Consider the following 288358-nt stretch of genomic DNA (forward strand, 5'->3'; position numbering starts at 1 on the left):
ATACCACAGTTCTCTCTGTGCACCCTGGCATAAGCTTTCTCCAAATCTACAAAAACACAATGCAGCTCCGTCTGACTTTCTCTGTAATTCTCTATCAACAGACCAGAAAATGACACCTGCTCCGCTTCCTTGCCTTCAGTAGTCTTTGGTAAAATTGTTTTTGTCAAAGTGCTTGTGTTTGGATGAGATTTTGACACAAAGTCTGACACAACACTATTGGGTCTAATCACTGCTGAGAGCGTTAGGATGAAGTTTTTTTTCTTTTTTGCCCAATGTTCCCTCTAAGTTTTCATGTGTCTGGGCCAACACACAAACTTCCTGAGCGCACTGAGGACCACTGTGAGCAACATCAGATGTACACACTGTGGCCAAACAAAAGTATCACATTTGTTCAAAGCCTTGGATCATAGCAAGATACATGGCTTATTAAAAGAATCAAATTACAGCAGCACTTTTCACTTGTTTACTTTTAATATAAGTGATTTGACCCACTTGAAATGAAAAAGACAAAAACCTTGTTTTCCGTGAGATGTGTGGTATGATATACACTGTATGTGAGGGTCCTGCTTTGACCATGGAAAAGGAGCTGCTTTGGCCTATAGGTGAGGTCCAGTTGTGACCTGGCTTAGGATCCTGTTCTGGAAGAAATGCGCCCGGCGTGTATAGCAGGGCGCACATGCAGCACCGTCAATGCTCTGAGTGGCTGAGTAGCGTCAGTGAATCTTATCGAAGGCTGGACACCTGTCACTCACTGAGTTACAATTCACACACGCAACTCACACACGCGCAGAACAACTCAAGGCAGCAACACAACAGTAACACAGGATATCACAATATATTTATTGAATATCAAATTTTTATTTAATGCGCAGTATATAATTTCTTGTACACTGAGACTGTGCAAGTATTGCTCAATTGCGCAGGCGCGCAGTTTGGAGGGAACGCTGCTTTTGCCCACGTGCAAACATTCAGGTCATGTGACTGATTACAGATTTGTCATTCAGTGGGGTTTTGTCCTGTATGTCATTGCTTATTAATTGACTTCAAGCCCAGGTCTTCCTTTTACTCTACATCTAACCCATCAGTCGACATGTGACCGAAACCTTCCATCTGTTTCAGAACACAACGCTCCAGCTAAGAGACATGGCTAACAAGGACACATGTGGGTCACGAGTGACCGATGAGGCTCTGCTGTATTCATTTTGTCATTGTCTTCCAGATGAAATCTATTTGGGAATTCATTCTAGGAATGGATATAAGTGGCTTTGAAATTGTGGGTTGGACAATCTTTTTACATCTTATGTCAATCCTGAACAATTACAACAATTCAATACAAGCAAAGAAAAATCTCTCTCACTCAATGAACATGAGCAGAAAAAAGGTCCATCTTATATGATCTGAACTTAGTCCACAGGCTTCACAACAAAACCTGAAAAAAAATATAAATAGTTCATAGACTTCAACTATAGTCTGACTTTCTATTGCAATTCAAAACAAACTCTGAGGGAAAATCCTTCCCATACGTGTATTTTGTCACATTACCCATATTCTGATGTGTATTACAGATGGGTTGATGTATTCACACAGCTATACTGGGATGAGAAGACATGAATTCGTGTAATTTCATCTAGAGGAAGTGGTTGGCCCCAAATCACACATTCAAATGTGAGGATCTCTTTATTCCTCCATCATACAACTGCAAAATCTGTAAAATAATTTAAGGTTGTCAAATGACGGACAACTATGAGGTAAGTCTGAAACCACCAGCTGCCCTCTCTTTGTTGTTATCTCTCGACCAGTCAGAGATAATGAGAATCATGAACCTCCCACTTCTGCCTCTGTGCACATTCCACAAAAAAGTGTTTAGAAAGTTCAGTGCATCATTTGACTTTTCTTCTGCACCAGAGAGGCTCACAAGCTGCACATTTTAGTCCACAGGAACTGGTTGTTAAAATAGAGTTTTGAGGGCAATGAAATAAATTATTACTGCAAAAACCCACACAGCAGCTGCAAATAAAGCATAAGAGGAAGGCTGGGAAAAATGCTATATGAGTAGTAAAGTGAGTTAATATGTTTGTTTTAACTAAGTGCATTCCTAATGCCCTGTTAAGGTAAGTCCAGTAATGAAGGATGTATTAAAATTACTATAGTATTTACTCAAATCATGTGAAATACATTTGCTGATCAACTTATTAGGGTAAAAATAGACTAGACTAGACTGTAGATGAATAACTTACTGACTCATTCTAGAAGCTGTGGTACCAGCAGTGCAAACTGAACATGGACAGCAAAGTCATAGTAAAAACAATCCAAATTGCCCGTAAGTTACTGCGCCTTCATTATTCTTTAAGTGTTTGGATGATGCTGTTGAAAATATGAAGTGTTAATATTTCATAAGGCACAAACTGAATAAAAGAAAGTTTGCATGCCTGAAAAAAAAGATCCATGTAGTTTCAACACTTTCTCTGGGGCGCTGATTCGGCAAGTTTGTGCAGCAATAACAGGTGTTTTCTCACAAATGTGTTTATCACTGATGTTGTTTATAGTCCGTTTAATTTAAGCCTCTGTTTGGCACCTCCTTCCGACCAGGTCACGCACATCTTGTTCCAAGGATCTGGGAAGTTAGTCATTTTTTAAATTAACTTTAAACCAATACATCATTAGAGGTAGTCCCCAAGAGACAAACATCCAGTGTAGAAATCCATAAATACGAACAACTACTTTAATTCCTCTTTCAGCAGCAACCCACGCTTAGCAGCGTAACATTAACACTCCATAGATTCAGATTTCACGTCATGTCAAAATAACTCACAAACTATCAGACTCGTGAAAATTTTGCTCTGATGTCTGCTTTCCTATTGATGCGTCATCTGCAACGTTTCATCCTTCTTTTCTACACATCTCTGTAAACTTCTGAGCAGGAAATGAACCCACAATGTATTAATGTTCATGGAGATGTTCACTAACATCAAGACTTAAGAGAATTCAGGTCAAGTTGAAAGTTAGAGCAGCAACCTGTAAGAAAACAATCACTCCCTGCAGTTATTTAATTATTTTTTAAAAACTATTGGCGGGGTTATCCTCCTATAGGAGACAAATGTGTAGTGGGTCTCCTGGGGATAACTGGTGCTCAGATATAAGTAGGAACCAATGTTGGTCATGTTAGGTTTCTGACCAGAAGCATTAACAGTTTTTTGACTGCTGAACTCTGAATGCTTTGTTATTTTATGTTAACTATTGGACGACTTAACTGGGAAACTTAATGAAATAAAACAGACATTAAACATAAAGGGGCATGTCCGACTTTTGATGACCAGGAAGTGAATCAGCGTGTCATTAACGTCAGTGTGGTCGAATACTTCAGTGGATTAAAGCTTGACTTAACTTCTTCACCCCCAAGGGTAACAATCCTTGAGCAGAAATAGAGATGTAAAAGTTACATTAAAGTACTACAGTAGTTTAATTCCTTTGTGTGTTGTTTTTATGTCTTGTTATTATTTCTGTCAGTCTTAGGGGATAGTACTTTGGCATTTAGAGTAATAATGACATTAGAATTACCTCAAATATATTATAGATTGAAATTTAATAAATAATGACTTACAAACAATTCAGCTTACGAACATCCTTTCAGAACCTGTTGTGTCCGTAGGTTGAGAATTACCATACAGTTGTTTAAATAAACACACATGCACACACACATACACACACATAAACACACGTGTGTGTGTGTGTGTGTGTGTGTGTGTGTGTGTGTGTGTGTGTGTGTGTGTGTGTGTGTGTGTGTGTGTGTGTGTGTGTGTGTGTATACAGTGGTACCTCTTACGAATGTTGCTTCATACAAAATGTTATACTTACGAAACGCCTCAACAGGACAATATTGCCCCTAGTTACGAAAGAAATTTCGAGTTATGAAAGGTAAAAATACAGTATGAGCCCCCAAAGGTTCCTGAACGCAACATTCTTATAGCTGCTCTGCTATTGCCTATTACCTAGCATCCTGGCATCCCATTGGCTAAGAGGGACCTTTGTGTAGATAGATAGGTGTCTATGCAGCGTCCTCGTCATTCAGCGCTCGACCCATGAGGTTTTCTGATAGTTTTATGTAAATATATTAACTTTTAGAGTATTTGCTATGGACCGCGAGAAAGTGACGGAGAAAAAAGAGGAAAAGAAAAGATGAAGAAAAGAGTTTTTTTATCCATACAAAAAAATCAAGAGATTAATAGAAAAGCATGAAAAAGGGATGCGTTTGGTTGATCTCGCCAAAGAATATGGCCGTAATGCATCTACAATCGCCACTATATTAAAACAAAAGGAAGTTTAAGGAGTTTAAGGCATCGCGTATGTGGTTGGAGAAGTTCAAAAGGAGGACTGTTGTTCTGTTGTTGACCGTCATTTTTATTCTTTACTCTATTTTTATTTACATTATGCACAACTCTCATTTATTGTGTAATCATCTAATTGTAACATGTATTGGTTACATGTTATGATGCATTTTTATACTTTATAAAACATTCATGTCGGAATTTTGGGGGGCTTGGAACAGATTAGAGCATTTACATGGAAAATTCATCTCTACTTACAAAATTTTCTACTGACGAAATTACTTCCAGAATCAATTAATTTCGTAAGTAGAGGTACCACATATCTATCTCTCTCTCTCTCTCTCTCTCTCTCTCTCTCTCTCTCTCTCTCTCTCTCTCTCTCTCTCTCTCTCTCTCACTCTCTCTCTGACAGCCCTAATATATATATATATATATATATTATTTTGATAGTCGACTAATCACCGATTATTTTTTCGATTAGTCGACTAATCAGATCATACGTAAATAGAATGTAAAACATACAGCTTATCGCACCAGCATGAAGCTGCTCTTATATAACCATCAATACTTTTCAGCTATAAGTGTTTAAGGCATATGCTAACTAAAAATAAAGACAATTAAGATGATAGTTCATTAAACCTTTAATGAAATATGCTTGTAGCAACAAAGAATTGTTCAAGTGTAGAGAAGCCCCTTCAGCGGCAGACGGCTGTCACACAGCGCCTCCACAGAGAGGCTGAGGTCCTCCTTCGTGCCCCGTGCCATCAGGGGGTACAATGACTCTCTCAGGAGGAGCGGGGGGAAGGTGGCGAGGTCAGCACGGGGTTGAAAATGGATTTAATTTAATTTATATATATATATATATATATATATATATATATATATATATATATATATATATATATATATATATATATATATATATATATATATATATATATATATATAAATGTCCCTCTCACCCTTGTGGGGTGGTATCTGTGTGTCATCCTCAAGCTCGGGTCCTCTACCAGAGGCCTGGGAGTCTGAGGGTTCTGCGCAGTATTTTAGCTGTTCCTAGGACTGCGCTCTTCTGGACTGAGGCTTCAGATGTTGTTCCAGGAATCTGCTGGAGCCACTCTTCCAGTTTGGGGGTCACTGCCCCAAGTGCTCCTACTACCACGGGGACCACATTAACCTTAACCTTCCACATCTGTTCCAGCTGTTCTTTCAACCCTTGATATTTCTCAATCTTTTCGTGTTCCTTCTTCCTGATGTTGGCGTCAGCTGGAATCGCCACATCTATCACCACTGCTCTCTTCTGCTCTTTGTCCATCACCACTATGTCCGGTTTGTTAGCCAGCAGCTGTTTGTCAGTCTGGAAGCTGAAGTCCCACAGGATCTTAGCCTTGCCGTTCTCAACCACCTTCGGTGGTATGTCCCATTGGGATTTGGGTACTTCTAGTCCATACCGGGTACAGATGTTCCTGTACACTATCACAGCTACTTGGTTGTGCCTTTCCATGTATGCTGAGCTGGCGAGCATCTTACACCCTGCTACCACATGCTGGACTGACTCTGGGGCTTCTTTACATAGCCTGCACCTAGGGTCAGATCTACTGTGGTAGATATTGGCCTCTATTGCCCTTGTACTTAGGGCCTGTTCTTGTGCTGCCATGATCAGTGCCTCTGTGCTGTCTGTCAGTCCAGCTTTATTCAGCCATTGGTAGGTTTTCTTGATATCAGCCACTTCCTCTATCTGACGGTGGTACATGCCATGTAGGGGCTTGTCCCTCCATGTTGTCTCCTCCTCCTCCTCTTCCTCCTCAGGTTTCTGCTGTCTAAGGCATTCACTGAGCAGTTCATCTGTTGGGGCCATCTTCCTGATGTACTCTTGGATTTTTGATGTCTCATCCTGGACAGTGGCCCTGATGCTCACTAGTCCTCGGCCTCCCTCTTTCCGCTTAGTGTACAGCCTCAGGATGCTGGACTTGGGGTGAAACCCTCCATGCATGGTGAGGAGCTTTCTAGTCTTGATATATATATATATATATATATATATATAATTTATTTAGTTATTTTTTATACTGTTTTATATTTTAATTCAATTTTATACTGTTTAGATTTTATGTTATACTGTTTATATTTTAATACTGTAATATTTTTAAATTTTATACTGTTTATATTTTAGTTATAGTTTAGTATATAAGTCCTGTTAGTGCTGCATGTGTCTGTCTGTTAGTGTAATGTATGTCTTGTGGTATGTCCTGTGATGTCAGTGTTTCTTTTTCTCCTGGTGTTTATCCAGTATTATTTGTTATGTAATGCCTGAGCAGTGGATATATACAATTTCCTCCGGGATTAATAAAGTATCTATCTATCTATCTATCTATCTATCTATCTATCTATCTATCTATCTATCTATCTATCTATCTATCTATCTATCTATCTATCTATCTATCTATCTATCTATCTATCTATCTATCTATCTATCTATCTATCTATCTATCTATCTATCTATCTATCTATCGATCTATCTATCTATCTAAGTGCGTAGCATAAAGTGCAAACAGCTGAGTAAAATAAGGAAAAGGCACTTGCCTAAACAACACAAAAATAAATACTTCAGGTTTATTTTTTAGTTTTTTTCTTTCCTCAATTTGTCTTTGACATCAAACATAGCAACAATGAGGTTCGGCACCTGTAACTAAGGAATTATTACAGTTTTGGTCTCACTGACTCAAATATAACAAAAGTGCATTTTGAGCTCAGTGCTCACAACTGTATTCAAGTTTATTACACTGACTCTATGCAATCCCAAACTGCACAAGGGTCTTGTTCATAGCCAGGAAAGTTTGCATTTCTACCTGTCTTGGAGAAAGGCTTGCTCTCTTTGGAGAGCAGATGTTCCGTGCTACAGAGAAAATCCGCTCCGATGCTGTCCGTCACCAGCATGTTCAGTCTGGACTCCGTCAGGACGTTTGCTTGCTGAGGTGTGCATGTAGCTGGCTTTGTAACAAAGCCGTCCATTGAAGTAGAACATACTTTTTTAGCACTGAAACATAACGTTAGAAAACATTAGCGTTACCACATTTCCTATTCAAACACATCACTGTTGTAGTGTTACAGAAAACACATGAAATATGTGTGCTAAGGACGGCTAATGAATCAAATTGTCATCGCTAATGTTAACGTTTACAGCTATATGAGTTAGTAGTAAGTTAGCTCTCTGTTTACGCCAATATTAGCCGCTAACTACCCAGTTAGCTTACCTAGACGACGGTCCCTCTTCATCGTTGCCACAACCTGCTTCCTTTTCAGGTGCTCGAACATCGCAGTTGTGGAAGGCAACTTCTGTTTTGCAGATATTGCATTGCACACTTTTCTCTTTTGTTTTCGTAAAATGCTCCCACACTTTTGAGGTCGGGTAGCCATGACACCAGAGCTCCTCTTGTATAACTTCCAGTGACATCATGGCTGGCCCCATTACCTCTACTGCGCAGTTGTGTCAAGGACAGAAAGGCAGGCATGGCCGTGGAGGTGCCGCAGCAGTTTTGAGAGAAAAACAAAGATTAAAAAAACAACGCGTCGACTATTAAATTAGTTGTCGACGATTTTAATAGTCGACATAATCGTGACTAGTCAACTAATCGTGGCAGATCTAATATATATATATATGTATGTATATATATATATATATGCATGCTTATATAACATATATAAGTATATTTACATATTTGCATACTTATTTACATTTCCTAGAACAAACAACTTAAAGGTCAAAACAGTAGAAATACAAAATGGACTGAATATTGAAAATAATGCAACAAAATTAATTGTCACTTGTATGTAAAGGGACTAATACAGTATACTCATTTTCCTCATACCATTATAAGGTTTCAAAATGTACCATCTGTAATTTTGTGGTGCAGTAACTTCCAAATTGCCCGTAGGTACCGGCGTGAGCGTGTTTGTCTGCGTGTTGGTCTGTGTCTCTGTGTGGCTCCGTGGTGCACTGGAGTTGTAACAGGAGTTTCCCCCGCCTCACGCCCTCAGCTGGGATAGGTTCCAGCCCCCCGCAACCCGCTGAAGCAGAAGAAGATGAATGAATGAATGAGTAACTAGACATGAGGAGAACTGTACACATAATTGCAGCAGTTTTCCAGTGCCAATGTTCTTTTCCATGAATAGACTTGGTTTTCAAGGGAACTGGACAAGGAGGCATCAAGGAACCATCAGGGAGGCATCAAGGAGATGCATCGTTTCACTCTTCTCCTTCTCCAAAATCATACATGGCACTTCGACAAGGACAGGATTTTAACACGTGTGTCTTCTGACATTATTATCAAATTTAATAAATGGCAGACCATTTATCATTAAAACTATTATGTAAAAGTCAGACATATTTTTAAAGATGTTTTGCAAGAATTAAATATGGCGAGCCTGTATTTCTAACACATGAATGCATAGCACATTTAATGAAAGTATGAGTTTTATTCCACCAATGAGGCAGCCGGAACCTTCAGCGCATTTTACATTTCTCCATAAACCTTTCCTTTTCCCATCCCCTCCATTATTCTCTTTCAATTTCATGCTGGTTCAAGAACAAACAAGACTGGAGGTTATTGTGCAGACATCAGCTGACTTCTGCGTGCATCAGGGAGTGAGAAGTCATGAGGAAGACAAAAGAAACAAACGCTAGACGGAGAGAGAGAAGTCTTCACCTCAAACGCTCAACAGTCTCACTCTTCTCCCCTCGTCTTGCTGTCTTTGTCAGGCTGGGTGAATTGCCTCCATGGAGGAGGAATTGATCTCGTCAACAATAGTGTTACATTAAGTCTCTGTGCCTTCATAGACACAAGAGTGAGAAGAGCAAATGTGTCTTAAAATGAATCTATAAAGTGTACGGTTATGTTCAATAAATTGGAAATTTGGGAAAATATGAAAATGTAGTTTTTTACCAAAACTGAAAAAACCTTGGGGAAAAAACTAACTTATAAATTCAAAAAAACATAAAATCCAATTTAAGTTGACTTATTAAAAATATCCAGTGTGCATAATTTCATGTCAGTTTCAATTTTAGAAAAAAACAACCGTTAACTTGTGGTTGGTAGATTTTGGACATGTTTGGGATCGCCGCTTCTTTTCTTTCACTCAACTTTAAGCTAAGTAGCTTCTTGATAACGTCATATAACGTGGGAAGTTGAAATTCAACAAAAGCCATGACTTTAATACATACATATTGACCTGAGAAGAACAAACTCCACAGGAATGTGATGTAAAAACAAAAATACCAACCAAAGTACAGTATTACATTCCTCAGTTTTGTTGTTTTCTTAAAGGAGTATTTCAAGTCAGCCTCAGATTATCAGTGAGTTATAGAAAAACCAGGATGCTTATTAGCTTCTTTAACTTCAGCAGAACAAAATTAACCTCAAAGAGCTCCGCAGAACTTTTTTCTTTTTCGATTCAACACAGATGACTGTTTTTATTGTTGTGGCCAACATTGATGGACATTTAAAGCTGTTTACTGTTTAATTTAATGAAATGCCCTTTTAACCACAATTTAAAGCAGTAAACGAAATATATTTATGTGTATTAACTTCTCATATACAAATTCTTAACAAGGACACAAATTTTCCAAGAGGCCAAACTGCTCTTTTTCAAATATACTTAGCTTATCAAAAAAGAAGCGCGGTTCTGACGTCTCCCCCTGTTTTGTGCCCTTGGTTCTGATATAAAAATGACCTCAGAGCTTGGACATCTGTCATCATTGACACATGAGGAATTTAACTTTGCTGGTTACTTGATCTGCTTTATGACTTCATGTTGAACCATAGTGACAAGTACATTAAACTAATAACCACACTGCTCTCAGGTTGCTCCATTTGTCTTAATCTGTGAGGTTTGAGGGAAACAGTAAATTCATTGGCTGAAATCAGATCAGTTACACAGTAATGCAAGCTAAATCTCTTCCCCTCACTGCTACATGAAATGGAACAAACCCCCCATGAGAAACCTCTAGCAAGCAGATACCAAGATATAATGTTAATCAGCCAGCCGAAATTAAACCAAGATTATCCTGGCAAAGCTGTGTAGCTTACACAGAAATATTTTACTTAAGTATTTGGAAAAAAGCCCAAATATGAGCAATTACGTCTGCAGCCGCTGCCCAGAAGTGACGTTAAGCCCACGGAGGAATTTGCTAATAGGTCTGTGTGGAAGGGCTCAGACTCACTGAAAGGCAGCTGGCAAAGAACAAGAAGTCAAGACAACTTAAGTAACCATGACCACATTTAATTAGCAGCAGGCTCTCACACAAACACAATGGGCACTTCGTTTACTGCTGATAGGTTGTGAAGGAAAACAGTCAAACACCCTGACAACCGAGTGACAACTCCTGTATGTAGGTGCAGTTGGGTCTAAAGGCTCACTGTGCAACAGGTTTATCATGACAGTGAATTACAAATTTTCTTTCATTAGTTAATCACATAAATAGCTTCATAGATAATGCAAACCTTACAGCTACATACATAACTAATAGAATAACACTCCTAAACCTCCTGAAAGAAATTCCAGTTTAAATACACTGCAAGAATATACACCAAAGTCATGAAAATAAATATAGCAACAAAGCAGATCTCTCCCTTTATGGCTTTGACTTCCATAAGACGTGAAAAGAAGGAGAGCACTCACACAACCCAGAACCCATCCCCGCTGGTCATCCATGTGAAATGAACTATGCAAAAATGTAATACTTACAGACCTCTGAGCTGGCAGGGTGGGTGATACGTACATCCAGGTGTATGACATAACTTAACCTTTTTTCACCCCCACAAGAGACCAAAGCCCATCACCATAGAAATAAATAAATACATAAATCACCATATGGAGCTCACCAGAGGTCAGGTGCCCCAGATTGTGGGGATTACAACTAACTCTGTAATCCTGATATCAGGAAACCATTATGGCTTGTAATGGCTTCTGGGAAGAGGAATGGGAAAGACTGTGATGTAGCTGGGCATCTCATAGGACCTTAGGAAAAAATAAAGATGAGATGCATCATGACTCCACCATCATCGGGGCTGAACCTGCCAAGGTTCTACAGGGTTGACATCTCATCCACTAAGATGCTGGCTGAGAGAAGAGACTTGGAAGCTCAAAGAGTTTAATGGAGTTGCACTGAAGTAAATCAAGGATGATGTTATTGTCAAAAATTGTGTGTTGGTGATACTACAATGCTCTGAAAGCTTGCAGATGGTAATATTTCTCTAAAGGTCTAGAGAGCCCTCCAAACGTCCAGCTCATGCACCGTCGTCTGTTGCTGTGTGTCACCATAGCTTCCTCGAGAACCGGTTCCCACAGAAGAACAATCATCTGTAGCCAAACAAGCCATGCGTCGCCGTGTCATCCGTACCCTACCTCTGTGAGATAAATGACAGCAACCAATACAAGCGAGAGGTTCGCTCGATTCCTCACATCGCAGCGGATTTAATGCTGCCTGTCTGTAGATTTCTGACTTATCTTCTGCTTGTTTCTCTTTGTCTTCTTCAATCACTACATGCTGATGGGGGAAATCTGAAAACCTGAGTGATGACACACACACACACACACACACACACACACACACACACACACACACACACACACACACACACTGGTACCTTGTATAGTCTGTGTGTGTGTCACAGCAGCTGGTGATAAATTGTCAGCTGGAGACAGACATGTCCGTTTATCAAAATCCAAATTGTTATTTCAACAATTTGATCCTTTTCATTTACTCTCACTGTAAGTAGCATATTCTACATGAATAAGTCCTTTAACATTTACTTTAGCTGGTAGTTGTGCTGGGGTTTATAGTTTTGCCTCATAGTCAAACTGCTACTTGTTTAACACTGCTCTGTATGTAGTTTCCAATTTGTGTTTCTCAAATCTGAAGAAAGACTCGGTAATTGAAGTCCAAACACAGTCAATTACATTTTTATGTCAGTGTCAGGGAGGGCATGGCCCAAAACAAAACCTAATAACAAGCCTCAGCTGCAGTGATCTGGCCTGCTGGACCGCTATCAGTAGACACCTTCCTGACTGAGAAATGGGGAGGCAGCATCGGTAGGGAGGTGAACAGGAGACAAAAATGAGATGCTCACAGAGAACATAAATCTTGAACATTGCAGCCCCCACCACAACGCTAAGGCTTCCTTCTCAGCGATGCTCTTGTTCACAAGAAGTTCATCACATGCAGCACATGGGATGATGAATACGGAGCAGTACTCCCACCATGAGCGCTGACCTGCACCCTGACTTTACAGGGTCAGGACTGTCTGAGGCATATCCTGTCTGATGTCATCTCAAATCTGTGAGGCGTCATGTGTCCTTCATTTCACCGTGTTGAGATAGAAAGCTAACGATAACTCTTGAATTTCACTCAAACAGAGAAACAAACAGTGAGTGAAGATTTAATGGGAATTCAAGATGTGTTTAGAACGAAGGCGGTGTTTGTATTTCTAGGCATTCCTTTTCTGAAGCCTGCATAGTTTTCATTGTTGTATGAAATACTAGCGAGTCCTCCTACTCATGCAGAGAAATCCACTCGTTTATAGCCTGTACCATGCAAAGTCAAGCATTCAAGTATTTTTGATCCTTGCTGCTCATGACCTTTCACCTTCCCATCTCAACTTTGGGAAAAATCAAAATGGCCTGAAGATTTCTGGAGACTGCATCACAGGATCTAGGAATTTACTCTGTCTCCCTCTGTTTTTTAAGATGTGCCCCATGGCCCTCAGTGTGTGTGTGTGTGTGTGTGTGTGTGTGTGTGTGTGTGTGTGTGTGTGTGTGTGTGTGTGTGTGTGTGTGTGTGTGTGTGTGTGTGTGTGTGTGTGTGTGTGTGTGTGTGTGTGTGTGTGTGTGTGTGTGTGTGTGTGTGTGTGTGTGTGTGTGTGTGTGTGTGTGTGTGTGTGTGTGCGTGTATGTGCGTGTGTGTGCCAGACTGTATTGATTTGTTTTGTGCTGCCAGCCAAAAACAGTTGCCTAAATGGACAGGAGACAAAGAAATGGAGCACTGCGCAGCCTGGCTGCTGGGTACATTTCCCACCTCCGTCGCTGTGGAAACCGAGCATCACCTGAGCCTGGAGGGTGACAATGAGCCCCATATTGAAGGAAAGAGTTTGTTTGTGTCCTGGCAGCAGGGTATGTAGAGAAAAAAAGAGACCTTTCCATTCAACCATGACAAATAAACAAACAAAACAAAACCCCACTGCAGTAATTCTGTAGCTGACATCTCTGTCTCACGTGGAAACAGTGTGAAAGTCCAACTTAAACAAGCATGAACAGTCTGGATCAGAAGATTATTTGCATCTCTGCACATTTGCTTTCAATAAGAGATGCCATTCACACCTTTCAATTGCTATTCGTTTTTGCTATCGCTCCCATCTCCTCCACACAATGGGCTGCCTTTGTGTGCTGAATTAGAACTATTGTACATGCAAACCTTCAGCCCAATATCATGATCTCTCATCGCTTTGCCTTTATGCACACAGAGAAATTCATTTCAGCTCTTTTATTACAGTACAAGCATGAAATACTATTACCTGCCCTTTTTCAGTGCTGTCTTTCAGAAATGAAGGTAAAATACAAGTAATTTACAACAGAAAATCCCTCTTAAGGCGAAGATGATGCCAGATAAATGTGTTTTAACATGACAGACATGATAATTATTTGTGGATGTTGCATAACATTCATACAGAGCATAATTCCTATTCTGTATACCATGATTTTTTAATTAATTTGGAGTAGTTTTCCTTCAAAGTACCATACAAACCATTTGCCACATTCACCCTTTATTTAAGCATTTTATTGTTTTTCTAAATTGAGCTAATTTTCACTGAACAAAAAGTGGAGTTGAAGGTGATGGGAATATCACGTGGAACGTAGCCTTAAAGTCAAGCATTGGATGAACTAAAATTTCAACTTGAGGAACATGCTCAATAAAAAGTAAAGACTTGACCGAATTTATCATAATTCCTCCTGAGGGAACACGAATTTCTGTTTCACAATATCCTCCAGTCCACATAGAGTCGAAGACACAGGATGATGGAAAAGACACGAGGTCTAAAAAGTGATAGACTTCAACGTCCAAAATTTCCTTCTGTGTTTAATTCCAAGATTTTTGACTCACTGACTAACCAGAATAATAAATACATCAAACCTCCACTTTTGGGTTCACCTGAGGTATTTCAGTACATTTGTCCTCCTCACACTCTCCCAGAGAAGAAGCTCAGGATGGGGTGTCTCCTCCTCCTGCTGCTGCTCCAGCCAGAAGGTGGTATTTATGTTTTTGATTAGCACATCAACAAAAGTAATCAGCATTAATTTAGGAAGCCTATTAAAACATAAAAACAGAAGCTTATGACTCACAATTTTATTTTGTCTGCTTTACGACAGGACTTGAATGATGAAGCAAACTGGGATTGTTGGTATTTACCTAAATAGATTGGTTCAGTGAATGTGCCCACTTTCTCCTGATGTTTAGACTCCATCATTGTACAACTGAATTAAAGGAGCAGCTGGATTCAGATTACTCACCCAGATTAGCCATTAAAATAACACACAGCTGTCGTCTTCTGGATCCAGTTTAAAAAGAGCAGAAACAAAATTGTGATGACTTTACCATCTTCATTACATCAAGCTGCTCAGAAAAGTTACCTGTAAATCATGTCAGGGTGTAGCTAGCAATTAATAATGTCTTCTTCTTCTCCTTTCGGCTTTTCCCTTCAGGGGTCGCCACAGTGAATCAGTTGCCTCCATCTAACCCTGTCTTCTGCATCCTCTTCTCTCACACCAACTACCTAATGTCCTCTTTTACTACATCCATAAACCTCCTCTTTGGTCTTCCTCTAGGCCTCCTGCCTGGACATGTCTAGAGGAGAGAGAGTGAATATATTGGTAGAGGGATGCTGAGTTTTGAACTGCAAGTGGAGGCCTGGTAGTTCAATAATTAATAATGTAATAACAAGTTAACTGGTAGAATTTTACCACAATATGCGAACAGTTAACATTAGAGATGTTAGACATTAAAGCATGAGACAGAATATTTAAGCTGATAATGTCATATGGAGATAAACATTATGATATTATAAATAAATAAGTAAATTGAATTGTATTAAGGAGGAATAAATAAGTAGATTTTTCTGAAAAGTAAAAATATATAAAAATCAAAACATGAAAATTCAAATTGTAAAATTAAGAAACGTAATTAGCAGAATGCTCCAATTTAACAGACCAGTCTCTGACTCCAACCTTCATTTTGAATGCACTGCTTACGCAAACAATAATCTACAACTCAATAAGCTTGAATGTATTTGCATAATGAACAACCTTCTCAAGATGAACAACCTTTAATCACAGGAAAACAAACAAACTGCTCCAATTCTCAGATGTGCTCTTCCATGTTATTTACTCACTTCCTCTCAAATTATTTGTCTTTTTCCCCGGTGTGGAATAACACAAGTGTTCACCTCGCTGCCGGTGTAATTTATGTGTGTAATAACAGAAGTGCAAAGCTCTGGCGATCTATATGTCAAAGTGGAGCTTGTCGGTTTTCAGTCTGCCAGGTCCCGGAGGTGGAGGAGTGTTCCCACTTCTCCATCAGTATCACTATATCTGGATCTAACATGCCGTTGGTCTTCGCCGCCCAACCTCTGTGTTGCATAGTTCTGATAAACCCACACTTTTTTAATTTATTTAATTTTATATACTGGAATTGTCTCCTAGGGAAAATTAATATAATCTGATAAAATAAAAAAATAAAATTAAAATAATCCGAAAGATCCTCACTTTATATGATTATCTGTTAATCGACAAGATTCTTATCAATGCATTTTTTTTACATTAGCTTGATGGCTAAATTTTCTTTTACTTGGAAAAGTGATTTTACATCTTCTCCAACCATCGCTCGAGCCCTCCAAAAGAAATGGAGGGTATGTCCATACTGGTGGAGGTCAGTGGACACATCATCTTCACCTGACATCTTCTTCAATTTTAAAATTAAAAAAGCCGACATCTTTGGTGTATGGCGGTGTGAAGACACAACTGTCTCATAGCGATGGAGGCCTCCCATGCTGTCATGCTGAGGATGAAACAGAGGCGCTTTTGTTCCTCTCTGCTTAGCGTATCAACCACACCAGGTACTACCTCTCCTGCCACATTCCTCTGTTAAAAGGCATCTAGAGTTTGGATTCTGTGCAGCTGAACGCCAAGAACACACATTCAGATATAGAACACGGTTCCACTCTGTTATACAGTATAGTGGCACCTTCTTTTCACCAGCTTGTGGTTCCTGTAATTGTGCCTTTTCCCAACCAGTCTCTAATCAGCAGTCTCGATCTGGCCACCATGTGACGGTTTCAATGGGCCGGGGAGAGGAGTGACGTTTGGCCCCGGGGCCGCCTGTGGGTGTTGGAGCAGCTGGAGCCGCTCAGTCCACAACATCTGCAAGGACTGAGGTCGGGTTGCTGTCACACTATGCAGAAAACAAATGGGCTGGTGTTTTTTTTTTTTTACCAAAGCTAGTTTATATTCATGCTAATCTCTACCGGCCTGCAGCATTGTTGCATGTGTTAGCTGGTAGTTCAGATTACTTTACACTGAATGACTGCTAGGTTTGGCTGAATCCTGCAGACGATTCCCCCGGGCTGATGGGCTGACAGCCAGCAATGTGTGTGTGTGTGTGTGTGTGTGTGTGTGTGTGTGTGTGTGTGTGTTTGTGTGTGTGTGTGCGTGCGTGCGTGTGTGCGTGCGTGTGTGCGTGCATGTGTGTGTGTGTGTGTGTTTGTTGCTCACCATTAACTATCTTCCTGTCACTTTTCTGTTTTATTGGTAGTTTTTTTTTTTAGAAAATAAGTGAGACACAATTCCAACTATAAATATTGTAATTAATTTCACTTTTGTTGTTTGTTACTTTGTAATTCCTTTGAAGGCGCTTTCTGTAATTTTTATTGTTACTGGATTTTTAAATGATGTGAGTTTAAGTTTTATCATTTTAGTATCTCTATTGATATACTTATATACACACTTTTTGTCATCACCAATTAAAAAACTACTTAAGTTCTTTAAATACACTTTCATTTATTTTTCTGCTTTATTAATTTAGTGTGGAGGGTATATAAAAAACGTCTCCTTCTGCATGCTCATTTTTTTTCTGAGCATGACTAAAAACCTCTTCCTGAAACTTTCTGCACATGACAAAGTGAAGAAACCGAAGATTTAAAGCACTTAAGTGATGCCTTTTTTATTTTAGCATTTCTAGCTTTTTTGTTTTTTTTTTAATTTCCATGGTTACAAGTTGCTGTGAGCAGGTCTAGTCTCCAGTGAATGTTTCTGTTGCAATATTTAAAGACTGTTCAATATTTTCCCACAAAAAGTTATTCACACAGCTTGTAGCAGGACGGTGTATCCAGCATTTATTTGTGAAATGCATTTTTTATATTGGAGAGTTGAATATTCAGGCATGCAGTTAAAAAGAATTCCAGCGATGGGCCGACTTACACAAGATCAACAACTATTTCAACTGATTTATTTAAATGTGTAGTTATTCCTTTGACTTAAACATTACTTGCTCTCCATAAGCTTTTTTTTTACTCATATACAATATTAGCTGGGTATTTATTTCAGTCATTATGTATTTAGACTTATTGCTGTTTGATCTGTTTGCTCTCATGGCTTCTTACCTTCAATTTTAAGACAAGTGAGAAAAATGTTATATAAATGATAGATGAATAATTTGTGTTTATCTCAAGTTATTCTTCTAGTTTTCTGTAAAACAATTTTACTGTAGAATGATCATTCATATCCATTGTTTTGACACTGGGAAACTCCTTTAAAGGAACTGATATCTGGTAAAAAATAGTGTTTTAGTCTTTGCTCACACAAAATATCAGCTGCTCATTCAAAAAATCTGAGTGAGCTCATTGAGAAAAGCAAAATACATGACGGATGATGACGTAGTCCACAGTTATTAAATAATACATTATTCATTCAGGCTCTCAGTTGTGCTTGTGTCTCAGTCAACAACAGAAGCATCAACTACAACAATACATCAACACAATACAGATCTGTAATCAGATCTGTAGTCAAACAATGCTGTATTCCAGGATCACCAGCTCAGTGTTTGACTGTCTGAGAACACACCCTGGTCCTCCACGGATCTTAGCATGCAATGTCCTAACACACGTCTTGTTAAAGAGAGCAGAAGCAGGAACACAAAACGACAGATCCACTAATCACACTTCGCTCCACCAGAGCTCTGAAACATGGAGGCACTGTAAAGGGATGAGGCCAGGATTAAAGCCTTGCTGCTGATGGGAACAAACATCTGCCCAGCACCTCCTACACTTCACACCACACATACAACACACAGGATCGAATGGAGCACCATCTGGCGCTACAGCGGACCTGGGTGCCTGCCCTGCGTTGAGCATCTCACAGAAACACGTTCTCAGGTGGCCTCACAACCAAATTACAAACTCAGTGAAGAAGTGGATCAGGCCAGTGTCAGCAATGGTGGAAATAGACACAACCAGCACGCTTAAAATGTGAGATGTAGTTATTTGTCTGGGAGCTACAGCATCATCAGTGTTTGTTTGTTTTCAAAGAGAAGTGTTTCTAATCAAGAGCTCAAATTTGACCATGTTATGTGTTCTGTTAATGTGTTATGGTGCCCATTCTACAAATTCCATCTGTAAATGACTTTGTGAGAGCGTATTTACGTTTTGTAAAGATGGATCGTTTTCAGAGGCAACATTTATTCATGTTGATTTAATATAATGTGTTTTTGGAGTCACATGGGAGAGGTTGTGGTTATGTTAAGGGTACAGAAGTACTTTGGTCAATTAGGAAAAGATTGTTTCAGTATGATCAAAATTAGATTTTGTTTTAACTGTTTAGAGATGGTTTGATTTAAATTTAGTCCTAGTAGCCCTCCTGCTATGTTCTGCTGATATACTGTGCATCAATGATGACATATTATGTCCACCTTTCCTTTTAAAGCATTACAACCTAACAGCAGAGCAGCCTTGTTAATGAGTCCGCTGCTGGATCAGGGGATCTCTTTACCAGCTCAACTGGGCATTAAGCCCTCATAAAGATAATTTATTGATGGGTGAGTGTATTCCTGCTACACATGCATGCTAGCATTGTCCTTGTGAACATGCACAGCCTCACTGTGATGTAAATGTTGAAGCTCACAGGTCACAAAAATTACTGTAAAGATGTAAATGGAGATACTGGCTTCTTGATGTGACATTTATTACATTCTCACATGTTCTGCAATTTAAAATAAAGATGACAACATCCAACAGATCCACACTGATGTACAGGATCATCAGGAAGGCTGAATGACATCAAATGTCTGGAACACCTTAATCCAATTTCTGCTACATTTCTAAAGCTCTCCTGTTGTCAGATGATTACAGTGAAATCACCAAAATGTGTTTCTGGCAGCTCCTCAACGAAGAACATCCTCAGATGATGTTCTCATTTCATGTGGACACAGTGTGTACTATGCTGAAAGTGATGGTGTGAGCGGGCCGGGTTAACGATAAATGGCGTCGCTCATTCCTGAGCTCAGCAACAAGAGCAGCCCAACGTACAGTACATGTGTGTGTGACCTTCCATTGTCTCAGTATCTCCTTCCTGTTACTGAGGATCAACGGCTTCTCCAGCTTAGCTTTTATTGTTGATGATGGGTCAGTGGGGGTTGTTTTTATATGTACTATACGCCCCCCACTCTCACACCTATGGTTCACCCTCCAGGCATCAATATTCCCATGACCCTCTGAAACAACCCCTGCACTCAGAAAGTGGAGCCGGTCCAGACTAATGCAACTTTACATAATCAATATCTGAAATGAAAAAAAAAAAGGAAAAGTCTGCGCAGAGAGACCCCCCCCCCATCAACTGCTCACCCACCTGCTCCTATGTCTTAGTTTCAACCACCCCCCCCCCCATTTACACTGGAAGCCGGTGATTGAGAATCAATAGAAGAATTTGCTGACAAGGACAAGAGACAAGGACATCTCCACCGGTGAAGTAATTCAATATTTGCTCCTGTCTCCTGAATTGTCAGGGAACCCAGACAAGGAAAATGGAAGACATATAATCCTCTCTTTTGTCGCCACAGCACCAACACCAGGGTTTCTAAGGGTTTTTTTTTCAGTTGGATGTGTTAGATTTCAAGCCTTTCTGCTAGCAATGACCTTTCCAGGCAATATTTTCTCTCCTTTTCTGATTTGTGGCCTAACAGTCAGACAAGTGGCTTATAAAATGTCGGGCTTCAGCAGATTCAGCCCGTGCGACAGTCACCTGTGACTTGACTGACAGAAAGCGATGCCCTACAGAGACCTGGAGGCAGATGGGGAAGGGAGATGACTGCTGGTCGTCTTTTTGCTCCCTCCCTCACGTCTTTCCTTTGTGTTGCGTGTGAGGTGCAGCTTCCTGGTGAGAGAGGAGGATTTCAGACTGCCTGCTGAGGAGAGATGAGCTGCGCATACAAGCAGCGCAGGTATGTGAGCTAATCCAGCCATTCAGCACAAAACACACAGATCTAACTACAGTAGATAAATAATTTGACCATTGGAAATAAATAAAAAGCACTCTAAATGTACTACAACTGAAAAAGATATATTTTTGACAAAAGAAATAGATCTTTTTGACTTGGACAAAGTCCAAGTTTTGCTCCTGTCATTATTGTTCAATCAACTCTAATATTCTGCCAATTCTTGTTTTATCCATCAAGTTACTCAGAACCAAGTAAAGAAATAATAATTTAGACAATTTTATTGAGCTCATAAAGGAGAAAATAGCTTGGAACAAGTGAAATGAAGTCAGAAAAAACATCCTGTCACACAAAGGCTACGAGTTAAGACTCAGCCTTACATGATACTTTCTTTCTGATACTTAATATCCAAATGATCAATGAATTATACATTTAACTTTGTGTTGACAGGAGTAGGATATTAACACAAAGACCATGCGCAGTGATGACTCTGGATAAATACACAGACAGAATGTCTTATATTTATGTGAATGAACATGAATCCAGAAGAAACTCCTATTTTAATCCATCCTTTCAGAGAAAGTGATATCCACAGACAATAGCGATATCTGATATGTTGTAAGCTATGACCTCCACTCACTTGGTGGGGCACCCCCTCCCTCTGGGCTTTGCCAGCTGTGCTGTGGGCAAACTGAGCTCCATCCTGGGTAATGTGATCCTGACCAAGGTGGCATTCATAGCAGGGGAGCATCTGCTGTTGGTCTGTGGAATCAAGACAACTTTGTCTCAGTCACATGTTACTATGTGTGATGAGGAGCACCAGATCTGTGTGGATGAATGGAGCTCCGCAGCAGATAAGAAAAGCTAATGCTAACCGTTTTTTGCTGACACAGCCAAACAGTGAGCTTGATAAGCTCTTCCATGTGGATAGAATGGATTGGATTGAGTCTAACTTTATTATTTGTCAGCATATTTTGCAGGGAAAATAAAATGCCAGCATGTCATTGCAGATCGGTCCAAAGCATTTGGCTGCTTCAGGTCGAATTCAATTTTCACTCTCAGCTGCTGATCTGGCCTTTGTCCACAGATACTTCAAGATTTCCCTTGTGCCCAGTTCATTTGGCGACTCTTTGCAGTGGTCCAAATCCTATCTTACCCTTCGCAAAGCACCCTGGAACCCTGTATTGCCGTATCACAACAATACCGCCTCATGTGAACTCCCATCTGCTCGCCTGACACCGCACTCTCACATAGATTAACTGTCTCATCTTACTGCACCCCGGTCCTGGCCCGACCCGGAGTTCATCCCAGAATGCCTGTCCAACCATTTTTACAGATTTTTCTGGAGTAGAAAGGACGTTCTAACCCGTGTTCATGAAACGGTCAAACCTTGTTGAAGCTGTTTCTGTTGGATGAAACTGCTTCATGACCTCTACTAGCCCAGAGGAAACACAAAAATAAAAAGCCTTTAAAGAACTGCGTTTGGATCAAAGTCCCAAAAGACTGAGTCTGAAGGGAAAAGTGAAAGGGCAGTCTAAGAGCACTTGAATACGCCAAGGTTACAATGTTCCCAGAAAATATAAAAAAAAGCGTAAGTTACCAAAAGTAGCTTTAGAATCTTCAAGTTTATCTATTGCTCAGAAAAAATACATATAATCTGATTCTATAAGAAAATAATCATAATGTTCTGGATCAACGCATTGATCTAGATTTGCCTCAAATTATCTGACAAACAGTGATGACAACGTAATGTAATTTGCTTGTTTAAAAACAGACGTGGTTGTGGCAGCTCTCACGTACTGGCCCCGAGAGAACTTCATGATTGGGACACACTTAAGCAGCTGGGATGGAGGTTTACCCAGGAAGTAACAAACAAATTTGATTGTCTTTCTCTCATCGGCCAAAAAGCTTATGATTAATCATTCAGTGGGTCCTTTGCCATCCCTGCGGTGAGAGCAACAGCTGCCGCGTAACAAAGCTCACCAACTCAAACGGGGGGGGGGGAGTCATAAACATGTAATGTTTTCATTTTGCCTGTCTTACATCTAAAACACCTGCTATTTACAAAATAGATGAACAATTTTCATTTAAATAATCAATTTTCACATACCCAACAAATGATCTCTTACTTAATATTTTAATTTGTGAGTCTGAAGAACAGGATCATATCAAGACTCAAGCACCAGTCTCTAATGTATTGAAGAAAATAATTAGAATGTTATTTTGATTTTGATTTTTTTTTCACTGCAATTCTCTACTTTGTTTTGATGCCAAATAAAGCTGAAGAGTCTCTGGATATTAGGTTTTAATAACATTGACTTTTTCCTCAAAGTGCAAAAAAGCACACTGACAGAATTGAAGGCACATTGACCCACAGTAGTGATCAGGATACTATTTGTTGGGGGGGATCACAGTAATGATGCTGGACCACATCATTACCGTTGAGTGTAATGTTACATTTTACGTTCTGTTAATTGGCTAAATCCTCTTGTCATTTTTGTGTGATCGCCCTTATGCTTGGTCCTAAAGCCTAACTGGGTCATCTTCATCATCTTCATCTACCACATGTTCTGTGCCTGGCACAGAATATTAAGTGTTTCATGTCTTTTTAAGTTTGTGATAAATATGAATGTTGAACTGGCTGGAAATTTTTATTTTTTATATTTTATATACTGATTTTAATCCCCGCAGGGAAATCAGTGGCACACTCTACTTAGTTTTGAATCATGCATATATATGTGTATACAGGCCCTGAACACACAAACACACGCACAAGGGGCCTATACGCATGCAGAGGAGGTAGAGTGGTGGGCAGCTCCCTCGTGGTGCGCCCAAATGAGCAACTTGTAAGGACGGCGCCTTGCTCAAGGGCGCCTTTCTCAAGGGCGCCTTGATCTGACACCTCCCACTGTCAGCTCACCTCTGGGTGTTGTTTTGGGCAGGAGCTGGAATCGAACCGCCGTTGAAACCGCTGAAACATTGGACGACCCGCTCTACCGCACGCTCTACCACTGAGCCAATGCCGCCCAATTTAGGCTCAAATTGTCTAACATTAACCTTACAAAATTAGGCCTGTTGATTGCTTATTTTTCTTATTTTTCATGTTAAAAAACACCCCCCATTCAGATGCTGTAGTTTTGGAGGACCAATAACTATCATTACTGTGTTAATTAAGTTGAGTAAAGAAACATTTTTAGATAATTTTCTCCTAACCACTGCTACACTGTTTTTTTTCCCCAAACCACCATGAAAAGCAACAGGCATATACAACATTAAGTCATTTGCACAACAACAAAAACATATCCCAAATGACCCTGAAATCTGATCTAACAGTGCCATGTAATAAGAAAAAATAGCAAAGGGCAAAGCACAGACCCCTATGGAACCCCATGCATAACAGATCGTGGTTCAGTGAACGTGTTGTTGTAGAAGACACTTTGAGATCTTTTGAACAAGTAACATTTCAACCAAGGACCATCTGAACAGAAATGCCAAAATAATTCACAAACCTCGACCACAGCTCTTTAACCATACAAGATGGTAACGGTTCTAAACAGCAAATTCTATGACTTTCTGCTATGACAAGTTTCTTAGATTTTTGGCAAAGTTACGGGTTCGGAAACAGAAAAGCATTGAACTTTGTAGGTTGGTATATCAAAACAAAAATGCTAATCAAAATACTGGGGTATTTTGATGTAAATGTCATCCACCCTGTAATTACACTGCTGAAATAAAAATCATGTGCTGACAAAACAATGTTGATAATAAACAAATGAAAAGAATATTGTATGTTGAGGCAGCCGTGACTCAGGAGTCAGAGCAGGGCACCCACTGTTGTGGGAGTCAACAGTGGGTGCCCTGGGGTTACCTGTTCTATCCCTGGCTCTACTGCATGCCGGACAAGATTACCTATGATTTCTCCAGTGAAAATAGGAATATGAAGGAAATTCTACATTTGTTCATACAATATTTAAAGTGCGCACCCCCACTAATGCAAACCAAAAATAATTATATTGATATATTTCAAAAACTGAAATACAACTCAAATCTTATGTCTGCTGGTATCCCTGTGTTCTATTGCTTTTTGCTTGGTGCAGCTAAATGAAGGTCAATATCTGCTGATTACAATAATTCTATTTATTAACTGGATCAGCAGTGTACTTTAAACACCCAAACATTTTAACTCTATAAAAGGGACTAAAAGTGATTTTTTTAATCCCTACTAGAGTTTGTCCCATCAGTGTTTGTTTGCTTTTGGGGTTTTATTTGACCTAGTTTATAAAAACCTTTTTTAACAATTACATCAGGTTTTTTCTTGTTTGTGTCATTCTAGTTGACATAATTTTGAGTTGGACTTGAGAAGTGCCCTGATGATGAAGATAGTGACCAAAACAGTCCAGATCTTTAGAGCATTAAGGGATTTCTCCTCTCTAAACCAACTCTTCCACAACAGTTTCTGAGATTTGATTCATGACTGTTGGAGTAATCTGTCTGAAACACTCAAATAACCCAACCAACATGGGTGAAAACAATAGCGTCAACATAGACTGATTTCGGTTGAGAGCTCTAACACAATATACAAATATATTCACACACACACAAACATTTATTTTTGAAACTACATTTATTAAAAAAAAAAGAAAAGAACAAAAACAATTAAAGCAACCAGTGCCCCACCAGGGACAAGACAGTTTACAGAGAGACATTTTCAAAGCATACAAAACAGCAAACTGTAGTCTAGCAGCATCCAAATGTTGGAATCTCAAAAATCATCATTTATATATTTAAATATATGGGGTTTTTTTGCCCTGGCAAGCTACGCACTTTACACCATACACAGAGCTTTATCTCTCCTTAGTGCAGAAAAAAACAAAACAAAAGACAAATACCATTGACGAAATAAACAACTTTCGGTTAAATAAGCTTAAATAATAGTGTTAAATACAAGACACTTCTGTGGCAGATATATACAGAAATAAACACATTTGGCATTGTAAGTGTGGTTCACTGTTGCTCCAATGCTCCAAAAACCAATGCATAAGAACACATTTTGCTGTGATAAAACACACACTCACACACAGACATACACACACACTATTTTTTTTTTTATCAGTGAGCCACAGACAAGGCATGTGTTTAAAAAAAGAGAATTGAAACCAAAGTGAAACAATCCATTTACAACAAGAGTTTTAGGCACAGTCTCTTCCTCTTATATAAATACATATCAAGTACAACTGCTTCTCGACAGGAACTCTTCACGCTTGTGCTAAGATTTTTTCAACAGTTTCGTAACTACTACTTTGTTATTGCTAGGACATTGTGACAGTGAATGGAAACTACTGACAAAAACGGGCAGGGAAAGCACCTTAAAACATCAAAATTACTGCCAAGTGACTGAAACATTACAACACCGTGAACAAAAGCAAATGTGGAATTATTTGAAAAAGAAAAATAAGCTGGGACATCAAAGTGTAAAACTTAGGTGGCTTTGGGAACCAGGTTTCCAGAAATAAAAGGGTGTCAAGTGAGCTACATTCATCCCACCCACTGTACGTTTCAATACCACCACGTGTGGATTCCTGTCCAAGCAGTACATTCCTCCTGACCTCGCCTCAGCCTCTCTACTCTCCTTTGTGTCCACGAAGGCTGGCACAGAAACAGTTGTGTGACAGTGTGCGCAGTATGATACAGTACAGCTGAGTATACAGTACAGTAGACTGACGCTTCATCCGTAGGTAGATTATATGTTGGCTACAGTAAACAAGCTTTACATTCCACTACTGTAAGAAGATCCAGGGGGAGCAGGGGGGTTCACAAGTCGTTTGCCAGGATGGACAAAATGTTAACGCAAAAAACAGTCCTGAAATTTAAACAGAAGAGGGTCCCAAACGGAGGTCCGCTTTGGGGTTGATGGCTCACCGCATGAGGCTGCATTACAGTCACATTAGCAGGGTCTTTTTAAAGAGTCTTAAATACTCTGGGGGCTGCTAATAGTTTATCTGAAAGTGAGTTTGGCTGTGAATCAGTGGGAGTCCAGTTGGTGACCAGGAGGACTGAAGGCCAACTCTTTCTCTCTCCTGCTTTCTTTGAGTGGGTCTCTCTCTCTCAAGGTTTCTTGTCAATGGTGTGAAAAAACCACTCTGTGAACTTCCTGAGTTGGGCCGCTGCCGTCTGGCTCTCCTCTTGCAGTCGCATGTTGTCCTGTCTCAAGTGTTGCACCTCCTCCTGCAAGATTGCTTTATCCTCTTTCTCCTGAACACACAAATGTAAACAAATTAGTTATTAAAAAAATCCCACAAAGGAAATACATCTTTTGTCAGCCCTGTGAAAATGGGAGGCATTAACATGGCAACACAGCATGTTTCTGTTCCGATAAAAAGTGCATTTCCTCCCTTCATGTTAAGCAGATTACTCGACGGGGGGAAATTCTAGGCTGAGAAACAATCAAGAAGGAAGCAAGATATTAAATTAGGTTGATGAGTTTGTTATACCATCCTCAGGGTACCCATTACTCAATTATATTCTCCTGAACTCAGTGAAGAAAAGAAAAAAAAAAAAAAAGCAAATGTATGAAGGTAACACAGCAATATAATCGCGAAGTTATTTTGATTAATGTGACCTTACCTTTCTGAGGTCATGCTGCAGCTGCCTGAGGATCAACTCCAACTGGTTGACTTTGCCAGTGAGTGTGGAGGGGGAGCTGATGTGAGGAGACACAAAAGAAGTCATTTTTAAGACTAATTGATGACAGAAGAAACTGATAATGGACAGTTGGCTACGTCTGTCCCTTCAGTTACCGTTGGTCTTTATGATGTCATGTGGCAAATACACATTTTTTCAGGAAAATGGTGTCACAAATAAATATATGAAATATGTGTAAATAACGGTCACACTTCTGACAACAACAGAGAATATGGGTGTCAGAACAAATTAATACACAGAAATAACACAATAGTTTTAATATCATACTGCACCTATTCTCGGAAAAGGTTTATCGAATTTTAAGTAAGTTCCATACAAAGATTTTTGTTTAAGAGTTTGCCGTGTTTAAAACTCCGACCAGTAGATGGCAGTGTTGTGATCTATCTTTTGTCATCAGACTCCATTTCTCTAATGTAACAATATAGCAACATAAACACAAAGATGATAACTATAAATATATAAAGATATATTGTCTTGGACAACAATAATTTAATAGCCCAATATATTTCTGCTGGTAACTAATTTATATCAGTGTTAGCTATCTAGTAGCAGCTGCTGCTAACTCTTAAGACAAGGCAATTTGTGGGAACTGTTCTTAATATTTCCACTTGATTTATTTGAAAAGAATTAGCATGTAAGACCCTGGAATACAATTTATTTTTATATTACTGGTATTAAACTGACCATCAGAATTATACTCGAGTTTTTGGCTGAAATTCTGATAGTATTCTGATATACAGTCTTGAGATCCAAGCATCTCCTTTAGCATGTTGATAACATCTATAGTGCAACAACTTTGGTGGATCTTTGATTGTGTTTATCAATATAGCCTACTCTGCTTCCAGTGCTGCTCCCTCCGCTTCCACCACTCGTCTCGTCAGCTCCCTGGAGATCTGTAGAGCCTCTGCTCGCTGCATGTCCGTCATGGTGCAGAAAGAAGCCACGCGCTGGTCTGGCGAGAGAATGGGCAAAGTAAGAGGTCATAGTCTGTCTTTCACATCAAAAACGCGAAGTGAGTTCAGAAATGCATTTCATGATGTTAACATGCATCAAATATGGAGTGGAATGATACACTAGTGTGCACACACTCCTGCCAGAATAGGGTATGAAAGAGTCGCTCTAGTCGAGGCGCTGCTGCAAAGCCTCCACAGGCTGTACTGTCATTCTGAGAGATCTATGACCAGACAATAAGGAACCAGGCAGTAAACAGAACATTTCTAGACTATAGACTAGCACTGATACAGCCAGTCCCTTGGGTTGCTCTAATGCCCTCGCTCCTCTGAGTGTCTTCTGGCAGCTGTTGGGTTTATAATGGGCTTGATCCCAGAGAGCCGTAAGGCACCAGTCATGCTTATTTTACCATGTCAGGCCCTTAAGCCTATTCAAAGCCCCATGGAAACCCAAACTTGGCATGTAACACTCAGGGACTGCTCAGTACTGAAGTGTAATGCTCTTTCTCTTTAGAACCTGCTCTTGTTCTCCACAGCTCTTGGTCTGAGACTAAAGATAGGAGGATCTGCATATTCATAAATTAGATTAAGCAATCCCTTCCAATAATTTAGTCTCCAAATGAAAACTAATCCACTCAAAGACAAAAGATGATTGAGTCTGCAGTTTGTTGTTCAGACGAGGCAGGAAAAGGAGAGCAAGTTTTCATTTACATATGAATTGTCATAAACACTTCTGGGGAGATAGTGACGGCTGTGGAGAAGCAGCTTGTCATCTTCATGTCACCTGGTGATTTACAGGACAGATGCATGAAATCAAACAAAAACAGGAAAAAACACTATTTAAGCTGGAATATTAAACCATAGGAAATGGATGACGATGAGAGCTTTCAGTGATTGCGCCAAAAGCCTTTTCTTGCTAAAACCCATCAGAGCCCATTGTAATTCCTGCTGGTTGTACTTCTGAATGCAAGGAGGTGTTTGTGGATGCTGCATGCCAAGATACATTTTGAACCAATAATAGGAACAGACTCTAGTATCTACATGACAAAAGTTAAGAATACTGCAAGTGCTTTGTGTGTCTGGCAACCCATTTCTCCATTGGCTCTAACCACAGCTGGTTAACGTACAGTACATGGAACACTGGCAGCCTGGAGTCACTTTCTGCTCTGCAGTAAAACTAGTTGACACACAGCTTTCTGGGCCAACCGTGCTGCTGTGACAACTGGCTTTTTGCTGCCAGTCAGATTCTGCATCATCTTCACTGCTTCCATTTTTGTTAAACGATGCTTCGGGCTGTGCAGTAGGAAATGAATCAAAGGAGAAACTCAGCAGTGGATTCATTAATTATGACAAGTGAGTGGTCACATGCTACTTTGCCTGCTCAATGGTTCCGGGGTCAAACATAGTTCAAGTGGAAAAAACCCCCCAGAGTTTCTGTGATAAATGGGGAATACATGACAGTGGTTTAAACAGCACTCAGACAGGCAAGATGAGGAACACAACTAATGATGCTGACTATGACATGGACAAGACGTGGAAATGCTGACTGACTGCAAACAGGTTGTGACTGAGTGCAGATGGGAACATATTGTTTTTCTTATATTGACTGGAAACAAGGTTCAAATCCTCACAAATGTTTGTTAACACTTGACCTCTGCCAGGTTCTGATGGCACCAAAACCACAAACCCTCTGAATAGAGCATTCAGACAGTCATGGGAAATAGTCCATTTAAAAAAATGATAATTTCTATGTCTTAGAGAAAGTCTAACACTTTAGGCACAATGAGTGAAATCTTTCATGACACAAAATTTTGACTGGTTGGAAAACCCCCCCACAAAATTAAGCATAAGCTATCAACCCATGACAAGATTTACTGGACTTAAAGGCAGTCCCATGTGAACCTGACCAATTATTCACTGGCTCTATGTTTCATAGACTGTCTCTGCTGAGAAATGATGGCTAATTTCTCATAGTTACAATGTTTGATAGGAATCAAATGGGGCTGGGAACAGAGGTGCATAAAGCAAGAGGATTCCCACAGGTCACCCTCTAAAGCACTTAAAAGGCACTAGGGGAAACAAATGCAAAGCGCACACAAACATGGACATGCAAGCGAGCTAGCGCTTGCAGATTATGCACACAGACACACACACGCAAACTAAGCATTCATGTTAACATCTTAAAGGGGGGGGGGGTCACAGCAGCAGCTACAACCAGGTGGGTTACCTTCAAAGGCTCTTGCTGCATCAACCAGGTGAGACCAGTCCAGGCCTGAGGCAGTGTCTGGGAGGGGCATGAGGCCCGGGTCGCTGAACTTCGACCTGTCCGCCAAGAAACCATCAGAGAACCAAACCTCATCTGCAGAGACAGGCAGGCACTCTGATCAGTGTCTAAGCCCAGCCTGAGTTTGACTTCCTCTCTGAGTCTCCCATTAATTTGCAGAAGTGCAGACAAGAAGGGTTGGAAGAGGACTGGAGGGGCACATAGTCGGGAAGGCAGGGTCTAATTCAAACTGGCCATTGTTGGCTAAAAAGAATGATATTATTCCAGCCCTGCAAATCAAAACATATAGCTGAGTTTACTCTCAAGGAGTTTCTATGCAGTCGTTTACGCAAAACTCAATCCTAATCTGGGTACACCAAAATATCACTTCTTCTTAAACACTGCACACAAATTTAGACTTTGAAAGGAAACATTTTTATGCATGTGGCAGCAAAAGTGTCTCTGTCTATAGCGCTCATAAGACACTGTTTGTGAGACGATAACTGACTTGTCCCACTGAATGTCTTTGTGTTTCAATCTATATCTCCATTGCCTTCCCTCTGTCGCTTTAACTCTCCCTCCCTGTCAACCCTGAAAGACAGGGGATGCAATAAACAAGCTCCCATTCTGCAGAGAGGCATTTAGAAAAGCACGAGTGGAGGAATAGCAGAGACAGAGATAGAGCTTGAGGTGATGCTGACACTCTTTCAATTTACCCCATGTTTCAGAGCTCCAGTGATTTGCTGTTTACCAAATTGGACTGTTTCAGTCAGTGAAAGAGAGCAGCTCTGTTCTCAACTATCCTTCAAAACAATCTTGAATCAATCAGGATGACAGCCAGAAGAGGCTACAGAGAGAAATATCTTTCTAAAAGCCATTTTCTATCTAACAACAACAGCCAGAGACAGATGAGGAATGGTATGGAAATGAGACAGGAGGGACAGCGAGTGAAGGCAGGCAGAGACTTATGAGTGAATGAAACATAATGGATGACAGACACAGTGACACTCTTCATGGGAAAATAGGCATGTTCATGTCACAGATCTTCAGGACCTGCAGCGGCGAAGGCAGGGCACATCTCATTGCTCACCACACATACATATTCAGTGAATTTGGGCAATAGAGAGGGAAATATTAGACATCAGTGACAGGTGCCTGCTTAATGCAGACGGAGCGACAGGCACCTTGTAAGTTGCAAACCCTATTCTAATTAGTTGGCTATATTGAGAAGTCAGTGGAGTGTGTACCAGTTGTGCTAATGATATTGCTTGGACACAAGTAGCTCTTCAAACAAGTTTTTCTGTCCTGGTTCTTTTCTGGTGCCAGAGAGGAAGAATGATAATCCAAGAGCAACATCCTCTGTGATGGACTTTAACAGAACACGTCTGTCTGCTTTTTCTTTGCAATATCTTTGGTGAAGTTATGCATATGTGTTGGTCTTCCATCTGAACCAGCTAGCCATCATCAGTTTCATCGACTGTACTTACTCTTTAGGTTGGATGCCCCTTGATTGTGAATCATTCGTGGAGGCAGAGTGCTGTGGTAAGGTGGGGTGGTGCTGAATAGGATGTCATTGGGCATGGCTTGGTCCAGCATGGAGCTGTGTGAACTGGTGTAAGACGAACCCTTGCGGTTACTGCACACACTCTCATCTGATAACGTCCGGTACAGGTTGCGCCTCGGAGACAAAGTGCCCACTGCTGACACCTACAAGCAGGAGAACAAAATGTTGAGACATATAGTAACTGCAACTATTGAAATGATGAAAATGAATAAACTCTAGGACCAAAGCAGTGGAGCCCTCTCTGCACTATCCCTGGTACAACAGGTTTATACATGGGGGGTAGTTTGAAGGATAAGAACATCAGGGAACGGTGGCAGGACGTCTTTGTCTCATTAGATGTCACTGCTGTAAGGAAAAAGCATATGGACTGGGGAAGACTGGAGAGTGTCTGACAAGAAGGAAAAGCAGAGGCACAACCCTTGTAGTCATGGTGACAGAGGTCATTATGATGTAGCAGTCCATAAGACTGATTGTTGGTGGTATTAAACCAGACGAAAATCAAAACACTTTGGCTGGCAAATTTTAAATCCAACAAATTTTATCATACAATGATGCCCATTGTGACTCCAAGGACCCAGTTGTTGCAGAAATTTGAGTACCATCTTGCCTTTTCTTTACCCCACAAATTCTCTGCAAAGCATTGTCTGAGAAAAATCTGAATGCCACACTGAATCAACTTGGCCTTATGAATAGAAAATATACCAGGTTAAAAACCTTTTCCATTAATGCCAGCATGAACCAATCGTTTTATTGTAAATCATTGGGTTTATTGTTCTTATATTTGTGTTTACTATATTGAATAGCATTTATTCGTCAAAGGTTAAAAGCCAAACAAGGTCAGGCTCAAATCAGGTTGTGAGAGCTTGAATAGCAAACCTTCTCCTGAAGGGATGTCCTGAGCCAGAGATGACTATATTCAGGTTTTGTGATGGTAGCCAGAATTTTGACAGAGGATCTCCAATGTAAACACACAAAGCCACAGAGGCCAGTCCAATCCATCATTGCCCCTTTTAGTCTAAATAACTGAGGTGACATCAAAAGCAGCCACGAATGATATGCAGAGCATTTGGTCAAATGGGTAAATGTCCGCCTTTGGCTTTACAGCTGTAACCAACATTCAAGTGATATCCCCACAAGCCAACACCCAGCCATCTCCATTTCATGAACGAATTCTCAGCAAATCCCCTCGTGACACTTTAACAAACATCTAGCACTTTATAATATATGTTCAAAATTCAAAGCAGCATGCACACATACTACTTTCAAGGAACATCTGAGAGGCTTGAGCTGAATAGAGGTGTCTTTTATTGTAATTTTTCACACCCAACTTTACAAAATTATGCCCAAAAAAGGTTCTCACTGCTCAAAACAACTTTAAAGATTTTCTTCTCTCCCACATAGAATGGTAATAGCATAATAATATATTTAAAAATGTAGTGCGAATGAAAGCATTTGCATTAGTGATTAATGTTTTTCAGAGGCAATCTATTTATGACATCTGCTGCATCTAGCTCTCTGAGTACATTTTGGTATGGTTTAACAGAGTCTGATGTGCACATCATTCACATCTTTTGTATTAATCAAACCTGCAAGATTATGACGGTTTCAATCTATCTAAATGCACCTCTGCTGGCAACAGTGCTCACCCTGATTTTGTCTTTTGTACATTTGAATTCTTTTGTATAACATGGGGCGGCACGGTCGACGCACAGCAAGGCGGTTCCGGGTTCGAGTCCCGCTCTGTTTGGAGTTTGTATGTTCTCCCCATGTCTGCTTGGGTTCTCTCCGGCTTCCTCCCACATCCAAAAACATGCGCTTCGGGTTAATTGGCCGGTCCCAAATTGACCATAGGAATGAGTGTGTGTTGGTGTGTCTGTGTGTAGCTCTGCGGTGCACTGGTGTTCCACACAGAGTTTCCCCGCTTCATGCCCTAAGACAAGCTGGGATAGGCTCCAGCTCCCCACGACCTGCGCAAGCAGATGAAGCGGGTTGAGAAAATGAATGAATGAATGTACAATATTCTTCTCACTCCACATAGCAATGTCAGATCCACCTAGATTTAATTGATTTTACAGACATTTTCCCCTTGCTGCCCTCACTGAACAAAGACAAAAGTCAAGACTGGAACTGCCTGACGTGCCACTTGGGAGGATGTGTTGGATAGGCACCTATTTACATGTTGTTTATTGTTTTTTTTTTCCTCACAGGAGGTTCAAAAGAGGAACGCTGTGGGAGAATAAGCTCTGAACTGCCTTTCCTTTACATCAGCCACACAATGGCAAGCCTGTCTGTGGAAGGGCTGGCAAGAAAAATCTCTGCACCTGTTCATCCAACACAATGGCATCAGGTGACTCCTGGAAGTGGCACATGAATTAACCCTTACCTTAGAGTCTGTTTAATTACTGATCAGAAATCAGAAATGCATCAGTGATACTTCTAATATTGTCATTACTGTAATTTGATTCCCCAATGATGGAAAACATGCAACCCCGATTAAGCTCCCAGAAAAGAACAGTATGTGTTCAGTGGGATCAGATGTGTACCAGCGTCTGGCTCTGTGCCCTCCTTCTTGCACCTCTTCCTTGAATCAGGCTGGAGAGCAAGATTGCAACAAAGAGCATACGTATTTTAAATACGACAAGCTGGAATATGCGCACCTTTGTACAGGTTTCTGCAATGCAGGTAATCACAGAGCAGGCCAGATACATCTGCTTTCTTTTAGACAGTATTGAGACAAACACAATCCTAGTGTGCAACAACACTGCAAAGATGATCACTGTACTGTCAGAATCTTTCTGGATGAAGTGCACATATTCATTCGTATTGGAAAACATCTTACAAAAGAAAAAGCACTTATTTGTCCGTCTCTAGGGTCTCTTCCTGGTAGATAATGGATGGGGGATGAGAAATAACAGATGATGCAGGGGGAATTCAAGATGCAATTAATAGTCTGCAGGACCTAGAGCATCAAACAACAGTGCACTTTACAACTACTTTAATGCATGATATCCCAACTGTGCAAACCTGGGCCCTCATTATAAATTGAATTATGCAACCACTCTGTGCCACTCAATGGGGACCGATAGGGTCTTGTGTCAGAGAGACATGCCCAGATGCTTATCCTATTTTTCTTTAATTTTATGCAAATGGTTATTTGCTCTGATTCTGGCCTTGTGCTTATACACCTGTCAGCAGGATTAGCCTAAGGTGTCCAGAAAAAGCTCAGGATGTCATCACCCCACTGACATTACTTACAATTTCAACTGCTAAAAAACCAGTTTGTTTTGAGGTTAGTTGCTCAATCAGTCGCAGTGACTTCACCTTGCGAATCCGGTCTTCTCTCGGAGGGCTGTCGGGCAGCATCATTTTAATGTACTCTTCTTTTGAAAGTCTCTTCAGTGATTTTCCATCCCGCTCCGCAGCCTGGAGCCGGCAGGCAGCCTCCTGTGCATAAAGCTGCCTGTAGATGATATAAAAAGGACAGAAGAACTGAGCTCATAAAAAGTGGCATGACAGCCAGCAAGGAAGGCATTGGGCCATCACTGCTAGGGTCCAGCTGTTTAGAAAACAATGACAGTTTCACCCAAAAAACTCATATGGAAACATCTTGGCATGCTAAAATCAGGTGTTGCCTCACTCCATGCTAGTCAGGTGACCGTGGGTTAACAAGGGTTTGAAGAGGAGAGTTGGGGACAAAATTTATTTCCAATCTCACCCCGTCCCATCTCACTTTTCAAAACCCATAGTAAAGAGACTGCAGTCAAGAGGTAGAAATAAGGAAGGAAGGCAAAAGCAGGTTTGGGATAGAAATTGCAAAGACAAGTGCAAACCAAAAACCCTGGGGGAGTGTTAAGACAACAACAACAGAGGAAGACGTGAATGCTGTCAGAGTTAGAGGAAAATCCTCTAGAGGCAGCGTATGTTTGTTTGTGTCATCATTCAGGTTCTTTCACTGATTTTAAGGGTGGTGATTTTAAGGGGGGCACAGTGACCTGGCTGGTGAAGCTGTGTGGCTGTGAGACCTTTGCTTTAAGTGAGCAACATGTGAGCACGACATGATGAGTTCTGTTGGCAGGGTGTTCAATGGCTACAGGGGTTGTGTTACATGTTACTGTGTGACATGGCATTGGACGCCAATGCTGACACTGGCGTCGCTAGATTTAAGCATTTGGCACCATGGCAACCATGTCAGAACACATGATGGCTTTTGAAAACATCCATGTGCGATTGCTAGATGCATTTTAATTCATGACATCTTTGTTTTAAAAGCAATGCCCTCCTTCTTAGAGGTACTTGCAGGATAGACTAACATTTACAGTAATTGAGTTCGGTATATTGATGGCTCACTCTTGTTCCTACGGTGTTATGACACAGCTCTAGTTAAGCTGCTAACACAGTACTAAACGATCATTACAGGAAGACAATGGAGAATGTAAAGCTTGAATTTTATAGTCAAAGATTCTCCTTCTGTGTGCAATGACTGAATTACCTATTAGTCAAGGAGAGAAGGGCTGCTAGCATATAGTGGAAATACAACTAAATATAGTATAGTTAATTATAAACATGGGAAGTAGAATCATTGGTTCCTATTTTAAGCAAAACATCAGTCCTGGAATGTCCAACAGGAAGGAAGCATTGCTGGAAGAGAAATTTAGATACAGCAGAAATTTCACAGCCTCTGTTTCATAGCTGGATGCCATCTACTGTCAGTGTGTGCTTCATGGCAGGACCAGCATTTAAGATCTGTCATGAGACACTTGGGGTGGTGTTCTGGGAGACACAAACGGAGGATAAATGGGGAGTAGGTTGGGTCAGATTAGGGCCTTGGAGTTGACTTTGACTGACTAGGTACCTTGAACGCTCATACAGCATTTTGAGAAGGAAGGCTAACAAGCTTTCTGCTCCTCTGGAACAAGAAAAAGCAACAAGAGAGAAAAAACATGGTGTTAGGAGCATCATTACAAATCCTTCCTTACATAGAGTATTACAAAAATGAAAAAAAGAAAACATTTTAGAAAGGAGGAAACAGAAACTTCACTATGTTAGAACAGATTCTGTGAGTAATACAGTATTTGGCCATTCTTCATGAAGCACTGTTATGGAAGATGAAATAAAACTGTAAGAATATAAACAAACAATGTGGAGTGTAACTGAATTACAGAGCTTTTTCATAAGTCTGGAGAAGATGACTTCATTGCATGCGATCAATCACAAAGTCCTTCAGTGGCAGACTTCACATCCAAAATGGAATTACTAGAGAGTTAGGGCTGGGGTCTCTTCCAGGGAAGATCTCATATTCTCTGTTCCACAATATACCCCAAGTCTGTATGCAAACACCTTCATGCAATCACGCACACATACACATACAATCTATGCTGCCTTTCAATTTCTCCGTTCTTCATAGCCAACCATTTAATCATCAGACAAAGACAGTTGTCACTGCTCACAGGAAATACATTCTGTCCTGCATATATTACTCTTCTTTTGCAGTATATCTCACCACTACTCAGTTACAGATGTCCTCCGGTTTGTATGTGAGACAACTACATGTTGTCCAGCAGAGATCTGATTTGGGAGGTGTTTACGCTGCTAGTCCAACGGGACCCGGCTTCACGGGAGTGATAAATAACCGCAAGTGACATGTGTGCTAAGTGTATCATGTGTGGCTTTATAAAGCTTAATTCTTTTGCGGCTGTGAGCTTCAGTCGTGGACATTGGCATGGAATGGATCAAAGGGATCTTGAGGCGATTATGAGGCCAGTTAATGTCATTAAGAACTGCCGTGCCACTTTGCATGACAATCTGTAGTGAAACTAGTGCGAACTGCAGCCAGACTGCACTAACACTGCAGTTAGGTTTCTGTGAAGTGCTAAACATGTGGTGATATGCCCTCACACACACTCACACTCACCCACACTCTGAAATGTCGGGAGGTCCCTCAGTGTCGTGGGCATCATCATCATCATCATCATCATCATCATCTGTTGTCTTCATGCCCACTGAGAGTTTGCAACCAGGCTGTGGGCGTGTCTGTCCACAAGCCTCTGAGCTGGGCCCTGGCCCTGGCTCTGTCAATGGCTCTGGCCCTGAGCTGCTGGTCTGAGGGATGGTGTACACCTTGGAGGAGTCACTGGACATACAGTACCTGGCTCCACGTGCCAGGGGACTGCCAGAGTGATGTGAGCCACTGATCAAACAGCAAAAAAACAAACAAAAATATAAATAAAGAAGAATGTAACTCAAAAGTGACCAAAATGAAGAGACTTGAAAAAATATGAAACATAAAAACATGCACAAGAGAAAATGACAGAGGTGACTAGCAAGTCAACTCCGATGGTACAAAATAATCTAAAAAGATGAATTTTTTTACTTAAAACGGTTATTGAACATTCCAGCCCCTGTCCGCTTCAGCTGGATAACATCATTTCTCTTCGTAGAGGTCTGTACTCACAGTCATTCACCTCTAACCTATATTTGAAGATGATTTTCATCCAGTCTTTCAAGTGTGCACTTCCACTGAGCTTTGACTTTTCAATATTTACTTAAAGATCAACTGACAAACCACATTAAAGCATCAGTGCAGTGAAATCACAAAGTAGTTCATCTCTACACTGACTCACAGCAGACGAGCGCCTGACATATTCACCACTAATAATTGCTGGCTTTAGTTCTTATAAAAATAATGTCTTGACATGGTTAAAAATTCAACGGTAAGTGGAAAATGTTGAAATTCTGGTTAAACAATCAAATTTTTCCTACATTTTCCAATAACAATTATATTATATATACTGTGTATATATACTGTATGTATTTCTGAAATGTGTGTCTTAAATAATTGATATTTAGCTCTACAGTTAGTCCTCAACCTACGAACATAACTGGTTTGGAGAGATTGTTTGTAAGCTGAATTGTTTGTAAATTGTAATTTATTAAATATCAATCTATAATCACCATCTCAGGTTATTTTAATGTCATTACTACATTAAGTACTAAAGTACAGTGGTACCTCAACTTACGAACGTGTCTTCATACGAAATTTTCAAGTTACAAAACGCCTCAACAGGAAAATATTGCCTCTTGTTGCGAAAGAAATTTCAGGATACGAAAGGTAAAAGTACAGTATGGGCTACTCGCAGCTCCCAAAGTTCCCTGAACGCAACATTTTTACAGCTGCTCTGCCATTGGCTATTAACTAGCATCTTCCTAGCACCCCATTGGCTAAGAGGGCCTGCTATGTGTAGCTAGATAGGTGTCTATGCAGGGTCCTTGTCATTCGGCCCTCGACCCATGCGGTGTTCTGATAGTTTTACGTAAATATATTAACTTTTAGAGTACTCACTATGGACCCCAAGAAAGTGATGGAGAAAACAGGAAAAGAAAAGAAGATGATAAAGAGTTTTTTTGTCCATACAAACAAAGCAAAAGATAATAGAAAAGCATGAAAAAGTGCTGCATTTGGTTGATCTCTCCAAAGAATATGGCCGTAATGCATCTACAATCGCCTCATTATTAAATCAAAAGGAAGCCATAAAACACCAGGAATTTAAGGCATTGCGTGGGTGGTTTGAGAAGTTCAAAAGGAGGACTGCGATTCACGTGACAACCCCAGAAATAATTAATAAAATATGAACTAACAGCAGGCTTTGACAGAGTTTTCTTAGGTCATCTATAGTCTATATAGCTGCTCTAACTTCATTCCTGACCTGAATTGTCTTCGGTCTCGATGTTAATGAAGGTCTCCATGAACATAAATATATTTTGGGTTCACTTCCTGCTCCGACGACACGCCACCAGAAAAGACCATAAGAATACATAAAGTCTGTCATCAGAGCAAACTGTTAACTTAGTCTGAGATTATTTGACATGATATGAAATATTATTCTATGCGGTGTTAATGTTATGCTGCTTAGTGGGTTGTGGCAGATAGGAAAACTACAGTACTCGGCTGAGCGCGGTTGTTGGTATCTACGCATGTCGGATGTTTGTATTTTGAGGACTATCTGTAGTTTCAATGGTCAAGTTTCAGCTGTTAAATACTCAGTCCATTTTGTCATTTTGTACTAGCAGTGTGATGTGTACTGTAAAACCTGAAGCAAAATCCACAAATTTTGTCTAATATCATGGTTAGCCGGAGGTACTACACCCTGTTTACATATTCATGACCATCTGGGCCACACCCCATAAAGGACCCCTCTGCTGCTGCACCGTTTGCTCTGATGACACGCTGGTGTCAAACCCCATTACACAAAAGGCGAGAAGTATCCGATCAGTCAAGGTGATGGCATGAGATCCATTCTCATTGAAGAATAATACTCTGTGTGTGTGTGTGTGTGTGTGTGTGTGTGTGTGTGTGTGTGTGTGTGTGCGTGCGTGCGTGCGTGCGTGCGTGCGTGCGTGCGTGCGTGCGTGCGTATATATATATCTTCTTCTTCTTTTCCTTTCGGCTTTTCCCTTCAGGGGTCGCCACAGCGAATCAATTTCCTCCATCTAGCCCTGTCCTTTGAATCCTCTTCTCTCACACCAACTACCTTCATGTCTTCCCTCATTACATCCATAAACCTCCTCTTTGGTCTTCCTCTAGGCCTCCTGCCTGGCAGTTCAAAACTCAGCATCCTTATACCAATGTATTCACTATCTCTCCTCTGGACATGTCCAAACCATCTCAGTTTGGCCTCTCTGACTTTATCTCCAAAACCTCTAACATGTGCTGTCCCTCTGATGTACTCATTCCTGATCCTATCCTTCCTGGTCACTCCCAGAGAGAACCTCAGCATCTTCATCTCTGCTACCTCCAGCTCTGTCTCCTGTCTTTTCCTCAGTGACACTGTCTCTAGGCCAAACAACATCGCTGGTCTCACCACAGTTATGTACACTTTTCCTTTCATTTTAGCTGAAACTCTTCTATCACACATCACACCTGACACTTTTCTCCACCCGTTCCATCCTGCCTGGACACGCTTCTTCACCTCTTTTCCACACTCTCCATTGCTCTGGACTGTTGACCCTAAGTACTTAAAATCCTCCATCTTCTTGATCTCTTCTCCCTGTAACCTCACTCTTCCACTTGGGTCCCTCTCATTCACACACATGTACTCTGTCTTACTGCGGCTAACCTTCATTCCTCTCCTTTCCAGGACAAACCTCCACCTCTCTAGCTTCTCCTCCACCTGTTCCCTGCTCTCACTACAGATCACATTGTCATCTGCAAATATCATAGTCCATGGAGATTCCTGTCTAACCTCGTCTGTCAGCCTGTCCATCACCATAGCGAACAAGAAGGGGCTCAGAGCTGATCCCTGATGCAGTCCCACCTCCACCTTGAACTCCTCTGTCACACCTACAGCACACCTCACCACTATCTAACAGTCCTCATACATGTCCTGCACTGCTCTAACATACTTCTCTGCCACTCCAGACTTCCTCATACAATACCACAGTTCCTCTCTGGGCACCCTGTCATAAGCTTTCTCCAGATCTACAAAAACACAATGCAGCTCCCTCTGGCCTTCTCTGTACTTCTCTATCAACATCCTCAAAGCAAATACTGCATCTGTAGTACTCTTTTTTGGCATGAAACCATACTGCTGCTCACAAATGTTCACTTCTGCCCTTAGTCTAGCTTCCACTACTCTCTCCCATAACTTCATTGTATGGCTCATCAGCTTTATTCCTCTGTAGTTGCCACAACTCTGCACATCTCCCTTGTTCTTAAAAATGGGCACCAGCACACTTCTCCTCCATTCCTCAGGCATCTTCTCACTATCTAAGATCCTGTTGAACAACCCAGTCAGAAACTCTACTGCCACCTCTCCTAGACACTTCCATACCTCTGCAGGTATATCATCAGGACCGACTGCCTTTCCACTCTTCATCCTCTTCAATGCCCTCCTCACTTCATCCTGACTAATCTTTGCTACATCCTGGTCCACAACAGTCACCTCTTCTAGTCTTTGTTCTCTCTCATTTTCCACGTTCATCAACTCTTCAAAGTACTCTTTCCATCTTCCCATCACACTACTGGCACCTGTCAATAGACTTCCATCCCTATCCTTAATCACCCTAACCTGCTGCACGTCCTTCCCATCTCTATCTCTCTGTCTTGCCAACCGGTATAGATCAGTCTCTCCCTCCTTACTGTCCAACCTAGCATACAAGTCATCATAAGCTTCTTGTTTGGCCTTTGCTACCTCTACCTTCACCTTACGCTGCATCTCCCTGTACTCCTGTCTTCTCTCCTCAGTCCTCTCAGTGTCCCACTTCCTCTTGGCTAACCTCTTTCTCTGTATACACTCCTGTACCTCCTCATTCCACCACCAAGTCTCCTTATGTGCGTGAGTGTGTGTGTGTGTGTACATATATATATGTGTATATATATATATATATATATATATATATATATATATATATATATATATATATATATATATATATATATATATATATATATATATATATATGTCTAACCTGTATTGGTGAGTGTAAAAGAGAATTTCCCATTTTGGGACAAATAAAGGATGATTCTTCTCCATCTTCTTCTTGTAGTGGACAATTCTGACAACTCCTAAACAGGCCAGCGATATAAACACATTTTGGTAACACAACCCTGCGCAAACAAATATAAAGCCACAATACTTTATAGAGAGACTGAGTGGCTGCAGGGCCAAAGCTCTGTGACACCTCTCCTCTCTCCCAGATGGGCTCAAATCTGAAGAGATGGAATTGTGTGAAGATGATGAACACTCCACCCTATGGCAACCCCACCCATCCACTGCACAGCTGGACGAGTCGGGCTGCAGGCCATCAGTCAGGGAAAACGGCTGGCAGAAAAGTTCGAGTAACAGCCAGCAATGAAACCATCCTTCCATGAATGTTTGTGCTTGTGTGTGTTTATGGGCAGAGGGGTGCAGTGGCAGCGATGATATATGTGTGACTGCAGGCTTCATCAATGGATTTGAACACAGCAGATTGTGCTTCCAGCCATGAAAAGAGTGTGGGTTTTTTTGTCAGTGGGTCAATCAATGACCCAATATGTTATAATTAGGTCATACATAGAAAACATTAGCTGGAAAAAGAAGTTGTAAAGCATAAAAATAAAGCAGTAGTCTCCTTCTGGTGAGGGCACAGCTCATTAACATAAAGTCAAGCGGTCTTTTGCCAAAGGAGTGGGGTTTATTCTTGATCATATGATAATGGAAGTCCAACATTGTATTTCAAAATCTCAAACTGACATTTTGTGACTCCATCAAAATGTGGGGGCGGCAGTGACTCAGGTGGTAGAGCAGGTCGTCCAATCCTAGGATTGATGGTTCGAATCCTCATCCCCCAGTCATCTGTCGTTGTGTCCTTGGGTACACGAGTCCTGCCCCTACCCATTTCAGTTTGTATTGCTACATTTAATTTGTATCCATAAGCTGCCTTAAATAGGTAGAATATTAAGGAATGAGACGTACAGAAGACACTGTCTGTATCTGTACACATTTTTAACACTGAACATATATGTGCCTTAAGAAGCATAGCATACTGTTCATATGTTTTAAGTTTATTATTTATCCTCCATCTCCAACGTGGGCAAAGTGAACTAACACCAAGCAAACTTTTAGTTTCAGTACAGCCGATATTTGTGCCCACCAATATTTTAAGCCCCAACAAGTTCAATAAAAACTCATGTGAACCCTTGAACGTACCTTGAATGGGATGAGATCTCACTCAGGTCTCCGATGCTTCCTTCTGTCACATGGCTAGACATAATGGCGGATGCGTATCCCTGTGGCAGGTACAGCTTCCCATGATCCTCCTCTGACATTCTATCCTCATGGTGCTCTGATACCCAAGGTTGTCCCTGCTCTCCCACTCTGCCATGCATCAACACCCGGGCCCCAGGGACCACGCAGGGATTAGTGTCAATGCCACTGTCTGTGGACGCCCCTTTGATGTAAGTTAGGCCCAGCATCTCCGGGTCCATCAAGTCTCCTGAGCCAAAGTGTTTATCGTCGCTGTTGCTAGAGGCATTGCTCGAGAGGGTGTTGCTACTTGAGTGGCTGGAGTTTTTATCACCCGCCTGGCGGAAAAAAAACAGAAGAGGCAAAGGAGACAGAAATATACCAAGTCAGACAAGGTCAAACCAGAGGTGTAAATAATTCTCATGGCTGTTTTATCATGCTTCTAACAACAGAGAAGGGTGGAATTACTCATCAGACTGCACTACATGTGACCCTGAAAGAGGAAGCAATTTGTTGTCTGGAGACATCCAACACATTAATGTTGGGTAACTGAAACAAGAAGGAATATATGCATGGCGCGCAAAATGCTCAACACTGTCTGAAATTCCAACATAGCTGATACTATGGGTGTATGGTATTTCTATCAGCTTCAGACAGAAATGTTCATCAAGCTGAAAACAAAATTCACAATGTACACACCAGAGATGCACAAAATTCCAGTGTTACTATGGTTAAAAGGAATGGGTAGGCCAGGTTAGGAAGCTTGTTATTAACAGTGGATGGGCTATAGGTGGGTGAGATATGTCCTGATGATGAAAGACAATGAACATCTATGAACACCTGAATTCACGTAAAAAAGCATGAGGGTCTGATGTTCTGGGTTGTTTTACACATTGCAACTGTTATTCAAACAGTTCATGTTCATACTGTAGTTGACTAAAACTATTAATTACAGAAGCTAACATTTAATTCTGTTTTGTCTTTTCAGCAGCATTTGTAATTAAACCTTTAGTTAACTGCAGTGATATTACTGTGTGCATGGAAACTCTCTATATGGTATTTAAAAGGCTGTACAGCCTATATGAACCATTAGAGGTTGACTTGCAGGTTCAGATGGATTGTGCATCAGTGCAGATTCAGAAGAACTCAGAAATGACCTAAGCATCACTTGTGTGTGGATTGTGGACACAATGATGTAGAAGTGGACCCTTAAAATTCAATGTTGACTCGTGAATCATCCCATAGTGAGGATTAATAACAGTGCTTTTTTAGAAAATATAAACTTGGACCTTAGAAATATGTCCTTATTTCTTCAGAATATTACATCATAGCAGCAAGTTAAATTAAATCACATCAAAAATGTGATGTTCGATTTGAAAACAAAAGCTTTGTGCATGAGGGAAGATATTGCCAAAGGAATGGTTAGTAGTTTTATCCACTGACTCGGGTTAATGCAAGGCTGACTAAAAGCACTGACAGATGTTGTAAGCTGTGTGCACCAGCCTCCAGCATCAAAGTAGCAAGAAAAGACAGACAAGGAATGGTGCATCAGCAAACATAGAGAAATATGAAGAAAATGAGAGCCTCGAATGGTTTATATGTTCAGCCTTCTAGGAAAATGTGTCCTAAACATCCATGTCACAACGTGAAGCTGTGACAAAATACCTGTTATCATGCAAATGAAGGGAAAATGGTAAGACCAGAGAGTGGCTTGAGGGTGACATGAAGCTGAGTATCTCAACTGAGCTGCTGGTTGCTGCAAGGCCCACAAACAAGGGCAGTTTGACTCAAACACTGGTGGACATAGAGGCTACTTTAAAATGCACTTAAAAGCCTTCACAATAAGTTCAAACTGAAATCCCAGTGGGTGAAATGTTTACCCTGGACAACTTGTTGGGCGAGTCTTTTCCTCCTTCTCTTTGCTTTAGAGGGTTGAGGATCTTTGAAGAGGGGAGATGCCATTTGGCTTCTGTGGACCCAATAGACAACTTTGAGTTTATGGAGAAGTACATTTAAGAGCACACACCATAAATCACACTACCTGCAAATACTGACAGTTCTAGGTCACTTTTCAAACTATTTGTAGAAATGACGTAGACCTGAATCATGACTGTTGCTCTGGTGTCAGAACATGAGACCCACCTGCAGACCTGGTCCTCTCTAGGGTAGGCTCCCTCTCCGTGTGGGTCTCTCCATCTCCACCCTGGATGTCCCCTGGTCGCTCATGGAGGATTGGGGAAGGACATCTGGAGAAAGAAAGATGAGGAAAATGGGCTATAAATAATATTCCTGCCAACGGAGTGAACTCTCTGTTCTAGCTTCAGTGATCATGCACAGATGTGCAGCGCTTAAAAGATGTTGAGACGATGATAAAAAGAAACCTTTTTATTCACATCAACACGTAACCTCTGTCAAACGAAGAAGACCAGCAAAGTGTTCAATGCAGATCTTAATAATACCTTAAAAAGCTAATAAACTACAGTGAGTAGCAAGGTCTTGTGATCTTTCGTAAAGTGGGGATCGGTCAACCAGTTAATGTGTCTGCTGTTTTACAGTATGGCAGCTCTGGCACAGCGATCCTTTGAGACCTGTCTGACAGGCAAGCAGCAGCTTCTTGTCGTGGCCGATAACCACTCATAGACAGACACCGGTCTCTGATGAGTGCCCGAGACTCACAGATGTTCAGGGGCCATGATGTCCTCCAAACCATTACATGGAGTCAATATTGGAAGAGATATATTTAGAAATATACTGTGAAGATGAAAAGCACATAAACTAAAAACATAAACAAATTATGGTAGCTGTAATTAAGTTCACAAAAGCTACATAAAGGTTTCTCCCTCTTGATCTCTCCAGAACGAGTTTTTTAAAAACTTTGTTCTCAAATTACACAGCGCTTTGCTCAAGTGGTTCTTTAGTTGTGGTGGGATACAGTGAAGGACAAAGTATTTTTTACAATCACCTCCTATTATACTTAAGTGTTCATCCTTTATAAATATTCTCAACAGAGGAAGGTAGATTTACTAAAAGTTATAACACCAAGTACCTGGCCTCAATTTATAGGCTATAAAACATCCATGAATCCACGAAACCAGGGCTTTGGAATAGAAACTATAACAAATGTTGAAATAAAAAAAAAATCTCATACATGAAACTCATCATCCTCCATTATCCTTCCTCTTTTAGCAGTGGATGTGGTATTACACCAGAGTAGGCATCATTTCATTGTTTTGTTCAATCACTTTCAACAGAAAAAGAGCACAGTCTGGCTAGAAGTGTACAGATGATTGGTCATTTCATGCAGAAAATTTTTAAATCATTTTGCAAAATTGTAAGTTCTCAGATACAGAGCCAGACTGACTGGAGCTGCATTTATAACAGTCAAACAACATGCTCCTGAAGGAAAACTTGGTGGCTAAAGGAAGCAACTACTATGGTGATTTACCTGTCGTATCCCGGCTGCTGAGACCAGGTGCTGCTGCCACACGGTCCCGGATCGCTGGAGGAGGACTGGTTACTGGGGGAGCTACGATAATGCTGGTCTCCCTTGTTACATGAGGTGACCTGGGGGTTCTCCAAGTCCTGCACTGTCCTGCAGAAACACAGGGTCAAAAGTGTAAAACATCTTGCCATAGTGAGTGAAAACTCAGGAAAAATGATCGTTGGGAATTCCTAGGATCCCAGGTGACATCTCCAAATGACTTCTTTTGTTCAACTAACAGTTAAAACATTTTATTTATTTTTCTGACATGATGGAATCTGCGTATGTTTGGCATTTGTGTTTAATGAATAACAATGATCAACAACTAACTGACCCACTTTATCCAATCAAACATTGCTATTCAAATAATTTCAGTACTTCTCTACTAACTACAGATTTGTATTTGAAACTACTTTAAATTTGATGTCTAGATTGGATTTTTGACTCTAGAAGCAAACACGAATTACTCCATTCCTTCACTACTTACTGCATTAATGACTATATGCTGTAACTAGATGTCACTCCAGGAAATAGTCTCTTCCACAGAAGCATAAGGAATAATCTTCATGAAAAAGTTATTAAGGGAGAAGGTGCCTGTTCCCTAAAGACGAGCAGAAACAGAGATTGGTTGTGGTAATAAACTTGAGTGACTAATTAAGCTGGTGGGGCCGTGTGTGTGTGTGTGAAGACAGGGTTTGCTTCTAGAGAGAGGGCGCTGGACATTTCTGCACTGAAACACAAACCTGGCTCCTTCCAATTGTGACCTGTCAAGAGGAAATCTACTCACTTACATAGTTGACTTCAACCATTATTTTAGCTAAACCTTTCCAAAAAGGATGTTACTGTCTTACAATAAGCCCTGGCCAGAAGGAATGTTTTTTGCTTACTTTCGTGTTGTTAAGATTTTTTTGTTATGCAGAGAGAAAAATAAACACAGGATTCAAGTTCTTTCTGCTTCCAGGAGGCCGTCCTTCTAGCCAACACTCTAAAGTAGGTTAGATGATGGAGACTGAAACAGCACACATTGAGTCTCAAGTTGGGTCTCAAGCCTGCTTACATGTCTATCTTTATTCTTATGCATCTGTTTATTTGATTTAATGTTTGGTGATTTAAAGATGGGAATGAAGATCACATCCTAGGCATTTCTCTCCTTTTATGTAACTGTCAAAGGTCAGAAATATGCAGGTAGATTTCAATAGAAAATCCAGCAGAACTATATAATTCAAAAATCATAATACAAATGTCTATCTAGAAGGTGAGACATTCTTAGGATCAAGCCTTTCAGCTTTATCGTCAGGTTTCGTTTTTCTATACGTCCATGAGAAACTCACAAAACTGCCATTAACTCTGTCGTAGGACACATCATCAAACACTCTGGCCAGGGTTCCACGTTTCCTCTCCGACCGAAGTGTTAGTTTCCTCGGCCCAGTCGGGAGCTTAATATGAAACAGCAGCAGCTGCTTTCTGTTCCCTTCTTTCTTGACATAATGCAAAGTTCTGGAGGATATAGAGCATCATTTCTCTACTCTGTATTATAATAACATTCAAGGCTGCAAGGATTTGCAGCAGAGTAGGTGTCATATTTCATGGTGCCATGTCTGGACTTGGTGTGGATGGGATGACTAGAGATTGTATGTAGCTCCACCGCGTCCACCTGAACCTGTATCAGATAAACTCATCGCTGTCTGCCATTCTACAAACATGTTAATGTAAAATTATGCTAATGCTACTAAAATGACTAATTAAACAACCATGGATTTTTTTCAATGTTTTAAAAGACATATGTTCAGGTTAGTGGAGTCAAGAGTGCATCTGTGCTTAGGTGAGGTAGAAGCTGAACATTTCAACCACTTATTCATTTATTTAAGCAATTTAAAAAGTTTATCCAAATTCAACTAAACATTTTAACCAACAGTTTTAGCTTAATGTTTTAAACATGTACTTTAATCATTTGATTACTTTCAGATAATTTGAACGGTTTGCTTGCTGTTTTTCTCAATTTTTCTCAAAGATCTCAATTGGGGGGGGTTCCAGAAGTCGCTACCTGTCACTCTGCCTCCCAATGTGTGTAGTTTGATGTGTGTACTAACTGCATGCTTACAGGCCCCCTTGCATGCTGTGTTCAGGGTGTCTGTGTATACACTGACTGTTAAAAAAAACTAACACAAACATGTATATACCTGAGTGACTATGTAATTTCCCTGTGGGGATTAATAAAGTATACTTCTTCTTTCTGAACTTGAAACAAACTCCACAAATGTGAGCTAACTTACAGTATGTGTTTTATTAAATTAGATTGCAATTTCTATTTTTTTTTAAATCAGTTGAGCTAATCTAAAAAATGTTTACAGTAATTACACCTGGAGTACAAGTATGTCTGGAAATCACTGTTATGCTGCTAATTTGAGTTCAGTTTCTCTTCATCATGTCCTCACATTAACATAAAACAAAAAACAAAATAAAATAAAGAAGATCTTAACTTCTTTATTCCCGATCATTTATGCCCTCCTGTCTCTTACCCTCCACCAGCCCTTCATCCCCCTCCTCTATTCACACTCCCTCTGGGGTGCTACATATCGTGTTCTGGGGAAGAGCACTCTCTTTGTTTCTGTGGTAATTGGATGAGATGAGCTGAACTGTGTCAGTGTCCTCATCACCTCCTCCTCAGCAGGGTACAGGAAGAGGGAGGAAGTGGGGAGTAGAGGAGAGAAAGGAGGGAGAATGGAGCACTCCCACTGCCAGAGACTCTGATTAGGCTGAGAGGGTGGCCATTATCCCAGTACAGTCAGAACAGAAAACACCAGGAGGGTTCGGTGTGACACACAGGAAAGGTTATCATGACAGTTAGGGTTTGGTTAGAATGAACAAATCACTGAGTTAAACAGCTCAATGGAGATGTCCAGAAGAGACACCGTGTAGGACAAGAACAAAGTCCGAGTGTGGCCATATCATTTAATGGGAGATGAAAGCAGAGCTGTGAATTCATTGGGCTGAATTGCTCCATTTGTATGTATGCAAATAGCTGAGCACAATAACAGCTCCTCAAAGTGAGAAAAGCTGAGGGTTGAAAAGATCTCCTCTCAAAGGATCTTTGAGCGTCACAATGTTTGATTGGAAGCTTTGCTCTGCCTGGATTTCACAAAAAGTAAAATGAGTTGAAAGCTCAGCCATTAAAAACAACTTAATTTATTCAGTTTCTTTTTATTATAATGTTCCTGTGATTTTTGTGTCGGTGTGATTTAAAGTATTTTTTTACTAACATAATAGACACAATCTGAACATTTTGTTGTCAGTTTTATTTGTTTTACACTATGTGGACAGATATTCTTGATGAAAAAAATAAGACTGATGATGGCTGACATTAATAATTAAATACTGAAAGGATATAATTTTTTTAAACAAAACATGTATGAGTAATGTTAAAATTCTTGAATTTTATTTGATGTAACCACATCACGATGTCAGACATTACAAGAGGTGTTTTTGATCTGTCTGAAGTGGGAGCTGATGATAGTTTACCTTGACCCATCTGGCAGTTTCCTATCGAAGGAGGTGCTCCGTGGGATGGCAGCCTGGTGCTGCTGGAGGATCTGCTGGCACTGCAGGCGCTCAGGGCCCTGTGTGGGGGAGCCTCGGGATAATGCTGCTCCTGCAGTTGTGGGCACTCGATGCCAGGTTGTGTTTCTCCTGAAGGGCGTCTTGTACTCGCAGGGTGTACCCTCGCTGTCGACCTTATACTCCACCATGGGTATACGGTAGAGTTCGGAGCAGCCTCTGAGAGGGAGGAGGACGAGAGAAACAGAGAGGAAGGTTAAAGGTCTGCAGAAATAGAAGGACTACAAAAACATCCAAGCTGCAGTGCAGACTTCATTCCTTGTGGTAACTCAGAAAATCTGAGTCCACTTCTTCTTAACCAATGTATGTTTTGGAACAATTACTTAATTTTACTAGGACTTATAACTACAGTTCCTATGTTGTCAATGATTAATTTTAATGAAGTAGATTTCATTGTTTTACTACATCCCATAACGTTCCTTGTTTTAAGATAGTCTGTACCTACATAGTCTTTTATGAATAACATAAATCATGAATTATTGTAAAGGAACAGTTCAAATTTTATTTCATTGTAGTTCAATATCCCTGAGTCAGTCGATACATCCACATTACTATGCAGTAAAGCATTATAACGCATTATAGTCCTTTACACTGTATGACAGAGCTCGTCTTGATCCTCTGCAAAAACTATAAGAGGAGACGTGTTCATTCTTAGTTTTACAATGAAGACAGCAGAAATACTGTCATGAATATTTGGAGACATACATACGTGCAGAGCTTTGACAGTACACACTCACATACATACTCACATACATACACACACACACACACACGCACACGCACACACACGCACACTGAGGGCCATGGGGCACATCTTAAAAAACAGGGAAATACATTTTAAAAAGCCACGGTGCACTGGCATCGTGCCTGGAGTGTCCCCCGCCTCACGCCCTATGCCGCCGAGATAGGCTCCAGCTCCCCGTGACCCGCTGCGGCGGATATAGCGGTGGTAATCTGAAGATGACTGACTGACTGACATTTTTAAAAGCGCTGCGACTCAGCTAACCACTTAACAGATGTCAGGGGGTCCCCTGAGTGTCTCTACACAGGGGACCTTTCCTCCCTCCATTAACATCCCTTCACTGCGAACACTGAGGATTTCTGGGATGGACGATGCCATCAGGGTGATGGAATTTCACATACAGTACTATTCCAGGTGGCTTGGTGTCTATGTCTGGGATGACTGTGGGTCTAAAAGGGGGCAACATGGTTGAACCGCCTAAGCCCTCTGCTAGCTCTCCAGCCAACTCCAGCATCCATTTCCTGAATCTCGTGGGAAGGAGGGTGGAAACCTGTGTATACTTCGCTGTGGTCATACATGTATGCACAGTTTGGCTTGTAGAGGGTATCCTGGCTGATTGCAGTGGCTGCGGTGGAGGGGGCAGTAATCCCTCGGAGAGACCTTTTCATCAAACTGGGACATGGGTGGCTGGGCTGTTTACAGCTGGTCTCCCAGTGCAGCTGTGGGTGTTATGAGATCTAAGTAGAAGATCATCCTCGGCTTCCTCATGCTCCACTGTGTTGCTTGCCACAACACATTTGGTCAGTGTCATCAACAAACTAGCCTCATCTGCCATGACGGGGCTGTCAATGACGTGCTCCACTACATTATTTATCATGGTATATATATAAAGCATGCATCACTGGCTTGATGTATGGACAGTGAAAGCAACCTAATGAGTGGCATCACAGCTTCAAAAAAATCAGAGCTGTAGGTGAATGAAGAAATAATAAAGACTGCTGGGTAAAGATGCCACATGAAGAGAGAGCAGAGAGGTTTGTGATTTGCATGAATAATACTTTTATTTTTAGTCACTGTTTTGCTCATAAATGGGCTGCTAAGCCAGCGATTAACGGAGTTTGTGGTCATATCAGGGTGCTACATGTCATTACCCTACAGAAACATGAAGCCTGAAGAACAGCTTGTCAACAGGACACGTCTCTGCCATTTTCTCTTTTTGTGCCAGGATGACCATGAAGTCTCTTATGATAATAATATCCCCCAATAAGCTTGGCTTCCACTATAGGCGGAAATTCCCATCGTATTGGACTGATGAGTGTGGAATGTGTTTCTTGTTTGTAATGTATAGTGGTACACATATAAATCATGGCAAAACAGCAGGAAACTGGTGTTTGGTTAACAGTTAAACCTGAGGCGGAGGCTGGTGGTGGAGGAGGAGAAGCAGGAAGGCACATCCAGCCTGTCGTGGGGGAAGAGGAAGCTAGGAACTGGTGAGAAATAATTCTGTCTGCTTCCTCTCGATTCCACTGAAAGCTGCTGCCTTCTATATATTATACCACATTTTTGCAGATATGTATGTAGAGGGGGGAGCACATCCTCAACTTCAGATCCATGTCCACTCATATGAACCTACAGTAAAGTTTGACAACCTAATTTCTATTGAATATGCAAAAACTGCTCAGCTCAGTATACAGGACTGAATAATCAACTGCTCGGCTCTCACAAAAGATCAGTGTGACAACAGGGCCTTAAACCTCAGTCAGAGAGCTGTCACTCTAATGACAGGGCAAGTGTCTGAAGGACGTGCTAATCCATTCCCACAGTCACAGTCCAGTCACGGAAAAGAGTTGTGAAGGCTGCAACCTCCAACAGCCTTTTGCTGACCATTGTTAGAGGTTCATTACATAGGGCATCCTGTAATGTGAGTGTGATTAAAAACAACAACAGAGAAACAGAGACAGATGAACACAGAAAGAGAGAGAGAAAGAGAGATATTTTTTATTTTTAACATCACACTTATTCATAAAAGTCAAATTATAAAATAATCACGATTATTTTGTAATTAACGTGATAACAACGTGAGAGAGGTGAGCAATTTGAGAATCAGGTTTTCTGAGTTTGGAAAACCCAATTTAATTTCAGTCTGGATGAAAATCCAAGCCTGATGATACTATAATGGACAGGTCATGAGTGATAATCTGAATGGCATAGCCAGTGTTTATTATCAGCAGCGGCTGGTGCTGGTTGATACCCCATCACAAAGATAACACTGGGTGTCTGAACCCCAATATAGACCCTAAGGACCACAGAAGAATGAAACTTTGACAATACGAATGCATATTGTGCTGAAATATTTGTTTATGCTTACATCTTCGATGATACACAAAAACACATAATTATGTTCTTCTAATTGAATTAACCTTTCTAAGAGATCATCTTTTTCATCTTATTATCATTAACTTGATCTGGGGCTAACATGCTGAACTTGTTTGAAGCTTTTCAGAGTCACGATGGAAAAGCCTCTGTTTTTACACCAGACTAAAACTACATCTTTCCTGCAGTGTAAATAAATACAGTATGAGGAAAGGCTAATATTAGAGCCATATCTCCACTGGCTTAAGGCTGAGCGGTTTAAAACCGTTTAGGCCATAAACAGCTTTAGGAGGTTTGCTGCAAAACAGAACTACACAGTGACTTAATGTTCCTTCTTTCATTTAAAAAAACCCCCATATGATCCCATTAGTCCTCACTGGCTTTGGAGGAGTGACAAAATAAAGAAGACTGAATTAGTTTCACAGTTTACAAACAGAACAGACGACGCATTCCCCTCCAGCCCCAACATGTGCTTATGAAAACATTCTTACTTGTCATGACTGCAGTACAGAGCCATGGTACATTGTCTGGAGGTCATGAGACTTTTGTCCATTGTTGTTTAACTGACCCCCATCTCCCTCCTCTCAGGGGACTGAAGGAGGCCTTTGGGCCCCTGCTGGATTCCTTTTCTTTTAGATAATAGTGGAGCCACTGGAGCACTTATTGTTGAGCGCAACATTTTGGCAACTCAAAGATGCAGCTACGAAAAGAGTCGAGGGCCCTCGAGATTCTTCATCTGACCTCTCACCTCTTGATCTGTTGGGACCTCAAGAGAACATTCACAGGCCCTCAGACAGAGGCTTCTGGTTCTCATGGGATGGCGGGGTCCCAGTAGAGCTCAACAGCTCTACTTAACAGTCCTCTGTTATATCTACCAATTTACCACATACATCTATTAGCAATGCCAAATATGGGTCAACTTTAGTGCATTCAGCATCATAACGCCCATTGTGGATCCACGGCAAAATTATAATGCACACTTCTGGGCATAACGTTTTGTAGCAAGTGTATTTTTAAGACCATATTTTATTGGCTGTCAGAAATAACCTCGCAAGATTTGGCGGTGTCAGTGAAACCGAGCCAGATGCCTCCAAATGGCACAAATACCATCTCAAAAGCCTCTTCAATCCAGTAACCACATTTGCAGGAAGCTGGACGCACACACATGCACCAACACAAAACCAGTTTTGGAAGATATTTGTTTTGTCTGTGTTCTGCTTCAGTGAAGTGTGATTATGATTGTATCATCATGTATCATTGTAGATGCTGGTAAGAGGATTAGATGTCGGTTCTGCCAGAGTGGCTGCTGTGTTGGATTTACAGACGAGGCATGCTAGCCCACCATCTGGGAGAGAAAATATGTCACTCCTCTGTTGCCAGACCAGAAGGCAAACTTGAAACACAGTTAAGAAGGCTTCTATTATGGAGAGTTTAATGGAATGGCACACATATGCCCACAGCTCTTAAAGTTCCTACTCATACAGACCTTTTAGCAGGGCTGCCATTAATGTCAATTTCCTCCCTAAAAAAAAATCAAAAAACAAACAAAAACACACATTTGTTTAAGTTTAGAGCCAAAGCCATGCATAGACCTAAAACTGTTAGCTGGTAACATTAGTACAAGTGGAAACACAATAAAATGATTGAAGTGGAGGTTTTCTTACTGTACACAGAATTCATTCTTCTGTGGTTTTCTCTGATTAAGTGAGAAAAAAACATTTGCTAGTACACAAATCTGTCAGCCTAATAGATGGCCCAAACAAAGATGCCAGAATTCACAGTGTGAAAGAATGATGGATATTATTTCACAGTACTGTCACTATTTCACACACCAAATAAGCAGATGTTCCTCAGAGCAAACATTTTACATCTCTTCAAATGACAAAAGCTTGTTCGAATCACACTTCTTTCTTTTTATTGTGGATATGCGGGACTCTCCCCATGGGCGTGTATCTCTAAAAAGACGAACAGTCCCTTGCTAATTGCTGAACAGACAATTGGGTGACATTAGAAAAAAAAAGCAAACTGCAAATGTAAGCTGTCACACAGTGGCAGCAAGAAATGAGCCATTAATCAAAATGATCGTCTCGTTCCCATTAGAGATAAACACTGACTGTCTGTGGGACTCCGCAGCCCTGCTGGAGGTTTCTCCTGCAACAAAGCCACATTAAGACAAAGACAAGCTCCTCTCTGGAGGAATCAGTAAGACAACTTTAACCCCTGTGCAACAAAAACATCATATAAGCATTTCTTTTTGCTAATAATCTCAACATGTGACCAGAAGCTAATTTACCCCAGTGGCAAGGAAAAATGAAAACTTCTGTTTAGACTTCAAGCATTTGTGAGGAGCACCTGCTCTCTGAGTAACAGCATGACAGCCAAGATTCAAATACAATAAATAATATATTATGTCCACATCTTTTTTTTTTTTGCTGTGTTGTTTTCAAGTAAAATGAAGAAGTTTTTTGGAATTACCTTCGGGGGGTGCCATCTTCATGAGGCTGGATTATGACCACTTTGACACTGACGGATGTGCGCAGCAGGTCGATCATCTGCTCGTGGGTGAGAGTAGCGACAGCCACCTTGCAGATCTCCACCAGTCGGCTGCCCTGCCGCAGACCTGCCTTCCAGGCAAAACCAAAGGGCTCCACGTCTGCAACAATGCCCTCAAAGTTGACGTGGAAACCGAGCTGACCGAGGCTGTTCCGACGCAAAGTCATCTCTGAGGTCTCACAACCTCTGGTGGTGATCTGGAACCAGAAACAGGTTAATAGTTACTGACAGAAAAATACAAAGATTTTTTCTCGACTGCTCCAATCCAGGAGCCTTGAGTCACAAGAAACTTAAAAATATGTGAGGTTAAAATTTAAATTCAATTCAAAATTTGTTTCAGTTCATGTTAAAGCTGATGTAGAAGTAAAGCTGAGTGGTCATAATATTATGTAATAGGTTAGCTAATACATTATACTGTGTGTCAACAGTGCACAAATAGCATCTTTTATAAAACATGTAAAAGGGGTTCATTATACATGATTATTGTGTGTACATGCTGCACACACAATAATAATTACATTAAAATCCTGTCCTTCGAACAGTGAGTGCCTTTGTTTATTTTTCTAACTCTAAGGACCTCTGACAGCAGAGGTTAATGAGAGTGTGTATGATAGAGCTGACAGATTTAGCATTAGAGCTACACAGCATGCTGACACACACCTCTCTATGGACGGCCGTCTGCAGTAACACTGTGGCTGAGGTATTGGCATCAAATTGGCACAGACTTCACAGGCCTGTATTTAATCACCACAAAATAATTCCCACAAAGGACTCTGAAGAACAGCATAACACACCAACACATAATCAGCATCAACTGGCTTTTGACGAACACTTTCTTCTCATCCAGCATGAAAAAGCAAGGTCCTCACACTTATTCTTGCCGTATATTTGAGACATCGCACTTGTATTCTAACTGAACGGTCACTGCCCGACTGCATGTGTGGGTGAAGCTTAAACTTCATCCAATCATGGACCTGCATGCAAATTAAGTTTCTCATTTTCCGCAGTGCCAACTTGTTATAAGCCTCTGCTTTAATGCAGGTTCAACTTAAGTTCAGACAAGGTTCTCACTTCAGCAGCTAGATTTGGGTAAAATACATAACCAAACTAAGGAGAGATGCAAAACTCCAACTGCAGCCTATCAGTTTGTCCTGACAAAAGGACTGAGCTCTGGCTTTGCTTTAGTGTAGGTAAATCCTGTAGGATCTACAGTGTAGGATACTCGTGGCTCAACATGTTTTTACTGTGACACCACTAGAAAAAAGTTCCCACTGCACCCAGCGAGCTTTTATCACCCATCAGATTAGTCCTGGTTCTACGGTGGGCGACCCTCTCCATTTGCCTGAGAGTGGCAGCTGGCTTCAGGGACACATTATCTTAGAATATGGCCTGTCAGCACTCCCTTGGATTCTCACACTGGCAGAAATCCTACCACTGTGTGTGTGTGTGGGGGGGGGGGGGCTCAGAGAGAGAGAAACAACTAAAACTTTATTAACTGAGGACAAGACTCATGATGCTATTGAAGTCACAGTCTCAGGTTTTCAATAAGAACAGCCTCCAAAATGTAGTTTTCAAAGACAGGTTCAACCAGAGAAGCAGTTGGTTCAACTAAACAGGCAGACTGCGTAAAACATCAATGGCAACAGACACGGGAAATGTGAAGGCTAAAAGCTCTCTGGGGGCAAAACCTTAATGCAAATGCCCTGTGAATGAGGAACACATTGGCCTGGCTATTAAGACCATGAATCAAGCTGTCCTTTGTCAGAAATTCATTAGACCTTAAAAAATAGCTCCGTAAATGCCGTCATTAACACCTTTTATTCAGTCTATCACAGAAATCAATGTGCACAGGTCATCCTCCAAATGGCTTAAATCCATAATGGCTGAAGCAAACAGATGACTCATTACCTCCGAGGAATGATTTGTGGTCTGTAATGCTACATTGATAAGAATGGAGACGTATAATATGGCAATGTGTGTGTGTGTGTGTGTGTGTGTGTGTGTGTGTGTGTGTGTGTGTGTGTTTAGATGTGTGTCCTGCTGACCAAAGAGTTTCCACATAGAGCATGGGTGTCAAAGTCAAATACACAGAGGGCCAACAAAACAAATTTGCTCCAAGCCGAGGGCCGGACTGTTTCAATGCTTATTAAAACCTATTGAAATGAACATAGCCTATTGAACCAAGAACTAATACAGTGTATATAATGTAACGATTAAATAAATAAAGCAGTATTTTGGTATGGCTCTGTGGGTAACTTCAAGGGGAAACATTTTCAACAGGCACACAGCAAAAAGTAAATGTCCTTCAAAAACAAAACATGTTCCTTAATATCAAGATCAATGCATAAATTAAATTACATGCATTATAACCTGAAAATACATATTGTGCATGCATTATTGCATGAACAATAATGATATTGTGCATGCACAATAATAATGCATTATTGTGCAAAAAAAAAAAAATTGCGCTGCTCTATCATCCTACCAAATCAAATCAGTTGTATCCTTTCTCATGGCTTTTATCTGCAATTTTCCCTGAGTCCATTCAACTGAAATAAATATAAATAAAATAAAATACAAAATCTACGGCAGACAAAACAATGCTTCTTTCAAGGAGATATCACATCTTGTAGACACAAAATGTAAAAATGTAACAAATTTAAAACTGAAAATACAGTACGTTACTGCTCTGTGATGCTCACTTGTTTGAGGCTGATTCTGATATTTGATGTGTTTATGAGTCAGACGGTTCCTGTGTGATGTTTTTGTTCAGCTTCATCAGAGAGAACAATTGTTCACACACGTCTGTGCTGCTAAACATCAAGAGTGTCTGAGCAGCTCGGATGCGCAGGGACGAAACGTGCAATCTCAGCAGAAGACGCACAGGTTTACCTTTTCCCTATCTGAATATATACACTCTGACTCCCACCTGGCTTGAAACCCCCTGCTCTCAGCATTCACCTTATTTTAGCCATGTTTGAGGAGGGGAGTAGCTAAATTCAACCTCCGCTCTGGCTGCTGATAAACAGAAGCCAAAGCTTGTTTGTTGCGGTGCAGTGACTTCTGCTTCTGTTGCATTGTGGGGAATGTAGTTTTCTTTCTTCTTTTCAATGTAGCAGCAAGAGCAGTGGTCCCCAACCCCCGGGCCGCGGACCGGTACCGGTCCGTGGGCCATTCGGTACTGGGTCACACAGAAAGAGAAAATAATTTACATTACTTCCATTTCATTTATTTCTGTCTGAAAGATGTTTTATTTTGAAAAATTTGCCAATTCTCTGTTACATCCGTCTACGTCAGTGGTTCCAAACCACCGGGTTGCGACCCGGTACCAAATCGCGGAGTAGATCGAACGTCCGGAACACACTTCAGGTGTCATTGTCTCCCGTTACACCTAGATCAGCGGTCCCCAATCACTAATTCTCATTATTTTAATTATTATTATTTGATTGACTTGTCCAGCCTTTTATTGGAAATGATCAGTATTTCTCCTACGTTGATTGCACTGATTGTATGTCGCTATATTTCAAAATAAACCTCATCAGTGCAGTCACTTGAATCGAGTTTTTAATATAATTATTTCTTCAGATTATTTAGTTTACAGAAATGTTGATTGTCAATTTATGACAAAAAAGGTTGTTTACTGTCTGTTGATGTCTGCATTTTACATTAAACCACGGATGATTTATTATTAGATTACAGCTGTCCTGGCGTCATTAACTATTATCGAGCAAATGAAGACCGGTCCGTGAAAATATCGTCTTAGATGAAACCGGTCCGTGGCGCAAAAGAGGTTGGAGAGCACTGAGCAAGAGGACACAAGCCAGTGTCTTATTGTGCCGGTCCTAAGTCCGGATAAATACAGAGGAAGGGCATTCGGCGTAAAACTTTTGCCAAATCAAACATGCAAATAGTAATTAAAAATCATCCAGCGGACCATAAATAATTTGTCACAGGCTAGATCTGGCCCGCGGGCCTTGACATTGATATATGTGGCATACAGTCTAATGAAGGCTTCTCATGTCTCTGGGCTTGCGCTAGCCATTCGCGACAGGCGAAGTAAATTCAAGAGTGGCAACAAGGTTTGTAGCCTGTGTAGACACAGTGGCATTCTTATTTTTAGGGGGGAAAAAGGCTAAAACTTACAACTTTTTTGGACTCGCGAAAATCCCCGAGCAATAACACAAGAAAAAAAACAACCTTTTCTCTCGCTAGGCGGCGCGCATCTTCTTCATCTTCTTCTTTGTCTTCTTCTTCATCGGCGCGCATGCCGACGGAAATAGCCGAAGTGACCCGAACACTCCCAATCATTAAATATGCACTCGAGTCATGACCTCCCAAGGAAACAAACCCAAGGAAACAAACAGTATGAGCCACAAATCTGTTGTCAAGTGTTGCTGGTGTTGATCCTCAGCGAGGGGTCTGACAGAAGCAGATTCAACACTGATGACACTATCTGCAGTAACATGTTTCACAAACGTGACAAAACTCTTTTCATCCTGCTGAGCTTCAAAAACCGAACTGTGCACTGTGTATTTGTAGTTTTCATAGAGCTACATATCTAAAGATGTGTTGCTTTCCCCAATTATATCAATGGAGGAAAGCATATCAAAAAGAAACTGTTGAAAAAAGCTAAATGTAAAAGTAGAACCTGAATTGCTGTTCAAAATAAAGATGTTTGTATACATTTTTTAAATTTATTTTTTCCCTTATTTTATATACTTATTGTGATCCTCGAAGGGAAATTAAGATGGCACACTGCCCCAAATGAGCAACTTGTGAGGGGGATGGCGCCCTGCTCAAGGGCACATCAGCAGTGCCCCGGAGGTGAGCTGACACCTCCAACTGTCAGCTCACACTCACACATTAAGTACTTAAACTATTTTTTAATCATTTCTAGTTTTCAAAACCTAAAATAGGGGAAACATTTTTGATCAGTTTTGGGACTGCTAATCAACTAATGCATTAATGGAGACATCAGTTCATCTTTACTGTCTAGCAATGTGTGGTCAAGTTGGAACAATGTATTCGCACATCATTGCGGAGGACCAGAAAAACAAGAACAGAGTTTGTTCTCATTTCATTGACAATGACGTTGTGATGTCACCTGTGTTGGATGGTTGGTGGGTTGTGTGGATGGATGGATGGAGTAAACTAGCCAGTCAGCAATCTGTACATGTTACCATAAAGAGATTGGTGAAATAATGGTGCATGGGCCAGGAACAAACAAACCTGAACTGCACAATAAATCACCACTGTGGGGATGCTGTATAATTTGCTTACTCATATCGCTAGGAGCTAAATGCTGAATTATTATAGCAGAATGTGAGATACTGTGTGTTTTCTGTTCAGAAATGAAAGATGAAAAAAAGGTATGGCTTACATGGGACGACACCAAGGTGACTTTACTTTACCCATTAAGGCAGAACACATGTCCACTCAGCTCCACAACACCCTGGAGAGCAGGACATGTTCACAAAGCTTTTTGTTGTGGTCGCACCCTGGGTTCCTCTATTTGTTACAGTGGGCAATCTGTTCACCCTGGTTCACATTACATCATAGGCCCTGCAGCCTGTAAGTCCTACCAACGAAACATGATTCAAGCCAACCTCTGGTACACCTTTGGGAAAAAGTATGCACGGTCAGCTCATACCCAAACGTCCTTTTTGCTGTTCCCCTGTCAGCATGAGAAAATAAAAATCCCCCCCCACACACACACACGTTAATAGCTTTTCTCAGCTTTTCCTTGTGAAACACACCTCAAAAATCCCACAGGAAAATGGTCTGAAAATGAGGAAGAATATTAGCATAATGAAAGAAAGTGATGTCCTTTGGCTAATCACAAATGATAATATATCCCGCACTGTCCTTCCTTATGATGAGTTAAGCACACACTAAATGACACTGGTGTCCTTTAAAATTAATTATGCTAAATATATCTTCAAGATCCTGTGGTCTTCAAAGGGATTCAGATATGAAAACTCAGTTGTTCACCTGTGCTTTTACTCATTTGTATATCTAATAGTTTGCTCGTAAAGTAAAAATGAAAGTGATACATGATCAATGTTTGTAGTAGGATATTATTTCCAACTTTTTAGCTGGATGAACAGTATGGAGGGTCTGTTGAAGATTTGACTCTTTTGATAGGGTTGTTAAAGGAACAATTGGATAGAGGCATGGATACAGACAGAAACAAGGTTGTCTGCAGCTCAGGTTTGGGTTATATGATTCAAATGGAAAAAAAATACTTGTCTTATTAGAGGCTCAGTAAACACTACATGGAAACCAGAATGGGAAAATTAAGGCAATGCACCAACAAAAGGCATCAGATGCCAGATTCCATGCTGAGAAACCAGGTGTTTGGATCTATGTTATCTGGACTTGAAAGTTGTACAGATGGCCAGAAAAGAACTACAAAATGGGGATAAGAAATCTTGAGTTAAATAACTAGCTCTCCATGGGAGAGAAAGTGTCCTGTATTCTTAGTCGATCAGAACTGTTCGGCAATCACATTATCACTAATCTTTCACTCCATTAAGGGAGTGACTTCAACCTTTATTTTTTTTAATTGTTCATTTTGAATAAAAGCAGAATAATGTTCAACCTAAACATTTGCCTGTACCCAAGTGATTCTGTGTGATGAGCCAAGGAAAGTTGTCAACAGGAGGTCCATAATCCCCTGTGAACTCCATTGACTTCCCTTTACAGTTTCACATTCAAGTGACACTTCAGTCTCTGGTCAACCCTTACAGAGTAGGCAGAAGGCAAGGAGGTCAGGGAAACAAATTAGTATTTAATTCTATAAACCACATTCTCACAATGTGGGGGAAAAAACAGCAAGATAAAACTAGGAAATCCAATATATTATTGAAAGCTAGGTTTGTCTGGAGTTATAGCATAGAAATCTTTCATTAAAAAAGCATCATTGTCACTGACATAATGAGAGCAATGAAGAAATCTGGTCTTGTGGTAAATAATAGAAAGCTACTACGGCAAGACCAATAATGTCTCACCACAGAGTGACCACAACCATCTCCACGTAAAATGCTTCACTACATAATTTTCCCCATGTGCTATGGTGTCTATTTATGAAACTGTCCTCATAAAGTTCCTGGGTAATTTTGATGATAGACCATAACTTTTAATTTTCAGAAACTTTTAGGAAAGATCTACCACTTCTTTTCAAAGAATTATTAGATTTAAAAACAAAATTGCAACAGGGACGTTTTTTAAAGGCAGAGAAAAAACATGTTTTTTGAGGGGATAACATAACTGTATGAAAACCTGAAAATAATGCTCAAGACCTGGAATTTCCAGACCTGGACCCAGCACTAGATAGCTCTTCTTAAGATATACTGTGGTCTTACCCAGTAGGGTCAAGGACCTCCAACTTTATTTCACGGTCATAAAAGAAAAAAAGACTACTGAGCTAAAATCATTTGCTGCCTCAGCAATGTTTAGCAGAAGAGACCGACAGACAGTGCCCCTTACAAAAACATGAGAACAGGACAAAATAAAGAAAGCACGGTAGAAAGAAACAGCTGTGATCAATATTTGAGAAGCTTTGATGCCAAAGTTTGTATCTGTCCGTGCATGTTTGTGCAAACCTGAACTAGTTTGACACCCCGCTGCTTTGAGTCAGCATCTGTATTCTTATTGTGATAAACCAACAGAACACAGAAAGTATGGTGCAAAGAATCAGTCATCCCCCATTTGATCCAAGTCCTCCAAAATGACAAAGGAAGTGGGTACAAATTAGTCTCTAAAGATCTTACCTCTAGTCTTTGCACCATCTCCCTGATGTCTTCTCCGCAGTTGTCGTGGGCAGATAGCATAATACACTCCCCACGTTCATAGAATATTTTAATGCTCATAATCCCTGAGGTCCACCCAATGACGTCACGGCAAGAGCAGTTGAAGACTACATTTTTTGATTCTTCCTCGATGAGCACAATAAACTCATTGGATATGCCAAGCAAGCAGTCCACATCCACTGACTGGCCAAAGTCTCGAGCACGGACACTCCAGGTGATCGCTCCCACACTGAATAGGTGTGCATCCTTCCTGGGTTTCACTTTCTCCTTCTTTTTGGCTCCAAGGGTGATAAAGCTGAATTTAACAGCGTTTTCTATGGTGGTCGTACTGACAAAGTTCTCAGCCAGGTCCTTCAGGTACTCCTGCCGCGTGCGAGTAGCCATGGCTCGAAACTTCTCTGACTTGTGCGCAGCATTTTCTCCATTGATGACCTTGGCAAGCAGGAAGTCCCTGAAAACTGCTGACTTTGGGAAGGTGACATACTTGGGAATAGGGGGGCCGAATGGAGGCACATCTTTAGATCTGGACACGGCCACGCTGGACAAGAAAAATAAATCAAATATAGCAGTGACAGATAAGTGAAAGTAAAAAGACAGGGAATATTTTTGGAGAATGTGTAAATTATACGGCTGTCAGGTGAATTAATTCTGACAGGAAAACAGAAAATCTCAGATTAATCTCGGTTTTTGCACCAAAGGCTATGTTATTAACAAGAGTCATGTTGACTTCCAAAACACTCAGGGAGAAAGTCATAAGTCATAATTTCAAGGTGCCTCTGAAGATAATAACTGCATCATCATTGAACAGATCAAAAGAAGCTAGTGATTTCTGCACATTAATAAGAAACCATGACAGAATCCACACAAAGTATTCAGCAGCCTATCATTATTACTATTCTCTCAATTTAAGAGCTTTTTATAGTTCATATGGAGCCATTTTGAATTAGCAAACATGCAAAGCATATCTGATGATTAAACATATTCCCTTCATTATCTTGAGAGAATTATGTTGCCTCGTATTCTGTATCAGTGAAATAGCTTTAAGAGACCTTTTGCTGGGTGCATACATGTTCTATTTACCTGTAGCAGACGTTATCAGTGCAGGGGTTGTGGACTTTGACAATAACAAACACATGTTGGAAATGGGAACGGATGTTTTTCGGAGTGAAGGGAAGGGCTCCGGGTTCCTGGAATACGATGGTGACGATGTCATTGCCAATGTGCCTCTTCCTTAATAGCTATTTTAAAGGGGAAAAATGGAGTTAAATACAAGTATAAAGTACATTTATAAAAGGTGAGTGATTGAGCATTCCAAAAACACAAATTTGGAGTGAAATGTAAAATATGCATGTAAAATCTGTTCTGGTGGACTCTTTTTCTTGTGGAATCAGCTTCCTTTTTCCTTCTGAAATAAAGATAAACGTTTTTGATGAGGAAGATGAATTTTGGAGAAAGTTCCTCAAATCAAACTTACTTTAGATGGCTTGTATTGTTACTGTGAGGATAGTTAACCTCTACTCTGGCTGCTATACAGTCATCTGAGAGGGTCAGCAAGACTTTGAAACAAGCAGGATTAGGGGGGGCAGAGGTGAAATAGCAAGGATGAAGGGATGAGTGGAGCGAGCTTCACCAGGGCCGACTGAAGGATTACCACCAGGGATTAAATGGAACTATCACACTCCATGAATACAACTGGAGGAGAAGGAAACAAAAGTGAAAGAACCCCTGCCTAAATCCTGCCAATAAGATGCTTTAGATGCACGAGACAGATTATGTGTGTTTCATCTTGCCTTCCTTTACTTCACCTTACTCTCCATTTTCACTGTTATTATCAGTGTGTGCCTGAAACACAGACGTGATTATGGGCTCCATAGGTATACTTCCATGTAGTACAACGAGCACAGAGAACAAGGTAGTGAACTGTAATCATGGTCTTATCGAGTCAAGCTCGCCAATCCATCACTACATCATCTTAATTCCACTTGTTATCCACACAGACACAGAGCCCCAACTAATACCACATCCAGCTCCTGGGGATGTCTTGATTAAAACACTACCATGGGGTACTGTTGCCATGGCAATGCTCATGCTTTCAACTGATAGGCCATTACTGTGGCCAAATATGCTTCTACATGCGTGCCTGAAATGTGAAGTGTATTTTCCTACCTGCTGCCTGTTGTTGGGTGTGTAGGGGAGCATGGTGGACACATGGAACATCAGTTCATAGTCCTTGTAGGTGGTGTAGAGAGAGTGTGTGCCTGTGGAGTCAGCTTTAACAAAAGACGAGACAGGGAAGTCAAGGACTCTTTACAAAAGTCATTCTATCTACAAAATGGTGATGCAATTGGAAAGAAATCCAGATTAACGATATAAAGGCTTGAAATACCATGACTGTTCTGGCAAAAATAAATTAATTAATAAATAAAAGAAACATGAAACAGAGCAGAGTATTAGCAGTCAGCAGTATTACAAGTGTGTGGGCCTGTGCTGTGTGAATATTATGTTCATGTGTTTTATCTTACTCTTGTTATCCAGCTGAGCTCTGTACTTAGTGAAGCCTTTCAGGCGCACCCTCTGGCCAAGCAGATCCAAGAACTCATCCAGCGCTGGTCCAGCACTTTCATTGTTGTACATCTCTTCTTCGGTGCTCTGGCCTGCTTTACAATAAAGCACTCCCACCTTGTGCTGGAAGCTTAGCTGGAATGAGAAACACACACAGACGCTCAGTAAGTACAGTGTGTCTCATTTCCTGTCGCTGATGAGCATCACACACCACACTCAAATACACCGTGTATTACAGACTCAAAGCATGCCAGTGCCCACTTTCCATTGTGTCACAGCTATGTGGAGACCTCCATAAACCTTCTAGGAGAGCTGAAATCCCCCTTTTGTGAACTCAGTCTATGTGTTCTTAGAGGATAAATCAAGCTTAGCAAATAGCTGCTACTTCAGAGCAGCTGTGTAGCTATGAGGGATACACATAAGCTGCCATAATTTAAATCCTTAAGAAAAACCCTACAAAAAATACTTTGGTTTGGTGAAATCCTCATTGTACAAGGGACACAGTGGATGGCAACAGCATTTGTATCCCCGAACACCTTACTAATAGCACTCATAATGCAGTCACTGCTGAACAAAGAATACCTCAGTAAAGATAAATGACTGAAACAGAGTACTCATAGAAAGCTTGTCGTAGGGGTTCTCATTAAATGCATTAATAACATCTAGAAATGACAGGTTCGATGTGAGCTCTCACACATACAGAAGAAATGAAATATCAGGACGGATCCTTTGTGCTTGGTGAGAAAGAACCTTCTTCACCAACATGAATCTTTCATGACTTTATGCTCTCTGACTTTCTGTCGTAGCTGGCATCAAAGCGAGGAAATGTACATGGAAAAAAAGCCTCCTGCATTTGGCACCTGTTGCTCAACCTTCACAGCTGAAGATAGCGTCATCGGTTAAATGCGTCAATATAGGAACACAGAAAGATCTCTGAGAACCCGGAAACTGGAAAAAAATATTTATAGGCTAAAACTATTTGGACTTGTCTTTTTTCCTCAACTACTGTCATACCTGGCACTGTTGCCATGATGACTCCCTCTAACAGGCAGTGAGCTCTGTGTTAAAGCTTCTGTGGGGGTGAAAAGCGATGATACAATGGAGCCCAGTGCAAATTACATGATGTGCAATGATGTAATCTTTATTGGCCTGCATTATATGGGCTCACTTAGCCTCCTACTCTTTTTACAGAGTGTAACGTGGCAAAGACAATGTCATTGTTCTTTGGTGCCACTTATAAAGTGAACACGCATCAAGACATGTAACACATATGCACATGAGCAATGCTCAAAGTAAAGTTCATCTCCTGGTAAGGTTGAACAAAAAAAAAGCAGAAAAAAATAGACAGATATTCCACACTTATTCAAATAGTCACTGAGCATAAGTTGCTAGGCAGCGGTAATTTGTTCTCTCTTTATTCTATTTCCCATCAGTCTGTCCAAGGATAAATGGTGCTAAAATGTTCTCTCCTCTTATTTCCTTCAAGAAAACACCTGAATTCTACAAAATTGAAAACATATTTAATGAGCTGAGAAAAACGAGGACAACGTCCCCAAGAGAGACACTTCAGGGATAATAGCAGTGTCCAAACACACACACACACGCACAAAAACACACACACACTACAGTGCACACAAAATGCTGTGACATGTTTCGACACTACAGCTTCCTGATGCAGCAAAAAGCCAAAATATAGCTGTCAGACCCCGGTTCCAAACAGGAAAAACATCTATTTCTATTTTTGGGAAGAGATGCTCAGATTCCACAGAGGGTTTAGTCAAAAAGATCTGTCACGCATACACATACAGTATACTAACACACAACACGGCATGAAATTATTAAAAAAAGGAACAAAAAATCCTAATCAATATTCATGAGAAAACATTGAGTGGCAGTATAAAGCATTTTGTAAAAATTTCTGAAATATCCAAAAATAAATAAATAAATAAGAGTTTGCTACTCGCAGCTCCCAAAGGTTCCTCAACACAACATTCTTATAGCTGCTCTGCCATTGGCTATTACCTCATTGGCTAAGATGGACCTCTATGTGTAGCTAGATAGGTGTCTATGCAGCGTCCTCGTCATTCGGCCCTCGACCCATTAGGTGTTCTGATAGTTTTACGTAAATATATTAACTTTCACAGTATTCACTATGGACCCCAAGAAAGTAATGGCGAAAACAGTTTTTTGTCCATACAAACAAAGCAAGAGATAATAGAAAAGCATGAAAAGGGATGCGTTTGGTTGATCTCGCCAGAGAATATGGCCGTAATGCATCTACAATCACCACATTATTAAAATAAAAGTAAGCCATAAAACACCGAGAGTTTAAGGCATCACATGGGTGGTTCGAGAAGTTCAAAAGGAGGACTGGAATTCACTCTGTTGTTCGGCATGGTGAGGCAAGTAGCACATGAATCAAAGAGGGCAAAAAACAATGAGGACTGGAGTTAAAAGGTAAATGACCATTATTTTTATTCTTTACTGTATTCTTTGTTTTTTATGTTATGCACAACTCTCGTTTATTGTGTAATAATGTAATTGTAACATGTATTTCTTACATTTTTTGATGAATTTTTATGCTTTATGAAACATTTATGTCTGAATTTTGGGGGGCTTGGAAAGGATTAGGGCATTTGCATGGAAAACACGTCTCTACTTACAAAATTTTCTACATAAGAAATTTCTTCCAGAACCAATTAATTTCGTAAGTAGAGATACCACTGTGAAAAAAAACCAGATAGATAATACAGTGGTTAAGTCAAATGACTTGAATACAGGAGGTCGTGGGTTTGATTCCCGGTCAGGACAAACAGTAGGTAGGTAGGTAGGTAGGTAGGTAGGTAGGTAGGTAGGTAGGTAGGTAGGTAGGTAGGTAGGTAGGTAGGTAGGTAGGTAGGTAGGTAGGTAGGTAGGTAGGTAGGTAGGTAGGTAGATAGATAGATAGATAGATAGATAGATAGATAGATAGATAGATAGATAGATAGATAGATAGATAGATAGATAGATAGATAGATAGATAGATAGATAGATAGATAGATAGATAGATAGATACTTTCCCGGAGGAAATTGCACATATCCACTGCTCAGCCAAACACCAGGAAAAAACAAAATCAAAACAGAACATACCACAAGACATACACTTCACTAACAAACACATGTAGCATTAACAGTACATATACTAAAAAAAATTAAAATTAAAATATAAACAGTATATAAAATCAAAATATAAACAGTATAAAATTAAATTAAATTAAATCCATTTAACCACGTGCTGACCTCGCCACCTCCCCCCTGCTCCTCCTGAGAGAGTCATTGTACCCCCTGATGGCACGGGGCACAAAGGAGGACCTCAGCCTCTCTGTGGAGGTGCTGTGTGACAGCAGTCTGTTGCTGAAGGTGCTCCTTTGTTGGGAGAAGGTGGTGTGCAGGGTTATCTATCCAGTCAACTAGCTCCAATGCAGGAGGGCATGGTTTGGAATGGAGGAGGGCGTGGTTTTGAACACTTTGATACTTTTCAGTGAGGGTCCTTAGGCAAGACCCTTAATGGTACACCACCCTACCTCAGACATGAGCGAACACACTAATGACAGTCATACCGGCTCAGACGTCGCCCGGGTCAACAAGGTCCGTGTCAGTTGCTAGGGAACCACGACAATCTGATGATAAATGGGTTACTGGAACAAGACACTCATGGACCAGGGCAGAGAATATGGATTTGTTGGAATGCTACTATACGAGTAATCCCAGAGAGAGGGGATACATGGGGTGGATGTGGGACCAATGGATGCTTCCAAACCCACAATCAAGGCTAACAAAGAAACAGCTGTTAGCCCAGTGTTCCAACATCCGTAACTGAAAATTGCTATCACAACTAGAGATCGATGAAATACTACAACAATGCTACGGCAAGGGGGAGCCAGAACGCCATATCACCCCCCCCAAACACACACACACACAATCCCAGATTGGGTACCAAGCAACAATAGACATAGACAGCCTCAATACAAGAGCTGCTAACCTGAGAATGAAGATCGTGTCCCATCTGGAAACCTGGAGCCTCCGACAAATACCGAAGCTGAGGTGTCAAGTACCTTCAGGAGATCTGCTAGAAGATGTGAATGCTGCAATAAGAACCGTCCCCACAGGGAACATAACTGAGACCAACAAGCTGTTTCCCAGTACAGCAACAGAAATCCTCAAGATGCTGGGATATAAGATCAATACAGGGCATAACAAGCAATACCCTGCACGGAAGAGACAGTTAGAGAACAAGATAAAGGTGACACGGAGAGAGGTCAGCCAGCTAGCTAAGCTGCAGAAAAGGGACCATGGTGAGTAAAGGGGTACGCAGAAAATACAGCAAGCTCTCCATATCTGAAGCACTCGAAACTGCCAAATAGAGACTAACAGCTCTGGATACCTGACTGAAGAGATACACCAAGGACATAGAGGCCAGGAGAATAAACAAGATCTTCTCCATTCAACCAGCAAAGGTGTACTCTCAGTGGCAGGGAAATAACAGCAGCCGGTCCGACCCACCAAGAGCTGAGTTGGAGAAATACTGGAAGGGCATATGGGAAATAGAAGCATCACACAACACCGATGCCCAGTGGCTAGTGGACCTGAGGACTGACCACAGCAGCCTTCCAGAACAAGATCAGTAACCATGTCAATGGCAGACATCCATGAAAGTGTCAAAGATGAAGAGTTGGTCAGCACCGGGCCCCGATATGATTCATACATACTGGCTAAAGAAGCTGAAAGCACTCCATGCGCGTCTTGCAGCACAGATGAACCAGCTGCTAAGGAATGGGAGGCACCCAGAATGGTTGACTGAAGGCAGAACAGTCCTTATCATGAAAGACCCACAGAAGGGACAGAAAGGCACAGAAAGGAGTTGGTAGTCAAGCACCAGCTACTGGTGGACAGAGCAGTCCACAGAGACTGAAAGAACAGGCAGTCCAATCTGTGCACCGCATGGCTAGACTACCAGACAGCCTACGATTCAATGCCACACACGTGGATACTGGGATGTCAGGAACTGTAGAAAATCAACAGTACACTAAGAGCCTTCATCAAGAACTGAATGGAAATGTGGAAGACAACCCTAGAGACTAACTCCAAGCCAATTGCCCAAGAGGATGCACAATCACCTCTGCTGTTCTGCATAGACCTGAACCCCCTCAGTCAAAGAGTGGTTACGGATATCGATTCCGAAGCGGGACAACAATCAGCCATCTTCTCTACATGGATGCCATCAAGCTGTATGCCAGGAATGAGCAAAGAAACCGAATCACTGATCCACACCACCAGGATCTACAGCGAAAACATAGGGATGTCTTTCGGATTAGACAAATGTGGCCGGATGGGGCAGGATAGAAGACATCAAGGACAGCTACAAATACTCTGATATCCCACAGACTAATGGTAATCATGAGGAGGCCACAAGGAAGTCAACCACAGCCAAATACCTCCAGAGAGTAAGGCAAGTCCTGAGGAGTCAGCTGAATGTCAGCAGAAACCTGAGGAGGAGGAGGAGGAGACAACATGGAGGGACAAGCCCCAACACAGCATGTACCACCATCATATAGAGGAAGTGGCTGATATCGAGAAGACCTACCATGGCTGGATAAAGCTGGACTGATAGACAGCACGGAGGCACTGATCATGGCAGCCCAAGAACAGGTCCTAAGTACAAGAACAATAGAGGCCAATATCTACCACAGTAGATCTGACCCAAGGTGCAGGCTATGTCAAGAAGCCCCAGAGACAGTCCAGTGTGTGGTAGCAGGGTATAAGATGCTCTCTGGCTGAGCATACATGGAGAGGCACAACCATGTAGCTGTGATAGTGTACAGGAACATCTGTACCCAGTATGGACTAGAACAGGGGTATTCAATTAAAAGCCAAGGAGGTCCGGTTATAAAAATTTCCTCTTAGGAAAAGGTCTGAACCCAAGTCAAGTTTGTGTCTTATAGCCGGTCCCTACGTCTACATTATCATTTATTATCAATTTTCAATGCAGGACATGTTTAACTGAGTGCACAGCTAGCTCTTTTACCTCACCATAAATAAAACTAGACCCAGGAAAATAAATTTCAAACCTTTATGTAAGATTGAAGAACACACAAACCTCAGAATTAAAAATATGGTGCAAAAAGAGCTGAATAATCCTTTTTCTCGTAAAATAAAGATGTTCCGGACCAAAGAACTGAAGGCCTACGCTTCAAGTAAAAAAACATTAACATCTTCAGAAAGCATAAATAAAAGCTGCGTCTTTCAGGGGAAAAATGCAAACAGAACTTTCTTCATGAGAAAAAGGGGCAAGTGGCCTGCCAACAATTTACTTGTGCACAAGGTTATTTGTGCACAAGGTGTGCACAGAGCACACTGTAGACTCATCAATGGCCACAGATATGCATGATGCTCCCTTAATAGCTGCTTCAGGCTTTTAATATTTCCGATTTTTTTGGTTGCTGTTGAAGCTGACATTGGGAGTTTTTCCACACATCTCAATGTCTCTACAACAGCTTTTAAGCACTTATTCACAACTGTCCCATTACTAAAAGATTTTTGATGTTGCCCCAAAATCCACCTTGCCTTTAGTGAACATTCATTTGCATTTTGCTCCGTTATTTTGCCCTCAGCTCAGACTTCAGGGAATTTTGATCAAAAGCTATGTGTTATGTTTCATAGTGGCTCTTCATGTTACCACCTTTAATTAATGCTTCGTGTTCAGACCATATGAGGCAAAATGGTTTTGAACTGCCTGACGGAAGAATAAACATACATTTCTCAGTATTAACCAGCGGTTTTCCTCATTAACCTCCCTTCGTTTGGAGCTATGCTGTCTTCACTGTCTCCCTTCCTCTGCTCCGCTGTAGCGGTAAACTCACAGCGGTAGCTGCAGCAGGCTGTCTCACTTCCAGGTGCGCTGACAGAGCAGGGTAAAGAAACGATCAAATTGGCTGAACTGAGTGGAGCTATTACTGTATTTACTGTAGGATCAGGCCCACCGTCTGTAGCCGCGACCATCAGAAAAAATTCTCCAAGAAAATCTACCCTCGTGAATTTATCATTAGGGGTCACGGGTCCGGACAGAACCATCACCATTTGGTGAACCCTGGACTAGAAGTACCCAAATCCAAATGGGACATACCACCAAAGGTGGTTGAGAACGACAAGGTCCTGTGGGACTTCAGCTTCCAGACTGAAAAACAGCTGCTGGCTAACCAACAGGACATAGTGGTGGTGGACAAAGCATAGAAGAGAGTAGTGGTGATAGATGTGGCGATTCCAGCTGACGCCAACATCAAGAAGAAGGAACATGAAAAGATTCAGACGAATCAAGGGTTGAAAGAAAAGCTGGATCATATGTGGAAGATCAAGGTTAATATGGTCCCCGTGGTAGTAGGAGCACTTGGGGCAGTGACCCTCAAACTGGAAGAGAGGCTCCAGCAGATTCCTGGAACAACATCTGAAGCCCCAGTCCAGAAGAGCGAAGTCTTAGGAACAGCCAAAATACTGCGCAGAACCCTCAGACTCCCAGGCCTCTGGTAAAGGACCCAAGCTTGAGGATGACACACAGATACCACCCTAAAAGTGTGAGAAGCGTGAGAGGGACTTTTTTTTTTTTTTCATATTCGTCCAATGTTTCAAGATCGGCGGTTCAATTCAGGCTTCTGCCCAAAAACACCCGGACTGTGAGCTGACAGTGAGAGGTGTCAGCTCACCTCCGGAGCACTGCAGAGACACCCTTGAGTAAGGCGCCGTCCCCCTTACAAGCTGCTCATTTTGGCACTCTACCTCTACCTCCCACTGCATGAGTACAGGCCCCTTGTGTGTGTGTGTGTGTGTGTGTGTGTGTGTGTGTGTGTGTTTGTGTCTTCAGGGCCTGTACACACTAATATTAATATATATGCATGTGTACTAACCAGTGTGCCACTAATTTCCCTGCGGGGATTAATTCAGTATATAAAATTATAAATCAATTTTTAAAAAAAAAAGTAAATAATATGATAAATAGTTCTATTGGGGCATCTGTTAATCGCGTGTGGTTACTGGAACGCATTGCCCATGAGGAACGAGGGTGCACTGTATATGCTTAAAGATATATATATATATATATATATATATATATATATATATATATATATATATATATCTTATATATATATATCTCTTATATATATATCATCAGTGTATATGTATATCATCAGTGCGACTATTAAATATATTTTGGAGCACCAGTGCGACTGGGGAAAAAATCTGATGCACTTTTTTTTCCTCTTCTCTCTCGCTCTTTCTCTCTCTATAGAGCAGGGGTAACCACATGGCGGACCGTGGTCCGGAATCCGGACCGGGTGATGGTTCTGTCTGGACCCGTGACCACTCCATGATAAATTCACGAGAGTAGATTTTCTTGTGCATTTTTACTTGCAGTTCGCAGCTACAGACAGCGGTGCAGATCGTTTGTGTACCCTATGCTGTCAACGTACCAGGAAGTGAGACAGCTCGCTCCCGCTACCGCTGTGAGTTTACTGCTACAGCGGAGCACAGAAGAAGGGAGACAGCATAGCTCCAAACGAAGGGAGGAAATTTATGTTTATTCCTCCGTCAGGCAGTTCATAACCATTTTACCTCATGTGGTCTGAACACGTAGCATGAATTAAAAGTGGTAGCATGAAGCGCCACTATGAAACAAAGCACAGATCTTTTGCGTAGAATTATCCCCTAAGTCCGAGCTGAGGGAAAAATGACCAAGAAAAATGCAAATGAATGTTCACTAAAGCCATGGTGGAGTTGGGGGCAACATAAAACATCTTTTAGTGATGTTTTAAAATACAAAACAATCCAATAATAACCAAAATGGTTTAGTCCAGTTACCGGGCTGGCATGACAGCGTGCCACAATGCGCTATTTAAGCCACACCCAGGTAGTGCCTTGGTTTTGGCCCATGACCCGGAGTTGGACCAAAGCAGCATCCTCAGGTGAGCGTCTCTCACAAGTTTTGTGTGGATGTGGGGAAAACGCGTGGGCGCCGAGTATGCACCCTTGAACGCTCTACTGCGACAGTTTGTTTGAAGCAGACACGTGAGTGTGGACCTGCCAGAGAATGTGCGTGACACAGTCTGAGCAGGACCGCGGTTCTGCTAGGAAACATTGAGAGTGCATTTCCGGCTGCTCTCCTGGGTGAGGGAGAGAGGCGCGCGGAACGGAGATGGACAGAGCGGTTTCTATCGCTCCGTCACTGTCTTGCTTTTGGGTAGGTGCTCCTAACATCTTTGCTGGTGCTAATTACTTTTAAATTTGGGAGCACCAGTGCTACCAAGAAAAAAAGATAATTTCGAGCCCTGATATATCAAATATTCATTGTAAAGGTTATGTTTGTATACGGACTTAGAAAAATGAGATTTATCTTAAGTTATGGAGCGCGCCATGACAGCGGAAGTGATGCAACCATAGACAATGGGGTGAATCCATATCAATGCAGACAAAGCAAGCCACAACGTAAAGGCAGTGGCTCAGTGGTAGAGCGTGTGGTAGAGCGGGCCATCCTATGATTCAAGATTGGCGGATTGATTCCCGCTCCCACCCAAAAACACTCTGTGGTGAGCTGACAGTGGGAGGTGTCAGCTCACCTCCAGAGCACTGCTGAAGCGCCCTCGAGCAAGGCGCCGCCCCCCCCTTTACAAATTGCTCATTTGGGGCGCACCAAGAAGGAGCTGCCCGCCACTCTACCTCCCCTTGCATGCCCACAGGCCCCCTTGTGTATGTGTGTGTGTGTGTGTGTGTGTGTGTGTGTGCTACAGGGGTCTGTACACACTAATATGTATGTATGCATGCGTTTGAATCACTAACTAGAGTGTGCTGTCTAAATTTCCCTCTGGGGATCAAACCAGTATATAAAATTACAAAAAAATTCTTAATTACTTATCCGAATATCGCCAAAAATGTTGTCGTCGTCATCGGAAACTGAAGACGAGTACCCAGTGAACCCACCTTCAGGTGTGGTTATTTCATATAATTACCACCCCATGTACAAGGAGGATGAAAGTTTGTCCTCATGTCGCGACTCATCCCAGGTGGCTTCATCTGAATCAGATTCTGACAGATATCCAACTAGTTACAGTGTCCTGTTTTGGTTTACTGTGTGTATGGAAAAGTTAATCGCGCTACCGATGCCAACACGCTAGCCCGTCAATGGGATTTTCCATATTATGTTAGCATTGAGTTAATCGCCATTCATTACTGTTAGACTGTGTGGAATTAATAACAACTCTAGTTTATATTAATATGTCTTGTATTTACAAATGTATAAGGATCAGGACCTGACATGTTTTATTTCAGTGTCACAGATCTTCTCCGTGAAATGACCTGTCTATCACTTTTGATATTGTTTAGTTTTTATCAGTGCCATAATCGTGGAATAATCTGGTCATAAAAACATTTATTCAAGACCTCCAGTAGCTCCAGACATTAATTAATTATCCACTAAACCTTGGGAATTCAGAATAAATACTATGGGTTGTCCAAAAATGATCTTACCTTCAGATCTCTTTGGAGATCATACGAGGTAAAGTGCTCAAGACAGATCCTCGGATCCTTGGTCATATTGACGCGGTTTATTATATTCCTAGCTTCCCAGAAGGTATTCTAAAGAAGGATAGGTCCTTGTCTTTTTTTTTTTCTTGCTGTTGTGTTGACAAAACCGTTCACCTCACAGGTAACCGTGATATTTATCGAGTTAATCGCGTCATTGATCACATTGTCTTCTATGGTTGCCAAGCTAAATTTGTCGCCAATGACGTCTGACGCCCACGTGACCACTGGATGTGAAGCTGCTGCAGTTCAGATTTTAAGGTTTTCTGACCAAAGGGATGATGCTGCACATATAAAACTATTTTTTTCTTCTTTTTTTCATAATGATGAATTACATATATGTCACTTAAAATTAAGTTTACTGTCCCTTTAAATGGTTTTGAAACAGGTGTTTAAGAAACTAAAAACACCCTTGTGTCAGATAAAGGCTACGGTTAATACTTGGAAAGAATTTCTACAAATGTGAAGAAAAATTGTATTTTAGCACAAACATGGGTGTATAAAGGTTGGTTTTGTACTTATGCTATATTCTGCATCATAATGTGGTAGCTGATAAAAATGTAAATTGAGATGTAGATGGTAGGAAAAGTAGAAATAAAATTTTTGTCACTGCAAAGTGACACCAACTTAATCCTCAGGTTTCAAGCAGATCGATTTACATCCAGCAGAAAGCGATTTTTTTTGTGCTGCAATAACTGCCTCAGTATGCGGTAAATTACTCTCTTGAACTTGTGGAACAAATCTCACTTCAGCCTGAACTCGGCTTCAGCATTGAGTTGTCGCTGTGGGCAGCGAGGCCAATTTAAACCCTGGAGGTTTTACAGAGTGAGTTTTCATACATTGCTGCAACAACTGAGTGGTAGGACTAATAACTGGGTTGCATCATGTTTCTTTTCCGTTTGTTCATAACTGTTTCTTGTTGAGAAGAATTTAGTTATTTGACATATTTTATTATTAGAGCCACAAAAGCTACACAACTTACAATAATGGCTTTATTAAAATAATACCTTTGGTGATTTCTATCAGCTGAGAATCTGAGTAGCAGCTTAATGCTTTTGCCTGTCCATCCACAGTTATTTCCCAGTGATTGACAATGTGATCTAAAATACATTTGCATGTTCCCTGCTCTCCTGTTACACGCAGAGCCATCACAGCCCAGTACACAACAGAGCTTTAGTATATTCTTTCAACAGAAATGATCGTGAGGACATTAGGAAGGCTGCTTGGTTCCAGGTCACACTCACTTACCAGGCATGCTTTCAGTGCACAGCGAAAAGAAGCTGTTTCACATGCATACAAACACTCCAATACAAATACAGAAGGACATCATCTCCAAATAAAGCTTTCTATGTGTGGTAGGAGAAAATAATGCACTCAAACAAACAAACAAGGCTGGTGGATGAATTTATCTCTGAGTGGAAATTCTTCCTGTCCAATACTTCCTTCTTTCCATGAACACATTAGAGGAGTAGTGAAAGTCCACCTTGGTTAAAGAGAAGATTATGGAGTGCCTGACCATGAAACAGCATAACATTAATGATTAAAACAGAGTGTACAGAAATACTAGCGTCCAAATATAAATGTAAGACTGGCCTCCAATGGGCTTCTGGTTTGAGGTCTGTGAGGAGGAGTACTACTTGGAAGAGCTTTAAGCCTCACTTCACTCCTCTGAAAGTCGTTTCTTAATTTACTTTATTGCTTTTTCCCCTATGTGTCTGTTTCGTTCTCATATTACATACTCTATCTGCAGACAGTCTCTCATTCAAAAGGCATGGGAAGCTGTATGCCAGGTGGAAAAAAAAGTGTATCAGCTCCTAGAGAAGCTCCACAAAGAATCTCCTTGAGCCCCAGCTTACTGTTACTTGGCAATAATTGAATAGTCAAAGTCATCACCTGAAGTGCATTTAACTTGCTTTAGGGGACACTACACTGCTCTTGTTAATGCATGTAGCAGTGTCTTAATATACAAGTGGGACAAGGCAGGCACTACTGTAAAAGCTTTTCCCTTGACAGCTGGAAGGATGGGCTCATGCTAATGACTGCAATTACACTAATAAGCAACCCGTTCTCTGATAGTAAGATAATATAGAGCACTAGCTAATCCCTTCACGCTCCACTCCATCGTGTACTTCTATCGAATGAAAAAATAAAGATCACACAATGAATCCATCTTTGACACCTGTGAATACAGAGAGCCCGTATCATTAATAGTCATTTTATTCAAACAGATAATGCAAGATGACATTCCCTGCTATCCGGGCAGAATATCAAACGAGCTGTTCTCAGACGAGTATGTTGCGAGTATGTGATGGTCCTCTCAACAGAAAATGTGTCAAAGTCTGTGTCCATGCTGGCTACAGACAGGATGCTTTCTATTGATTCTATGTGAGTGTGATATTGCCTCCAACTGGGTCCCTATGTTCGACTATAATTAGCAGCCCACATATGGGGACAATATGCTATTTGAAGTTAATCCCTGCCATGGCTCCTTCTATAACTGACATCTCACTTAAAAAGACGGAGATACCTTAAATAACGCAAGTTTAGATGCATGGCACTGATGGCTCCAAAAATAAACAATAAATGGAAAATATGTGTGGGAAATATGGGAAATAACTTTTTTGATTTTTGTTTTAGTGTAAAACATGTCCATGTCAATTAATTCACTGCTTTTCTACAGTTTAGACACAACATGAACGCTAGATTCAGCCACTTGATTTAGATACCACTTGACTAAGTTGTTCACAAAATATGACTCCTATGCCTAAATTATTGATGATAGTTACTAATATTATTACTGTTCTTTGTCAATTAACTTTAAACTGTTAACAGTCTGTAGTTTTATAACAGACTATAAATAGAAAGTAGAGTGCACAAGTATATTATATCTTTAATATTTGTAGTCAGATGATTAAAAATTTGATCATAAAGGTAAAACAGCAAAAACCCAGTATAACAGTAAATTTTGGAAGACATTTTTTCCAAATCTGAGGATGCAGGGACCCTCTGATTCTGCAAGACGAGATATTTTCTTGCAGTTTTGTTGAGAACGTCTCATCACACATCCACTTAGATTCAGAGGACTGAACTGAGAAAACTGGCCAGATAGAGAATCCTTACATTTTGGAATGATGCTTCTTTACCAACGGACAGGATCAATGCCCCTCTCACATCCATCAGTTAAATGCAAAGATGCAGTAACTGCCTGGTTCGCTGACGTTAGCAGTTAGCCCTGCTCTGTAAAAATTTAATGACATTTATGTTCAGCACCACTCCAGTTATTATACTTTGTTTGCTTCATTCTAGAACTAATTACAGTGTAAAAAAAGTTTTAGGGCTTCCGTCTCTATATGTTTCGGGCAGAAGACATGTAAGAAGACATGTCCATTAACAGCTGATTGAGACGCTCCACCATTGTTCTTTCACCATCAGTATTTTTTGGTGGTCCTCGGTATACTCACCCCTTGTTCGTCCAGTTTTAGAAGTTGCTCCGGGACCTTTGGGGAATTGAGGGCCAGCCTCAGACACTGGATGTTAAGCTCAGGGACAACATATTCAAGCACTTCTTTCAGCGGCAGGCCACGGGCCATCCCGTGTCTAGCAGTGGATGGAATGGCATCCTCCAAGATGGCCCCACGGAGGGTAGTCAGCTGATGGGCAGACAGAAGGAGAGTTTCTTACATTCTGCTGTCTGATGTGTGTCCAATGCTGTGTTGCCATGAATGGTGTGTTATGGTAGGTTGTTTGCATCTCACTGGTCACACATTTTACTTCAAAATACTAAGGACTCCAGAATTGTGTTATCTACTTCAGGATACTTCCCTCTCCCCAGACACCTCCTCCAGCTCCTCCTGGGGGAACCAGAGGCGTTCCCAAGCCAGCCGAGAGACATAGTCCCTCCAGCATGTCCTAGGTCTTCCTCGAGGTCTCCTCCCAGTAGGACATGCCCGGAACACCTCCGCAGGGAGGCGTCCAGGAGGCATCCTGAACAGATGCCCGAGCCACCTCAGCTGGCTTCGCTCGAGGCGGAGGAGAAGCTCTACTCTGAGCTCCTCCCTGGTGACTGAGCTCCTCACCCTATCTCTAAGCCCAGCCACTCTCCGGAGGAAACTCATTTCGGCCGCTTGTATCTTGTTCTTTCAGCCATGACCCAAAGTATTCTCAAAATAGAAAGATTGTTTGCACTGCTTTACATCATAAATATCATCTCAGTCTCTACAGTTTCAACATTTTCTGAGTGCTACTTGTAAGGCTATCATGGCCCAGATACATTGTTCCGCCAAGAGGATGGTGCTTTAAACCAGGAAAGGCACTGGATATCAGTGATACTTCACGGTGTGACACATCTGTCAAACCTGAATTATTTAGAGGACACCATCCATCATCAATCAAGGAAAGGGATCTGTAACCCAAAGGTCCATAAAGATTATGAACAGAACCGGTGATAGAGGGGAGCCCTGCCGGAGTCCAACATGCACCTGGAACAGGTCTGACTTACTGCCGGCAATGCAAACCAAGCTCTGGCTTCGGTCATACAGGACTTCAGCCAGACTTCAGCAAAGGGCCCTGAACCCCATACTCCCGAAGCACTCCCCACAAATACCACAAGGGACATGATCGAATGCCTTCTCCAGATCCACAAAACACATGTGGACTGGTTGGGCAAACTCCTGAATCTGCGGTTCGACTATCGGTCTAATCTTCCTCTCCAGTACTCTGGAATAGACTTTCTCGGGAGGCTGTGGAGTGTAATCTTCCTATAGTTGGAACACACCCTCCATTCCCCCTTTTTGAAAAGGGGGACCACTGCCCCGGTCTGCCAATCCAGAGGTACTGTCCCCGACTGCCATGCGATGTTACAGAGACGTGTCAACCATGACAGTCCCTGCACATCCAGAGACTTGAGTTACTCAGGGCGAATCTCATCCACCCCCCGGTGCTTTGCCACTGAGGAGTTTGACAACCACCTAGGTGACTTCAGCTTGGGTGATGGACAAGTCCACCTCTGAGACCTCCGCCTCTGCTTCCTCTGTGTAAGACATGGCAGAGGGATTGAGGAGATCCTCAAAGTATTCTTTCCACCTCCCAACAATATCCCCAGTCAAGGTCAGCAGCTCTCTGCCTCTACTGTAAACAGTGTTGGCTGTGCACCGCTTTCACCACCTGAGGCGCCGAATGGTTTGCCAGAATTTCTTCGAGGTTGACCGATAGTCTTACTCCATGGCCTCCCCGAACTCTTCCCAGACCCGAGTTTTTGCCTCTGCGACTACTTGAGCTGCAGTACGCCTGGCCTGCCTGTACCTGTCAGCTGCCTCCGGAGTCCCACAATTCAACAAGATTTGACAGCTTTCTTCAGCTTCACGGCATCCCTTACTTTCCGGTGTCCACCACCGGGTTCGGGGGTTACCGCCGCGACAGGCACCAGAGACCTTGCAACCACAGCTAAGAGCAACCGCTTCGACAATGGAGGTGGAGAACATGGTCCACTCTGACTCAATGTTCCCAGCCTCCTGCGGGACCTGGGAGAAGCCCTCCCGGAGGTGGGAGTTGAAGACCTCACTGACAGAGGGTTCAGCCAGACGTTCTCAAAACATGTTTGGGCCTGCCGAGTCTGTCCGGCCCCTTGCTCTGCCAGCATATAGAGCTCACCACCAGGTGGTGATTGGTTGAAAGCTCTGCCCCTCTCTTCACCAGAGTGTCCAACACACACGGTCAGAGGTCTGATAATAAGGGATACCTTAGCAGTCTCCCTTGGCAAATGTGGGGGTTTAAGCAAGTCAAATACATCACAACAGGTCTGATCAACTGCACTAGTGCTTGTCTGACTAGTGAACTACAGTCACAACCGGCACAGAATCACTGGGGTGCTCGGAGCTGGTTTGGGGAATGGGAAGTTGTGCAAAGCCTCATCTTGTTTTCAGGGGCACTGAAGGATTCCTGCAGTTGTGAAATGCTGCAATAAGCAGTGAGTTGGATCACCTTAGCTGAAGGAAATACGTGAGAAATATGAAAAATAATTTTCTGGTGTTTCTGACTTGTAGTCTTTTCTTTGAAGGTTTCTGCTAAGTATCAACAGATATAAGACAGAACACAGAGCACAAAACTGGTCATTGTTGTGTAAGTTACCTGACTGGTTCTGAAGGTAACTCGATGGTTAAACTGCATTCCTTCTTTCTCCTTTCCATCGTCTAGTCTTTCTCTGCGGATGCTGACTGCCACAGGTCCAAGATTGTCATCAACCCCAAAATAGTTCTGATGCTCTGTGGGTTGACCAAGAAAAAATAAAAATTAAACACACAATTAAACATTACAATGCTTTAATCTGTCATTAAAGTCAATGAACTGAAGTCGAGATAGTTTTATAAACATTAAGAATAACAATCTATAACCTTGTTCACAAACTTATCACATCACTCTACTTATGCTTAAGTTGAATATCCCAGCATAATTCCAAAACTAACTTTAAATAGTTGTGAATTTATGTGAAAATTCAGTGTGGATTGTCATCCAAGGTGGTTTTAATCAATCCACTGGACTTAAAGAAAGTTTCTTGAAGACGTTTCACCTCTTATCAAAGAGACTTCTTCAGGTCTGAAGGTGGCTGGTCTTGTCCGAGCTTATTAACCCTGTGGGGTATGATCAGTGCTATTCACGTTTCAACAACCATAGTTGAAACCCGTCTCTCTCCTTAATGATGGTTGATGGGGAGTTTCACCTTTGTATACTAATGAGGGTCACTAGCATGAGACACATCACCTGGGTTAATCTGCTGAGACAATCTTTTTGGGAGTTTTGAAAGGACATGATTGTAAATGGATGAAAGATCATGTCACAAACCACCCCTCTGTTCAGAGATGGCTTCTCCACTTTGACATGGATGGCTCTTTCACTCCTCTCTGAAACTATCTGTCTTCCTTGTCCAAGATCTGAACATCGGTGTCCTTAAATGAGTGTCCCTCTTCCTTGAGGTGAAAGAAGACTGCTGAGGCCTGTCCTGATGAGTTGGCTCTTCTGTGTTGAGCCATATGTCTGTGTAGTGGTTGTTTGGTTTCCCCTATGTAGACATCTGAGCATTCCACGCTGCATTTGACTGCATATACCAGATTGCTCCTCTGACTGAGTAGTGTGGGGTCTTTTGGGTGGACCAGTCTTTGTCCAAGGGTGTTGCCTGGCTTAAAACACACAGGAACCTGGTGTTTGTTGAAGATACTCCTCAGTTATTCAGACATATATGGGACACGTATGGGATCACTGTACTGCTACGCTTGCTGTCCGTCCTCATTGGGTTATTCTCCTTTCTGGATCTTGTGTGAGCCTTCACGAAGGTCCAGTCGGGTTATCCACAAGTTTTCAGTGCTCCTGTCAGGTGTTGGGGTTCTTTTACCTGGTCACGGGTACTAGTTGGTAGGTTGTCAGCCCTGTTTTGCAGGGTCCTGATGATGCCAAGCTTGTGCTCCAGTGGGTAATGAGAGTCAAAAAGCAGGTACTACTCCCTGTGTGTTGGTTCCTGTATACCCCAACAATCAGACTTCTGTCATCTTTTATGCAGACCTCACAATCTGAAAAGGGCAAACTGTTGTCCTTTTCATCCTCTCTGGTTAACTTGATATTGCTGTCCACCGAGTTGATGTGTTTGGTGAAAGGTTGCACCTCGTGGATTTTGATCTTGACTCATGTGTTCGTCCACGTACAAGAACCAGTGGATTGGTATTGTTCTGTTGAACAATGTCAGGGTCAGTGTTCCCACTTCTTCCATGTGCAAATTGGCCATGATAGGAGACACGGGTGAGCCCATCCGTGTTTCTGCCCATAGAAGCTCCCTCTGTACTGGAAATAGGTGGTGTTTAGGCACAGCTCCAAAAGTTGGAAGATATGGTCAGGGTTGAATTTTGTTCTGTCACTGAGGGTGTTGTTCTGTTAAAGTCGTTGCCTTACTGCTTCCACAGCTTTTTTTGTGGGAACACATGTGAATAGGGAAGTGACGTCGTAGGATACCATGGTCTCATCTGTATCCAATCTCAGTCCTCTCACCTTTTCCACAAAGTCCATGGAGTTTTGTATATAGCAGGGGTTGTTACCCACTCATGGGACCAAGATTGTAGCAACATGCTTGGCAATATTGTATGTGACCAAGTTGATGCTGCTGACAATGGGTGTGAGGGGGGCTCCTTCTTTATGAATTTTGGGGAGGCCGTATACTGTATGCATGGGATGGCTTCCTCAAGGTACAGGTGATAGTAGAGCAGGTGGTTTATGGTTTCCTCCTTCTGTAGGTTCCATAGGCAGTCCACAACCTTCTTTTTGTAGCTGCTGGTTGGCAAAACCTATGAGACCTCAGGGTCTCATAGGTTTTGCTTTCACTGAGTAGAAACATAACCTTGCTGTGGTAATCTGTTGTGTTCAAGATTACCGTGCATCTTCCTTTGTCTGCTGGAAGGACAAAGGCACCCCCATCACCCACTGTAAGAACAACTAGAACTCCTGGCCTTTTCTGAACTTTCAAGAGCTAAGTCACTGCTAGCCAAAGGTGCCTGGCATGCTACAATCATTTGCAAATGTAGTTGACATCACTCAATGGAAATGCAGATTCCAATTGTTTAGTAAGCACAACTTAGCATTAGGTATTCTCTCTGGGCCCTGGCCAGTGTGAGGGTAGGAGGGTAGGGTTGAGAGACCAGGAGAGCCAGAAATTCATCTAACCTACACAGATATAGTGTGGATTGTCCATGGGAGGGTCCAGAACAAGGGTCCAGAAGAGATATCACAATGTTTGAATTAGAATATGACTTGTGGTGGAAACTCTGGGATTTAAAATGTAAACAAATATGATGAAATCAGGCCTGGACAGCTTGACCCACTCTGACCCAAAAACCTCACACAGCATCATGGGCAATATAAACAAATGTGTAAGTATTATAAAATCAAATTTCAGCATGACTCAGTTTTAGGATTTAAGATATGAATAAAAGAACATCCATCCATCCATCTTCTTCCGCTTATCCGGAGTCGGGTCGCGGGGGCAGCAGCTTAAGCAGGGAAGCCCAGACTTCCCTCTCCCTAGCCACTTCGTTCAGCTCCTCCGGGAGAATCCCAAGGCGTTCCCAGGCCAGCCGGGAGACATAGTCTCTGCAGCGTGTCCTGGGTCGTCCCTGGGGCCTCCTCCCGGTAGGACGTGCCCAGAACACCTCACCAGGGAGATGTCCAGGAGGCATCCTAACCAGATGCCCGAGCCACCTCATCTGGCTCCTCTCGATGCGGAGGAGCAGCGGCTCGAGTCCCTCCCGGACGACCGAACTTCTCACCCTATCTCTAAGGGAGAGCCCGGACACCCTGCGGAGGAAATTCATTTCGGCTGCTTGTATCCGGGATCTCATCCTTTCGGTCACGACCCACAGCTCGTGACCATAGGTCTAGGGCAGAAACGTAGATCGACCGGTAAATCGAGAGCTTTGCCTTTCAGCTCAGCTCCTTCTTCACCACGACAGACCGATACAGAGTCCGCATCGCTGGAGAAGCTGCACCGATCTGCCTGTTGATCTCCCGTTTCATTGTATCCTCACTCGTGAACGAGACCCCGAGATACTTGAACTCCTCCACTTAGGGCAGGATCTCATCCCCAACCTGGAGTGGGGACTCCACCCTTTTCTGACTGAGGACCATGATCTCAGACTTGGAGGTGCCGATTCTCATCCCAACCTCTTCACACTTGGCTGCGAACCGCTCCAGTGAGAGCTGGAGTTCATGGCTTGATGAAACCAACAGCACCATGTCATCTGCAAAAAACAGAGATGCACTACTGAGGCCACCAAACCGGACACCCTCAACGCCTTGGCTGCACCTAGAAAATCTGTCCATAAAAGTTATGAACAGAATCGGTGACAAAGGGCAGCCAACCCTCACTGAAAACGAATCCGATTTACTGCCGGCAATGTGGACCAAACTCTGACATCGGTCGTACAGGGACCGAACAGCCCTTATCAAGGGGCTCGGTACCCCATACTCCCGAAGCACATCCCATAGAACCCCCCAAGGAAGACGGTCGAACGCCTTCTCAAAGTCCACAAAACACATGCAGACTGGTTGGGCGAACTCCCATGCCCCCTCATGGAACCTGCGGAGGGTGCAGAGCTGGTCCACTGTTCCACGGCCAGGACGAAAACCACACTGCTCCTCCTGAATCCGAGATTTGATTTCCAGACGGACCCCCTCTCCAGAAACCCTGAATAGACCTTGCCAGGGAGGCTGAGGAGTGTGATCCCCCTGTAGTTGGAACACACCCTCCGGTCCCCCTTCTTAAAAAGGGGGACCACTACCCCAATCTGCCAATCCAGAGGCACTGTCCCCGACGTCCACGTGATTTTGCAGTGGCATGTCAACCAGGGCAGCCCCACAACATCCAGATCCTTTAGGAAATCTGGGCAGATCTCATCCACCAAGGAGTCACCGAGGAGCTTTTTAACCACCTCGGTGACCTCAACCCCAGAGAGAGGAGAGCCCATCTCAGAGCCCAGACTCTGCTTCTTCATGGGAAGGCGTGTCGCCGGAATTGAGGAGGTCTTCGAAGTATTCTCCCAACCGAATCACAACGTCCCGAGTTGAGGTCAGCAGCGCCCCATCCCCACTATACACAGTGTTGATGCTGCACTGCTTCCCCTTCCTGAGACGTCTGATGGTGGACCAGAATTTACTCGAAGCCGTCTGGAAGTCGTCCTCCAAGGCCTCACCGATCTCCTCCCATGCTCGAGTTTTTGCCTCAGCAACCACCAAATCTGCATTCGGCTTGGCCAGCCGGTACCCATCAACTGCCTCAGGAGTTCCACAGGCCAAAAAGGCCTGATTGGATTCCTTCTTCAGCTTGACGGCATCCCTTACTGCCGATGTCCACCAACGGGTTCTGGGGTTGCCACCATGACAGGCACCGACCACCTTACGGCCACAGCTGCGGTCGGCCGCCTCGACAATGGAGGCGCGGAACATGGTCCACTCAGACTCAATGTCCCCGCCTCCCCCAGAACATGGGTGAAGTTCTGCCGGAGGTGGGAGTTGAAACTCCTTCTGACAGGGGATTCCGCCAGGCGTTCCCAGCAGACCCTCACAATACGTTTGGGTCTGCCAGGTCGGACCGGCATCTTCCCCCACCATCGGAGCCAACTCACCACCAGGTGGTGATCGGTTGACAGCTCTGTCCCTCTCTTCACCCGAGTGTCCAAAACATGCGGCCGCAAGTCCGATGACACGACCACAAAGTCGATCATCGAACTGCGGCCTAGGGTGTTGTTATGGAAATTTGTATTGTGTGTGTCCTGATTTGACTCTCATCATGTCACTACTGCGAACATGCTTCAAAACCTCTCCCTGCAACTGCTGGGCTAAGTCACATCTTGGTTTGTTCGGACACAGAGAGGTCACAGCAGGTCACAGCCCATTAAACCATATAGGGAGCTGAGATGCTGCAGACCCAGTGCCCATCTCTAAGGAGAGGAGATATAGAGGAGATGGAGACCTGTTTTCAGTCAACTCGTTGTTTTAGTGCATTCTAATGTGTAATAAAGATGTCTTAGTTTTGGTGGAATAAACATTTATTAGTTTTGGTGCATTCCAGTGTGTAAGGTCGCCTAATAAAGATGTTTACGGGTGCGTGAAAGCCTTCTACACTGCATTCCCAGGGGTAACAAAAAGATAAGGATGTTTTTCCTCAGCTGGGGGTACGACCGAAGGGAGGGGTGCCTGCAAGCTGGAACTGGCCATTCCTGCTCGTATGCAGGCCTTGCTTCTTAAAAGGTATAAAAGGTGAACAGTTTCATGTTCCAATTAGAATCAGTTGCGGGTCACGTACAGATGCCCAGCCTGGTTGATGCTACTCTGTCTGGGTTGTGGGCTCTCCTTCCTTGTGTCAAGGTAAGAGGCGAAGCATATTTGGAATGCCACCATATATTGCCTTAGCTCAACCAAATATTTGTTTGTTTATTGCTATGCTCTGTGGGGAATTAAACTACAAGTTTATTCTAGCATCATAGAATTGTTTCTGTGCTCTGTGGGGAATTAAACTCCAAGTTTATTCTAGCGTCATAGAATTGTTTGTTTGCATTGCTATGCGCTGCGGGGACTAAACGACACATCTAGTCTAGCATCATAGAGGTCTTTTGACTTATTGCTTGTTTGTTTGTTTGTATTGCTATGCTCTGCGTGGAATAAATCACACATTATATTCTAGCATCATAGGAGTCTCGTGATCAATTGTGTGAGTTTTCTGTTTACCCACCTCCGTGGACCTGTATGAAAATATTTCACAAAACAGGTGTCCTGGTGCCAAGAACACGTATGGACACCCTTATGTCTGAACATGGTGTTCATTATGGACAGTCCGTGACGAGCACAGAAGTCCAATAACAAAACACCACTCGGGTTCTGATCGAGGCGGCCGTTCCTCCCAATAACGCCCTTCCAGGTCTCACTGTCATTGCTCACGTGAGCATTGAAGTCCCCCAGCAGAATGATGGAGTCCCCAGTGGGAGCGCTCTCCAGCACCCCCTCCAAGGACTCCAAAAAGGGTGGGTACTCTGAACTGCTGTTTGGTGCATAAGCACAAACAACAGTCAGGACCCGTCCCCCCACCCGAAGGCAGAGGGAGGGTACCCTCTCGTCCACCGGGGTGAACCCCAGTGTACTGGCGCCAAGCTGGGGGGCTATCAGTATACCCACACCTGCTCGGCGTCTCTCACCATGGGTAAGTCCAGAGTGGAAGAGAGTCCAACCCCTCTCGAGAAGAATGGTGCCAGAGCCCAAGCTGTGTGTGGAGGTGAGCCCGACAATATCTAGTCGGAACTTCTCTACCTCACACACCAGCTCGGGCTCCTTTCCCTGCCAGTGAGGTGACATTCCATGTCCCAAGAGCCAGCTTCTGTAGCCGGGGATCGGATCGCCAAGGTCCCCGCCTTTGGCCACCGCCCAGCTAACAATGCACCCAATGCCTATGGCCCTCCCACAGGTGGTGAGCCCATGGGAAGGGGAATAAAAGAACAATCTTTTACAATCTTCATTCTGAATTTATGATCCAACCTCATGTCCGTATAAAGCAGACTATGAACTGTAAGAGAGCAAAGGGATTTGGAGTTCTGGCCCCTACAGATAAATAATCAGCCCCTCCTAACAAAGCAAACCTGGGCTTCATAAACAATGCTGAACAGAATCACGATCACTCAAGCTCAGTTCTGCTGTTTTCATGGCTTTTATTTGACAATTAACTGTGAAAGAAATAATAGGCGGAGAGACGAACAATGCAAAGTTTCCTGGCTCCCAGGTCAAAGCTGTTACGTGGTAAATGCCTTACACCACGAGACCAACAGGAAGTCACATCTGGTAATTGACCTTTGGGAGGAAGATAAGCATAATTTTGTGACACTTGTTAGTTTAACAAATCAATTTTTCGACTTATGTTGTAAATGTTGCTCAAACACCAAAAAGTTACCACTTAAAATTGTATATACTAATTTGATCCCCAAAAGGGAAATTAAACAACTGGGCTTGCGCTAGCCATCCGCCACTTTGCCATAGGCGAAGTAAGTTCCATATGGCTAGAAGGTTTTTAGCTTGTGTAGCCACAGTGGCGTTCTTATTTTTAGGGAAAGAAAGTCTAAAACTTACAACTTCTTTGGACTTACGAACATCCCCGAGCGATAACATAAGAAAACAATAGCATGCTTCTATTTCCGCATGCCGACGGAAATAGCCAATGCGACCCGAACGCTCCTGATCATTAAATATGCACTCGGGTCATGACCGCCTCTTGCCCAATAAAAAAAAACTAGGGCTCTCACTTTAACGCGTTAATTAGATTAATTAATTACACTGCTAATTAACGCGCTATAAAAATTAACGCAATTAATCACGAGTGGTAAGTCAATGCACAAGCATTTTAAATTTGGCCCATTGAGTGACCTGTAGGCTGCAGTGACGTCAAAAGCACAGTGACTTACAACAGAGATGGACCAGACACAGGACAGCGAGGCAAGCCAACTCGGACCTTTGGGCGGAAAGTTTATTTAGAAAAAGAACAAAGACGGGACTATCAACAAAAACGCAGTGATTCTGCCAATCTGCGTTGTAAACTCCTCAGTCAGTCTGCCCCTGGGCTACACACGTAGCTAACCATCAACAAGTATGGATGAGGAGTGAATGAATAATGGATCTGATGTAAAGCGACTTTGAGTGTCCAGAAAAGCGCTATATAAATCGAAGCCATTATTATTATTATTAATAATAATAATAATTGAACCTTTTGTAAAAAACAATTTTCGTACCACTAAAGCAGCTCCAGCCTAACGTATCATTTAAATGCAAAACATATCAACGACATAGTGTTGAACGTTAGATTACTCTTTTAAAGGAAAAGCCTGTTGGCATCTTACTATTTAGTTGCCTTATTTAGAGGCATATTATAATTTAGCCACAAGAGGACACAAGCCAGTGTCTTATTGTGCCGGTGCCAAGCCCGGATAAATACAGAGGGTTGCGTCAGGAAGGGCATCCGGCGTAAAACTTTTGCCAAGTGCCAAAAGATGCAAATCTAATCTATGACTTCCATACCGGATGGGTCAAGGCCCGGGTCAACAACGACCGCCATCGGCGCTGTTGACCTACAGGACGCCGGTGGAAATTGGACTACTGTTGGTCGAAGAAGGAGAGGAGGAAAGTGTGTTTGCACAAAGAGAAAGAAGAGGAACAACAAGAGTATAGGACAGAGTAGGAACATTGAATGTTGGAACTATGACAGGAAAAGGTAGAGAGTTGGTTGACATGATGCAGAGGAGGAAGGTAGACATACTGTGTGTCCAGGAGACCAGATGGAAAGAGTTTAGGAGCAGGGTTCAAGTTGTTCTATCGTGGTGTAGATGGGAAGATAAATGGACTAGGAGTTATCTTGAAGGAGGAGTTTGTTAGGAATGTCCTGGAGGTAAAAAGAGTGTTGGATAGAGTGATGAGTCTATAGCTAGAAATAGAAGGTGTGATGTTCAATGTTGTTAGTGGGTATACTCCACAGGTAGGATGTGAGCTGGAGAAGGAGAAACTCTGGCTGGACTTTGATGAAGTGATGCAGCGCATACCTAGAAGTGAGAGAGTTGTCATTGGTGCAGACTTCAATGGACATGTTGGTGCAGGAAACAGAGGTGATGAAGAGGTGATTGGCAGGTTTGGTATACAGGAGAGGAACACAGAAGGACAGATGGTAGTTGACTTTGCAAAAAGGATGGAAATGGCTATAGTGAATACTTTCTTCCAGAAGAGGCGGGAACATAGGGTGACCTATAAGAGTGGTGGTAGGAGCACACAGGTAGACTACATGTTATGTAGACGGTGTAACCTGAAGGAGATCAGTGACTGCAAAGTAGTGGTAGGCGAGAGTGTAGCCAAACAGCATAGGATGGTGGTGTGTAGGATGACTCTGGTGGTGAGGAAGATGAAGAGGGCAAAGGCAGAGCAGAAGACGAAATGGTGGAGGCTAAAAAAGGAAGAGTGTTGTATGACTTTTAGGAAGGAGTTAAGACAGGCTCTAGGTGGTCAGGAGGTGCTTCCAGATGACTGGACAACTACAGCTAATGTGATCAGGGAGACAGGTAGGAGAATACTTGGTGTGTAATCTGGAAGGAAAGTAGATAAGGACACTTGGTGGTGGAATGAGGAGGTACAAGAGTGTGTACAGAGAAAGAGGTTAGCTAAGAAGAAGTGGGACACTGAGAGGACTGAGGTGAGTAGACAGGAGTACAGGGAGATGCAGCGTAAGGTGAAGGTAGAGGTAGCAACGGCCAAACAAGAAGCTTATGATGACTTGTATGCTAGGTTGGACAGTAAGGTGGGAGAGACTGATCTATACAGGTTGGCAAGACCGAGACACGGAGATGGGAAGGATGGGAAGCAGGTTAGGGTGATTAAGGATAGGGATGGAAGCCTATTGTCAGGTGCCAGTAGTGTGATGGGGAGATGGAAAGAGTTGATGAATGTGGAAAATGAGAGAGAACAAAGACTAGAACAGGTGACTGTTGTGGACCAGGATGCAGCAAAGATTAGTCAGGATGAAGTGAGGAGGGCATTGAAGAGGACAAAGAGTGGAAAGGCAGTCGGTCCTGATGATATACCTGTAGAGGTTTGGAAGTGTCTAGGAGAGGTGGCAGTACAGTTTCTGACTGGGTTGTTCAACAGGATCCTAGATAGTGAGAAGATGCCTGAGGAATGGAGGAAAAGTGTGCTGGTGCCCATTTTTAAGAACAAGGGAGATGTGCAGAGTTGTGGCAACTACAGAGGAATAAAGCTGATGATCCATACAATGAAGTTATGGGAAAGAGTAGTGGAAGCTAGACTAAGGGCAGAATTGAACATTAGTGGGCAGCAGTATGGTTTCATGCCAAAAAAGAGTACTACAGATGCAGTATTTGCTTTCAAGATGTTGATAGAGAAGTACAGAGAAGGCCAGAGGGAGCTGCATTGTGTTTTTGTAAATCTGGAAAAAGCTAATGACAGGGTCCCCAGAGAGGAACTGTGGTATTGTATGAGGAAATCTGGACTGGCAGAGAAGTATGTCAGAGCAGTGCAGGACATGTATGTGGACTGTAAGACAGTGGTGACGTGTGCTGTAGGTGTGACAGAGGAGTTCAAGGTTGAGGTGGGACTGCATCAGCGATCAGCTCTGAGCCCCTTCTTGTTCGCTATGGTGATGGACAGGCTGACAGACGAGGTTAGACAGGAATCTCCATGGACTATGATGTTTGTAGATGACATTGTGATCAGCAGTGAGAGCAGGGAACAGGTGGAGGAGAAGCTAGAGAGGTGGAGGTTTGTCCTGGAATGGAGAAGAATGAAGGTTAGCCGCAGTAAGACAGAGTACAATTGTATGAATCAGAGGGACCCAAGTGGAAGTGTGAGGTTACAGGGAGAAGGGATCAAGAAGGTGGAGGATTTTAAGTACTTAGGGTCAACAGTCCAGAGCAATGCAGAGTGTGGAAAAGATTTGAAGCGTGTACAGGCAGGATGGAACGGGTGGAGAAAAGTGTCCGGTGTGATGTGTCATAGAATTTCAGTTAAAATGAAAGGAAAGGTGTACAAAACTGTGGAGAAACCAGCAATGTTGTTTGGTCTAGACAGTGTCACTGAGGAAAAGACAGGAGACAGAGCTTGATGTAGCAGAGATGAAGATGCTGAGGTTCTCAACGGGAGTGACCTGGAAGGATAGGATCAGGAATGAGTAAATCAGAGGGACAGAAATAACCAATGATGTATGTAAATGTGTATTCACCTCGCTTGCTATTTTTCACGCCTTTCTAAATTTAAATGAAAAATCATATTATCGACACCAGATTTTTGTCCCTAGTCGCACCAGTGCTCCAAAATATATTTAAAAGTCACACTGATAAAAATTTGGGCGCATATGAGACCAAAATGGTCACAATTTTGAGCCCTGATTCCCCACAATGCAATGGTAACGGAAGTCAGGCAGTGATACAAGCTAGCTTTGGTTTCATTGTTTATCAGCAGTCAGAGCGGAGGATGAATTTAGCTACTCCCCTGCTCAAAATTGGCTAAAAGGAAGGTGGACGCTGAGAGCAGGGGTTTCCAAGCCAGGTGGGAGTTAGAGTAAATGTTCAAAGAGGTAAAAAGTCAACCTGTGTGTATTTTGCTAAGTTTGCTCGTTTCATCCCCAACACAATGTCCCAGCTGCACATCCAGCTCGGACGCTCTCTATCTTTAGCCGCATATATGTGTGTGAAGAATACTTCACTCTGATAAAGCTGAACAAAACATCACACAGGAGCTGCCTGACTGATAAACACCTTCAATCCATCCTGAGGATTTCCTCAGCTCAGCCTGACCCCGAACATTGACGAACTTGTATGAAAGATGAGACACCATCAAATATCAGGGTCGGCCTCAAACAAGTGAGCATCACAGAGCAGTAACGTATTTTCAGTTTTAAATTAAGTTAAATTTTTATATTTGTTTCTACAAGACCTGAAGGAAGCTCTGTATTGTTTTGTCTGTGCCGTAGATTTTTGTTTTATTTTATTTGTATTTATTTCAGTTGAATGGACTCAGGGAAAATTACAGATAAGAGCCATGAGAAAGGATACAACTGATTTGAATTTGTTTTTCTATTTTACTATTTGAAAGCAGTGATTGGTAGGATTGCAGAGCACAATGATTTTTTAAAATTTTTTTGCACAATAATGTATTATTATTGTGCATGCACAACATTATTATTGTGCATGCAATAATGCATGCACAGTGATCTATTTTTAGTTTATAATGCATGCAATGAAAAGGTTTCCCTTGAAGTTACTGACAGAGCCATAAGAAAATACTGCTTTATTTATTTAATCATTAAAAAATATACACCGTGTTGGCTCTTGGTTCAATAGGCTATGTTCATTTTTATATGTTTTATTAAACATTAAATCAGTCCGGCTCTCGGCTTGTAGCAAATTTGTTCTTTTGGCCCTCCGTGTATTTCACTTTGACACCCCTGTTCTAAGTGATTGGTGAGTGCTATTTTACGTGATATCACATTTACACCCCTCTACATTTACACCCCTCTACTTCAGCCAATAATGTACATGTCTGTTCTCTCTCTATGTCATGTTCACTCCCACATTCTATCTCTTTTCTCTCATGTTCTGTTTAATTATGCAAAGTCGTTAATTAACAAATAAGCTCACTTTATTACTTTAAACAAGCATAATTTCATTAAAACCGCCAGTGCATGAATGCTGACAAAATAATTTATTGTGAAGCAGATATATTCAACACACAATGTTCAACATGTTTGCATATTCATCCATTTCTGGATTTTTGACGGACAGCGAACAATGAGGAAAAAGATTCTGACAGAAAATATTAATTAAAAGTAAAGAGGATTTACTAAAGAAGAACCATTCTCCACCAAAACCCCACTGGTTGCCTTGCTGGTCCCAAAAAGCTTATGATTCCCTGGTTATCCTCGATTGTAAATTTCATATTCTATACCCATCCAGTACGACTTGTGAATACACTGCCTATTAGGGCGGCCACGGAAGATACACTCTTGATGCTATAGGAAGGAGTGTTTTATGAATCAATGGGATCACTGCTCAATTTAGGATGAGCATGCCCTAAAGTGGAGGCTTGGAATCGTGTGTGTGTGTGTGTGTGTGTGTGTGTGTGTGTGTGTGTGTGTGTGTGTGTGTGTGTGTGTGTGTGTGTGTGTGTGTGTGTGTGTGTGTGTGTGTGTGTGTGCGTGCGTGCGCGCGCAAGTATGTGCCTGATTTGTTGCGACAGTTTGTGTGTGGTGAATACAACCCCATTTGAAAGAAGGGCAAGAGCTGTATTTATGGTAGACTGTACAAGCTTCAACACCAAAATGACACTGACAGCACCGTGGGAAATTTCAGTTATACACTGTCCTGGGAATAAGGCAGCAAGTCACCATAGATGATTGTAACCGCAATGCCATGTTCTAACAAATTCTGATACCATAATGATCTCATTAACCTTGAATGGAGACACTGAGCCTGCATTGAGGAATATTTCAATAGCACCCACCTTTTTAAAGGTCAGACATTGCTCGGTGTGAAAGGTGAAGCAGCTGTTTTCCGAGAAGGCTTAAGAAAAGGTAATGTAATCTGCTGAGAGCAGGAAACTTGAATGCATGGACGGAGAAGACAACAGATATGTATTACTCACTGATGGGTCGGGTCAGCATGGCATTTTCTGGCATCCCTCACATAGGTGTTTTAATGAGGGGATCTGGACCTCAGCATAGTTTTGCTGACCCCAACATTTCATAAAAGGGGTCCCCACACCCTGTGGGGAACAGCTGCAATCCCCCACCCACCCACATCTCTCTTCACATGACAAATCACAGCTTCTCTGCAGGGTTCAGCACAATATCACAGGGAGGACATGACCGCTCCTCTCCCAAGGAAGGGAAATACACACCCTCACATCCAACACAAGCCTGCTATTGTTCTGGACTTCATTTCATCTGGTCCTACAAAAATAACTACAGAAAGATATCTGACCCAATGAAAAGAGTGTGTCCCGCTTGGGAACCCTCATGCAACGTTGGGCTTAGTCTTGATTCAGGAAAATCATTTGACCTGGAAAGTTTAACAATCCTAAGCATTGAGTCATTTTCATCCTCTTATAACATCACTTTTTAATCTCTGTAAATCCTCTAATCAGACATTTATAATGAACAGTCCTTACCTCTTCCATAGAAGTACTTGTGGTAGTAGTACGCCCCAAGGTCTATGTGCTCGATGATGTAGCGTTTGACCTTTTCCCTGTGGATTGGCTGGCTTTCTCGAGGCACCTCCAGTACAGAAACTCCTGCATTGGTGCAGTGGGAACTTAAAGATGATTCAAACGAGCAGCTCTCTGACATTCCACTGTAGTTGGCACTGTTGGCTCTAGAGAGGGAAATCCTCCTCTCACTCTCCCCACCAATCTCATTGCGAAAGTGAGGACAGCTCAGCACCAAGCTGTTGCTCTTCCCGTCTCCCTCATCAGCATCCAGGTTCTCTTTCGGGTTTAAGTCCTCCCTGCTTCCTAGTGGAGATTCAAACATGGCGCCATTTCCGCTGCTGCATCCTGGAGGTCCGCAATCTGAGCCTGACCCAGGTCCAGGCCCAGCTCCAGTCCCACACACTCCACCAGCACCAGGTCCTACTCCAGCTGAGGCAGCCGAGGCCCCAGTTGTGGTGTTCTTCCTCTGGCTCAAGTTAGCTCTGCTAGCCACGGCCTCGCTAATGTTGAAAAGAACACTCTGGACGTCGTAGTGTGCGAAGCACTTCTGGAAGCTGAGTGGTCGCCGGTCATCCTCAATTGAGAGTCGCAAGGCGTCACTCTCACTCTTTATGGTCCGCAGCTTTCTGAACAGAGACGGTTCGGATGATTCCGATTTAAGTCGCCTAATGAAGGACTTCTCTCGTTCTCTGCTGTAGAGGAGGGAACTGTCTATATATTCGTAGCCTGGAATATGGACTATCTCACCCCTGGCAATCTGTGCTGCTGTCTGCAGACTAGGGGACAGGGAGGCATCACAGCGCAAGAGCTCAGGAAAGCCCAGAGGTGGTGCACTACGATGGTCCAAGGTGTCTACTCGATATCCCTTAAGCATGGTAAAGAAGCCATCGCCACTCAGGCCCTGGCGGTCAATAGATGATGTGCTGCCATATTCACGGTGCAATGAAGCCCCAGTGTTTGGATTGACAGCATTCTGATCCATGATGTCCTCAGAGTCAATGTCACTAATGGTAACATCGCTGTTGCTGCGCTGACGAATCGGATGAAGACTCTTCAGTGGGGATTGGCCGAGGTCACTCAAAGTGTATTTGTCAGAGTAGTCTGCATCCAGACCAACTGTTTCACCTTGCTCCAGGATTTCCACAGTATGCTCCTGCTGACCATTCTGAAACACTGGTATCACACTCTGATAATTTGGTGAAGGCCGACCGTCCCATCCATCTTTCTTCGGAGGCCATTCTGTCACCCTAGCCCGGACACCCATTTTAGGCATAGCTGGAGTACCATTTGTTTTGCCATCAGTTTTCCCCTGCATGTTGGAGGCCGGAGGCCCCATGCTACCGTTCATAGCCTTGAGTTTCCTGCTATATAGCTCTTCTGACTGCATGGCTCTTGAGTACTCTTCTGGGTCTCCCACAATTCCCACAAGGTTTGATTTGCTATCTGTCACAGGGCTCAAAATACTCATACCCTGCTGGCAGACTCCTTGAAGAGCAGACGTTCAGGGACCTTCTTCATTTCATCATGTGATTTGCTTAGTGGTGAGTGGAGGAGGTGCCTCTTCCCTGAATCAATGAGGCAGCCGTCATCATAACTCACAGAGGGTGACCGGCTCGACGATCGACAGACAGCATTTGGACGTCAAGGACAAGTGTCTGAGAAGTGCTGAGGCGCAGCGGAGAGAATCTTTCCTGACAGCGTGCTGTCAAGGCTGAGCGACAGCTGGAAGAGTCGGATCTGTGGCAGACACACAAAAACATTAAGGAAAATATTAGCACAGAAATTCTAATTTGCGAGGGGCTGGTATTCCTCAAAATCACCACAAAGCACAACCACCTTCAAGTGACTGTTACCACAAAGAATGATCATATCGCTGACTTATGTTGAACATGCCGTATTTTGCGCATCATTCGGCGCATCGCATAAAGAGTCACAGTCTAAATTATGGAGTTTATTTCTATATTTAAACTACACATACGGCAAACCTTATTGTTTGGCGCATGCTACAACAAGGTAACGAAAGGAAAGCAGTGACTGTGGTTGAACTGTACTGTACTATGTATTTAAAATTCGAAAAATAAACCAATATGATTTTTAAATATGTTGTTATTATTTTATTTTTTAATCTTCCTCTTTTCCTTTCAGCTTTTCCCTTCAGGGGTTGCCACAGCGAATCAATTGCCTCCATCTAACCCTGTCTTCTGCATCCTCTTCTCTCACACCAACTACCTTCACGTCCTCTTTCACTGTATCCATAAACCTCTTCCTCTAGGCCTTCTGCCTGGCAGTTCAAAACTCAGTATCCTTCTACCAATATATTCACTATCTCTCCTCAGAATAGTGAATATATTGGTAGAAGGATGCTGAGTTTTATTTTTTATTATTTATTTATTTTATTTTTTTGATCAGTCTGTGGTAAATCCTTCAAAGTCCTGAACTTTGGTCTCTGAACTGAACAGTCGGCAATTTCAGTATCTGTCGGAGTCCGTCTCGTTTCCGGGCAGCTGCCTAGTAATGATGCCGACTTTTGCAAAAGTTCTGAAAAAAGTCTAAGCAGATACGTTAGTCCACGCATCCACGATCCACTCACATATTGTGGCGTAACTCGCTCGGCGCTGACTCCCAGTCTTGGTAAACGTGTGTTCACCATGTCTCATCCATTACTCCCAGACGCACGCAGCTTAACTTTCAACATTTTGTTTACACCAATGTCCAGCGGTTGGAGTTCTTTAGTTCGCCCTCCCGTGACGTTGGCAAGCTCCAAATTCAGATGCTTTACATGACAGCACAGACGCTTCTCCCGGCTGTTCTTTGTACCAGAATCCATCCCTCCAGCTCATCTTCTAACTACGGCCATCTTGATTGGTTGCCCACGGAAAATTCTTTTCTTTTCTTAACTTGGCGCAGGTGATCCTCTTGCTTCCTCCACTTTTGAACTATAGATTTTTTTATTCTGCTTTATTACTGTTCACAACTGCGTAACTGATAGCCTGGAGTTTAAATTGCGCTTTATGAGCATGTGTCTTCATTGATGCCAGGGTCGGGCGTCCATTGTCTACTATTGGTCTATTGTTGCCGGCGTACATAGTTAAGTATTACGTCTTATGTCAGTGGAAAATGGCCGATCTGGTGGAGCACTGACTAAAATCACACAAAAATATTTTTACAGATTTTAGAACTCAGTGTACACATTAGACACTTCGTGTTTAGAGGCACAACATTGATTTTTGAAAAAACTAAAGGCTTTTAAGCATGCCTTCTGGTGCGCAAAATATGGTACTTGTTACTAAGCCCCATCAATGGTTGTGTTTGATTTGGAACTATAAATTTGGAACTGATTGTAATGATGCAAGTTATTGAAATTAGAGGAACATATTCAGTTAAATGTTTACATGTACAATTACCTGGTCCAACTACATATACTATCATCAAGCCTGTAAGTTATACAAGAGGCATGGTTTTACATTTTCACTGGTCATGCAATTTCCCATTTTCAATATGGAAGCCAAATGTTGATAAGGTAAACTAGGCTATACAACAGAAATGTAGTGCTAGACAAAACATATGAAAATGAAGATTCAGTGCACAAAATGATCGTAACTTATAACAGAAAAAGTTTAATGTTTAATATTTTGCCGTGGAAAACCAAAGAAAAGGAAGATGGTAACCTTAGAATAAACTTTGTCGAGCTCATCGTTGAAAGGCTAATTCATTTCCTCTGGTACTTCACATGTCTAAAGCACACACAGGCTGCCAACTCATATGGTTTCCATTCCCATGTTTAAGTAATGTCCCTATATAGTCTATCAGCTATGTGTGGCTTTTCGACACCACATTGATCATAAAGCCTCTTTCAACTCCGGAAAATAATTTAAACAACATAATAACATATACTGACAATGACAGTAAGTGTCCGAAAAGAAGTGGGCAACTCCTGGAAACGCATGTACCTCCTTCTCTAATCAATCTCATCCCCTCCTATTAAGTGTATTGTATGTCCACTGTGAGTAGGAGATAGAGACAATATACCACTTATTTTCAAACAGTGAGCGCTACAGGATCAGATCACACCACACCATGCTGCAAGTCTTCATAAATTGCAAGTCTTCCTACACTGACCTAAATGCTTATTTCTTGTTCTCTGTGTTGCTAGTGTGCCTCTTTTCTCTTAGTACTGCAATCATGTGAAAACCCAATGAGTTATAGAATAAACCCTGCATTTCACTGGGAACCAAGGGCTGAACAGCTAGTTTTGGTTTCAGTGAAGATGATAAGACCTTTTAGAGCTATTCTCTTCATAAAGTTTCACTGTAAACATGATGGATATAGTTGGGTCAAAATGCAGTTCTGTATGATGGCCTTTAATATGGCAGGCTCCATCTCCAAACAACTGTTTACATTTCTCTGTCATTTACACTGAAGGAGGAAGAAAAACTGTTTTCAGGCGTAAAGTTGAGCCACATCAAGATTAGCTGTGAGATAGACAACACCCATATACACTCAAGTTGAAAACACTAAAATAATGAAGTGCTGGAACCACATACAAGTTTATGCATGCATGACCTAAATGTGTAGAAATAGACCAATGATGACACCATTTCAGTTAAGTCTACTGCAAAAACTATCAACAAGCCTCTTTCTACCATTATTGATCAAACTAGTTGTGAACACAGCTTTATTGATCAGTCAGAATGGCGTGTCACTACTATTCAACAGAAGGATGTAAAAGGACAGAAAGATACTGTGAAAGATATCATGTGAGTGATTTGGCTATGAGAACTTTTCTGGAAGTATGTCTGTCTGTACAGACAGACACAGTTGTACAGTTGGCAAAAGAAAAATAATGGACTATGTGACAGTCCAGTCAACAGTGCCAATATCACTCATTTTTGATATAGACCATTTATGTACCAGAAAAGGCTGTAAATTTTTGGTTTGAAGCTGCGTTCAATTTCATTATTCGTAAAAATTCAAAGTTTGAATGTTAATTCTCCCATTCAGATTTATTTTACCCATTATTAACTTATTCAAATATACTGAATGATGCCTTAATCAGAGTATCTGTGTTGGACATTGATTACCAGTTCCAAAACTGTAATTCCATTAGAAAGATTGAGAGTTGCTATTTTCCAATTCTGCTTTTGGGTTCATAAAAAAATATTTCAGTTTCCACGGTGTCAAGAGCAGCTTCTGTAGCATCTGCCCCACTGGTAGATGGGTACTTTGACTTGGGTTGTGTCATGGACCACAGCATTCACAAACTTGTGTTGCCCTGAAACTCTGGAATATTCCGGAAGCATTCCATGTGTCAAACTTATTTTGAACAAGAAAAGATGCACAACTAACATGACGTAAGACTTTTGCCTGAACAATGTACACATCAGCGAGTGTACCGTGCTTGGTGATTGGTGCATCCCTAAGTAAATAACAGTTGTCCTTCTCTCAACAGCATGTGACTAAACCGTTACGAACCATGTGACATGTAAGGAATGAAAGACAGGGGGTTTTACAAACAAAAGTCTTCATAACACCAGCAGCCTGTTAACGCCACAAATGAGTCATTAATATTTGATGATACATTCTTTATAGACAATGATACGTGCACAATTGTATAAAATTCATTTTCAGAAATTATATATTTTTCTCATATGTGGAATGAGCAAATGGTTTGCTTTGACGCTGCCCTCAACACTACGACATTATGAATAACCGAGAACCCCAAGTTAATTGAATGGAATTAGAAATATTAAATATAAAAGATGACCAACTCTACTGTGTAAAATGTTAACTATTACCCACACTTTAGAAGATGATATGCTGTAAACCATTCTAAATGTTTCCACATCTTCTTGCTGACTGATATTTATTCTGTTTCTCCACTCAGACAAATCAGGCCTCAAGCTTGTTATAAAACGCAGGAGTGACTGTGGGAGTCTGCTGGCTCACACCCAAACGCCAAATGTTGACTCAAAAGACAGCAAAAGGTGCCATCTACACAAAAGAGCTGCATCAGTTGTGACACTCCAACAGCGGTTACTGGAGAGCAAAATGAACAAAGAAACTGGCATACTGTCATCAGGGTGAATGACAGCAAAGCAGCATGAATGACTCTAAACCAGTTTATGTGGAGCTGGTACCAGAGCTAGAGGGACTGTGTTGACAAAAACATATCTTATCAGTTAAATAATGAAAATATGGAAAAAATGAAAAAAGAACTTAATGGTTTTGAAGCCCTGCCATCAGTTACAGATCACAGGTCTCACTTAATCAATGTTTTTGTCGTATTTATGTCTACACAACACTGCACAGGTGTATGATCTGTAACTAGGTGAAACATGGTAACCTTGAGTTTTAGCAATTTCAATGCAAGGAATTTGAAAAAGAAGAAATATTACCTCACTTGAAAGCATATTACTGAAAGTCTCCCATCTCTTTCCCACCACTGAATTTGTAATTAACAAACAAACCTTCACTGACAGAGAAGACCAGTAGGTTTGTGTTCTTACTGTCTTACTGTCTTACTTACTGTTCTTAACTGTCCAGCCTCTCTTTGTTTGTTTCTCCACAGGGTCAGTAAAGGGTGAACTGGCCGTAATTTCACCATGAGGAAAGGCAGTGGACATGGTGGTCTGTGTTTCCCTTTCCTGCTTTCTATTACGCGCTTTCCCGGTGACAGTGATTAATGAACCCCCAACCAATGACAGCGCCACAAGCTACTTGGTCAGCAGAATATATCTTCTGTGTGACCTGTAGGGCTCTTTTTTCTGTCATTTCCTTTGCGGCCATGTGTACAAGGGAGGCAGCAGATGGAGGGTGGGCGGTCTACTTTGCTAACAACCCTTTATTACTGGAGTAATGCATTGCCATTATGGCTGTTTAAGACACAAGGCCTGGTGAAAAGGGAAGAGAGGGAGGAAGAGAGACAGCATTGAAAGACAGGCCCAATTATAGTAATGAACGCATTTTCTGCTTCTGATGTTTGGTAGTCAATCTCTGATCTCAGTTAGTGCAGATAGGAGTGGCCGAGCAGTTTTCCCAGCTCTTAAAATAATCCTGACATTGTGGCCTCATTAAAGACACAGCAGATATTAATACACTGTCAGAAAAGGACGGACTTTCTGTCCACAACCAGGAGATTAATAGTCGTAACTACTGATAGGCCTTTTCACCACAGAAGGACACATGGCATGATGTCAGGCTGCTTATACAACCACAGTTCCCATAAGCTACTTCTTCCAGTCCTACACTACTGTGACTGTGGCAATAGAGAGGAAGACCATCTGAAAAAAAAGTGTGGACCAACATTTAAATGAGTTTGTTTGTGGCTCTTTTGCAGTCCTCCTAGTTTGACATATCCACACGCTATGTAATATGTCACATTGAAATCTTTGCATGTTTTTTACATTAGCGAAGTGTAAGAAAAATAAAGTACGAAAACACGTTTATGAAAATTACATAGTGAGACAAGGATAATCTACATGTATTTCAATAATATGGCCCTAATTAATGCCAGGTGAAAGGCCACACTCTGTGCACAAAATAATTAAGACTAATCCACTGAGAGCAGACAGCCCTTACGAAAGTTAGGAACATACACTATGTATGTTCCTAAATTTGAAAAAATTTTGACAGCCCTTACGAAAGTTAGGAACATACACTATGTATGTTCCTAAATTTGAAAAAATTTTGAGAGGACCTCCTAACTATTTGCATACAAATATATGTATATTAGCGGGAACCCGTGGAAATTCCACGATAAAACAATAATATCAGACTTCATACCAAACATATGGAAAAAATAACTAGCTACCTTGTTCTATGGAGCTAATGCTACACTGCTAAAGTGGAGAGCTCCAGATAAACAATAGCCAACTGATGCTAGCCAAGCTTTTGCTGTAACACAACGTGAGACATGGTGATGTCATGTATGCCAGCGCATATCCTTCTAGATTACTACCTGAACAGTGATTTCTACATTTTACGTGAAGGATAAATGAATGAATAAATATATAAACTTTATGACTCATAAAGAACGAAACAGAGGAACAAATATCCAACCGTCAAGCATGTTTATCAACGTGGAGCTGCTATACGTCGGTTTTAACTTCGTCCATTCTGTGTGTACATGTAGACACGGGTCACACACACTAACGTCACAGCAGTTTTTGTTGCAGGGAGACGCCCCCCGAACAGAAAAAGTTTCGGTTACAGCGTCCACATGACAACCCATACCCGGCATTTTCAAAAAACTTCACTTTGGCCAGCGTTTTTGTCCTGGATGTCTGCATTGTCGGGTGGACAAAAGGCGTAACTGCAACAAAAAGCCTCGCTGCCCAATGCCTTATGCCATACTGTTCACTTGATTCCTTCTGGCAGATGCGCCGTGATTTGTTGGGCACCGTGATTGGTTGGGCGCTTGATTGACAGGTAGTGGGTGGAGTTAAAAAGCGTGACAGGGTGAGGTTTTCAAGTGAGCTTATTCCAATATATAGACGGAGAGATACTGTAGCGCATAACATCCATATCTTGAGAAGCATCCACTTGAGAAGTTGCAAAGGTTTCTTAAAATTTGTGCTAAAATTATAGAAGCAAAATATTAGAATTTGCATATGGATTGCCCTCACAGCCAAAATTGTAATGGTTCTGGAGCTCCCATTTTAATAAGCACAGATCTATCATATGCGGGGCAGCAGTAGCTCAATCCACTAAGTCTTGGGCTGGGAACTGGAGGGTCGCCGGTTCAAGACCCCTGCGGGCCAAAACATTTGGAATTGTGAACTGGCAGTGGGAGGCATCAGTTCACTTCCTGAGCACTGCTGAAGTGACCTTGAGCATGTCTCCGTCCCTTTACAAGTTGCTCATGGTGAGCCCCACATGAGAGCTGCCCGCCGCTCTACCTCTCATTATGTGCATACCTACTGGCCCCATGTGTGTGTATGTGTGAGAGTGTGTACCGGCCTGTACAATAGACATACTTGTGTTAATATTTGGAGTTGAAAAAAAAATTCCCTAAGGGATCATCAAAGGAATGATTATTATTATACAGTCAACCCTCGTTTTTCTAAAATAATCCGTTCCAGAAGGCTGTTCGAAAAGCGAGATGAAATCTGAAACTATTTTTCCCATTATAATTAATGTAAATAATTTTAATCCGTTCCAAGTCTAAAAACTAATTTTTCTAATTTTTTTAAAACTATTTTACACCATAAATTGCACCGTATACTGTTTACCATAAATAAAAAGGGGTAGAATTAGACACTGTGTTTTATTTTAATAAAAGATATCCTATCGAACTTTGAACACGAATGCGCTACGGAGGAAGCATCCTGGGCAGTTCGCTCGGCTCCCAAGTGAGTCGCGTTCAGGTATGCTCAGCTTCTTTTGGTTTACACCATAAACTGCATTGTATACTGTTTACCAAAAATAAAAAAGGTTAGAAATAGACGCTGTGTTTTATCTTAATTAAATATATCCTTTCAAACTTTGAACACGAATGCGCTACGGAGGAAGCATCCTGGGCATTCGAGTTCGCTCGGCTCCCGAGTCAGTCGCATTCAGGTACACTTGGCTTCTTTCGGTTTGGTCAAGAGCAGAATTTTGGTCGAGTTTAGAGACGTAAAATTCTCGGATTTTCTGGTCGAAAACCGATTTGGTTGAGAACAGAAGCGTTCGAAAACCGAGGTTTGACTGTAATTGGTTATTATTATAACAGAGCAATGTGTTATTATGATGCTATCTACAGCACTGAAAACAGAAAGCCAGACGATCTTGTGGGTAAAAGAAGACACGTTGCCCTAACTTTGGAATTTCATTGTGTTCCAGGCATGCCTTTCACATTCCCCAATTTTTACATTCCTCCAAAATTGAAAAACAGGGCAAAGTCAAACATGTTTATTTAGTCTTTAGCAAGTGACAGAGCCATTCTGAACCCCAAGCAGAACACAGACCTGTGATGATAGTCAATTATCTTTAATAAACCCGGTGTAATTGAGCCACATTAATGGTCTTCTGTTCTCAGCAGGAAGTAGTAGCCTCGTCCCCAAGATGCCTCAACCTCCAGAGCGAAGGCCAAACCATGATTTAGTCACCCTCTGCTCCCGAAGCAAAATTAAAGTGTAATGTAGGTTAGAGGCCAGCATGATTACACCAATTTTCCAGCACATGGACTTCATCATATAGTGAGTCAAGCAGCAATGCTATGCAAAGCAGGAATTATCCTTCTTCATGTATTCACAATCCCATTTATTTTAGTTATTACCTGCCTTCTACTGCCTTATGTTGACATCTGCATCTGCAGCCAATCAGATATTTCTATGTCTCATACTGTGCTCATCATTAACACAGAGGAAGGAAGAAGTCCAAGCGGAAAGCAAATACACCTCAAGGCACGTTGCTTACGCTTCACTTCCGACCATTTGATTGCTCAATAAACTCACAATAAAATCAAGGAATCACATTTCATGTCACATCACACTCAAGCATGATCAAATTTGCACTGTATGCCGTGTTAGTCTTTCACCCTTCAAGGAACTGATTTAAACCAATGTGGGAGCTCAGCTTTCATTTGTTTTTTGTGAGCAGCTGTTTCAACTTTGTGTTGGGAAAGAGAAGGTGAATAAAATGGTTCTGGGCAGGACAGATATTGAACTCATCTCAGCTGTAGCCAGAGAGGGAACGGCATGGAGAGACATATGACAGCAACCATTTTCTGATGAAAACTTCTGTGTTTCTGCTTCAGTAGAGCAAATCTGTACCTTTGTTGATTTAAAGCAACGGATAATGTGAAGTTAGGAGAGAGGTGAAAGCGGTGGAGTGGGAAGGGGGAAAAAATATTAGGAATTTTGCCAATCTTCTTTTAAAGGGATTTGTGCCATTAAACCATGGGCCCAATTAATTGGCGATGGTATCCATGTGAGTTCACATCTGGGGCATGAGAAAACCAAGTGGAAACCAACCCCAAGTGCCTCTGTAACCAGAAAGGCCACTGTGTGTTAGCCGGTGTGTTTGTGAACCGGCACTCACACCTACTGAGGCTTTGAAAGTGTGGACCAAAGGAAACCAAATGCACCATTCAACTTTTTCCTCTTTCATCTCCTGCTTCCACAAATCAGCCTCACAACAGGGAAGCATCTACCACCAGCTGACACTCAAATTAACGCTGATGTTAAGGCCTTACCATTAACGGCCAAAACCACCCCTTCCTGCACATAATGATAACTCCCTATATCTGGGCCACTATGATTCCTATCATCTAACTCCACCCTCTCTCACTGTCGTCAGACCACCAGCCAAAAACCCTGATGTGTCAATATCGCCTACAGGGAGTAATGCTGAGATTTTAATGGCCACGATGAATGGAGGGTAACACCCTCAGCGGGAGATGAGGAAACCGATGAATTGAGTTCCAGCCAGCTGCTTTACTGAGCACAATATGTGGAAAACAAAAAATCAAACCATATCCAGCCTAGTAGCAACTTTAAATACTAGTATATATGAGCATTTCACAAGCACAAATTCAACTATTAGCTTGGGTTTCCAGAGGTTATATAACTAATAAGCAGCGGAATTAAAAGTACTGCTTCAATAGTGATGAGTGGCAAATTGACAGCATAATCTATTAGGGGGAGGATATTGGGAGTGTCAGTAATCAAAAATAGTCAACTTCATCGTCCATGACTCCCTCTATATCTCACCCTCTCCCTCATGTCAATGACAGCTCTGGGATTGACTGGAGCATTGTAGAAGTGTGGAATTTACAGATTTGTTGCACGGATCTTAGGCACAGTCCACACGATGATGGATTTTTTTGAAAATGCAACTTTTTAAAAACGCATTGAAAACAATTTGAATCCACACAATAGCGTTTTTGAAAAAATCTCTGTCCACACGTAATCGCACCAGTGCGTTTTCGAAGTCGGCTATAAGCATACCAAACCATGTGGTGGCAGTATTGAGTCAAATTTTATCCAATACGAATCCTCCGTGTTTTATTGTCACAACACACGGGCCCAAAAATATGACATCACAGAGGTTTTTGTCGCAGGCAAGACGTCAACGTTTTTAAAAAGTTGCGGATACACCGTCCACACGACAACGCAGACACAGAGCTTTTAAAAAAATCCACCTAGGTCAGCGTTTTCAAAAAGTTGTGTTTTCATTCCGGATATCTGTGTTGTCATGTGGACAGAAGGCGTATAACGCAACAAAAAAGTTGTGTTTTCAAAACGTTCCGGCATCGTGTGGACGGGGCCTCAATGTTGAACATTTCCACCTTAGAGTTAGAAGGTCATTTAGAACCGGTCCTTTTGCTGCTATGGAACAACAAATGATGTCAAGGTGCTCCTTAGCAGTCCTTTTGCTGCTAAGGAGCACCTTAACATCATTTCCAGATTTAACACAAAGCTAATGCAAGACAGTTAAAAGGTGTTCTCTCTTTTTGGTTACAGTTAATATCTCTGCTGCAGTTTTGATAAAGATGAAGTCTCTCATCATTTTCAGAGAGATACCAGTAGATAGTGCAGAATAGAAATTGGGTTAACTTCAAATAAACGTATGAATAATTTCTCAACATGTTTTTCATTCTGACAATCCTCATAAATGTTCATACCTCAGGTATCTTTAAAGGCGGTTAATAAACTGGTGAACTAGACAGCTACAGCTATGTCTTCTTTGAAAATCTGATGTTGGCTGGACAGTTTTAAATAATTAGGAAGTTAAATTAGTCTATTTTTAAGGTTCAGCAATTCACTGATACTAAATGCTCATTGCTGATGTTTATCAAGCAACTCATTTGCTGTATTTGTTTCCAGGATTGTTTGGCAATGTATAATGATGTATTTTTTGTATTCTTAATTGTTCAGAAAGTAAACTACTGAGTACCTTCCTAAAGTGTTATCAGTTCTAAATCAGCGCACAATCAGTTTTATTCCAGCACAAAAATGTACCTGTAGTTGCTATTTTACTGGTGAACAATTTTTCAGTTCCAAAACTTTCCCATCTTATCAAGTGAATGGAGAGAGTTCTTTTCTAACAGTCTTAGTAGACTCTTCATTGAACATGCCGACCGACTAGATTCCTCTTAAAGATGCAATGGGATGATTGATCTTGGGGCTAACTGGGCCAGATAACTCATTGGGAAACATTATAAACAATATAATTGCAAGCACTGAAACATTTTCCAAAGCCAACAACAAAAAGTCTGATGACCTAATCAATTAAAGGACAACTAATATGTCACAAACCAGCCATGTTACTAACAAAAATACAACTGGAACCAAGGCAGTCAGACTGCAACATCCCGTGACAACCCTGAATTCAAAATTTTACCCTGACCTACCTGCATAGGTCAAAGACCAAAGCTAGTGCTTTTCATAGATGAAAGCATTAGCTCTGATCTACAGTCTTACGCTGGCCTTCACCCTCATTTTTCTATCTATCTATCTATCTATCTATCTATCTATCTATCTATCTATCTATCTATCTATCGGTTCCTGAGTGTACAAAAGTTGAAATTTGACCTTGACCTAGCTTTCTCAAGGTCAAAGTCATCATCTCATTTTCATTCCCTTTGCCGCCCGAGTAATGTGCTTTTTGTTAAACTTTCTATCTGCAACAGTTGCGAAGATATTTGGTGGACTAACTAATGGACGACGAACGAACGAACGAACACACAAACTGACAATCACAATACATCACAGCCTTGAAGCGGGATGGAATAATAGAGCCAAGGCAGTCACAGACTTCAACATCCCGCAACACCCGTGAATTCATAATTTTACCCTGACCTACTTACGTAGACCAAAGATCAAAGCTAGTGCTCTGACCTGCTGTCATTAATCAAAGCACTAGCTTTGATCTATTGTCTTACTCACACTGGCCTTCTCCCTCGTCTGTCTTTGTAATTATTTTTCAGTGTTCGATCAGCCTGCATGTGCATTGTAACTGATCTCCTCTCACTGACAATCTGCATCATGTCATCACTACAGAAGCAAATCTGTAGTGATGAATGGTAATACCCACAAATGGAGGTGTGGGTATGAGCCACAGGACGACTGGCCTGACAACAGCAGAGGAGACCTAGAGGATGTCGAAAGCACTACAGCAGAGAAATGTGTCCACAAACTGTGTGTATGTGTAACAAGAGATGGGTTATACAGATGCAGTTTCTGCAGAAGTGGAAGATGATAAGAGCTGGTTTGTTTATATCTCAAAGTACACACATTCATGTTGACCCAACAGAAGAACAATCAGTAGAAGAGATAAAAAAAGGAGGTCAGACAACCCGGAGTAAACATATGTATAGCCTCATGGTCTCATTATTCTCCATGGTCATTCCTTGCAAAATTCACCAATGCCCAGTCAGTATCCAGGTGCAAAGATTTAAAACATTGGGTCTGTCAAACAAGAGTCTCCAGGCAGGACTCTTCCCTGCAGCATGGGTGCTGCTTTTGATACTCTGCATAAAATGCGAGTCCTTTCAGCCATTTCACTCTTCAAATGAATGGAAAGCTCTACGAAAAGGACGTTGCTTCATGCTTCCATTTCAGCCTTCCACAGATTTGAGACAGACAACAGCTGGAGTGAAAGAGGCCACATAGATATAATTTGGTTTCTGAACAGTCAATCTCGTCCTGTGGCTACAAAGCTTACCAAGGTCACTGACTTCAACAGTCATCTCGCCACACCTCATCTGTCAACAATGGTGCTCTCATGTGTAAAATTAAACAAAAGATAGCTGTTTGCTTTTCTGTGGACTTGGTTTGGACTGCGGGCTATTTTTTCTAGTTGTTGTTGTCTTATCATCTGTTTTCTCCCACCAGGTCACCCACATAGTCTGTCCTGCTTCGAGCTACCAATAGCTCCATGGGGAAGACTTTAAGCACAGGGGTCCCCCGTGGTCAGAATACAGTTTACTATGTTCAGGGAACTCAAGTAAACACCCAAGTATTTACCCAGCAGAAAGTCAAAAATGGTGAATTCTTTTCAATTCTTGGACACTTACAAATCCTATAATATCTACCATATGCTGCACTGCCAACAAAGAAAAGACATTGGCAAGAGGAGTGTGGTTTGAACACTAATTGTGTGTCTAAGCCAGGGTACTTCTAAGACAAGAGTCAAAGAAAATCTTATTATGTGAATATGTACGCCTCTTTCATCTCTCTTTGAAAACATTGCTTGAGTCTCTTTCAGCACTGTAACTGATTACACAGCGAAGCAAAGCGCCATAGCAGGGTTAGAAGAAATGTATGGAAAAGGCTCCAACATGGCATTTATGCCTTGTCACAATATTGTGTTTTGACAAATATAACGTTCAGTACACATGTCCTTTAATTGCTTGAGGAGAATTGACTCATCAACTAGTTGCAACAGAGCTCATGTATCACAGCGGTCTCTGTGCTAATATGACATACATTCCTGTGGTAGATAATGCCTTAAAATGACAGCCTTGAATTAAATTATTACTGCAACCCCGGAAAATGGACTTCACTCGCCAAGATTAACACGATTTCTAACAGCAATCTGTCAAGTTAAGCACAGTAACAGTGCTAATGGTAGTTTCAACTAACAAGAATGAGTTTTAGAACTCAGATATGATGCAAGTTACATTACAAAACATGGAGCTTCAACACTGCACTCATATAATACAATACAACAGTTGCAAAGCTTGCTTCAGGTAGTTCACTGGAGGCAGGCTATAAATGGGAGTCTCCTACACTGACACCACGCCTGCTGGCTCTTAGCCCAGTGCCTGCCAGCCAGCACACTGCCATTGCCCTTTAGTAGTTTCAGAACGATCTGAAAATTAAAACAGACAAGATGACACATTTGACCTCTTAATACATATAGAATAGATGACTACTGACCAGAGTATTCATCTATTCTCCCATCACAACTGAAATTGTGATGGGAGCATCACAATGTCTGTTAACTTTATGTGAGAACCATCATTAACATCACATCCAAGTTAAAAACACACAGTAGTTCCCAGAGCCTTTAGAGGTCTCACAAGCTGAGGCTGCTGTACGCTCCAAACAGAAAGAACCTATATTTGTTCTTGGCTATTCCAGCGGAACCCCACAAGCAGAGAGTACTCTGCTATGGCTCTTCTCCAAAAGAGACCATCTGTCCTCCAAACTTGGCCTGGCCACACCAGCCTTCACTATCATAGTGAGATAGAAAGGACACATAGGCTTGATGTTGCCCAGGAGGCCTCAAGAATAAACGACCACCTATTTCCAGTCAGCATATAACCCCCCCCCCCTTTTTTTTTTCTGCAACCCAGCAGCCTGCTGCTTACCCTACTCCCTCCATACCAATGACAGCCTGTTAGCGGAGCGCACTCCAAGGGAACAGAGGGAAAGAAAAACAGCATAGAGAAAATAGAGAAAGGGTGAGAAAAGAAATAAGAACGAAAGCTGTCAAATCAGTTGTGAGCAGTTTTGATCAAAAGCTTGCACTAAGGTCAGTCATAGTCCACTTTGTAACATTAGCACTGAGGAACCATGCAGCTGAGGAGGGAAGAAGGTATGCTGTGACACTGTTAGGACTGAGGACTAACATACTAACGCACAAACAAATTCACACACGTCCAATTTATACATGCTGACTATGTAAACTCTGTTAGTCTGGGCATCTGTCCCTTCATCAGTACCCGGTTTCTTCTTAAAGTTCGTAAGGGGAACTCAACAAATCATCCTGCAAGAACTTTCTGTACAGTTCCTGCCAGAGACACTCACAAAGTCTGGGCTTGACACATGCCACAGCTAAACCGCTCAAACACACTGTTGAAAAACTTTCCTCAATTTACAATTTTCTTCTTGATATTTTCTGTGTTTGGTCAGTATGTAATGATATCAGGGATCAACTGTTTTGCTTACCTGAATATGGGAGTCCTTTTTCATCAGAGTCATAAATCCTAACAGCGGAGGACAATAAGCCCCGTGAGCCACCGTGGTAATGAGCCCACCACACGGTACCGCTATCCAACTGCATTAAATCCATCAGCCACTTGTTGAGAGAGCTGCCACTCCTCACATCAGAGGTCCTATAAAACAAACATCTTCCCTCTGCTTCTTTAGCCACCAAATGCTTAGTGGAGAAAATAGACCAACAGTGGGAAAAGAAGGACAGAGCAAAATAGGGCCAAGTCTGGCAGTCATTGGGGAGTCAATTTACAAAATGCATACAGCTGCCACTTAATGCACATGGGCTTCTCCCTCCCCATGACAAAGCCACCAACAGAATGAATGAGACAGCACATTACCATTTGTAAAGGAAAGTAGGTGGCTGTGCTGGGAGGGGTGGAATATCTGCTAGTTGTTGGGGGTTGGGAGAAGGGGTGGACCGTGACATTCAAAACTTCTCTTGCTGACAGGAAGGACAAGAGAAAAAAGGGGAACATTATTGTTCCCAGGAAAAGATGTTCAGGTGAAGTCAGCGGCCTTCCAAGCTACTTGTGATGGCTGACATTTGGAATGGCAGGAGACAGACGAATATACTTATCTATAACTGTTGTATGATCTACAGCCGGATACAAAGGTCCATCTGACAAACAAGCAGTAACCACGACAACCATAGATATATTGCAATAAGGGTGGAAAAGCATTACTGTAGAGGGACATGTCTTGTCCTCAAAATTGATAATCCCTCCAGTCACATGACAAATGTTGATCCGGCATATACTTTCAGCAAAAGCTAGTTTTGCAAAGAACAGGGGCGGATATGGGCGGCCAAACAAAAATGCATGACAAAAGGTCTTCATCTCTTCAGGGCACGACTCTCTTGTGCTTCACTGCAAACAGCTGAAACAGCCCAAGGTGGGACTGCTGCACCCTTATCACGCATTACTGCTCTGTATGAAAGTCTGAACGGCAGCGTAGAAGGATTTCACTGTTACCCTGCCTCTGCGCTGCCATCAGCAGCAGTAGCAGCATCAATCTGTGTCTGTATATAAGGAGTCACGATTTGGGGTAAAACCCCAAATGTTACATTTAAATTACCTCTAGTTCAAATATGTGTATATACAGAAATGTAAGCAAACTAAAAAAAAACAATTATGTGATGAACATACTTAGAGTTCCTTTAGAGGAGTGGAGGTAGAGCTAATAGAGATTAACCTCCACACCTGCTACCGATGAGTGGATATAACTCCATATCCACCAAATGACCAGGACATGAAACGAAAAAGAAAGTACGTTTAAAATGCTTCTAATACTAACAAACAAGCAATCTTACAAAAGAATGCCAAAGCAGATAATAATATATTCCATACAAAGTGTTCACAGAAAAGGAAAGTGACACTTTATTGACTTTACAGTATACAGTACGTGCCTGTGGGAGGTCTTGTATCTCTGGTCAACTGTTAGCAGGTTCATCAGTTAATGCAAATTGTCTGGGGACAACATGACGTGTGTTGACTGTAATATGGAGTCAGTGGTTGGTATCTGTAGCTTTTTTTACACCAAGAACCTACAATAATGAGGGAAAAAAAATATCCTGTATGGCACCTTAGTTGATTTACAATGAATAAAACAGCGGTGGCGTAACGTCACCCTGCTTTTCATTTCAGATAGCTTAATGGCATTGTGAAAGTGAAAGCTACTTAGTAGATCATGTGTGCTGCACTGCAGCTCTACATAAAACGAGGAACATGGCAAAAATAATAACTACTTTATGATATGTCTGTTTTCTGCTCCTGAACCCTGGAGGCCAAATTACGGAATATTTTAGGTTGATTACAGTACTTTATTTTTGAGCTACCACAAAGTTCCCCACTGTGGACAAATAAAGGTTATCTTATCTTACCTGCTAACTGATTCTAGCTGTGTTATAAATCAACACCAAACAAAACACCTGTCTCACCAGCTTACTGCTTTCATACAGATGTGTATGATGGGATTGTGAAGCAGCAGGGTAAATAGAAACCAAAAAAATCCTCTACAGCAAACAATGATACTCCTTCATACTTTAAACAGTTTAAAGGGTAAAAAAAGGCCAGAAAATATGCTGTGAAGCTAGTTATTTTTGAGGAAGTCGACCTTCCTTGGACACATAAAAGCTAAATAAAGATCTGGGATAATGAGTTTTGATGACATATCTACAGTATCCTCTTGTTGAATGTTTAGTTGCAGAGAGCTTAATTGGAAAAAATACTTAACAGTGTCATTCTAACCGCTTCCTGATGAGAGCTTTGCTCTGTGTGTTTTTCTGGCTGGAGGTGGGAGCAGGTTACTAGCAGGAAATGACAGACTTTAATTGAGCCGAATGAACAGCAGCAAGTACAGGTCTATGTGCCACACTCCACTTTGATCCAACCTCTGCGGGCAGATTCTCAGCCATGATTTGAGGGGAAGTAAAGACTTTTATTTGAAGAGTGGGATGCCTCAGGAGGTAACACTTTGGAGTTCTTGTCAATGCATCCCACCCTGAAGACATTAATTTTCAGGGCTGATGGGTAATTCACATACTAAAGCTGCCATCAGACAAATAAACCTACAGTACATGCTCAATGATTTACATTATCAAACCTGAAAAAATCTTTCAGGAGGGGTTTAAAAAAATAAAGTTACTTTCAGGATCAGTTTTATGCATTTAAAAAAACCAAAAAACATAATGAATGAAAAATGTCAAATAAGAAATTACTTGTCTGAGGAGTTTTTAAAAAAATATCTAGATTAAGTCAGATTCTATTGGAAATGCCACAAAAAAGTTAAACTTGAAACTTGCATTCCATAGTGCATATTAGCTGTGTAGCTAATATAGCATATCCTAAGAAAATGGTTTAACATGTTCTGAAAGTTATTATTACTTCCTTGCTGAGAGTTTGATGAGGGATTGAAATTATTTAGCTGACAGGACAGATAATAGTTTAGAGCTTAAGCGCTGTACCAACAACCCAAGAAGGAAACATGGCTCCACCATAACATGTAAACTATAGCTGTGGCTTTAGTTGTGTCCTGAAAACTGAAACATGTTTTAGAATGTGATCTTTTCAGAACAACATCACTGGTTTTGCCTTGTAAGTTCCACATAATCAATGGCTATACCTCAACGTTACAAAAGCACATTCATTATCCATACCCCAACCCTAACCACTTCCCCTTTTGACAGGTGTCATTTTCTTTAACGTTAGCTCCTTTCCCAATCTCACGATTAGTTAGCTTATTTTCTCCAGTTAACCTGCTAACATTCATCTACGGCTTCTCAATGTCCGCCCAGCGCAATCCATGATTTGTCAACACAAAGTCGTTACATCACCAAGTTGATTTTTGACTACGTAGGGTGTGCTTGGTTTATAATACCGATACATTTGTTTTAATATGTTTGGTATGAAGTCTGATATTATTGTTTTATCGTGGAATTTCCATGGGTTCCCCTAATATATTTGTAATAGTGTAGTATAATTGTTTTGAAATGCAGGTGACTTACTTTTTTGTTTTTGGTAGTGCAGCTTAAATCATCTCTAAATCCCTACAAGCAAGAAAATAATTGCATTTCTCAAACTGTCATATTCCTTTAAACATGACATTTAGGTAAATCTTTCTGAATGGACATCTTAAAAAATGCCTTTTTCCATCATGTTTTGTATCTGATCATGGCAGATGTCCCCCTAGCATTATCCACCAGAAGGCATGGTGGACAAATTATCCTAGAAGTGGACAAAACCCATGCACTATGGAATTGTTTCATAATTACAGAATGAAAAAAGTTAAAGGAGGTGAGATGACAACGCAGATATCCGGAACGAAAACGGAACTTTTCAAAAACGCTGGCAGAGGTGGATTTTTAAAAAAACAATGGGTCTGCGTTGTCGGCGTATCCCCGGGACTTTTTAAAAACGCTGATGTCTTGCCTGCGACCAAAACCGCTGTGACGTCACATTTATGGGCCCGTGTGTTGTGACAAAAAAACACGGAGGATTCCTATTGGATAAAATTTGACTCAATACTGCCACCACATGGTTTGGCATGCTTATAGCCATCTTCGAAAATGCACTGCTGCGTTTAAGTGTGGACGGAGATTTTTTTAAAAACGCTGTCATGTGGACGCGAATCGTATTCGATGCGTTTTTAAAAAGTTGCATTTTAAAAAGAATCCGTCATCGTGTGGACAGGACCTTAGATTGATGCCTGCAAATACAAGGGATGCATTTGTTGTCCCCTCTTTGAAGTTCTGCTGATAACAGCATGTGGTTTTAAGACAGGTTTCTCCTTAGTTATGCAGAGTGGGGAGAAGCTGTTTAAGGAAATGACCTGTTTCTGCAGGAATGAATGGAGGTAGCAGCTGACCAGCAACAGGCAGACAGCATCTCTGAATGACACTTCACTCCATGTGTCCCCCACATCCCCTCCTCTCAGTGCATTTTGTACATGAAGCTTGAATTCATCCATTTGAGCTTCGATCACTATCCCTTCCACGCCACTCCATCATGAGGGGAATGAAAGACAAGGGGTAGTAGGCACATGACGTGAAGGGGTGAAGAGTAAACACTGGCTTCGTATGCTCTATGTTGTTGCCAAGGCAACTTTTTATGCATATGAAGTCCTGAGTGACAGCAAACCTCCCTTCACAACAAAGACAGAGGGAAGGGAGAGCAGCAGAAAGCAGCACATAGATGAGTGGTGATCTGGTGAATATAGGGAAAGAGAAAAGAGAAAGTAACATCACAAAAGACCGTATGATATTATGTTTTAGTAGTGGAAATTAAAGGCTAGCCTATTATTTGAGCATTATTATTACCATTAGTATCAATATTAGGACAGACTGCTATTGCCATATTATTTTACAATATTTTAAGGGTCCATGAACTGAAGATTTATCATTCTGTTGATGTGACCCATTCAGTTGGTTTACTTTATAATTACACTGCAGAACAAACCGCTGGATTAATCTTTGATCACTACAACACTACTACTGGCACGTTGAGGATGTCCTTAATAATTAAGCGCTAACCCTATTTATATTTTGCTGTTCTGGACAAATTCTTTCATCACCTTTAAACAGAAGATCAGGATTTGTTAGAAACTTATGGGGCAGGGTGCCAGCATTACTACCTTGAACTAAATTCTATACTTTGGCAAATGTTGGCAGTCACCTACAGTTCCTGGGCTTGCGCTAGCCGATCGCCACTACGGCATAGCCATAGGCGAAGTAAATTCCAGAGTGGCTAAAAGGTTTTTAGCCTGTGTAGCCACAGTGGCGTTTTTATTTTTAGGAAAAAAAGTCTAAAACTTACAAACTTTTTGGACTCGCGAAAATCCCCGAGCAATAACATAAGAAAACAAACTTTTTCTCTCGCTGCCCGCATGCCCACGTAAATAGCCGAAATGACCCGAACGCTCCCGATCATTAAATATGCACTCGGGTCATGATCTCCTCTCGTGCAATGAAAAAAAAAAATTATATTTAGGGCTGTCAGTTTAACGCGTTAATTAGATTAATCAATTAATCATGATTGGCAAGTCAATTCGCAAGCATTTTAAATTTGGTCCATTGAGTGACCTGTAGGCTGCAGTGGCAAGTCACTTCGTACCTGTGCCACTAGTCAAAAGCAGGGTGACTGACAACAGAGATGGACGCGACACAGGAGAGCGAGACAAGCCCACTCGGACCTTTGGGCGGAAAGTTTATTTATAAAAAGAGCAAAGACGGGACTATCAACATAAATTCAGTTATTTGTACCTTTTGTAAAAGAGAATTTTCATATCACCGAAGCAGCTGTCCTCTCTTGCTCGCAAATACCTGGCTACCCCTGCCACGTCTGTGCCATGAAAGAGACTTTTCAATCGCAGGTAACATCATTCAAAACAAGAGGGCAGCCTTACACTAAGACAATGTAAACAAGCTTGTTTGTCTGAGCAACTGGCTCAAGGACACATAGGCCCCGTCCACACGATGACGGACTTTTTGAAAATGCAACTTTTCTGTTGCGTTTACGCCTTCCGTCCACACGAAAACGCAGATATCCAGAACGAAAACGGAACTTTTTAAAAACGCTGGCCGAGGTGGATTTTTTAAAAACGCTGGGTCTGCGTTGTCGTGTGGATGGCGTATCCGCGACTTTTTAAAAACACTGACATCTTGCCTGCGACAAAAACCGCTGTGACGTCACAACAAAACACGGAGGATTCCTATTGGATAAAATTTGACTCAATACTGCCACCACATGGTTTGGCATGCTTATAGCCGTCTTCGAAAACGCACTGGTGCAATTACGTGTGGACGGAGACTTTTTTAAAAACGCTGTTGTGTGGACACGAATCGTTTTCGATGTGTTTTTAAAAATTTCCGTTTTTAAAAAAATCCGTCGTTGTGTGGACGGGGCCATAGAGCTGTCTGTTGTCAGTTCCTGTCACATTAGCTTACCCTTTTAAAGGAAATACCAGTTGGCATCTTGCTATTAATGTTGCATTATTTAGAGGCATATTATAATATTAATTTTGAATTGTTGTATTGAGTCAGCTTTAGTATTCATTTTGATTGAGAATCTGCTTATATGCCTACTTGAAACTCAGCCTTATTTTTTTTCTGAATTTTATTTATTTTATTTAACTATGTTTGTATTGCATTTTTGAGAAATGCACCTGGCCTAATTGGTTTGCTAATGTGCATGTCCTTTTTTCTTTTAAATTTCATTTATAAATGTAATGCAATACAATTTTGTAATGTCCTAGAATTCAAATTCTTTATTTACTTTCAAGTAAACATTGAGTAATATTTTGTATGACTGTATCTTCACATAGTGAATGGAAGTTTTCAATTATTGAATCTCACATTTATAACTATAAAGTAGGATAGAAATAACAATAGTTAAGCTTGAACTGTTGACTTTAGTGTATTTTTGTAGGTAAATTGAACAGAAGATTTTTCCCTCAGAATGCATCAGAATGCAGGAAAACAACCCCATTTTCTAAAAAACTTCCTGCACGAGCTTAGCTCGTCGGCGGGGTGCGCTGCGCCACTGTTTTGGACACAGAATGTGGCTATTTGTGGCTTACTCAATTCTTTTACACTGAACCACAGTGGATTAGTCATACTACCTCCTAGCGCAAGCCCAGAGTCCTACTTTTAGCACATTTTGCATGAAACACATTAACAGCCTCATCCATAACACATAAAATAAGGGTCTTTGATTAAATTATCACTTGAATAATAATTAAACAAGAATCTCGCTTTTCAATAGTGACTGATAGGATGAGTGCACTGGATGTGACCATAGAGTGCATGGAGGAAGCAAAGGAACATTGAGACCGAAAAACATTTTGCTAACAACAGTCTGAAAAAAGTGGCCAGTGGTTCTAGATGCTCATGCAGGATGGCAGTACAGCTGGACAGATAAGAACAAAACAAGCTTGGTTAATGTGAATCTGATGCAACCAAAAGAAGGGGACATAAAAGAGACAGTTTCCGTAACACAGCTCATGATCTAGATACCAAAATAACATTAACAAAAAGAGGTGAAAAGGAGGCCATTTGCAGCATATGTTCCTATGCAGCTACTTCGTCCTGTAATTAACGAAGGTCTCCAAAGGGAATAGTCTGATTAAGTGAAAACTCCTCTTATCCTCTACAGACCTTCTTTATTTTTTTTATACCTCTGAGAGAAATAGCTGCGACAAAATTCCTGAGAACAAGGCAGCCCTGGTTTGTAATGCAGCTGGCATCTCTTTATAACAGAGTCCCTTTCCAAACTTTTCCCCCTATGGCATCAAAAACATCTGTTTCCCAGGGCAGCCACCCACACGAGAAACGGTCCAGTCCTGCTAGGATGGTCTGCAGATGCAGGCAATGAGCAACCTTCAAATGTACATGCAAAAACCCCAGACAACCACAATGTGACAGTTAGGTCAACAAAGTAGGTCAGAAAGGGGGAACAGAGGATTAAAAAAACAAAAACAAAAAAATACTGTATAAAAAAAAGACAGACATAACGGTGGTGCGGAAAGATAAATATGACTCAAAAGAAGGACAATAAACAATACAGATGATAGACTACACTGGAGGAAGAGGAGTAGGGCAACAAGTCATCCTGGGCAAATGTCTTCTGACCATTGTGATGGAAGTGCAATGTTAAATCACAGGCAGGAGATCAACTTGACCTGTTTTTCACCCTGTTCAAAGCAGTCTTTCTCATGAAGAGGTCTGGTAACAGCAATGACGTAGCAGCAAAACAGCTATATAAAGATGGCTCCATCCAGAGTATGAAATGATTTAAATGTGCAAACTGCCGGTGCCCAATACCGTGTAAAACACCATGCATCAGTACCGGAAGCGTGCTTAAGTACTGTCCATGGCCATGCAAGAGAGACTGCTAGTGGGAGAAGCATGGATAGAGGGAGGCAACTGGAAAAGGTCCCAGTTATTTCCATTCCCTCAGCCCGTTTATGGAAACATTATGGATACAAGGTTCAGTTCTCACGGAGAAGGAAAAGGTTTGCAAAGCAAGAGTGAGAGACAGGAGAGAGTGAAGGGGGGAGTGAAATATAAAAAGGGGGAGGGATTGCAGAAATTCTGCTTTTAGCTGTTTTTTTCTGGAAAAGACCTTGCTCTGTGTGTGTCCTTCACTGTGTGGTTCTCCCTCTGGCAAAGACCACAAAGGCCTCCATTTATCTATCCTGAGCATCTAGCCTTATTGAAAAAAGGCCCTGAAAGGCAGGCAGCAATCACATGTGCCAGGGTGACATGGCTTTCCCCTTGTTAACACTTCAGTCTTGCACCCCGAATGCAACCAGCCCGATCTCCACTGGAGTGAGGGATTATTCCTGCTGACAAATGAGGGAAAAGAAATAGTACATCTGTTCTATGTATTTGCATTTCTTTGGCTGAATCACAATGCAACACTTGACTCGATGGAAAGCGAACATTCTCAGTCAGGCGTGAGAAACCCACCCCATCAATGAGGCCTTTTTCCACCCTTTGGTTTCTTTAACTGGGGTAACAGCACATCACAAGGAGCAGCTTGCACAAAACACAATCTGTCAATTTAGAGGCAAACGGAGCCAGTTCATTCACGATTCCCTCTCATCAGTTTCTATTTATCCAGTGTTCTTGGGAGTAAAAAGGGGATCAAGTGCAATTTTTAGGACATTGCAATGTGTGCTATTCAGCAATTTGCAGCTCTAATTGCAGAGTGAGGGGAATTTTCTACATCTCTTGCATTGAGGCACAACAGCTGCAGCTGGTATGGCATGCCATGTGTGTGTTTAAAGGAGGTGTGGCAGCTAAAAGGGTGTCAAAGACTAACCTCCCATTGAGAGACAACCACACACGTGCACCTATGCATAAACACACACAGGGTTATATGGACACCCATATGCTCTTAAGTCACTAAGTAGGCTTTTGTCTTTGTGTAATGATTATTCAGGTTAACTACATGTCTAAGCCTAATTTTCTTCCTTCTCTATGGCAATTAATCAGTATGTCCTTGGTATTGTAGATTTAGAGAGGGGTCAGCTGGCTTGCAGGAAGTAAAATATCCATATACGCTTGTCCCATTCCTCCAGCCAACTACCTATCATCATCATACCCGGCTACATATCTGTGGGTAAACAGACACGCAAAATATATGGACCATTAAAAAGTGTGTTGAGAGGAGAAAGAAATGCAAATGCTTTTCTTTTTTTCTTCCATATCTCATCTTACACCATCCCTCCACCATCCCCCCTTCGTGAATTCTAAATGCAGAAAACTGTCCAGGGAGATGAGTACGGATGGATTCATTCCTTCCACCAGGAGCCAAGTGCACTGATTCGACCTGGCATGGGGGCCCCCAGTGATCGGGTGACCTATGACCAAGGACTGATCAAGGCCAACGATCTGATGAGACGTTCTTATGAAGGGGGAAGGAAGAGGAGAGGGTGAATGAGAATGTCCCAATAGTCGTTAAGAGTGTGGTTGTATTGCATACTGCAGCATTTCTTCAGGGACCGCACAGCTGAATGCTCATGGAAGTCCAGTGGCATTAATATTTATACGACCGCGAATGACACGAAAAGACCTTTAAATGTGTTCTTACCTCGCTTGGAAGATCAGGCACTTGATTAAAAAAATGTGCACTAGGAAGGTCCTGTACAGCATCACAGAGTTGGACACACTTTACAAGAAAATGCCACATAAGCACAAATTTCCGTATTCCTCACTTCCTTATCTCTAAACTGCAGCTGGCTGTACAGAATGTCAGAGAGATGGCAGCATTTAGAGAAACCACCACTCCCTGGCAGCTGTACAACATGCACTCAGGGCCACCAGCCCGAAAAAATCAAGAAGAAAATCCTGCTTCAATTTCAATGTTATTTACATGCTACATCCAGGAAGGATTACGCAAGATGCATGACTCCCACAGACTGTCGCTATGAATAAGATCTGACTCAACCTGTCTGGTTCAGAGACAAAAACTCCTTTTGTAGTTTGTCTGAGTCCGCTGGATTATAAATGCTAATAATCTTGAAAAAAAAAAGAAACCTAAAATAACAGTACTGAATCTTCACCATTAGTATTATCACTGACAGAGCACAGACCAGACATTAACACTTTAAGCATTTTTAAAAGGTTTTAGGTTCACATTAGAAATGTTTGGACACAATCTTCATCCACACAGATCATAAAAATGATAGAAATTACTGTATTTTTTAAGTAGTGGCAGTGGCTGGCGGTGTACCATTATAAATCAATCTCGGTCATAATGCAGCAAATCTACATTATGAACAACCACAATGCATCTCCAGCACATAAACAAGGCAATCCGAGACTGACGGCTTTCCTGGTGTTCTTCTGTCCATTTGAAACAATTCTCTTGGAGCCGTCATAGACCAGCATGAAATGGGATTGTATTTACTTCATTTTCAGAGATAGATAGATAGATAGATAGATAGATAGATAGATAGATAGATAGATAGATAGATAGATAGATAGATAGATAGATAGATAGATAGATAGATAGATAGATAGATAGATAGATAGATAGATAGATAGATAGATAGATAGATAGATAGATAGATAGATAGATAGATAGATAGATAGATAGATAGATAGATAGATAGATAGATAGATAGATAGATAGATACTTTATTAATCCCGGAGGAAATTGCATAAAGCCACTGCTCAGGCATTAGATGACAGTAACACATTGCTGGTAAGGTCATTTTGAGAGTTTTCTTTTTCAGGCTGCCAAAACGTTGTTGTTGGGTGAAGAAACGACCACAACAAAACTTAATTTTAGGTTTTAGGACATTGGGAATTGAGAACCTGAAACTCTGATTCAATTGGAATAATCAAGAAATTTTCATTATGATTCTGTGCATCAGTTCCTAGATATAGTTGACTCAAAAATATTATAAAATAATATTTTGAAAGATGAGTATCAGAGGATTGCTAAGACTACTAACCAGTTTACTGTTGCTCAGCTAGCAGTAATGATTCCATAAAGTGGCACAAATCTACAAATGAGTCATTAATAATGAATGGTTTATTGTTTTTACAGGACAGCTTGTGTAAAGATTAAAAATATATTTTCTTCAGTGAAACAAACTTGTTTTGACCCTCAAAAAACCGCAATTGAAAAGTAGAATCTGAATTACAAACTCCACAGATTCGCAACCATAGGTTTGGGGTAAAACAGCTGCTGGTTAAAATGTCCTTGAAGGAAGAAGAAATGTCCTCGGGGACTCGGACACCATTTTTAGTGAAAATGAAACAAAATCACAGGAAACGATTATCCTCTACTAATTTCTCTCTGTACACTCCCACTGAAAAAAAAACTTGGGAGAATAATCTGTGTCTTTGCATGCTCTCTAGTAACCAGACTGATGTCAAGTCTCTGCTTTAACATGTTTTAATTACAGCCACATATATGAGAAGCTGTTTCCTTACTCAAAGTCACTGAGAAAATTCTGCAGGGGGAACAGACCAGAAACATCTGAGAGTAAACAAATAAAAGCAATGAACGGGTAAATTCATTGGCAGGTTGGAGTCTTCCTTCGACCTCTGACCTCTGGTGTTTGTGTGCTCCACCTCAACACAGATTGTCTTGAGACAGATGAAGGCAGTGTAATTGTACAGCTGCTCCTGTGGTTAGATATGTAGCACCTGGCTGTGTGTTTGGGCTCCAGCCTATATAGCTCAGTGCTAAACTGTATTTGGCCCTACAGTCCTGTTTACATTTCAGCAAGGGTCTGAAGGCTTGCAGTAAACACAGCATGGGGAAGTACTGAATGAATACACAGTGAATACTGCTGGGCATTGTAAGACTCACTCATAGAGAGCCCTTCTTGGGGTCCTAACAAACCGTCTGGGACACTGTTTGGCGTGTTACATAATATCCTTTTTCTTTGTCAGTTCTTCTTTTAAAGGCAGTAAAACCACATTAAGGCTAGCGTCCAGTGTCAAACAGGCTGCCCCCACAGCTCTGCAGCATACAGCATCCCACCTCCCTGTAGCTAACATCCACTAAGCTCTCGGTGCACTTGAGCATTGGGGAAAAGGATAGCGGTTGATCTTCTCCGCATTCACAGACAACGCAATTACAGAAGCAATGGAAAGGGAAAAGAATCAGGCCTTTAGATCAGGGTTGTCAAAATTTCACCCAGAGCCACATCAGTATAATGTTTGTCTTCAAAGGGCCAGCAAACATTACAGATAGGCAAAGAACATATGTTTGCTTGTTGCTCTGTAATAATATAAATCCTTTTAATTTGTTGGGTTATGAAACCCACATAACTGCAATAATCAAGGGTCAAACTAACCAAGTGAATAAAGAAAAATAACATCAAACTTAATTTATGACATGAACTTTGTTTAAAACGTTTTTGACAACGTTAAAATGGGCTTAATTACTGCATTGTAGGAAATGTAGTTTTGGTCAAAGCAGTTTTGATCTATTTATTTATAGATACAGATTTTGTATGTTCTCGAGGGCCACAAAAAATGATTTGGTGGGCCACATTTGGCCCCCGGGCCTTGAGTTTGACAGATGTGCTCTAGATCAGGAGTCACAAACCTTTTTGAGGCTGAGGACTATTTCATGAGCACTGAGTAGTATGAAGGGCTACACAGGACCTGTTTGCTACAAACCTAAATAACAAAACTGCATGGATAACTAAAATTGCAGTAGTTGTGATTGCTCACAAATCAATAATTATATTCCACAATAAACAGTAATTTAAATATCAATAACATTCAGACACACATGTTTAAAACATGTTTATTTGCTCAAACATTTGAAAATCATGGGAACACCTGCTGTATTTTTAATGCAAATGACCACTTTTGTCATTTTTAAGACAAAAGAACACTTTTTTGTCTTCGTCTTTTCCTTCCGGCTTTTACCTTCAGGGATCGCCACAGAGAATTGCGTCCATCTAACCCTGTCTTCTGCATCCTCTTCTCTCACACCAACTACCTTCATGTCCTCTTTCACTACCTCCATAAACCTCCTCTTTGGTCTTCCTCTAGGCCTCCTGCCTGGCAGTTCAAAACTCAGCATCCTTCTACCAATATATTCACTATCTCTCCTCTGGACATATCCAAACCATCTCAGTCTGGCCTCTCTGACTTTATCTCTAAAACCCTCTGATGTACTCCATCCTGATCCTATCTATCCTGGTCACTTCCAAAGAGAACATTTAAACATTACATTAAAAAAAAATTTTTGTCTGAACAAGAATAAATTCTTTCTGAACATTTAAAATTTTATGCAATATTTTTGATGAATATTGCTGCAGTTCAAACAATGAAAAAAGATTGTCTCTCATTCGTCAGCTCATTTACTATGAAGATGGGAGGTCTGGCACTGCACGCTGCTCACCAGCACATTACAATCTGATGAATAATTTGAATCTGTGAGTCCTGTAAATGATCATCAGTCAGGCATGTTCTGTGTTTATTCTTGATAAAGTTCATGTTGGAAAAGGCTGATTCACAGAGATAGATTGAAACACAAAAGCAGGCAATTTTCATAGCTGCTGTGCATACACCACTATACTTGTCCACAAGGCATCAAAAGTTTGGTGCAGACTGATAAGTTTTGAGGTGGAGGTCACTTTGTAGCGGTAGGATTTATATCTCTACCCAACCAGCGTTCAAACTGAATAAAGCACTGGGCTGCTCAGCAGTCGATGTCAAGTGTACTTGTATGAAAGGATTTGTAATTAATGATACACATGGTTCAAGCTGCCCAAAATCAGACAACCTTTCTTCAAATTCCTGTCCTGTCCTGTCCTGGCTTTTTGCAGCTTCATCCAAAGCTTCAGGTGCAATAACAAAGTATCCATCTATCCATCTATCTATCTATCCTATCTGCTGCGCTGACTCATACTATCTGTGCTTGCGCTAGCCATTCGCCACGTCGCCATAGGCGAAGTAAATTCCATATGGCTACAAGATTTCAGCTTGTGTAGCCACAGTGGCGTTCTTATTTTTAGGAAAAAAAGGCTAAAACGTACAACTTTTTTGGACTCACGAAAATCCCCGAGCGATAACAAACTTTTTCTCTCGCTAGCGCCGCTATTTCCGTCATGTGCCGTCGGCATGCGCCGATGGAAATAGCCGAAGTGACCCGAACGCTCCCGATCATTAAATATGCACTCGAGTGATGACCTCCTTTCATCCAATGAAAAACAAAATGATTCTATTTTTACAAGCTAAACCCGCAATTGGTGTACGACAAGGCGAGGAGGATCGATCGAAAGAAATCAAGAATCCAGTGTTATATCCTGAATCATTCAAAGTTCCTTTCACTGGAACTAAGAGGCCAAGCCCAGCTCCTGAAAAACAACCCCACACCATAATTCCTCCTCCATCAGATTGCTAGATGGAAAAGCGTGATTCATGACTCCAGAGAACGCGTCTCCACTGCTCTAGAGGCCAGTGGCGGCGTGCTTTACACCATTGCATCCGACGCTTTGCATTGCACTTGGTGATGTGTGACTTGGCTGCAGCTGCTCGGCCATGGAAACGCATTCCATGAAGCTCTCTGCGTACTGTACTTGGGCTAATCTGAAGGTCACATGAAGTTTGTATCTCTGTAGCAATTGACTGTGCAGAAAGTCAGCGGCCTCTTTGCACAATGCACTTCAGCATCCGCTGACCCCTCTCCGTCACTTTACGTGGCCTACCACTGCCTACAGTTTGTTGTTGTTCCCAAACGCTTCCATTTTGTTATAATAGAACTGACAGTTGACTGTGGAATATTTAGGAGCGAGGAAATTTCACAACTGGATTTGTTGAACAGGTGGCATCCTAAGACAATTCACTGAGCTCCTGAGAGCGGCCCATTCTTTCACAAATGTGTTGTTTCACAATGTCTGCATCCCTGAGTGCTTGATTTTATACACCTGTGGCCAGGCCAAGGGATTAGGACACCTGATTATGATCATTTGAAAGGGTGAGCGAATACTTTTAGTAATATAGTGTATCTATCTAACAATGAATGGGAAAATGCAGCATTTTTTTTCCTCTCCACCTGCATGGAAAAAATAGTCATCTTGGCATTAAATGTGTTTACTGCACCAATCATGTGAGCAACAGTTTTATCTTTACCTTGCAGTTCCCAGTTCAGATGATTCAGTTTTTCCGTTAAATCCCTTAATAATGCGAGGTCAAGCATCCACTCTGGGTCCTCCAGCAGCAACGCGTCTTCCCCCTTGGACTGCATGAACTCTTTGATTTCACCCAGACATGACAAAAAACGCTGCAGAATCCGACCCCTGCTGAGCCATCTTATTTATGTGTGTAATAGCAAGTCACCATGTTCAGTGGACAGCTCTTCCAGCAGCATCTTAAACATTCTGTGTTGCTTAGCTTTGGAGCGGATGCCGTTTATGATCTTCACGACCAGAGTCATCATGTGATCAAAGCCAGTCACTATCTCTCAAATCGCTTGCTGATGATGATGCAGTGGTAGTGCAGACATTTTGGGGAGTCAGGATCATTTTTGCAATGTGCAATAAAGCCCGTATGCCGGGCCGTCAGGGCCCGGCGCCCCATCCTTTGTTACAGATGCCAACTTCTGTACTGGCACCTTTTCCTCCACAAAGAAGTTTTTAATCACGGTATATATGTCAACTCCCCATGTTGTTGTCTTCAGTGGCAGAAGAGTCAGCAGTTTTTCTTTTGTAGAAAAGTCATCAAACACCATTCGGATAAATATCATCAGCTGGGCCGTGCAGGGGCTTTCTACCGACTCGTCACATTGGACACTAAACCATGTTCAGGCAGCGAGATCCTGATCCTGCTACTCTGTTAAATTCATAAAGATGTCCCTCGTCTAGCCTTCGTATTGCCCCAAGCTCGATATTGGAGAGTGCAGAGATGACATCAGGACCTTGTTTCTCATCTTTGACTAACGTCTTAGCTACAAGCATCATAGCTTCTTTGAAAACATCATCATCTGAATAAGGTTTAGTGTTCTTTATCAAAAAATGTGAAGGTCTAAACGAAGCTTCAGTTGCATTCGGGGATTTTTTCACCAGCTTCGTGAAAAAAGACTGTTGCTTACCCAAAGCTGCCTTTAGCTTGCGGGCCTTTTCTGCCTCTAGTGCGCTTCCCAGTGGGTAGTTAGTATGGTAGCTTTCATGACACTTAGCAAAGTGTCTCTCCACACTGTGCAGCTCTGACGTCACCACACTCGCCCCGCAAATGAGTTTCTTTCACAGTTGTAAAAAATAACTCCTCCTCCCATTCAGTGTGAAAGTAATAAGATTTCTTTCTTTTTTTCTTCCATGTTTTGGGGTCGGAAACTGCACTCAACGTCCATCTGTGCTGCGCCCGCTAGCTTACTATCCACTATCTGGGCTTGCGCTAGCCATTCGCCACTTCGCCATAGGCGAAGTAAATTCCATATGACTACAAGTTTTTTAGCTTGTGTAGCCACAGTGGTGTTCTTATTTTTAGGAAAAAATGTCTAAAACTTACAACTTTTTTGGACTCGCGAAGATCCACGAGCGATAACATAAGAAAACAATAGCATGCCTGGGTTGCACTAGGAGCTACTACGACTAAGCCACTGTGGCTCAGTGTAAAAGAATTGAGCAAGCCACAAAAAGCCCCACTCTGTGTCCGAGACAGTGGCACACGGGCGGACGACCAATGTTCGTCGCGGGGGGACGTGGGGGGTCGGGGGGCCTCCCCTGGGAAATTTTTTAGAAAACGGGGTTGTTTTCCTGCATTCTGAGGGCAAAATCTTCTGTTTAATTTACCTACAAAAATACAATAAAGTCAACAATTCAAGCTGAACTATCTTTATTTCTGTCGTACTTTATGCAGGTATAAATGTGAGATTCAACAATTGAAAACTTGCATTCACTACGTGAAGATAGTCATACATAATATTACTCCATGGTTACTTGTAAGTTTTACTTGGACTAGAAGGCATTTCAACTTTGACTTAGACAACACCATTGGTATGCCATAGTTTTTTTTGGGGTTTTTTAATTCAATAACATGATTTTTCATTTTAATTTAAAAAGGCATGAAAAATAGCAAGTGAGGTGAATACACATTTACATGCATCGCTGGTTATTCCTGCCGGTCATAGGGAACAAAAGTCTAAGACTACAAACAAGTATTGATAATATCTTTCATTTACCTTCTGATCGGTCTGTCACCACTCCTCCCCCCCTCTCAGCATTCACCATTTGTTTATTAATGAGGACTTTAACACAAACTCTACTATAAAACACTGGATTATTTTGATCGATCGTCCTCGCCTTGTCTTACACCAATTCACGGGTTCAGCTTGTAAATAAACAATATTTTTGTTTTGATTGGAAGAAAGGAGGTCATGACCCGAGTGCATATTCAATGATCGGGAGAGTGCGGATCACTTCGGCTATTTCCGTCGGCATGCGGAAATAGCGGCGCTAGTGGAAGTAGCGGCGCTAGCGCCGCTCGCTAAGGGCAGTAGCGGCGCTCGCTAGCGGAAGTAGCGGTGCTAGCGCTGCTCGCTAGTGGAAATAGCCTAACGGAAATAGCGAGCGCGCTCGCTAGTGGAAATGGCAAGCGCCGCTAGCGAATGAAAAAGTTTTAGCCTTTTTTCCCTAAAAATAAAAACGCCACTGTGGCTACACAGTCTAAAAACCTTGTAGCCAATCTGGAATTTATTTCGCCTATGGCGAAGTGGCGAATGGCTAGCGCAAGCCCAGCATGCTGCTATTTCCGCATGCCAACGGAAATAGCCGAAGTGACCCGAACACTCCCGATCATTAAATATGCACTCGCCCATTAAAAAAAAAACTAAGGATATAACTTTAACGCGTTAATTAGATTAATTAATTACGCTGCAAATTAATGCGGAATAAAAATTAAAGCAATTAATCGCGATTGGCAAGTCAATGCGCAAGCATTTTAAATTTGGCCCATTGAGTGACCCGTAGGCTGCAGCGGCACATCACTTCCTACCTGCGCCACTAGTCAAAAGCAGAGTGACTGACAACAGAGATGGACGCGACACAGGACAGCGAGGAAAGCCCACTCTGACCTTTGGGCGGAAAGTTTATTTATAAAAAGAACAAAGATGGGACTATTAACAAAAACGCAGTGATTCTGCGCTGCCAATCTGCGCTGTAGACGCCTCCGTCAGTCTGCCACAGGGCAGCTGTGGCTGCACACGTAGCTTACCATCACCAAGTATGAATGACGAGTGAATGAATAATGTATCCGATGTAAAGCGTCTTTGAGTGTCCAGAAAAGCGCTATATAAATGTAATCCATTATTATTATTATTATTGTTATTATTATTATTATTTGTACCTTTTCAAATCACCGAAGCAGCTCCAGCCTAACGTATCATTTAAATGCAAAACATGTCAAGGACACAGAGTTGAACGTTAGCTTACCCTTTTAAAGGAAACGCCTGTTGGCATCTTGCTATTTAGTTGCCTTATTTAGAAGCACGTTATACTATTCATTTTGAATTGCTGTAGTGAGTCAGCTTTAGTATTCATTTTGATTGAGAGTCTGCTTATGTGCCTATTTGAGACACAGCCTTATTTTATTTCTGAATTTTATTTATTTTATTTAACTGCACCTTGCCTAATTGGTTTGCTGATGTGCTTGGCCTTTTTTCTTTTGAATTTCATGTATAAAGCACACTTAACCAATAAAAATGTGGATTTCAAATCTTCTTTTCCTGGTGCATTCTATTGATTAGTCATGCACTACAATTTGTAACGTCCTAGAATTTAAATTCTTTATTTGGGGCCCTTTAGCAGGTAGAGATTAAAATGTGATTAATTAGATTAATTAATTACAAATCCTGTAATTAATTAGATTTTTTTTTAATCGCCTGACAGCACTAAAAAAAAAGGACTCTTTTTTTACAAGCTAAACCCACGAATTGGTGTACGACAAGGCGAGGACGATTGATTGAAAAAAAATGAGTGAATGAGTGTGGTGAATATTGAGAGGGCGTAGGAGTGGTGACAGATCATTCAGAAGGTAAATGAAAGATATTATCAATACTTTTTTGTAGTCTTAGACTTTTGATCTCTATGACCGGCAGACATAACCAGCGATGCATGTAAATGTGTATTCACCTCGCTTGCTATTTTTCATGCCTTTTTAAATTGAAATGAAAAATCATATTATCGAATAAAAAAAACTAAAAAAACTAAACTGGCATACCAATGATGTTGTCTAAGTCAAAGTTAAAATGCCTTCTAGTCCAAGTAAAACTTACAAGTAAACATTGAGTAATATTTTGTATGACTATCTTCACATAGTGAATGCAAGTTTTCAATTGTTGAATCTCACATTTATACCTGCATAAAATAGGATAGAAATAAAGATGGTTAAGCTTGAACTGTTGACTGTACTGTATTTTTGTAGGTAAACTGAACAGAAGATTTCGCCCTCAGAATGCAAGTAAACAACCCCATTCTCTAAAAAATTTCCTTCCCCGGGGGCCCCCCTGGACCGTGACGAGCATGGTTTTACACCTCCCAACAATTGAAAACTTGCATTCACTATGTGAAGATACAGTCATACAAAATAGTACTCAATGTTTACCAGTAAGTTTTGTCTCACTTCCAGGTGCGCTGACAGACAGAGTAAAGAAACAATCTGATTGGCTGAATTGAGTGGCGCTACTACCGTATTAACTGGAGGAGCAGCACCCGCCGTCTGTAGCCACAACCGTCAGAAAAAATGCACAAAGAAAATCTACTCTCGTGAATTTATCATGGAGTGGACACGGGTTTGGACAGAACCATCACACGGTCCGGATCCGGACCGCGGTCCGCCATTTGGTGACCTCTGGTCTAAATGATATGGCAAAGATCTAAGAAGAAAAAACAAGATTAGCTCTGCTTGCCCAGGGCAGTACTCCTTGAACACAGCGTGCCTCTGCTGCAGCAAAGTAGAAGGAAAAACCGGTTCAACTCAACTCTGCACTCGTCTTCTGCTCATCTCTGTTAAAAAGAGTCTCCCATGAACACCAATGGTTCGAGTACCGTCTTAAAATAGTCACACTACCATGTCTTCACTCACAGCAAGGTATAAGAATAGCCCAAAGCCGACGTCATGTACAGGCATTTCTGAGCTTCCATAAGTGGACACAAAGGCTAAACAGTCATGTCCTGTTTTAATGGTGTGCATAATTCATAAGTACAGTCTGAACTATAAAAGACTAAATGTTTATATTTAAAGAAGAGTGAAAAAAAATCATTTTATTTCCAAAACTTGTAAAGCCTGAATAGAAGAGTTGTAAAACCTCTATTTTATTGTTGCCACTTGAAGTTGCTGATAAATGAATGAATAATCCAATCAGACAAATTTACAAATGTAATTGTGCTACTGTTGGTTAAATTGGTAACAGAACCGCACCACCATTCAAAAAAATCTAAACTTGAAGCCATCAAAGAAAGTGGAGACATACAACAGGCCTGGAATTTCTCTTTGCAACGGGGCCAAAGAATGCTTATTAATAGTCACTATTCCACCTTTTAAATACATACAGTACATGTCCTGTAATGTTCTGTGTATCTTGTTTAAGATGGCCCCATGTTTCTGCTCTTTCTGATGATCCACGTTTTGTTTTGCTATTACATAAACACTAGCTGAAGTGCAGGACCAAGATCTGACCTGAGGTCAGATTGGACGCAGAAGGTTTTCTGTGAATGATGCTCGATGTCGCATATTTGTCTTATGTTAGCTTTTACAATTACTTTATTCATTCATGTATTTTTAAAAGGTTGTATTTTTTACAGCCAAGTGAGACGACAATTTTACCTTAAAATAAATACAAAACACACCTGCATAAAGTTGCCTACCTCACTGCTCGGAGAGAATAAAGAGCATCAATCCCCCTCAGTGGTTACAAATGTATCTGAAGTCCCCCCCCCAATCCCCACGCACCACCCCTCCCCCCTCCTAAATAACAAACAGTCTCAAAGGTTAAGATGTGTGAAGGTTTCTTTTTGTTGCCATCACTTAATAAGTTCCGTTCCTTAAAGTGCTCACTAAAAAGTGAAATTTTCCAGTAAGGTAAGATTTTAAATTACCAACATATAAAATCTGAGGTTCTTTTGCTGAAAAAAACATGTTCATTAATTGAGGTGAAAGCTGTGATTTGCCTCGTGTTACAGTTCCGAGATTCCCAGTATAAATGACATATATTCAGTTATCCAAAGCATTATGATCTGATCAATTGATCAGAGGAAGCACAAACCAGAATAACAACCCATATGTCTCATCAGCACTTTATAAAACAAAGCCACAGAATATGACTTGACTTTCTAGACGGTCTCATAGGAGAGGGCTGGCAACATGAAGAGAGGCAACACAGAACAGAAACAGGAGAACGTTTTTTCTGGCTCATACCAAGGAAGCAGATTATCTGTACACAAAACGGACGGCAAATCTCACAACAACACAAAGCTGCCTCTGTCAAACAGTTGAGACTGGTGTAATTCAATTATTTTGTTCTGATAGCCCCAGATTCTTCAGATCTCAGTAAACGCTTTAGGAAATTGCATTACAGTATTCAGTGTGATGTCTATTGAAGCAATCCTGATGGTCATTTGGGTTAAATTGAATTTTGATAAAACCTGTTCCTCAATGATACTGCTATGCTCTGCTGAGGGTAAGTGAAGGATATCAGCTCCAGCAGCAATACCTCGATGACTCACTCACTCTCTCACACGCACACACTCACGCACTCACACACTCACACACACACACACACACACACACACACACACAGCTGAGCACTTAATGTCACATCTGTCCCAGCTCTGCTCCATTTGACTTGTTAATTACAATCAACCTCTATCAGAAATTTTTTCAGCGTACTTTTATGCTTCAACACAACTCATCAGTTGGCTATTTGCTCTTTGGTTTTCCCAGGGTCAATTTGGCAGTCAAAGGCGCAGATGTTCAGGGGTTATGTGCAGCACTGGCCTACATTTTTTTACACATTGGAAGCAGGACTTTGAACCGGTTCATGGAGCGAAAACGAAAACTGGAATCTTTTGGTATTTTGGCAGGAACAAAACCTAGCACTTTATATTTTTTAATGTTGCGGGACAGAATCGGAACAGAAAATAATTTTCATTCTTGAAAAAAATATTTGACCCTCACGTTTCACTTCCTGTCATTCACTGGACGCGGGATGAGAGCAGAGAGAAGTAGCGGCTCTAAGCAGCAAAGGAAAGTCTCCCAGTCACAATTTAATCATAACAGGTAAACACTGCAGTATGTCAATCTTTAAAATGTGTGATTTAGACATTAACTCATTGGCTGCAGTCATTTTCAGAGCAGTGTGTTCCCTTACTGCCAGTGCTTTGTAGCAATATTGAGCTATGGGAGAAGCACAATGAAGATCTGTTGTTCAGCAATAAATGACATGGCGGAAGTTATTCTTGTCTTATTTCATGTAGTGTCTAAGTAGGAGGCATAAGCCTTAACTACAGTGATATAAGTTGCATAAAGCAGAGGTGTAGTGCTGTGGTACTATTTACTGTAGGGTAGGGGCATATCTATAATTATAGTATATAAAGTAATTGCTTTAGTTGCCAATTTAAAAGTCCTTAAGTTACCGTATTTTGTGCACCATTTGGCTCAATGTACAAAGAGGCGCAGTGTAAATAACGGAGTTTATTTCTGTACTTTAACCAGACACACGGCGCACATTATTGTTCGGTGCATGCTTGCTAACGGAAGAAAAAAGGTGACTGTGGTTGAACTGTGTTGTACTACGTATTTAAATTTCAAAAAATACACTGACATTATTTTTTAAAGATGTTTTTATTTCTTTAGTTTTTGATAAATCTGTGCTAAATCCTTCGAAGTCCTCATCTTCGGTCTGCATTGAATAGCTCGGCAATGTCACTATCGCTGACCGTCTGGTTTACAGGTGGCTGTCCGGTAATGATGCCGGCTTTTGCGAAACATCGGTCAAAAGTCGAAGCTGATACGTTAGTCCAGGCATCCGCAATCCACGCACATATTGTGGGGGTGTAACTCGCGGTGTAACTCGCTCGCCACTGCCTCCCAGTCCTGGTAAACGTGTGTTCACCGTCTCATCCATCACTCCACGACGCACGCAGCTTAACTTTAAAGGCTGTTTACACCGATGTCCAGCGGTTGGAGTTCTTTCGTTAATCCTCCCAAGATGATGGCAAGCTCCGAATTCAGCCTCTTGACGTGGTTTTTTACAGAAGTGGTGGTATGGGCGTGCATGGAGTCACAGACCAAGAGAGAAGGCAAAGCGTGAAAAAAGCCACCTTTACGTGAACCGGAACAACAGCAGAACTGATAGCCTGGAGTTTACATGTTGCATCATAAGCGTCTCTTCGCTGACGCCATTGTCGTGGGTCTTTAGCCAAACAAATGTGGTTAACAGCATACCTGCGGTACAGTACCGTCATATACGGTATACAAGTACCTACCGGAGGTGTGCTGGACGTAGCCTCACGTCCTGTTCTCTAATTGGTCTATCGCTGCCGGCGTACGTAGTGACGTAATACGTCCTATGTCGGCGGACAATGGCCGAGCTGGCGGATCGCTGACTAAAGTCACACAAAACCATTTTTACAGATTTTGGAACTCAGTGTACACATAAAACGCTTAACGATAAAAGGCACAGCGTTGATTTTTGAGAAATTTTAAGGCTTTTAAGCACGTCTTATGGTGCCCAAATAGGGCACCTACATATTCATATTAACAAGGTACTTTATTAACGGGTTCAGGAACTTTATTTTTTTGTTGTAACCGGTTCAAGAATGAGAGTTTATGGAATGCAAAACCGGAAACTTTATAATTCCGTCTCTGTTCGGAATGAACCGATTGGCAAAAAATTCTGTTTCAAAGCCCTGCTTGGAAATAGACAATAATGAATTAATATACAATGTGAAATATATAATTCTACGATATCACTATTAAAGGAAAAAAAATAAATGAACTGATTAAGTTTGCATTAAATCCATCCATCAAACTCAATGTACCATTTATAACCTCTGCCTAGCAGGTGATGTTTCCACAGATGGGTAGGATTGTTCAGCCTAGGCACATATATGAGCTTTATATGAAGTGCCCATTGATTTTTGTTTATATCTTACTGACATATGACTGGCAGAGGTGATATTTTTCATTAGGTTTGTTTCCTGACACTTTTATCGAGCTGGCCTCTTGACAGAGGCAGTAATGGCATTCGGCCTGGACTGCATCACACTATGTCTGCCTATTCAAACCCTTCCTCTTTCGCTACAGTAGAAAGGAGGTATGCACATCGGCACTAACCAAATCCCTTCTTATCCCCCATTGGAGGCTGGATGCGACCACAGAGGTCAGCTGTCCTGATTGTCTGGACCCGCTGAGGGGAAAATAGGCCGGGTTAACCCCACGTGTCACAACTGGTCCTTGGAGTCAGTGGCAATCGGGTTAATGACTGGCCGGCTCTCATTCTCTCCATTGTGGCCCAGTGACAGACATGTAGACAAAACATTGTAAGGAGGGTCAGCAACATTCAGTGGCCTTTTCCCCAACATTCCTGATATGGACACTAATGAGTCCCAAAGGGAACAGGAGGTGCAGACGTTATTCATCTCAGCAAGGCACATTTTCCTACATAACTGACTGCTGCACGTCCAAAATTAATGCAACTGTGTTTTTTTTTTATGCAACTGAGTGACACTGTTGAATGACTCGGTGAAACAAACCCTGATGCTGTGATATGTGTCATAGTAAAAGCTATAGTGGTTTCATACCAGTCGCAAGTAAAGCTTTAAAAGTGACTTCCTTCGATTCAAAAGAGCTTTCAGCCATTTACATGAGGTAGAGGCTAACAACGCAAATCAAGAGGGTGGTGCTAACTTGTCCCGTCACAACCCAACCCGAACTTGGAACATCAAGGACATGGAGTAATAGCAAGTAATCTCACTTATTTTTTAATCGTTGGTCAGTGTGACAATGAGCATCCTCCTTCTTAAACTATGGCCCACATTTATGTCTGAAGATCAAAGATATTAAGCGGAGGAAAAACAATTATCTTTCAGATGTAAAAATAACTTACAGTTACATCTATAAGCCACCGCCATGGATTTAAAGTCATGTGTCTGCTGACCCCGCCTGGCATTTAATCCAGAAAAAGCGCAAAAGCTCATCGTTAAAAAGACTCATGACGGTTTAAGCTGGTCATATGAATTTGTTGTTATGACCAGTGAGACAGTCAATCAATCAATCAACCTTTATTTGTGTAACGCTTGATCACATCAGCAGACATTTCAAAGCACTTTAACAGACAGACAAACCCAACGCTTAGCAATATCTGATGTGTAGGTATAATGCAATGCGTCATTGCACATTCACCATCGGTACAGCAACAAACGGACTTCAAGACAGCTGTGATAAGCACAGAGCAAAGCGTAGTGCACATCACCCAGGGCTGCAGCTGCATTTGTCAGGTGGCTAATCTGTTTCTGAACCAGTCTCGCTGCATAATCCCACATCAATGACAGAGTCAGTCATCGAAGGAATCCAACCTTTGTTCTGCCCTTTGACCCCTCGTCCCAGCTTCTCCTCCGTCTTTCAGCAGCTCGGCTGTTTGTCACCAGAGGTTGAGGGGGTCCTCACCAGCAATGGTGTTATCAGCATTTGATTTCTGTCACTACACCATCTGCTCCATCCAGCAGCTTCCCCTCCAGCCATGACAATGCTTTTTCACTTGGAAGTATCTGGCATGACAGAAAGCCACTGGATGAGTGGCAAGAGGGGGAGGGATTAAAGACCACAATACATACAGCATGCAAGATTGGCATTAACCAATAGCATTCGCAAGTACTTCGGAGAAAAACCAGGTTCTGAAAAACCACAAGGCTACAATGCAGAAATCCTCTGGTAATGTGTCGTTAGATTGCAAGCATTACATCTGACCAACGTAACATCCATCAGCTTCTAACCTACATCTGTTTTAGGGCTTATCCACATCAGTACCATTGGATTAACATATATCTACTGGAAGCAAGTAAATAAACATGCCGAGTGCCACATTATGGCCCAGATCCACACAAAGTCCTCCAGAATCACACCACCAGCCATAGCGTCTTATTTGTGCAAATCCATAAAGAGTAAATATTGTGCTGTGAAGTCCTTCTGGTATCTTTTTGCATATGTCAGCACCTGAGCAAGCTGCTAAAACATACCGTCCCAATGCTGTTACACTAATTAGTGTCGTGCAGACAAAAATATTAAATGACCCTAGACAATCCAACATGCTGACCTTGGAGCAGCTGAAGTCACAAGATCATGTGGTAGCAATATTTTAGTATAGAAAGTGCCAGTCTTTGGTCTTTACCCTTTCTGGACATTGCTCAGTAAACCATCCACATCCATCACAAAGAGTGTGGGGCATGGGAGCGATTCATAAAAAAAACATCCACCCAGTGACAGCATCTGTGCTTTCCCTGATGAAGACGACGAGGGGCTTAAATCCTTCCAAAAATCCAGACTGCTATCAAAACAAAGGCTGTCAAAAAGACTGAGAGAAAATCTGGCTTTCACAAGAGAAGCAGGCAGCATGTGATCCGCTGTCTGTTGGCTGGTTGGATTTGAAGCAACAGGATTTGGATGGGAGCCTACTGTGACTCCTTGTTGGTCATCCAGCCGGTCAGCCGGCGCACAAAAGACCAGGTTTACTGATTCTAGTCACACATATTAATTGTGGGATCCGGGGTAGAGGAGGGCACAACATGGTTTATGCTATGCTACAATAAAGCAAAATGCATCACCAAATAAATGTGGTCTTTTCCCACAACTGCTCACCAAATAATGACTTGTCAGTTATCCAGTAGCAAAGCAGCCTGGGAAATGAGGTAAACAAGACGAGAAAACAGAAGGTGTTATCTGGAGCTCTGGGGGAGTGGTGCAACAAGAATCCTTAAATCAGCTACTGCTGTTAAGTAATTTCCAAAAACCCCAAAAAGCCCCCCAAACACTGTGTGTCATGGTAATATCTTTACAGGCAATTTCTTCTTCACAAGCGCAACGTAACAGCCGTAACTCTAGTGGGGCGTCACCAATCCCACTAGGCCAGAAGACATCCTAAACGCTGTGCAAAAAATAGCAACTGAATATGGCCCACAGGCATGTCACAGGAAGCCGTTCCTCTGCTAATCTTGACAGGTGCCATATTGTTGAGCTGAGCACACATTGTGCACATAACTTTATTTTGAAAGACATATCTATCCAGCTCAATTACCCATTGTCTAGTTAGTAATGCAGAAAGTTTTGTTAGAAACAGATGAGAACATATTTCTTCTCCAGGGCCCTCTTTGTGCCCTATTGATGGCAGAATGCAACAGATCTCTATTGACACCATGACTGAATGACTTTCCCTGGAACTATCATTATTGAGGGTGGTTGAATAGGTCTCCTTCGAAAACTGGGTACCCAGGCAGCCTCATTTTCATCTATATTAACCCTTGTGTGGTGTTCGTATTTTTTATTATTTAACCAGTGTTCATGGGTCTGGTGGACCCGTTGCATTTTTGGGTTTTTATTGCAACAAAATCTAATAACTTTATGCTAAAATACTCAACAAGTGTTTACTTCATCCCAATTACATGTGATATAAAAAGCAGATATGGTTAATATTTGACCTTTACCTTTGTTAGATCACATTTATGATTTTAAGTGCTACTCGGTTTTTTTATTTTTTAAGGACAATCATATCTTCAATCTATTTGGAAAAAGATCAATTCATCCTCTTCTGTAATGAAACACAAACTCTGAATTTCTAAGAGGAAATTCAACAAAATAAGAAACAAATGACACATTAAAGATTATAGAAGTTATGTATCAAGTGAAACATCCTGAAAGGCATGAATTCAACTGGAAATCACATCTACTGACAGAAATCTTTGTGTGATAACAGAAACAATCAAGAAATGATTGAAGTTTTTTTTTTGCATTTGCATTTGCACACAGTAACAGCAAATTATTCACACATCACTACAGATGTTTAAATAGTCTGTTTCAATTTTGCCTCCAGGATGATCAGAGCTATGTCAGCTGAAGTTTATCCAGCATTTTCTATATTTAAGGAAAATACGTATAGGTCAACTCATCAACATACTGGAGCCATCACAAAACACTCATGTGCCTACGAAGCAAACTAATCTTTGCCAGATATAAAGTGCTGTGGAGAATAGTGGTGTCTTATTGATTCTGACGCTCCAGGTCTTTTGGCTCGATCTGCTCACATGGGAGCTGTAAAGCAAGTAGCAGTGAAAATTAAACAATGGAAAACAACATTTACACTCACGAGCACCCAGTTGTTGTGTCTGTGTCAAATAAATGGGTTTATTTATTTATTTCTCTTTACTGGGGAGTTGTGGAGTCTAAACTTCCTGTAGGAAGACAGCAAAGGATGTGATGCTGAAAGGAAAACAGTTTTTCACTTCTTTACCCTTGCACCATTGGGGTGTACAGTACATTGATGGCTGAAAAGACCACATGAGCTGACAATAATAGAAGAAGATTGAATATACCGAGTACAAGCAGACCATCACATGTTATTAATGGGGAGTCACATATTAAGAGAAATAGTCCTTTGTCTGGACAAACTGCCAAGCTTCCACTGCTGCTTGGATAAGCAGACAATAAGGAAAAGAACTGTAGACCCTGTAATTTTATTTGACTAATATCTACACAAAATTTTAGAAACGTGCAAATCGATCTGGATTCCAATAAAAATTGAGTGTCTTCTACAGCCGACATAAGGGCATTATTAGTCATAACCAGTTGGACGACGGTGCTTTTATTGCCCCCTACCGCTAATATGGGGAACTCCATCCAGTTCAATAATATTCTTGTCCAAATCCTGTCCAATTACCCCCACCTTGCACGAGCGCACACGCATCACCACCACCAAAAACATGACGTCAACGTGCAAGACAATTAACAGAAATGTACTTTAAACATATATGTGGTATAAAATGGTTATCCTACAGGAATATGCATAGAATTTTAATATTCACCTTATATGCATTGAATTTGGACTGTAGCGGCGAATAAACAAAGAAATTCCACTCAGTTAACATTTCTCCACAACAACTGTGAGTCCAGTCAAAAGCACCGCAGCTCACACCAATCACTTGAATAGACACAAGTATGGGCTCTACAGACTACCGCTGAAACATTACAAACACTTCTAACATTCCTGCTCTTTCTCCTAAACGTGAAGTGGCCAAAATTAACTTTATTCTTTGTGCTCACTATCACGACCGATATGATAATGAGTTTCGACGCCTTTCGCTACTCTCAGTGTGAAGCGCTCCTGACTTTCCGACGTCGCCCTACTTTCTATTCTGTCTGTCTTGTCGGAGGGAGAAAAAGACGTTTAGGAATTACCTTCAAATGAGAGCGGAGTCCTACCCGTGTTGTCAGTTATCCTTAGAGACTAAAACCAGCGGAGGACACGGCGGTCCGCGTCACATCTCTCTCTGCCTCTACCTCTCACTGAAGTCGCTCACACCATGCAGCACCTACCTCTGTGACGACAACACTGGGTAACAGGCTCCGCCCACCGACGCCTGACCTTCTGGTAGCTCACACACGCTCCAAGAGCATCGATCACAACCTTTGTTGATTTATTATGGAAGCTAACAAATACTACAAAATACAGACGTGTAATCTAAACAGAGCGCCCTTTCTGTCATTCATCACAAGTTTATTTTAATCTACACGCTCAGTTAGCCCTACAGTGGCACCATCTAGTGAACTACAGGAAAAAATTCACTTAGGCCTTACACCAATAAAAAACAAACATCGTCACACTTTTTGCGCTGCGCTTGTAATTGTTGTCTTAAAGTTTGTATGCAGTTGTTCCTTCCTCGCATCTATTTTAAAAGGATTAAGGGATTCCGATTATTTTCATTCTTTAAATGTCTGAGCCGACTGAAACATCACGCGTGTTCAGTTTAATAGCAGTGTCACATTTGTTCAAATATATGAAAACGTCACCAATTCTATCGTTCTCATTCTTGTTTAAATCGGTGTAATGCCATAAAGACCCATAAAACGTCATTTCCCATGTATCCTCCATGAGCGTGTGACGCAAACAGCATGCGACAATGTTGTTTCCACAGCGCCAACAGAAGCTAACCGCTGGGGTAATAGGGATTAGCTAATGGGGATTCCTCTGTATTTTACTGTTGTTTTTAACGTCTCTTAAGATGTCTGGACATAAAAACAACGATAACATCGAGACTCTGTTCTCCTTTGAGCTCATGGTGGAATTCGTCAGAATCGAAGAAGAAAGTAAAGTTTCCGACGAGCTAGCTCTGGCGGTTCGACTGCTGGATTTTCCGACGCTGCTCATTTACCAGCCTCAGCGGAGCAGTGACGTCACGAAGCGCGGCAACCGTGGAGCATGCCAAACAGGAGAACATGTCTTTAACAGGGGCAAGTGTTGTTTTTTCAAAATGAACCTGAGGTCACTGCATTCCCAGCTGCTTAGCATCCCTCTGTACGTCATGCTGCTGGATGTGAAGGAGGAGATCCCTAAACTGGTTGGGACGTCACTCATCCCGCTCGGTGACGTCATGGACAGAATCAGGCAGGATGTGACAGAACATGGTACTGCTACTCCTTCATCACATGGCATTAGGGGATTTACTGTGTTGTCTAATGTCATGGGGGAGAGAATAGGATCGATTTCCCTAAGTTACAAACTGTTAAGTTTGGGAGCTGTTGTTCTGCCCCTGATCACAGACAGTAAAAGTACCAGACTTCATGGTGAACAACACGCACAAGCACAAGAAAGAGGTCTAGAGAAGAATGAATCTGCAGAACTTTTACATCTGGAATGTGAAAATGGCTTGTCAGTCATTCTTAACAAGTCCGATGTTAGAAGAAACAACCCAGACAGCACATCAAATGACAGTAACCTGACTCCGGACAATAAACCAGACAGTGATGTTTGTGGAGCCATGAAGCCAGAACACAAACCAAGAATTCGAATCCTTCAGACATCCCAAACTGAAAACAGTTTTGAAGAGGATTTTACAGTATTTTGTCCACCTCATCTCTTCTACAAGAATTCTTCTGAAGAGAATTCTAAAAAGGAAGAATGGGGTTGGAAGTCACTAAATCCAGACTCTGAGCCATTTATGTTAGATGACTCTGAGGAAGAGACGTCTGAAATGAACATTGGATGTGTAAATTCTTCCTTTATGAGCCAGAGTGTTAAACAGGATGTAACAAAAAAACAACAAACAAGTGGAGTGACTCCAAATGTCTTTGGTGTAGCTTTACAACGGTTGCCACTGCTGAATGCTCTTCTTGCAGAGTTGTCCCATTTAAGTGGGCAGAATCCGCAGCAGCCTTTATCTGTTCATCCTAATCTGTCTTGGATTTACAGGCCTGCATCCCCAGAGCCCTTGCTTGGGCTCAGGAACACAGCAGAAAAGACACAAAAAAGCCATGTGTCTCACCCACATTTAAAGCATATGCACCCCCACAGAAAGTGTTCAACACCAGTATTCAGACCTTCATCTGTAAAGAACACAGACAAACAAGATGAGGCTTTGATGAAGAGCACATCCCACAGGAAGAAGCTTGTGTATGGCACAACTAAAACATTCAATCTAAGACTAAAACTACTTTCATCTCGTGGAGCCAAACAGCGTGAATGCATTAAATTAATACAAGATAAGACACAGACAAATATGGTCAAAGGAAAGGAAATGACAAATAAAAAAATGTCCAACAAAAGAAAATTAGGATTAAATCACAGCATTGAAAATATTGAGAAAATGACACAAAGTGTCACAGTGGACTTGACACTGCAGGAAACGGTTACTCTACAACGAGAAAACCTGAATGAGAAAGTTCATGGTAAAGAAACTAGAAACCCTTTGAAAACGTCTGATTGTTGTTCCTTGTCTGAGAGAGACTGTAAAGTTACTCATGTTTCAAGTATAGATGTTGACGGTGTAGACAAACATGAAGACCAGAGTGAACATCGCAGAGCATCAAATCAGTCAGAACCTCAGTCTGACGGGTTGAGAGAAAAAATTCTGTCTTCAGGAATCAGCATATGCAACAACCCAAAATCTTCCTCATCAGATTCCGGTGAAGTAGACGAGAAGGAAGACTACACGGATGACTTTGACAGTTTGGACTCCAGCGATGGCGTCTCTCCAGACCCTGCCAGTAGCCCCAAGCTCTCCATATCACAGACCCCTAAGTCTCCTCTGCACCCAGACTTCAATTCTGACTCTGACATTTTGGAGAATAGACCAGTCCTCCCCCAACCATTCGAATCCTCCTTGTGGCCTGCCCTGGGGAGTACGTACATCATCCAAACTCCGACTGATGCCTCTACCCTGAGTTCATCCTCCAATGACGTTGACAGCAATAGATCAGCTTTCTCACAAGCCACACACTCCAGGAAACAATCAGACACAAGAGGAATGGGAAGGATCTTTGTTGCTGACAGTTTACCGTCATCACAAGGTCAAAACAGTGAGTCGACTAAGAGCAGCGGCTCAGGACAAAGATATTCAGAAAAACTGATGTGCTCATTTGAACCACAAGAGATAGAAGAACTGGACAATGAGCATGGACTGCTCGATTTCAAAAAGGAATATCAGCATATCTCTAAAATGGTAGCCCCAAAAACACCTGGTTACACTATATAAAGAAAATACTGTAGGTAGAGTTCAATCCATCCATTTGTCTTTAAGATGATATGTGTGAAGTAAAGCACATCAGAAGTCGTAATGTCCTCTACAAAACAGGCAAATATGTTTATAGTCTGAAGTTCTCCTAACAGTGATGATGTCAGACAGTGTTTTGAATAAAGACAATTGTTTTGTTGGAATGTGTTCATTTGTGATATGTCAGTGAATTTGTGCCAACTGGACATTTACATAAATTATTAGATAGATAGATAGATAGATAGATAGATAGATAGATACTTTAGACTTTATATTTGCACCCAGGTAATGTATTTGAGCAGTAAAACAGAATGTTTTACTCATGTTAAACTGATTTGGTGTGTTGTGTGACTGTTGTTTTAGGTGTGGCTTTCAGAGAAAACTCAGCAACAAATAACAGTGGTGGAAATGTTATGTATAGTGGCTCAAATATGGTAATTCTGTTGTAGGTTTATGTTGAGCAGTTTAATGGCACTACTGAGTCTGTAAAATATTTTAAGATCAGAATGAGCTCTTATGCGTTTTGTGTTATTTTTGTCTTTTTCTTAGTGAATAACAAGAAGCATTTAAAAAAATAATTAGCTGCATTAACGATGTGCAGTAGTTGAGAGGTTCAGACGTAAATAAACCTTTTGCGCATGCGTCAACTGGGTGTTGACGGACAAGCCGCGGAGCAGCGTACTGAGTTCAGAGAGGAAATGTTCAAACACGTCTTTCTGACGGGACCTCCAGGTAATACACTGGACCCAGCGTGTCCGAAGTCGTTGGAGTCGAAGTGGCTTCAAACCCACACTGATCAATCAGCTGTTTTACGTTTCAGTCCCAGTCAGTGATCGATAACGTCTGTTCTCGTGAAAGTTAGCATGTTTTAGCCAAAAGCTGTTCGACTCTAACAGCTTTTGGATAATCATTACCTGGATGACTGAGAACCTGCACAGACATCTAGCATGTTTTAGCTGTTTTTGGTTGTTGAAAGTAACTTTTAATGGACACCAGGTAAATGTGGTGTTTCAAGGATTCAAGATAGGATCGTTTTAAATAGTATTTGACATGTATTTAATCTTTATCAGTCAATGATTGTTTTTGAATGTAATCCTTCATGGTTGAAACCGAACCAGCTCCGACTTCTATTTGTGGTTTGGAGAAGTTTCACCTCTCATCCAGTTGTAACTGCCGAAGGATGTGGAAAATAAAACTTAGCTTGGTATTATTATTACTATTATTAGTTTGACGTATATGGGAGAAATGTCAAAGTGCCGTCAGACAGCCTAGGGTTAAGTGTGTCGGCCAATCTACTATTAAACAGCTGCAGGCAGCAACCAAATTAAACAAGTTCCACAACAGTTCCACTTGCTAAACAAATGTTTCTGAGCACAAAATGCTTCAGTTTCAACATGATTCAACCCCCTGAATATCATCCTCATAAGAGATATCCTGGAAAATCACACTGTTAAAACACTGGCAGCCTTCATAGACTTTGTTCTTCCTCTGCAACTATACTATTACTACATGTCTTAATAACACAATCCTTTCCATTGACGATAAAAAGTACAAGAAAAGTCAGCACCAGTAGCTAAAATGATGTAAATGAGACAAGGAAGTTTGTGATAGTGTTCTACGGATTGATAAAACAAAAGTAAAATTAGGACCTGTGCATCAGTGGTAGGTCAGGAGGAGGAAGGTTGAAAATGATGCTGAAAACAGTACGCTACCTACAGTCCAACATGGCAGGGGTTCAGTGCTGCTTTAGTGCTGTGTTGCTTCTTCTGACACTGGACAGCAGCTGAAGTTTGGATGTCATTGAATGTTTCACAAGGACAGTGATCCTAACCAAAGCTAGGTAATGTGGTGCTCACAGTTACCTGACATAAATCTCATATAAAACCCAGGATTTTTCCAGAATGGGAGGCTTTTGTTCTTGAAGAATAAGTGATTCCTCAGAAATGCCTCCAAAAGCTGTTGGCTGCAAATGCTTCGAATTTGCAGCTACAAGGTTACCTCAAAAGGCTGGAGCTGCTTGTCATTAAAGTGATGTAGAACATTGTAAATGTTTGTTTTTGCTTTACAATCTTATTTCAATTCCAGGAGTTGGGAAAACCACCCTGATTCAGAAGACCTGTGAAGCTTTGGTGTCATCTGGGGTGGGAGTGGAAGGGTTTTACACAGAGGAGGTCAGGGAAGGAGGCCGAAGAATCGGCTTTGATGTCGTCACATTGACGGGGGAGAGGGGCCACCTGTCCAGAATCAGGTCACCCATCCAAACCAAATGGCATCCTCTCTTACTGTGACAATTTTAGTAACAAAACACTGGTCTTATTCTGACTTCCAGAGGTGTTGCTGCTTCATCTCTTGGAAGACAGGAATACACAGTTGGGCAGTATGTGGTCGACTTACCTTCATTTGAAAATCTGGTGCTCCCCCTCTTCAGACATGTAAGACAGCAGCGCGTGCTTTTAAAAGTCATCAATAGATCACAGAAAGCAAAACATTTCCCTTCTCATCACTTAACAAATCATCAAAGCTTTGATTTCCCAAAACTGATGGAATAATTGGAAGCTTTCAAACACATAAATTCCATAGTGACATTTTTAGTGTTCATGGTGCCGTCTGGCTGTCACTGACCATGATTAATCCAGCACGTAAAGTGAGCCTGGAGTAACGCCTACAAAAATGCTGTGAAGGAAGTTGTGTATGCTTTGGTGGCACGTCCACTTTTCATCTCACTGAAAGCGTCTCTGTAATCACTGCTAGTGAGCCGCTGCATTTATCATGTAAACCCTGTCATAGGATTTATTCAGCAGGGAGTTATATCTGTGAAACAAACTGGCTTCCTTCTGTTTTCCATAGTCATAAATAATAACAAGCATTTATTTGTGCACGAGTTGACGGCGCTAGCTTCATGCTAACCATCCATCTCCTCCAGGCAGGGTCAGAGGACAGCAGGAAGGTGTTTGTCATAGACGAGATTGGTAAAATGGAGCTCTTTAGCCAGTCGTTCATCAGATCAGTGAAAAAGAATTTGGACAGCTCCATCTGCACCATCCTGGGAACCATCCCTGTCCCTAAGGGAAAACCACTGGGTCTGGTGGAAGAGGTGCGGAGCAGGAGCGACGTCAAAGTCTTCACTGTGAGTGCTCACACCCTGTGGGAAAAAATTTATATTTAGGTCAATTTAGGAGCATTTAATTCCCACGTTAGCTGTAGAACAGTATTTACCCGTTGCTTAATTTCATCTGTGAGTCGGCTGGCTCGCTACCGCAGTGCCCTGCATTATCCCTCTGCTATAGCAGGATTAACTCTAAATCATGCGTGACTGATTCAACAACAAAGGGTGGTCTCAAATGTCAAAATTATTTATCGCAGAGAACTCATGGGTATTGTCATGCAAAGTAGTTTCTGCATCCGGGTATCAAACACGGATCCGAAGCAGCATAAATATTTTTGGGTAATAGAAATAAGATTTGTCATTTTACGTTTGAGACAGTAGGTCAGAGATGAGGCGCTTACGTGTGAGCAATAACCCTGAAGTGGAGGCTTTTATTGTCTGAGGTGTAGCTTGTTTATGCTCATCTGGAGGATAAAATGGATTGCATGTCCAATTATAGCTTGTTTACATTATTGTTCTAGTGGATTTTTTTTTTCATTTCATTCCCCACTCAGGTGTCAAAGGAAAACAGGAATACAATCCTACAGGAAATTTTATCAGCGCTGAAAACCTGCCAGAAACCAACAAACTGATCTGAAGATTGAGAGCCACAAAGAGGATCACAATCCTTCTGTTTTGCATTCACAAATATTTTATTTGTGTCATATACACAAACAGCACAAGACTGATAAGTGGATCCAGGTAGATTCTGTGGCAGAGTTGAGACTGAATCTGAAGGCCACACAGGTCTTTGTTGCTGGAGGAGTTACTGTGTCACATGCATGTATTTATGTACATTTTTTTTCCAGCTTTAAAATGGATTGCATGCTGAATAATTGATTTGTGAGATGGAACACAGTGGTGGAATAGTTGAGTTAGTGTAAATGTCTTGCAAACCTAGACTCCTTCAAACAGCCGTGTTTGATGTTTTGTTCTGTAGGTACTCCAACAGGCGTCTCTCTTTTATTACCGTAAAGCATCGGTGTGCTCACAAGTGTTAAGAAGGATCAAACAGAGCGTTGAACCTGTTTATTCATTTAGTTTTTTGCTATGTGAGCCTCTATTGTGTTCATCTCAACAACCTGAGGATGTGCCATTGAAAACCAATCAATATTTAACGGTGCATCTATGTCCAATCCCCTCATGGTTTATTCATCTTCCTGAATGAAGACAATAATTGAAAAATAAATGTTTTTTGTCTCTTACAGCATGACTGTTTTTCACTGCCATTCATATCTTATGAGATTGGAAATTGTTCATCTGCAGGGGGGTTGCATGTGTTTTCAGACTGATTTCTTTGTTGCAATTTCATTTTCATATTCACCAGAGCAAAATGAATGTGATTTACTTTGTTTTCAGGGACTTAATGCTTCATCTTCGGAGATAATGGAATTTGTCTCCCTTGCTCTCTGTATGTATTTGTTGTTTGTGTGTGTGTCTGTGCACGTGTGTGTGTGTGTACAGTCACATTATATAAAAGGATACATAGTAAGATATCATAATTTTAGGCATCTGAGTCCATATATGATGGATTTATTCCCATTTTGCATCTCCAAAGAGACTCAGGAGAGGTTTACAGCTGCAGGAAGAGACGTGTTGTCAACCCTGATACAAGAGTAACGTGGAGCCGTCAACAAATGGGTGCAAATTATTTCAAAAGAGGTTGCATGATTAAATATACGGGTATAAGGAATCTGTGAGATGGAGAGCAAAAGCAACTCAAAAAACATTCAACATATACAAATTTGTCCCATAGTTCAATGCAAAAACCCGCTGAGTGGATTTTCACTGACTGTGAGCTTCAGAATTGGCAGTTCTGTGGAAAAGTTATCTGTTTCAATAATTAAGTATTTTCAGGTTATTTCAAAGTGAAAATGAATAGAAAACTTTTTTTAAAAATCTTGATAACTTATGTAACCTGTCTGGCTGGCTGCAGTCGGAGCTGCCGACTGTGATCAGCATCAGACGCGCTGCTGTGTTAGCGTCTGTTTTGTGTCCAGAGCTGAAGAACCTCTGGATCAGCTAGCAGACAGCCACTGAATCAAATTCAAAGGCAGCATCACAATGGTGACATTCTGGAGATGTGCGTGTATATATATATATATATATATATATATATATATATATATATATATTAGTTATCCAGATAAAGGCGACAATAAAACTAAAATCAATTAGGGGTTGAGAGGTAAAAAGCTACAGAAACATATAAAGGGTTAAATAAGGTCATTGATAAACACTATAATAAAAACTTCAAACAATGATGGATAAATACCGTTGGTGTAGGGATACTTGAAATCAATAGGGGTATAGGAAGGTGCATGTGTCTGAACAATGACAATTGATTACCAATATTGTGTAGTAATTGCTCCACATCACCTCAAATAGTCATTTTTTGGGGGGGTTTTTGCAGAAGAGAAATGTTTCACATGCAAGAAAATGTTAATATCTGTATTTTATAACATTGTATGGAGATATTAGCATTATTCCGGCTCCTTCACATTATAAACGGCATTCATTTGTAACCATTGTGCGACCATTTGACTACACTGTAGGGAGCTTAATGTATGGATGCGCCCTCAGCAGGTTGAGTGCTGTGTGAAGAGCCATACAGAATAGCTTTATCGAGTATGAAATGAATTAATATCCATACCGCTAAGAAGCATTCGCACCATATCTGCAGGACAGATGTCCATGTGGCACCACGTACCCTTTATCCACCCTTGCAGAAAAGCAAGGCGCTTACCAACAATCTGGGACAAAAGAGTGCTGAATGGTGGCGAGTGGGGAGGGGGTGGATAGTGGTGGAGTTGGGGCTTAGATGAGGACATCTCTCTCCAGTTATTGCTCTTTGTGATACCAGCCCAGGAGGCACAATGACAGCTGCAGAGGGCAGACGTATTATGACATATTGTCAGAGAAGCTCTCGGCCAAAATGCCAAACACAGCAGATGAAAATCTGACATAGCGTTCAAAGACAAAGTGGGAAATACACAAAGCACTGCTCCAGTGCTCCCAAAGTCGGACTTCAAATTCGCTGTTTATTTCCCAAGGTGACTGCGTGAGTTATTGAAAAATTTGGATCTCAGGCTTCTCAGCGCATTTGATTTGTCGGTGTAGTCTGCTCATTGTTAAGTCTCAGCAATGCCCCGTAAATCAGGTCAATGTACTACTATATGCTCTCACTATAGTGTGCCTGCCCCAAAGGCATTGTAAATTGAGATATAATCCCAGAAACCTATAATTGATCTTTAATTTCCATTGCTGTGCTAATGGGCATAACTAAGGTCTGCTGATATTGACAGGTGGGCAGTTAATGTCAAATGGGGCCTGAAGGCTACGGAAATGAAGCCATTTGATCCTGCTTGCCCACCACCAATGATTTCTAAACCACTCGACCCATTACATCACTTTTATGGCTCCCTGGGGTTGCTGGAGGCAGACAGTGTTGGGTTTCAAAGCCACAAGCACATCCCTCCAGAAGCCCACCTCCTGAAACTGGTTCAAAGCTCCAAACACAAAAATGAAAAAGAAAAAAAAAAGGAAAAGTCTCATTTCAACACACGCCTCACATCATTTATTATCTTCCAAAACCACAGACATCTTAACTTATTTTGGTTTAAAAGCTGAACTGTATGATGAAAGGCATTTTTCTTGTGGAGATCTGTGCAGTTTAAAGAGTAATGTGTCCTTCCAGAGGCAAAATGACCATTTGTCATTAACAGTAGGGGAGGGTTTGCAGCCTGAGGACATCCCTCTCCTGTTACACCGCTGCCATGGGTTCTTGTGATCCTGGGATCTCTTCCAACAACTGTGGTAAATCCTATGAGTCATTCCTCTCCTGTAGCTGCACAACAAAACCCGGACTTCACCTCACCCTCGGGTGGGATATGTCATCTTGTCTGTTAACGGTGGTTGAGAAAGGGGAAACGCAGCAACCTACGCATGGAGGAGTGTGTGAGTGTTGTTTTTAGCGGTGCACATATCTATTGCCACATCATATAATCCCACAGTCCATGAGGAAGCCTCCACACCATGTTGGCAAACTTGTAGAGCAAATGCATCGTTAATGTCCCTGCTGACGGCTTAAAAGCTTCAGCAGGGATGTAAACTATGGAAGCCTCCACAACATGTTGGCAAACATGTAGCACAAATGCATCGTTTACATCCCTGCTGAAGGCTTGAAACTTCCAGCTCTGAAGGGAAACAGTGGGAACTGTCAGCTGAGGATATGGAGGTCAGAGAGCACAGAGAGGACACAAAGATGGTGATCAATCGATTGGCTGTATCTGCATCTCTCTGGGTCACAAAGGATGGGCTTCTCATTCCAAAGTTTAGATGGAGGAAAAACACACAAATCAGTCTTTATTAGGTGGAAAAACCCTGACTGTAGTTCGCGTATGTGCAACCTACAGTATGTGAATTCACCAATCATGTCCTGTTTGTCTTTTCAGATGAATTTTTCTTACCCAAAATAAGCGGAATCGTGACTTATGAGTTTTGAATACAAACTGAACAATTGTTGTTTATATTTTACAACACAGTGTGAGGCTGAATCATGGAAATCAGCTCTTCAGCCCCCCTCATCTGTAATGCCTTGTTTGCTACTCGTTTCAGACGAGTAGCAAACAAGGCAAGTGTAAGTAATACCGTAGATCAAAGCTAGCACTTATATTTATAGTCTTACTAATGCCCCTGACCTATGAAAGTAGGTCAGGGTCAAATTTTGAATTCAGGGGTGTCACGAAATGTTTCAGTCTCTGACTGCCTTGTTACATCCCGCTTCAAAGTGGTGATGTATTGTAGTTGTCTGTGTTTGTTTGTTCGTCCATTAGTATGTCCACCAAATATCTTCACAACTGTTGGAGATAGAAAAATAAAACAAAAAGCACATTACTTTGGGGATGAAAATGGGATGAAAATGAGATGACCTTGACCTTGAGAAAAGTAGTTCAAGGTCAAATTGCAACTTTTGCGCACTCAGGAACCAGATAAGATAGAAAGATGAGGGAGAAGGCCAGTGTGAGTAAGACCATAGATCAAAGCTAGTGGTTTGATCTACCTATGCACTTTGATCTATGGTGATAGCTAGTGCATTGGTTTGCCTTACCCTGAAAATACACTGGTCTGGGTAAAGGTACTCTGACCTACCCTGAAAGTAGGTCAGGGTAAATCGTGGGATGTTGAAGTCTCTGACTGCCTTGTTACATCCTGCAAATTTTGAATTCAGGGGTGTCGTGGGATTTTGCAATATCTGACTGCATTGGTTCTTGTTTCCTATTGCATGCTTTGCATTCATTAATGCACTTCATGTTCTGAGTTCATAAAAAACTTGTTCTGTAAATAGATACTTTACGATTGTGATCAAAACCATTGAATCTCAATTCTGAGGTTGTTCTGTAAACATTCAAATACTTAAGAATATCCATGTTTTACATTCATAAAAAACTTCTTCTGTAAATAGTTCTCTTACTTTTGTGATCAAAAACATTGATTTGAATCTCAATTTTGAGGCTGTTCCGGAAATAGTTTTAAAATAAACAATAAATATAGCAACTTCTGATCAATCTATATCAATTTCAGACTTAAAACAAGGCAGTCAGAGACTGCAACATCCAGCAACACCCCTGAATTCAAAACTTTACCCTGACCTACTTTCATAATGGTCGCAACAATGAATTCTATATTGTACTATCGAGTATGACATTGACCTAGTTTTGCAAAGGTGAAGGTCAGTCAGTCAGTCATTTTCAGATTACCACCGCTGTATCCACCGCAGCGGGTCACGGGGAGCCGGAGCCTATCTCGGCGGCATAGGGCGTGAGGCGGGGGACACTCCGGGCATGACGCTAGTGCACCGCGGAGCCACACACAAGGACATACAACCATGCATACACACACTCATTCCTACGGGTAATTTGGAATGGCCAATCAACCTGAACGCATGCGTTTGGAGGTGGGAGGAAGCCGGAGAACCCGGACAGAACCCACGCAGACACGGGGAGAGCATGCAAACTCCGCACAGAGCAGGACTCAAACCCGGGTCCGCCGTGTTGTGAGGCGGCAGCGCTACCCACTGCGCCACCGTGCCGCCAAGATGAAGGTCATCATAACATTTTTGTTCCTATGGCTTCCTGAAAATGTTGCTTTTTTTGTGATTATGTCTCATCAGGTTTCAGAGATGTATACCTAAAAAGGTATAAAAGTGAAAATTTGACCTTGACCTAGTTTTTTAAGGTCAAGGTTATGATTTAATTTTCATCCCCTTGCCTCCTCTGGAACTGTTATGAAGATGGACTAACAGACAGACGTGTGAACACACAAACATTAACAGTTACAATACATCACCCTTCGCTGTATTTAATAATGTACAGATATAAGCCCCACCCATTTCCAGTCAAACCACACCCAGTTCCGGTTTAAGCCTTGCCCTTTCCGAGTACGGATACAGATAATTTAGATGGTTGAACAGATACAGATACAGATAGTGGTGTACTCGCTCATCCCTAGTAATGATTCACAGATTCCTGACCTGTCTTGATCAATACCTCCACTGGATGCTTCTGACTATAGTTTCCACCACTAATACAGACCTTTGTGAGCCGTTTCCATTCCATGTGTACGTATGTTCATACTCAGCATGCACTGGAACCTGCCAGGGCTGTTTGAGCTGAAACGTGGTGCAGTGGTGCCGAAAAGCTTTTTTTCCTCTGTGTTTTCTGTTTTTGTTTTTTTATTTTATATGTGAGATGATATTTCACACTATAATGCCACGTTTGTGAGTGTGAGCTGAAGGTCTGCTGTATCATACATATACTGTATATTATTCCATCCACTATCCTGACATTTCACTTGCTGCTCACTGTTGACACGTCAACAGCTAGAGTACATCTTTACCTGTCTTTGGTGCTTCATCTCCTGAGATTTACATCAATTATGCCTTTAATCAAGTCAAATAATTCAACTGGTTTTAAACTTTATAAATACTAGTTCATCTGTAATTCTCTTTCAGTCCTGCTGATGCTTCATTGACTTAATAAAAGGTTGTATTCAAAGTTCAGAATTCAGCTCCACATTAAATGTTAAATTAAAGAATTTAAATGCTTTTAACAGCAATGATTTAGTCAGTGGAGTGGATAACTCCACCATGGCTGAACAACCCCAAATGCATGGCTTCATCCATCCTTCAAAAAGTCTTGAGGAAATCTTCTCTGTAATTTTTGTCTAATCAAGACAAAAGGGTTCAGCGTCTGTCCTATTATATCGTTCTACAGTAATATGTAACAGAATCTTTCCTGGGCCATTCTCCATTCTTCTGTTAAATTTTGAGGAAATATATTTCATACACTTCATGTATAAGGATGATCCTATTGACAAACAAAGAAACAAATGTGGTGGAAAGTTTTTAATAAAATAATATAATAATGTAATAAAATAATATCATCTAAGTGAACCAAAAATCTGGATTGTTGTGTCTGTCATATTATTCAGCTCTTGTGAAGGTGGCCCCAGGATGTCTCAAGGTCATGAAGACGCTGCATGAAAATAATTCCTGTTAGACCATATTTGGAAATGCTTGCATGACTGTGGGTATCCTTGAAGAAGTTAGACACTGACAGAAGCAGCTAGCCAGATCATTTCATACACTGTACCTGAAATTAGAATGTATGTTTCTGCACAGGGTCATCCAGAGAATGTCTGCAGCAGATCCTCACAGGGTTCGCATGACTAATTATATTATGTCATCAAATAGTTTTGTGAAACTGTCGACTTGATATTTTTGGTAATGTCTGGAGGTCATGACGTACCAACTGAGAGCTCATAAAGAACTGGTTGAAAGCAGATGGGCCGAGGTCAATACTTCCCCCTAGTCACACCTTTAGAGTATAAAAAGAGATGTGATTCATTATTTTAGTTTGTATTTGAAGTTTTCATCTACCCAGAGTACTCTGCAACAACACACAGGAGGAATTTTTCATCGTCCCAAGAGCTCTCATCATGCTTAGATAAGTATTTGTTAAACTTGTCTGTTTGTTGAACCTGTCTGTCTGTCAATATCATTGATGATATTATTGGACTCATACTCAACCTATTGATGATATTATTGTACTGCTACTCAACCTAAACATGATTTGAATTGACAAATAAATATCTTGTATTTTACACTGTCTCCTGTCCTTAAGAAAAACGAAACCCCCACCACACAAACAACTCTACTGACATGATTTGCTCATCATGCTGTTACCAGTCATAGTTTGTAGCATTGTTTGGCTGCAAGGGTTTCAGAAAATTAAATATAGTCCCATAAACATATAAATGGTTGTCAGTTTCTCTCTGTGTCTATTCTGGCTTCCTAGTTTTATAAAATCATACTGGTTTGTTTTCAACGATTTTATGCAGTGAGATCCACCTTTAAACTGTGTTCAGCTGTTACACCTTGGAGCTTTAGTTACTCATCAACCCTCCAGATTGTAGGTTTATAAAGCATCAATGTCATCCTGACTGACTTAACAACAAAATGATTTCACAAAATTAACTAAAATTTTTAAAGATTATTCACTGGAATGTTGGTACCAGGATACGATGTCTAATCAATTGTTATACATGATTGATTACGACTATTGACTTTGACTTTCATTTCTAAATGGTGAAAACAAAATTGCTGGAGGGTATGAAGACAATGTCACAGAGGGGTTGAATATTGAATCTTACACCAAGTTAAACTGATAAATCAGCAGCCCTGTAGCTGATCCGACCCTCGGAGACCTTGGAGAAAATGGGCAACTGTTTTGTGATGCTAAACTCCTCGTGTGGTTCATTATGCAGCTGTGATGTCTGCAGAGAATGCTGGTTTTCTGATAAATGTAATACTGATAATGGGTTTGTTTGAATCTCCCTCTGAATAGGCAGGAGTTTAATATGCAAAAAAATAAGGCTAATGATGTGAAGATGTTCCTCGCGTGTCGTGGCCTTTAATCTCTCTCGATTCACCTAATCCCTTTTCTGTTCAAAGCCTCCAGTAACAATGGCAAAGCCTGAATAACAGACATTTTCAGTTCAGCCGTATTAAAAATAAATATCTTCATCCATGGATCACTGCTGAAGCAAATCATTGCTTTCTGATCTTTTATTCTGGATAGTCTTGGCTACAATAGGTATTCAGTAATTGTTACTACCAGACAGCTGGAGCAGTATCAAACTGCTGACTTCCCCAGAAGTAGTATAAGTTAGTTTAGCATGTTGTTTTGCTGCACCACTTAGTGTGTATATTTGTGAATGATATGGTGCCTTAAATGTCACGAGCAGATTATTGCTAATACCTTGTCATCAGGATTATTCTTTAAACTGATTCTCTATTTAACAGACAGGCTTCCGTATATGGCGAATACACCACAACAACCCAACAACACAGAAACAAAACAAAGTAATGTTGATCAAATCTACAATGACACAGTCTGCAAACACACACACACGCACACACATATCTACACTTCCAATCGCTCAATAATAAATGGAAAAAGGAATACACTCAAAAGAAACTCTTGTATAAGGACTCAACATCTCATTTCTGTCAAACACATCACAAAATAAAGAGGTGGGAGCTTGTCCAATTATAAATACACTCAGTAGTAGCTTTGTAACAAACATGTGCACTGCACACTAGAAGCTGTTTATAAAACCCTTGATCAAATGTCCTTCTTCCCAAAGAACTTTTTGAAAACGGACTTGTTCCGTCGCCGTGGCAGGCTGGCGTAGCTTCTCAAACCCTCGTCCTGATGGGGGCTCTGCTGCCATCTGGACGAAGCCAGCAGCGGCGGGTTGTACGTCCCGCTCCGAGGTGGACCTTCTGATGATGGGTCTCCAACTACTAGAGTCACGCTGTAGTTGGAGCTGGTTTCCAGGCCCCTCCTCCCAGGGGTGTGCAGCATAGGTTTGATCTTCTGGAAAGTTGCTGAGAGAAAATAATATAGAGAACATTTGTGGACAAAAACTTATCTGCTTACAAATCATGGCAGACATTACAGATTATTTAGGTTAATAACTTAAAAAGTTACCTGATGTGAAGGAGTGGGAGCGATGCTTGTTGCTGAGCTCCTCCTGACTACTTGACACATGGGGGTGTGGGGAGGGGGACGCGTTGTCTCTGTATGCCCCAGAAAGTCTGTTAGTCATTGTCTGATTTAAACGTCCTTCACCATCATCATCTAGAGAAGGACAAAAAGGAATAGTGAGCAACAGAAGAGCAACATCTACTCCTGTAACATGTGACTATGGTTAATGTCTAGACACAAGACAATAGCTCCCCCTAGTGGTGTATTATGCACAGACGTTCCCTTCGCCCTCAGAAATCACAGATAAATATGAAACTAAAAGGAACGAGGAATTGCTCAAAGGGCGAGGATCAAACAAATACAATTATTAGGGGGGAAAAAATCTAATAAAACCTATGACAGTCGCAGAAGAATGCATTATCTTGCTGTTGGTGGCTCACTGGAGATATTTAGATTCTTCACAGGTACTTAAGCTTTTTTCTTCGTTTTGGGTCTCTTACCACAGAAACCTCCATCAGAGGATGAGACAGGCTCATCTATACTTAGATGGCTCTGTGGTGTGTGGCTGAACCCTTTGGTGAAGACAGAAATCTCTTTGCTTTGGGTGGTGCCCAGTGGTTTGTGCCTAGGGAATGTTGAGGTAACATCTTTTTGGAAAGAACAGCAACATTTGGCAAGACCATGACAATCAGAGCAGGAGGAGGGCATCCTAAATGTGGGAGGGAAACACCGTTAAGGTACAGAAGGGATCACAAGGGTTGGGAAATGACAAGCTCGTGTATATAAAGTCATATCTTACAAGGAAATGAGAAAGTCTTGATGAGCTGGAGCTCCTGATAGTGAAGATGTACAATCACTCTGGCCTTTAGCAAATTAAAAAAATAATCTTTATTCAGTTTCATACCAGCTCAGGAATGCTACACATCAGGTTTCAAAACAAAATTTCTACCTGTGTTGCCTTGAATTTTGATCATCCATTTCTTCATCATGAAACATGACGAGGCACTAAATAGATATTCTGATCCATCACGGAGCCTTAGGGCAAGAGTAGACAAGAGATAAAACCACCAGCCAGAATGCTCAAACACGTCAACTTCTTATTATGCTTCAGATATTTTTTGAATCTGAAAAGTACATTGAACTTTTTTTCTCTTTTGACATGTTTTCATCTAACATGTGTCCCAACAGTTGATGACTGTGTATTTCATGAATAGTCTTCATAATTACGATTATGATTCATTTCCCCGAGTTTGATACCTGGAGTCTTATAAGAGGACCTACCCTCACTATGGTCTCATTACAACCTACAAACATTTCCTCTGTCTTTTTTTTTGTCACTGTTATAAATCATCTTTTCATACCCCTCCATTAATTGTAATTTTAAGCAAGTCAGTTTCCTCTAGTGGTTGTTGACGTCCTACCGTAGTCGAAAGCAGTTGGGTTTTTTGGTGTATTCTGGTGCAGGCAAACACTCGGCTCCCATGAGATTCAGTGGCAGGCCGCAAGCAGAGCTCTGCACCACAACAATGATTGATCAACACTGACTTTATTATCAGTTGAGGCATTCATCAGATCTGCCATCCTGGGTTCTGCATTGTAGCTCTGCTGATTGCTTACCCTCAGCGTATCCTTTCTGTCCATATAGAAGCACATGGTGTGTCTGTATAGGACAGTGTGGTAGGAGTTCCAGCTTCTGGAGGCTGCCTGTGAAAATAAGATAAGAGTATGTGCTGCTGACTGGGTTTTGCGTTTGCTGACCAGGCTGGTGTTGAGAATGGAGCCTTTCTTACTTTCTTCCCTCCCAGCTGCAGCTTGTGCTTCCTCTCAAGCATTCCCTCCATCATCTGCAGCTCAGGCTTTCCACTCTGAGAGGGCTTAAACGAACACCAACATTGAGACAAAATGGTATTGGGAGACATTTTTCTTGCAGGAAATGAACTGGTTTGATTCCCTCTCACCAGGGTGATACAGCGCCCTCCTGGGGCCACTTGCCCTTCCTGCAGCTCCATGCTGTCTAGACTTTGAGGGGTGTGTCTTAGCTGGCAGATGCCCTCTGATTGGTCCTGATCAGAGAGAAGAGATGTTAGTCATTACTGATGTAAGAAGTAGATACTGTTATAAACACAACAGTAACACCATGGTGAAAATGAGGAAAATAGAGGCTTAGGATAAAAGCACTTCTTTGTAGGTTTTATTCATTACATAAATAAAGACAACAATTAGGACAGTAATAAATGAGATATCTGACTTTTTACCAAAATTGCATCAAAACACAGTTTCCCATGCTTAGCTCTGGGTTTAAACATCACAGAGTATCAAACGCTGACCTCACCTTTGGACAACCTGTGTGCTCATCCATCTCCTCCCCCACCTTTGCCTCCTCCTCATCATCATCATCATCATCCTCTCTGTACTGGTAAATATATCTGTGATTGTCCCCTACATCTGGTAGCTTCACCAGATCAGACGCCGTCTTGTTTACCGACACTGAGGTCTTGTTGGGTAGTTCCCTGTTGGAAAAGGCTGCCCATGACCTCCTGTTTTCTACTTCTAGAGGAAGATGGTGACCTTTGGGACTCTGCTCCTTATCATAACCCAGCAAACTCTGAATGTGGGAGGGCAGTATAAACTCAGCCACAAGGAGGTTGGGAGCTGAGGCCGTGGCCAGGTTCCTGTAGAGCACAGCCGGGGTCTTTGTTGATGGGGACTTGGAACAGGGCCTTCTGGGAGGGTCTGAGAGTTCAGACTCTTCCTGGCTGGGTTGATACATGATGTCTGAACAGATGCTCTGCCTGTAGTTAGTAGTCCGGTTCCAGATGTCCTCCAGTTCTTCTTCTTCCTCTTCAAACTGCTGGTGGTCGAGGTGAACTGGCTTTGTCTCCAGCTCTGTTGCCTTTACTGATTGGCTTGATGATGTCACCAACCCCTCTCTCACATTAGTGCAGTCTAGACCTTCCACCTTAAGCGACATGAGCCTCCCCACCACCCCCATCGGCTGTGGGTTATCTGAACACGGAACATCAGTGCAAAGCTTGATACTACTGGAGTCCTGACGAAGACTCACACTCACTGCTGACTTCAGATTCACCACTACATGAGAGGCCTGATTGTGACACTGTAGTCCAGGACTGTCTTCATGCCCCCCCTGTGGTCTTGTGTTTTTATGGTACTGGTGTTCATTTAGGTCTCGAATGAGCGTATGGACACTTGGGCACTTGTGTTTCTGTTCTGCTCTATTTTGGGCTTGGTTCACATAAATAGGGTGCTGAGAAGAGTGGAACGTCCAATTTCCTTCAGCTGCGCTGGTTTTAACCTCTGATGACATCTTGTCCCACTCCTGCTCTGCATCCTCATGCAGACAGAACTGGGTTTTAGGAAGTTCATTACATGGCACTTTCTGATCCTCATCTTCCTCCTGGGAAAAAGGAGGTAGAGGTAGGAATCTCTTGTCCAAATCAGGCAGATCCTTCACCGTGACTGTCTTGGTTTGTGTTTCAGGAATGCTGATGTCTGCTGAAACACTAGTAATGACAGGATTGGGTCGAGAGTGTTTGAAGGAACTCAGGACTGTGTGTCTGTGGGAGAGGGGGTCCGGATCAGTCACTGCTCCTTTCTTGCACTCTGGAGGGGCAATAGTAATGATGTCCTGAATACTGGGGATGAGGGTCATGTCCTTTGGCAGGTCGAAGCTCAGCACAGAGCCCAGAGAGAGGAATCTACAGTGGCTTCTGATGGAATTTGTTGCGGGACCCTCTGATACAGCATATGGAGTAATGCTGTATTCTTCTGAACATTCTGTTTCAATGTCCTTCAGCAAGGAATTCTTCATGTAGGCTATGGTTTCTGCTCTATCCCCACTTTTTGGTGAGGTATTCCTCCTTCGTCCTTCCTTCAGTGGCCATGTATTTGTGTCATATGTGATTGTCTCACAGGCATAGCGAGAACTCCCTTTTGTCTGCTCTTCTACCCCCATGATTTTCTGGATGGTGTGTCTGCGAGCATCTCTTTTCCTTTTCCTCTTCTTGCCCATTCTCTTAAGGCTGCTGAAGATGAAGCTGCTGCCACTTCCCACCGAAGGGTGGAAGGTTACGTTGGCCATCTGGGGCACAGGTACCATGGAAGTTGTCAAGGTGGAGGGGGGCGGCAAAAATGTAGGGGAGGCTGAGGCAGTGGAGCGGCTTTTTTGGCATGGCAGGGTGATATTCTCATACACAGGGACCACAGCCAAGTTGTTATCCTTAACATGCAAGTATGTACTCACCTAAAAGAAAAGACAAAGATGTTAGACATGTGTGGACTCTTCTACAATTCATCTTCATCACAAACTGTTAAGCCCAGAAAGACTCATGCGTGCTGCAGGTGTCCTGAGAATGGCAGTTGTTGCATGATGACACGATGAGAGTAGAGCTCAGATCATCAGCCGCTCCTCACAAACAAACAGCCTCTTTTCCTTTGCATCCCACAAATCCCAGAATACAGTGGATTCAGGAATGGACAAGCCTCACACAGGAATGCGAAGTATAAAAAAACACATAAGAAAAAAAATTGATGTAAGGACAAAAGAACATGGACACCACTCCAGCTGCCCATTCGCTAGACTTAATCAAACTCACATGTGGCTGAACATGCCGTCATATGCAGCTGTAATGGCTTGACCTTTCAACTCTGTGACTAATCTCTTGTTTCTGTGGAAGCCTCAGACTATAAATCATTGTGTGCAGTCTGAGGCCCCTTTCTAAGAGTTCAGCACCAGTTCCCTGTATAATGACTGCCTGTATTGGTGTGTGGTTGTGTGTGGGACGCACTCCTGCTGGGAGCCATTTCAGAGCAGAAGTATCACAGGAAGTGAGGGTGAGGTCACTAATTTTACACAATTGCAGCACATCTATGGAGTGGCAAACAAGAGCACGTTTACGTCAGGCTTGTGGGGAAATGGCAGAAGGAGAGGAGAGAGCTTCTATCAACAGTCACAGCAGGGAAAGATTTGTGTGTGCTCCTCTTTGTCATCACCCTCATCCTACCTCTATCATCGGTGCATTCCAGCTTTAATCCCTGGCTCACTGAAAAAGTTCAGGTCCAAAGAAAAGTTTAATGTTGGAGGAAAGTTGGTGGATTGTAAACACATTGAATCATCTGTTTTCTGTTGGGAATCCAACGATTTATTGGAGTTTATACTAGACAATATACGAGAGCAACTTGTTGACTGACAGATCTTTACAAAGATAAATTCCCATTCACTTGAAGACACACGTGATGTTTTCAGTGTCTCGAGCTGACTGAGAGCTCATTTGTTGTAAGGCTGGAATGTAGGACAGGTTACAGCTCTACTGACAGGTTCATGCACAGCTAAAAACAAGCTGATGATAGAACATGAATTCACATTTGTGTTCGCTGATTGCAGTTCAGTTTTGTCAAACTTATATCTTTACTAATGGATTATAAATTGAGTATTATTATTGAATGCACTTGGCCAAAATTTACTTTATATTTACGTCTGTATTTGACTGAAATAATATTGTGCTTGCAGAGTCACCATCATCTGCAGTGGCTGCTAAAAAAGGCTTTTCAGAGCCAAGGTTTGGTTTGTCCTCTCTGTGTTACTGTCTTCTTCTTCTTCTTCTTTTCCTTTTCGACTTTTCCCTTCAGGGGTCGCCACAGCGAATCAATTTCCTCCATCTAGCCCTGTCCTTTGAATCCTCTTCTCTCACACCAACTACCTTCATGTCTTCCCTCATTACATCCATAAACCTCCTCTTTGGTCTTCCTCTAGGCCTCCTGCATGGCAGTTCAAAACTCAGCATCCTTCTACCAATGTATTCACTATCTCTCCTCTGGACATGTCCAAACCATCTCAGTCTGGCCTCTCTGACTTTATCTCCAATACCTCTAACATGTGCTGTCCCTCTGATGTACTCATTCCTGATCCTATCCTTCCTGGTCACTCCCAGAGAGAACCTCAGCATCTTCATCTCTGCTACCTCCAGCTCTGTCTCCTGTCTTTTCTTCAGTGACACTGTCTCTAGACCAAACAACACTCTTTCCACTCTTCATCCTCTTCAATGCCCACCTCACTTCATCCTGACTAGAAATATCAAAGTATAGATGGGAAAGGCTCACAAATTCACAAAACACTGTAATTTGTATTTTCATATTATTATGCTCAAATGAAAACATAATTGTAAGTATCATATTCAATCTCTACCCCTAAATCCCATACATTACACCTTTAAGACATACAGAGTGAATTTTTGAAGTAAAAAGTTTGGTGTTTGTGTTTTTCTCATAATTATTTGTTGATCCATCAACAGTGAAAGTCACATGTAGACATGTAGGAATATTGCAGGAAAGCTGCAGATCCCTTGTAACAAGGGTTAGTCGAGAACACATCTACACACAGCATGCAGCCCCAACAATTTGAGATGCAGCATGCAATACCATTTCACACTGCCTAATTTACCTCGTTTCCTCTCTGCCGATAAATCTTTCTCTTTCGTTTTAAACTACCCAAAGTATTTTCCAAAAGCCCCTGGCAGCGCCTCCAAAAGCTTTTACAGGCAGGAGATTGAGGCACAGTGAGCTGAGGGAGAAAATGGGAAGAAGGAAGGGTATGAAGGCCAAAGGAAAGGGAAGAATGAACAGCAGCAGAGAGTCAAGGTGGGAGATCCCATGCAGTGTCATCACAGACTGTCGATAATACTGCGCTGGCATCCAAGATGAGCAACAGATATTATTATGTGATGGTGTCTGGTGATATTTTATGTGAGGTGATGAGAATGTTTCTCACCCTGTGGACAGGCTCAGAGGTTTCATCCACCACCCCATTGGTCCTGGCAGCCGGGTCAGGCACCTGACCCTGACTGTCACCTGTATTACCAAAGCTAAGGATCAGGTTGATTGTGCTCCCTAAAGACGGGGTGCTGGGCTCCTTTAGGACCACAATAGATGGTTTGGGAGACTCTGCAGAGGGAACGTCACTGCCTGCTGGTCCGATGCTTTTCATTACCTCATACCCATCCTCTAAATGCTTCTCCTTCTGCTGCTCAGCTTGTCTCAGGGACAGGGATAAAGGCTGGCCATCTCCTGCTTCCTTTAGCTTTCTTTCATCTGAGGTGATGACTGGCAGATGATGGGACTCAGTAGATGAACTCTATGTATGAAGCAATGAACAAATACTCATTGATAAGTTTGCAATCTGCACCACTGATGTTTGCTTTAAATGTCCATTATAATGAAAAACATGTTGGGTTTGGCTTTGTTTTCCTAACTTTCATCCAGAACTTGTCAAGCTTTCTTCCATAGATTGTCTTAGATGTTTTAATTGATTTATTACAGTGATTTTCTTTATGGCTATGATTTATTTTATTTTATATTCATCCCTGATGATATGACATTGTTTGAAAAGGCAATTTCAAAGGGTATTATTTTCACTGCAAAGCTGTACTTTCTATTAATGTACCTTTGTTAATCCAGAGTTCATTATAGCCTCAGAATAAATATTATCTTGTGAAGGCTCCCGTCTGCTCTTCTTGTGGAGCCACTGTTGCTTCTGAGCCCTCCAGTGTACCAAGATCCACCCAAGCATGCTCCTCAGCTCCTCCATGCGCTCTTTTACCTGCAAGACATTACCCTGGGATTGTAAAACAAAACCAGAAAATAAGACCAGCAGTCACAGTGAGTCATTAATGTTTAACCCTGCTTACCATCTGTGTGAGGTGGTGCTCTTTGTCTAAAATGTTTCTTCCTCTGGCCACCAACTCATCAAACTCCTCAAACTTCTGTTCAATCTGCACATCTAGCTCTGCAGCAAGTGGTTTCTGGCCATCTTTCCCAGGATGCAAGGCAGTATCAGAGAAAATGCACGACCTGGTGTCCTCTGTCCATGAACTGTGGGAGGGGTGAAATGATAGGTGGTGGAGGAGACATGGAAATGATCTGTGACAAAAGCCATATATCTGAAAAACACGACAGTGACCAGACTCCCCCTGACAGGACTGAAATTCACAACCTCCTTAAACTCAGCCCAGGAAACTTGTACTGACCTCCTCAGCACATCTTAAATTATACATGTCACCAGGGACTTCAGCTTGACAATGAGAACATCCTGTTCTTTCCTCAAAAAGATATTGTAATGGTCAGATGTTTTCAATGGGGATGATTACAAAATAATGTCTGGGGTCACCACATTCCCACACCTTACTTACATCATGGCAAGGTAGCTCCTGAAGAAGTCTTGGAGCTGCACAAACTCCTGCAGTCGTGATTTGTTCTCCGTCACACTCTTTCTGAGCTCGATCCAGCCCTGCAGCATTGTCTGGATCTTTGCCGAGAGAATGTGCACTCTCTCTGGGCACAGCTCCTCCAGCTGAGAGGTCTGCTTCTCCATCTCCTTGACTTTCTCCCTGATGACATCATAGTCAGTCTGTGGAGAATCACATAAAAATCTGTCACCTGCCATCATCTTTGGTATCATTCATACAGCCTGTGCCAATTGTATCTCTGTATGAGTATGACCTCATCCACAAAAAGTTATGCATATTATTCTATGAGAAACACATATGGTCCACATATGAGCTGCCACATATAGGAAGCTAGCAATCTTGGCCACTTTTTTCCCCTTTTGACGAGGCAGTCATTAATAGCTTTGAGGGGTTCTGTGGGAGTATTACTTCATAATGTTTCTCAGCTGTATTGTAAGCTTCTAGAATAGTGAGTTGTGGATGCTTGTCTGCTGACGGCACAGTTATTCCAGTTTGAGAGATTCGGTCATTTCTGTTCTGCAGTGGTATCAAGTCCAGACAGCTGTGTGAATGTGATAAACATAACGCCGTCCAAAAAAAAAAAAAAAATCTCTCACATGGAATTTCACCATCTCCACGCTTACATTCACCACAAGGTGCAGAAACAAACGCCGCCAGATTTACTCTCACACACTTGAAGAAAGAACAATGATTCACCAAGGCATAAATAAATATCCTGCGTGACTAATAAACTGATGCACGCTCTGCATGTGATTGCATGGTGCGGTTTACGCAATCAGTCAAATCCAGCAAAGACCAAGTTAACTTGGCCCAATTTAAAATGTTTAGAAAATTTGTACAGCATGAAAAGGTTTGTGGGAAATGGTGAGAGAGCAAGGCACTTTTCATAGCTCAATAATCCATAGTCAGTGGGACAGGCTCCGGGGAATCACCAGAAATGTTTACTCCAGAGTCACAGCACGTGTCAGGATCCTGCCCTCACCTCCAGGTGTTCCTGCCGCTCCTGCAGAGCCTCCAGGCCACAGTGGTCGAGCTCACACTGGATGGCCATGTCAGTCTCCTTCTCCAGGATGTCCAGGCCCAGTTCCTTGCAGCAGCACAAGCACTCCTCCACATGTAAGGCCAGCCTGGCATGCTGGTGGAGGCCAAAGTCATCATGAACACCAGCAGTGTGTCATTATGTATGTAACTGCCCTTTTTCTTACTTGTTTTCCAATGAGAACCATATTACAAATTAATGTTCTTTGATAGGGTCACAGAGTTCCCAATGATAATGTGAATAATGCAGTTTTGACACATGTTTTTTTTTTAGCATGTACAAGTAGAATTAACACAAACACACTCATGTGAGGAGGAGTGGTGGCTCCTTTGGGGCCTATTGCAGCTCACAGGAAACAGACAAAAGGGAACCAGATGTGTGTTTATTGGTTTATGCAGCTGTTTGTTCAAATTGGAAGAACTTAAAAACCATTCAGTAACATCAGAGATAATAACAAACATTTTGGAAATGAACTGCAGCTTGAGTTCCCATGTGTATCTACTAGAGGGACTGCTTCATAAAGTGATTCCATCTCCTTACTTTCCTCAGCAGCTCCTGGATGGCCTGATTGTGGCTCTGGGAGCGTCCTCTTTCTCGAACGGTGTCATTCAGCATCTCTACAGCCTCTCGTAGTTCCTCTACAGGGTCTCCCATGCTTTCTATCAGGGGCTCACCAGTGCTGCTGTGCTGGAGTTCCAGCAATGTAGGAGCTGAAGAAATCTCACCATGAAGCGGCTGGTAATTACAGAGAGAGATGTGATTACACAGGTCTAATGCAACTTCCGTTGTACCCACTTGTTCCTAATGCCTGCTCATGCTTTTGAGTTCCTTTTTTTTTCCTTTCGGCTTTTCCCTTCAGAGGTCGCCACAGCAAATCAGTTGCCTCCATCTAACCCTGTCTTCTGCATCCTCTTCTCTCACACCAACTACTTTCATGTCCTCGTTCACTACATCCATAAACCTCCTCTTTGGTCTTCCTCTAGGCCTCCTGCCTGCCAGTTCAAAACTCAGCAACCTTATACCAATATATTCACTATCTGGTGGTGAGGAGAGCATCCTCACCACCAGCATCACTGTGTGGTACGGCAGCTGCTCTGCAGCAGACAGGAAAGCTGTGCAGAGGGTGGTGAAGGCTGCACAGAGGACTGTAGGGGGTGGCCTACCTACCACCACAGAAATCTACACAAGTAGGTGCAGAAGGAGGGCCACCCACATCATGAGAGACCCCACCCACCCAGCACACTGTCTGTTTCAACCCCTCCCCTCAGGCAGGAGACTACGGAGCATCCGGAGCAGGACCACCAGGCGGAGGAACAGCTTCTTCCCAGAGGCTGTTAGACATCTGAACTCCTGTGGTGCTCTGTAGTCACCCTCACGATGCCCCGGGTGTCACCACAGATATACGGGGATTTGCTGCAATATGGTGCTTCATCAGGTGCAATAGATGGAGCACCCACATACTTAAGCTGCAACACTGTAAATATATTTTGCTCTTCAGACACTTTTCAATTTACACTTTACACTTTATATATCTAGCATTCTTAACTTTTCTCTGTTCTCTTATTTATCTTACATTTTTAACCTATCTTTACTTAACTTATCTTATTTATCTTATTTATCGACCGGGCTTACTGGGACCTTCAGAGACATATTTCGTACTGTCATATGTAAACGTGTGTCAGCATGACAAATAAAGACTCTGATTCTCTGATTCTGATCTCTCCTCTGGGCATGTGAAAATCATCTTAGTCTGGCCTCTCTGACTTTATCTCCATATTTACCTACTAGTTTCAAGCCACTGCCCCTCTGTCTCCCATCCACAAGCAAAAAACTAAACAAGCAGAATTTGTCTGGCTTTGGTTTGGCATGTTTGATTTGGCAAAAGTTTTACGTTGGATGCCCTTCTTGACACAACCCTCTGTATTTGTGCAGGCTTGGGACCAGCACAATAAGACACTGGCTTGTGTCCTCTTGCTGCTACATTATGCTTTTGAGTTCACTATCTTGAAATAAAACCAAATATTTATGAAACACATCTATATTTTGTGCAATGATGCCTTTTGTGCACTGCTTCTTACCTGTCCCAGACTGAACTGACCATCACTGAGCTCCTGGCTCTCCTCCAGCTCCACACGCTCCAGGAACTCGGTGAGCATTCGTGTGTCCTCCAGCTCTGAGTTCTGCTGGGTGAGGGCATTCTGGACTCGATGATACCTTAGGAACACACACACACACACACACACACACACACACACACACACACACACACACACACACACACACACACACACACACACACACACACACACACACACACACACACACACACACACAGGAAAGTTTCAAGCAGCTGCCCCTTTCTCTGCCTACATCCTCCATCAGAACCAAATGACAGACACCACAAACGGTGAACTGAGTGTGTGTCACCATTCTGTTTATGTAATCACATGTCATGTGTCACATCAACATGTCCTGCACCTCTGGCCATGGGGGTGCAGAGTTTATATTCAAGACAGTAATGGGAGCAATTTCAAACTGTTTTTTTTTTCCAGAACCGATGAGTCTTCAGTTGCTTGTGTGCACTTTTAAATAATGACATCACTCCACCTGTCCTACAGCTGCTTACTGACAGGCTCCACCTCACACCGAATAAGTCTCCATCCTAACACCCCCACTCTGGATACACTCATCCTGAGCCATTTCCATTTCTTTGTTTGATTTGGAGAACTTTGTGTTCTGAACCTACAGGTATGAATCTACATCTACAAACACAGTGGAGCCACCAACACCATAAGGTCTACTGAGAGTCTGTGGCAACAATCTGCTTTTCAAGGGCCAACCAATAGCAGAGATGCCATCTAGCAAACATGGAATAGGTGACTGTGATTCACTGACAAGCTGCGGGTGAATGTCAGGCCTGTGGAGAAGACCTTGCTATGTGATGCATGAATCACAGATGAACAAATTGGACCCTTTGTTGGGGAAAAAAGGAACTGCGAGATCTGTGGTCTAATGCTTTTGTGGTTTGTGGGGTAAAATTGTTTACCTGCAGTCAATGCAAACTGGAGGTTTTATGAATAAACTCTTCCATGTTGGACTGAAGTCATGGCAACCCCGTGACCTCTTGGAAACATTATCAGAAATCTAACTTCATTTGCTGACCAGATTCCGACAGTTCACATCAACGAAGTAAGCATTTCATGATGACGGACATCACTCCTGACCTCTCTGTCCTCTTCTGAAAACTCACTTTCTTTCCACCTCCTCCATTCGTGTTGGAAGGTCTCCCGTGTGGGGGTGACTGTGGCTGTGGAGGTGGTCCACCTCTTGCCTTAGAGTGTTGAGCTCCGTCCGACGTTCTGCCACCTCTTTCTCCAAAAGGCAACTCTCCCTCTCAGCTACACTCATTGTTTGAGGGTCACCGGTGAAAGCAGATTCCTTCATGGAAAGCTCCACGGACTCCAGCCAGGCCTCCAGACTGCCCAGGGTCTGAAGCACTTTTACAACCTATGCAGTAGGGAAGTGGAGAGACTAATGATGGAGAGGGTTTGCTGCTGTGATTAATGCAGAGCAAAAACAGGACTCACACTAGGAAAAAGAGGTGATGTATTTTATAAAGCAGACAATAAAAGGTTTACGTCATGGGAGTAAGCCATGCTCTGACATGCATCTTTTGTTATAAAATGTTCATGCTTTCCTAATTAATCATGTGGTTGGATTTGCAGCCTTTTCTATCCATAATCAAATGACATAGCAACATAATTAATGTCCCTTGGATAAACCTCCTCAAAATTTGTTGTATATATACTGTATGTATATGTAAACAGCAAAGAATTAAGTTTCTAACAATAAGAGAACAGACCCGGAATCATCCATCCCAAACATAAAAGCATAAACGTAGAAATTCAGACGTAACACTGACTCAAACATGCCCACTGTAGGATATTTGATCAATCCTACCCTAAATCCCAGCTGCTCTGAGGCCTGCAGAAACACAGCGTTCCTCTGATGCCGTCTTCGTAATTCTTCCCACAGGACCTCCAGCTGGCCGAGGAACTCTTCGATCTTGTCGCTACCTGGGTGCCGTGCATGGACCAACCCGTGGCCTTCCTGAAGACAGTGTTAAACTAGTTACGGCATTTGATGAATATTTGGTAAAGGAGCACCTAATGGGATGCTGTAAGTATCCAAATCTGTCTGAGTTAAAATGTCAGCTTGTCATTCAATCAAACCAAGCTGGTTTTCCTAAGTCAAGGACATTCGTACTCATCCAGTGCTTCTATTTCAGGAGAAATTGTAAGCACGAAAGGGCCTTACTCTTTTGACCACCTCTATCCTGGCCCTGTTGGTGAGGATCTCTTGTTCCAGACCATGCTGACACCTCTTGGCTGCCTCCAGTCCCTCAAAGTTGGCTATTGAACATACCTGTGTGGCCACAGACACATTGTCCTTCAGCCAGGACAAAGTCTGACATGACCGAAAGAGCAAATAGGGAAACAGATGTTAAAATCAGGATATCTGAAGGCAGAACAAGAGAGGTGATATTTAGACGTCAAGAGCCACGATAATCCTAGTGACTGTCATCCCGGTTATGGTTCCCATCCAAACCCCATGTTCCAAAATAATGTAAGCAATTACTTGAAATGAGACAAGGGTAAGGCAGCAGTCGGTACTGAGTAACACTTGAACGCATGGCAACTTTGTCTCATTTAAAAATGTGACATAATGTCTGTCTGTTTGAAAGAAAAGGGTGTGTCTGTGAAACAAACTGCAGTGCTGACATGACATTTTGTAGAAACCAAATGTTGAGCAGGATTTTACTCAGTATGAACCCTTTTTTTGTTAACTGTCACACCCAGATGAAGGTCATTTGTGGTGTATCTGGCAGGGGTCAGTCACCTTGTCTGCAGACACGGTGAACCTCTGAAGCTGCACGTGGAGCTGTGGGTGGCCTCGCGGGGCAGTGGTAAGCTTGGACTCTGCTACGGTCTTCCTGCTGCAAAGAAAACACAGACATGTGACTCCAATTATGGCTTACATAAAGAGCCCTCATTACGTAAGTCAAAGAGGGAGAGAGCCAGGAAGGGAAAAGCCAGGTTGAAATGAAATGTCACCTTTCTTCCTTCCACTGACGTCTGACTATGACATCATTCACACAGGCAGGGCCATCTCTCACTGGTGGAGAAGCATAGGTCAGTGGCTGCTGCTCCTCATGTTGGTTGCTGGGTGATCTTCTACCAATCCCACAGTCAACAGTACTCTTTGGACAAAAGCGTGAAAACCTTAGTTGGAAAATCCAGAAGATCAGTGACATGACTTGTGAGTACAGTGTGCCCTCGTGCATTCGCGCATCAAAGCTCGCGACTTCAACTTATTGCAGATATTTGGTTGGCAGTCACGTGATACTGTACGTGCATTCTATGGCTGACGACTTTCGGAAGTGCGCTGGGTTCCATGAGTCTCGGACTTACGTGAGACACAAAGATGCTTTAAACCATCTATATGAGTGTGGGAACAGGTAATACAGATAAAAGGTGGTTTAATATCAGTATGAGGAGGTCATAAACTTTAAATAATAAATAAAAAGATAAATAGTTTGTCGCTATGGTAACTTTAATCACGTCACCTTGGACTCATCTCTCCCCGCAATGGTCCAGTGTGTAGACTGTCCCACACGGAAGAACAGAACTATCGATCTGTTCTACACTAATGCTAAGGAGGCATACACCGCCACCCCCCTCCCTCCACTAGGTAAATCAGACCACAACCTAGTGTACCTACAGCCCACCTACATCCCGCTGGTGAAATGGCTGCCAGCAACAACACGACAGGTCAGGAGGTGGTCCCCGGAAGCAGAGGAAAAGCTGAGGGACTGTTTACAGACCACCAACTGGGATGTCATCGTGGGCTCACATCGGGAGGACATTGAGGGGGCTGCTCAGTGTTTTACAGATTAAATGAACTTCTGTGTGGACACAGTGGCCCCTATCAGGACAGTCAAGTGTTACCCCAACAACAAACCCTGGTTAACACAGGCTGTCCTGAACAGAAAGAAGCGGGCGTTCAGGAGCAAGAATGAGGAGGAGATGAAGAAGGCCCAGCAGGAAGTGAGACTCTGCCTGAGGAAGGCCAAGGAGGCATACGGGAGGAAGCTGGAGAAGCAGCTGGGGCACAACCAGGTGTGTGAGGTCTGGAATGGGATGAGAACCATCACCGGACACGGGAAAGGGCGCAGCACTGTGGAGGGGAACAGTGAACAAGCGAATGAACTAAACAGCTTTTTCAATCGGTTCAGCTCCCCCACCACTCCCGGCTCCTCGTCCCAGGCCTCTCCCGGCCCTGCAGACTGCTCCACTGATGCTCCCTCCTCCTGTGCTTCCTCTCCTTCCACCCCTGCCACTTCTCCTTCCACCCCTGCCCCTGCCACTTCTCCCGAGCCCACTCCAAGAGCTGCGAAGCTCAACGGCCCCACCTCAACCACAGGACTTCCAACCTTGCCACGACTTCCTGCTCCCACCACGACCGAGACCGTCATCACTGCAGACCTGGTGATGACAATGCTGCGGAGGCTCCGTCCCTATAAGGCGGCTGGACCGGATAAGATCTCCCCAAGACTCCTCCAAGCCTGTGCTTCGGAACAAGGGGACCCCTGCAGCGATTGTTCAACCTCAGTCTGCGGCTGGGGAGGGTCCCGTCACTGTGGAAGACCTCCTGCATCGTCCCGGTGCCCAAGAAAAGACGCCCTACTGAGCTCAACGACCACCGACTGGTCGCTCTTACCTCCCACATAAAGAAGACCCTAGAGCGACTGGTCCTGGAGCTCATGTGTCCACAGGTGCAGGGTGCTATGGACCCTCTCCATTTCGCCTATCGGGCCAAGGTTTGGGTTGACGACGCTTACTTGTACCTCCTCCACCATGTGCTCTTCTACCTGGACACCGGGGGCTGTGCCGTCAGGGTGCTCTTCTTTGACTTTTCGAGCGCCTTCAACACCATCCAGTCCCGGCCATGGCTGTGGACCCCTACCTCATGAGCTGGATAACGGACTACCTAACGGACAGACCCCAGTACGTCCGTATCGGGGACTGTTTTTCTTCTATGGTGACCAGCAGCACGGGGGCGCCACAGGGGACCGTGCTCTCCCCCATTCTCTTCACCCTCTACACATAGGACTTCAAGCACAACTCGGATACATGCCACGTACAGAAGTACTCCGATGACACTGCGATTGTGGCATGTTTCTGGGAGGGTGATGAGGGAGAGTACAGGGCATTGGTGGCTGACTTCGTGGAGCGGTGCCAACAGAACCAGCTTCAGCTCAACGTCTCCATGACGAAGGAGATGGTGCTGGATTTCCGGCGGGCACCTCCATCTCCACAACCAGTGATCATCGAGGGCAGTGAGGTGGAGGTGGTAGGAAACTATAAGTACCTGGGACTGCAGCTAGACAGCAGACTGGACTGGTCACTCAACTCGGACTGTGTGTACAAGAAGGGGCAGAGCAGGATGTACTTCCTGAGGAGGCTGGCCTCCTTCAACATCTGTCCTAAGCTCCTTCTCATATTCTATCAGTCCATATTCTCCAGCGTGCTGTCATACGCTATTGTGCACACCACCTTCTCCCAGCAGAGGAGCACCTTCAGTGACAGACTGCTGTCACACAGCACCTCCACAGAGAGGCTGAGGTCCTCCTTCGTGCCCCTTGCCATCAGGGGGTACAATGACTCTCTCAGGAGGAGTGGGGGGGAGGTGGCAAGGTCAGCACGCGGTTAAATGGATTTAATTTAATTTTATACTGTTTATATTTTAATTTTATATACTGTTTATATTTTTATTTTAATTTTTTTTAGTATATGTACTGTTAATGCTACATGTGTCTGTTAGTGTTGTGTATGTCTTGTGGTATGTTCTGTTTTGTTTTTGTTTTTTCCTGGTGTTTGGCTGAGCAGTGGATATGTGCAATTTCCCCCGGGATTATTAAAGTATCTATCTATCTATCTATCTATCTATCTATCTATCTATCTATCTATCTATCTATCTATCTATCTATCTATCTATCTATCTATCTATCTATCTATCTATCTATCTATCTATCTATCTATCTACCTACCTACCTACCTACCTACCTACCTACCTACCTACCTACCTACCTACCTACCTACCTACCTACCTACCTACCTACCTACCTACCTACCTACCTATCTATCTATCTATCTATCTATCTATCTATCTATCTATCTATCTATCTATCTCTATTGCGTGATTCATTAATCGAGTGTGGTTCCTGGAATGCATTAACTGCAAAGAACGGGGGCGCACTGTAATATGCTGATTTTTCTGCCACCTACCGAATAAATGTTGACTGGATGCATAAACATCTCAAATGGAGGTTTGTATGCACTGAACAGTCACTAGACAACGAGGCGTTGCTGTAACTCACAGTTAATGTGAATCTAACAGCGTTGTTGGACAATATGGACAGCTGCCCAGAGTCTACATTGCAAATGACATATAGCATGCGTTCTTGAAAACATTGGCTGTATTCAGTGGAATAATGCAGACCATGCTAGAGTTGCAAGCTGTTCCTGTTTGACCGCATCGGTAAAAAAAATACTAGAAATGGCTGCAACAGTTTAATGCATCATAATGGCTTTTTGAATAGACATAATAAGTCTAACAAGGCTGCCAACATTTGCTACACCACTATGGTGACTAAAGAGACCCATTGCAAGTTGTACCAATCCACTATCCTCAACTCCCATTAAATGGCAGCAGCGTGTGCTCAGTTTTGGTCACAAATTCCCTGTGTCATCCTCTATTTAGAACCAAGTATAGGTTTTTAGCAAACCGAACAGCAGAGTGATGACAATGATACGCCTCATTTATATGCAGCAATACGTTAAAGATGTAAGCAACTGTATGCAGGACAGTCGCAGTATCTGGACTTGGAAAAAACCCTCAGTTTTTTTGCTGTGCACCAAAAGAAGTCAGAATCCAACATGCATGTACAAATGGTAAGAGAAAGCAGGTTGAAATCATAATCATGTGACTTCCTTGTGGATTTTTAGTTCCTTCCTGTCACATTTCACAACTGATGGCAGTCATTTCATGGAAAGAGAATCAAGTTTAGCTGTTTCTGAGATTCAAATGTTCAGTGTTCTTTTTATTTCAATGGAGGTTTTAAAATGTGGCACATAAATAAATATTGCTTTTCTTACCAAAACTAGTTTGTATAAATATGAAAACATAAATCATTAAATTAACAGAGAAAGCAGGTTGAAAGTAGCATTTTAGTACATATAAAACACGATTACATAGTTTTAATGTTTTTTTTTCCTGTGCAGACTGAAAAGGTGGAAAATTAAATAACAAACAGGTCATCAAAGAACAAGCAGTGAATTAAAAAATATACCTGTAGTTTTTTTTGTATATGTGTAAGAATTAAGTAATAATATAATAATTATCATTATAAGATAGTGTTTTAATGCCAGGAAAACCACTGCTGGCACACATGAAGACTGTGCAACTATTAACAAGGCAAGCACAAATCTGCTAATGCTTTTATGTCAAAAACATTTAAAAATGCTGATTTTACACGACAGCTGAAAAACACTGAACACCCATTATTAATAGTATTTTATGGAGTTGCCCTTATTTAACCACACCATTTTCTGGCTTTTGCATTTTGAAGAATTGAGTCAGAGAGTTGGAAAAGTGTTGCCTTCAAAATAATACAAGTGATCGAGTAAACTGGATGGGGTTTACTGTGATTTAACACGCCACTCATTTTATAGGTCAGTCTGAGTTTCATAGAGGTAAATTATTGGCCCATTCATATGCTAAAGCTGTAGAACTAACAAACAACTAAGATTCTCTTGAAGGGGATGACAAGCATCCTTGACTTCTCCTCTCCACATTTTTGTTTCTGTCCTTGTGATCAAAATTACACTCTTCTATATGAAAAATAATATGTTGTCGGCCACACCCGATGTCATATTCAATGATATTTTACATTTTAGACATTCAGCATACATGTCTTTCAATGGGTGCTGTTGATTCTTATCTAATTTTTGTCTTTGTGCTCTTCCTGTGTTATGCAGTGTGCTATGAAATGATGTCAGCCAAAAACGTAGCACTATATCCATCTGGTGTGCAGCCACAGCATCTGGCAACAATTAGGCTGAGAAACCAACTATATGTTTGCCTCCAGCAACAAGAGGCCATAACCCTGCTTACAAAGACATTTACATTATAATGCATGTACACAAACAAACAGAGTCTCCAAACTTGGAGAGTTACCTTTGTTCATGTCAGATTACAACAAAAATTGAACGACCATTAGAAAGAAAGTGTTAGCATGTGTGTGTCTGGGGATACTCTGTGTGTAGTGTCCAACAGCAGCCCATTTGCAGATGCCTCGGTGTCACCATCAACCTGCAGACCTGTGCAGCTGCATCTCACACTGTTCAAAAGCTTTAATTAATGCTGTGCACCTGGAAGCTAAAAGCGAGGCTACGTGACAAATTACCTCTTCTGTTCAACTTGTGGTTGAGCACAGCACTGAGTTTGACCTTGGTCTTCAAGGTTTTTGAGTGTCTTATCAATCATTTAATAAAAGGTTAGGAGCGGATTTCCCACAGACATGGCAACGAACTTCTCCTGCAAAAATTGCGACAAACTGCAATGAAAGTGCTTACTCATAGGAACGAGCTCAGAGTCTATTAAGGTAAAGAACTGACACCGAGTTGGTTGTTGTCACAGGTGATGTCTCACATGACTAGTAAGAGGGTACAAACATGGGCATGGAAATAAGTGCAACCAGAAAGGAAGACTGAAGTTCTTATCTTCGAGCATCTTGGTATTCTTCTTAGAACACAAGGCCAACATGAGGAGGAGCATTGCAAAGGGCCAAACTCAAATAGTCACTGTGCATTCATGTAGGTAATATTTACCGTGAAACATAACACTACATATACTCATAATTATTGCTTTTAAACATACCACACACTTACGTTTCAGGATACCTCCTCTTCCAGGAGATGTTATTAGTGTTTCCATATAGTTTTATACTGCATGAAGACCTATCTGATCATTAAATTGCCGGTAGGCCTCCAAGTGACCTGTCTAGGGAGTCTAAAAGCTTCACCAATCATCCACTTAGACTGACCTATAGACCATCTGGTCATGCGCAACTAATCCAATGACTGCCTGGTTGTTAAATGATTTGAAATGTTCTCTTATTTTCTCCGGTAAAGGATCAGCCCTTGTTATACAATCACAGACTGACACTTTTTGTGGAAACTTTGTGAATTCTAGTGCCAGGGTAAATAACACCTCTAAAGGTTGTACCTGTGACACCTACATGATGATGTTCATGTCACCTTTTCAGACTGGGGTTCTTGTGAGTTGACTGGCAGGAAAAACTGGGGCAAAGTTATTTATTGCTCTTCCTACAACTCTAATGTTTGACTTTTAAGATCTGTTTACATTAAAGCATTTTGGTGAATAACTAAGAAGGTTTGTTCTTTGCGGTCTTTTTCCAAAGTAACACTATGAAACCCATTATCTAAAGTTTGCATTTCAGGCCCTAGGAATGTTTTTGGTGTGTAAACAGCCCAGCTGAAACAAGTTTCCACTGACATTATAAAGGCATTTCTGATAAATGGGACATCAGATGCTGTTAATAAATGCCATTTAATTAGCTGGTAAGATAGAAATCCAGCAATGTGATGGTGTTAAGACGAGGAGCCATTGCTTTACAGCACCAGCTCCAAAAATACTATTATTTCGGAAAAGCCTGCTTAAATTGTAAACAAGGCATTCTCCAAACCAAAGGACAAAATGCGTCACTTTGAGCGGCCACAGAGGTTGTAAGACAGGAAGAGGCTACGCTCATCTTCCCACTCGGTTGAGAACCACAGTGTTGTTTCTCCAGCAACAGAATCAAATACTGAATCAACTTACCACAGAGCCTTTCAGGCGGTTCTGCTCCTCCTTCACCTCCTTTCCCATGATCTGTTGTGTCTCTGTTCTCACGTTGCACTGGGGCGCTCGGGCTAGCGTCAGGAGTTCAGCATCTTCCCGGGTGAAAATGGAGCCAGTGGGAGAAAGTGTGGTCCTGTCAGTCCTGGAGGGGGAGCAAAGCAGGAGTTACTGTGCTGCTGACAGCTGAGCCATGAGCTCCAATTATGGCTCTAAACTGTTTCTAACAGAGTTTGTGTTGCTTTAAATTGCTATGAAACACATCTCTGAAGACAGAGGAGGTGATGTAACATTTGGCTTCAAAGATGGCCTGTTGACATGAGAGGCTCCTAGTCTGAGAAATGCTTGGAAAGCAGGAGATGTTGGAGAGACTGTATTTTTTATTAGAAAAATGGAAAATCTTCAATATTTATACACAAAGATAGCAAAGAAACTATTCGCCAGATACGCTGAATTCCATAGTCTGTCTATTACAATCAGTATATCATTTTTTGTTTTTTCCCCCCTCTTATCCTTGAAATATGACAACAGTCATTAAATATATAAATATAATTTACTTAAAATAGTCACAAAAAAAAAGTCCAGTAATATACAATTCTGTATTCTTATTCTTAGCTATTGAAGAAGCAAGAACTGGCATTTACAAATACAAAAACAATATTCCTGTAAAAATGTTTTTCCTAGATATAGCGGATTATTTATGCGGAAGGATTTCGAGATAGGGTGAGAAGTTCGGTCATCTGGGAGGGACTCAGAGTCGAGCCGCTGCTCCTCCGCATTGAGAGGAGCCAGATGAGGTGGCTCGGGCATCTGGTCAGGATGCCTCCTGGACGCCTCCCTGGTGAGGTGTTCCGGGCACGTCCTACCGGGAGGAGGCCCCGGGGACGACCCAGGACACGCTGGAGAGACTATGTCTCCCGGCTGGCCTGGGAACGTCTTGGGATTCTCCCGGAGGAGCTGGACGAAGTGGCTAGGGAGAGGGAAGTCTGGGCTTCCCCGCTTAAGCTGCTGCCCCCGCGACCCGACCCCGGATAAGCGGAAGAGAATGGATGGATGGATGGATGGATGGATTTCAATAGAATAAATTGGTAAAACACAGAAAATCTGTATTTCTTTGTACAGTATTCAAATATGTGTGTAATTTTCAAGCAGCGCAGAAAATGGAAGAAAGCTTGGGGTCAGTGAACCTCTAGTGGTGGTGATAGTTGTTCCACAGAGGACTTTGCTGCATTGAATCAAACTCAAGGTAAACATGGTTAATCAATATTTCCACCTATTCATTCATGTTTTTGCCAATACAGACTGTCAACACCTATAGGGAAACCGATCATTTGGTGAAATGGCCATCAGTTATATCCGTAGCCTGCTGTCATAGTGTACCTGAAAACCTTCTGAAGAAGTGCCCAGCAGTCCTTCACCTCACTCTGCTTTTGTGTGATGCCGGCAGACAGGGCAGGATGGAGATTAGACAGCTGCGACACGCTCACATCCAGCATCTAACTCACACACACACAAACACACACACACACACACACACACACACACACACACACACACACACACACACACACACACACACACACACACACACACACACACACACACACACACACACACACACACACACACACACACACACACACACACACACACACACACACACACACACAGGCTGCTAGGTTAGACACAAGGCTTCAGGATCTGATCGAGCAGCGCTGCTTCAGGCATGGCAAGCAGGTTTATCTATGAAGCATAATTTAAACACAAAGCAGTTCAAAGTTGTTTGAAGGAGTAGAATTAGTACAACATTAAAAACATTTAAAAAAAACATTTGTTCATAAAGAGCAGCAGAGATTATTGAAACAAGATACAGGAATACAGATAAAATGTCATAGGAACAAAATTCAGAGATGAACAAACCGAATGAGATAAATGATGTAAAAACTAGTTCAGTAAAAACGATTGTGTTTTCAAGCCTGATTTAAATGACCTCACAGTTTGAGCAGAGCTAATACATTTTGTCCTACAGTTGAGGAATATAAACCTTTTCCTCTGCCTTGATTCTTATTGTGGAAACACTAATGAACACTGTTGATGCCTTGCTTGCTCCTTAATCTATGAATCACGTTGACCCACGGCCATTTATAGACCAGAGGTAGGATTTCATAATTTATAATTTGACACAGGAAGCCAGAGACTTAAGGGTTGGTGTCATGTGCTCTACTTTTTTGTGTTGTCGAGAACTGCATACCTTTCTACAGGTATGCAGATCACATTACACAGCATGCTCAGATATTACATTATCTAACAGCAGGGGGCAGATGTTGAATAGAAGTGGGCCAAGTATGGGCCCTTGGGGAATGCCACATCTATTTTTTCTTTAATTAGATTAATATTTGTTAATCCACACAAAGAAGTCTCAAATTTGGGCTTAAAGAGTATTCCTACCATTACTTGGCCGGCAATGTCACGTATTTCTCTATCTTCAAAGCTTTCCATCTCCTTGGATTCAGCTATACCCTTCTTCTGGAAGAGAAGATGCTTATCAGTAAATGTGAGGAAAATATGGATCTCAACTCTATAAGAAAATAATCAATAAAGCCACCGAGGCGAATGTACCACATTTTTAATAGCAAACAATGTATTATCCGCCTGCTGGTAAAACGAGGACACCTCTAGTGCCAGCTGAAGATTTTCATGGCAGTTTTTCAGACGAGTCTGGACCCTCAGCCACCTGCACACAGTAGATGTTTGTAAGTCTTTGATTTGTCTAAATAGAAGATATTTCATGCAGCACAAACTTAAGGAACAATGTGTACATTTTATTAATGTGTTTCCGCCTGCTGGAGATGTTTTTCCCATCTGTCTTTCCTTGTTTCTCCAGTTTCAGGGCCAAGTGGTTGATCTCCTCGTGAAGGTTCCTGTAGAGCTGCTCATCCTGTAGTGAAACAGAGGAATACAGTCCAAACGTGACCTCATCTGTCTTTATTATACACCCTGGGAGAAAAATTACAACCGGCAAAAGAAAAATGACTGTGAAAGTGCTTCAAAATTGTAATGTAAACTATTATTCTATTGGAATGTGTATAATTTTACCTCATGAATGTTGTTTAGCATTTATATTACCTGTTTAAAATCTAAAATTCTTCTGGTCAGCTGCATTTTGTCAACATTTTCCTCCAGGACGTTCACCAGAGACTGCTCTTCTTCCTGCTGGCACAGACAGGGCAGTATTTATAGCCACCATTTACTCAGAACCCCACCATTGTTTCTTCTGAAAGGCAGCCGGATTGGCCCTACGTAGATGCTGAACAGAAATAGCCGCCTGTGAAACTTGATACTGTACTAATGTAAGATAAAGCATGAGTGGACGTAAATGGCGAATACCAGCTCCTCTCAAGATGAAGTTTTTACAGACTTCAGAAGCAACATCCTTCTTTATATTCCCACATGTCCGTTATCAATCACCAGCTCCCATGTGCAAGACATGGACATGAACAGAGATAAACATTGGCCTGAAATTCCTTTTTGATAATGACAGGCAGATGTTTTACAGCGGTGAGTATACACATACACAGAATGTCCTCAGGGTACCAAGATCATTTTCTGCAACTGCTTATATCTGTTCCAATTAGCTTGACAGCTGTTGATTAGATCTGTCTGTCTATTCACTCTTGCCCCATGGTCAACTGCTGTGTGTTAATTGCTGTAAATTTTATAGTCAAAAAGATAGGTGACTTTTTAGACAAATGGATAAAAGAGGGGAAGAAATTTATAGAGATGAGGATTGACATGCAAGATTTAGACGAAAATGTCTGGAAATTGTAATATCCATGTGATCATTTCTTATTTCTTCCTGCTTTACATTTGGAAGAGTAAAATGTTTTCTTTTGAATAAAGTACAATCCAATACTGTCGTGAAAAACAACTGATATGATGAATGAAAAGACGGATTGAAAAAGTTAGGTCTGAAACTGAAACTCCTTCCTCCTGTGCACAGCGACAGAAAGCACGAGGAATGCTTCGTCACCTTCTCTTTTATCCACGCCTCCAGCTTGTCCACCTTCTTGTTGAACTCCTGCAGGTTCTTAACTCCACCCAGAATCCTTGTCTGATTTGCAGCCATCTGTTTAAGGGTCTGCCATTGGTCCCTGAGCTGGCTGAGCTGTTTCTTCACAAGATCAGAGGTGGGGTTCAGCTTGCAAATCAATACCTCACCCATCTTTTGAAAGCAAAAGGAACATGAAATCATTGTTCAGTTTGGGTAGAGCACAGATGATACAGGCATACATGTATACATGTATACATATAACAATGGCCAACAATGGCTGTCAAATATGCACAGCCATTGTGCATATTAGACAACAGAATTAACTGCCATTAATTCTGTGAATAACGCAGTGAAAAGTCTGCTGGCTTTGCTTCCTGAGCTGTCTGAGTGTCAGGGGAGGTTAATTATCAGACGTGTACCAATTCCAAACATTTTTCCTGAGGGTGGAGCATAAATTGTCCTGACAGAACTGTCTGGAACACTGAGGGTCTGCTTTTCTCTCTGGTGTTTGTGAATACCTTTGAGGCCATTATGTTATGTGTTTCGCCATCTGACAAACTCTGTTAGCACCAACAGCAGTAATGTTTGTATTCAGATCTCCTTTACCGTGAAAAGAAGTCAGCTATTGCGTACAGTATGTGGATTCATGTGATGTATTGTCTGGCTGATCACTTTGGTACCTGGTTGAGTTGAATCAGGGTGTTCTCAAAGTCTTTGAGATCCCTCTGCAGTGTCTGTGAAGCCTCCTCCCAGTCTTGCACGGGGCACCGGTGAAAATTGTAGTCATCCTTCAAATCCTGCAGCTTGCTTTTAATCCATGCCTCTGCCTTGGTCGGGAACAGACACACAACAATATTAAAGACATGCATTATGTGAAAGCAAGCTGGAAATTTGGCATCCTTACTGTTACTCCATCCAACCCTCATATTTCTGGGAGATTGATGGATACAATGCATGGTGAAAATAAGGTTTATAGGGAGCCAATTAAAACTTTTGAACTTCTTTAGCATAGTTACATCTATGGTGATCATAATTATACAGGAGATTTATTTTGTAGAGTCTTGACACGCATGGTTCACACCCTGTTGGTTTGGGTGCATCACTGTCACTGTGTGATGGTAGTCACAGCTAAGTGGTATTCAGTGGTGTCTTAAGTTACCTTCCATTACCACTTTAACTCGATTCTGATTTTTTGCCCCATCCAGCACATTTTTTATTTCAGACCTTAGTGAACACAAAAATGTATCTTTCCAAAATTGATTTGAGTTATTTGAATGGAGGATCGATACGCAATCCGATTCATGACTGTGCAACATGCAAGACTGCCTTCCAGAGCAGCATTTAACATATGCATTCACTATGGGAGTGGTTTGAATGCAATGAGTAAACTCACTAATATGACACTTTTGAATATATTTAGATCAAGATGATAGTACTACAGATGCAGAATTTGCTTTGAGGTTGTTGATAGAGAAGTACAGACAAGGCCAGAGCGAGCAGCAATGTGTTTTCGTAGATCTGGAAAAAGCTTATGACAGGGTCCCCAGAGAGGAACTGTGGTATTGTATGAGGAAGTCTGGAGTGGCAGAGAAGTATGCTAGAGTGGTGCAGGACATGTATGAGGACTGTAAGACAGTGGTGAGGTGTGCTGTAGGTGTGACAGAGGAGTTCAAGGTGGTAGTGGGAATGCATCAGCGATCAGCTCTGAGCCCCTTCTTGTTTGCTATGGTGATGGACAGGCTGACAGACGAGGTTAGACAGGAATCTCCATGGACTATGATGTTTGCAGATGACATTGTGATCTGTAGAGAGAGCAGGGAACAGGTGGGGGAGAAGCTAGAGAGGAGAAGGTTTGTCCTGGACAGGAGAGGAATGAAGGTTAGTTGCAGTAAGACAGAGTACATGTGTGTGAATGAGAGGGACCCAAGTGGAAGAGTGAAGTTACAGGGAGAAGAGATCAAGAAGGTGGAGGATTTTAAGTACTTAGTCTCAACGGTGCAGAGCAATGGAGAGTGTGGAAAAGAGGTGAAGAAGTGTGGAGAAAAGAGTCAGGTGTGATGTGTGATAGAAGAGTTTCAGCTAAAATAAAAGGAAACGTGTACAAAACTGTGGTGAGACCAGCAATGTGTTTGGGCTAGAGAAAGTATGACTGAGGAAAAGACAGGAGACAGAGCTGGAGGTAGCAGACATGAAGATGCTGAGGTTCTCTCTGGGAGTGACCAGAGACCTGTACCATAAAGCTGGATTACGGCTTAGCGAGATAACTTCAGGCTCAACCCTGGCTTTTCAATACCATAAAGGTGGCTGACTTTCTATCGGGCTACGTTGTCGTGGTAACCTATGCTGAACACCTAACCTGCTCCGGAGCAGGATAAGTTCAGGATAAGAGCTAAGCAGGTATAACAGCCCCACCTACTGACCAATCAGAGCTCAGCAGGTGTAACAGCCCCACCTACTGACCAATCAGTTCTCTTGGAAAATGGGCTGTCCGTTTTTTGAGAACCCGGTGGATCTTGGTGCACAGCTTGTGCGAAGAGCGCTCAGGCGCGAGAGAATATTTAGAGATCGCTGTAATCCGTTCGAATTGCCTGAACAATCACTGTACGAAAGGAACAGGTTTTGGGGAGAGGGGTTACATTACATCTGTCAGCTGCTGGAGCCTTACATCAGTAATGTAACACACCGCAACCACGCGCTGACAGTCCCGCAGTCAGTGTCTATTACACTGAGGTTTTTTGCCACAGTTAATATATTTCTTAGTGATGTTTGTAATTATTATGATGTCCTTAAATCCCTCGTTGGATGGGTTACAAGCAAGCCACAGATAAAAGGTCATTAATCAATTATTTGTTTAAGCAAATCATGGATTGATTCATTCATTCATAGGTACTGTTATGTATTCTGTTGGCGATGCCGAAAACATCAGGAAGAACACAGTATGTAGAGCTATTCATGAAGTCGCGGGGGCTACAATCACATGCCATAACGAAAAATGTCGTACACACATACATTTATGGAACACACAAATGTTTCTGTAGTCAGATATACAAGTGCAGTCATAGTGGGGAAGTAATATTATAATGGCACTAACTTCCGCATTGACACAGTCGGCGATTTTGTGCCAGCGATCCTTGTCCCATTTGGCAGCTGCAACTGTGTTGTGTTTTTGCCTGGATTATTGATTTGTATTGCTCGTATTTATTAATTATTATTGTTTGCTCCTCCGTTGTGAAATATGTGGCTTGAGCCGGTTTGTTGCATGTTTGCGATTGGTCACATGCAGCAAACTCCGCCCTTTTTATGTGAGTGCGCACAGATCTAGAGTGGACATGCCTGGATTGAATTAGTGAGTTGATAGCCGGCTTTATGGTACCGAAAATCTGGAGGGCGGATGTCTCGGTAAGTGAAGCCAGATAAGTAAGAGGAAGCCCGGCTAGCTTAATCAAGCTGTACGGTAGAGGCCTCAGGATGGATAGGATCAGGAATGAGTACATCAGAGGGACAGCACATGTTAGAGGTTTCGGAGAGAAAGTCAGAGGCTAGACTGAGATGGTTTGGACATGTCCAGAGGAGAGATAGTGAATATATTGGTAGAAGGATGCTGAATTTTAAACTACCAGGCAGGAGGCCTAGAGGAAGACCAAAGAGGAGGTCTAGGGATGTAGTGAAAGAGGACATGAAGGTAGTTGGTGTGAGAGAAGAGGATGCAGAAGACAGGGTTAGATAGAGGCAACTGTGGCGACCCCTGAAGGGAAAAGCCAAAAGGAAAAGAAGAAAAGTAGATCAAGATGACTTATACAGAAATGTGTAAATGTGTGTTGGGTTCCTGTGATGGTGGACAGATTTGCTCACTTTAGAGCAAATGATAATAAAAAATCTGATTTGAGCAAAAATTGGGATTGAAGGAGGTTTGTAGAGTGAATGCAGGAGGTCGCAATTTCTTGGCAACATGGAACTTGACCTCCTTGAGTAACACAGAGCCTCAGACACATCAAGAACAGCGCTTTTGTTCTCCAACGTCATGTTATGCAGAGCAGAAGTTTCTTTTGGCACCTCCTGTCTCCATACCTACTTCGAGCTGAGCTGCCAGTTCTGGCATTTGTACTCTTTGTGGTGAGAAGAAATCAGGTGAGCAAAGCAATAAAGTGTTGGAAAGTACATGTTTTTTTTCTGCAAAGGAACCCAGAGAGGAAGTTGGTGACCCACCCAAGTCACAATCATCACATGAACCAATAAATTAGCTCAGGTTCTTCCACTTCTCACACCGAACACGAGTGAGTCACAGAACTGATAAAAGACAGGACTTCATTTTTCACAGTGTTGCCATTGTGTACAATGCACGATGTCAAATAAGGGCTGAGCACATAAATATGCCTATGCATCAAGGCTTTTTTTGCCTGCCTGGCATGACTGGTAATGAAAAATAGACTTTACAGTACAACTGCCAAATCAATAAAACACCTCTTCTAAACAACGCCTCGCTTGAGATCAAAAGGTGATGTCACTTCTTTTCAGAGAGACAGGTCATTAACTTTATGACCCCCTCCCAATGCAACGGAGGCATTTCTGGGCTGAACAGAAGGAAAAGAGCTTGACTAAACAAGCCTGCTCCTATCTCCTCACACTGGCTCCCATGGCATTATAATGACCTCATACAGGAAGCCTGTGATTCCCATGTTTCTTCTGTTCTGCACTCCCAAACAATTGTGTGTTTATCAAAATGTATAGTGAGACCTTACTGTAACTGTGAATAGACAGCTAATGAATTCAGATTGTATCACTGCTGTTGAGTTTTACGAGGCATCTGTGTCTGACAGGAAAAAATGGAAGATATAAAACTTTAATAAACTAGTGACCCTCGTGGGTGAGTTTGCTTTTCATTTTGACAAACATCAAATACACATATTTTCAACTATAAAAAAAAACAGTATAGTGTGCAGTAGGGCATAACAGATCTTTTTTTATGTTTAGCAAATGACATTTTCAGCCTCTCTGTTATCTTGAGAAACCTGTGAGTGTGACGTTCCTCTGCTTTCTCTATCACAGAAAGAGAATGAAAGACAATATGTTTTGTACAACTGCCTCAGAGACAGCTGGCCCACGACGATGCTTTCTTTCTCCATGCGGTCTCTGACTTTGCTTTCCCGGCTCTAAACATCGGGGGCCCTTAAAAGTCTCTCCCCTGAGAGCTCACTTCCACTTCCACAGTGATGTAATGCTGTAATAACATATCTTCATCAGCAATAGCAGTCAACCGAATCTTCTGGTTATTTAAAGTACATGTTCAAATAAAGTTTAAAAAAACAAAACAAAAGGCATTTTCTTCCAAAGTAACAGATGCGCAAAAGACCACTAAAAGGCAAACGAGCTACAAAAGCTTGTTAACATTAGTGGCATGCTACAGAGCTGTTTTCAACATGCACATACATCATGTGTTTCCTGCTGCTACCATATCCAAAATGAGCCTCTTATTACTGGAAATGAGAGGCCACTTGCATAATTGCTCAAATGAATGTCTGATGACAAAGCCAACAGTTGGACAAAAAAGCCCCTCATCTGACCCCTCTGAAAAATGTCCTTGGACAACAGGGTGGACACAGCGATGAGATAACACATCCAGTTGAGCCTGAGCCTCGCTGGGCCATAGGCGTGAAGCAGTGGAGCCAAACAATGACCTCATCCCTAAATAATTGCTTCACTTGTGGTGGTTACCCCTCCCTCTCTGAGTTGAACACAGCTCATACAGTTGTCTGTAGCAAATAAGAACCAGTACATACTGTAGTCTGTTCTTCCCCGGAGTGTCATGTGACAGGCGGCTTCCACTCTGATTTAAACTGCTTCAGAGATAAATACCATTTGAGATTCTTCTGCATTTTTACTTCAGAGATGAGAGGTTATTGTATTGTGGTTTCACTTCAGGATAATTCAATTTTAATTTAAAACCAATCCATCTGCATACATCTTCAAAAACTGGAGCGGAAAAAAAGCCTCCACAATTTTAGTCATCTGTTGCTGATATTTTTCTTTGTTAGTTTTTATGGCATGTGTGTTGAAGCAGCTGATTCCCTCAGTTTCCTCCGGGAACATTGACGCATTGGAATTCACATCCCCCTGACTGACCATGACAACCTATTCATATTGACCAAGTGTGCGTCATTTTACCTGCAGCACTTCCTTGCTGAAGAGTGAGTTGTGCTGAGTGAAGTAGTCACTCTGGGATGCAGCAGCCACAGATGCGTCATTCAGTGTGTGTGGAAGACTCTCTGTCTTCTGTGATTCAGGCTTTGAAATCTGTGTGAGACAATGAAATGTTACAAACTTAACTTCTTAATTGATAAAAACTGAAAAACTAAGAAGGATGTCATGTCTATAATTATTTGTTTATGTCATTTCAGACCATTAACAATTTTTTTTTCAACCATAAAGTCACCTTAAAACTTGTGTTGGTTTGGCTCCGGGGTCCCTCTTAATGAAAACCGACTGTCAGTGCTACGTGATATGAAGCGAACACGACTGGCACAGTTTCACTAATGGACAAACATTCCTGCTGCGCTCTGATCAGGAAACATCTGGTCCCATGAAGGAAGCAGGAACGGATCCATGGATTTCTGACGTGTTTTACTGTCAGCTTCACATGCATACAGTACATATACCCTTCAGTAGATCATGATCACTCAGGTAAAGGCACCATCTTTGCTCAGGTAATTATAACCATATTGGACATTTTCATGAATAATACACAAGAGGAGGAAAAGTATTGATAAGGTTACAGGATAAGAGGTGATGTGGATGAATATTGTGTTTTTCTGTCCTAAAACGAGGCCAATGCTGTGTCAGTGTTTTATTATAAGCAGCCTCCAAAGCCTTTTCTTTTGTCAACGTCTTTCCTGACCTCATGTTTTCCAGTGAGCCCTGTCTCTGAAGGCTCTGCTCTAACAGAGTGCTTAATCCATAACACATACTCATGACTTCAACAAGAAACATGCCAGTTTGAACAGCCCATAAATAATATGCTGCAATATGAATAAACTGTTTTTATTCTGCAGGCTCTTAATAATATCAAGCAAACAAAAGTAAAAATGCTTGTTGTATGGCTTTAGAAGTCACACAACAAGCATGTTTAACCCATAACTCTGTGTAACTTTGCTCTGAATCTTTTTGCTCTGGACATTTACAGAATCATCAGTGGCCTCGGGCAATGAAGACCCCACTGCCTCAAAGCAAAGCAAAGAATTTCCTATAGTCTGGAAGTACAAAGGCAGCAACATGACAACAACATAATGTGCTACACAGACTTTATCAGGACAAAAACAACATTTACAGTTGTTTTTGTCCTCGTTACAGTAGTTTAAATACATCTTACCTGCTGGGCAGATCCTTCTCCAATCACTTTTACCCTGGTTTGTTCCTGCCTGGGCTGAGATTCATCACAGCTGTCTTTTCTGAGCAAAACCTAAAACATCCAGATCAAACACTGAGACAGATGATCATGAAAATATGCTGTCAAAGAGGAGAGCAAGCTGGATAAGCAGGCCATAATAAGACCAATACTTTCATGAGATTTAGAATTCTGAAAATATCCAAATTGGTTTTCCATCATGACTTTAAGATATAACTGTTCACTCTAAGTCCAATTATGTGCCACAAAAATTTTCATATATATCAGCACAAAATTCTACTTCATTGTTTTTCTTAAGATTAGAGGATCGATTCTAAAATTTATATTTCAGAAAAGTAACATCTTCTACACATCCATTACATTATTTCAGATTACAATCAAGTGAAAATTAATATTTTCTCATTAAAGGTTCCTTTTTATTACAGACTGCTGGCATGTTAAAAAAAAACACCTCTTTGTGTGATATTTCTGATATTCTTAGTTATTAGTTTTTTAAATTTACCTTAAAGTGAGAGTTGGGTTTATTTTCGCAGCTCACACCTACAATCCTGGGCAGATGTGGATCTGATGTACTAGTGATGTTGTTGTTGTTATTGTTGTTTTCAGGTGTGGACCCAGTAACTGAAAGCCGTGCCGGTCCCACTGATGCATTGTTCTCCGACTGATCTTTACTCCCGGAGATTGTGATTTTCTTGATGGATCTGGACATGACGAAGGGTGAGGCGACGTTCTGGTTCAGGTGGTCCTCAGCCGCCATGTCCCCCTGTTTGTGGTGTACAGGAGAGACCTGCTTGATGATGGGCGCAACGAGGCAGGGACCATGTGCACAGACCTGAGCCCGGCTGAGATAGAGTGAGTTCAGGTTGTGTTGTAGAGCACAGTTATCCAGACTCTGGTTCTGTAGATAGCCCTGGGTAAACTCCTGGCATTTTGGCACAGTCGGTACCGACAGCCTAGTCCCAATGGTGAAGGGCTGGACCTTCCTCATAATACTTTCAGACATTACTAGAGTCCAGTTAAGAAAACAAAATATGCTGGTGTCCAAATGGCCATTGAAATTGTCTGTCACATTCCTTTGCACATTATCCTCACCCACGCGCTCTTCTTCTCCAGTCTGCGCTCAGTGGTCAAGTGGAGGGTTCATCACAAAGTGTAGGGAGTGCTCAGTTCTCCACCTTCTTGTGCATGTTGAGAATGCACAGCACACAGCCCAGGATGGCTTCCTTGGACTCCTTGGATGTGACGCGGTCCCAGACGTGGCGTAGCACTGTGCCAAGGTGGGAAGCGCCTGTGGAGAGGCTTCTCCTGAGGAACTGTGCCACTGAGCCTGCCAGTCTGCTACTGAGGAGCCTGATAACCAGGGAGCGCAGCAAGATGAAAACTGCTGGCATGCTGCCTGACTGTGCAGCACAAAAAAAAAAAACTTAGAAGAGGAGGAGGAAAGGGGAGGGTTGGTAAAGAGAGGGGATGAAGTCACCACCACTCTAGTCTCTTTCTCGCTCTCTCTCTCTCTCACTCGATTTCTTTCCCTCCGTCAGGAGCGATAGAGCAGAGAGGGGGCTGTAAAACCTGGCTGTCAAAACTTTCCTTCTGAACTCAAACAGAAATCTGCCCAAATAAGAAGCCACGAGTAATGGAGTCAAAAGGTCAGACCTCTTCAAATACAGCATATCATGGATGAGGTAATACCCCCAGCTCACGTACCCACACTCCCTTTCTACCTCACCTCCACCTTGGAGTGCAGAAAAGAGATCCAGCCCCACTCAAGTCAAAACCATCCATAAAAATAAAGCATTTCTTAGGCAGCCAATCTAAGAAGAGAGATGATGTGAGTGCTGTGGGTCCAGGAGCAAGACTGCTCTCCTCGGGTCTGATCTTCCTCTTTGCCCTCCAGCGAGGAGCAGTTGTCACCCAGTTTGCAAAAAGAATGGAACAGTCCTGTCCTGATATTCCTGAAAGCTCAAAGCTGCTGGCACGACAAGTGTGGAGGCGAACAGATGACGACCCCAACCACTCCTTGATTACAGCCAGGGTTGAGCAGAGCACATGTTGGGCTGAATGATTGGAATGGCAAGGGTGGTGTGTCTGTCAGGGCAGCAGGGATTATGGAGGAGAACAGACGGTACAGAAAGTATGTGCAGGGTGCATCTGGGAGCAGTGAAAGCTTTCCCTGAAATGGAATGCTCACTTTTCACGCTGCTGCCCTCTGACCTGACCCCAGCTCCTGGTCTGCTAGCTCTCAGGAGCCGTTAGCCACCCAGCCCAAAAGCCCAGCATGATTCAGCTCACTACACAGCTCTCTAAGGGGTTATGCTCACAAAATACTGCCATATAAAATAAAACGTACAACAGTTAGATGCTGAAATGAATGTCAGACTGTGTCCAGTGTTGCTGTACAAACCCTGTCACCAGTGTGGACACAGGTAACGATGCATTTAATAAAGCTCTGGTTTCAAGATGAAGTCATCGAAAGAAGACTTTTAATGTGTTGCAGCTTGAAATGAGAGATAAATTCTGCACAGACTGGACGTTGTTCACAGAAGTCTGGATGGGTGGGGCTGAAGGGGTTTGGCTGACTTTAAAATACCATTTCCTCATAATGGGCAAGTGACTCTAAAAGTGTATTTATGTGTGCAGTGAGAACATTGTGTGACTACGATACAACCATATCCCAAAATGTTGTGCTAAACTGGAAGAGAAATAGAGAAGCATGTATCACTGAATGCCACACTGTGTGAAGGAAAACCAGAGCAGTGAGAGCGAGTTATGTATTCAACATGAATAAATGGACCATGAAGACAAGACAAGACCAGATGAAACCAGATAACACAAGATGAGATAAGATGAGAATTTTACTACAATTAAAAGGAAAATAAAATATTAAGTTTGTAATAAAAAATAAATGAGATAAAATAGATATAACAGATTATAAATAACAATCTCATAGTATTTTCTAATCTATCTATAGTAACTACTTACTGTAAAGGAATCTAACTGTTCAGACTGGTGCAAATGTGTTTAGTCTGTGAGCGGTGTTCGACCTTAGACGTTAGCCTTTTCAATCTTGACATACTGTGTAGAACTTTTATGTGCACATACTGTACATGAATAATTCAATGGTGATAAAATCACAAAATAACCATTTTCACTCAATGTTTTCAATGTTAAATTTTAACATTAAACAGACAACATACTATAAAACCAACATGAACAACATAACAGAGAATGTCTTCAAACTGCTCTTCCTGGATTAACTGTAGACCCACAAAGACTTCTGCATTTATTAAAGAGTAATTAGCTTTCCTGTCCAGAATGTGGGTCGATGTTGTCATCCCCCACACAGCAACACTAATAATATATTTACAACAAAATGTTGTAAAAAACCGTACCCGTTATTTTTCTAAGGCAGGATGAGCTTCTCGTTGTGACCACTTAGATTGGGGTTCATCACAGGTTTTCTAGTAAACTTTAATCTACATTATTTTAGTATCCTCAGAGAAAAAGCAATTGTTTTGTTAAATTATGTGACATTTTCTTCTTTCGTCTTTGAACTAAAGCTTTTGAGTCGTTCGCCCCTTTTTTTTCCACCTCAGCCTGTAAACATTTATGAAGGATGCAAAGTTGTTTGCTTGGGATTAGATTTGAACCAGGTGTCCCACCCCTACCGACAGAGTCCGATTAGGCTACTGTAACACCTTCCTCATGTTGTTTACCCTGGAAGTCCTCCCCAACTGCAGCCCTTCCTCACATCGTGTGTGTAACTAACTCTGCCAGCCACATCCTTTACAACAGAAACCCCAGCCTTGATATGAAGCCCTTCCCTTGGTGCCATCTGCCCTCATGTTCACTTGTGAAGCTGGTTCTGATCTGATGGTTGATATCATTGCCTCCCAAAATGATAATCTAGTCCGGCTGCTTCCTCACCACAGGTCCTGGTTGTTAGTTATCTCCTGTTTATTAAAGTCAGTAAGTACGACTTGAGGACCCTGTTAGCAGGGTGATGTCACTGAGGCTGAAAGAAGAGTGGTAGCTCTGGCTGACAAGAGAATATGCGTGGAGCTAGAGGGATTCTGTACTTTTCCGTTTGGTATATGTCATCTCAAAGGCATGATCGGCTTGCTGGTCAGGTTTCAGTGGAGATAAGATGGAGTTTTCATTCTGGATCAAGATCAAAAAAGACAAGATTTCAACTTTGCGTAATTGATTTAAAAGGCATGCAAAAATGAAAATACTTTCTTAATCTGTTTTATATCAGGTGTGAATTTTTTAATGACTAAACATCATTGAGAGATCTGAAGCCCAGCATCGTACACACACACACGCACGCACGCACGCATGCACGCACGCACGCGCACACACACACACACACACTCACACACACACACACACACACACACACACACACACACTAATCAGTCAATTGAACTCTGACTAAAACATAAAATCAAGTCTTAGCGCTGTGTATTTATAGCTAAAACTAATAAAGTAAAGTTATTAAATATGTGATGCCAGGCCTGGATCCTCACCAACAGGAGAAAAATTTTCCCATGACTTAAACTTTGCTTTAAAGTCTTTATAAACAGGACAAACAGATTAAACTCATAGTAAAAAAGTTCCACGATGACATGAGCAACAATAACTTAACTCTGTGTAGAGAGAAACACACCAGAGATACACAAAGTTGTGAATGACAGTTACAAGGCACAGTGGGCAGAAAGCCAATTAAATAGTGAAGTCATGTGTTTGTGTTAATGCTTATCTGTTTATCTGAATTCCTTTGTTAGCAGCTCACAAGTCTGAACCCACGTCTCAGTAATGAGCTCGTCGGTGGCTCGCCTGTGGGCTCTTGTATGTGAGCCACTGAGAATAATCCACTGTATTAGCAACGAAATGATCTGTGCTTGAGAGAAACAACAAGACAGCTGCAGTTTGTGGTCTAAAGGAAATACAAACACATTAGGAAAGCAGCGACTTCAATATTTGGATAGGTTAAATAGCTTGTAACATCATTTATGACCTAAATTCATTCAGATCATCTTAAAAACATGAAAGCTGCAGTCTTGAGTCTCGTCAGCTGAAGCATGAAATTATTTCGAGTGATGTAAGACCAGAATGTTTGTGACACCCAGCTCGATGATCACTGAAGGTCATGTTTGACCTAATGAGGTTACATGCTTATCTGCTGACATCAGCACACCTCTAGTAGTTCATACAGGGAATCTTGTTTCACACATTTCCTCTCAACATGTCCACTCTTATCACAGCCATAAAGAGGCCAAACTATCTGACATCACATGCAGTCAAAGAGAGAGGTCTGTTACAGCAGAAAGACAAGCAGGGGCAAGGAAACCCAACTATCGGCCATGACACATATATTTTTTAGTCTTTTAAACTGTAGCACCATTGTTCCCAAAAACAATTTTCCTGTGTTAAATGCGCTCCCATAAATATCTTGGAATGTCGTATGTCACATTGGTTGTGATGTGGAGTGGTGTGTTGAAACTGACATCAATAATATGACGATGCCTGGCCACCGCATGTACGCAAATATGCAACCCATTATATTCCTTCTATTCCGCTTCCAGCAGCTTCACAGGGTATCTGTCATGACCAGAAAGAGTGTTTGAGAGCCAATGCCAGTAAACATAATAATAAAATATAAAGGCAAGGGTCAGGCATGGCTTTTAGACAAGAGAACAGTTGTTTCAACTAAAAATAATGGTTTCTCATCCCGATGTAACACTTGGCCTTGACTGTAGAAGAATTACATCAGACAGTGTAGATGGGAAACAGTAACTCTGATCTTAAATGTTAACATCAAAAGACATTTGGCTCTGGTTGTCATGCTTTGAGAATCAGATGCGTTTCTGAGATCAGACTTTCAAGGGGCCTTACCTCAAAATGAGTATGTGACAGAACCTCGCAAAAATCTTTCCTTGAATAAGAAATCATTCTTTTTACTGGATAACATTAGATCATTCATACTCGATGGCAGAGCATGTTCCCAGTGCAGGGAGGCCAAGTCGTCGAGTGGCAGCCGTGGGTGAGGTTCTGACAGTGGCCCTTTGACGATGTTCCCCTTCCCACTCTTCCATATTTCTCTTTCCTCTTCAGTTTGGAAAATAAAGGCTGTAAAGACTCACAATGTAACTTCAATTTAAAAAAGAAACATCCTTACAGAAATGTTCAGTTCCTCTCACTTCAGCAAACCTCAAATACATTAGCTACCCAGTTTTACCTTCAGAACCAAACTACAGTAATCAACTTGTTAATAATAATCTTCTTCTTTTCCTCTCGGCTTTTCCCTTCAGGGGTCGCCACAGCGAATCACTTGGCTCCATCTAACCCAGTCTTCTGCATCCTCTTCTCTCACACCAACTACCTTCATGTCCTCTTTCACTATATCCATAAACCTCCTCTTTGGTCTTCCTCTAGGCCTCCTGCCTGGCAGTTCAAAACTCAGCATCCTTCTACCAATATATTCACTATCTCTCCTCTGGACATGTCCAAACCATCTCAGTCTATAATAATAATAATAATAATAATAATAATAATAATAATAATAATAATAATAATAATAATAATAATAATAATAATAATAATAATAATAACAGCACTACTACAATAAGAGTCTGTGACTTAGCGGGAAAGTGGTTGTCTGCTAATCAGATTGTCGGTGGTTTGATTGCCAGCCCTGCAGTCCTCATGTCAGAGTTGGATATGTCCTGGACAAGTTACTAGTTCAGAGGGCCAAATAAAAGACAAAGAACCAATCATGCTCACGTTCATGCTTATGGGTTATATAGAGTCACCAGTTCACTTGGTGGTGGGAGGAAGCTAGAAAACCCACACAGACACTGAGAAAACATAAAAACTCCATACAGACATGAAAAGGCAGGCAGGTTTGAGCCCAGGACCTTCCCGATCTAAAATCAGCTTCCCGGCTGCTAGAGCAAACAAGATGCCACCAAAATCAAGGAATAACGCAGCCTTGGAGGAGGAGATTGAGGAGATAAAGAAATCACTGAACCTTATGTCTGGTGAAATAACAACTACCTCAAACACCAAAAACTGATTCTGGAGATAATGGGTGAAATCAAAGAACTCAGGAAACAATGTACCGAGAAGGATAAGATGGTGACCTTTCTGGAACGCCGTGTAGCAGACCTGGAGCAGTACTCCCGCATGAACAACATTGTTGTCAGCGGGCTACAGACCAAACCTCGGACATACGCCCAGGTGGCTTCACCAGCAGCCAGCAGGACCCACCGTCTCTGACCAGGATTCCATCGAGCAACAGGTGATTACATTTTTCAACAGCAAAGGCATTCTGGTAAATGACAGTGACATTGAGGCGTGCCATCCTCTCCCTCGGAGAAATAAAACAAAAAGCCAGCTATAGTTATTCGCTTCACCAACAGGAAGAAAGCTAAAGGGGTCAGATGTCTATGTGAAAGAGCACTTAACTAGGAAAAATGCAGATATTGCCATGAAAGCTCGCTTTCTGAGAAAGCAGGGGAAAATTCACTCAACATGGACTGGAAACTGTAAGGTGTATATTAAGTTGAATGGACCACCACAGGAGGCCAAGGTTTTGGTCATCAGAGACCTGGGTGAGCTGGACAAATACAAAGGACCCCACCAAAGTAACTATAACCCATAGACAATGGTAACGTATGCACTGACAAATCAACGAACACAACATGAAGGCAATTGAACAAGACATTGATCTGGACAGTAACTTCTTTGACCACCTGAACAACACATGTAGCTAATACACAGATGATCAATACAATGACCTGAATGTTAAACAAGACCATGGAATGTCAATAATTCACTTTAATTGTAGAAGTCTGTATGCCAATTACAATAGCATCAAAGATTACTTCAGTAAATTTAAAAAGCCATTCAATATCATTGCATTGTCTGAAACCTGGCTCTGTCCTGAGAAGGGATTTGACCTTGAGCTGAGTGGATATGAGCTCAATTATAAGAGGAAAAGAGGAGGAGGTGTGGCTCTATAAATTGAAAATAGCCTTAAATACAAAGTAATGAAAATATGACAACATCTATTGACAACCTGATGTAATGTATCACAGTTGAGATATGTTTGGAAAGACAAAAAATATCATTTGTAGTTGTGTGTATAGAACCCCAGATTTAAGCATTGAAAAATTTAAGGATAACATGGAGGAGTTGTTTTCAACTGACAGCCAGAAGGTTATATATATCTGTGGGGACTACAACATCGACCTATTAAACCCCAATTAACATGAACTGACTGAAGAATTTATTAACACTATGTTCAGTTTGAGTTTATATCCACTGATCACCAAACCACGTAGAACAACAGTAAAAAGTGCAACGGTAATAGATAACATATTTACAAATTATATGGAGAACAGCCTAATGTGTGGGCTGTTCATGAATGACATCAGTGACCATCTTCCCGTTTTTGTTGTCCATGACTGTGACTATGTCAAAGATGAAGAGAAACATACATTTAAGTACAAGAGAATGGGAACAGAACAAAAAAATAATGCATTCAGAAATGATTTACAGATTCAAAATTGGAATAATCTCTATGAAGAAAAGGATATTGACAAAGTTTATGAAAAATTTCTTGAAACTTTTAAGTTGTTGTACAACAAAAATTGTCCAATTAAACAAATCAATGATAGGGAAAACCAAACCATCAACAGACCATGGATAACAAAAGGATTGAATAATGCTTGTAAGAAAAAGAACACTCTCTATAAATAATTTCTGGAAAAAAGAACTGTCGATGCTGTACTTAAATACAAGAAATATAAAAACAAATTAACTAATATAATGAGGAAATGTAAAAAGCAATATTATATTAAACTATTAGAGAATAGTAAAAACAACATTAAAGGTGTATGGAACATACTAAACAATATTATTAGAAATGGCTCCAATGATAGGAAATACCCTGAATATTTTATTTGATAATGATTAGGTCCTTACATAACATGAATAATGTGATTAATGGCTTCAACAATTTCTTTGTGAATATAGGTCCAAACTTGGCCAAAAAAATAAATGTCACTTGTAGTGATAGGGATGCCAAAGGGAGCATAACAAGAAATCTAAACTCCTTCAATTTAAAGGTTGTAGGAAAAAGAGAAATCATTGATATTGTCAATAAGTGCAAGAATAAATCATTTACGGACTGGAATGGAATTGACATGACGGTAATCAAGAAAGTGATTGATTGTATTATAGATCCACTGACCTACATCTACAGTTTGTCACTGACAACTGGTACATTTCCACAGAATATGAAAGTTGCCAAAGTTATCCCAGTTTATAAAGCCGGAGAGAAACATCATTTCAATAATTATAGGCCAATATCATTACTCTGTCAGTTCTCTAAAATATTAGAAAAATTATTTATTGCAAGGTTAGATAATTTCATTGAAAATAATAACATTTTGACAGACAGTCAGTATGGGTTCAGGTCAAACAGGTCACAAGCTATGGCACTAATGGAATTGACAGAGGAGATCACTAACTGTATTGATAGCCGAAAATATGCACTGGGAATATTTATTGATCTGAAGAAGGCTTTTGACACCATTAATCACGACATATTGTTTAAAAAACTTGACAGGTATGGTATAAGGGGGGTGGCATTAAGTTGGCTGAAGAGTTACATGCAACACAGACAGCAATTTGTACAAATAGGTGACGACAAATCAACCTGGGGCGGCAGTGGCTAAGTGGTAAAGCGGGCGGTAGAGCGGGTCGTCCTATGATTTAAGATTGGCGGTTCGATTCCCGCTCCCGCCCCCCCCAAAAAATACCCGGAGGTGAGCTGACAGTGGGAGATGTCAGCTCACCTCCGGAGCACTGCCGAGGCACCCTTGAGCAAGGTGCCGTCCCCTTTACAAATTGATCATTTGAGGCGCACCAAGAAGGAGTTGCCTGCCACTCTACCCCCCCTGCATGCCTACAGGCCCCCTTGTGTTTGTGTGTGATACAGGGGCCTGTACTCACAAATATATATTTATGCATGCATTTGAATCAGTAGCTAGAGTGTGCGTTCTTAATTTCCCTCCGGGGATCAAACCAGTATATAAAATTAATTAAAATTTAAAAAAAACCTGGGCCGACATTACCTGTGAAGTCCCACAGGTGTCAGTGTTAGGCCCGATACTATTCATTCGGTATATCAATGATATTTGTAATGTGTCAATTATGTTGAAATTTATTTTATATGCCGATGACACAAATTAATTTTGTTAAGGGGAAAACTTTCAGCAGCTTTTAGAGGTCACCACCGCATAAATTAGTAAATTAAAACACTGGTTTGATGTAAATAAATTGTCTTTGAATCTGAGTAAAACCAAGATCATGCTATTTGGAAACTGCACAATAGATGTACAAGTAGAAATCATGGTAGATGATGTTAAAATCGAAAGAGTTAATGAAAACAATTTTCTGGCCATACTACTGAACCACAAAATCTGCTGGAAACCCCACATAAGTCACATAACAACAAAGTTTGCACGTAGTATTGCAGTTGTGGGTAAAACAAAGCACATATTGGACCATAAATCACTATACATCTTATATTGTTCACTTGTACTACCCTATCTAAATTATTGTGCAGATTTGGGGTAACACCTATAAAAGCAACTTGAAACCATTGTGCACTTTACAAATAAGAGCTTTTAGAATAGTTAACAAGGTAGGCTATCTGGAGCACACCAACAGACTGTTTCTAAAATCATGTGCCATGAAGTTTATGGACCTTGTTGAATATAAAACTGCAATGATGTTCGGAGCAAGAAACAATTCATTGCCACTTAACATCCAAAAAAGGTTCAGTGATAGAGAAGGGCATTACAACTTAAGAATAGAGCTCAACTTAAAAGTACGACCAGTTAAAACAACACTGAAAAGCATGTGCATCTCTGTACATGGAGTGAAACAGTGGAACGGACTGAGTGTGGAGGTTCAACTCAGTTCCAACATCAACCAGTTTAAGAGGTCATACAAAAAGATTATATTTGTGAGGTATTTAAAAGAGGAAGGCCTGTTGTTGCAGCCCACTTAACAGTTACAAGACATTTTCAGTTGAAGGTCTACTCTTTGTCTTTAATGATTATGTTCCTCATTTGATCACTATACTGTTTTATTTGTTTGTTTTTTCTCCTTCTGTTTTACTTACTTTGTTTTTTTTGTTTTTTATTTTAATCTTTGTATTACTATGCAGTTTAAATGATTGATTTACTTCTGTAAATATTATCAGCTAGTATTTTGCATTTTGTATTTGTATTTTTTTTGAGTATTTTTCTTTTTTTTTTTGAGTATAAGGGGGTAGGAGTTTAACAAGTTTACACTTCTTCCTATTCCTTTTCGGATAGTGTTCACACAATCCTGGTGTATTTATTATTGTTTGTTATTGTTTTGTTTTTTTGTTATTCGAAATAAATAAAATTAAAAAAAATAAAAATTGATGACTAAAAGTTGTACAGACTATACATAGAACTTCTTCTTTGTGGATTTGTTGTGATTCATTTATACTTAGTTGTACACATCATATGTCACATTTCAAATATTTATTTATTAATTTAGTTAAATTTTTTTCTTTTCGGACATGTTATTACACAGACTTCACTTTCATGACATTTGCAACATCAACAACAACATCCGAAAAAGAAAAAAAGGGCTGACGGGTAGAAGCCATTTGACTTGTAAAAATCTCTCTCATTATAATACATTGTCAACCAATATCATACATGAAATTTAACATTTAGGTTGTTTTGACACATTGTTGTTTTGAACCATCCATTCAGTCCCAATAGACGTGTGTACACACACAATATTAATTGACCTGTTGTTACAAACATTAGTCCAAGGATGGCATCTTCCAAACCAAAGCCAGACAAATTCTGCTTGTTTAGTTTTTTGCTTGTGGACGGGAGACAGAGCAGCAGTGGCTTGAAACTAGTAGGTACATATGGAGATAAAGTCAGAGAGGCCAGACTGAGATGGTTTGGACATGTCCAGAGGAGAGATAGTGAATATATTGGTAGAGGGATGCTGAGTTTTGAACTGCCAGGCAGGAGGCCTAGAGGAAGACCAGAGGAAGTTTATGGATGTAATGGAAGAGGACATGAAGGTACTTGGTGTGAGAGAAGAGGATGCAGAGGACAGGGTTAGATGGAGTCAACTGATTGACTGTAGCGCCCCATGAAGGGAAAAGCCAAAAGGAAAAGAAGAAGAAAGTAAATATACACAACACTTAATAACATAAGTACATTTAAGAAGTCACTATCATTACTTGGACAAGATAATGTATTTTCGGCTGACGTTCAGGGTCTGAATTTGTGGCATTTGTATTTGTATTGGATGTGTCACAACAACTTATCCCACTGCAATCTCCAGTGAGATAAGTGCTGTGAAGAGTGACTTCATATTATATGTTGTAATTTTTCCAGAGATAGCATTTTTTAAAATTAAATTTCCAATAACATCAATCATTAGTGTAAGAAACTTATTTCCTTGGTTAGTCTATATTAAAGTTGAAATTATTAATTAAACAATTACTAATTAAACCAAATATTGAAGAGAGTGGTTCACCTGCTTTACGGTACAGATCAGTGTGCTAGTGATGGGGTCTGGTGACAAAGAGGACCTTACTGACGTCCGATTGCTGGTGGAAGCCACTCTCAGGTGTCAGACGTTGTTGATTGGTGGGATGAGGTCACTCTATCATGCGACGTCACAGATCCACCCTTGGTCCAGCAGCAGGAAGCAATTTCCCTCATATTAACGGTTGAATAACACAAAGGAGCTGCACCTTATTTTTTCCCCTCTCTAACAATATCAATCACTGTGAGAGGCAAACTTAACCTTTGACCCCTGATGTCATGCTAGCGGCTGGTTTGGTCCTTAAAGCATTCATTTTGAAGTCATGTTGACCCCGCAGGGTGATTTATTAATCACATATAGGACCTTTAATCATGTAATACAGCCTGCCTTGAACATATTGCTTGTCTTTGTGTCTGACATGCGAATCAGTGATTGTTGCCAAATCGAGACGTTTGTTTAACATTTTGAATGCAAAAACATGAAATCAAGGGAGAGGTGAAGCTATGTATTTACATTTAAACGTTTACATGCCCAGACATTTGATGGATCCACTCTGTGATCATGACGTACTACGAAATCTCACATGAGAAAAACTAGAGGAGAAAAAAAAGTATTTCATCTGAGTGCTTCAGGCAAATGGAAAAAAGTAGTTAAGCCAAAGTACATCTTGACTTAGTTTTAAACACCACTGTAAAGTTACAGATTAGTTTAATGTTTTGGTTGAGATAATTCTTCTCTGCCATTTTCTATTTAGAGGTAAATAAGACACACCAATAAATACACAAACAACAAGGAAAAGCAGTGGGACCAACACTCATTTTATCTCACTACAAAGACATCATTACACGTCACCTCCAGGAGTCTGGATTCAATACAGGACAGATGGATCTCATTTTTTGTCTGCTTTGGCATCAGAGCTGGCCTTGAGGGCTTTACATAACAACCTGGACCTACCTGAAAGTTTTGCATTATTGTTTGTCTCACTCATGTCGCCTCCTGTTAGTGGAATGGATGAGCTCATTGCTGACACCAGTGTGAGTTATGCATGGCTTGTTGTTGCCAAAACTCAGCTGACAGAATAACCCACTCACACCCCAACACCACTGGTTTACTTTATGGAATTAAATGGCAGAACATTGTTTTTATAAGAATAGCAATTTCCATGCATCCATTCATTTTATGTAAGCCCGACCTGACTCCAAAAATATCCAGCCTGACCCGACCCGAGCCCGACGGTATTGAAGCCCGACCCGACCCGAAAGTAACTGTTGACTTTTTGAACCCGACCCGACCCGAATTTCGGGTCGGGTCAGGCCCGAACTCGTGTTCGGGGGTAAGGGTTACCTTTTTGTTGCACCTGCCATAATGAAAGCAAATTAAGGGTTGGAGATGTTTGGTTTCAATTTAACTGTTTAAAGTGTGGGCTTTCAATGTGTACAAGGTGTAATCCTACTTGGAGGCTATTACCCTGCTGTTTGTCATCTGCATCTTTTGCCCCACATCCGTTTTACCCTGTGGTTTCTGTGATCATGTAGCTTTTTTATTGGTATGATTCTACTATTTATTACTGCCTTGAACAGTAGAATATAATAATTCCCATCAAACAAGCACTTTGATATTGACTGCAGCGTGAGACACAAGTCTCAGCAAAGAGTATTTTCATCTCAACCACTTTAATTATGTGGCTACTTTTCTATTTTTACACCCAAGGGAGTCCTGCCTCACCCTCTCTCCCCCCTGTACAATATGGCAATTGTTTTGCAGATTACACAACACCTGTTTTAAAGTCACTTGTCGTTCCACACCCAATCTAAAGAAAGTCACACCTGCTCTTATCGTCGCCTGTGATCCATGAATCAAGGCTGATGTGGTGTGTTTGGTTCTTGGCCTCCAGGAATATCTCTAACCTCAAATGTGGAAAGTTTTGTTGAGTCACAATGCATCTCTTTAAAGAAACTGCGGCCAAAAGATGCATGTGGTTGTCATGAAACGGGCATGTGTGCAACAGCCATACCAAAGGAGATGACAGTGCGGGATGTACTGAATAGGGCTTTGTGAGTATTATTATCCAGCAATAGGAACAGATTCTTCTTTACCACATGTTACAAAGTAAAATATGGCACCACGGACGTTCATGCAAAAATACAGAGGAGAAGTGCACCGAATTTATACAGTAACAGTAAAATTTTTGTTGTTGAGCAAATTATATGCAATTATTCCTAGCAATGAAACCAGATGAAACAAATCAGTTTGCTTACGCTCAAGACATAGAGATAGAAAACCCAGATGGTCTCAGACATCCTGATGTGAAACTCATAATGGAAAGAGAAAAATTAACTTATTGTGCTCATACCTAAATAAAATAAAACAATAAAAGCATTAGCATTACAATAACCTCTCAATGTAACCATGAGGAATTAAGGAGTGATCTTTGATCAATAGGCCCTATAACTCCCACATTAAACAAATTCACGGACTGCCTTCTTTCTCTTTCATCAAGAGGTTGCCCCAAAATATCTCCCCAAAAATCTACTCCCCACTTGATCCAGAACAGTAATTTTCCCATATTGGCTTCTCCGCACTGGCAAGAATTTTGAATTCCTCCACATGTGGCCAGACACCTTTGTATCTTGAAGACCTTACAGTGCCCTCTACCCAATTCGAACACTTAACTGCTTTGATGGTACTCATATTTATGGCTGGCTAAGGCTGGTCCTTAGCTATGCATGTGCTGCTGTAGGTTTACATGCTTTTTTCTCCTCCTCTCACTCTTCTTTTCGACAGTTTCATCTCACATCAATGGATATTACTCAGTGGACTCAAGTCAGATGTGTTAAATCCAGGAACACATACAAAAGTGACTCTAAATGGATCTGTAAAAAATATTTCCGAATAGTTTTGACAAAATCTGATTTGTGTAATTGTCACACAAGATCTGTAGAGCATGATTTAGACGTGATTTTTTTCTGGAAGTATAATTACTTCAAATTGATAAAATACAATTGACCTGATTTCAAACAAATTTTTCCCTTTTTGCATGGTTCATATTGTGATTCTAGGCAGTATGGTTTGATTATTAGCATTGTTCCCTTATAGCTAGAAGGTTCTGGAGCTAGAGGTCTGCATGGGGTTCCTCCCACAATAGAAAAACAAGCTACATGTGACTGTGAATCTAAAATGCCTTTAGGTGTGAGTTTGTCTTCCTGTATTGGCCCTATGATGAATATGTAACCTATCCAATATATCCCACCTCTCGCCACAAGTCAGCTGGGACAGGCTGCAGCTCCAAACTGTAAAGGATAAGTAGTTACGATGTTAAGATCCAAGCCCGACCCGGCCCGAACTTTTTAAATAAATATATATTTGTATATTATGTATCTCAAACAATCTATGGGTATTAAACTAAGGAATACCCTTATAAAATAAATAATTTAGGTAAAACGTATTAGGCGCTGTATGAGAAACATCCATCTACAGTATCTGCTCAGTTCCCTCCGTGCATCAGCTGTATTTTCTCCTGTCACTTTACCGTTCCGATCGTATACGCACTGAAAGTAGAGTTAAGATCTTAAGCCCGAATCCAAGCCCGAAATTCGGGCCGGGTCGGGCTCAAAATGTCAATAATTACGTTCGGGTCGGGTCGTGCTTTAATACCGTCGGGCTCGGTTCGGGTCGGGCTGGATTTTTTAGGCCCGATTTTACCTCTAGTGCAACACTCCAAACAAATCCACCACAAACAATGAAAAGGATACTTTGGAGTTTGCTCTCGGTTCTAAAGAGAAGAGTCAGCAAATGTTCAACTTGTCCGTTCATCTGGAGGAGTTCTCAAAAATCACACACCACGTGAAAATAAATATAATATTAAAATTAAATGATTAATATCAAATATAATATTATAATCACTGGCATTGGCATCGCGCCCGGAGTTTCCCTGCCTCACGCCCTCAGTCAGCTGGGATAGACTCCAGTTCCCTGCGACCAGCTACAGTGGATGAAGCGGTAGACGATGAATTGATGAATGAACATTATACTGTAATTTAAAGTAGGTGAGGTCTCTCAAAAGGGATTGAACCTGATGATGATGATGATTTTGACTTTGACCCAAGCGTTATTATGTGTTTTTGTGACGAGCAAGGCTGTAATAATGTCATTACAGTAAATCACTCATCTGTTTAAGATTTTTAGTTTTATCCAATCACTGGCCTACTTTCCTGGCCATATGACTCAGCTTATAAAGCACATCTTGATGATGAATAGGTAATTGTGAAGTTAGCTTGTCCATTAAAAAGATGCTACATTGTACTAACATTAGTTCCATTCAGAGCAACTCACATGAACCATTAGTGAGAGAATGTCCTACGCCAGAGTCTAATCGTCTTCTTCACGAACTCACAGAGAAGAGCTCTGTTCATTTAATAACTCCCACATTAAAGGAAAATGTATGATTGAGTCATCTGGCCACAAACTTAGATCATTCTCTCTGACATCATTCTGGCCTGCTAAACGCTGCTGACCTAATCCAGCTATAGAGGAAGTTAAATATGTATGTTAAACATCCAAGGAATACGTATAACGCCCTGACCTTACTTGAATTTGATGTTATGACGGTAAAGATTTCAGTATTAGGTTTTATGAGACAGTTGCCACAATGACTACACTACACAGCAGCATTGCATTCCCTTACTGTGGGACTATGAACTTGAAATACTTACTTTGAAACTACAGACCTCAGGTCTCATAGTGAAAAACATGAGCAAGCAGAAATAATTCTACAAAACCGCACAACACTTGTGTATCTATGTCAACATGACAAACATTTCTTTCTCTTTCCGTCCATTTACACTTACTTTGCAAGGAGTTGGTTTTGACTTTTCATAATAACAGCCTAGACATTTATGAGTCACGGTGAAGAAAAACGTTTACCAAACCATTTCTAAGTCAAGGCTGGTCTTTCTTTCTGTGCCACAAAGTGCCTGGAAGTTCTTCCATCATTGGACCTGACCAAGGATACCAAAAAAAACAGTTGGTTTTTGCAGTTGCCGTTGACTTGCAGAGCTATGCTGCAGTTGGTCAATTCCTGTTCTATGTGTCATGGCAAAACAGCAGACAAGGCACCACGTGTGACAGCATTAAAGTTTGTAAAACACACCATGAAGCAAATGTGTCATCATGGCTCAGTGGGGTCAGATGGGTGATGCAATCTGCAAATGCTGACAGGTGGAGAGGGTAGGTCGGAGTTATCAGGTTGAACAGCTTGGGTGGAACTGCCTAAATATAATAGTGTCACTGGCTTGGGTTGCCTTTGAGGGGGTTTCTTTTTTTAATCTAGTGTTTATAAAGTTTACCTTGATAAAGGGGAATTAATTAATTAAGTTAGTTATTTCTAAATATTAACATACAATATGCGTGGCTTTTTTTGAGATAGACAGACCAACTCTTCTGCTTTTCTTTTTGTTTGTGCAAGATTATATCCAATCCTTTAGCTAGTATACAGGCAAAAAAAGAACAATCAAAAAACCCCAACTAATTTAGAGGTAGGCATCCCTCAGTATTATATTGGTGCATTCTATCTCTGGTCATTATGCAATGCGGTTTGCATGTTATGCCTCCAAAACACAGCAATTACCTTAAATAGCATCCTGTGTCCCAGACCTGTGATTGTTTAAATAAACTTGTCCAAGACATTTCCAGAAATTCCTTTGACTATTTCCAGACAATAACATTAGTGAACTGCAATTGTGTCTCGGGATATAAGAATGAATGAGTTACTTTTGTATATGTTCCTGGATTTAACTCGTCTGACTAGAGTCCACTGAGTAATATCCATTGATGTGAGATGAAACTAATGAAAAGAAGAGTGAGAGGAGGAGAGAAAAGCATGTAAACCTACAGCAGCACATACATAGCTAAGGACCATCCTAAGCCAGCCATAAATATAAGCATCATCAAAACAGTTAAGTGTTCGAATTGGGTAGAGGACACCGTAAGGTCTTCAAGATACAAAGGTGTCTGGCCACATGTGGAGGAATTCAAAATTCTTGCCAGTGTGGAGGAGCCAATATGGGAAAATAACTGCTCTGGATCATGTGGGGAGTAGATTATTGGGGAGATATTTTGGAGCAACCTCTTGATGAAAGAGAAAGAAGGCAGTCCGTGAATTTGTTTAATGTGGGAGTTATAGGGCCTATCCCGATCAAAGATCACTCCTTGATTCCTTATGTTTACATCGAGAGGTTATTGTAATGCTAATGTTTTTATGTTTTGTTTTATTTAGGTATGAGCACAATAAGTTAATTTTTCTCTTTCATTTATAAGTTTCACATCAGGATGTCTGAGATCATTTGGGTTTTTTCTACCTCTATGTCTTGAGCATAAGCAAACTGATTTGTTTCATCTGGTTTCATTGCTAAGAATACTTGCATGTAATTTGTTCAACAATAGAAATTTTACTGGTACTGTATAAATTTGGTGCACTTCTCCTCTGTGTATGTAGAGAATAGATAACATCTGAAAAGTAAACACACTGTAAAACTTGAGTTTACTCCATTTTTCGAGTGATGATCATTTTAAACGTGCTCTGCTGTCTGCCGTAAACAATTTTTCAATATGTGTCCATCTGTTGTCTGTAATTACCAGTTCAAGCTCTAAGGAGGCAGGGATGGGCAGCTGTTGTGTGGTTAGCCCCATGCACAGTCTGGCCATTGTGCTTGCTGTGCAGCTGGTATGGTGTTGGAATGCCTGCACGCAACTAATTAATCAAAGCCCCTGCTAAATGGACCAAACCTGGGAGGGAATTCGGACAGGCCTTTGGCAGCTGTATAATGGCCCCTCAGTGTCATAATCCATTTACCAGTGTCTACTTTCACTCTGTCTTGACTGACTGGATCAAAGTCGATCATACGCTAAAACCACCCTTTGTAATTTAATGCTTTTCAAATTTAGGTAGCTAGATAAAAGCTCTGTTGATGTGTGAAACAGGTTGTTTGAGGAGTTCTTCTGATATTCGCTACATGGGATGGGCTTTGCCTGCTAGAGTGAAAAAGAATTGTTCATGTTTATCCTTGATCTCATCAGATGAGCCTCAGGTCCAATAGGATTAAATTGGTCATGCCAACATGAGCTTCAGAAAATGATTAAAAATGATTACATTTCCAGTGCCAGGAAAGCTACCAATGGGCACATGATTGTTTACTGAGCTGGAAGTATTGATTATAAAATGAAAGACTTTTCTTAATAATGAACACTCACTCATACAAAAAACTTCTTGGAATAACCACATTCTAACATTGAAAAGAAAGAAAGACAAGGCTGTCAGACTTAGTTAGAGGCTAGCTACGCTGGGTTTGGACCAGACACAGGTTCAGGCTGTACACTTCAACAATGCTCACGTGGTTTTCAAGAACCTTACTCTGAAACAACAAGTCCTCCACACATGCTTGGTAACTGACAATGCTCCACAAGTCATTGAATATCATTCTAGCAGCCAACATGGAGTCAAATGGGCCCCAGGGCACTTCAGCAAGACCAACTGTCTCACTTGGTCATGCTATCTGACTAAATACTGTAATACCAAGATAGGAATCATATCATTGAAGGCTTCCCGGCGTGTCAAAGTAGTCTTCTCAACACAGCAGTATTCAAAACAGCTGCCACAGCGCCATCTACCGCTGTAACTGTGTAACGATGGGACGAGAGTAAACCAATTGAGTGACTTCAGTTTTCATCAACTTACTTCGTTTCATCTTCATCACAGTCTGCTTAAACACTTTTTTAGTTCAAATGAGGTTGTGTTCTGAACAGATTATTAATATATTTGACTTATTAAATACATTTTAATAAGTTAATTTATTATTTTATTTAATAAATATTTCTATTTATTTAATATATTTCTTTCTATTTCATTCATATTTCTGTCTATTTATTCTGTTATTTATCTGCTACGTTGATTCCAATTTATCTACTCTTGTCTCACTTTTTTACTTTGTTCTAGTGTGAAGTCAGTGCAACGAAAAGTAATTTCCCCTTCGGGGGATTAATAAAGGATTCTGATTCTGATTTTGCACTATATGTGTTAGGGTACAGTGTAATCAAACAACCATATATCCTTCTATAATGGATTTATTTTGAGGCTAGAGAGAATTCATTTAGCATTACCAAGTTCATCATTTTTATTTGGAAAATCTGGACAATTTTCTTTCAAAGTCTTCTTCTTTTCCTTTCGGCTTCTCCCTTCAGGGGTCGCCACAGCGAATCAATTGCCTCCATGTAACCCTGTCTTCTGCATCCTCTTCTCTAACACCAACTACCTTCTTGTCCTCTTTCACTACATCCATAAACCTCCTCTTTGGTCTTCCTCTAGGCCTCCTGCCTGGCAGTTCAAAACTCAGCATCCTTCTACCAATATATTCACTATCTCTCCTCTGGACATGTCCAAACCATCTCAGTCTGGCCTCTCTGAATTTATCTCCAAAGCCTCTAACATGTGCTGTCCCTCTGATGTACTCATTCATGATCCTATCCTTCCTGGTCACTCCCAAAGAGAACCTCAGCATCTTCATCTCTCCTGTCTCCTGTCTTTTCCTGAGTGACACTGTCTCTAGACCAAACAACATTGGCACAATAAGACACTGGCTTGTGTCCTCTTGTGGCTACATTATTTTCTTTCAAAGTCTATGTATGAAATAGACCATGTATGCCAAATGTGGTCGATACAACCAACAAAGCGCTGGGGTGTATAATTATTTGACAAGGAAAAGATGATTTATAAGGGAAAAAAGTCCATAAGCCTGTGTCAGGAAACAATCTGGTGTAGTCTTGATTTACTCCCCCGCTGGAAAAGACACAAACACTCTTTAAAATGTTTTCAGTTCAACCTCGGACCAAGATGACCATTGAAATGCGTGTGAAACCTGACAGTGGGGTCTAATGGCACCCGTGGAGGTTCCCTTATAAGGACCCTTGGGGATAAATAAAGTTGGTCCCCCGCGAAAGCGGAAAAAGCGGTTTGAAGAATGAATGAATGAATGAATGACTTTATTGATTTGAATTGAATTGAATTGAATTGAATTGAATTGAATTTAATGGCCCCGACACTCATATTTGTGGGCGCGTGAGGATGAGCGCGGTTCTCTCCAGGGCGACAGTAGCCGACAGGGGGCGCGCACACGGGAGTACCTCCGTCCAAGACGTCACGAGGAGTCTTTCGGGGTTCAAAACACCCTTTCACAACAACCGGCCCGACTTGAAGGTATCTGAATTCCACTGCGGTGCATTTGTAACTTTTCATCAACCAACCTTCGTTCAGGCGAGAAATAACTGCGTGTGTGTTAACTCCTGCCGACAGCTTGTTTTCAGCAGCCAGTTCTAACCAATAAATAAGGTGGCTTCACAAATTAGCTTTAGCATAGCTAGCGAGAGCTTCTTAATTAACCAACATGGGTTAGAAGTAGCGTCTTAGAGCGTCATTATCATCGTTATACAACTGCTGTTTAGTGCTACCAAAGTACCCTAGTGGTTAACTGTTATCCTTACAGTTGTATGCTATTTCTGTCTGAATGCTAACGTCGGCTAGCTGGCGTGCGAGGAAATGACTAACGCAAACGATGTTATCAGCTCAATGTCATCGAGTTTATGCTAGTTTAAGTCAACAACCTTTGCATCCATGTGATACATAACTACATAACTACTACGTCTTTAGTAATCTGCAGCGATAGTAAAATGTGATTCACCAGCCCATTGTCTGCATGGCAGCAGTGATCGAAGTAGCCGGTGCCATGGCTAAGTCATGTCACATCAACCAGATCAAAAGAATGAGTTAGGAGGGTGTTAAAACTATGAGAGATTAACATTTTATTAGAACTACAAGAAAATTATGGAAAACTGATCTTTCATTAGTCATTATTTTCTTTTTGTTGTAGCTACTCTTTATCCCTAGTAGTCACTGTCATGGTGGCTCCCGAACTTTGGTAACAATGAATCAAGTGAACATTCAGATTTGCTTGTTGTCCCGATATGGCCTGTGTTGCTCCACAGGGATGTGTGGTCTAGAAATAGACAGGTTAAATGGTCTACCGAGGGTTTATTTTTAAGAGCAAACAAAGGTTGGAGGTCAGAATATAATGCTTTGGCAAGAGGCGTTTTAATATCTTTTTTTCTTCTGCCAGACACTTGTGTAATCATGACCATCAACTACTGGGTATTGATTATAATAGAGTTGGGAATTGTGATCTTAAGTATAGATGGATTGCACTCTGTCAGTGAACTGGATAGCTTGTAATCCAAAATTATCAATACTGAACCTTCACCCTGATATTAATGATGCTGTGGTGTGTTTCAAATTTTTTTCATGCCACAATTTTGCTCTGCGTGACAGCACAATCATAAGGACCCAGCTCCCAAGATAACCAAAAGACTGTCAGTGTTTGTTGCTTTTAAATAGAACGAAACATTGCAGAAAGGTATGTTTCGTACAGCGAAGCGATTGATCATTAAGACGAGTGATAGGAATAGATCACTTCTGAAAATACATTCCCAGCTTAGATAATATGGTGGTTCGTGAGCCTGTCAGTGTCAGCACCAGCAAGATTGAATAACTGTTGGCCAAGAGCACAAACAATCCCTCTGTGCTGCACTCACCTGCTACTCCAAGGCTGTCCTCATAAGCAGAATGCTGCTTATCACTGTGATCACAGGTTTCGGTGGTGTTGCTTGATGGAATCCAAGTGAACAACAAAGTGATGGTCTAAGGACTCGCAGTCACAGAGGTGCTTGCGCGTGGAATGTTGCGCTGGACTGTGCACCTGGAAGGAGGGCCACGGAGAGTCAACCATGCTGCTGTGGCAGTGGGGCACAAGGTGTATACCTTCGGAGGCTACTGCTCCGGGGAGGACTATGAGACACTCCGTCAGATTGATGTGCATGTCTTCAACACAGGTGGGTGCTGAATACACATCTGTATTGAGGGACTCCATTGGAGTTTTTTTTTGTGGAAAACATGAAGATAATTTTCAGTTGATGGAGGTCAGTTGTTCAATGTCATGTCAACATTGATGAAATCATTTAATTTTTAGTTTGCAAGGGCAATCTGAAGTGTCAACAGCAGTTTCTGTTCCTAAAAGTTGTTAAATCCAAACTTACGTGTTGTAGGTTTTTATTTGTTGTCAAAAGGAGATGAAAGGTCATGCTCCATGGAAGAAAAATATTTGTTTGAAGTTACAGAATAAAGATAAGAGCTTGTCTCAGAATTTATTGAACTTTCACAGTTTAAGCAGTGGCTAAAATCATTTGGCAATGAAACAAGGTTTCTATTGTGGTTTGTTTCTGATGATTACTAATAATTTAAAAAAGTATTTGTATAATCTTTTATAGAATGATTTTATTTTCTTCCTCGTAATTAATTTTATGTTGTTCTTGACCTGCTTAAATAGGTTGTGGTGTCAGTTGTGCTACTGACCTTTGTTGTAGAATGAAATGAACTGGAACCAAATGGACATCTTTGTTTGATTATAATGGAAATGTGGCCACCTCAGCCGTTGTTTCAGAAATGTTATCTTATATCTGTGTTCCTTGTGTTTGATATTGATTTCACAGTGGAGTCAGTTGTCATTGAAAGTGCTGTGGCTGTTGTCTTTTTTCATGTCTATCCTTTCACACATATTTTAACTTAAGTTTGTACATTTCAAAATGAGTAGAAGTGACCTTGCAGAGGAATAGTTTGAACTATTTTCAGATATCTTTCTGTACAGTAACCCTGGTGTCAGGAACCAACAGTATTTAGTTTGAGTTTCATATTGAAAACTTATATATCTCCGAACTTGTTGCACTAATGGTAATTCAAGCTCTAAATTTTTTAAACATGTCTTGAACTGAAGATCTGCTTGATGAATAGTACCTAATGTCTGCAATGTGTTATTTTTCCCATTCACTTATGTAGATTCTATTTGAGTCAGTGTAATTTTTAAAATGTTCTTTAGACAAAAATTTGTCACACATATCAAAAGCAATATGTGCCAACTTGTTTAACTTAATTTAATTGATATACTCTCTTGACTGTTTTGAACTCTAGTGTCTCTGCGCTGGATGAAGTTGCCTCCAGTGAGGACAGGAGGACATGAACGTGCCCGTGAAGTGCCATATATGCGTTATGGTCACACAACTGTGCTGCTGGATGATACTATCTACCTCTGGGGTGGGCGCAATGACACGGAAGGAGCCTGCAATGTGCTATATGCTTTTGATATCAGTAAGTAGATCAGCATCATCCCCGGCAGATAAGTGTTCGTTTCAGGCTGTATTTCTATAGTGATGCAATTTGAGGTTTGACGTTGAGGTTGTGATAACAAACACCTTCTTCAATGTGTGATGGTTTTCCATCGCACATGACTGAGGTGTTAAAGTGTTATTAGATGAGATGAGAGGTCCCTCACCAGAGAGAAGTTTAAATAAACCGTTCTTCCTTCATAGACACCCACAGATGGTTCACACCCAAGATTTCGGGGACTGTCCCTGGGGCGAGGGATGGCCACTCAGCCTGTGTCTTGAAAAAGGCAATGTACATATTTGGAGGATATGAACAGCTGGTGAGTTTTCATCACTCTTCACAGCAATGAAGGAGTAACTTCCTGCATATTCAAGTTTTATTTCATCTCCATTTCTGATTTTAGGCGGATTGCTTCTCCAATGACATCCACAAGCTGGACACCACTTCGATGGTTTGGTCATTGATTAATGGAAGAGTGAGTCAAAACCACCAATATCCAGAAAATGTTTGTCCTGATTATTAGTTTTGATCTGTTCTTATTCAAACAGTGTGTTAAATCTTGTTTGTACAATCAAATCCAAATGTAAGTGGACACAAAGCTGTCACTCAGAAAAACAAAGATGGAATAGAGTGACTTCATGCTAAGCTAAATTTAAAGCGCTATTGTAAATTCACAAGCCAGGTTATTACGTATTATAACTGTATTATTAGTTGGCCATACAGCTGGACAAGCCAGACCACAAAACCACTGCAATGTAAATCAGCCTGGTGGGTGGCCAAGTGCATGAGCATGATGGAGGATTATATACACAGCTTTTTTGGGAATTGTCATATATGGATGCATTCAAGTTTTCTCATTTGGTGTATTCTTAGTACAGGTAGTCGTCGACTTACGACCGCGATTGGGACCGACAGAGCGGTCGTAACTCGACTTGGTCGTAAATCGACTCTTAAGTAAAAATTAAATCCAGCAGCGCTGGTTCTTGGCTGTGGGTCGTCCGGATCATCAGCTGGGGCAGCGTGTGGGTTGGTGGGAGCGGGAGACGATCTTTTCATAATCATTGTGAGCTTTGTCTGAATTGTTCGTTTCTTTTTCTCCTCATAAATTTCACGATATGGACGGAAAGCGTCGTTTGCCATCCGTTCAATCCTTGCAAATGTTTCTATGTTCAATGTCCATTTCTTCAAAGTGTGCACGGAGTTTATTTAACAGGGAAAAGCCTTCTGACAAGCCTTTGGTGGTGAACATTTTTTCTGTTTCCTCCTCTTCTTTCTCTGCTTCTCTCCTCTCTCTTTCTTCCACTCTTTCTTCTTCCAGCGCGATCAGTTCTTCTTACAGCGCGATCATTCGTGAGTTCTCAAAGGAGAGGTTTTTTGCCAGTTTCACTATTTTCTCTCGAATCTGATCAAGTTCTTCGTCACTTTCAAATCCAGCAGAAGAGTTCACGTAACGCTTGACAGTTTTCCCATACGCCATTCATACATTTCTCCGTCACAGCCTCCTAAGCAGCCCAGCCCATCAGTAGTGGGCTGGGCTATTGATCTCACGGTGTGACTGAACAGCGTGTGTGCGCCGTGGTGACTGAAGAGAGCGCGGGAGCCTCAGAGCGTGAGTACTGTGGCTGGAGGGAATGCCCGCGTTACCCGGACATTGTGGTCGTAAAGTCGATCGGTCGTAAGTTGCATAGGTCGTAAGTCGACGACTACCTGTATGTATATTTAAAGGTATACTTTCAATAGAAATACCCATCCCAAGCATGAACTATGACTTTTTGTGGACAAACTTGCTCTACACTTGCTTTCAGTTCTGGTCTGGTCACATTTTGTCTTCAAGGAGCTGATAGTGTGGCGCCAACAGATTAAGTTCAGACTGTGAACAAATGTTTTCTGAAATGTACTGGGGAACGGAAGTATATGTTTTACCTTTAGTCAAAACCTGCTTTCTAAAGTCTGACATCTACACTTTCCTTTTTTTTTGTGCAACTCTGACTTTAAAGATACACTTTCTTTGTAAATATCATAACCAGTACTTTGTCCCTCTTGGGGAAATTCTTTTTACACTTCACACTTCACATGTACATATATACAGTATGTGTTAATTACACACACAGGGGTTACAGGTTACAGGCCCCTGAACACAGCACACACTAGGGGCCTGTAGGCATACAATTAGTATAGAGAGGACATACAGAGGTACAAAGGAGGTGGGGTGACGGTTCGCGCACGAGGGTCGCGCCCCAATGAGCATCTTGTAGGGGGGACAGCGCCTTGCTCAAGGGCGCCTCGGCAGTGGCTGGGGGGTGAGCCGACGCCTCCCACCGTCAGCTCACACTCCGAAGGATGTTCTGGTGGGAGCAGGATTCGAACCCCCGATGGCTGGGCGATCCTGTCTTCAAGACAAGTGCTCTACTGCTGAGCCACTGCCGGAATAGTTAATAGTTAATTATAATTTCACATTACAGTATTTGTATGGTTAATATTTTTATTTATTCTGACCGTATTTTTTCCCAGTAATCTTTAAAGAGCACGTTATAAAACTTACTTTTCCTGCTCAAGATTTGGAAAACAATGGCTACCCATTCTAGAGAGGCATGCCTATGAAAGAATTTACCATGGCTTTGAGGAGCTGAATGCTTAAGTGGCGGAGGCTTGACTCCAGACAAAGTAGAAACAGATCAATGCTACCTGTTGTATTCATTGTTCTTCAGGAACCATAAATACAAATAATTGGGATCGGTTGTGTTTTTGTGCTCTGATTAGTTCATACTTCATGTTATGAAGTGTCCCCATTATTGTATTTGATCCACTGCCAGTATCTAGTTGTGATCCTGATGTCATCGATTATCAGACTACCGTCGCTGAATTGTGTTTTGATCCTTATTCCACAGTCGGATGTTGTTTCATTGACCTGGTGCTGCTAGCATAGCTGGTAGCTGACTCTGTTCACACTGTATGGCAGGGCTTGACTTGTCCTTTTGTCCATGGCAAGGAAACTCATTTGGCATGTGGAAAATACAATCCATCCATCCCTCCCTCCCTCCATCCACCCCTCCCTCCGTCCATCCATTCCTCCCTCCATCCCTCACTCCTTTGCATAATAAAGGCAAATCCTGCACTCAATATCTAATGATATAATAAAACCAATTTTCTTTGCTTTTACTTGTTATTGTTATCTGTGATTGTTTAGTTCGTATTTTTTCCTTTTTTTGAAGAGACAATGTCTAGTGCTGGCAGCATGGTGGTTCAGTGGGCAGCGCTGTCGCTTCACAGCTAAAAGATTAAAATCATTTCTGTGGCGAGATTGTCTTTGTGGGTTCTCTGGCTTCCTCCAACCAGAAAAAACATGCAGCTTAGATGAATTAATCTCTCTAAATTGCCTGTAGGTGTGAGTGTGAGAGTGAGTGGTTGTTTGTCTTTCGTGTGGCTCCACACTGCACTGGCGTCATGCTTGGAGTGTCCCCTGCTTCTTGCCCGTCAGTCAGCTGGGATAGGCTCCAGCAACTCCTGTGATCAGCAACAGCGGAATAACCAGTCAGGATGGTGAATGAATGTGTAGAGCCACATTCCTTCATTGGTCAAAAGATGCCATGGAGCTCAGAGACAATTTGTCATGCACCAAGTGACTTCTTCTTTTCCTTTCGGCTTTTCCCTTCAGGGGTCGCCACAGCGAATCAATTTCCTCCATCTAGCCCTGTCCTTTGAATCCTCTTCTCTCACACCAACTACCTTCATGTCTTCCCTCATTACATCCATAAACCTCCTCTTTGGTCTTCCTCTAGGCCTCTTGCCTGGCAGCTCAAAACTCAGCATCCTTCTACCAATATATTCACTATCTCTCCTCTGGACATGTCCAAACCATCTCAGTCTGGCCTCTCTGACTTTATCTCCAAAACCTCTAACATGTGCTGTCCCTCTGATGTACTCATTCCTGAACCTATCCTTCCTGGTCACTCCCAGAGAGAACCTCAGCATCTTCATCTCTGCTACCTCTAGCTCTGTCTCCTGTCTTTTCTTCAGTGACACTGTCTCTAGACCAAACAACATCGCTGGTCTCACCACAGTTTTGTACACTTTTCCTTTCATTTTAGCTGAAACTCTTCTATCACACATCACACCTAACCCTTTCCTCCACCCGTTCCATCCTGCCTGGACTCGCTTCTTCACCTCTTTTCCACACTCTCCATTGCTCTGGACTGTTGAGCCTAAGTACTTAAAATCTTCCACCTTCTTAATCTCTTCTCCCTGTAACCTCACTCTTCCACTTGGGTCCCTCTCATTCACACACATGTACTCTGTCTTACTGCGGCTAACCTTCATTCCTCTCCTTTCCAGGACAAACCTCCACCTGTTCCCTGCTCTCACTACAGATCACAATGTCATCTGCAAACATCATAGTCCATGGATATTCCTGTCTAACCTCGTCTGTCAGCCTGTCCATCACCATAGCGAACAAGAAGGGGCTCAGAGCTGATCCCTGATGCAGTCCCACCTCCACCTTGAACTCCTCTGTCACACCTACAGCACACCTCACCACTGTTTTACAGTCCTCATACATGTCCTGCACCGCTCTAACATACTTCTCTGCCACTCCAGACTTCCTCATACAATACCACAGTTCCTCTCTGGGAACCCTGTCATAAGCTTTCTCCAGATCTACAAAAACACAATGCAGCTCCCTCTGGCCTTCTCTGCACTTCTCTATCAACATCTTCAAAGCAAATACTGCATCTGTAGTACTCTTTTTTTTGGCATGAAACCATACTGCTGCTCACAAATGTTCACTTCTGCCCTTAGTCTAGCTTCCACTACTCTCTCCCATAATTTCATTGTATGGCTCATCAGCTTTATTCCTCTGTAGTTGCCACAACTCTGCACATCTCCCTTGTTCTTAAAAATGGGCACCAGCACACTTCTCCTCCATTCCTCAGGCATCTTCTCACTATCTAAGATCCTGTTGAACAACCCAGTCAGAAACTCTACTGCCACCTCTCCTAGACACTTCCATACCTCTGCAGGTATATCATCAGGACCGACTGCCTTTCCACTCTTCATCCTCTTCAATGCCCTCCTCACTTCATCCTGACTAATCTTTGCTACATCCTGGTTCTCTCTCATTTTCCACATTCATCAACTCTTCAAAGTACTCTTTCCATCTTCCATCACACTACTGGCACCTGTCAATAGACTTCCATCCCTATCCTTAATCACCCTAACCTGCTGCATGTCCTTCCCATCTGTATCTCTCTGTCTTGCCAACTGGTATAGATCAGTCTCTCCCTCCTTACTGTCCAACCTAGCATACAAGTCATCATAAGCTTCTTGTTTGGCCTTTGCTACCTCTACCTTCACCTTACGCTGCATCTCCCTGTACTCCTGTCTATTCTCCTCGGTCCTCTCAGTGTCCCCCTTCCTCTTGGCTAACATCTTTCTCTGTATACACTCCTGTACCTCCTCATTCCACCACCAAGTCTCCTTATCTACTTTCCTTCCAGATGACACACCAAGTAATCTCTTACCTGTCTCCCTGATCACATTAGCTGTAGTTGTCCAGTCATCTGGAAGCACCTCCTGACTGCCCAGAGCCTGTCTTAACTCCTTCCTAAAAGTCATGCAACACTCTTCCTTTTTCAGCTTCCACCATTTCGTCTTCTGCTCTGCCTTTGCCCTCTTGATCTTCCTCACCACCAGAGTCATCCTACACACCACCATCCTATGCTGTTTGGCTACACTCTCGCCTACCACTACTTTGTAGTCACTGATCTCTTTCAGGTTACACCGTCTACACAAGATGTAGTCTACCTGTGTGCTCCTACCGCCACTCTTATAGGTCACTCTATGTTCCTGCCTCTTCTGGAAGAAAGTATTCACTACAGCCATTTCCATCCTTTTTGCAAAGTCAACTACCATCTGTCCTTCTGCGTTCCTCTCCTGGATACCAAACCTGGCCATCACCTCCTCATCACCTCTGTTTCCTGCACCAACATGTCCATTGAAGTCTGCTCCAATGACAACTCTCTCACTTCTAGGCATGCTCTGCATCACTTCATCAAAGTCCGACCAGAATTTCTCCTTCTCCTCCAGCTCACATCCTATCTGTGGAGCATACCCGCTAACAACATTGAACATCACACCTTCTATTTCTAGCTTCAGACTCATCACTCTATCCGACACTCTTTTTACCTCCAGGACATTCCTAACAAACTCCTCCTTCAAGATAACTCCTACTCCATTTCTCTTCCCATCTATACCATGATAGAACAACTTGAACCCTGCTCCTAAACTTCTAGCCTTGCTACCTTTCCACCTGGTCTCCCATACACACAGTATGTCTACCTTCCTTCTCTGCATCATGTCAACCAACTCTCTACCTTTTCCTGTCATAGTTCCAACATTCAACGTCCCTACTCTCAGTCCTACACTCTTGGTGTTCCTCTTCTCTTTCTTCGTGCGAAAGCACTTTCCTCCTCTCCTTCTTTGACCAACAGTAATCCAATTTCCACCGGCGCCCTGTAGGTCAACAGCGGCGATGGCGGTCGTTGTTAACCCGGGCCTTGACCGATCCGGTATGGAAGTCATAGGTTTGATTCGCATCTTTGATTTGGCAAAAGTTTTACGCCGGATGCCCTTCCTGACGCAACCCTCTGTATTTATCCGGGCTTGGGACCGGCACAATAAGACACTGGCTTGTGTCCTCTTGCGGCTACATTGTCATGCACCAAGTGAGATGTGTCTAAATTGAATATCATTGTCATTACCAAGGGATGACATTATTTCCTTCTTCATAGCTGCCATTATTTAATTTTCGATTTATGTGTTGCTGTATTTTGGTACTTGTTCCAATAGAGGGCACTCTTTACCTGAAGTTAGTTTTGAAGCCAATGAATAGCTTGTTATATATTGCATAGGTTACGTTCCGTATACTTGCTTTCTGTTTAGAGTAGACATCTTTACATTCTCTCCACTGTTACAGTATGTAATGTGAAAACATCATCTGCTAATCTTCTGTGAACAGGGCACTCCAGCGCGATGGAGAGACTTCCACTCAGCCACCATCATTGGAACAAAGATGTTTGTATTTGGAGGGCGAGCAGACCGCTTTGGTCCCTTTCACTCCAACAATGAGATCTACTGCAACAAGATCAGAGTGTTCGACACGGAGACCAACTGCTGGCTGAACACCCCGTCCACACAGCTGCTGCCCGAGGGCCGTAGGAGCCACTCAGCCTGTAAGACACAAACACTTGAAATGCTTATGTTGTGTAAAGTACAAGTCACTAAAGCTGGAATGCTGTGTCAAATGTGAATGAAAACAACATGCACAGTATTTTCTGCACCATAAGGCGTACTGGATTATAAATTACACCTTTAATAAATTATTTATTTTATAATTTATTTCATATATAAAGCACACCGGATTATAAGGCACATATAAAAAAATAAATAAAGCTGCTGTAGTTGCGCTATCCGTCCACTAGATGGAGCATTCATGTCTTTCTGAGTACCTTCAATCAACTGTGAAAGGCCCCTAGTGCTATTCTGAGCGTCATCAAGGAAACCTGATTGCTTACTTGATCACTTTACCATCTTATAAAGAAGTCAACATGCATGGGTTTTTTCCTTAGCTGCTGAGATTTACTGATAAAAGTAGTACAAAATTCTGTAGTACAAAATTATCTGAAACCATAGTCAAATAAGATTTTATTTCTATAGCGCCAAATCCTAACGGAAGTCATTTCATGGATCTTTCCATATAGAGCTGGTCTAAAGAAGTTTCTCGAGCCTATTTACTAAAAGCCAACAGAATTCTTCAGGCGCAAGCAGTGGAGAGGAAAAGAGCCGAGCAGGGCGGATTATTTCTTGATCTGAATAGCAAGTTTGAAGCAGATAGTTAAGATCAAACGTTCGTTTTCGTTTATTAATCAAAATCTTTTTTCGATCGATCAGTAGTCCAATCGGAGGTGAGGCACAGCTATTTGCTGCTGCACTGTGTGGCCTAAATAATTTTTTAACCAGTTTAAATGTCAGGCTGGTAAGTTACTGGCAAATGCGACGCTCTTTTACTCATAAAACTGACTTTAACGTTGGTGCCTCACTACCTTGGAGGTCATGTGTACGATTGTGTTTTATCATCTCATCTTTTAACCTCTATTAAAAGTCTCATTGAGATTTTAAATCTCTTCTACAAAAGTATTTTACCCAAGACAGGTAGCAGCACAAATGAGCAGGGTTACACCATACAGACATACACACAGTTAACACAGAAATTTACAAAAGTATGAAAAGTGATTTAACTTCATAAGTATGAAAACCACAAAAATCAGGATTAACTTCCTCCACAAACCCTTCTAAGTGTCACAGGCTTGATGGAGGTTTAGCTCTCTAAGGGCTCTCGTTGGAATGTTGTAAATCTGGAGGAAGGAAGAAGCAGACCAAGACGAGCTTAAACAAGAAAACTGCAGTGTTTAAGTCTAAAGGTGACGAGGCAGGACATTCAGCTCTAGTGTACAAGCAAGCAGTGATGGGTAGGCTCTTTAGCGTTTGTGCTGAACTTCAGCGCTCCATGGGAGATGTTGTCCAGTGCTTGCATGCAGTGTAAAGAATGTGGAAGAATCACCGTAGTCAAGCACAGACATAAAGGAGGTAGCAAAAAAGCTCTGTCTCGCCTTGATGGAAATGTTGTCTACTTTGTAACTCCAGCTGATAGAATTGTTTCACGTGGTTCATTTACTGATCTGTACATGCCACTGCTCATAAAAACATCCTTTGTTGTGTTTTATGTTTGACCTTTTCTATTTTTAGTTGCCTACAATGGAGAGCTGTACATATTTGGAGGGTATAACGCCCGTCTAGACCGACACTTCAACGATCTCTGGAAATTCAGTCCAGGTAAGTTATTTATGTGTATTACTGCTGTAAAATACTGCTCAAATTATGTTTTTCCTCCTTTTTGATTTTTATTGGTTCCTGTTTGGTTCTGCACACACTGATGATCGTCTGCTCCTAGAGGGGAAGTGAACCACAGGCACTGCCAACTTCTTTTGATTCACTTTTCCACTCGTTCTTATTAAGGGAGCCATGCAGACAATTCTCTCCTGTGTTGCATCTGTTTCATTCCTGTATTCATGGCTGCTCACTACCCATGGCGCAGAACACAGAAGCCACAAGTGTCTGGGAGAAACTCCTAGAAGAAACAGAGAATAATTAAGTCTTTGGAGGATTATTCAGTTCGTGGATATGTTGTCAGATAGATTTTTCAGTTTGTTAAACGTTGCAGCGTGATCTACGTGCTACGTTGAAGTGGTAATTTATGGTCGTTACATTTATATTACTGAAGAAATAAGAGTTTTGATTGCACCACCCAATAGTCAAGTTATTTAAATTTAAATGAAACACGACTTATTTTCTGCCTGTTCCTGCTTGTTTTTTGATGGTCGTGAATACGTTAACCGGTGTACGTCATCCACTCAACAGTAACAGACGTACACACACACTAAAAGGATCACTTCAGTCTTCAGTCAGTCTGTTTTTATTTCCAATTTTCAGGTTGATTTTAATGAAGTAACGGTACTTTGTAATGTTTAACGTGTCCAACTTCATAGAGTTGAACCAAGTGAATAAGTTCATGTTTCAAACCTGTGCTTTGCTGTCCACTAGATGGCAGCATCATAATTACAATCCATCCGTCCATCGATGTTGTTGTAGATAAGACGACCGTAATCATCTCTTTTATAGCCACTTCTTCCATGTTGTGGGTCATGAGTGTTGCTGGAGCCTGTCCCAACTGGCTGTGGGAGAGTGGCAACGTGCACTCTGGATGCATGGCCAGCGTATCGTGGAGCCTATCACAGTTCAGCCTTATATATAAGGCTGAACTGTGATAGGCTCACATTTATTTATTTATATATAAATAACAGAGAACTAAAACGTTGTGACTCAATCACAGCAGAGCAGAAGAGAGGAATTGTCTGAGATGTAAAGTTTGGTTATCCAGTGAAGTCGCTGTTCATCTCCTTGCTTTCATCAGCTCTTTTCCTCCTTGGATCATTTATTTGTGGTTAAATGCTGTATATGTTTAATGTAAGCTAGACACACACACGCATGGGTGCACAGAGAAAAAACTCTTCACATAATAGGAATGAATACTCCCTGTGCATATTCTATTAATTACAGTTAATGGCACTTTAATGTCAATGTAAAAGAGCTACTGCCACCTACTGTGGCATATGTGCATGTGCACATTATTCTGGTATGTCAATGAAAAAGCAAACAATAGTTGTGTCCGTTCCTCTGGGTCACATGTGGTCATCTCATCTACTCCTCCCTTGAATTACTGGTTTAAAGTAAGAATGCTATTATTTTATATAATTAACAGGGTTTTCAGTTGCAGAAGTCAACAGAGGATGTATTTATCTGCTTTATTTTTCATTACGTCTGAATTGTGTTTTCACTCTTATAATCTCAATTTATAGAAGGTTTTTCCTGGGAAAAGGTCGAACCGAAGGGGAAAGGCCCGTGTCCACGGAGACGTCAGTGCTGTTGTATGGTTGGAGATCGAATCATACTTTTTGGAGGAACTAGGTAGGACTGAAAATATTAATGCTAGAACTGTGACACATATTTATACAGGTATATACTGTATATATTTAACACTTCGCCTTGGTTTTTGTTATCTTTTCATTTGACAGAATTATCTCAGTGTAAGTTCATGGAGTGTTTGTCAGAAATGAACAGTATTATTGACACATGTTGATTGCAGAGACAGAGACGACATTGGACCTGCATCAGTATCTCTATATTATTACAACATTGTCATATTCAGCTGGCATTAGCAAAGCTAAGGTGTGCCTCTGGTCTCCCAGCTTTAAGTCTAGTAGAGCAGTGGTCCCCAACCCCTGGTCTGCGGACCGGTACCGGGCCACACAGAAAGAAAAAATAATTTACATTACTTCCGTTTTATTTTCTTCAGAGTCTGAAAGATGTTTTATTTTGAAAGTGACGTCTGCGGAATGATACACAAACGAATGCGTACGTCTTTCGTGCTTGACAGGTCTCGCTCACGTGACAGGTTATTAGCCCACACAATTAAGCGTCCATAACTGCCTCAGTGTTCTGGATTAAAGTCAAGGCAGATAATCACAAAAAGTATTGAAAACCATGCATCCAGACCGGACGTCCGGAGCACGCTTCAGGTGCCATCGTCTCCCGTTACCCCTAGATCCGCAGTCCCCTACCACTAATTCTCATTATTGTAATTATTATTATTCGATTGACTTGTTCACCCTTTTATTGGAAATGATCAGTATTTCCTCTACGTTAAATGCATTGATTGTAAGTCACTCATCAGTCATGTCACTTCAATCAAGGTTTTAATATAATTATTTCTTACATTTATTTTGTTTACGGAGATGTTGATTATTAATTTATTAAAAAAAGGTTTTTTATTGTCTGTTGATGTCTGCATTTGACATAAAACCACTGCGGATGGTTTATTATTAGACTACAGCTGTCGTGGCGTCATTAACGATTATCAAGTAAATGAAGACCGGTCCGTGAAAATATTGTCTTAAATGAAACCGGTCTGTGGCGCAAAAAAGGTTGGGGACCGCTGCAGTAGAGTGTGACTATGCCAACAATAACTGGGCTTGCACTAGGAAGGAGTAAGACCAATCCAGTGTGGCTCAGTGTAAAATAATTGAGTAAGCCACAAAGAGCCACATTCTGTGTCCAAGACAGCAGCGCAGCGCGCTGACGACCAATGCTTGTCGCGGGGGGTGGGGGCGTGGGGGGATACCCCCCCACAGGGCGGGTACGGGGGGCCTTCCCCGGGAAATTTTTTAGAAAATGGGGTTGTTTTCCTGCATGCTGAGTGCAAAATCTTCTGTTCAGTTTACCTACAAAAATACACTAAAGTCAACAGTACAAGCTTTACCATCTTTATTTCCATAAAAGAGAGATCTCTTTTTAATGTCAAATTGAAAGAATGGCAGACGATCCTGCCCGGACTGTGGACTGTCTCATGGATTTGACCAAGGTGGGCAGTAAAACTTTTCAGTTCAAAACATGACTGAAATAATATTACATTTCAAATTTCAGTTTTATATATGATACCATCTTATTGAAAAATAATTTATTCGCAGTAAATGGATGATAAAATGTATTCTCTATTTTTATTCACTTTGAAGGAAAAACTTTATTTCAAGGTCTTTTAAAAAACAAGTCATCTACTGATAACAATGTGATTAAGATGAAAACAGTGTGCCCTTGCACATTGGCGCATCAACGCTCGCGACTTCAACTCATCGCAGATTTTAGGTAAGCAGTCACAAGCCCCTTCTTGTTCGCTATGGTGATGGACAGGCTGACAGATGAGGTTAGACAGGAATCTCTATGGACTATGATGTTTGCAGATGACATTGTGATTTGTAGTGAGAGCAGGGAACAGGTGGAGGAGAAGCTAGAGAGGTGGAGGTTTGTCCTGGAAATTAGACGAATGAAGGTTAGCCACAGTAAGGCAGGGTACATGTGTGTGAATGAGAGGGACCCAAGCGGAAGAATGAGGTTACAGGGAGAAGAGATCAAGAAGGTGGAGGATTTTAAGTACTTAGGGTCAACAGTCCAGAGCAATGCAGAGTGTGGAAAATAGGTGAAGAAGCGTGTACAGGAAGGATGGTACGGGTGGAGAAAAGTGTCAGGTGTGATGTGTGATAGAAGAGTTTCAGCTAAAATGAAAAGAAAGGTGTACAAAACTGTGGTGAGACCAGCAATGTTGTTTGGTCTAGAGACAGTGTCACTCAGGAAAAAACAGGAGGCAGAGCTGGAGGTAGCAGAGTTGAATATGCTGAGGTTCTCTTTGGGAGTGACTAGGATCAGGAATGAGTACATCAGAGGGACAGCACATGTTAGAGGCTTTGGAGATAAATTCAGAGAGGCCAGACTGAGATGGTTTGGACATGTCCAGAGGATAGATAGTGAATATATTAGAAGGGTGCTGAGTTTTGAACTGCCAGGCAGGAGGCCTAGAGGAAGACCAAAGAGAGGAGGTTTATGGATGTAGTGAAAGAGGTAGTTGGTGTGAGAGAAGAGGATGCAGAAGACAGGGTTACATGGAGGCAATTGATTCGCTGTGGCGACCCCTGAAGGGTAAAGCCGAAAGGAAAAGAAGAAGAAGAGTGGCCATTCTAAACGTGTATTAGCACATGACAGTTAACTATTCGGCATCAGGGGACTGTCTTTACTGACTGATAAAAGTTCCTCAGGCAAACTTAAAATTTGTTGTTCGCTTTTAATCGGACCGATAAATAACAACATTCCTGTTGAGCTGATTAAAGGACTAACTGGTGTCTAAACATGAATCTGAATTCATGCACTCTGGACTCTGTTTTTTGTCATGGTAGTCTTTTAGCACAGTATACTTCTGTTCTTTTAGCATACATGATAATACTGCATTCAGTATTTTTGAATTGTCTGTTTGTGAAGACAAACTGTTGATAATTGCAAAAGGAGGCTGTGGTTGCTGTGGATGAGCGTCGGTGATGATTCCTTTGTTTGCCATGAGACGGTAGTGATTGCTGGGCATTCGTAGCTGGTGAAATGCCACTGGGCTGACTTGTGATAGGCCAGTAGCCAGTGGAGTAATGAGAAAGCTTATAGCGTGAGCGTGGTCCAGGGTAGTCCTGGATCTGGCCTATTGTTATCAGCAAGCCTGTGTTATCAGATCCACCCCCACTGGGATAAGCTGATAGTGGGAATCGAGAGACTGTCTCCCTCAGTCCCTCTATGTCTACAGACCCTCCAGTCTTACGGGCTTCTGTTTGCTGCTGGAGTGATTCTGCTGCCTCAGAGGCCACTGCGTTATGGGCAGAAACACACTGTAATACACAAATTCCATGTGGTTTCATCTATTATGCAGCAGCATTAGAGCTTTATAAAAGACAAACTCAGCCAGGCTGCACATTTTCTACGCAAGCTGAGATTCATAATACAATCTGGAAACATGAGATTGGTCATCTTTTTATATTTACTATATTTACTAAACTTTTTTTGTAATCTGGCCTATCTATTTTTAAACTGGAAACAAGTTTATTGAGTAAAATCTCATTGCATGGACAAATAAATGTACTATTATTAATTCATTTTTACTTCTACTCACTCTTTATTTCCAGTGTTTTAGTGTCTCCTTTATGCAGTGCGCTCACATAAATAATGATTTGTTAAAAAAAAAAAAAGTTTTTTTGTTTGGAATGTAGTTCATGCAAATTAACAGGATATATTTACTTCATTTTTGTAGAGGTGTTTTTCAAACCACTTTTCTTACTCAAGACTCTCCATGAGCTGATTTAGTTATTTCTGTGCAAGGAAGACAAAATGATAGTGAGCTGAAGAGCTTTAGAAGATGCTTATTTTTGAAGATTGTTTTACATTGTTTGGTTTCTCTCTGGGATTAGTCCGGCATTGGTTTTAAGGAGTCATGATTTCCTGTTGTGAACTGATAGAGCTGGGGCTGGACAGGGTTGATGGAGGGTGCTTGCTGACCAGCGGAAGAAATCAAACACCAGGCACTATCTCAAGCATCCTGTTTAAAAGAATCAAAACAGTTCTTTTAAGGAAACTGGACCCGATTCAAGTTTTCTACCTTTGTGAAACAATATGATTGTTTACATATTCATGCATGCAAATTAGAAATGTTTAGGTGAGACTTTTAGTCTGTGTGCTGGAGGATTTTGTTGTTCTGCTGATGCTCATATTTAAGATGTTTTTGTGGTACTGGACTAATTGGACGGTGCTCCATAAAGGCTGCAAATAAATTGGCCACACAGGTTCTTTTGACCAGCATTGCACACTTGTTGTTTACAAGAACACATTTAATCCTCTTACACACAGGAACTCCCATAAGCATGTGCACACATATACTAAGACACACAAACACTCTCCTTGCAGCTTCTTATCACACTCATTTGTTTGCTTTCTCTTCTTGATGCAGGAAGTTTTGCTATTTAGGACCGCTTGGTGTTTTAATTCCTGTGATTCCCAGTGATTTGAAATTAGACTGAGAACTTTTTCTTTCTCGTTCAAACTGAATTCCACTTTTAAAACAGACATTCTGTGTTTGTTTTCCCTTGACCTAACAACACCAAGTTATTGGTGTCTGTCACAAAGCAGTTGACAAATGCCTGCAGAGGTCGTCATGAATTACTTGCTGGACACTTGGCTTGTGTTTTTGTTGGCCTCCTCATTTTGGTGGGTCTGCCAAGGCAATTGTGATCAAATTTATGGTCTACATCTTGTTTGTCCTGGTCAATTGTCCTTTTATATTGATCTAAAACAGAACCCTTTCCATTTCCTGATATTTATTTTACCTGCAGGAACTTAAGGAATAATTTATTACTTAAGTGAAAGATAATAAAAATATTAAGTCAGAGAATCCTGCGCTACACTCTGGACTGGACGTGGCTCTGAAGGGTATTGACACTAAGTACGGTTGTAAAACAAATCAAATTAACAGCATGATCACAGATGAATGAATAAAAGGAGGCTTGTGTAGAGAAAATATCACGTTTTCTTACGTTTGTCAATGAACAGGATTTTCTGTTTGATACTTTCTGTGAAACTGCTTTTCGATCCACACTTGCGCTTCTCTGAGAGTAGATAAGCAGAGTGCACGCGTGTGTGAATGACAGGCAGTCTATTGAGTGCTACTTACATCAGTTTAAAAAGGACTGATGAGCTGCAGAGAGGCACGGAATTCTGCCCCATCTCTGATTTATGACCTTAGGGAGCTTTCTTTCTCAGAGGGTGCAACATGATCCCCCGCCAGGGCCTCTGCTACACTCATTTACAAAGACCTGCTCGCTGCTCCACGAAGAACGAGCCGTGCATGACTAACTCCACCTGCACTGACCTTCACCCATGCTCATCAGGAGCAACCAGCATCGTGTGTGAAACCCTGTGCATTTGTTTCATTAACTGCACCTTCCAAAGACTTGTGTACCACTGAAGTTGTGCTGAACTTGAAAGTAGTTCCACAAGGATTGTGGAGCTCCTGCTGAGGTGATGATGAAATTGTTGGCATTCATCTCACTCTGTGTATAACTGCCTCTGACAAGTGCTGGTTGAACTAAATCAGGAAGCATTTTAAGATTGGAACACTGCTTCCTATAAGGGGCAGGATATGAGAAAGGGCATGACAGATTGGCATGCTGGGAGCAGACAGCTTGAAAGCTGTGTAAGAGAATGTGGCAGTGGTCCTTCTAAGTGACGACATATATATTTATTTTTAACATGACATTATTCCTTTCATATGGTGCGCTTGATCTCACTAAATAGAGATAGGTTAGGTGTTCCTCACATATGGTATAATATGTTGAGGTAAATGGGAGTAAAATACTCCCCCTTCCAAGCCCTGATGTGAACCAGCTTTAGAAAAAACAAATATAAGTAATATCAACTCCAACCTGCAAATGTTGTGCCACTATACTTAGAGGGAGAGAAAGTAACATCAACTCCATGTTTGATTCTTCTGTTCTTTTAAAATAACTAATAAAAACAAAAGAAAACAAATGTATATTTTATCTTATTCACTGAATTTTAAGTACGTACTTAAAATGAGTGGAGAATGAGGACATCTGTTGCACAATTTATCACTCAATGTAGGCTTTGTAAATTTATCAGTCATTTAATTATTTTTCCTATCATGTGTAACACGGGAACCCCAGCAGCCTGCAGATTGTTTGGAGATGGGTTGTGTCTCCACAGTTGAATGACGAGTGGCGGCACAGACATTCAAAGACTTGTGCCAAAAAGGTTTCCCAGTTCACTGTGTTCCTGCATTGTTTTGATAGTCAAACCATAATAGGATTTTTAAAGCCTAAAAACATCTCATCTCCCATGATTCACTTCACCAAATTCCAAATTTCAGTTAGATCCAAGAGACCACTGCAGGTCACTGTGAGATTACGTCTAGCTTCTGCTCAGCACAGAAGTCAGAAGGACACTGAATCCCATTCTGTGGTGTGATTTGTTACTTGTATGTGTATTTATTAAACTGACTGTCTGAGCTCTGAGCTACTTCCTGCATAGCCTTAAGATATTTCTATAATTTGCTGACTCTTTTCTGGATCAGTATACTGTAGTTGAAAATATTAAATGTAAGCACAGACTTAATTATCTTGCAAGCACTTTTCAGGTATAACTAATGTATGGCAGCAAGAGGGACATAATTTAGCAGGTAATCTCTGTCATAGCCAAAACATCCCATCCTAAAAATGTCTTTTGTAATCCAGCGGAATCTCACCATGATATTTAATCTGTGTTGAGTTTAATTAGTCATTCCAGGACAGTTAGTAGTTTAGCTCGATGCTACGGCATTGTCCGAAAGTTTTACTTAGTAGAAAGGTCAAAATGCCTGGTGCCTCAATATCTACGAGGCCATTCTGCACCTTATCAATGGCTGAAGGGTTGCTGTTATGATAGTCCAGCTGCTTAGAGTTTGTGTTGTTATCACTGTTGAACCTGATAGTTCGCATTTTAGACTAAACACTACATGAGAATGAAAACAAATTCTGTAAAATTTAACTTTCCTGCATGCATCGATTTAATACCCCTGCAGCTTGTTTTGATTTCTGTGGCGTTGCATCTAAATATAAGACTATAGCAGCACACCCTCCACTACAGCATCTGAAATCTGCCATAGTGGACTTTGGCTCCATGGAAATACATCTATCAACAAACCACACATTCTGATGCCTCACACATGTTGTGGTTTGCCCTTCGGTGTCAAAGGGTAGGCTGCAGAAGTTTCCTTTATTAATTGTCTGGGCGATTGTGTGTGTGTGTCGAGTGTGGCAGAGATAAAACCTGTCAAACAGTGGAGGTGACCCGAACAGGATGTAGGGCATCCCGCACGTGGCGGGACTGTGGCTGTGGGGCAGCACAGCAACACTGTGATTTACTCTTCAAAGACAAGCTTCATTTGCATCTTAACCCTCTTTAACCCACTAACAGCCTGTATACATTAAGGAGTCATAAGGTTGAGTGTTACACAGCAGCTCAAATAAACAGCCTGCATAGGTAAAGCTTTGTGATTCAGTCGTCCACATACATTTAAACGTATAAATGACACTAGTTTAGCTTGTGAATTACTGCTGTCATCACAAGCAGATCACATCTTGGCGGTTTTAGGTTCTTTCTAGAGCAATGTCATCCTGTACAGACAAAAAATAAAACCAAGCAGCTAATGGCTTTAACACAGAATGAGGCTGTTTGTCCTCAGTCATCAAAGTATGATTAAACAATCGTGTTTTGCAGTCGACCAGACCGATAGAGATGCAGTTACAGTAATGGTGGTTTAGGACTAGATGATGATGAGAAAATCATCCATGGATTGTTTCCCAAATAATTTATTCTGCTAATTATTACACATGTAATAATGCTTCTGTATGGTTATAAGCGTTATTTATAGTGAGTGGCTCCTCTTTGGCTGCCGACCTGGAAGGCAATCTTTAGCTTAATGTTTCAAAGGAAGTAATTTATATTTCATTATTAAATCCACCAGCTATAGATTAGCATTTGGCTAGCCCCTCAGATTTCCCTTGTAAATTATGCAGCTGTGTCGTCCTCATTTTTATAAGCAGGCTAAGTTGATAACAAGTAGTCCCCTTCATGACAATTATATGTTCTTCTACAGTATAGTAGCTGAAGCAGCCTCTGTCCTAATCTGAAGCCAGGCCTCTCTCCCTTGAAGCCAGCGGTAGTTTGAGTCTCTCTCTCTGCATGGGGTTTTGGTCTGGACTGCTAGAGGTCTTAATCCACTGTCCAGCCACTGCCCAGGAGGGGGCACAGATAGCTACGAAGGCCGGGGTGAGACGGCCGAGATTAAGGAAAAAAAAAATAGATGAGAATCTATGGATCTGTGATAACCAAAGTCTGTTGGCTTTAAGAAACATGAGCTCCAAAATTGTGGCAACTCGAATTGTAATCCAACAGTTGAATGCAGTGTGTCCTCGTTCCTTGCAGATAATGCGTTCTAGGAACCACAAGCAATTAACGAATTCCACGATAGAGCGACGAACTATTTATCCTATTATTTACACTAATTTAAATGTTTATGACCGAATACTGATATTAAACCACCAACTGTATTACCTTTTCCCACACTCCTATCAACTGTTGAAAGCACTTTTGTGTCTCACGTAAGTCCGGGACTCACGGAACGAGCACACTTCTGGATACCGTCAGCCAATAGAATGTGAGTACGGCATCAGGTGACTCTGCTTCTTTCATCTTTTCCTTTTTGCTTTTCCCTTCAGGAGTCGCCACAGCGAATCACTTGCCTCCATCTAACCCTGTGTTCTGCATCCTCTTCTCTTACACCAACTACCTTCATGTCCTCTTTCACTACATCCATAAATCTCCTCTTTGATCTTTCTCCAGGCCTCCTGCCTGGCAGTTCAAAACTCAGCATCCTTCTACCAATATATTCACTATCTCTCCTCTGTACATGTCCAAACCATCTCAGTCTGGCCTCTCTGAATTTATCTCCAAAGCCTCTAACATGTGCTGTCCCTCTGATGTACTCATTCCTGATCCTATCCTTCCTGGTCACTCCCAAAGAGAACCTCAGCATCTTCATCTCTCCTGTCTCCTGTCTTTTCCTGAGTGACACTGTCTCTAGACCAAACAACATCGGTGGTCTCACCACAGTTTTGTACACCTTTCCTTTCATTTTAGCTGAAACTCTTCTATCACACATCACACCTGACACTTTTCTCCACCCGTACCATCTTGCCTGTACATGCTTCTTCACCTCTTTTCCACACTCTCCATTGCTCTGGACTGTTGACCCTAAGTACTTAAAATCCTCCACCTTCTTGATCTCTTCTCCCTGTAACCTCATTCTTCCGCTTGGGTCCCTCTCATTTACACAGATGTACCCTGTCTTACTGCGGCTAACCTTCATTCCTTTCCAGGAAAAACCTCCACTTTTCTAGCTTCTCCTCCACCTGTTCCCTGCTCTCACTACAAATCACAATGTCATCTGCAAATATCATAGTCCATAGAGATTCCTGTCTAACCTCATCTGTCAGCCTGTCCATCACCATAGCGAACAAGAAGGGGCTTGTGACTGCTTACCAAAAATCTGCGATGAGTTGAAGTCGCGAGCGTTGATGCACAAATGTGCGAGGGCACACTGTTTTCATCTTAATCACATTGTTATCAGTAGATGACTTGTTTTTTAAAAGACCTTGAAATAAAGTTTTTCCTTCAAAGTGAATAAAAATAGAGAATACATTTTATCATCCATTTACTGTGAATCAATTATTTTTCATTAAGATGGTATCATATATAAAACTGAAATTTGAAATGTAATATTATTTCAGTCATGTTTTGAACTGAAAAGTTTTACTGCCCACCTTGGTCAAATCCATGAGACAGTCCACAGTCCGGGCAGGATCGTCTGCCATTCTTTCAATTTGACATTAAAAAGAGATCTCTCTTTTATGGATCCCTAGTGATGATGATCACCTAGATATAGAATCTTTTTGTTCCGTTTAGGTTGTCTATTTAGTTTAGGGACTAAAACTATAAACCTTTAGAATATAAATGTGGCTGAAAACAACTTTGACAGATAGAAAACAACCTACCATCGGCTGCTGGAGTATACATACTACAACTACAGCTTTGTTAGTCGTTTTTGAGGTTCCATGTGTAACGGGATCCATTTGGAAACCATGCTGTATGAATGTAAAATAAAACAATTCCAATTCCAAATACAAAAGACTATTAGCTTAAATAGGGCCCAATGGTGAAGTATTTCATCATTAATGAAGAACGTGTTTGAAAATTGTCTATCTGGTTTTTGCATTCTCAGCCTTTTCAGGCTTTCAATCAAAAGTGTTGCTGAAAAAACTTGATGCAGGTCTGCCTATCCTGGTAAGATGCTGAACAGCAAGTTATAGTGTGTGATGAGTTCCGGTGAGCTCCATGTTCTGAAAGACCAAAGTTCAATAGGAAGTGGAGAAAGGAAAAGGATGCAGATCGTATCAGTCCCAAGAAAGAGGCTACGGTTGATGAAGCCACTGAAAACATGTCGACAACAATTCAGCATCTATCTGTGTTGTTTACAAAAGTATTTGTGTTTAGAAAGCCCAGGTTCCAAAACAGAATCTTTTCTGGTCACTTAATTTGCATTGTTGTTGTGTCTGAAAGTCATTTGAACAATTTGTGGTCAATTACGTTCCTGGAGTATTCCCAGAGCTCTGTGTTGCTTCTCATTAGTTTCCAGACTGTAGTTCAGCTCGTCCCTCCACTGTTTTTAGTCCTACATTTAGTAGATAATGAGGTACAGCAGGCAGTGCGTTACTAGAAAGGCCCGGCAATTGGGTGATTAGACACCCTCATTGAGTGTTGTTTGAAATAGCGCGCAGTGTTTTTGTAGTGGGGGAGCAGCATCACTCAGGCCTCATTCAGACTGGGAACCTCTGCTGCTGTGGGGGGAGGAGCACTTTCACACTTAGTGATACTTCGCTGATCGAGTAACATAGTGACCCATCAAACACCAGGATGCCACATAAAGTCGTTCACTGTGACTTTCTCTACTTTCAACTGCTGCCGATCTGTCTTTTCACACCTCTTAGCACCTTTTCCTCTACAATCCTTTTCAGCCTCTGTCTGTTTGCAATGACCAATAAAACATTCCCTAATGTTCTACTGAATTTCACACCCAGACATTTTCCATGCGAGAAAGCTTTTTTTTTCTTCATGGTGTTGCGGTCTTCACCCCTCTTGTGGCTCCCGTTAAAGCATCGACTTATCTGGAAGCTTTCACCATCGTCACCTATAACGTCTCTCCCTTTGAGCTCACAGAGCAATTGCAACAACAGCTGTTGCCAGCGTCATTCTCACACATATCTTCTGATGTAACTGATAAATGTTTGACTTTTCCTTTTCATAATGCAACATATCAGTTTTTGTTTTTTAGTTGATGAAGAAAAAATTTGCATACATGAAATAAGGTTAAATAAAATTTGTGATGTTCAATCAATTTAGTAATTTTGTTACGTTAGCAACTGAAAATAAATTCAGTTGCTACAACGAGGGTGGTGGACATTCTGATAAAGCTCCATGCTGAGCTGGACTTACCTCATAGGGTGCTAGTGGGCATAATGACTTCCCCAGCTGGCCCCCTGGGACAACTGCACTCGTGCTCTGCACCTCTCCTGGCTGCTTGAAGCCACTATTATGTTTGTTTAGGGAAGATTAGCAACGTAAAACCCTTACGACGTCCTGAACATGCAGCCAAAGGAGACACGATGGAGAGGACAGCAGGAAAGAGGAATAGAGATTGATGGCTGGATGACAGTAGTGAAGAGAGTGGAATAACAAGATGAAAGTTTGGGTCATGAATGAAGAATGGGTGGACTGAAGGAAAGGGAAAAGGCAATAAATGCCATTCAGGACAAGTGTTTGGTGCTGGAGAGTTTGAACTGTGTTGTAGTGGTTTCTGAGGGAGCTCACGAGTTAGTTCATGCACAGCAGGGAGCATCCATAGACTTTCTTAAGAACCACTCATGGCTACCAGGTCCCTCAGTTATTCTCAGCAATATACGTTTATAGACACTAAACTGCTTTGGTAAATGCACCTGTTGGTGTGAAGCTGTCCTCTGGGTACTGTAAACTATTAACAACGTTTTTTTACCCACTAATCTGTTCATGTCTCTTGGTGGTTGTTGCTATAAATGAAATGCTCTGAGTTGTTTTGCAGGAATATACTTAAGACCTTTTGGGAATAAAACGTCCTTTAAATATTGTTACAACTCCCTAAGACTTAAACAGATAAATTTTAAATGGCATCCTTGATAGTGGGCAGCATGGTTGCACACTGAGCAGCGCTGCTGCCTCACAGAAAAAAGGTTTCAGGTTTGATCCCACTTGAGCCATGTTTGTGCTGGAGTTCTCTTTGTCTCCGTGGATTCTGTCCGGGTTCCCCGGCTTCCTCCTACCTCCGAAAACATACAATGTGTGTATTGAAAACACTAATTAGTCTTTAGGTGTGAATGTGAGTGTGAATGTTTGTCTATGTGGCCCTGCGATGAGCAGTGGTGGACCAGGTGTACCACAGGTGTGTGTTAAGCTGGAGCAGGAAACAGATGTTCCGTGATGGGTCTGGGACACTATCAGCACTGGCCAGCCTGCAGCCTCACTGCAAGGCTGTATTTCCTGTAGGCTTAAATCATGTCAGGCTGTGATAAGGAGAGCAGAGCACCGTGTTAACAACCCAGCTCTTTTTCAGAATAATCAGTGTCTCTGTGAACCTCAATGAAGATGGTCAGAAAAAAAACACAAGAGGTTAAAGCAGTGACTTATCCTGAATTGATTTCTTTTAAACGTGTGTAAAAATCATTTTATGTGTGAAGCCATTAATCCTTCTAAGGTGTTTATTTTTGTTCTCTTTACAGCCCGTGTCCCGAACAAGGAATGGGTGATGAATTTAACCTCATGGATCATTCAGACTTGTACATTTTAGACTTCAGTAAGTATCTTTGTCTTCCTCTGTGACTCGTTTTAATCAAAGGCATAAATCACCATGTGTCCACTGCCACTGTAAAATAAGATAACAAGCATTTAATATCCGGTTGTCTCCCATTTTATACAACCAGTACCCTCCTTACACCACTGGTCTCCTTCTCGCCTAGCCTAACATGCCTGACCTTGGCCCTGCCTTGCATTATCACGTTGGATACTTCAATTTCATGGACTTCCAAATATAGTCATTTCCTGTTTGTTCTGGGACGGCCTGTAACGCAGTCAGATCACAGGTCGGGTTTGTGTAGGTGGGTCTACACTGGGACCGTATGGACCTGGCAGTATCTAGTTGTATCCCTGTGGCACACGGCTCCACCTGACAGTCACGCACGCTACATGCTGCTCAGTATCGAACATATGGCGGGACAGCCATGACGATGATAGTCATTTAGAGGCAGTTTGTGAATTGTGGCTCAGTATCATGTTTTCATTTTCTTTTCATGTCCTTTTGTGGGGAACAATCAGGGTGTAATTTATTGTATCTTCTTTTCAGGCCCTAGTTTGAAGACGTTATGCAAAGTCGCTGTCATTGAATCCAATCTGGATCAGTTAGGACTCCCACATGATCTCAGGTCAGTCAGTCATCCTGTTCTCAGACATTAGCACTGTTTGAGTTGTTTTTCAAAGAGGCAAATTATGACTCATGTAAGTAATGGTAACTTCTTCATCTCCATCTGTACTTACTGTATATACATAGGTGCACATAACAGCAAGGTCAATAAAAACAAAGTGCTTTTGCGTACCACATTGTGTTTGTTGTGTCTAAAACTAGAGCTGAATTGATTAATTACAGTAAGACACAAGGACGCTGCCTCTGCAGTTATTCTGTGTTTGTGGTGTTTATGTGAGGATGATGGATGGTTTTTGTTCACATACACAAAGCTGCAGTCAGTGTTGGAGTTTACAAGAGGTTCATTCCCACACTGACGATGGGGTTTTCCTCGGGCTTCTCCTGTTCACTGTCCACAGTGCCACATGTCCAACTTTAATCAGCTGCAAGTGTTAACTGACCTAAATGGGGGTTTCAGAGGTAGGGGTCATAAAGCTCTGGTGGTGTTGAGAAACTGATTGTAGAGTCAGGACATCATTTCCAGAAACAAGTGGAATCAAATTAATGAAATTATAAGAAATTGTTTACTTTTGCCATGATTCTTACAAAAGATCAACCGTAGATGAAATTAATTATAACATAAAAATATGTGTTAAATATGACCAAAAATGTTATATGCAACCCTGCTCTAGTATAACTTACAATGAGGTTATTTGTAGCCTGGAATGCTATAGAACAGAGGTCCTCAACCATTAGGCCATCGAACATTTGGTATTGGGCATTGAAAAAAGAATAAGCTTGTTTAAAATCAAATGAATTTTATTTTCTTTAGTCTTCCAGACATTCTATGTTAAAAGTGCCACACACCCCTCCATCCTTGACTTAGTTGCAGATTTATTTTCATTCCAATCACAAAAGATCCACAGGTGGAGAAGAAATGGATCCGCAAGCCATTCATGAGCAAGCCAGGTGAATCAAGTTTATCCATGCTAGAAGAAAATCCGAAGATTACAAATGATGGTGGCCTTAAACCTATGTTTGAAACAACTTCAAACCTGTTTGCATTCTGGATCAAAGTCGAAGCAGAACTTCCTGACATCACCACAGGAAGTTCTGTGGTGAGGTTGCTATGGGGAATGGATTACGACCAGATACTGCCTGATACTTTCAATGGTTTCTTTTCACGCCTTGAAAAGGAGTAAAGCCCCGGATCCTGACAATATTTGCAGTCACACCATGCACCAGTGTATTGAACAACTTAAGGATATTTCTTTCTATCTTTATCAAAAGTGTGGACACTTTTGATACCCTCCCTATTATTTGGAAATGTTACATATAATTCCTAAGGTTGCGAACCCTCTGGATTACAAGCGTTCAGACCGGTGGTACTCACGTTTCTGGCAGGGAAACACTTGGAGAAATCTTTCTCTCTGGCTGTAGACAAACTCGATTCTCTTCAGTTTGCCTACCAAAATGACAAGAGAGTGGATGACGCAAAATGAATTCAAATTGATGCCATTAGGTCAATGTCACATGCAGCCGCTCAGGAAGACCAAACACAGGGACAAAAGACTATTCCAGGTCTTTTTTTCCTTCTACCATGATTTGGCTGAAGCCTGGCCTGAAGCTGCAGATATTATTAGTACTGTTCCCATTTACTTATTCATTGTTCTACTTATTGTACTTTGTACTTATTTTTATATTATTTATCTTACCTAGATTTTAATTTGCACTATTTCACACTTCTCATTTGTAAGCGTGCTTGGAAATGAATGTGGGTGATGGTCAACTATAGAAAGAGAATTAAGCTATGGTATAAATAAAGTAAACTCAACACAAATATATATGGTGGACAACTTCAGGTTTATTATCCTGTCTGCAAAGCTAGGTGTAAGGTGATTATGTGATTGTCACAGTAATAATTCCTAATTTATTTATTTTTTGACAAATAAATGAATAATTTATGAATCAACTTGAAGAGATTACTACTATGGCTTGTTATTATTTTGACTTTCAATATTATATAGTGATCTGCATATTAAAGCAACACTGACTGAAAGTTTACGACATGAATGTTCACATGAATACATCGTTTTAGATATTTTAGAAGAGGTTGATGGAATCTTGATGACCCAAGACATCACTAAAATGTTTGTAAGTATTTTTTGACTATGTTAATGGACGATGGAAACATCTTTTCTGAAATCATTTTGATGTGAAGATCATCAAACTCCTTTGACTTGTCGTCTCTTTACGCTCCAAGTGAAGAAGATGAGCTGCGTGTTGCCAGGCTGAAGATGGTCAAGGCGACTGGTTCTGTTTCTCCTTTTTCTTCTCAGATGTTAATTGGCAGACAAAGAACTGGTTTTGTTTCCAGTTCACATCCTCTACGTCTTCTACTCTGATGCAGACACTTGTAAAGTAGTTAATAAACACCAAATCCCCTTTTATCCATCTAAACTGTTGATGAAAATGTGCCAAATCTGAACTTCTTTTGTTTTGTTTTAATGACATGGACATACAGCAGTGTTAAAGTGAAGTATGACTTTTACACATTATTATTCACATTCTATGACTGAGTGGTTTTTAGCTTTAAATAATTTATGAATTTTTGAAACCCTTCTTGAATAGACTTTGGAGGGCTAATTTCTCATTAGACAAATGCATCTGGAAGTGGACATATGGACCCCGTGCCACATGATTCAGATTACTCCTGTTGGATTCCTCTCACTACCTTAACCACCTTGTACACACCTCACTTCAGATTGTGCTGTTGTCTCCCTTCACCCTCAGAGGGTTTCTGGTGGGGTCACAAGATTCTGGTTAACTCCCTTTGCCCCTCCCTGGCATCTCCAGCTCCAATGCCAATCTTAAACACACACGTCCAACAAAAAACGAACAAAGCATTTGAGAGGGGAGTGAGTGTGAAACCAGAGCCAGTGATAATAATCTGGAGCTCAACCTCTGACCTGTCAGCAGGTCAGCACTAGACCCGGTTCTCAGCCCCTGCTCCTGGTTCTCGTGTTACGGCATCCTCGCCCACAATGTAGCCCCTCATCATAAAAGAGTGGTGCACGGCTGGAGGACGGACGTCACACTGTACTGCAGTAGAAAAATAAAAATGTCAGACCATTAAATGTTTCCTAATAAGTAAGGAAAGAGGATATTCCTGGTATTTATTTAAGATAATTTCAGTAGTTAAGTAGTTGTATTTTGACTAAGGGCAGAAGTGAGCATTTGTGATCAGCAGTATGGTTTCATGCCAAAAAAGAGTACTACAGATGCAGTATTTGCTTTGAGGATGTTGATAGAGAAGTACAGAGAAGGCCAGAGGGAGCTGCATTGTGTTTTTGTAGATCTGGAGAAAGCTTATGACAGGGTGCTCGGAGAGGAACTGTGGTATTGTATGAAAAGTCTGGAGTGGCAGAGAAGTATGTTAGAGTGGTGCAGGACATGTATGAGGACTGTAAGACAGTGGTGACGTGTGCTGTAGGTGTGACAGAGGAGTTCAAGGTGGAGGTGGGACTCCAACAGGGATCAGCTCTGAGCCACTTTTCGTTCGCTATGGTGATGAACAAGCTGACAGACGAGGTTAGACAGGAATCTCCATGGACTATGATGTTTGCAGATGACATGGTGATCTGCAGTGAGAGCAGGGAAGAGGTGGAGGAGAAGCTAGAGAGGCGGAGGTTTGTCCTTGAAAGGAGAGGAATGAAGGTTAGCCGCAGTAAAACAGAGTACATGTGTGTGAATGAGAGGGACCCAAGTGGAAGAGTGAGGTTACAGGGAGAAGAGATCAAGAAGGTGGAGGATTTTAAGTACTTAGGCTCAACAGTCCAGAGCAATGAAGAGTGTGGAGAAGAGGTGAAGAAGCATGTACAGGCAGGATGGAACGGGTGGAGAAAAGTGTCAGGTGTGAGGTGTGATGGAAGAGTCTCAACTAAAATCAAAAGAAAGGTTTACAAAACTGGTGATGTTGTTTGGTCTAGAGACCGTGTCACTGAGGATGGATCAGGATCAGGAATGAGTACATCAGAGGGACAGCACATGTTAGAGGTTTTGGAGATAAAGTCAGAGAGACCAGACTGAGATGGTTTGGACATGTCCAGATGAGAGATAGTGAATATATTGGTAGAAGGATGATGAGTTTGAACTGCCAGGCAGGAGGCCTAGAAGAAGACCAATGAGGAGGTTTATGGATGTAGTGAAAGAGAACATGAGGGTAGCTGGTGTGAGAGAAGAGGTTGCAGAAGACAGGGTTACATAGAGGCAACTGTGGCGACCCCTGAAGGGAAAAGCCGAAAAGAAAAGAAGAAAAGGAGATCAAGAAGACGTATACAGAAATGTGTAAATGTGTATCTATCCCTGCGGAAGACAGGGATAGATAGACACAACTGATCCGCTGTGGCGACCCCTGACGGGAAAAGCCGAAATGAGAAGAAGATCATTTCACTTGCTTGGTTATTCCAGCTCTGTCTGTCTGAGCAACTCTTTAATTCAGAATTATTTGAAATAATGAAACGTAGAAAATATAAATTAGATCATGAGCCTCACGGGAGTTCTGCATGATTTGCTCCAGAATTAGGAGTTCCTCCTGGTGAGTCTAGATGTTGCAGGACGCACAGGTGTAGGTAATGTGATTTGCAGCGCTTTGAACTCAGACTGGGTCGGCGACAAAAGAGATTTTTTTATTATAATTTTTTTAATAATGAAATTATTATATAATATATAATATATATTTTATAATAAAAATATTTTTTATTATAGTTATTTCTAAGTGTAAACTGTATCCTGAGGCTCTTGTCTCTTTTTCCTTTGTTCACTCTAGGTGGGAACTGACAGCCATGACCACCAACAGCAACATCAGCAGGCCCATATTCTCTTCCCACGGCTGATGCCCTGAACGTCCAGTTCTGTGAACCAAGACTCCTTGGTCTGATTCAGGACTGGAGACTTCCACCTCTCCAATCAACTGAGCTCCAAAGTGTTTTTGTAAACTTTGGATCTGGAGCAGATTTATTTGCAACATTCTTCAAGTGCATACTCTTCACTGACCAAAATACCCTACATATTATTTCTTGAGCATCCTTTTATCTAAGGATATTTAAATCCTTGAGACACTGTTTATATGCGAGATAGAAATTTTTCTTCTTCTTTTTAGCCTCCCTAGAAATCTAATCAGCCTATGATAATCATAGATATCTAATCATAAGCACAGGAAGAGACATGATTCAGCCAAAGGTCTTGTGATCCAGCCTCTGCCTATGGGGCGTCATCCTGACGTCAAACTCAACAGATCATGTTTTTACGTACCACAACACCTGAATGGTGTGGATCTCATGGCTGCAACCTATTCACAAATCTGTGTAACCCTACCATGTCCGTTAAGACATAAGAGTTTATGTTCATAGCGAATGGAGTGGATGAGGCTACATTAATGCTTTGGTGTTAAATATAGGACATGTATTATTAGGTGCAGGATTTCTAGGTTGTTATGCTTGAAAAGGTTGTGTTTGACTGGCTTGCACCTCGTCACGCCCCCCCCCCCCACACACACACACAGGGCTCACAAGTGGACTGAAGCCAGAGTCAATCTGCAGTACTTCCATCAAAAATTAGGAAGACTCTAATCCTCTAGAGAAACCCTTTTTCACTGGGCGATTGGGCAGATGTTGCAGGAGCTGTCATGATTGTGACTCACTTCCCACCCCACCCCACTCGTACCCTGAGGTTTGTTTTTCAGTGCCAAACGTAGAAGGGAATCAAGATGCAAATCTACACATTGTATGTGTACAAGCACATCGTCCACTCTACACATAATCCTAGCCCACCCGGTCCGCCTGCTTTTGTGGGGAGATCTGCATAATGTAGTTGTTCTAGACAATCGGACAGCGCTCACAGACCCGTCCTCCTGAGCTGCTCGTTCACAGCGCTGTGAAAAAGGACATTGTGGATGTGTTAGTGTTCAACTTGCAAAGCTACAGCTCAACAGATGCTCTCAAAGTAAAGGGCTGTCATGAGATTACATACCACAGTTTGAGGATAACCAAGAATGGCTCAGTTTAGAAATGTTTTATTCGGGTTGTGTGCTTTTATTTTATGGATGCTATTTACAAATTGTAGAACAAATTTTTGTTTTTTACCGTTTTTCTCCACCCATTAACAAGGATGAGGTTGGTGGTGTTTTATGGTTTGATAGTCAACAAATCCAATACCAACAACAAACTTCCGGGTTTTCTCCACACTCTGACTTTCAGCTCGTTTTCTAGAACAGCCGGACTGTTTTTGAAGAGTTAATGTTTTAATAGGAACAAGTCCAGCATTTGTTTCAGACTGCTTTTAGTAGGGATTTGGTGCACATGCTCATATTTCCACCAGTAAGATGGTGAGTATTTTTTAAATTTCACAGTAGGATCCTATCAGTGTTCATTAGATCAGTCAGTTATTGGTTTTGGTGTTTTTATGGGATCCGTTGACACAAAGGAAAGAGCAGAGTTTGAATTTTAAAAAGTACAAATGAGAGAAAGATCATCAGATTGAACTTCATGACTTTGTGAGGGTGGATGTACGGGCAGAACGATCCCCTCTATTGCGATAGGAATGGGAAATGTTACCACACATGTAAGCTGCATCAATGCATTTCCCTCATGATATTTGAGGCTGCAGCTGTTTACCACCCGACCCGATAGTGTACTCTTTGAGTCCCTAATTGGCTGCTTAGAAGGACACTTGGGTCCTGAACATCAGGATTGGATGATACTGACCCTCATCGTAAATGTTTACAATATGTGTATTTCATGTGAAGCTGTGTAAAATCACTTTTACTGCAGGTTGGAGTCACAAAATAACTGCACTAAAGCCACCCGTGGCACACCGGGCCTTACAGACAGCAGACGGGTCAGTGCTGCTTCTTGCCTAAGTAGAGTTCCAGAGGTGGAGATGCTCACCCGCCCAAACCAAGTGTGAATTTTATTTACAGACAGGTGGTGCCGATGCAACGCAGTCTTACGTCTCTGTGCTTTACACACAAAGGCATATCACACCAGTGACTTTCCTCAGCTCCCCAGTTACAGGACTATGAAACCGCTAATGCAGTGAGACCATAAGGAAGCTAATCATGTGTTCACAAAAGAATAGTGGTGAACAAATCAACAAATTATGTGACACCAAATGTCACATAATTTGTGACATTTGGTGTCACAAATCTGATATTTGTTGTTGTTTTTTTGTTACTGTGTGGTGTGGATGTCATTTTTATTTTGGGAAGTGGTTATTTTCTTGTGTGCAGGTTATGGGTGATATTATCAAGAATATGACACAAACTAAATATTGATTATATGACAATATAGACACTATGGTTAAAAATAAAAATCATTTGCAACCGATTTCCTCATTGATGGTCATTCACTCACCTCTGGCTGCTGACACATTGTAGGTGGAGCTGAAGAATTAAAACATGAACACAGAGTCGTTCATGTATGTGACATTTAACATGGAGGCCCCTCTAGTATTTGGTCTGCAGCACCTCACAGAGAAACTATTGCTCTACCAATACAGTAGTTTGAGACACAATCGATAGTGAAGGTTGGAACAGCGCCTAGAATGTGTCAAACTGCTGGACCAGGGATCCGGTTTCACCTGACAAATTATTAAATGAGGTCCCCTAAATGTTCAGAATTTGCAGATTGATTAATTAGAACTAAATGTGCATCTTATATTTTAGAACAAAGCTCCCAAAATTTGTGCTAAAATTAATTTCTTGTATGTCAAACAATTAGCAACCCTACAAAGAATGAACCCAAACGAAGAAAACATTTAAAGTGACAAACCTGACACCCAAATGTTCTTCTGTGAACTTAGAATGACAAATGAGCAAGGATTTGTGATTCAAGCTGATTTTCAACAGCTTGAATCACAAAAGGCAGGATGGGATCAACAAACGTCCGTGAGGTGTGTAAGTTGCGCAAAAAAAAGTTCGGTATCATGACTAGGTATGAAGTGTCATCATGGAAAGGCTCAAGAAAAGACAATGCTTCACAACTTTGTGTAACAACAGTTCTTTTGCAAATGATTCTATTCTGTTTGTATTTTAAACAACAAATACAGCTCAATGTTCTTTTCAACAAATACATTTCTTGTAAGGAGAAAAAAATTATTGTTTCCACAAGAAAAAGTATAGATGCATAAAAACATGAGTATAAATAAAAAATGGGATACAAAAAGAAAAATTAAGAATAGTGCACATTGTCTAAAATCCAATAAAATCGATATTTTAAAATCAGTACAGCATTTCACAACTAACAGACTCATGAGACGCAAGTATGTCTACAAAAAAGCAAAGATAAACTGGTGGAATGCTAAAGTACAGACGTTTAAAAGTGAGCTGACTTTTCTGTCTGTTGGTTGTGTTCTACCATTAAAAAGCTATCAGTCAATGAAACAGTAAAACCGTGACCAATTTTCATATAACTATGCTTGTTTCATGTGTTTCTAACTGCTGAAACCACCACAGACGTCAAAAAATGAGTTTAGGACTCAAGTCTGATATGTGTGACTTCCATCTCTTGAAGCAACTGTACATAGTCGTCAGCAGGTCCTTTAGTGCCCCCGTTTCTGCTCTCCTACCCCAGCCAGTCTGTCTGATAGCCCTCAGTGGCTACTTTAGTGGGTACTCTGAAGCCTTGGTGCCACCCAACCCTCCCCCCCGACTGGCTGTCAGACAGCCTAATAGGACGTGTTCGGCTGCTCTGGGCCCCCATCATTAGAAAGTGTCCCATCATGGACCCCAGCTCCAGTCTTAGCCTCTAGCACCAGTAGCAGCTTAGCAGTTTGTTCCTGTCTGTCACCAGCCCTGTGCTATAAAGCCACTGTTATCTACGCTCTTAAGTGCAGGCCACAGACGAAGGGTCAGCTTAATGTGGGGCAGCAGAGACACCCTGTCCCGCCTGGCCCCGCCACACACAGGAAACAGGGCCACAGCGGGTCCCCCTCTCTGGCCTCAGAGCTGGCCTGATCCAGACAACCAAGGTGCTAATGCAAGCAGGTACTCATCCAAATGACTCTCTAATTTCCCTTCAGGACTCAGACTATCCCACCGGCCCTTGAGAATCAGACTGAGGATTTGTTCAGAGTGATTTGTTTTGTCTTGTCTCACATATCCCTGTGCAATTCAAGTTCTAGGTCTCTGCTCCAAGTGTTGAGGCCACTAAACTGGGGATTTAAGAAAAGAGCTGCTGCATGAGCATGGACCCTCAGAGAATACAGGCTGTAGTTGTAAAACCTAAACTTTTGCCAAAAGGATGAAAAATAAATTGATCATCCTGTAAGCTTAAATCTTTTCTACTAGTGTGAAGAGTGTTCTTGTAAAAGACTCTTCTTGGATGAGTGGAAGCATTCTACTGTGGTTTAGTGATGCTTAAAGTCTAGTCATCTGCTGAAAGTAGTGATATTGGGCCAGAGCCTCAGTGCATCATGTATCTTAATTCCTTATATCTGGGATTTAATTGATTCCAATACACACTTTTAAATCCCCATTTTTATTTTATTTTATTTTATATACTGTTATAATCCCCGAAGAGAAATTAAGAATGAAGACAAACTGCTTTTGCTGACTGCCTCAGAAGTCTAATTGCTGTTCAAACATTGAAGCATCAAGTTCCTATCATGTGACTTGAACGAAATTGGTTTCAACTTCAGGTGTACAAAGACTACAGTATTCTGAAAATATGTTACCTTCCATGTCAAAGAAGAGCAACACGGTCCCGTATGCGACCAAGAACACAACCCTGGTCCTTAAACATTACATCTGAGACACAACCGTTTCCCCGTCAGACAGACATACGGTGCCCTTCATTTGACACCAGATAATATCCATTAAACAGGCCCTGAGTTACACATTCACCAGGCACTGAGAGTGAATGCTGCATATGTTTGAATGAAAACTGTTATACAACAGACAGCAGAGCAACAATTTTCATTTCAGCCTCTCTCAGATTGTACAGGCGACAACGTCAGTTCTATCAGAATGAATGAAAGTCGCAGGTTTCTACAGCCAGAGGCAAGATACTGTATTTCATCTGGGACAATCAAACCACAACATTTAATCACACTTCACACGCTCAGGTGGGATTTTTGTCTGATAACCTCTGAGCCCCCACGCACCCTCATCTACAACAGCATAAATGCACAGTGGGTAGTCCTGTAGCCTCACAACAACAAGGTCCTCGGTTTAATTCCCCTTGGAGCCTTTGTATTTGGAGTTGGTGTGTTCTCCTCGTGTCTGCGAGGGTTCTCTCGGGGTTCTCCGACTTCCTCCCTCCTCCACAAACATGTCATTTAATTGAATTGGACACTTTGATTTGTCTGTGAGAGTGATATTTTTTGTCAGTCTATGTGTGGCCCTGCGATAAACTGGTGGCTAATCCAGGGTGTACTTCTCCTGCCCTATGTCAGTTGGCATACGATAGATTCCAGCAGATCCCATGACTCATTTGAAGATGAGGCGATTTCTGATCGTCTCAACTTCAATAACATGGATAAATGAATGAATGAATGTATGTATATTCATTCATATATAAATGAATGAAGAAACAGTTATTTGAATGTTTCCTAATTTGTACAAATGTGAAATGACAATAAATGAATTTTATCAGCAACTTCTTTTGCTTGTATTTGTGTATGTGTGTGTGTGGGGGGGTGAGGCTGTTAAACCAAACAGATTTTAAATCAGTGTTTTATTTTGTCTCTATTTCCGCTCAGCTACTCTACTATAAAGGAGATAATACTTGAATGATAATGAAATAAATCTGTTTATTTTTTATTTTTGTTTGTATCAAGTTGAGGTGTCTCTATGACGACACACACTAGATTATTTGTCACAGCAGAATCATCCATAACTACTGGACTCAGCAGTTTGAATGGTTATGTAGCTTTATAAGACTCATTATGCTCGCTATGATGAATCTTTGTGGATGCTTCAAAGTATACAAATAAATCAATCAACTTTTATTTATATAGTGCTCAATCACATCTGAAGACTTTTCAAAGCGCTTTACAGATAAAAAGCCTGCAATGCCCTCCAGAGCAAGCATAAGCGAAAGTGTAGGGGAAAAACTACCTCATTGAGGAAGAAACTGCGGGCAGCACCCAGGCTCTGGAGGGCGGTCATCCGCCTTGACCTGTTGGTTGGGAAAGAGAAATACATTGGGGAAAGAGATAGGACAAGTAAAAGAGACAGAGGGAGAGTGAGAGATTGGCAAATAGGCCAGTTTGAGTTTAATGTCCATAGTGCGTTGTCGCTGAATGGGGGGCGGGATTTCCAGTCCTTTGGATATCCTGTCTTCCATCCGCGTTCTCCACCTGTGGAATAGAGGCACAAAGACAGTGGTAGTATCGTGCAGACAAAGAGTGTGATTTGACAGTAGTAATAACTTCTAGGGGCATAGAAAGATAAAGAAAGGGAAGGAGAAGTGACAGGAGCTCCAGAGTATCTCCCTTTAACAGGAGAAATGGAGAAAGATACCCTCAGCATCCTAAGCCTATAGCAGCATATCTAGTGGGGTCTGTGTTATTTCTAATTGTAGGCTCTATCAAAGAAGAGGGTTTTCAGTCTACTCTTAAATAAGCTGAGAATGTCTGCCCCCCGGACTGAGGCTGGGAGTTCGTTCCAGAGTAAAGGAGCCAGATAGCTGAAGCTTCTGCCTCCTGTTCTACTCTTTAAAACCCGATGGGTCACCAGAAATCCTGCTTCCTCGGATTGAAGGACCATGGGTGGGTGATACACTTCAATAATATATGTGTTTGCAAAGACTGTAAATACATATGTTTCTCCATTTTTAGGTATTTTTTTCTTTCATCAAATGTGAAGCTCATTTTGTGACACAGAAGAGAATGAAAAGGTGTGGGTTTTCAATTTTCTATCATATTATCAGAAGAACACACTCCCTGCTGGACCGTAATGAACTGCATTTACACACAGCTTTAGTTTCTGGTTCCCTTTAAAATGATGAGTGAATAATATACTGTACTAGTGGGAACCCATGGAAATTCCACGATAAAACAATAATATCAAATTTCGTACCAAACATATGAAAATAATAAATAGCTACCTTGTTCTATGGAGCCAGATAGATAGTAAATAAAAATGGTAAAATGCTTATTGGCTGATAGGCTTAAACCCACTGAATGTATAGCATACTTTATGTATACCCCACCTTTCTTTTGCTTCGCGATTTTCCTTTTGTGCTGAACATTCATTGTCTCTGGCTAAGCAGTATTTCTCTTTTTTTGATGCAATCCTTTCTTCTCAGTCAGAGTTTCACTCAGAATTTGGTGCCTTTTCCTGTCTTGTTCCTGCTGTTTTGACTCTGCTCAAAAACATGAAAATTTTTGGAACATATTTTAGACTCTAAAATTATGTTAACTGGGACCTCCATGTATAGTTATTTCTTCTCCTAACACAGCAGATGCCTTATGTCACATTGTTCATGTGATTCCTTCTGGCAGATGCACCGTGATTGGTTGGGCACTTGATTGACAGGTAGTGGGTGGAGTTGGTGACAGCATGACCGTGTGAGACTTTTTCAAGTGAGCTTATTCAAATATATAGGTGGGGAGATAAGATCTTGTTACCTGTCAGGATCAATGTAAAGAAAGTCTTTTTTCATTTTATTCAGTCGTATTTTTTAAAAGACTTTATGAAATTCAGGAAATACTAACTACAGAGAATTAATATTTAAATAGTTACGTTACTTCACGTTATCTGTAGTTGATCATATCAACACACCTAAACAAAAACAACAAAAATACCATTTACTATGGTTTACTTAAATGTGGTGTGAACAACAGAAAAAAAACCCTTACAGCCGTCAGTACTGTTGATGGAAGGACCCAAATTAAATCATGCTTCCCGGTGGTGTACCAGTCTGGTGCATCACATATTTAAATACAATAATTGTGAGGTGAATTCTGACATTTCATCTCCATCAATCAAGAGTTTGTTGCTAAATGTCGCTGAATTAGTGTCGAGTCTGAAAAGCCAGTTTTCGACTGTTATGACTGCACCACGTGTACCCTTATCCCGTTATACACCATTTCCCCTAGCTGAGGTGGATGGAGGTGTCGGGCTGTAGCTTATGAAGAGCGGGACCCACGCGGGCCGGACTCGTCACACAGCCTGTGAAGGTAGGAGCAGAAGGCAGCTCATTTGGCCTTCTGGTCAACTGATGATATATTAAATTATCTTTAACTCGAATTGTGTTTTTTTAAATTAAAGACTGATTTTTTATTTTATTTTTTTACACCTTTCTAGCCACGCAGCTCCAAACCTGTGTATGTTTTACAGTAGGTGCTACTTAACAGCGTCAAAATGCCAATTTGGTGCAAGGGCTGCTGATGTAACGTGACTGCTCTCATCATCTACATGAGGATCATAGTTCACTCTGCAAAGTTCAGGTCAATTATGTGAATTTCTGCCCCTTCTCTGGGGGCACGACTAACAACTTTCAGAAAGTTTAGACCCAGGTCTGCTGCCTAGAGTGGAAACACCCAGGAGAACTTAATCCAGTTGGTGCGTGATAAGTACTGATCTGTCCACACTGAGGTTCCACTACATGCAGTCCTTAGACGAGCCCCAGTGAGGTTGATATGCTGCAGAATCAAACTAATGCCTCTAGGAATTCATCATGAAGTGGGAAACACTGTTGTATTGACAGAGCTACATGAATAGAGATGTTGCTGTGTTGTAAATCCTTTTCGTTTACCTGTAACGTGGGGCACCGCACTCTAGGGGTCCACTCTAAAAGGAGAAAGATGAAGGGAGCCGAAGCCCAACCTCCTTTGGTGTGTGACGCCCACACTCAAGCCCTGGCAGCTATAAAACTCCCCGGCTCTGTGTGGATGGGTCCAGACACACTGGTCACACACAGTGTGTTGAGAGCACTCACCCCTGCTTCAGCAACAGCAGCCTCTCATCAGTAGTTTCCATAGGAACCACAAGAATTAAAGTCAGCGTCAGCAAAATCAGTCCAGACGATCACTGTTTTGTCTTTGACTTTGCTTTTTACACGTTTGTCTGGGAAGACGATGATTTCACACTGCTTCTGAAAATTGTGGCAGTAAGCCAAACTTGAGCTCTCTAGTTGTAGTCTCTCCAGTTCTTCTAAACTAAATTCAGGGATCATGGTTTCTCACAGATGCACCAAAGGAGCCTCCAAAGCTCGACGGGACCACATCAATCATGAGATCAAGAACATGCGAGCTCTGCTGCCCATGGCCCTAGAGGACCAGGAGCGACTCTCTTACCTGCACTCCATGGCTGTCATCTGCACCTACATCAGGAAGTTGGTTTTCTTCAAAGGTAAGTATTCACTGTTTTGTTCCAGTTCCAGTGCTCTGAACATCTGATTTGCATTCAGCTTGCATCGTTGTCAGATGAAATGGGAATGAGTTTGCTGCACAACAGGGGCTTAATCAAAGACAAAACCTTTGACAAACTGGTGAGAAGCCGAGAGTGTGAAGTGCTAAACTGTGTCTTTCTCTCTTAGGACTCCCAGCCGAGCAGCGATCGCACTGCTCTCTGCCATGTGAGGCCTTTCTTCCAGCCCTACAGGGCTTCATTCTGGTCACCACTGCCCAGGGGAGGCTGGTGTATGTGTCAGAAAATATAGTTGAATATCTTGGTCTTTCCATGGTGAGTGTCATCGTGGACATATTTGGGGGTCTTTGCTGTTTGATGTGTGTCACAACGGAATTGGATCTGTTGCAGCCACTAATAAAACCTGATTTTTTCCAGGTAGATGTCCTTCAAGGAGACACATTCTATGACATGGTGGAAAGTTCTGACATCGCTATTGTTCAATCGAACCTGGACATTGAAAATAAGACATCATCAGGTATTGAAAAGACTTTTTTTTCCTTTCAAAATTGCAACATGCTCAATTATGAAAGATTAGCTTTAGAGAATGGGAGCCTGGTGTTTCTGGTTTGTAATATTGTTCTGTCTTATTTCCCAAATATTAAAGACCACTAATATGTTTTCTTTCACAACATAAAATATTTTTTAAAAAATTCATATTATTATTCTTTGGCAAGAAATATTGTTGTCGCATTGAGAAAATATGTGAAGTTTTAAAATATAAAATCTGAGATATTACAACAAACAATTTGTAAATCTGCAAGATAAAAGTCAAAGTATTACAAGAAGACCTTTGTAACATTGAGAGCAGTCATTATAGCACAGGGATACAACCAGCTATAGTCCTGCAGTCAACAACCTGCCATCTCCTCCTCAACAAAAAACCAATGCCCTTCAAGGCGGCCTGGTATTTTCTTCTGAACAGATCCACTTCCTTCAAGAACCTTTTCAAAGTCCTGGTGCTTAAAAGATAAACTGAAGGATTGTTTTACAAAATCCTTCCTATTCCTTATTTTGAAACTAGCAGCAGTTTTCTGATATTTACCATCTATTATGTAACCTGAAATTTTCAAATGTATTAGTATTTTGCTGTTTTTTCAGAAAAGTATTGATTTTCCTAAATTTCCTAAATGATATTTCATCTTTAATTTGGTTTTGAAGTAATTTTCCACTGTGGCCCTTGTCCTCTGTCATGAAGGCTAAACTGAGACTGTATTTTCAGAGAGGAGCTTTGTATGTTGTATGCAAACCTCCAAGACATTCAAAATGCAACATGGGAGTTGCTCCATGATGGTCCGGGGGAGGTTCCAGACTTTCCCTCAGCCTAGTCCATTCTCCTCTACAACCTGCATCACCAACCAGCCTCTGTTTGTGGCCCTCTGTACCCCCACTGTCAACCAGCTACAAAGCTCAGACTCCCATTGCTCTAGCACATTTAACAGTGCCCACAGAATGGATATGACCTTCACTCAGCCATCCGACAGGTACATCCAGTGACCTCCCCCTTGAGCTAGTCCAAATGTTCCTGCACTGGTTCCTGTTAAAAAATCTCACCCTTCTTTTTCAGTGTTTTGTATTTTTTGGGGTATTCGGCAGAAGATCTAATTGGTCGATCATGGTACAGTCTTGTCCATCCTGAAGATCTGTCTTCGAGTGCAGCTTCTCATACAAATTTGAGTAAGTGTTAAGTCCATCGCAGAACAACTTGAATGTTGAATTAATAGTTGAATGTGAGCCAGCTGCAATGATAGTCAAGACTGTGTTCCAATGCAAAGAAAGAAATGCAAGAAAGACTATGTATGGAAGGAGATAAGATGTTATCGTGTAAATGCCATCAACTTGTATGCAAAATGATATCAAACCAAAAATACTTCTTCTCTGTCCTGTCCAGTTCAGGCAGACGAAGGGTTCCAGGTAGAGATGGTGCTACGACTCCAGTGCAAAGATCTGTCATGGACCTGGATCTACATTCAAGCTAACAAGGACTCGGAAGTCCAGGGCTTACGCTGCACAAACTTCATCATTAGGTACTGCAAAATTCACTGTTCATATAGACCTAAACTGAGAAATATTAAGTGAAAATCATTGTTCCTTTTTTGTAGTGAAACTGAGGCCAAATATATTCAGACGAAAATCAGCAGCAATGCCTTCAGACCATTGTCTCTGGCAACTTCCTCTAGTGTTTCAGGTCAACAGGTGCTGCACGCACAGAGCTACAATAATGTTAAATGCTTTAAAAGGCAGCGGACTTCTAACAGCCAAAGCGAGGAGCCGCCAGGACCAAGAGCCAGGAGGGAGTCCGAGCCAGACCTATATCATGTACCCAGCAACTCTCGCCAAAACCATAGCTCTCCTGCTCCCTCGGGTGACAGCTCTGCTCTCTACAACCCTCCCTTCAGCCCGACCTCCTCCAGATCCCCTCTTCAGCAGGAGGATTTCACCTGTGACCACTTAATTGATGTGCAGGGATACACAGATCAGCTATTGTCCTCCCCTGAGGGCTCACCTGTCTATTACTCCCACCCAGAGACAGGACACGCTTGTCACCGTTCACCTTCACACTCCCTCTCTGATGTGGTTGAACAAACTTTTGACCAGGTAGCTTTCAGCACACTCAGCGTTCACTCTCCAGTCTCCTCCTCAGCTCCCACCTGCAATTTCCAAGCAGGCACATCTGATGTTAGATCTGTTCCAGACTGTCTGTCTGTGTCCAACACATGTGAGATCCCAGAAGACTGTGTTCTTCATCACGATGACTTATGCCTTCTCAATCAGCCACAGGGGAGCAGCCTTGACCAAGCACATCACGTTCCACACTATGTGTTACCCAGGCACTCCAGTCTTCTTACCCTCAACCAATCTCCCATACCCACTGAGCCTAACCAGTACAGCAACAGGGAACAGGCAGAGATCAGCACACTGGCCCAGCAGATCTCTTCCTTGGCCAGCAGCTTTACCACAACGCACTCCTTGAACCCACCTCAGAATGTGGCCCAAACTGTTGGACTCCCTTCCTCAGCCTGTGACTGGCCCCATAACCCTTCTTCCCTCTCCTCAGTCTTTCTTCCAAAGTGTGACGTGATCCTTGATGGCAATGTGTTCAGCAGCATCCTGAAAGACCTGGACATGGCCACCAGGAAAGGCAGCATGTCCATCCCTGATGTTACATCACTCAGCTCCCAGCAGGCCTTTTCATGCAGCAGGAATGGGTCTCAACCTTGGGAGCTGCAAGAGATACCCCTCGGTCTCTCCCTCACCATCCCAGAGGACCTCCTGACTGCAGAGCTGTTCACAGTCATGGATGACTTTGGATTGCTGTTGGGAGACCACAACCAACACACTGACTCAACTCAACCACTATATACTAAGTGGCCTTCAACAAGGTAACGTCTGCCAAATGATGCAGTTTGGATGATTTACTGCTGGTGTGTTCACCGTCAGCAGCGCAAACTGACTTTTCATTTCATCAACGTTGCTTTCTGTCTCCTTTCAGATGGACTTGCAGAGAAAAAGCTGTAATGAAATAAGTCTGTGACTTAGTGCGCCACCACTTGTATGACATATTGTCAAGGCAATCTTCCTAGAATGGATTCAAAGAAGAGTGAGAACAAAAAGACTTTAACAACATCTTTGCTGAGAAACTGTTTCCACAAATGAATAATTTCCCATCAGAGAAAAAAAATCTAAAGTAGATTAAGACTAAATCTTTTACTTCATTTCTCATCACTGCTGCCAAATGGTGTTTTATCATTGTGCTGATGTCTTATATTTTATGAAAAGGGTACTTTTAAAAATAACTTACTGACAATGTAGGTACATTTTTCTTATTATGCTGAGTTATGACAGTATACTACTGAGCATTTTATCAAAGTCAATGCTACATGTATATTATGTATGAGACATTCTGAATTAAAAGAACATTGTCTAGATTTCAGAGACACCTGAATTAGCTTAAACACAAAAACCATTCCTTATTAAAAAGAGCCATTTCAGCCACTTGGTTTTAGGTGCCTTGAACTGGGGAGACACACCCAGTCGTTGTTTTACTAAGAAAAAATATTTTCATTCCTCATTTGTTCGTAGTGTATTATTTTTTTCTCAGTGTGCCAGTAACAGTAAATATAAACTGTTGTGAAACGTCTATCTCAATGGTACATCTAAACCCAGTCCATGTGTTAAATCTCATTATTTACATTTATTCTGACCATAATCACGTCATACTTTCTTAATCTGGTTTAAATCGTTTTCTTCACTTTGCTGTGAATCTTATTTTGCTCATTCCTCTTTTTTTATGGTACTCATCCTGTTTTTGAATACTTGTGTTATACCTACACATGTTATAAACTGTGAATAAAACTAGTGAGGACTCATAGTGTCCTATTGGTATAGTTCTGACAGTATGTGGCCTCTTTCTACAAACTCTTGTTGACACCAGTCCTCCCTCTCTGACTTTCACAATGAAAACAGAGATCTTGTTTGAAACCTCATGAATGTATTTAAACAGAAATCAGAAGCACATTAAACTTTATCATTCCAAACCGGTAGGAATATATGGCTTAATGAAACAGGACAAAAAGATTAATTTGTGCCATCCAAGTTGTATATTAAATATAGTCACATAAGTCCTGCAACAGCTGGTTGTCTGTGGGATATTTAAGGAGAAACGTTCGTATTCATAAATCTGTCTGCTGGTGAATGTGAGCTGAGTATAAACCCTCCTCCTGAATGCACCAACCCCTGAAGTGAGGGACAGAAAAGGTCATGGGACGCAACCGTCATGCTGCCAGACCAGTGAATGAGATGCTGAGCAGCCACACCAGCTCAAGCTGCCACTAGATGGAGTGATAGCTCCAGCAGCTTCCTGCTGACACAAACGTATGTCAGCACTCCACTGATTTAGAAAGTAGCTTGAGAAGAAGAGGAGAAGGCGTGTGGAGATGACACAGAAAGGACATCATTCAGTCCGTCCAGGAACAAACAGTCCAGATACCTATCCTTATCTTTGGAGAGCTAATTAAGAGTGATGTTTGGTGAAGGATATGATGGTAATAAAAGTTCCCATAATTCTCCACATCTGTTGGGCTCCAGTGTTCATGAGTCAGTCAACATGAGCAGGAATGCTGGGTGTCAGCACACCTGCAGCTACTCCAGATGGAGATATTGTCCACAACAAGCAGACAGAATGAACCTTTTCAGATTTTCATTTCACCAACACACAAAGATGCTCCAGAAAATCCCATTGGTCCACAACACAGCAGTAAAGACAGGTTCCTCCAGCTGCTACAACATTATCATGAGATTAGTCACGGCGATGTGTCTGGTTTAGTAGATCAGTGGCTGTTTATGTACAGAGTTATGTTAGGTACACATGTTTGTGTTCAGAAAGTATAAATATGTTGTGATTCAAAGGCTATAATCACTTACAAAAGAAAACAGGACAAACATTTTCATACAGACAAAAAGGGAAACATTCACTTTATGGGTTAATGTGTCATTAGTCACGGGTGGCCTTTTGTCTCCCTACATTTAAATTCACGTGATGTGAGTTTAAATCAGCGCTTCTCAAATAGTGGAGGGGCTCCCGCTAAGGGTGCTAGGGGGTCCCTCATTCATGGCTTGAGTGCTTCTCTGGTCTTGCGGTGCAATGCGTGTGATTAATGTAGCCGCAAGAGGGCACAAGCCAGTGTCTTATTGTGCCGGTCCCAAGCCTGAACAAATACAGAGGGTTGTGTCAGGAAGGGCATCCAATGTAAAACGTTTGCCAAATCACACATGCAAATCAAATCTGTGACTTCCATACGTGATCGGTCGAGGCCTGGGTTAACAACAACCGCCATCCGCGCTGTTCACCTTCAGGGTGCCGGTGGAAATTGGACTACTGTTGGTCGAAGAAGGAGAGGAGGAAAGTGTTTTCGTAGGAAGAGAAAGAAGAGGAATGCGAAGAGTATAAGAATGAGAGTTGGGGCGTTGAAAGTTGGAGCTATGACAGGAAAAGGTAGAGAGTTGGTTGACGTGATGCAGGAGGAGGAGGAAGGTAGACATACTGTATGTCGGGAGTCCAGGACACACCGTATAGGTAAGAAGTTTAGGAGGGTTCAAGTTTTTCTATCATGGTGTAGATAGGAAGAGAAATGGAGCAGAAGTTATCTTGAAAGAGGAGTTTGTTAGGAATGTCCTGGAGGTAAAAAAAAGTGTCACATAGAGTGATGAGTCTGAAGCTAGAAATCGAAGGTGTGATGTTGTGGTGGGGGTTTCGTTTTTCTTAGGACGGGACACAGTGTATAAATACAGGATATTTATTTGTCAATTCAAATCATGCATAGGTTGAGTAGCAGTACAATAATATCATCAATGATATAGACAGACAAGTTCAACAAATAATCTTATTAAAATGAGATCTCTGGACAATCCTTCGAAGTGTTATTACAGAATATTCTGGGTACAGGAAAACTTACAGACAAGAGCTGTAGCGGTGTTCAAGTACCAAGATATGAAAGGATCACACATCATTTATACTCTAAAAGCGTGACTAAGGGAGATATTAACCTCGGCTCATCTGCTTTCAATCAGTTCTTTACGTGTTTTCAGTAAGTACATCATGACCTCTAGAAAAAAAATGTCTGCTGTCTGATGACACAACATAATCAGTCATGCGAACCCCGTGAGGACATATCTATTGCAGACAAAATTATTCAAAGTTACCGACAGTTACGCAAGCATTTCCAAACACGGTAAAACAGTAGATTATGTTTGTGCAGAATCTTCATGACCTCGAGACATCCTGGTGCCATCTTCCCAAGCACTGAATGATTTGAGATACACACACAACAATCCAGATCTTTGGTTCTATGAAATGATATTATTTTTTTATATTATTTTATTGTATTATTTTAATGTATTAAAAACATTCCACCACATGTTCAATGTTGTTAGTGGGTATGCTCCACAGGTAGGATGTGAACTGGAGGAGAAGGAAACATTCTGGTTGGACTTTGATGAAGTGATGCAGAGCATACCTAGAAATTGGACAGTTGTCATTGGTGCAGACATCAATGGACATGTTGGTGAAGGAAACAGAGGTGATGAAGAGTTGGTGGGCAGGTTAGGTATCCAGGAGAGGAATGCGGAAGGACAGATGGTGGTTGACTTTGCAGAAAGGATGGAAATGGCTGTAGTGAATACTTTCTTCCAGAAGAGGCAGGGACATGGGGGTGAAGTACAAGAGTGGAGGTAGGGGCACACAGGTAGACTATATTTTGTGTAGACAGTGTAATCTGAAGGAGATCAGTGACTGCAAAGTAGTGGTAGGTGATAGTGTAGCCAAACAGCATAGGATGGTAGTGTGTAGGATGACTCTGGTGGTGAGGAAGATGACGAGAGCAGAGGCAGAGCAGAGGATGATGGTAATGGTGGTAATGATGGTGATGATGATGATGATGATAATGATGATGATGAATCAGGTTTTTTTAATGTTGGACTATCTCTTCTTAGTGCTGTTGTCTTATCTTTCTATGGTGTGATCCTCACTGCTGTATTGTGTCTTAAATGTCTTGTCTGTAAGTCTGGTGAGCCAAAGATGAATTTCCACCCCGGTGGACAATAAAGATTTATTATTTTTATTATTATTATTAAGCTGAAAAAGGAAGTGTTGCATGAGTTTTAGGAAGGAGTTCGCAAGACAGTGGGTGGTCAGGAGGTGCTTTCAGATGACTGAATAACTACAGCTAATGTGACCAGGGAGACAGGTAGGAGAGTACTTGGTGTGTCATCTGGAAGGAAAATAGATGAGGAGACTTGGTGGTGGAATGAGGAGGTACAGGAGTGTATACAGAGAAAGAGGTCAGCCAAGAAGAAGTGGGGAAGTGGGACACTGAGAGGACTGAGGACAGTAGACAGGAATACAGGGAGATGCAGCGTAAGGTGAAAATAGAGGTAGCAAAGGCCAAACAAGGGGCTTATGATGAGTTGTATACTAGGTTGGACAGTAACGAGGGAGAAACTGATCTATACAGGTTGACAAGACAGATAGACAGAGATGGGAAGGACGTGCAGCAGGTTAGGGTGATTGAGGATAGGGATGGAAGTGTATTGACAGGTGCCAGTAGTGTCATGGGAAGATGGAAAGAGTACTTGGAAGAGTTGATAACAAGGAAAATGAGAGAGAACAAAGACTAGAAGAGGTGGCTGTTGTGGACCAGGAAGTAGCAAAGGTTAGTCAAGATGAAGTGAGGGAGGCATTAAAGAGAATGAAGAGTGGCAAGGCACTCTTTCCTGATGATATACCTGTGGGAGGATGGAAGTGTCTACGAGAGGTGGCAGTAGAGTTTCTGACTGGGTTGTTCAACAGGATCTTAGATAGTGAGAAGATGCCTGAGGAACGGAGGAGAAGTGTGCTGGTGCCCATTTTTAAGAAAAAGGGAGACATACAGAGTTGTGGCAACTAAAGAGGAATAAAGCTGATGAGCCATGCAATGACGTTATGGGAGAGAGTAGTTGAAGCTAGACTAAGTGCAGAAGTGAGCACTTGTGACCAGCAGTATGGTTTCTCGACAAAAAAGAGTACTTACAGATACAGTATTTGCTTTGAGGATGTAAATAGAGAAGTACAGAGAAGGCCAGAGGGAGCTGCATTGTGTTTTGGTAGATCTGGAGAAAGCTTGTGACAGGGTGCCCAGAGAGGAACTGTGGTATTGTATGAGGAAGTCTGGAATGGCAGAGAAGTGTGTTAGAGCGGAGCAGGACATGTATGAAGAATGTAAAACAATAGTGAGGTGTGCTTTAGGTGTGACACAGAGGAGTTCAAAGTGGAGGTGGGACTGCATCAGGGATCAGCTCTCAACCCCTTCTTGTTCGCTATGGTGATGGACAGACTGACAGACGAGGTTAGACAGGAATCTCCATGGACTATGATGTTTGCAGGTGACATTGTGAGAGAGGTGGAAGTTTGTCCTAGAAAGGAGAGAAATGAATGTTAGCCACAGTAGAAAAGAGTACATGTGTCACGACCCAGCTCGGGGTCCGCCCCCAGCCTCGTGCTGGGTTTCCCGCGGCCAATCATCCCAGACACACCTGCCACAGTTTTACCCCTGATCACGGACTATTAAGACCTGGCTTGAACACAGACCCAGCGTCAGATCCTCTGTGTAGATGCTTTGTTTGTCGGCAGTCCATCCTGACTCCTACCTTGACCCCGGATTGTTTTTGGACCCCGACCTGCCTCCCTGGACCCGTATAAGAACTCTGCTTTGTCCCCAACCATGAACTCTGCCTCTTGGACTTGTACCTCTGCCTGCCTGCCTCTTTCCCTGTAAGTCCTGTCTGTATCCTCTCATGTCTGCACGCCGCCTGTTCTGCTCTGTTTCCCTGGACTAGTGCACCGGTCTTTCCCATGCTTCCCTCGTGTGCCTTTGCTGTATTAGTTCAGACGCACCTGGTTTCTGCTCCTGTCTCAGACCTGACAGAAGGATCTGACCAGAATGGAGCCAGCATCTGAACCCTCCGCAGAGGACCGCCTTCTGTGCGCCGAGGGTCACCTGGACCAAGTCTCCACTGTGATGTCTGCGCTGCTCCAGCAGGTCCAATGCCAGAAGACCAGATCCAGACTCTGCTGCAGCGGGAGTCTCCGACGCAGACCGCGCCCAGCGCCTCTGCTGCCTCGGGGCTTTTCCCCGGCGCCATGCCCACGCTCCCCGGGTATCTCCCTGCTGCATCATCGGAGCTGCATGTGGGCAACCCCGAAAGGTTTGACGGAGATCCTGCTCGACTCCGCCCCTTTCCAACAAACTGTAGACTTTTATTTGACCTTCAACCTCGGACTTTTGCCTCTGAACCAACGCGGGTGGCCTACGTCATCACCCACCTCACAGGACGTGCCCAACTCTGGGCGACAGCTGAGTACGAGCGTCAGTCTCCCGCCTGCTCCTCCTTCCATCTGCTCTTGGTGGAGATAATCAAGGTGTTTGATCTCGGGTCTTCGACGGCGGAGGCATCCAGAGAACTCATGTCTGTTCGTCAGGGGCGAAGCACGGTGGTGGATCATGCCATTAATTTCCGAACTTTAGCAACGAGCAGTTCGTGGAATAATGAGGCGCTGGTGGACGCTTTTTACCACAGTCTGGCGGATTATATTAAAGACGAGCTGGTCTCCCACGAACCCCAGACCACTCTCAACGGAGCCATTGCCTTGGCGACGCGGATCGATCAGCGGGTCCAGGGTCGTCGACGGGAGAGAGGGCGCCAGATCCCTGTGCTCCCCAGCACTCGCCGATCCAGTGCACCCGGCACTGCCACACCCGAACCTGCCGAGAGACCAGATGAACCCATGGAAGTGGGCCGGTCCTCACTCAGCGCTGCGGAGCTTCAACACCGGTTCACTGCCAACCTGTGTCTGTACTGCGGAGGGGGGGGGGGGGGGGGGCATCGAGTAGCGACATGTCTGTTAAAAGCCAGAGCTCACCAGCAGTAGGAGGGGTCCAGATGAGCTCAGTTACAACTCGACCCTCCCAGACATTTAACCCCCGCACGCCCCTCGTCCAGGTCCGCATTCACCTCCCTGATAAGCTTCACAGCCTCTCCATCCTGGTGGACTCCGGGGCCAAGGCGAACATTATGGACTATGAGCTGGCCCGCCAGTGGAATCTGAAATGCCAGCCTCTACCCACTCCTGTTCCTACCCGGGCACTGGACGGTCACCCCCTGGGCACCATCACCCATGTCACCGCACCGGTCCAGATGTCCATTCCTGGAAATCACCAGGAGGCCATTCAGTTTCATCTGCTTTGGTCGCCTGGCCAGGCTATTATTCTCGGGTACCCCTGGCTCCGCCGGCACAATCACCGTATAGACTGGGTAACGGGCTCCATTCTGGAGTGGAGTAAAGACTGCCACCGGACATGTTTAAAGGCAGCAATACCAGACTCTTGCAGACCTCCAGCTGGACCACCCCCCGATATCTCCAATGTCCCTGAGGTTTATCATGACTTAAGAGAGGTGTTCAACAAAGCCAAGGCTTCCTCTCTGCCCCCACACCGGCCCTACAACTGTGCCATTGACCTGCTTCCTGGTTCCACTCCACCCAGGGGCCGCCTGTACTCCCTCTCCGCCCCTGAAAGGAGGTCTATGGAGGACTATATCAATGACTCCTTGGCTGCAGGCATCATCCGGCCATCGTCCTCCCCCGCTGGTGCTGGTTTTTTCTTCGTGGGGAAGAAAGATGGTTCACTCCGTCCCTGCATCGATTACCAGGGACTGAACGAGATCACGGTCAAGAACCGGTACCCTCTTCCTCTGCTTTCCTCAGCTTTTGAACTCCTCGAGGGGGCCACGATCTTCACAAAATTGGATTTACGCAACGCCTACCACTCGGTCCAGAGGGGGACGAGTGGAAGACGGGTTCAACACCCCCAGTGGACATTACTAATACCTTGTGATGCCATTTGGACTTACAAATGCACCGGCAGTCTCCCAGCCAAGATCTCTGTACTGACGTCTTGGCCAGTTCCGGATACCCGTAAGAAGCCCCAGCAGTTCCTGGGGTTTGCGAAATTCTATAGACGCTTTATCCGGGATTACAGTTCCATTGCAGCCCCTCTCTCCCCTCCTCACCAGTACCAGACAGCTATTTTCCTGGACCCCTGCGGCTGATAGGGCGTTTAACGCTCTCCGGACCCATTTCTCCTCTGCGCCCATCCTCCGCATGCCAGACTCTGAACGCCAGTTCGTCATGGAGGTGGACGCTTCTGATGTGGGAGTGGGAGTGGTGTTGTCCCAGAGGTCAGCAGAGGACGGGCAGCTTCACCCCTGTGCATTTTTCTCCTGTTGATTGTCGCCAGCTGAGTGAAACTACGACATCGGGAACCGAGAACTGATGGCGGTAAAACTGGCTCTGGAGGAATGGCGTCACTTGCTGGAGGGCGCTTCCGTCCCGTTCCTGACATGGACAGATCATAAAAATCTGGAATATATTCGTTCAGCGAAAAGACTCTATCCCAGAGGGGGGGGGTTCTGTCACGACCCAGCTCGGGGTCTGCCCCCAGACTCGCGCTGGGTTTCCCGCGGCACAGATCCCACACCTGCGTCCAATCATCCCAGACACACCTGCCACCGTTTTACCCCTGATCATGGACTACTAAGAACTGGCTTGAACACGGACCCAGCGTCAGATCCTTTGTGTAGATGCCTTGTTTGTCGCCAGTTCATCCTGACTCCTAACTTGACCCCGGATTGTTTTTGGACCCCGACCTGCCTGCCTGGACCCGTATTAGAACTCTGCTTTGTCCCCGACAACGAACTCTGCCTCTTGGACTTGTACATCTGCCTGCCTGCCTGTTTCCCCGTAAGTCCTGTCTGTATCCTCCCGTGTCTGCACGCCGCCCGTTCCGCTGTGTTTCCCTGGACTTGTGCACCGATCTTTCCCATGCTTCCCTCATGTGCCTTTGCTGTATTAAAGGCTTTAGTTCAGATGCACCTGGTCTCCGCTCCTGTCTCGGACCTGACAACATGTGTGTGAATGAGAGGGACCCAAGCGGAAGAGTGAGGTTACAGGGAGAAGAGATCAAGAAGGGGGAGGATTTTAAGTACTTAGGGTCAACAGTCCAGAGCAATGGAGGGTGTGGAAAAGAGGTGAAAAAGTGTGTAAAGGCAGAATGGAAGGGGCGGAGAAAACTGTCAGGTGTGATGAGTGATAGAAGAGTTTCAGCTAAAATGAAAGGAAAAGTGTACAAAACTGTGGTGAGACCAGTGATGTTGTTTGGTCTAATGACAGTGTCACTGAGGAAAAGACAGGAAACAGAGCTGGAGGTAGCAGAGATGAAGATGCTGAGGTTCTCTTTGGGAATAACCAGGATGGATAGGATCAGGAATGAGTACATCAGAGGGACAGCACATGTTAAAAGTTTTGGAGATAAAGTCAGAGAGGCCAGACTGAGATGGTTTGGACATGTCCAGAGGAGAGATAGTGAATATATTGGTGGAAGGATGCTGAGTTTTGAACTGCCAGGCAGGAGGCCTAGAGGAAGACCAATGAGGAGGTTTATGGATGTTGTGAAAGAGGACATGCAGGTAGTTGGTGTGAGAGAAGAGGATGCAGAAGACAGGGTTATATGGAGGCAACTGATTCGCTGGGGCGAACCCTGAAGGGAAAAGCCGAAAGGAGAAGAAAAAGATTTAATTTTTCAGTATCAAATGGTGCAATAAATTGGTCCAAAATGTTCCAGTTTAAACAAGTTTTTTTTTTTAAATTTCAGGCAAATTCATGCGCTCAAAATCTTTTCTGTAATAGACTATAAATAATGCTAATAAAATTATTCTTTCTTATAAATTGTACTATATGATCTCTTCTGCGCATGCACGAGCAGGCTGCAGTTTCCTCTGCTCAGAGCGAGTTTGTTTGCATAATTTTGCGTTTTTTTCTATGTTTCTGCGTGTATTTTTCTAACGTTAAATTAGATAATGTATTGTAATATGCTAGTGTACTCCAGGGAGGAGTTGATGTCTCTGAGGGTCAAAGGAGACCCAGCAACACGCGATCTCATCCCCGCTGAGCTCCGACGGAGATATCGCGGATGCCGAGCGGGTAGAGTTGAAAGGACTAGACTAACGGCTAGAGCCGCTAACCGGAGGAGAGTCAAGCCCTCCGTCCCCTCCGTCATCATGGGGAACGTGAACTCTCTACCCAACAAGTTGGACGAACTGACGGCGCTGTGCAGGACTGAGCAGCGCTACCCGGAGACCAGCTTGTTGGTGTTCTCAGAGACGTGGCTAACTGGCGATGTGCCAGACACGAACGTCCGACAAACCGGCTTCTCCTCCGTACGAGCGGACCGGGACACGAACTCTGCCGGTAAGAAGAAAGGAGGTGGATTAATCATCTATACCAACGATAGATGGTGCCATCCGGGACATGTGACGGTGAAATCAACACTGTGTAACCGCGATCTGGAGCTAACAGCTGTTAGCATCAGACCCTACTACCTGGCGCGTGAATTCTCACACATTATTGTCCTCGCCGTCTACATCCCTCCACGTGCGGACCCTGAGACGGCACGAGAGACCATCTGTGGGACCACCTCTGCTCTTCAGACCCGGCACCCGTAGGCGCTCGTCATCATCACCGGTGACTTTAACCACGTCACCTTGGACTCATCTCTCCCCACAATGGTCCAGTGTGTAGACTGTCCCACACGGAAGAACAGAACCATCGATCTGTTCTACACTCATGCTAAGGAGGCATACACCGCCACCCCCCTCCCTCCACTAGGTAAATCAGACCATAACCTAGTGTACCTACAGCCCACCTACATCCCGCTGGTGAAACGGCTGCCAGCAACAACACAACAGGTCAGGAGGTGGTCCTCGGAAGCAGAGGAGATGCTGAGGGACTGCTTCCAGACCACCGACTGGGATGTTATTGTGGGCTCACATGGGGAAGACATTGAGGGGGCAGCTCAGTGTTTTACAGACTACATGAACTTCTGTGTGGACACCGTGGCCCCTGTCAGGACAATCAGGTGTTACCCCAACAACAAACCATGGGTAACCAAGGAAGTCAAGGCTGTCCTGAACAGGAAGAAGCGGGCGTTCAGGAGCAAGAATGAGGAGGAGATGAGGAAGGCCCAGAAGGAAGTGAGACTCTGCCTGAGGGAGGCCAAGGAGGCGTACAGGAGGAAGCTGGAGAAGCAGCTGGGGCGCAACCAAGTGCGGGAGGTCTGGAATGGGATGAGAACCATCACCGGACACGGGAAAGGGCGCAGCACTGTAGATGGGAATATTGAACGAGCGAATGAACTTAACAGCTTTTTCAATCGGTTCAGCTCCGCCACCACTCCCGGCTCCTCGTCCCAGGCCTCTCCTGGCCTACAGACCTCTCCTGGCCTACAGGCCTCTCCTGGCCCTACAGACCGCTCCACTGATGCCCCCCCCTCCTGTGCTTCCTCTCCTTCCATCCCTGCCACTTCTCCCGAGCCCACTCCAAGAACTGCGAAGCTCAACGGCCCCACCTCAACCACTGGACTTCCAACCTCGCCACAACCTCCTGCTCCCACCACGACCGAGACCATCATCACTGCAGACCTGGTGACGACAACGCTGAGGAGGCTTCGTCCCTACAAGGCGGCTGGACCAGATAAGGTCTCCCCAAGACTCCTCCGAGCCTGTGCTTCGGAACTAGGGGACCCCCTGCAACAATTGTTCAACCTCAGTCTGCGGCTGGGGAGGGTCCCGTCACTGTGGAAGACCTCCTGCATTGTCCCTGTACCCAAGAAAGGACGCCCTACTGAGCTCAATGACCACCGACCGGTCGCTCTTACCTCCCACGTAATGAAGACCCTAGAGCGACTGGTCCTGGAGCTCATGCGTCCACAGGTGCAGGGTGCTATGGACCCTCTCCAGTTTGCCTATCAGGCCAAGGTTGGGGTTGACGATGCTGTCATGTACCTCCTCCACCGCACACTCTCCTACCTGGACGCCGGGGGCTGTGCCGTCAGAGTGCTCTTCTTCGACTTTTCGAGTGCCTTCAACACCATCCAGCCCCAGCTCCTGCAAGATAAACTGACCTCCATGGCTGTGGACCCCTACCTCGTGAGCTGGATTACGGACTACCTAACGGACAGACCCCAGTACGTCCGTATGGGGGACTGTTTGTCTTCTATGGTGACCAGCACGGGGGCACCACAGGGGACCGTTCTATCCCCCATTCTCTTCACCCTCTACACATCAGACTTCAAGCACAACTCGGATACATGCCACATACAGAAGTACTCCGATGACACCGCGATAGTGGCATGTATCCGGGAGGGTGATGAGGGGGGGTACAGGGCATTGGTGGCTGACTTCGTGGAGTGGTGCCAACAGAACCAGCTCCAGCTCAACGTCTCCAAGAAAAAGGAGATGGTTCTGGATTTCCGGCGGGCACCTCCCTCTCCACAGCCGGTGATCATCAAAGGCAGTGAGGTGGAGGTGGTAGAAAACTATAAGTACCTGGGACTGCAGCTAGACAGCAGACTGGACTGGTCACTCAACTCCAACTGTGTGTACAAGAAGGGGCAGAGCAGGATGTACTTCCTAAGGAGGCTGGCCTCCTTCAACATCTGTCCTAAGCTCCTTTTCATGTTCTATCAGTCCGTAGTCTCCAGTGTGCTGTCATACGCCATCTTGTGTTGGGGTGGGGGGCCAGGAAAAGAGATATGGACCGTCTGAACAGACTCATCCGCAGAGCGGGCTCAGTGGTCGGGCTGAGCCTGGACTCTGTGGATATGCTTCTGGAGAGCAGGACCATGTCTAAAATTAAGGCCATCATGAACAACACCAGGCACCCCCTACACACCACCTTCTCCCAGCAGAGAAGCACCTTCAACGGCAGACTGCTGTCACACAGCGCCTCCACAGAGAGGCTGAGGTCCTCCTTCGTGCCCCGTGCCATCAGGGGGTACAATGACTCTCTCAGGAGGAGCGGGGGGGAGGTGGCGAGGTCAGCACGGGGTTGAAAATGGATTTAATTTAATTTTAATTTTATACTGTTATATATATATATATATATATATATATATATTCATTCATTCATTTTCCAACCCGCTTAATCCGCTAACACAGGTCGCGGGGTAGCCAGTGCCTATCCTGGCAGTCTCAGGGCGTGAGGCGGGGGACACTCCGGGCACGACGCCAGTGTACCGCGGAGCCACATAGAAACAAACAAACAACCATTCACACACACACACTCCTATGGTCAATTTGGGACCGGCCAATCAACCTGAAGCGCATGCTTTTGGAGGTGGGAGGAAGCCGGAGAACCCGGAGAGAACCCACGCAGACACGGGGAGAGCATGCGAACTCCGCACAGAGCGGGAGTCGAACCCGGGTCTGCCGTGTTGTGAGGCAGCAGCGCTAACCACTGCGCCACCCGTATATATATATATATATATATATATATATATATATATATATATATATATATATATATATATATATATATATATATATATATATATATATATATATATATATAATTTATTTATTTTTTATACTGTTTTATATTTTAATTCAATTTTATACTGTTTAGATTCTATTTTATACTGTTTATATTTTAATACTGTAATATTTTTAAAATTTATACTGTTTATATTTTAGTTATAGTTTAGTATATAAGTCCTGTTAGTGCTGCATGTGTCTGTCTGTTAGTGTAATGTATGTCTTGTGGTATGTCCTGTGATGTCAGTGTTTCCTTTTCTCCTGGTGTTTATCCAGTATTATTTGTTATGTAATGCCTGAGCAGTGGATATATGCAATTTCCTCCGGGATTAATAAAGTATCTATCTATCTATCTATATATTTTTTTTAAAATTTTCTTTAACTTTAAAAAGGATACAAAGTTATGCAGTGGTGTACTTATCACAATTTTATAGACAAACAACCACTTATTCTTACTTTTTATTTATTTTTTTATTTTATATATGCAATTAATCCCTGAATGGAAATTAGTGGCATGCTCTAATGTTAGTAACATGCATATATTAGTGTCCACAGGCCCTCGGCACCCTTGACCAAGGCCACTGCCTCACCATATTGCCTCACCAAATTGGGGGCGGCAGTGACTCAATACGGACAATTTGAAGTGATCAATCCAGCTAAATACATACAAACTCCCGACATACAAACTCTGAAGAGATTTAGACATTATACACATGTTATTTGCTAACGCTATTTGCTATTTTTGCTAGCTTCACAGTAGTCAACTTTAATCATACTCTCATTTAATCTTTGCAGACAGTTGAACCCTATCCCAGTACACACAGAGCTCACAGAACTCATCTAATCTTTTCTCACCCTTGAAGTCTGTACACATTTGATCACACACACACACACACACACACACACACACACACACACACACACACATACACACACACACACACACACACAAACCTCCACACCCCCGCACATCCAAGGTAACAGTTCCATTTATGGAAGTCTTCACACTTATGGGGTGATCAGGATGTAGGCAGGATTGTTTACAGAATGAGACCGGAGTTTCCTACTTTACCTCAATAACAAGAACCCACGGAATAAATCAAATACCGTAGAAGCTTTTAATGATAAACAAATTTGTGTGTACTAAAAGTTTTTGGGAAAGTTTATCAACTTGTTTTGTCTAGTTTGTCTTTTGAGCTGCACAATATTTGTGTCCTCAAAGTGAAATATCTTTCTCAGTGTTGACAGAGTTCAGTTTTAACATCTTTGATCCATGCGTACTCTAAACACCCACGTCCAGTGTTCCCTCCAAGCTGCACGCCTGCGCAATTGCGCTCTGCTTGTTACGGCACACTATAGAGTAGAACCCAATTAGTGACACCAGAGTCCAAAAATCCAAAAATGTGTGTTTATTCAAACAACAGCGGGCGGAGGATCACAGCGGGAGTGTGGGAAAAGGGAGCAGCAGCCGGGAGACCAGAATCACCAACATCAAACTGGAGCAACAATCTGGCACCGTCTGCGTGGAGAGCTGGGTCTAAGAAGCCGGCTGATTGCAGATGGGATCAAAGTGAAGCTGCTCCCAGGACGACTCCGCCCACACACCCACACACACCCACCCACACATTTTGAACACAGGAGTAGGAGGAGAGGCTGGAGCAGTCACCAACACAGGGCGTGACAGTATCCCCCCCTCTAGAGGGCGACTCCAGGCGCCCAACCAGGTTTATTAGGAAAAGCCCTGTAGAAGTCACGGAGGAGTGAAACATCAAGGATGTGACCCCGTGGAATCCAGTAACGCTCCTCTGGACCATATCCCTCCCAATCCACCAGATACTGGAACCCCCTACCCCTACTCCAGACGTCCAGGACGCGACGGAAAGTAAAGGCCGGATTCCCATCTACCAACCGGGGAGGCGGAGGGGGAACAGATGGAGGGGCACAGAGGGCTGCAAGAGACAGGCTTGAGTAGGGATACATGGAACTAAGGGTGGACATTTAGGGAGGATGGCAACTTAAGGCGGACCACAGAAGGGTTAATCACTTTTTAAATGACATACGGGCCAACAAATTGCCAGCTTACGTGACTCCACCTGGAGAGGAAGATCCCGAGAGGAAAGCAACACCTTCTGACCAGGTTTATAAGCAGGGGCTGGCTTACGACGCTTATCCGCAAGCTCTTGATTCCGAGTTGCCGTGCGGCGTAGAGCAGCTTGAGTGGCCTTCCACACGAGGCGGCAACGTTTGAGGTGAGCTTTGACAGTGGGTACAGAGACATCCCTCTCCTGGTCAGGGAACAGAGGCGATTGGAAGCCCAGACAGGACATGAAGGGGGACATCCCAGTAGCAGAAGAGACAAGGGAGTTGTGTGCGTATTCAATCCATGGCAAGTATGTACTCCAGGAGGATGGATGGCGCGAGGTTACAAAATGCAAGGCAGACCCCAAGTCCTGATTGACCCGCTCAGCTTTTCCATTCGATTGTGGATGGTAACCTGAAGAGAGACTAACAGATGTTCCCAGAGCAAGGCAAAAAGCTTTCCACACTTGAGATGTAAATTGAGGTCCTCTATCAGAGACTATGTCAAGGGGAATTCCATGCAACCTATATACATTATTGACAAGAAGGTTAGCAGTTTCTGTAGCAGAAGGTAATTTAGTTAGGGGTAAAAAATGCACGGACTTGGAGAATCGATCTACTATGGTAAGTATACAGGTATTACATTCTGAAGGAGGAAGACCCGTAACAAAGTCTATGGCGATGTGAGACCATGGCCTGCTGGGAATTGGGAGTGGGTGAAGGAGACCAGCTGGCTGCTGATGAGAGGACTTGCTGCGAGCACAAACAGTACAAGATGAAACAAAGGAATGAGTATCCTGCTTCATGGTGGGCCACCAAAACCTTTGTTGTGAAATGAAAGTGTGCGGATACAACCAGGGTGACAGGTAAGTTTAGATTAACATGTTGAATATGTTGCGGGAGGTCTTTGGAAAAAATCAGGATGTCGTCTAAATAGACAAAGACAAACTTGTTGATCATGTCCCTGAGAACGTCATTAACTAAAGTCTGAAAAACCGCAGGGCCATTGGTTAACCCAAATGGCATAACTTGATATTCAAAATGGCCAATAGGTGTGTTAAAGGCCGTTTTCCATTCATCTACAGGCCTAATGTGAACAAGATGGTGTGCATTCCTGGGGTCTAATTTGGTGAAAATGGTAGCCTGGTGGAGTGGCTGGAAAGCCGAGTCTATGAGAGGCAGGGGATACTTGTTTTTCACTGTAATTTCATTTAATCCATGATAATCAATACATGGGTGCAATGATTTGTCTTTCTTGTCAACAAAAAAGAATCCTGCAGCCAATGGAGATGATGATGGGCAAATTAACCCAGCTGTTAATGAGTCTTTTGATATAGATCTCCATGGCTTCCCTTTCAGGGCGTGATAACTTGTACAGATGGCTTGAAGGCAAGGGGGCGCCAGGCAACAAGTCAATAGCACAGTCATATGGTCTGTGCGAGGGTAAAGACAGAGCCCATTGCTTACTAAAAACCTCTCCTAAATCGTGATAATCCTCAGGAACTAAAGACAAATCTGGAGGACTGAGTGGGGGAGTAGGGGGTCGGACATTGGAAGTTACAGCCGAGTTGAGGCAATGGGAATGGCAAAAAATACTCCAGCTGGCTTTCTTGTTAAGTGCCCAATCAATGTGAAGGTTATGGATCTTAAGCCAGGGAAGACCAAGGACAACAGGGGCATGGGGGGAGCTGATAACCAAAAGTTGTATAGTTTCACTATGATTCCCAGATAGTAGGAGGGTTAAGGGCACAGTGCGGTGAGTAATTTTGGCTAGGGTGACTCCATTTAAAGCATTAACATTGCGAGGTGCCTCAATTGATACATTGGGAATATTGGCTTGCTGAAGTAGGGCTGCATCAATGAAATTATCATCTGCACCAGAGTAATGAACGAGAAAACAGGAACAGACTCATTCAGCCAGAAGAGAGATAACGGGACTTAGAGGCGATCAGGGCAGTTGGACTGGCGAGAGGAGATTTGGCTCACCATGACCTCTCCCCTCACTGATGGGCCCTCTCTTTTGGTCATTTTGGGCAGGTGCTAATTTAGTGGCCGGCCTCACCACAGTAAATGCACAGGCCCGATCTCTGGCGTCGTAGTCGTTCATCAGGAGAAAGGTGGGCTCGACCCAATTGCATAGTGTGGGAACCTACACAGGCAGGCAGACAACACAGCTGCATCACATCCACTCAACGGCCAGGTCACATGTTTTGGGTCCAATTAGGAGATGTATATATATAAGAGTGGCGGTAGGAGCACACAGGTAGACTACATCTTGTGTAGACGGTGTAACCTGAAAGAGATCAGTGACTGCAGAGTAGTGGTAGGGGAGAGTGTAGCCAAACAGCATAGGATGGTGGTGTGTAGGATGACTCTGGTGGTGAGGAAGATCAAGAGGGCAAAGGCAGAGCAGAAGACGAAATGGTGGAAGCTGAAAAAGGAAGAGTGTTGCATGACTTTTAGGAAGGAGTTAAGACAGGCTCTGGGTGGTCAGGAGGTGCTTCCAGATGACTGGAAAACTACAGCTAATGTGATCAGGGAGACAGGTAAGAGATTACTTGGTGTGTCATCTGGAAGGAAAGTAGATAAGGAGATTTGGTGGTTGAATGAGGATGTACAGGAGTGTATACAGAGAAAGAGGTTAGCCAAGAGGAAGTGGGACACTGAGAGGACTGAGGAGAGTAGACAGGAGTACAGGGAGATGCAGCGTAAGGTGAAGGTAGAGGTAGCAAAGGCCAAACAAGAAGCTTATGATGAGTTGTATGCTAGGTTGGACAGTAAGGAGGGAGAGACTGATCTATACCGGTTGGCAAGACAGAGAGATAGAGATGGGAAGGACGTGCAGCAGGTTAGGGTGATTGAGGATAGGGATGGAAGTGTATTGACAGGTGCCAGTAGTGTGATGGGAAGATGGAAAGAGTACTTTGAAGAGTGATGAACGTGGAAAATGAGAGAGAACAAAGACTAAAAGAGCTGACTGTTGTGGACCAGGATGTAGCAAAGATTAGTCAGGATGAAGTGAGGAGGGCATTGAAGAGAATGAAGAGTGGAAAGGCAGTCGGTCCTGATGATATCCCTGTAGAGGTATGGAAGTGTCTAGGAGAGGTGGCAGTAGAGTTTCTGACTGGGTTGTTCAACAGGATCTTAGATAGTGAGAAGATGCCTGAGGAATGGAGGAGAAGTGTGCTGGTGCCCATTTTTAAGAACAAGGGAGATGTGCAGAGTTGTGGCAACTACAGAGGAATAAAGCTGATGAGCCTTACAATGAAGTTATGGGAGAGAGTAGTGGAAGCTAGACTAAGGGCAGAAGTGAACATTTGTGAGCAGCAGTATGGCTTCATGCCAAAAAAGGAGTACTACAGATGCAGTATTTGCTTTGTGGATGGTGATAGAGAAGTACAGAGAAGGCCAGAGGGAGCTGCATTGTGTTTTTGTAGATCTGGAGAAAGCTTGTGACAGGGTGTCCAGAGAGGAACTGTGGTATTGTATGAGGAAGTCTGGAGAGGCAGAGAAGTATGTTAGAGCGGTGCAGGACATGTATGAGGACTGTAAAACAGTGGTGAGGTGTGCTGTAGGTGTGACAGAGGAGTTCAAGGTGGAGGTGGGACTGCATCAGGGATCAGCTCTGAGCCCCTTCTTGTTCGCTATGGTGATGGACAGGCTGACAGACGAGGTTAGACAGGAATCTCCATGGACTATGATGTTTCCAGATGAAATTGTGATCTGTAGTGAGAGCAGGGAACAGGTGGAGGTTTGTCCTGGAAAGGAGAGGAATGAAGGTTAGCCGCAGTAAGACAGAGTACATTTGTGTGAATGAGAGGGACCCAAGTGGAAGAGTGAGGTTACAGGGAGAAGAGATCAAGAAGGTGGAGGATTTTAAGTACTTGGGGTCAACAGTCCAGAGCAATGGAGAATATGGAAAAGAGGTGAAGAAGCGTGTACAGGCAGGATGGAACAGGTGGAGGAAAGTGTCAGTTGTGATGTGTGATAGAAGAGTTTCAGCTAAAATGAAAGGAAAGGTGTACAAAACTGTGGTGAGACCAGCGATGTTGTTTGGTCTAGAGACAGTGTCACTGAAGAAAAGACAGGAGACAGAGCTGGAGGTAGCAGAGATGAAGATGCTGAGGTTCTCTGTGGGAGTGACCAGGAAGGATAGGATCAGGAATGAGTACATCAGAGGAACAGCACATGTTAGAGGTTTTGGAGATAAAGTCAGAGAGGCCAGACTGAGATGGTTTGGACATGTCCAGAGGAGAGATAGTGAATATATTGGTAGAAGGATGCCGAGTTTTGAGCTCCCAGGCAGGAGGCCTAGAGGAAGACCAAAGAGGAGGTTTATGGATGTAATGAGGGAAGACATGAAGGTAGTTGGTGTGAGAGAAGAGGATTCAAAGGACAGGACTAGATGGAGGAAATTAATTCGCTGTGGCGACCCCTGAAGGGAAAAGCCGAAAGGAAAAGAAGAAGAAGAAGATACTATGTCTGAGGGGCAGCAATAAATTTTGAATACAGCTATATATACCCGCCTCTTATCAATTGTCCCTCAGCGGGGAAGATATAGTGTCAGCCAAGCCACACTTGGAAAAGTTTTGTGGGTCCTCCTGCCCAGTCTCAGGAGGTGGCGTTGTCTGACTCAAAGGGAGGTAGCCAGGTTCCCCAGTTACCACAATAGCTTCCTCTGTAGGCAGTACTTCCAAAGGGCTAGAAGGCACAGGACAACTTGTTGGAACATTAAACACAGGCATTTGAGAAAGCATGTGGCCCCGAGGAGTAGGCGGACGATTGGCCTTCTCTCTGCGCCTCTCCCTAAGCTGGTTATCAAGACGGATAGTCAGAGTTATGAGCTCTTCAAGATTATTGGTTTCATCCTGGGCTGCCAATTCATCTTTAATATTCTCAGCTAATCCCTGTTAAAATACACCTTGGAGAGCCTCATTGTCCCATCCACTCTCAGCAGCCAAAATACGGCAGTCTATGGCATATTGGGCTACTGAGGAGGAACCTTGGCTAAGAGCTAGCAAAAGCTTAGAAGCCTCCTTTCCTTTGACAGGATGATCAAACACTCTCCTCATTTCTCGGGAAAACACCACATATGATTGACATGTAGGTGAATCACTGTCCCACAAGGCAGTAGCCCATTGAGCAGCCTTGCCAGTAAGCAAACTTAGAATGAATGCAATGCGGGACTTATCTGAGTTGCGATCATTGTGCCGAAAACTGTTTCATTACTTGGTGCCCCATTCATTGAGAATGTGGATACCCTCTTTGGCAGGGTGACTGTGGAGGAAAGTTTTTAATACAATAAAATAATACAAATAAAACAATAAAATCATATAATAATATTATTTCATTGACCCAAAAATCTAGTGTTTGTGTGTCAAATCTTTCAGTACTTGGGAGAAATGGCCCCAGGAAGTCTCGAAATCATGAAAGATTCTGCAAGAATCTAATCTGTTTTCAGAAATGTTTGCATAAATGTCAGTATCTTTTAATAATTTTGTCTGCACTAAATGTCCACATGACTGATTAGGCTATGTCATCAGCCATGTGAAACTGTCGACTAGATGTCTCTGCTATCTTCTTGAGGTCATGATGTGCCTACTGAAACTGGGGGAAAGATTAGTGGAGAACAGAGGGGCCGAAGTTAAACAACTGATTCGCACCTCCCATAGTTACGCCTTAGAGTATATAAAGATATGTGATCCATTTCCTAGTTGGTACTTGAAGTTTTTTCCTGTACCCAGAATATTCTGTAACAACATCGGAGGACTTTTTCATCGTCTCCAGAGCTCTCATCATGCTCAGATAAGTATTTGTTGAAATTGTCTGTTTGTTGAACCTGTCTGTTTGTTAATATCATCGATTATGTTATCGGACTCATACTCAACCTAGTGATGATATTACTGTAGTGCTACTCAACTTTGATTTGAATTGACAAAATAAATATCTTGTGTGTAATACACTGTGTCTTGTCTTAAGAGAAACGAAACCCCCACCACATGACTGTACTGCATCATAGTCAATGAGCCCAGAAAACAGCGCTTTGACGTTTCCTGTATTGCATATATTTTCTGAATTCTTTTCCTTTCGGCTTTTCCCTTAGGGGTCGCCACAGCGAATCACTTGCCTCCATCTAACCCTGTCTTCTGCATCCTCTTCTCTCACACCAACTACCTTCATTTCCTCTTTCACTACATCCATAAATCTCCTCTTTGGTCTGTGTTCGCTATGGCGCTGAGGATATACTTTACGCGGACACACAAACAACTGAAGTGGACCTAACTAGTTCGCCAAATGCTAGCTGACTTCAACAGCTTGTGAGGAACTTTCAGTGTGTAACTCTGAGTACAAATTACCACACTGTGTTACCATAGCCTGAACAAACTCCACCTCAGAAATTACTACGCCCGTATCCGTGTAGACAATCAAATATGACTCATGTGATATCACATAATTGGTCTATCCTGACACTTTATGAATTTGATTGTTTTGATTCTATCCAGCGCGGCATGGTGGTGCAGTGGGTAGCGCTGTCACCGCACATCAAGGCGGTTCCGGGTTCAAGTGACGCTCTGTGTGGAGTTTGCATGTTCTCCCTGTGTCTGCGTGGGTTCTCTCTGGGTTCTCCAGCTTCCTCCCACCTCCAAAAAGCATGCACTTCAGGTTAATTGTCCGGTCCCAAATTCCCCGTAGGAGTGAGTGTGTGTGTGCGTGGTTGTCTGTCTTTGTGTGTGGCTCTGCGAGGCACTGGCGTCATGCCTGGAGTGTCCCCCGCCTCACACACTATGCCAGCTGGGATAGGCTCCCTGTGACCTGCTGCGGCGGATACAGCAGAAGAAAATGGATGGATGGATGGATGGATGCAAAGGTTGGCATGTTGGATCTTGATTCAGGAAGTGCGTCAACGTGTCAACTACTCAAGCAGTGGTAACCTCAGTGGCTTCAAGCGTGGCTTAGCCTCTACTATAGGTGTTGAAGTTTGCTGTGTAGCCATTGCTGGAGTCGGCCAAAACAAACTCAAAGCTCCTATCCCCAACATATTACACCCTGTGTCCATCCAATCCCAGACAACCTTTATCGATAGCAGGTTTCTGTCTTCTCCAGTAGAAGTTATTGTTGAGTTTTGATATGGTTGATATGAGCAATTGTGTTTCTAATCTACTGTTGTGCTTTCTGATTTGGTGTTATTATTTCATTGTATTATGATAATTATTTTGTTGTTGCTGTTATGATATTTCATTAATGTTATTGTAGAGCTCTTTCTAACACAACCAGTCAAATCAGTTGACCATCATCCTCGAGTCTTGGATCTGCTTGAGGTTTCTGTATGTTAAACGGCACTTCTTCCTTGTCCTTGTCATCGACTGCTTGCTCACAGGGAATTGTTCGGATCTTTGTTTGAAAAATAGTCCTTTATTTGTTTTGTTCTTTTGTTGGGTTATATCACTGTTCAGAAATAAATAATAAATGTAAATATTCCTTTAGCGACTTCAAAAACCAAAGAGTCGCTGAGAGGCTTCCTTAGTCAGATGAGCTTCAAGGAAAAATCACCATGATACTAAAGAATACGTTTAACTTTTTGAAACGAAAAATAATAATCGACTCATGAAACTGCACAAACTTGTCAGGTTCAAACAAAACTCATTATCAAAGTGATCACAGAAAGTAGCGTAGCGTTAAGAGCAGTAATAGCATTGTTTTGCTAGTTGCGGTCAATAAAAATACCGCGACCCTGCTCACCCTCTGTCTCTACCCACAGGTGAGCAGGTGCCCGTATTTAAACTATATTAACATGCACACCCATATCTATTTGACCTACTTATTCTATTAATGGGATCTCAAAAATCCTTAATCACAAACAATACATAATATTCAAACCATTGTACCCATATAAAATACCTCTAAATCCATTCATGGCTCCTACAATGCAGTTTAATAATCCATTCATGGCTCCTAGAATGCAGTTTAATAATTCTATTCCTGTATCGTAATGATTGAACACAATGGTCTTTTATTTAAACTTATGTACATGTGATTTAATATTTAGTTAAAAATATCACAATTTCCTCTGGGATAAAGTGACTGTCTATATATCTATTTATATCTGATAAATCAATACACGTAAACATACAACAATATTGTCCCTTGCGTTGAAATGGGACTAAATCCAACGTTTAAGCAAAGATGCTGGGCTCTTTGGTTTACGTCACAACAAGAGACCTTTTGGTAAATCATGAAATAATCCACAAGTGGAACAAATTTCCTAATTCTAAATTAATTGCATACTGGGGCCAGCTCAACTGTGGAACTCAAGGGGACGCCATAGAGCCATTGTGATGCCCGATCCTCACACCCACATCATTAAATAATTTAAAAAAAAAATCAAGTTATTAACATTTAATTTGAAATGCTGTTGGATATTCTTATTATTTTCTGAGGTGGAGCCCTGGGCATGTTTCCTCTTTCATTTGGCTTTGTTTGTTACATCAGAAACTGCATCAAGGTGTGTTTGTGTTTATTTTTGTTTTATGATCTGATATAATGCTGAGAAGATTTTATTCAGTGATACACTGTCAGCTAAGATTTTACAGAATGTGTAATATTTGATACTGTAAAGACTGACTTGGAAACAATAAACAGGTGTAAGAAAAATTTTCCTTTTGAGACATGCAGGTCTCAAAGCAAAGAGGGTGAAGAGGTGATTCTTTTTCACTGCAAATAAAAGCTACTTCATAAAACCCAGGAATAACCACAGATTTTTGATAAGCAGTTCACATATTTATGTAAAACATGACAGCTATTTGAGTTTACAGAAAGGCCGAACCGCCAGAAGTGCATCACATGTACAACTATAAAATGAACTTCAAAAAGATGTTTGTCTCTCCATTCCTGCAGAATCCCAGGGGCCGACACAGACATGAATGACTATTTTACCCATGCTGCAAGACACAGATTAGAAAGCATATAATTCATCCATTACTTTACTATCTGTTAGAGTTTATTCTCTGGAGGCTGGTGGGAGACTGTAGCAGCAGGCGAGAGGCAGGATTCTCCTTAGGCATCCCAGAAGCAAAACAGAGAGACAAACAACCTTTTAAACTTAAATTTTGTTTGGAATATTGTTAGTACCAACAATTATCCAGAGTGTTTTTGAATTGTTGGAGGTGAGAACACCTCAGAAGAAATACCACAGAGACCCCCCCAGCAAGAAAGTAGGTTCAAACCAAGAGCCTTTAGTGAGAGGCAGTAGTTTAAACCACAGCATGAAGAACCCATGACTTCAAAACAAGCCAGTGAACCCCTGATTATTAAAAAGGATTTATAGATAATTCATAATTCATTTCCATAGCTGATTTTAAAATTTGTGTGAATTAACTGGTGACAAATCCTTGATGGACTCTTTTTATTTGTGAAACATTTAAATATTTATGTATGCGTTTACACATGTATGTATATGCACTGTGCAAAACACATCAATCAATATTCTTTTCCTTTTGGCTTTTCCCTTCAGGGGGCACCACAGCGAATCAGTTGCCTCCATCTAACCCTGTCTTCTGCATACTCTTCTCTCACACAAACTACCTTCATGTCCTCTTTCATTACATCCATAAATTTCTTTGGTCTTTCTCCAGGCCTCCTGCCTGGCAGTTCAAAGCTCAGCATCCTTCTACCAATATATTCACTATCGCTCCTCTGGACATGTCCAAACCATCTCAGTCTGGCCTCTCTGACTTTATCTCCAAAACCTCTAACATGTGCTGTCCCTCTGATGTATACTCATTCCTGATCCTATCCATCCTTGTCACCCCCAAAGAACCTCAGCATCTTCATCTCTGCTACCTCAAGCTCTGTCTCCTGACTTTTCCTCAGTCTCTAGACAAAACAACATCGCTGGTCTCACCACAGTTTTGTACTTCTTTCCTTTCATTTTCGCTGAAACTCTTCTATCATAAATCACACCTGACACTTTTCTCCATCTGTTCTATTCTGCCTGCTTCTCCTTTCCACCCTCTCCATTGCTCTGGACTGTGGACCATAAGTATTTAAAATCGTCCACTTCAATCAGCTTTTATTTAGTAAGTACTTATTCACATCAACACATTTCGAAGCACTTTTACAGAGAAACCCAACACTGAATATTTCTTAAAATCATTTTCTTTAAGCCTCAGCAAAGCCCTGCTCTCTTTGTTCTTGTTATCCGTCAGGTTTCTTTCATGCCAGACAAAGGTAGAGAGAAATAGCTTCTCATCGATGAGGCAGCGTCAGAAGATAGGAGTAAAAACCCATCATAGTTCTGTACAGTGGTAGGGTTGAAGTCTGTTTAGCATTTACTGAAAAGTTAAAGCACAAATATTTATTTTATTCATAAAAACTGCCAGTTTTTCTTACTTCTCCAAACATTTTACTTTTTATTTGACCAACATGTTGACAGATTTTGGCTAGGATCACCAACAATCTGCAACTCTTTTAAAAAGCAGATCAAAGGGGCTGAAGTTATTTCAAAGCACTTTAGAGAGCACTTCTTCTAGGCCAAGATAATCCATTCCCCTGACACACGTTGCTCTGAACTGAAAAGCCGTTTCTTCACCATCTCTGATTTTGTTTTAGACAAAAACTTTTCTGCTTCAAGGGTTCAACTCCATGATTTAGTTAGAGCAGTCATTCAAACAGCCGATGTGGATGTTAGTTATTCATAAACATAAACTGTTTGAGAGAAGCTCATCTGCTTCAGAGGTGGAGGTAGAGCGGTAGGCAGCACTTTCATGGTGCGCCTCCAATGAGTGGCTTAAAAGGGGAACGGCGCCTTGCTCAAGGGCGCTTCGGCAGTGCTTGGGACGTGAGCTGACACCTCTCCCTGTCAGCTCACTGTCCGAAGTGACTGTGTGGGAGTGGGAATCGAACCACCAAACTTGGAACATTGGACAACCTGCTCTACTGCTGAGCCACTGACACCCCAACATCTGTAGTGCTCGCAGGACTTTTGAGGTGAAAATTGAATTTTCAGAATTTATGTAAATGTCTCAGTTTCATTATCAGAAACCAGTGGAGGGATGGGCTTATCAGCTGATCTAGGAGCAAAATGTTCTAGTTTGTAACCAGGCAGCTGGATTTCTATCTAGCTGGAAGAGATTTAGACCTTAGGACTGAGTTAGACCTGAGGACTGATGTAGAAGAAGATTAAGGAACAGTTGTGTTTAGCAGTTCAGTGTGTAAAATGTTTATGTATTTTAATGTGCACTTACACTTTATTTGATGAGGCTGCTGTCACAATCCGCTCCTGGTTTTCCTCTCATCTGCCCAGCTCTACCTGCCTGCCACTCCCACCTCATCAGTGCAACTACCTTCACCTGTGTTTCCTCACCTGAGTATCACCTGCCTGTTCAGTATATATACCCTCCCATTCCTCTCAGTCTCTGCCAGATTGTCTTCGTATCATGCAAAGCTCTCTCGCGTTAATCTCTGGACAGCTCCCTTGGTTAAGACCCTGCCTGTCTTCGACCCGTCTTCCTCGTCTCTGCCCCAGTAATCTGACCAGCCTTCTGTCCTTGATTCCTCTGCCTGCTCGTCCCTTATCTGCTACATGTCAGCTGGATACCTGTTTACTGAGACTGTTTCGCTGTGATATTGCTGCCATTACGAAGCTTCAGAGTAAACTTTTGGACTATTCCTGATCTGGTGTCAGTCTGTGCTGTACTTGGGTCCAACCTCACCCGCGTTACAGCTGCAGCCAGTTAACACCCCCAGCA

At 42.1% G+C, this 288358-nt stretch overlaps 6 protein-coding genes, 1 long non-coding RNA gene and 1 pseudogene across 21 annotated transcripts; 4 read left to right on the top strand and 4 right to left on the bottom strand.

The window, feature by feature from the left end:
- Nucleotides 1–25459: 25459 nt before the first annotated feature.
- On the bottom strand, nt 25460–145048 carry sipa1l2 (signal induced proliferation associated 1 like 2). Of its 8 annotated transcripts, XM_068326536.1 has the most exons (23): nt 144908–145048; nt 98027–99802; nt 83921–84054; nt 81256–81444; nt 67150–67324; nt 66794–66897; nt 65708–65865; nt 64589–65165; nt 56739–57013; nt 55750–55785; nt 51053–51307; nt 47498–47644; nt 46195–46298; nt 45933–46021; nt 44017–44390; nt 38244–38519; nt 37185–37238; nt 35654–35792; nt 32256–32475; nt 30733–30864; nt 28390–28507; nt 27478–27553; nt 25460–27105 (listed from the first exon to the last, which is right to left on the bottom strand). In XM_068326536.1, the coding sequence occupies exons 2-23, from the start codon at nt 99531–99533 to the stop codon at nt 26959–26961; spliced, it is 5286 nt and encodes a 1761-aa protein (XP_068182637.1). In that variant the 5' UTR covers nt 99534–99802; nt 144908–145048; the 3' UTR covers nt 25460–26958. The 8 variants fall into 8 exon arrangements, 7 of the variants coding, with proteins under 7 accessions (XP_068182637.1, XP_068182638.1, XP_068182639.1 ...); XM_068326537.1 differs by lacking the exon at nt 55750–55785; XM_068326538.1 differs by lacking the exon at nt 37185–37238.
- On the bottom strand, nt 91041–93909 carry LOC137603289 (uncharacterized). Its single transcript, XR_011037252.1, has 4 exons — nt 92899–93909; nt 92619–92741; nt 91771–91817; nt 91041–91162 (listed from the first exon to the last, which is right to left on the bottom strand). It is a non-coding gene; the product is annotated as an uncharacterized lncRNA (long non-coding RNA).
- Nucleotides 145049–145656: 608 nt separating the features above from the next.
- On the top strand, nt 145657–148361 carry map10 (microtubule associated protein 10). The gene has a single exon (XM_068327797.1). The coding sequence runs from the start codon at nt 145732–145734 to the stop codon at nt 148198–148200; it is 2469 nt and encodes an 822-aa protein (XP_068183898.1). The 5' UTR covers nt 145657–145731; the 3' UTR covers nt 148201–148361.
- Nucleotides 148362–148860: 499 nt separating this feature from the next.
- ntpcr (nucleoside-triphosphatase, cancer-related) lies at nt 148861–152568 on the top strand. Its single transcript, XM_068327546.1, has 5 exons — nt 148861–148950; nt 150304–150466; nt 150548–150650; nt 151142–151345; nt 151879–152568. Exons 1-5 carry the CDS (start codon nt 148917–148919, stop codon nt 151954–151956), a joined length of 582 nt encoding a protein of 193 aa, XP_068183647.1. The 5' UTR covers nt 148861–148916; the 3' UTR covers nt 151957–152568.
- Nucleotides 152569–158755: 6187 nt separating this feature from the next.
- On the bottom strand, nt 158756–195289 carry LOC137603938 (spectrin beta chain, non-erythrocytic 1). 7 transcript variants are annotated; one of them, XM_068327810.1, is made up of 34 exons: nt 194647–195289; nt 194109–194198; nt 192908–193036; nt 187426–187572; nt 186725–186916; nt 185821–185904; nt 185514–185632; nt 185314–185428; nt 185143–185220; nt 184075–184190; nt 182677–182839; nt 175827–175972; nt 175612–175708; nt 175030–175179; nt 174673–174822; nt 173963–174219; nt 172791–172926; nt 171253–171447; nt 170656–170808; nt 169617–169834; nt 169116–169299; nt 168872–169027; nt 168200–168562; nt 167873–167992; nt 163748–165676; nt 163374–163478; nt 163206–163289; nt 163033–163119; nt 162837–162928; nt 162365–162450; nt 162215–162278; nt 161916–162124; nt 161419–161568; nt 158756–161315 (listed from the first exon to the last, which is right to left on the bottom strand). In XM_068327810.1, exons 1-34 carry the CDS (start codon nt 195145–195147, stop codon nt 161050–161052), a joined length of 7131 nt encoding a protein of 2376 aa, XP_068183911.1. In that variant the 5' UTR covers nt 195148–195289; the 3' UTR covers nt 158756–161049. The 7 variants fall into 7 exon arrangements, with proteins under 7 accessions (XP_068183911.1, XP_068183915.1, XP_068183914.1 ...); XM_068327814.1 differs by having other exon boundaries at nt 185143–185217; nt 185368–185428; nt 185821–185907; XM_068327813.1 differs by having other exon boundaries at nt 185368–185428; nt 185821–185907.
- Nucleotides 195290–215910: 20621 nt separating this feature from the next.
- On the top strand, nt 215911–253804 carry klhdc3 (kelch domain containing 3). 2 transcript variants are annotated; one of them, XM_068327116.1, is made up of 11 exons: nt 215911–216015; nt 217460–217700; nt 218833–219009; nt 219231–219346; nt 219431–219502; nt 226040–226253; nt 227827–227913; nt 229497–229605; nt 242481–242554; nt 243101–243179; nt 247986–253804. In XM_068327116.1, the coding sequence occupies exons 2-11, from the start codon at nt 217547–217549 to the stop codon at nt 248050–248052; spliced, it is 1149 nt and encodes a 382-aa protein (XP_068183217.1). In that variant the 5' UTR covers nt 215911–216015; nt 217460–217546; the 3' UTR covers nt 248053–253804. The 2 variants fall into 2 exon arrangements, with proteins under 2 accessions (XP_068183217.1, XP_068183218.1); XM_068327117.1 differs by lacking the exon at nt 247986–253804 and adding an exon at nt 244076–244817.
- Nucleotides 253805–254729: 925 nt separating this feature from the next.
- The window catches only part of LOC137604115 (uncharacterized), a 359372-nt pseudogene continuing 325743 nt past the window's right edge, over nt 254730–288358 (bottom strand).
- On the top strand, nt 257336–260957 carry npas4l (neuronal PAS domain protein 4 like). Its single transcript, XM_068327932.1, has 7 exons — nt 257336–257513; nt 257701–257846; nt 257949–258048; nt 258793–259054; nt 259138–259247; nt 259462–259597; nt 259673–260957. Exons 1-7 carry the CDS (start codon nt 257336–257338, stop codon nt 260955–260957), a joined length of 2217 nt encoding a protein of 738 aa, XP_068184033.1.

Source organism: Antennarius striatus, chromosome 11 (genome assembly GCF_040054535.1).
Source record: "Antennarius striatus isolate MH-2024 chromosome 11, ASM4005453v1, whole genome shotgun sequence".
Classification (NCBI taxonomy): domain Eukaryota; kingdom Metazoa; phylum Chordata; class Actinopteri; order Lophiiformes; family Antennariidae; genus Antennarius; species Antennarius striatus.

Bases quoted from the DNA above. Each gene is read 5' to 3' on its own strand.
- sipa1l2 (XM_068326536.1), bottom strand. From the start codon at position 99,533: ATGAGTATTTTGAGCCCTGTGACAGATAGCAAATCAAACCTTGTGGGA. The intron at 84,055-98,026 runs GTAAGGACTGTT...GTCAACCCACAG, and splicing joins CAAGTACTTCTATGGAAGAG to AGCATCAGAACTATTTTGGG. The intron at 65,166-65,707 runs GTAAATAGAACA...TTTCTTGTCCAG, and splicing joins ACTGATAACGTCTGCTACAG to CGTGGCCGTGTCCAGATCTA.
- map10 (XM_068327797.1), top strand. From the start codon at position 145,732: ATGTCTGGACATAAAAACAACGATAACATCGAGACTCTGTTCTCCTTT.
- ntpcr (XM_068327546.1), top strand. From the start codon at position 148,917: ATGTTCAAACACGTCTTTCTGACGGGACCTCCAG. The intron at 150,651-151,141 runs GTAAGACAGCAG...CATCTCCTCCAG, and splicing joins TGCTCCCCCTCTTCAGACAT to GCAGGGTCAGAGGACAGCAG. The intron at 151,346-151,878 runs GTGAGTGCTCAC...TTCCCCACTCAG, and splicing joins GCGACGTCAAAGTCTTCACT to GTGTCAAAGGAAAACAGGAA.
- LOC137603938 (XM_068327809.1), bottom strand. From the start codon at position 195,147: ATGTCTGAAAGTATTATGAGGAAGGTCCAGCCCTTCACCATTGGGACT. The intron at 175,180-175,611 runs GTGACTGACCCC...CGGTCATGTCAG, and splicing joins TCACCGTGTCTGCAGACAAG to ACTTTGTCCTGGCTGAAGGA. The intron at 169,835-170,655 runs GTGAGGGCAGGA...GATTCTCCACAG, and splicing joins AGCGGCAGGAACACCTGGAG to ACTGACTATGATGTCATCAG.
- klhdc3 (XM_068327116.1), top strand. From the start codon at position 217,547: ATGTTGCGCTGGACTGTGCACCTGGAAGGAGGGCCACGGAGAGTCAAC. The intron at 227,914-229,496 runs GTAAGTTATTTA...CTCAATTTATAG, and splicing joins TCTCTGGAAATTCAGTCCAG to AAGGTTTTTCCTGGGAAAAG. The intron at 243,180-247,985 runs GTCAGTCAGTCA...TGTTCACTCTAG, and splicing joins GGACTCCCACATGATCTCAG to GTGGGAACTGACAGCCATGA.
- npas4l (XM_068327932.1), top strand. From the start codon at position 257,336: ATGGTTTCTCACAGATGCACCAAAGGAGCCTCCAAAGCTCGACGGGAC. The intron at 258,049-258,792 runs GTATTGAAAAGA...CTGTATTTTCAG, and splicing joins TGAAAATAAGACATCATCAG to AGAGGAGCTTTGTATGTTGT. The intron at 259,248-259,461 runs GTAAGTGTTAAG...TGTCCTGTCCAG, and splicing joins AGCTTCTCATACAAATTTGA to TTCAGGCAGACGAAGGGTTC.